General features: G+C 33.8%; 11 protein-coding genes and 1 long non-coding RNA gene across 21 annotated transcripts; 6 read left to right on the forward strand and 6 right to left on the reverse strand.

Moving 5' to 3' along the window:
• The first annotated feature begins 4,458 nt into the window (after positions 1-4,458).
• On the forward strand, positions 4,459-16,327 carry LOC126778476 (regulator of chromosome condensation-like). Of its 2 annotated transcripts, XR_007670148.1 has the most exons (15): positions 4,459-4,605; positions 4,886-4,981; positions 6,697-6,808; positions 7,308-7,395; positions 7,928-8,107; positions 8,549-8,680; positions 8,801-8,897; positions 8,992-9,126; positions 9,305-9,464; positions 9,734-9,855; positions 10,086-10,228; positions 10,697-10,888; positions 11,733-11,807; positions 12,868-12,937; positions 13,409-13,478. XR_007670148.1 is itself a non-coding variant. In XM_050502061.1 (14 exons), exons 2-14 carry the CDS (start codon positions 4,891-4,893, stop codon positions 13,654-13,656), a joined length of 1,770 nt encoding a protein of 589 aa, XP_050358018.1. In that variant the 5' UTR covers positions 4,459-4,605; positions 4,886-4,890; the 3' UTR covers positions 13,657-16,327. The 2 variants fall into 2 exon arrangements, 1 of the variants encoding a protein (XP_050358018.1); XM_050502061.1 differs by lacking the exon at positions 11,733-11,807 and having other exon boundaries at positions 13,409-16,327.
• A 587-nt stretch (positions 16,328-16,914) lies between these two features.
• Positions 16,915-23,006, reverse strand: LOC126778569 (methylosome subunit pICln). Of its 2 annotated transcripts, none has more exons than XM_050502242.1 (6): positions 22,726-23,006; positions 22,518-22,658; positions 21,072-21,173; positions 20,519-20,652; positions 19,750-19,836; positions 16,915-18,864 (listed from the first exon to the last, which is right to left on the reverse strand). In XM_050502242.1, the coding sequence occupies exons 1-6, from the start codon at positions 22,845-22,847 to the stop codon at positions 18,833-18,835; spliced, it is 618 nt and encodes a 205-aa protein (XP_050358199.1). In that variant the 5' UTR covers positions 22,848-23,006; the 3' UTR covers positions 16,915-18,832. The 2 variants fall into 2 exon arrangements, with proteins under 2 accessions (XP_050358199.1, XP_050358198.1); XM_050502241.1 differs by having other exon boundaries at positions 19,679-19,836.
• A 606-nt stretch (positions 23,007-23,612) lies between these two features.
• LOC126778625 (uncharacterized) lies at positions 23,613-25,571 on the forward strand. Its single transcript, XR_007670173.1, has 4 exons — positions 23,613-23,790; positions 24,233-24,378; positions 24,589-24,649; positions 25,273-25,571. It is a non-coding gene; the product is annotated as an uncharacterized LOC126778625 (long non-coding RNA).
• Positions 25,572-33,256: 7,685 nt separating this feature from the next.
• Positions 33,257-68,792, forward strand: LOC126778515 (uncharacterized). Of its 2 annotated transcripts, none has more exons than XM_050502148.1 (6): positions 33,257-33,549; positions 66,017-66,173; positions 66,362-66,899; positions 67,409-67,471; positions 67,756-67,914; positions 68,275-68,791. In XM_050502148.1, the coding sequence occupies exons 1-6, from the start codon at positions 33,354-33,356 to the stop codon at positions 68,389-68,391; spliced, it is 1,230 nt and encodes a 409-aa protein (XP_050358105.1). In that variant the 5' UTR covers positions 33,257-33,353; the 3' UTR covers positions 68,392-68,791. The 2 variants fall into 2 exon arrangements, with proteins under 2 accessions (XP_050358105.1, XP_050358106.1); XM_050502149.1 differs by lacking the exon at positions 33,257-33,549 and adding an exon at positions 43,401-43,419 and having other exon boundaries at positions 68,275-68,792.
• Positions 68,793-69,999: 1,207 nt separating this feature from the next.
• LOC126778584 (uncharacterized) lies at positions 70,000-73,498 on the reverse strand. Of its 2 annotated transcripts, none has more exons than XM_050502259.1 (4): positions 73,400-73,498; positions 71,960-72,192; positions 71,461-71,617; positions 70,000-70,266 (listed from the first exon to the last, which is right to left on the reverse strand). In XM_050502259.1, exons 2-4 carry the CDS (start codon positions 72,176-72,178, stop codon positions 70,025-70,027), a joined length of 618 nt encoding a protein of 205 aa, XP_050358216.1. In that variant the 5' UTR covers positions 72,179-72,192; positions 73,400-73,498; the 3' UTR covers positions 70,000-70,024. The 2 variants fall into 2 exon arrangements, with proteins under 2 accessions (XP_050358216.1, XP_050358215.1); XM_050502258.1 differs by having other exon boundaries at positions 73,367-73,491.
• A 4,036-nt stretch (positions 73,499-77,534) lies between these two features.
• Positions 77,535-81,869, forward strand: LOC126778538 (rRNA 2'-O-methyltransferase fibrillarin). The gene is made up of 8 exons (XM_050502197.1): positions 77,535-77,680; positions 78,161-78,340; positions 78,835-78,913; positions 79,462-79,564; positions 79,976-80,146; positions 80,647-80,768; positions 81,011-81,134; positions 81,419-81,869. The coding sequence occupies exons 1-8, from the start codon at positions 77,668-77,670 to the stop codon at positions 81,584-81,586; spliced, it is 960 nt and encodes a 319-aa protein (XP_050358154.1). The 5' UTR covers positions 77,535-77,667; the 3' UTR covers positions 81,587-81,869.
• A 1,575-nt stretch (positions 81,870-83,444) lies between these two features.
• Positions 83,445-90,144, reverse strand: LOC126778473 (WD repeat-containing protein 43). Its single transcript, XM_050502056.1, has 11 exons — positions 89,933-90,144; positions 89,440-89,763; positions 88,537-88,703; positions 87,903-88,172; positions 87,328-87,478; positions 86,481-86,654; positions 86,201-86,325; positions 85,639-85,767; positions 85,173-85,295; positions 84,403-84,515; positions 83,445-83,586 (listed from the first exon to the last, which is right to left on the reverse strand). The coding sequence occupies exons 1-11, from the start codon at positions 90,104-90,106 to the stop codon at positions 83,465-83,467; spliced, it is 1,872 nt and encodes a 623-aa protein (XP_050358013.1). The 5' UTR covers positions 90,107-90,144; the 3' UTR covers positions 83,445-83,464.
• Positions 90,145-91,091: 947 nt separating this feature from the next.
• Positions 91,092-151,374, forward strand: LOC126778424 (uncharacterized). Of its 3 annotated transcripts, XM_050501933.1 has the most exons (11): positions 91,092-93,154; positions 101,377-101,447; positions 143,100-144,294; positions 144,929-145,106; positions 145,469-145,688; positions 146,222-146,502; positions 147,302-147,519; positions 147,611-147,713; positions 148,015-148,031; positions 148,332-148,396; positions 149,483-151,374. In XM_050501933.1, exons 1-10 carry the CDS (start codon positions 91,351-91,353, stop codon positions 148,367-148,369), a joined length of 4,125 nt encoding a protein of 1,374 aa, XP_050357890.1. In that variant the 5' UTR covers positions 91,092-91,350; the 3' UTR covers positions 148,370-148,396; positions 149,483-151,374. The 3 variants fall into 3 exon arrangements, 2 of the variants coding, with proteins under 2 accessions (XP_050357890.1, XP_050357889.1); XR_007670139.1 differs by lacking the exon at positions 148,015-148,031; XM_050501932.1 differs by lacking the exons at positions 148,015-148,031; positions 148,332-148,396.
• A 6,281-nt stretch (positions 151,375-157,655) lies between these two features.
• Positions 157,656-195,020, reverse strand: LOC126778415 (ALK tyrosine kinase receptor). Its single transcript, XM_050501915.1, has 29 exons — positions 193,832-195,020; positions 182,898-182,986; positions 181,855-181,973; positions 179,365-179,569; positions 179,097-179,178; positions 177,934-178,000; positions 177,495-177,804; positions 176,718-176,884; positions 175,412-175,599; positions 174,663-174,822; positions 173,958-174,105; positions 173,400-173,546; positions 172,543-172,702; positions 172,096-172,275; positions 171,188-171,333; positions 170,219-170,330; positions 169,601-169,702; positions 168,242-168,455; positions 167,699-167,914; positions 167,200-167,367; positions 166,856-167,050; positions 166,441-166,559; positions 166,164-166,270; positions 165,979-166,062; positions 163,802-163,860; positions 162,069-162,163; positions 160,711-160,849; positions 159,622-159,772; positions 157,656-159,230 (listed from the first exon to the last, which is right to left on the reverse strand). Exons 1-29 carry the CDS (start codon positions 194,445-194,447, stop codon positions 158,574-158,576), a joined length of 5,202 nt encoding a protein of 1,733 aa, XP_050357872.1. The 5' UTR covers positions 194,448-195,020; the 3' UTR covers positions 157,656-158,573.
• Positions 195,021-195,824: 804 nt separating this feature from the next.
• On the forward strand, positions 195,825-214,680 carry LOC126778459 (transmembrane channel-like protein 7). Of its 3 annotated transcripts, none has more exons than XM_050502027.1 (5): positions 195,825-196,072; positions 202,750-202,939; positions 204,092-204,199; positions 208,721-208,821; positions 209,065-214,680. In XM_050502027.1, the coding sequence occupies exons 2-5, from the start codon at positions 202,768-202,770 to the stop codon at positions 211,051-211,053; spliced, it is 2,370 nt and encodes a 789-aa protein (XP_050357984.1). In that variant the 5' UTR covers positions 195,825-196,072; positions 202,750-202,767; the 3' UTR covers positions 211,054-214,680. The 3 variants fall into 3 exon arrangements, with proteins under 3 accessions (XP_050357984.1, XP_050357985.1, XP_050357986.1); XM_050502028.1 differs by lacking the exon at positions 195,825-196,072 and adding an exon at positions 202,054-202,068; XM_050502029.1 differs by lacking the exons at positions 195,825-196,072; positions 202,750-202,939 and adding an exon at positions 203,531-203,639.
• Positions 214,681-217,527: 2,847 nt separating this feature from the next.
• LOC126778496 (ADP-ribosylation factor-like protein 13B) lies at positions 217,528-223,639 on the reverse strand. 2 transcript variants are annotated; one of them, XM_050502111.1, is made up of 6 exons: positions 223,155-223,639; positions 222,793-222,892; positions 221,293-221,899; positions 220,638-220,791; positions 219,222-219,329; positions 217,528-218,751 (listed from the first exon to the last, which is right to left on the reverse strand). In XM_050502111.1, the coding sequence occupies exons 1-6, from the start codon at positions 223,501-223,503 to the stop codon at positions 218,636-218,638; spliced, it is 1,434 nt and encodes a 477-aa protein (XP_050358068.1). In that variant the 5' UTR covers positions 223,504-223,639; the 3' UTR covers positions 217,528-218,635. The 2 variants fall into 2 exon arrangements, with proteins under 2 accessions (XP_050358068.1, XP_050358066.1); XM_050502109.1 differs by having other exon boundaries at positions 219,222-219,362.
• A 408-nt stretch (positions 223,640-224,047) lies between these two features.
• Positions 224,048-230,109, reverse strand: LOC126778481 (tubulin-specific chaperone E). The gene is made up of 7 exons (XM_050502074.1): positions 229,677-230,109; positions 227,783-227,889; positions 227,102-227,281; positions 226,048-226,462; positions 225,528-225,659; positions 224,873-225,029; positions 224,048-224,540 (listed from the first exon to the last, which is right to left on the reverse strand). The coding sequence occupies exons 1-7, from the start codon at positions 230,022-230,024 to the stop codon at positions 224,227-224,229; spliced, it is 1,653 nt and encodes a 550-aa protein (XP_050358031.1). The 5' UTR covers positions 230,025-230,109; the 3' UTR covers positions 224,048-224,226.
• Positions 230,110-243,793: the final 13,684 nt, after the last annotated feature.

Here is a 243,793-nt window from a genome sequence, read left to right on the forward strand (position 1 = left end):
TTATTTCATAAGATCTTACAAGAGACTTGAATAAAGCATATATATTTTAATTTATTGATTATACATATATACATATATAAAATTCAAATATAAGATTACTTTCTTTAGATTAAAATGAATCAGTGATTACATACATATATTTCGTATATCGCACGGGTGCAAGAGAGACGACAATAGGAGGCTTTCGAGGTGGGCGGGGCCTTGTACGGCCAGCCTCTCTCACACCCTAACGTAATATAACATCATTAATGAGTATAAGTCTGTTAATTTGTTTTATTGTTACATATTACTTTGTAAATATTTACTTTTTATATTTATATATATTATTTTAAATAGTATTGTATCTAATGTCAAATAATGAACACAATTATAATTGAATGATGAAAGAATGGAATGAACAGTTTATTTCCTAGAACAAAATGAACTAGCGTAGATTCTTTTCTATATAGCAGGCATTTACCTATAATACAAAGAAAATGTGCTACTTTGGGTATGTAATCATGTAAAAGTTGCAAGTACCTATAAACGTAAATATTCATAATAATGTATTTAAAAAAAATTTACAATCAGTCCAATTATTAAAAACATTTAATAGGAAGCGTGAATAAATGGGTTACGGGCCGTTTAACGATGAAACAGGTTCAACACTGATCTCTAGGACTACTGTCCACCACTCCTAACACAAACTGTACACTTAATTGGAGGGCTAAATAGGAATATTAGTAATTCCTTAAAAATAACGAAACTATAATTTTATTTCATAAAAAAAAAGAAATTTCAGTATAGAAAAGAAGCTTTAGATGTAATTATGAAAACGCATTATCATTAATAAAATTTATCGGATGAAAGCGAGGATGAGGATGACTACGGAATGTTTGGAGTTGAAAAAAATTCATGATTAAAAATTACGTCAAATAGGTAAAAATTACGTTTAATATATATTAAGTTTGAAATATGAAAAAATATTTGTTTATTTATTTATCTACTGACCGTTCACTCCTATAAACGCAAAAACGTCTCCAATGTGATATAAAAAAAAATGCCAATGTCTATGGGCGTTGGTATCAATTTACCATCAGGTGCCTATCCAGTTAAAAAAGCAATTTACGTATAATTTTAATTAAAAATACAAAAAACATAGTAATCATAATCCTAAGAAAACCAGTATGTTCTTGTACCGAAAAATTCTTGCACTTGTATTTTGGCTGAGTCACAATAGAACTTGTAAACAAACTCTTAGCTGTTCAGAAAAGAGAAGAACTTAGTCCATTTCGTAACCTTAATTCAATTTAATTACTTAATTTCGATTCTTAACATCAGGCAAGTCAACGGTCATCTGGCCTATTAATTGTAAAAAAAAACTATTATTTTGTACTTTTAAATAGCCGAGATGGCCCAGTGGTAAGAACGCGGGAATCCTAACCGATGATCGTGGGTTCAAACCCGGGCAAGCACCACTGAATTTTCATGTGCTTAATTTGCGATTATAATTCATCTCGTGCTTTACGGTGAAGGAAAACATCGTGAGGAAACCTGCATGTGTCTAATTTCACTTTAATTCTGCCACATGTGTATTCCACCAACCCGCATTGGAGCAGCGTGGTGGAATAAGCTCCAAACCTTCTCCTCAAAAAGAGGAGAGGAGGCCTTTAGCCCAGCAGTGGGACATTCACAGGCTGTTACGGATTTTGTACTTTTATATAAAGTGTATTCAACGTGTAAATACCTGTCAGACATAGAAAAGAGAAATAACCTCCATGTTCAGATTAGCGGATATATTTTATCAAGGCTCAATAATGACTGATTTCACCTTTGTTGGCCCACACATATAAATATGGTCCAACACACCGAGCTAAACATAATATTGTCCTCCGAACCGATTTCGGCCACGGCAGCCAACCTCAAGAGAGATTAGACAACTGCGCAGGACATATTATAGAGCACAAGTGTGTGCACAAAAACTAATGAAGCTTTATATTCCTTCAATCTCTTAATCAGATGGAACGGCAACCCGAATCTTGAAATAGTTTAGGCGCAGGACCAGGCTTTACGTGCTTTCCGAGACACGGGGGTGTACACACTTCCAACTTCCAGAACAACCTAATATATTTTATTGATCCCTAGGATTTGAACCCAGGACCTCCGGGTCTGCTTTACATCTAGCCACTAGTGACTAGACCAATGGATGGAATTCATTATATAAACGATGCGTGCCATTTAAACCTATAATATGGTGGTCTTGTCAATTAGAACTAAAAAGAATCCGGCCTTAACGCTCAGAAATTTGGAACCCACTGTATTACCTTATTTGCTATATTCAAAACTTATTGCACAAATTTCATTCCCCTATTAAAGCGTGCTTGGTACGTGATGGTATGGGTATTCCGATAAATTGCCAAAATAACATGGATTACCATATAAATAGAAACACACTGGATTCATAATGCATATGAAATTGTTGATGCAGTTTATGTTTGGCGAAATTAACCGAAAATAGCGTTTTATTTAATATGCGTTAGTTCACGACGTCGCATGTGCTTTGGGGATGTAAGTTTTTACTAAATTAAATAAAACTGTGTAAAGAATTTAATAAAAAAGTTAAAATCACAATATTTGTCTCTTTTTTTTCTTGTATTTGTATCTCCACTGACGTATTGATTGTTACTGAGTTAACTGACATAGACCTTACTCACTCATAACTTTGAGTCGGACTCTCAATACTCTTATGAAAGATATCGAGATGATAACATAGACAATATTTAATACTTTTTACGTTTTGACATATTCCTAACAGGATTAAAAGAAAACGTCATAGAGTCCAGATGACTCATTGACTGAATGTGTACCAGCTGACTTCCTTGAAGAGATATTCTTGGGGTAATTGTCTTCGTCGGATTCTTGATTCCTCTGCTCTGGATGGTATTTGGCAAGTCTTACTTTTCTATTATGGTTCGCCATTTTTGGGTTGTAATCCAGAATTATTGAATTTATTTAATATTTGCATCTTCTGAGATATTTAATATACAGAGCAACCTTTTTGTTTTATTATTGTTACCAAATCATATAATAATTAAATTATTCTAAATTCATAGAATTATAGTTCGATTCTGTAAGAATTCACTTCATGAGTAATGACCCGTGAATTTTGATTACCGACTTATAGTGAAATACTGAAATGTTATAATTATTATGATCAATGTCGCATATCACCTTCTGACTTTTCACGACCGTTTTCTGCTGTGAGTTTCGAGTTTGTTCTTAAAAAATAGACTTATTGTTGGCTTGGTATAAGGAATACATATTCAAGGCCTCAATCTGATGATTCATTGTCGTCTTATTTTAAATAATATATTTAAATGTTCAAGTTTTTTTTTGTAGAACTATAGTCAATAGTTATGCTAGGGTCCGATAAGTGACGTTGTAGTCAAGTTAATGATATGTATCTAAGTACCGAAATTATTCATATCATAATATACAAACCCGATAGGTGGCGCTGTGTACAAATTATTGTAATCAATTAATTTTAGGCTAGTGAAATACATTTCACGTGTGTTTAGAAACCAATCTTGTCTAATAATACTTTGCCATGGAACTGAGAGATAGATCTAATTTATCCAATATTTACAGACATTTAAAAATAAAAACAACTCATCTTTATTCGGAATCTCCGATCTCGTAACAGCTTAACCTAAATAACAGTAAAACATCTTTTTTTTTCGTTTTGAAATAAACGATGAAATTCGAAATAATATTCTTATAGTTGCTCAGCCAGGCATAATCAGAATTATAGTATGCATTCTTCGACCTGCATTCTTTACTACAGAAATCAAGAGGAATTGCCAGCCAGTATAATCTTATAGAAATATAATAATAACAAAAATCTTTAAAGCAATTGAAAATAAAACACATATGTATTATAACAATAAAAACATTCAGCAACGTGACCTTTGAAAAATAAAGTAAAATATTTGTGGCTTAGAACTTACCATATTCCTCATAAGCTTATAAATATCATTAGTTTTACTTATGCTTCTTTATAAATATAGGCATAAATTAATAATCTTTTATTTATATTACGTGCTCCTTAAAAGATATATTTTAGCGACTGAAATACAATTAAGATTGCAATAGCAAAATTTTAAATCATCCTTAAAATTGGGTTTATCTATTTGAATTTACATATTTTGTTATTGATAACCTTTTTACGAATAGAATTCATTAACAGAATCGAATCGAAGAATTATATGGATGAGACCTTATAGTTTTCTTAAATTTTATAAAAGTTTCTCGAAAAATTCGAAAATATATTGTTAGGTTTTATCACTTTTAAATAACTATTAATAATTACATTTCAAATTTATTTTTTTACGTCAAAATATATTTCAAAGCGTGCCATAAGCAAGTTTATAATCTGTAGTGCCGATGACATCACTCTTCATTTTCGTCTATAATTTATTCTTATCTGTGGTGAATAGGCCAAGCGAAGCGAACGGAGGAGATGCACGGGATTTGTACTCTGTTGAAATAATACGTCATCTCATATTCTTTAGTGATTTCAATTAATTGTTAACAATTTGGATTACTATACCGTTACATAATAAAACAGTAAGTATTTTTTTCTAATACCCTACAACATTTTCGAGTGCGATATGGATGCGTTGTTTGTTCTCAGTGTAGGGCTATACAATGCATAATATAACCTATCGGCGCTTTGCATAATTCTATGGGGCCGTAGACTTTTTATTTGTGCGGTAGTCGGCATAATAAACTCAAAACCCTAATGCAATTAAAAAAGCAGTGAAAACGTCATCAGTACGAAGCCATCGGCCAACGATCGTTTGCCGCGCTCTCTGTGTTTACTGACGCGTCCTTTGCAATATTGCAGATAAAATGCCGGCGGCGCGAGGCGTTAAACGGACAGCGTCAAAGTCTTCTGCTACTCCGGCACCAGCAGGGCCGAAAAATAAGAAAAAACGTGGAGGTCAGTTCTTAATGTGATGTTAGAGCAGTTGTTTTCTTTACATTTCTATCCGACGTCAATGACCTGTCAAACCATGATGGCGGGAAATGTAGTGCATTATTATTCAATTATAATTGGCGCCTTTTTCGTTTTACTCGTATAAGGTGGTGTAATAAATGTCACTGCTTTCATTTTAAACAAATAATGAGGTTAATTATTGTTCCTATTGGGATATGTTACGATAAAGTTACGTAAGCTTGTTGTTAATGGAATCTTTTGAGGTTAGACGAATTATCGTCGCTGAATTAGACTTAGTATTCGCCATACTATTTTGTTATAATATTAGCATTATATTTACGACATTGACCATGATTTGGTGCTATTAATTATTATTTACAAAACATAATATACAATATACATTATTTTAAACAACATATTATGATTTAAATTATTCATAGTAAATATATAATGCTATGTTAATCATTCAAGGTCATATACAAACACGATACTATCCAGCGATACTTTTTCGTTAAGGAAATAACATTGCTATTATTAAAGAAAATTAAATATTTATAAATCACACAAGCCTATACTATGTTATCTATTTCGATCTCTAATAAGAACACTAATAAGAAATTCTTATTAGTGATCGAAGGTTATCTATAAATAATATTAATTTAAAATATGCAATTGACAATGAAACATGAAATTGTAACTAAAAACTATTTACTAAATTACAAGAAGTTAATATTGACATTTATGTTATTTGTTATGACTCATAAAATCAACAAAGGTAAAATAACAATATATTATAATTTATACTAGTTTAAAAAACGGTCATCATAGAATATATTTGTACATATTTTAAAAATTAAACTAGATACTCTAAAACATATAAATGTTATTATTATTATCTGTGCATATATGTATAAGATTTAGTCGTAAAATATTCAATACAAAAAACTTTTTTGTCTAAAAATATAATTGTTATGTATTTCGTAGTAAATAAAGTTTATTTATTTATAACACACATAAACACCACAACCATTTTTATAGCTTGAATGTTGTTTAAGCTAGAAAATTATTTGCAGTTCTATTTATTGATTTACTGTAGGAGGTAATGGTAGAAACATAAATATCGAAGATAAGACAAATGCAGGACCTGGTGCTCCAATGTTTAAGTACAATATATATCTAAAGTAGTTATGTTACAGAATACATTGTAAACATCAATAAAAAATTTTATTATTGTAAAATACTATTTATATTAGTAAGCAAAACAAAATGGTTTTTAAAATATAGCAATTGGGTCTCTAGCATTTGTAATCTATAAATATGTTAATTTGCAAAAAATATCTTGCTTTGTTTTTATACTGATCGGATCGGATCTATCGGAGTCTACTCTTTATTTTAGCAATTGGAACTAATTCAGTTTCCTGTTTAAGTGTTTGTAACAATGTTTAATAGACTGGAAGTCGAGAGGGCCCAGTGGTAAGAATGCGTGAATCTTAACTGATGATCATGGGTTCAAACCAGAGCAAGCACTACATTATTATGTACAAAGTCTGTATACAAAAATGTTTTATAAGATATTTAATTAGATTAATTGATATGAAGTTGGAAGATTGTTTTGTTTTTTATATTGTAAGACCCAACAAAGTAACCTTTGGCATATAGACAGAGTATTAATACTTTATTTCTAACCAAATGTTAATTAAATCTTATATTACATGTAGCTATCCAGTTGGAGATTCCGTCTGCGCCCAAAAAGAGAGGTTGTGTGTTAACCTGCGGTCAAGGTGATGTTGGACAACTAGGATTGGGTGAAGATGTCATTGAGACTACTAAGTAAGTTCAAATTTTATTCATAAGATATATATATATATATATATACATATATGTATTTATACAAATAAAAACGTTACAAATCTTTTAATCAACTTTTCTATAAAACTTAGACAATATGCCTGTTAGGAAAAAATATTAGTATTTTTATATTATATTTGATAATTTCTGGTCACAATGTGACTATAAAATAATTTTCCTTTTCATTTTAAAACATATCCGCCAAGAAATCATTTTAGAAACTTTCTTTTCTTAGGGGAAAAATGCAGTCGAAATGGGCTCCTATTATAATATAAATATAGACAATACTTTACATATGCGTTCATGTTTACCAATAATAGACAATTTAAAAAAACGACCCCACATGAAGACTTCGAAAATAATCTACTACCACAATAAATAAGAGGCACCTTAACCTCTAAAACGTTAGGACAGAACATATGTTTCAGATTGCATATAGATTTTATTTTTGAACATGTGTTACAACGTCATTTTCTTTTAGATTCAAACAAGTGTCATCGCTTGGAAACAAGATTGTGGACGTGCACGCGGGGGGCATGCACACAGTGGCGTTAGATAGTGATGGAAAGGTTAGTATCATTTTTTTTTTTAATTGATATTCATAAACAAATTTATATGTATAAAACTGTTTAGAAATTTTACGTTCAATCTCTTAGCACACGCTTAGCCTAGATGTGTTATGATGCCTTTGTAAATTCTTCATCATACTGTTAGTGTGGAACTTCGCAGAATCTCTTACTCCTATTAACGTGACACCGGAAAACCTAGCATAGCCTAGTTGGTTGTGAATTGGGAATATCTTCAATAATATTTATACACTAGAAATAACTAAAAATAAAACGGCAATAACTATTCATTATAATAAACAATGATAACTAATTGTTTTGTTTCTCTTAGACAAATAATTATATATTAGTTACAAAGAAATCCATTGAAATTACAACTTAATACTTTTTATCTTTAAAATTAATAAAATCTGAATGATGTAAACACATACACTGTTAAGTTATCATATATTTGTAAATTTGTTCGTAAAACTCAACTTCTAAATTTGTCTTTGAAATAATTTAATATAATTTGACGCCAATTATTATAATATAGGTTTGGACATTTGGCTGCAATGATGAAGGGGCTTTGGGTAGACCTACATCCAATGAGAAGGAGGAAGGCACCCCAAAAGCAGTAGATCTACCCTTACCTGCTGTAGTCATTAGTGCGGGTGACTCTCATTCTGCAGCACTACTAGACAATGGAGATGTTTACGCTTGGGGAGCTTTCAGAGTAAGTACAAAATTCTTTGATAATTTTGCCTATGACTTAACAATGCCTGTAAGGAATTTGCCAGTGCATGTCTCTTGGATTCTCTGATCCCATCTGATATGAGACTTGTATATAATATATAAATTTGGTCAAGAACTTCTTTATTTTATCATTTTTTTTATACAGTACCCATATTTATAATTGGAAGTAATCGCTTACTATCAGGTCCTATCATTTCTTCTTTAAGAAAACCTAATTTATTTAGCTTTTAATATTTAAAAGTACTGAGATTGGTGAAATTTATGTTGTTATAATTAGTACCTAGGAGACCGAACTTCGCTCGCTTCTGATAAATTGATTAATTTTTTGTTAAATATTGAGTTTTTTTCAGTACTTAAAAACTAAAAAACAGTTACTTAAAAAACAAAACCTTTATCTTGATACAATAATTTTGTTTTGCAGGATTCCCATGGGAGTATGGGATTAGTGGTCCGTGGAAGAGAAGGCAAAGCTTGCAAAGAACCAATCAAAGTAGACATTGGTGAACAAGCTGTGGCAGTTGCATCGGGAGGAGACCATCTTGTTATTTTATCAGTGAGTAATATTATCAATTCATTAATTGAATTTAGTCAAGTAATACATAATAATATATCTTTGTAAATCATGTTTGTAAGTTTATATATTTTGTAAATTGACATTGTTTCATCCACACAGACGTCAGGGTCAGTGTACACAATGGGCTGTGGAGAACAGGGACAGCTCGGCAGATTATCACAAAGATCTGCAACCAGAGATGCAAGACAGGGTTTCAGTGAGTACAATGAGATTTTTTTATGATGACTGACTTGCATAAACATTAATAACAAAAGAAAATGTCTAACATGCGTACCATTCGCTGTGCGCAGGCGCGCTGCTGAGCCCGGCGCGCGTGTCGCTGCGGGGGGGAGCGGCCGCCGTGTGGGCCGGACACCACGCCAGCTTCGCGCTGCAGCCCGCCGGACGGATGCTGGCCTGGGGACTCAACAACTACGGACAGCTCGGTCAGCAATACCAACATGTTATACGTGTTGTTAATATTTTTTACTTTAAAAGCTATTTAAAAAATTGTTAGACAAATCATTATCATTTTTTTGTGTTATTTATCAATTCAAATAGCAAAATTACGCCGTTTAATTGACATTATATAGTTAATAAAGTCGATGTCTTCTTTAATTCCAGGCATAACGGGCGAGAAGCGGCGGACGGCGCTCTTCTCCCCGAAGGAGTGTGATGCGTTCGACGAGCGAGTGTGGACCTGCGTCGCCATCGGCCAGCACCACTCGCTGGCGCTGGACGAAGCCGGCGCCGCGCACGCCGTGGGGCGCTGTGACTACGGGCGGTGAGTCACTACGCACGCCACTCGCTGGGGCTAGAGGTCTAAGAGACTTGACACGGCAAACAAACCCCTCAGAATAGATGATATTCAAGAAAAACGCCTTATTATAGCTAACTGTAAACGATTTTCAGCCTATCCGGTTTACCTTATCTGCCCACGTTTCACTAGATTGTTATTGCTCCTATTTGCTTTAAATATTAAGCAGAGACAAAGATTTCTTATGTAAGCTCGTAGAAAAATACGTACTAATTTTCATCACTATTATGTTTCAGACTCGGACTAGGCGACAGGCCGGGCGACGCGGAGACACTCGAGCCCATACCCAAGTTGCAAAATAAGAAGTGCGTCAGTATCGCAGCCGGCACGTGCAGCTCGTTCGCGGTCACGGACACAGGTCAGTGCCCGCCTGGTCGTGAGGAAGGGGGGGATCTCTGTTATAATTTTAAATTCTTTACTTGATGTATTTGCATCTTCCCTCGTAACAATATATAATACTTGTATTCCTGACCTAAAGAGTAATATCGAATTTCTTTCGCGAGTTGTTCAAAGGTCTGGGTACTTATTTCCGAACCGATGGTAGATTTTTGTCCATTATAAGTGAGTGTAACTGACCCGTGGTCGCAGGCGAGGCGTTCGCGTGGGGCATGGGCAGCGAGGGGCAGCTGGGCACGGGCGCGCGCGCCGACTGCGCCGAGCCCGCGCGCGCCGTGCAGCCGCGCCCCGCGCTGCGCGTGGCGGCCGGCGGACAGCACGCCGTGCTGCTCGTGGTATGCGCTCCTAAACGTTTCTAACAACGGGACATTTCAGTGAACACAATTGAAAATCATAGAACTAGTATGAACACCGCGAATCCTGCATTTTGAACGGTTCTTGATCGATTTTCAGCTTTATGAAAATATATTACAATATATATTCAAATCTTACATGAAAAATATAAATTATTATTAATATTATTTACAATACACAGATATACAAAGTATTCAAATTTAAATTCTGAATAAAACTTAATTTTATTCAATAATTTGGAACAAAAATAGTCAAATTTAAAGAAGCACCCCCGATCCCTATCCAATGCACAGCTGCCCATAAAACAGGCCGTGTTTCCACGCTGTATGGCAATGCACAACCTTTTCGCCAAGACCTGGAGCGACTTTCAAATCCCCTCTCTCTAAAGCTTTCAAAAGATTTTTGAATGTTAACAATAGTTAAGGATTATTTGTTCTATAACTTTACAGGAGGACCCTACGGCCCAAAAGGAGGCGTCACCGGCCCCCGAGATGGAAACGGAGGAGGAGACGGTCGAACCTGTCGAGGAGGAGAAGAAGCGACCGACGAAACGACCGAAGAAACAAGAACAAGATGAAGAGATCTCTTCCACGTCGAGTGCACAGCCAGCTGATGTGGTTCGAGCTGATGACAAACCAGAAGTAAGTATCAGTTTTAACAAACAACTCACAAAGCCTAGCCTATGTATAATATATTTTCGAATTGCTTTCTTGACCTAGTAACTAGCTGGTACAACTATGGATATAGTAACAGAAATGGGTTAAAAGTTTAATATTGTTTAAATTACACGTGTAACGTGGTGTACGCACGTAGCCGATCCAACAAATTGATCTCTCCTAATGAGACCTTTGGTGGCATGGTTTTCTAGTTCGCTTTAAAAAAGACTGCCGTAGTTGAAATACAGTTAGAAAATTTGGGTTTAGATGAAACATTACCTTTATATATGTATATACCTACTTATTTAATTATTATTTCCAAAAGTAGCCTACAGTTGTGTACATTTTTAGAAAGCAAGAATCGTTATTTTTCTTGAATCTAATTTTCGCATGTTAATATTTATTTTCATTTACAATATAAGCTAAAAGAACTTCCATTGTCTCCAATGAGAGCATTCAAGTATTTTGAATGAAAAAAATATGTTTTCTATATATAGTAAGGTTTCTTGCAAGTCGGTCTAGGTAGGTATCGCCCATTCATCAGGCACAATTGACATAACATCTTATTTGTCTTGTGTGTACACATTAATCGTGTAAGGAACAGTTTAGCGACTTTACTTATAAACGATGCTTAGTGTCTGTTTAGTTAAACACTTACTTCAATATTTCTGTCATTATTGATTTAACATTCGAAAGAAGACAGCATTGTTTAACTAATCGTCGCTAAATAACGTTTTGAATTAACTATTACAAATAGAAAAAAAACATGGGATGAACATACTTCATATTTATTTTATGATATTAACAATACCAATATACATATCGTTAGGCGAAAAAAAAGAAAACAACAAAATCTACGACGTCAAGCGCTTCAAGAAGCGGCAAAAAGACTCGTCGGAATTAGGTTTCATTTACTTTTTATATAATAACAAGTATTTATATAGTTATGTATAGTATTATTACTGGAAACTAGGCTATTCCAATGGCAGAAGTAGAAATTGTTTCAAGTCTGTTATATTATGATTAATGTACTATTTTAAAATACAACACTATTCCACAAACTTATATCTACTTTAATTTTACTTCCAAACTTCCTATAACAACTTCGCCGTCAAAACCTTTTTTTTACGAATCCATACTGGTGGTAGGGCTTTGTGCAAGCCCGTCTGGGTAGGTACCACCCACTCATCAGATATTCTACCGCAAAACAGCAATACTTGATATTGTTGTGTTCCGGTTTGAAGGGTGAGTGAGCCAGTGTAATTACAGGCACAAGGGACATAAAATCTTAGTTCCCAAGGTTGGTGGCGCATTGGCTATAAGCGATGGTTGACATTTCTTACAATGCCAATGTCTAAGGGCGTTTGGTGACCACTTACCATCAGGTGGCCCATATGCTCGTCCACCTTCCTATTCTATAAAAAAATAAATAAATAATGAATGCCATAGATTATTTTAGAGCTCGACCAATAGCGTTGTCTCAATTGAAGGTTATATTTGTTTATTTACATTTACTTATGCAGTTGGAATAGTTTATAAATATTTCATTTAAACTATTGGTGAAGGTTTATAATAATATAATTTTATTTTAGATATATGTGTATCTATTGTTGTGCATTCTCTGTTGGTTTTAATTATAGAAAGCAAAATAAACAATAATTGTAGTACAAGTAAATTAGCTAAGTAAAAAAAAAACTTAAGTATTTTAATAATTAATTAAATTGTAATTTTATGTATTATTTTAATAAGTTGTAAAAGTAAAAAAATACAATTAATTATCAAAATATATAAATAGAAATTAAAAATAAACAATTATGTAATATAAATATATAAACTAAAATTTAGTGCCAACAGATTTATTGTTAGTAGTTATTTGTCTCGTCTCGTCTCGTCTTGTCCTTTAGTTAGATATTATAGTATTTAAAATGGAATAAATTATAATTTGCATTTGTTTTTTTTTCTAGAAGGTGAACGGAAACGAGAAGAAAGAAACAGACACAGAAACCGACACGGCAATGGAAATTGATGACACTGGTGCGACTTACTGTTTTATTTATATAGTGTATATTGCAATGGCAGGTGGAGTAAAGATAAACAAACTTTATATATATATATATATGATACTTTTTCCTTCTTTAATGGTCAGGGAAATGTCTGTGCTAAAGTGATAAAATTAGTGCTGTAGAGGGCAACATAGTGATAATATGTGGTATGGCTTTGTGCAGGCTCCTCTGGGTTGATACCACACAAAAAAACCACAACCTTTTTATAGTGGCGGTGACTATAGCTAAGAAAGACCAAATACCATTAAAAATCCTTACCTACCATTAATAACATATATTTATTACTATTATTTCTCAATTATTATTATTACGGTTACATTTATAAGATAATGTATGATTATATCTGTTAGAAATTGAATATGCCCAACAATTATAAATTATATGCTGTATTGAATAAAAGAAGGAATAAAAATAAGTAATATAAAATAATTATCATTTTCAGACAAAGCACAGGACAACGACAAAGATGACAAACAAATGGACGAACAAAAAGACACGGAACACACGGAATCCGAGAAAGACTCCAAAGCAGATACCATGGACACGTCCAGCCAGGACACGGAGAGCGACAAGGACGCCGACGTGAAGGGAGAGACGCCGGTGCAGCCCCCGGCCGCCGCCCCGCAGCCCGCCGCGCAGCCCCAGGCCGGCAGCGAAGCGCCCGCCGCTCTTAACGGAGCCGACGCGTGATGCTAGCTTACACTTTTTGTTTATTTTAATTCAATGCGGGACCGTGGTTGAACTTGGACGTTGGGATCGTATCTTTGGAACGGTTTGGTATGTGTACGCGATTGACAATCGTTTTGCTGTTATTTTGCAAAATGATTAAATGTTTGTAAGACTTTATCGATGAAAACTTGTGCAATTCACAAAACTTGAGCCTGTTTGAACCATAAAATGTCATGTTTTTTGTACCTTCATACAAGTAAATACAGTATTTTTGTTTTCATACTATTATTTTAGGCCTCATATTGTACTCAAATAAGGGGAAAAGTCTGCAAGTTTTGATTACGTCAGTATAATACGAAACCGTTGCAAAAAAATGATTATCCAAGTTCTAGAATTGACTGACGATCATCTATAATTACAGTCAAAATGCGTGTATCAAAGTGATTGTTATAAATATTAAGTTTTGGCTGTAAAACCACGGTCACTGAGACGTAGTCACAGAACGTAATCAACAGCGGTTTGACAATTATATTTCATGAACGGATGACATTGTTCATTACCAATGATATAGTCTTCAGGGAAACATAGACATAATAATGGAGTTTATATTTTCGTTTTTAATATAAGTATTATATTGTAATATTTAGAATGAGAAAATTGAATATTTAATAAAAGCTTAAGCATCGGTTTATGTATATTGTTATCTATATTTGGTCGGTTAAAATAGGGTATAGTGCATTATTTATTATTATATTAACTAGTTCTTGATGCTTAACCGAGACGTACCTCGGCTCACTACAGCTGCAATCCAAGCCTTTTTTCGAATCAAATTACACTACTTAAGTAGGCTTTAACAATTATATTAATCTAAAGCTACCACCGGTTCGGAATGTAGATTGTACTGAGGAAGGCCAGCAACAAACTCAATACTAGACATAGGTCTGTGTTCATCATCATTAACTGGTGTTGTGCCCTCTAAATCCAGTGGTTTTTCGCTGTACTTTTCAAATTAAAAACAAAGTACAAAAGCACATTAATATTTCTCAAATATACATGACAATTTATTTCAACATCTTATGAAATCTATATGTAAATAAATTTATCTGAAGATTAATTATAGTCAATATGTTAATAACTATGTTGCATTTGATCAGAGAGCACAAAAGCTGATTCCGTACAGTAGATATTTGCCCAAAAAATTTGATAAAAAGAGGCTGTTTAGAGATGTATATTGCTATATTTTTGCATAGAAATTAAATTGCCAATATGTCATTTGCAGATGACATAAATAGCAACATTGGATAGGTGTGAAATAATTTTTGTGTTAAAATACTTTCATTTAAATAATTATCTAATATACTTAATCGTTACGGCTTCATCTGTATTCTGTATTTATATAATTCTAAATCTTTTATCTATTCTATAATCTAAATCTTTTACATTAGGAAACCCAATTATTGAGTACCATAATTAGTGTCAAGAGATATTCTCTATAATAAATATAATCAATCAATATTTAACAAATGAACTCATTCATATGTTCAGTACAGACAATGCATAATCCAAATTTGAAGCCACAGAGCACTGCTAGTCTTAAGTTATTTCTTCTATGTACCCAGTTTTAATCGGCTAACAGAGATATTTAGCTGTAAGTAAACCATTGTCTGGACAACGTCATCTGTGTCCAATATATAAATAGCCCATAAAGTAATATATTGTTTTATATTTAATTATAGTTATATGTAATATTGTCTTATTTTCATAGTAATTTTTAATTTGAATTGAATTGTATATGTCTTAGGCAAGTATCGGCAAAAATACTTTAAATAATTATAACATTGCACAAGATGTTGTCGATTGTTCAATGAATTTGATTTTTAATTTGTTTATATTTGTTTTTTTTTTGTTTTTCTTTTCATTTTGAACATAATTATGACATTTTATGATTAAGGTGAAAATTAATCAATTTTGTGAAATTATCGATGAAATTAAGACTGTTAATATAATTGTATCAGTAGTTTTAATTCTTACATTTATAATTATAATATATATTTTTTTATCTTTAGACATTATTCCATAAAGTTATGTGAGATATTTCAAGTCTCAAATTGTGTCAAATGTTTTTAAAAGATTTACAAAATTTATGATGTATATATTAAATATATACACATATTCTATTTATATAAATAGGTCAAAAAATTACTGAATCGATTTAATATTGACCATTTGAAAGTTTAACTTTCGACCTATATGAGGCATATTTAACATTTTTAATAATTTATTGGGCATAGAGAATGGAGGCGAAGAAAAATATAGGCTATTATATATCTATATAGAATAATGTCTAAACGAGTAACGCACACACAAATCGCAAGTTGCAAATCAGTTCAGTGACTACGTCGTGTAAAGTTTGTGATTACGGTAGTAATCGCGTTAGAATCGAGCTAGACATATGGTTATAAATAAATTAATATTAAGTGAAACGTCGTGTAACTAGGCCGGTGTTAAATATTCCGATAAGTTGGTTTCGTTGGATAAAGAAATAAAAAAAAGATTTATTTTATAAATATTTTTTTTTGTGCATGTTTCTAAAAAGTACAAACGTACGTTTTCTTTCACGACGCTCTATTTCTTAATTGTTAATATAAATGAACTATAATGTATTGTGTTTTCCTAATAAAACTGTAGTGTATAGTTGTGTTTCATTTAAATGCATTATTATAATGCAATTTTCGTATTTTGATATTGGAATAAATATTTGTTTTTAATTCGTAACCACTAACAGATTGATATTTTATGTTATATTCGTAAAGATCAATATTATTATTGCTACTGCTTATTTTCTATTGCATCTCTTCCTGGATGGGGTTAGACTTACTAAAAATGAGTTTGTTTAAACAAATTATGAGGTTATATGCACTCCAGCTTTTTGTTCTTAAGCTGTGGCCAGACAATACTTGACACAAATGAACACGCGATGATCGCAGTCACGTTACGCAGATACGGGCTATTTTACTATTGGATTGCAATTGATTTTACTATTGTATTGGATCGCAACGGAGGTACGATACAGTCAAAGGAATATATCTGGACAACATTAAAAAAAGACAATCTTCTAATAGTAGTTTGGTGATAATTAAACATTAACGGAATCTTTTCCGATGACATACACAACTGTTGAACTGCTACTCGTCTATATATTGTAACTTGACATTTGTCCTATTTCGGAAATAGGATGTCGGAACAAACGGAATTTTTCGAAAAGCAACATCACATCCCTGACTCATCGATATTTTATTACTCTTATCAATACAACTATACTCCAGTTCTATACATTTCACAAATAGTTTACTTACCTTACTGCGTGTCTAGAAGGTTCCAATTAAAGGTTAGAGAAAAATTGAGTTATTTTTTTATTATAATTTTAATATTCGAATTTCGATATCGAACAATTTTCTGAATATGAACACTGAATACAAACACTTTGAGCGGTCGGAGATAGAATCAGAGAAACATGAAATAACATTATAAGCGTTTTTATAAAACTATTCACTACAATAAACATTTTACCAAAAATAAAACATTTTATCAGTGATGCCAACTCCTACGGAATATTCTCCCTAGGACCAACTTCCAATTCCCCTAAATATCTATTAAGAACCCCTAAATTTTTGGTTGTACACTGGGTTTGAGAGGTAATTTCATACACAATTTAAACATACATTCAAATAGTTTAAAATAGCTGTTGTATTTATGCGGGTGCATTTTACACTTTACATACATTAATTAATGACCTAATATTATTAATGATGATAACAATGAAAAAAAACGATTTTTATTTTTGTTCGGCGGGCTTCTTACGTGTTGTACAAGCACGCTGACCGTTGAGCTATTATTTCAATCTCAATGTATGTATAATGTGGTTTAGTTTGTTAATTGATTCAAGGCTTAATATAAATTGTACAGAGTCGTGCGTTTTTTAAGGAAAAAAATATGTTGAATAATAGACCCCCTGGACATCTTCATTCCCCCAAATTTGGGCGTTTACCCCAAGTTGGCATCACTGCATTTTATTACGACTACATAAAGAGTTACTGAATTTGGCTTGACACAAAGTTATAGGCATAATTTTTAATCTGTTACAAATCACAAATAATTTCTTTCTTTTCATCACAATTTTTGGCGGGTTTCTGATTTTTAAATATATTATGGCATCCAAGTATTTTTTAGAAATTAAATATTATCAAATAAATTTAATTAAAGCGCCAAAATGCCACATTTTCGATATTAATCAAATTTTCGATATTAAGTTAATTTTATATAAAGTATTGAAATTTATTTTTAAAATAGTATCAAAAAGTTTGGTATCACTTTGTTTTTGATGGCAAAAAATCTTATATTTTTCATAGATGTTACTTATATGTAGACAAGTTGAAACTTCAATTCTTTTCATTTATAATAGCTATTTAGTTCATGCCATAAATGTAATGTGCGTTTTGTTTCAATCATTACTTCTGTGTCACAATAAAAAAAAACACTTTTAATTGTCTAAGGAATCCTCCAATGAGATATAAAGTAATAAGTAACATTGGTGCGGCAGTGCTTATTAGTTTAGCATAAGCCAAGTGTACACATTAAGTTATTCAATACACGACCATTATAAATGTATATGTAAATATTACAGTCAGAACTCTTTCTTGGTCAATATTATTTGTGACTGGCAACATTGTCAAGGTACTTTCGAATAAAAACATAAATTAGGTTAGATTATTAGGATACTTTAATTTCTATAAACTACCATTTTAAGAAATATATAAAAATGGCCGTTAGTACTGTACTAGTACTGAGATACAAAATCATAAAAAGCGTATGTCCACTAATTAAAATTACTGTTTATTTTAACCAGTATAGAATTTTGACTGTAACATGTATGCTTATAAAAGGGAGAGATAGTATATTAAATGTATATAAACATAACTAACGATAAATTACATTAAAGAAATATCGATAAAATTTATATCCGTACAATTTATATGTAACATAAATTCATACATAATGCAAATCACCAATCATAACACTAGATCGACATTTATAGCGAATTATTACAACGTTACTAAGATATTACAACAAGAAGTCCCTCCTTAGGGAATCTGTAAATACTTGGCGAGTAAATTACCAAATAATCATGTCAGACAGATCACTCTTCACCGGCCTCCGCGTCTTCACAGTCTGGAATTGAAATAAAATATCAATTAGCACAATGATATAAACCTCAAATGTAGGACTAGACAAGTTCAAGGACACACAGTATGTTTCAAGGTGAAATAAAAAATATTTTCTTCATGAGGAAATCCGGTAAAGTAATCAGCATAATTTACAATATTTAGTAGATGGCCGATACTGGGTGGTTCGTACTCGCTTTATGGGCTTAATGAATTAGTTGCGCCAATAAAACAGATTATTTCTGTAATATAACATTGGAAAAACACAAATGAGATAGATCGATGCGGATTATAGAGCCAATACAATTTGGAAGAGATTTTTTTGCTAATTCATCTTTCACCTAAAACAATACTTAAAAAAATGATATTATATCTTTTTTTATATATAAAATAGGAAGGCGGACGAGCATATGGGCCACCTGATGGTGAGTCGTCACCAACGCCCATAGACATTGGCATTGTAAGAAATGTTAACCATCACTTACATCACCAATGCACCACCAACCTTGGGAACTAAGATGTTATGTCCCTTATGCCTGCAATTACACTGGCTCACTCACTTACTATTCAAATCAGAACACAACAATACCAAGTACTGCTGTTTTGCGGTAGAATATCTGATCAGTGGGTGGTACCTACCCAGACGAGCTTGCACAAAGCTCTACCAGTCAAAATCAAATCACAATCAAAAAAATGAAAAGACTAAACACAAAAACCAACAAACATTGAATATTTTCATAGCGACCGACCTTGGGTTGGTCTTAAAGAAGGCGGTAAAAAGGATGACCTATCAAAATGTACGACGTCACTGGTATATATACAGAATTAAACAAGGGGCTAAGGACGGTCCCCTGCGGGTCCCCTGCGGGTCCCCCGCGGGCCCCGCGCGTACCGGCGCCGTTGTGCAGGCGCAGCGCGGCGAGGCGCTCGGCCGCCTCGGGCGCCGCGCTCTCCTCCGCGTCCTCGAACTCCTCGTCGCCTGCACACACACACACGGGTGGATATGAGATTTTTTTTTTTAAGATAGTTACACCATCGACTTGCCACTAAACACTTCAAATTAACAACTAGAACAGATACTCTTACGAAGTGGTCCATCTTATTTTATATGGCAAATATGGCACAGTACATTTCGTACCAGTTTTATTCACTTCGTCACCGTTGAAAATGGCAAGTTATAGTGATATAGATCACTGGGCCAGGACAACCATTGCAAAGCAGATTAGGTACTGCGGCAACTTTTCATCGGCCCAACCCAGAACCTCAGGATTTGTGGCCTTAAAAGCCACTAGAACAATGCATAAGTCAAATTTAGTTTACCACTATAAACCTTCAGCTCATTCATTCTACCGCTTAACAGAAATGTATATACCGCTTTGTTTGAAATTGAACCATTGTTCAGCCATTATAAATATATGTATAAGGAACAAGAATAATACCATATATAGACAGATTAAAATTTAACCTAAACATGAACCACTTACTGATAATATACTCAGTTTTGTTTATAATTTATCTCATGCTCGACAGTGACACAATAAGAGCAAAAATGAATAATATCACAATGAAATCCATCTACATTATCATATGAGAATATCACAATAAGACGACATATATCCGGCATGGATAATTAACTGTTACAATATAAAAACTATTTTTACCATCATCAAATTCCTCTCCATCCATGTATGGGTCGTCATCGTCCACTTCATCAGCAGGATCTGGGTGAAGAGCCTGGCCTTGGCTCATTGCTGTGTACATGGTGCTGAGATCCGATTCATTTTGGGGGATGAACCTAAATTCAAACATAATGAATTACGTGTTTAATAAAAAACCAGCTGTTTGAAAAAAGTTTTTTCACGTTTTTAAAATTAGACATTTTTTTAAATAATGAAATACATGCACTAATATTTTGATAAAAACAATATAGAGATGAAATATTCAAGTATTATCCCTCAGTATTCTGAAGCATAGAAGTATAGAAGAAGATTGCAAGGCAGTGTCGGCCAATCGGATTTGTCAGGCTTTTGATTCCTACAGCAGACCCCTTGTCTGGGACAGAACCTTTGTGAGAACTGACAAATTACATAGCTACTATGCCGTAAACAAGTCAGAAAAAAGAAATCAACTCGAATAACAAACTAATTAACTTTAATCTGTGATATTAGCTTTTTAAAACAGCAAAACTAATATCACACAGTAATAATAATTTACCGCAGCTGTGTGATGGGGTGATCATCGGCATCAAAGTCGTCATCATCATCTTGTTCATTTTGTTGTGCATCACCTCCAGCCTGATGAATCAATTCTGGTAGCCTATGATCAAATATAATAACAATAAACATTTTCTATATTGTATACCGAGAACATAATACAGAAAAAATAATAATTTAAAATAAGAGGCAAAGTAAATAAAGGTAAACTCCAAGACCATTTCAGTCAATGGTAGGAGAAAAGATAAATAAACGTCAAAACATCTTCGAGATATAAAGTAATCTATGGTATTCATTCATAAAAGCATTGAGTTTAGTAAGTTTGCAAAGTTAAGTGTTTGAACTATAGAAGTAAAAGTGGATATAACTAGTTGATACAGTAACAGTACAATAGCAGCCTGTTAATGTCCCACTACTGGGCTAAGGTCTCCTCTCCATTTTGAGAAGAATGTTTGGAGCTTATTCCACCACGCTACTCCAATGCGGGTTGGTAGAATAAACATGCGGCAGAATTTCAGTGAAATTAGACACATGAAGGTTTCCTCAAGATGTTTTTCTTCACCGTTAAGCACGAGATAAATTATAAACACAAATTAAGCACATGAATATACAGTGGTGCTTGTCCGGGTTGTGGTGGTGGAAGAGCTGAGATGGCCTAGTGGTTAGAATGCGTGAATCATAACTGATGATTGTGGGTTCAAACCCGGGCATGCACCATTAAACTAGTTGATAGTTGGGATAGTATTTCATTATAAGTAATGAGTTTGCTTATTTCTCCATAAATGACAAAAGCAAATCATATCAGCTATGTGCATTATCATATCTATCGAGCCTGGTGCCTTAAAAAGTATATTCCGTACATCAGGTCACCAGAATTCATTAATCAAGTACTGTATTTAGTGCATAATACAGCAGAGTGATTAGCCCACTCTTACTATTATAATATAATAATATCCTGGGACATTATTCATATACGGCCATCTGAGCCCAAATTAAGCTTATACAGAGCTTGTACTATGGAAACCAGACAACTGATATACCACATACACTACTTTTCTTTTAGTAAATACATACTTATACAGATAATTACACCCAGACTCAAGACAAACAGACAAGTTGACAGACAATAGTATACATGTTGTATAATTTTAAGGAATAATTAGTAAATATTTTTTTTTATAGAATAAATAGGCAATAGAGCAAATAGGCCACATGAGGTCTTTCTGGGCATATTGACCCTCCCATTAGATTTTGAGAGTGAAGACAATTAATAGACTTTTAATATCTCTTGTGCATTTGCAATGAGACTCGCCAATATCGGTCATAATCAAATTATACTAATATATTTTTATATAAGAAATATTACAACATACAATTTCACTTCAAGTAATTAATTAGGAACAAAGCAAAATTAATTGGTAAAAAATACATTCCTTTGTTTACTAACCTGAGCTCATAATTCAGAACCATATATAAGGCTGGAATGGGCTCTCTCTGTATGGCGTGGAGTGAAATATTAGGATAAAGGAGCGATATCGTCGGAGATGCACCTCCGGATGCATTTACTCCACCACCCCAAATCACATTACTGAAATAAATTCGCAATTTTACATAGCGATAAATAAATATTTCACTGAGACAGTTTTAGAGCTTACTTTTCTGTTATGTATAATGTGGCCGTGCCTAATTCCAGATCGTTCACGAGTAATTTAGTTGAGGGTGTTTGAAATAAAACTCCCTCAGCCGGTACAGCAAATGTTGAAGATAGAACAACCATTGTAATGGTTTAAAATGAATAATTGACAATAAAATTAATCCTAATATAGGCGGCTAATAAAATTTTATAGTTATAAATAAGCTTATTGCGAAAATGTAGAAACAAAATAAATTCACAAAAACACGTTTACTACGAATCACAAACGCAAAATTGACAGAAAACTATTTGAGACTAGAATGTAGAATTACAGGCTAAAAATACTTTTTAGATTTTTTTGATTTTTTATAAAAAAATCGTTACTTGATTCGAATCGTTTCAATGACTTGTACTTAACGTAAAAGATAAGAGAAATTATTTTTCCTTATTGTACTCCGTTCTGTATCGATAATAATATGTAATATATAATATGTGTGAGAAATTATCATTGGCCGCCTTCAACTGAAATCTATTTTTTACGTGTATAATCACTACATAACTGAAATACAATCGATATGTAATTTTGACGTAAAGTAAATATTTGTATTAAAACATTATTTCCTTTAATCGAATTAAAGATATTTTTTTATTATTATTTTTGCGCCAACTTATAGCACCTAGGGGGTAATAATCTCTCCCATGATGGTTTGCCACTCCATAATATCAGCTAACAATTAAACCAAACCGCTTAATACAGAAACAATCTCTAATTCAAGTTCAATCATCATGATCATATGTTAATCTTAAATTTTATTATATCGGATGAAATAGGTTGTTGCCTGTTAAAAAAAATTGAGCTGTCAATACATTCTATCATTTCCTTCAATAATCAATTTTGTCAATAACGAGGTTTTGCTTTTTAGTTTTTGAGGCTGTTAGTACATGACTTATTCAATTCATCATATTTATTTGTTATTCTCTACTTAATTTCTATAAGTTAACTTATCAGTGTAAATTATAAATTAAAATAATAATAAGCGGCACTTTAAACATGTATTCAAAGGAAGACCGAGGATTTTCTGAACTAGTAAGTCATAAAAATATTTATAATACTTCGATGAATTATTACTTATTAAAAACATTATTTACACCAATACTTCATTCTTGATGATATGTCGTAAATATTGCGTTTTTTTGTTTTAAAAAAAAATTCCTTTTATTTTCCTGTTTTAGTATACTTATTATATTTATAAGAAAAAGAAAAAAAAGGTGAAGTCTCGAAACACTTATCTAGAGGTAAAAATTTACAAGTTAGCGTATTTGAATATTGAAATTGTAAGAACACAATTTGATTGTTTGTGTTATTATTAAGACATTGATTTTTCATGTTATATCTGGTACGTACAACACTGTCTTTGTTAAACTATGATATTTAAGAACCAAAAAGCTCAGTTGTTTTAACATGTAAATAATAGCCGAAGATTGCTGTTTGAAACCAAGGCATTATAAATTAATAAACTTTCTTACAGATAAACTATAATATGAGAAGATGGCAGTGGAAGCCGACGGAAGTCCATATGAAACTTTAATGCCTTATCTTTGTCTTGGTCTAACATATTCATTAGAAGTGAAAAATCCAATGTCCCTGTGCTTAAGAATTTAACTTGAGTTTTAAGTGAGTTGTAATAAATAGTTAATAAGTATGTGTTAGACAAGAATTGCGGTTTTTTTTATACATTTAATTTATTATCCTAACTACAATTTGAACAGTTTCCTAATATTATTATACAATATTTTGCAGTTAATATATATTTATTATAAATTGATCTGATAACTTTTTGAAATATAAAACAGATTATATATAAAAAATAATGTTTTGTCCTAGATTCGAAGATCTTAAACAAGTCAATTGTCATGTTTCATCATACTGGTTGAAGCTTTAAAAGGTATGTTTTATATTTAATATTATAATTAGGACATATTCGTACCTTTCTTCATTATTATTTTTACCCAGGTTTTTGCAGATGCACTTTTGTGTGAATCTCCTTACCACTTATAACATAATTTGTGTTATTAATGGACTTGTAAAATTACAATTTAAGTCTTCATTAAGGTCATTCTAATTTTGTTAATGAAAAGCGAAATTATCTCAATAGTAAAAATAAAATATTGTTATAACATTATTCGATACAAAAGTTTTGTGAAGTAAACGGTATGTGGGTGGAAATCACATGTATCCGTCCGCCTTAAAGCAGTGTCGTAGACTCCCACAGCCCAGCAGTGGGACATTTATAGACAATATAGTCACGTCCCACAAGTTCTTGTAACTATTTTAAAAATAACTATTTAATGCCTACTTGAAATATTATTAAATGAATATAAAAAAGGAAATCTTTTTCGTAAGACTAAAGAACCCTAAATTGTTTTTCAAATACTGTTTTCAAGTATTATATTTCTATTCCATTGGCATTTTATTTCACAGAGATCATTTTACGATTATCACTGAAAAGTCGTACTTTACATATTTTGTACCTAATGCTCCTTTAAATATTCTTATGGACAATTATAGGTAACGGCTCGCGCGTGACCTATTTAGTTCAGCCTATGCCAGCGACAGGAGTTAAGATAAGCTGACTGTACATTTTCATGAGATCTTCTAATAGCTCTGCTATATGCCTCATTGGTATAGTGCAACGGTTATCAACCTGCGGACCGCCTGGTGTTACTTTATTTTCTATTTTAAATTTCAAAGGTTTTTTAAAAACCTAAATCATTTGATTTAAACAACTGCTTGTGACAACGGACACTGCAAAGTTTTTGAAACATCAGAAAATGTTAAAATATACGCAATAAATCCGTTCATAATTACTAGTAGTTTAATTCAATTTGTAACAATCCCTAAACCTAAGAAATAATTACCTAAATATTTTTGCTCGCGGCCCGCGACACCATGACACACGTGTTTGTATCCCCTGTAAAGAAACGGTTTAGTATCGCTGGTCTAGTGGCTACGTGTAAGCATGATTGAGATTGAGATTGGCCGCTTTGGCTGAAAACGATCTGGAGAACATTATTATTATTCTGCTATATTATGCACTACAAACAATTCTTTATTAATATATCTAATTTATCGTCAGCGTGGAATTCAGCTTGTGACGAAAATCCTATGAAATATATATTGGTATTGTTGTGTTCCGATTTGAAGGGTAAGTAAGCCAGTATAATTACAGGCACAAGGGACATAACATCTTAGTTCCCAAGGTTGGTGGCGCATTGGTGATGTAAGCGATGGTTAACATTTCTTACAATGCCAATGTCTATGGGCGTTGGTGACCAGTTACAGAACTACACTATAAAAAAAAATTAATTTCTCTTTACAGAGCAACAACTTTGGTTTTTTGTTTCAATAAACCACTTATTACAAATATATTTATCAAAGTCAAAAATATAAAAATGTTTCTAATTGTATGTTGTTTTGCGTTCAAGAAGTTTTCTGGCATATATAATATACTATTAGAAATCAAGATATATATATATATATATATATATATATATATTATTAAATAAATATGTATTGGTGGATCACGATCACCTTATTTTATAGTCGCTTACTGGTTAAAAAATAAAATACTTTAGTTTTTTTTTTCAAATACGTATCCTCGTATGTATTAAGTTTTGTAGTGTTACAGCCATATGGAACATAAGATCTTTGTTCGTAACGTTAGAACGCTTTTTTTTTTTTTTTATAGAATAGGAAGGTGGACGAGCATATGAGCCACCTGATGGTAAGTGGTCACCAAACGCCCTTAGACATTGGCATTCTAAGAAATGTCAACCATCGCTTATAGCCAATGCGCCACCAACCTTGGGAACTAAGATTTTATGTCCCTTGTGCCTGTAATTACACTGGCTCACTCACCCTTCAAACCGGAACACAACAATATCAAGTATTGCTGTTTTGCGGTAGAATATCTGATGAGTGGGTGGTACCTACCCAGACGAGCTTGCACAAAGCCCTACCACCAGTAAAACGCTAGAATATATCAGGAGCAAGTGGATTCTTTTGCGCACAATTACCAGTGACGGATTTGTCAGTAGGTTGAATACGCTTAAGCATACGCCGGTATTTGATTACCGGCAGAGTTCGATTTTTAATTAATTTTTCATTCAGCACTTTTTCCTTATTATTTATGTTTTCAAGAATGTTAGCAATGCCCGTTTCGAGGATTACTTACATTATTATTCACCCCTCAAATTAAGTGTAAAGCTTGTCTTATGAGTGGCGACAACAATAGCCCAATGGGTCAGGAATTCGGAATCGTACCTGCGACTTTCAAATTGCAGGGCGGTCCGTAAAACATTGCGCCATTGACGTTGGATTGCAAAGCTAGACAAATGTAAATAATATTGTACATCCAAAATTGCTGAAATACAATAATAGACACTCACTGACAACTTTAGAGAGGGTATGAAATTGTATGCTGTTGTCAACACATAATGTATTGGATCAAATTTTTATAGAATACTTCTTTATGTTTAAAAAAATAAAAAAACTGCAAACAAATAATTAATCGTCTTTTATTTTAGACCAAAAAAAAATCTAATTGTTACTTGGGTATGTGTCAATCTACTAGTGATTATATTTGAATTTGACAAGACTAAAATATTTGCTTTTCACAAGGTACATATCATCTTCGTTCCCAAGGCCGGTGGCGCATTGGCGATGTAATTGTTAATATTTCTGACATCGCCAATTTCTATGGGCAAGTGTGAGCACTTAACATCAGGTGAACCGTTTGCCCGTCCGCCTGCCTACCTATAACGTTAAAAATAAAAAATCTTATTGTCCCAACATAAAAGAAAGAGATATTCGTAGTCCTGTAAAATTGTATACAACAAAAAATTAAAACGCTGTTTTGTGTTGTTGTAAATATCTATGGTCAGTTTATGACTTCGTCACAAGGCGATTGTGAACAAGAATACTATATTATCATATACATTTCGAAATGTTCAGGATCATATAACAGAAGCCATGTATTCTATTATATATTAAAATACGTTCTAGGTTGTTTGTATGTCACGCTACGGTAATTATACTAAATAGAATATAGCCTTGGTTGACTTATAACAAAAACTTTAGTTAGAATTCGTTTATAAAATACATTTTTAACATAATTATTTTTATATCAAAATAATAATTTGCTTATTTATACGGTTTTATTGTCGATAAAAATTGGTGACTTTATGGAAAATTGCAAACAGTTACGAACACAAATATTTTCAACATCCTTAGCACCGTTACACTTAATTATTTATCAATTGATTACTAGTCTATGTAAAAACAATCCAATACAATCCACTCGGAAGTCAGAACTGACCCTGAGAAGAACCAGCGAAAAAAGTAGTTTTTTTTTCAAAGTTGAGGATTGTTTACAATTTCTGTACATATTATAAAATAAAGTCCCCTTCGTTGCGTCTATTTGTTTTGTCTAAACGCGATAAACTCAAAAAAAAATTAATACCACCGGATTTTAACTTCACCATTGGACGTAGTGATTCATTAGGGAGGTTTAGTTGTATAAATAATAATAATAATAATAAGTTTATTTATTTAAAAATAAACATAAGTTTATACAGTAACAGCCTGTGAATGTCCCACTGCTGGGCGAAGGCCTCCTCTCCCTTTTTGAGGTGAAGGTTTGGAGCTTATTCCACCACGCTGCTCCAATGCGGGTTGGTAGAATACATATGTGGCATAATTTCAATGAAATTAGACACATGCAGGTTTCCTGACGATGTTTTCCTTCACTTTCAAGCACGAGATGAATTATAATCACAAATTAAGCACATGAAAATTCAGTGATGCTTGCCCGGGTTTGTACCCACGATCGTCGGTTAAGATTCACGCGTTCTAACCACTAGACCATCTCGACCTCTATGGATCACAAATTTATGTAATAAGGCAAAACATTATAAGTAGTATTAACTAAAAAATTGCACTTTTATTTTATCAGCTGACTGGAACTCGCTATCCTTCATGAGTTATTTAACGTAGTTATATGTATTATGATATAAAGGCTTTATGTAAAATAACGGTTCTACCCGTGCGAAGCCGGGACTGGTTGCTTGTGATATATAATATTATATATAAAAACAGAATAGTTAAATTCTAGCATACTGTAATGCAAGATATTCTGTTGGATAAAAGGATGTTTAAAAATGGGGCTCCTTGGGGTCGTGGGGTTAAAATACCGATGCGCTTCTGATAAACGAAATATTATGTTCAAATATACTCGTAAATTCCTTCTTGGATGTGCTGGAATCTCTTCAAGGGATAAGCTCGCATTTTATACAAACGACAAGTTATCTTTTTGTATCTATTTAATATCTGGTACGTGTAATAAAGTGTTAAATTAATAAATTCATTTCATAATAATAAATAATAAATATTGTATGTGATCTTTGTTCAGGCCAGTCTTGTTGGGTACTCACGAGCTGTTCTACCGTCGAATACACAAATAATCTTACCGGTTTTGATAATGAGTTATGTAACGTTCGGTACGTAGCTATTTTGATTCCCTAATCAGCGGCATATTTGTTGTAATTATATGTCTCCCTTGATAATGACATCGCTATTATTGAACGTAAATTGTGATAGTTTAGAAGATATGCTGGAAAAGATGGAGATGCGTACATGATTTTGAGATTTCCTTCATCGCTGATACGAACGTGCATTAGAAATTTTCAGTGGTCAGATCAGTATTGCCATTCGGTAAGACCTCACTTCATTTCTCACCCGTGAAATGTTAATAACTGATTTATCTAATATATTATTTTAATGCGTGTGTTATTAGATGTTATAATTATTATCAAGACCGTTTTCTGCGGTGAGTTTCGAGTTTTATCATCGAGAATAGCCTTACAATTCTCTGTAATCATTCTTTAACATTACGAGACCTAATCGCTCAATTGGCGATACATTTACTGCTACATAGATGTGAATAAAGCTATACAACGATGACTAAAGTCAGCTGTTATCGTGTCGTCCGTCCGCTTATATACTGAATAGTAATTCTAAATAAAAAGTTATTGAATTTTTCTGTAGATAATTCTCAGTAGCAGCCCGGAGTCTGGAAGTTTGAAGTGAGAACACTCTCGAGTCTCGGAAAACACGTAAAGCCGTTTGTCCTGCGCTTGAACTCTTTCCGGTAGTGTCGGATTGCCGTCGCATCGTATTATGAGAGTTAGGGAATAGAAAGTGCACCTGTGTTTGCCCATACACACTTGTGCACTATAATATGTCCTACGTAGTTGGCTAATCTCTCTTGAGATTGGCCACCGTGGCCGAAATAGGTCAAGTGGACATTATTAATCCTAACTAATATAAATGAACTTTCACACATCTTCACTACTAAGCGGATCATTATGAAATTTTGCGCACACGTCAGGAGTTAGTTGATAGCTACTTACAATATTCAATGAAAAACAGAAACAAATACAATACTTCTTCAATTACCGTTCTAAAAAGACACCTAACCTCATACATAATATAAAGTATTCAAAATAAATTTAATTTGTTTTTTGATAATTCTACAAGTGACTAGTGGTCGCTTATAAAAGGTAACCTATGTCCATCATCAAGGTTTAAGCTTGCTTCATACTAAATTTCACCAAAATCGCTTAAATGTTCTAGCGTGAAAGCGTAACAGACAGACATATTTACTTCCGCATCTACATATATTAGTATATATAAATAAGCATATTTTTCTATACACGTTTTGAAGATTCTCAAATCTCCTATTTAATAAGTTGTTACTGATAAATAAAACTGAGATTCAGTGTAAGACTTTTATCGGCGTGAATCAAATGCAATATTTATTCATAAACTAGCCAAAGCCGTCTTAAGCCATCCCCAAGCCAACATTGGTTTGGGGGGAAACAAACGGCGCGGGATTTTGGTAGCTCGGCATTTGGGATCTTCAATTTATGACCTATTGCCCGATGTAGAAAGATACTGGCTTAAATATTTACTTAATCAATAGACTTATCATATAAACTGGTCTCTGTGCATTATGAGTGGGTACTTTACAATTAAACCTGCACTAGCCTTTTATCGTGTAGTGCACCATTATTAGACCTCTTGCTGTTATGTATGTCTAGGTTAGATCTCTTTATCATTGCCATTTTCATTCTTCGGCCAGACGTTGTCAAGTTACTTCAAAATTCCCGTTACTCCGAAAATCTCATTCAATTGGATCCAGCCGCCTTCTTCAGGTCATCGGTGTCATCCTTCACCATATTAACGTTAGCCTCCCACTGCCGCTTCGGTTTGCTAAACTCGGGTTCTTCTCCGGATAAACTTAGTTCTGATTTCTCTTGATCACCCTGATAATTGCAAGCCAGCCCTATGTTTAAAAATACGTTTTATTTATTTATTTAATTTCTTACATTCATAACATAACAATCCTAATGCGTTAGTGTTGTCTCATAAGTACATAAGATAAATAATGTTGTTTTTTTAATTTGTAAAGTATAAATTATATATATACTTCTCTTTCAATTGCCGTGAGCATTTTTGCGCCCTTTGCCTTTCGCTGTACACCAGGGTCAGCGTTGCATAAGTTATTCAACCGCCAAATTATTAATAACTTGTATTTCTGTGTCCCGGGCGTCTTAGTTCCCATGGTCGGTGGTGCGATCACGTCGTTTGGATAATATGTCTGACAATGCATGACCAGCATCCAGGGGGTGGGCGCAGGTGACCAATACTAGATAAAGATAAGGTTTTTATTTTATTTTTCTATTATTGATAGTCGTTTATTTATTATTATTTATTATGACAAGCTCGTCTAGCTAGTTACCACCCACTCATCAGATATACTAACGCAAAACAATAGTACCTACTTGGTATTGTTATGTTTGGGACATAACATCTTATTTCCAAGGTTGGTGGCGCATTGACGATGTAAGGGATGGTTAACATTTCTTACAATGCTAATGGGCGGTGGTGACCACTCACCATCAGGTAGTTAGTTTGCAGTATCACCTACCTATCCCATAAAAAGTACGTAATAATATATCGTACTACATTAATTTAATCTTGTATTAGAATTTGTTTTCAATAAACGATACAAAGTAAATATTTCGTCGCGGGTATGGCTCTCGACTTACAATATTTATATTTAAACAGTCGTTTTATAATTTACCAGAAGGCTGAGTATGCTTAAGCCTAGGGCCGAATTTTTTGCAATGTTTGTTGCAATTGAGACTGCGCGAACATAAAAAAAAACTGTAAGACGAATTTCTAATATCTCGAAGAAATATGTCTTCAAGACATCTTAGCAACGATTTCCCCCTCTTTCTATTCATTGTAAATGCGAGACATATAAACTATTTTCTTGCTATTTCAATCGACACTGACAACTGTGGGAGTAATGGCGGCAAAAAAATAGTTAAAGTGTAAAACCGCCACTGGCATTAGAATTTACATACTTAGATAGTCGTGACAATTGAATATGTTTTCGTTATAAATGCAAAAAAAAATACTATACTATATAACGTGTGACATTATGTTGATTTCGAAGTAAGTTTAATAATAATTATCATATTTAATTATCTGTGTAACTTGATTCTAGAAAAGGAGTAACCACTGAGTTTCTGTTTCCGTAGATTTCATTGTGAACCGGTAGTAGGTTTTAATTTAATCTTGTAAAGTTACGATTCAAAACTGCTCGTTCGTAATTGAATAAAGTATTTTTAATTAATATGGTTTCTCCCTCAAAGGTCACGAGTCGCGGGCTATATTATTGTTTAAAAAAGAAACAGATTCTCAAAAAAAAAAACATTATATTAAGTAGTGCTCATTCGAGTTATTCTTAATTTAAAAAAAAAAATCCGACCTATTAGGTTATGTCTTCAATATTACGTAAAATGTATAATTCAATGTAATAGATTCTCTAGTCTAGACAAGCTGACATGCACTAAACAATGAAAACAATGCGGTCTCTAAAATATAATGATAGTCAATATGTTTTAGAACATTTATTTTTGAGAAAATTGTAACGTCCATCAATTTAACAGCTCATCGTCAGCGCTATCAGCCAAGATTACATTCAATATGATTGTACGCTTATTGCGTAATACTAAAATAATCACGAACGAAAACTACCCAATCTAAAGAATAAATAAAAAATATACATACAATCTTCTTGTTTACTTAAATAATTAATATATATATATATATATTTTTTTTTTAATATAAATAAAAGAAATCAAGACGTTGGTATCGAGACGTAATATTACGCTAACTTGAACTGATTGTGAGTGCGTGTAAGCAATATCCCACTCAACTACAATGTTATAGTACTATATATCAAAACTATGGGGACTCTGGTCTTTTAAATTGGATACATGCATGCATCTTATTTATTTATTAGCGCGAGGAAGATATCGCAACGAGCTAACACCTATACGTTTCCCCGCCGACGGGCGGCCATGTTGCGCCGCACCGCGCTCAACCCGCCAGTTTCACGCGGGCATTCGGACGCGTGTCGCGTACCGCGCTCGCGGTCAACTATACGCACGAAATTCGAAAATTTGATTTATTTATTTTTTAAATTCAAACTTTTATTTTCTTTTAATTTTCTAACAATGGTCCGCACTAAGGTCAGCGATGGGATCAAGAGCGATCAGATCGTCTCCGAAGTTCAGAAGCGACCGTGTCTCTACGACACCAACCACATGAATTACGGGGATCGAGCGGAGAAGATGAGGAGTTGGGAAGAAGTCTGCGAGAACGTAGTTCCCGGCTGGTACACGCTCGGGCTGACGGAGAAGTTTGCGGCCGGTATGTTCAGATTACCTTACCGTTTTGCGGAGACGTCGCTGAAGGCGCGCGCGTGCGGCGCTCAGTTACTCTACAACCGGTCGGATTGCAATTGTCGCGTTCGACTTGCGTGCTCTTTGTTCGGTCGGTCGGATGCTTTCGAAATTTACCCGGTTCGAAATAATGTTTGCGTTAACGTACAAAAGGCACGTGCTATTTGAATTTATTATAAATATTCATAATTACAATTTTCTATTTAATTAATTCAAACTTTATACATTTATAAGAAATACGGAAGGAGACGGTGCGTTCGTGCGGAAATTTTCATTTGCAGACGTATTTCTCACAGCTAGTACGAGTTTCAATAATATACTTTTTTTTATTAACACGCTAATTTAATATTTATATTACATTGTTAGATATATCTAATAAGGTTCGTTATTATATGTCAATGGCGTTGTTAGCCATTAATCTGAAGATAAGAACCACATAATAACAAGTTCGCTATGCCGTATGTATTTATCCTTGCGTTTGTAATAGGGCGTCATCTTGCAGTGATAATGTAATATGATTCTATTTAATTATTTTGCTGTCATCTTAATATTTAGTTTCAAGTAGGTACCTATCTGCAGCGACGTCACCCATGTATGCAGATGATTTAAGTAATTACCAAGTTTATGTAACAAAATATATTGTGTCGTAAAGTACCTAACTTAATTGATATAGTTATTTAATTTTTTTTTTTTTAAACATGGCCGTTAACGACACGTGTGTATGGAAATTTAGCGATAATAATTATCTTTTGAAATGAAAATTATGTTAAGGTAATAATATTTCCGTCCAAAAATACTTAATACAGTAGCTTCGAGTAATTAACGTAGCACTTTAAAGAATAGTTTTTGTTCAAGGACAAAATAAAATCTATTTGCGGATCACGTTGTAGTTAAGATAAGTTTGAATTTTAGAATGTATTCATTAGTATTTATTTTATAATTAATTATTATTCATTTTAATATTATATTTATTTAGGTTTAGGTAAAAGGTAATTTAAAATATTACTGTTTAATTAACAATTATGCAATACCGCAAGTATTCGTACATGCGATACTAAATTAAAAAGTATATTTTATTTTAGTAATTTCAAAAATAAATTGAAGTACTTAAGCACAATTTTGTACCGCAATCGCTACCTTATAAGCAAGTCAATAATAAAATTTTAAACACGAGACTTAATTGAATGAAGAACGTTAGTGTCTGCGTCATTTTCACCGTTTTTAAACTTATCTAAATGTTACTGATTCGATTTTTAAATTTTAAAATGTCAACGATTTCGATTTCCCGGGAAAACATTGCTTCATCATCACAAATACTTATTTTCATATCAATAATCTGCGCTCTGACAAAAACTCGACCAAGTGTAGTTACGTGTCGCGTCAACCGCTTCGTGAACAAAGTTGCCGAGTGCACTATTTACAATGTATACATTACTCGCTCGACTCCTTACATTTCGAGACTTTTATGAAGAAATCGAGCGTTGTACATTGTTAATAATGAATATGCCGCGTTTTGAATTATCGTCGAAGAATGCAGTGGTGGGTACGGTGCGGCGTTCGTGACTCAATCGACGCGAGGGGCCGGCCCATTGCCGTCCGTAGCCTCTCTTATACTTGCTCAACTGTATAATACATTGCAGGTACAATACGAACTGCAGCTAGATATCTCTACAATAAGCGTCAATGGAAGATATAAATTAATTAGCATCTCCTTAAATTATTATTCGCGAACCCGTTTCTCTGTCTTGTTACAAAGCAATATGGATGCCGTTGAAATTGATAATCATTTGTTTTTATGAACTATATTAATGTCCATAGATTTTATTATAATATATATATTTTTTGTTTCTTGCGAAAATATGTTCACTTTAAAATATAGATAGATTTAACGTTTGGAATTTTAATTTATTTAAGATAGGTAAATCACTATTTTATTTTGTAAAAATATATGATTCAAACCGAGGTGCGGTCCGTCATTAATATTATAAATAAAGTTAATGAAACGGCTGCTATTACTACACGCTATTACTTCCACAAAATGGCCGCAAGTCCGCAACTCGCTTTACTTATCTAATAAGCACGGATATTTGACATTTGATATTAATTTAAATTTCGAGTTTTCGATATATATTTTTTCATTATTGTTATTACCAGTATGTGGTTATCAAAGGTCGCATTAAAGTCTTATTTTAAAGTACCAAATATATTTTCTTATAGAAAAAAACATATATTACGATAACTTATGTTTTTCCTTAGTTAAGTAACGTACGTGCTTAAATTACTGAAGTCGTTATTAAAAATAGCAAATTAAATAAATCGATGTTGTTTTGTTGAAATTTAGTTTAATGTGTTTACTTACTACTTAATTATTTAAGTTTAATCATTATTATGACTAATTATCGAAGCACAAACAGCTTTTACTAAATTCGAATTCACGCTCGACATAACTATTTATATGGTACGTTAGAATACGTTATTTTTTATTTACATAGACAAATATATAAAATTCAGTTTATCCATTTTAACAAACAACGTTTTAGTATATGTATGTACTTAATTATGTATGTGGTATTACAATATTATCTCGTATGCTTTAATATTGTACACCAATTATAACTTAATGAAATCAAATGGTCGAGATGGCCCAGTGGTAAGAACGCGTGAATCTTAACCGATGAACGTGGGTTCAAACCCGGGCAAGCACCTCTGAATTTACATGTGCTTAATTTCTGTTTATAATTCATCTCGTGCTTTCCGGTGAAGGAAAACATCGTGAGGAAACCTGCATGTGTCTAATTTCATCGAAATTCTGCCACATGTGTATTCCACCAACCCGCATTGGAGCAGTGTGGTGGAATAAGCTCCAAACCTTCTCCTCAAATAGGGAGAGGAGGCCTTAGCCCAGCAGTGGGACATTTACAGGCTGTTACTGTACTGTTACTGAAATCATATAGCGTAAAAAAAAAATATCGTTATGGTAATTTCTGCCACAATTTCAAATTTCGAATCATTTCTTTTGATGTTTTTTTTTTCGTTAAAATATTCTCATGCCGCCATTTTTTTAACGAAGTTTTGTTTTTTATATTCCGCACCTATTTGATACTGAGTCATATAACAGTCACGAGTACGACGTGCGGAGGTACGCGTAGCTCGACGCACACATAAACACATCTTATTTGTATGAGCGGTGTTTATATGCATAATACTTTGAGTAACAATTAATAGGTAAACTAGTAATATAACTATTTGAATTTTAGAAATAACTATGGACTTTTTTAACGTCGGTTTTTGGTGCAACGTTTATATGTAACGTTTGGGTGAAACTTTTTTTTTTTATGTACGTCACTTCATGCTGTTGTGGCATGTGTGTTTTAATCTATACTCATAGCTACATAAAATTCTAGCTGCCCCGTGTCAGCCCGGACTTTGTAACGGGTAACGATAGAATTCATTCAATGTATCTACTTTATTTTTTATTTTAATTGTAACTTTGAAATTTCATATAATGAGAAATATTTTTTTCGATAGGATTTGCCTAAAACCGTTCTTAGTGAGCGTTTACATCGTGAAAGGAACGATGTTAAATTTGAAATCAAACGTAAACTATAATTTCGGAGGTCACGTGATGAGTCAGTCAGTACCACTTACTAAACGCATCATATAAAATTAGTAAGAAACAATATTTTTTAAATGTATGCTGTGCTCCGGGCACAGTCTTCTACGATTTTTTCAAAACGAGAGAGAAATGATCATCTTCCAAGGTGTGCTTATAACTCCATTGGGATGTTTATTTGTCTGGAGGTGACGTCGTTGTATGTATTTTAGATAAGAGGAAAAATGTATTTTGGATAGGATTTGAGTAAAATCCGTTATTAGTGAGCGTCTACTTCGGGAAAGGAGTAACTGTGACAAATTGTAAGTCAATCAGGCGGATCCGCAATAGGCGTCGCCGGGACTAGGAGGGTTCTCAGTACCCTGGTAATCCCCCTAGAGAATGGAATATGCAGTCCGCCCGTCAGAGCGTCGCGATAACATGCGCAAGCGATCCCGTGGCGCTCCTCGTTAAGACGGAAAGGTTACCGCTGGTTTTTTAGTGGGTATTCCGATGTTTGGGGCGCACTCAGCACCTCGGACATCGGTGAGCCCTACATACCCCCTCCCCCACTGTTCCCGCGGAGGAAACGCGTAATGCGTTTTTCCAGTGAAAAAAAAGTCAATCAGGCGGATAGTTTAGGTGATCTGGTGATGAGTACTATTTCGCTTATATATATACAATAAAGACTAAATATCCCACTGCTAGGCAAAGGCTTCGTGTACTCTCTGGGTTGAAGATGAAACCGCCACTCTGCTCCAATGCGGATTAATGGATACACACGTGATAGAATTTCATATGACATTATACAGGTTTCTTAACGATGTTTTTTATTCTTTATCTCAAATTATTTCATTTTTAATTCGTATAATGTGGTATAGAGTATAAATATAAATTGGAATAAGTGTAGCATTTTAACGGTATTTCGTTTTCTGATGCAATTGTCACTTTAGTATTGAAATCCGTTACACTCCAATTATTTTAGCTTTGATTTCGAAATAGGATAGTTTTTCTTTTTTTTTTTTTTTAATTAATACCATTCGAGGATGTAACAGTAAATGTAATTCCAAACGAAAAGACATTAGTAGGGACAAAAATGGTCCTCGCAAAAGGTGCTATAGTTACAATTTTGAAATTTGTCGATAAGGTTTGTTGACACTCGCGACGCCATCTGAACTAGATGTACTTGGTATTGTTGGTTTCCGGTTTGAAAGGTGAGTGAGCCCGTGTAATCACAGGCACAACGGACATAACATCTTAGTTCCCAAGGTTGGGGTTGGCGATGTAAGCGATGGTTTACATTTCTTACAATGCCAATGTCTATGGGCGTTGGTGACCACTTACCATCAGGTGGCCCATATGCTCGCCCGCCTACCTATTCTATAAAAAAAAGACTCACGGCGTAAAATAAATCTATACATATTTAATAATTTAAGTTGTTTTTTTTTTTACAGTAGTTTTGCCAGGATAAACCAAGGATTGTAAGTTCCACGCTTCCAATCCGGGGTCTCGCCAATAAAACAGCCATTGGCAGCATTTGCACACAATTATTGTAATAATTTAAACCGAATTTAATGAGAAAAAAATGTAATAATTGAAAAAAAAATATTCTTATTCAGTGCTCACATTTTAAAACAATGGCAGAGGCCTCCTTTTGAGTAAAAACCTGTGTCATGAGATCTCGTTCATCCTAATAACATGCTCGTAAAAATAAAATATTTATTAAATCATATTCGGCATAGAGCGGATAAGGCCCAGTGGTTAGAACGCGTGAATCTTGACGTCGTGGGTTCAAACCCGGGCATGCGCCACTGAATTTTCATGTGCTTAATTTGTATTTATAATTGATTTCGTGCGTAATGGTGAAGGAAAACATCGCGAGCAAACCTGCATGTGTTTAATTTCACTGAAATTCTGCCACATGTGCACTCCACCAATCCATTGGAGAAACATGGTCGAATAAGCTCCAAACCTTCTCCTCGAAAAGAAGAGGAGGCCTTAGCCCGGCAGTGCGTTACGGGCTGTTAGTTTACTTTTTTATATTCTAGCATGCAAAGTGGAAGTGTGCGTACATTTACGTGTGTGTGTCATACGAATATATTATTTACTAATCACCTCAAGCTTTCTTTTTCATATGGTACATTTAGACGAAGTATTAACGTACGGTAAAAAAATCCACGATTCGAAATATGCCGCTGAATAAACCTCAACCTATTGGAAATTATATTTATACAGTGGCTATCAATTCTGCACCAGTTCTGTTCGCCCAGTGGTCGAAATTGTACTGATTTGTTTTTTGTCTTCCCCTATATGCATGTAGGTACATAAGATAACATGTCTGACTACAATGTAGGGAATTAATAATAACCGAATCTCGTGGATAATTAAATAAACCGTATATAGATTTATACGAAATCAAACAAAATATAAATACAATAATTTCTACACGTTGTTTCCTTAAAGAGAATTTCAAAAACGGTACTATATTTCATTTTCATATATATTATGTACAATTATTGTTCAAATTATTTTTTTAATATTGCAAAGTCATAAAAACAATTTATATATTGTAAAATGTATTAACACAAAGGACATTGTTTAGCTAGGACAAAAGGTTCGATATGAAAACGCGTAGATTTCTCAAGAGTTTCGTCATATGGGATATGACTAATACGAGTAGTTCGTGGTGAGGTATCTTTTTTGATGGTAAACATCTATTGGGGCGCTTTGGGGGTAAGGCCGACTCGTACTCGTATCGTGACCTCAAACGGTTAGACTCTAATGACGTCATACGCCCTCACCGTCACCGCTCTCTACCTATTAAATGTACATATATGGAAAAATATATTCATTTATGTTTTTATTTATTTTGTTCCATATTTATTTATTGTTTACATTTCTCGATTGATCCTTTCAATATTTTCGATGTGTCAAATGTACCGGGCGCCCCGCGATTGCGACATATTGTTTATTCACATGGGGCTTACCGGATGGATAATACAGCCATATGGGTAGTGGTCACCTCTACCCATAGATTCAGTGTCAATGTTTGAAGAATTGTTAAGTAAGAATAACATACATCGCCTACTATGCTACCTAATATCGTGTGTCCCTTGGACTTTACACTGGCTCACTCACCTTTCAAACTTTTAACATAGAAAAATAATATATGTGTTGGTGACATTTAAGGTGATCGAATATTATATAAAACCAGTTAATAAAAATATGTGCGCGTCGGAATCGCGTGGATTTTTCGTATCAGTATCATGCTTCTATCTGTATTTCTATCTCTGGGGTTTTTAACTCAGTGATAGAAAATTAAAATAAATACAACCGGGTTATGTGCGATTTTTACTCTCTAAAACCATTGTGATGGCCGTATTCGACATGGATCGAGGAGACTGCAGGAACGTGACGATATAACTTATCTTCGGTCGTTCTCGTGCTATGCTGCCCTTGTGGCTCTTGAAGGACTTGGCAATCCATAGGGTGAGATGGCATGCGACTACAGCTACATGGATCGAAGAGACTGCAGGAACGTGACGATATAACTTATCTTCGGTCGTTCTCGTGCTATGCTGCCCTTGTAGCTCTTGAAGGACTTGGCAATCCTTAGGGTAAGATAGCACGTGACCACAGCTACATGGATGGAGGAGACTGCAGGAACGTGACGATATAACTTATCTTCGGTCGTTCTCGTGCTATGCTGCCCCTGTGGCTCTTGAAGGACTTGGCAATCCATAGGGTGAGATGGCATGCGACTACAGCTACATGGATCGAAGAGACTGCAGGAACGTGACAATATAACTTATCTTCGGTCGTTCTCGTGCTATGCTGCCCCTGTGGCTCTTGAAGGGCTTGGCAATCCATAGGGTGAGATGGCATGCGACCACAGCTATCCTCTGACCATTACTATATCTATACTTACGTCTACTTTTATTACATAATACATTACATTGATAAGAATTTCGGACAAGACACTTTTCTTCATTTTTTAATTTAAATATTGTGCATAGGCTGTGATTAGGTATCCGTGGGTGGTAGCAGTGTCCAATAATGTGAACATAGGAAGCAAATTTTGGACTTTAAAAGTAGCTTATTTGTCAATATATGTTTTTTTTTTTTTAATTTTGTTAAGATGATCTGCGTATTAATCGTTGTATTCGTTATTTTTGCGTTTATTGATATTAAAAAAGGTATCGTTTTTTATAGACAATTAAGAATATAATATTCTATATTCAAATGGCAGGTGGGTTTTAATGACCAGTCATACAAAAGTAAACAATTTTTTCCTTATTGGAAAACATATATGCAATGTTAAATGTTGCTTTTTTATCTGATATATTGTCTCGGATCTAGTAAACACGGTCGTTGAGAGTGTTTTAAGTATTTTTTTTTTATTTTATCTTATAAACTTTTGTTCTGGTTTCATTGGCTCCATTTGGAACAGGCAATAGTCTGTGCCCAGCCTAGTCGTTCCTTCTAACATTTTGTATATCGGGATGAATTTTATCTTATATGTTGTATAAGAAGGAAGTTGATTTCATTAAAAAATAATCGTGTAGTTTCCATATGATGCAACATACAAATGTTACTTTTTCCTCGGGTAAAATATATATGTTTATTTATGTGGCAAATGGGCTGTCTGATGGTAAGTGATGACAGTGGTGACCACCACTGTCATCCATGATAGTAAGTGGTCACCAAACCTATAGACAATGGCATTGTAATTAATGTTAACCATCGCTTACACCGCCAATGCGCCACCAACCTTGGGAAATAAAATGTTATGTCCCTTGTGCATGTGATTACACTGTCTCACACATCCTTCAAACCGGAACACGACAATACCAAGTACTGCTGTTTTGCGATAGCAAAATAATACGACAATTTTTTGTAAGGTACATTAATTTTTTGTGCTTTTTTATGTATTTTTCTTTTCATAAATAAGTGGAACGAGACACTTCAGTCATGCCGTAATGCATACAAATTAAACTTTAAATTAAAATAAAAACAAGTTTTTAAATCAAATCAGTTAAAATCTTTATAAAATATTTCATCACCTCAGAAATAAATGTCGTTTTACCTTCAGATATGTTTGTATTATATTTTAGATATAATTATATGAGGTGTAATAAAAAAATAAATTATTTACAAATACTTTTCATAAATAATTAAATAAGTTAAGTTTGAAGAAGAAGAATTTAAATTGAATTGTCCTTTCTGCTGGGCCACCACTCCTTTTGGTTGACAATTGAAGCTTATTCCACGCACATTTTTTCCTTCATCGCCGAGCGCGAGATTAATTATAAGCATATGAAAATTAATTGGTGTTTGCCCGGGCTTGAACGCGCAATCGTCGGTTATGCTTTAGGTAGTATAACCACTGGGCCGTCTCGGATATGTAAGTTGTCAAAAATTAACAACCTGCATAATAAAAACTTACTAACGATATAAGAACTAATTATATTATTGCCAAAGGACAAACTATAAAAAAAAACATTTAAAATAAAATCAACAAAATTAATGAGAATAACAAAACTGTTTTCAAAACAAAATTATTAAAAGCTTATTTATTAGACGATGCGATTCGCTATCTATTTATAACTTATAAAATTTATTCGATCATCTGGCGAGCGCAGAGAAACCTCATTCGACGAGTTCGCGTCGCCGAGACCGTTCCGTTCTGTGCAACCGGAGCGTCAGTCTCCGTAGTCCATAATTTGCAATGCTTTTCCGCTGCGATAATCGAAACGTGTTTAAATTTTTTAAATAATTATCTGTGCTCAATTTTTAATCTGTGTTGTGTTGGCGGGTTTATATATTAGATTAAATTTAATTGCCCGTTTAATGTGCCGTAGCTTAGATTTGTTATAATAAATGAATTTTTAAGGTTTATTTTCGCTCGGTGACTTTAAATATTAAATTGTAGTCTCTAGTTGAATGTTTGTTTGCTAGGTCGCGTTGTTTTAATGGTACATACATTAAGTATACCTTATTTATTTGGAAGTTTTCGTCTTATTTGTGTGGCTTTGTTTTAATAACTAACGATATAGTAATTACCATACAGATAAATAATATTGATAAGTTAATTACATTTAATATTCGTGTCGTGTTGGTTATTTATTTTTCGTATAATTAATACAAATGTTTGTTTCGAACAATGAAAGTGTTCTAATTCAAAAGTGCATTTAACGTCTTCGTGAAGAGTTTAAATAAGCAGCAGGATAAATAATACAATAATGGGTAGGTATTCATTTGAATTATTAATATAATTATTTATTGGTGGTTTTAAAATGTGACGTAATTTTTTTGGAATTTGTATCATTGTTGTTGTTATATATGTATTCGAATTGTTTTCTGACCTTTGATTATTTATTTATTTGCCTAGATTAAGCGATGCGACTCATTAGCAATAATTAAAAGCTACTTTTAAAATTCTTAAAATATAAGTGTACCGTAAAAATATTTTTTTACGAGTTTAAATATATATGCATTGAATATTAATTCGTTGTGTTAATTGCGAATTAAATAGTTAAACGAGGCACAATTTAATTATTGTGAAAATAACGATTAGTAAATTGAATAACTAATTTTGATACGTTGGCTGGTGAACCTGGCTCACGGGTGCAGTGGCATTTGTTGGTGTTACTTGATCGTCGCGTAGATGTACTCGACCAAAGAGAAGCTACACTAAGTAACTTGCAAGAGACTGTAAGCCAATCGTTGGCACTTGGCTGATAAATATTCGAAGTATACCCTGACTTTCTATGTAATTAATAAGATCAAAGATTCTGACGTCACCGCTTATAAGTAATAGTTTGTTTAAAAGAAATCAACCTTGATATTTCTCTGTAATTGTTTCTATAAACGTTTCGCAATTTTTTTCTTTTATTACACAATTTTAATAAGGAAATACTGGTTTCTACACTCGAGTGTCGATCGAGATACGATAAATATAATTAAATAACAAAAAAAATCTTACATTTTAAAGTTAAAAATGAACGCATTTTAATTAAAAGTATAATGCTATCTATTTTTTTTATTATTATTAAAAAGCATATTGTATATAATAAAATGTTATAATGGAAAGCAAGAATTATATTTATTTTTATATTAATACATTAATTATATTCATGTTTGTACAATTCTAATTACAATAGTTATTTTTCTTACAAATATAAGTAGGTAAATAATATGACCTTAGCTGAGATATTGACGCCATTTTGTCCTTGTAATGTAATACAATAACCGAAAATGCTTTGTCAGTTTTTACTTTATTTCGAACAAAAATATTGAAATATATTATTACCAAACCGTGCCGACTTACGGACAACTGAAGTGCCTTTAACATTTGAATTTAGTCGATAACTTAAGTTCCAAATTTTTTATGATGAAAAATTTTGGATAGGGTTTCCGGAAAGTTCTTAGCGAGCATCTTAGATATTGCGATAGGAATTATGCTTAATTTAAAGTCTTATAGTTTCGGAGATCTTTTGATGAGTCAGTCAGTCAGTCAGTCAGCCAGTGGTATGTTGTAGATAAGCGTACCGGCAAATTGACCACCTGATGTTAACGGGTCACCACCACCCATAGACATTTGCTATGAAAGAAATATTACCAATACATAAATCGCTAATGCGTCACCAACCTTGGAAACGACGCTGTTATGTCCATTGTGCCAATAGTTCACACTGGCTCACTCACCCTTAAAACCGTTTCAAACCGATACGCAAAAATACTAAGCATTGCTTTTTAGCTGTGGGATATCTGAGGATTGGGTGGTACCCACACAGACAGGCCTGCACAAGCCCTATCACCTAGTAAATTACAGTGATTAATTATAGAGCAAACATTCATGCTTATAGATAGCAATATATTATATTGTTATATATATAATATAATTTCATGTAGATACATACATAGATATACAAAATTATGTTTTAATTTCATTATTTTGTTTCCAGACCATTATTGATTCAATTATTATTTAAGCATTGTATTTTTTTTTTGTATTTTCATATGCAATCAAGATGTTTGTCCTAGTCGCTAAAATTATCTGACTTGAACGAAGGTCGAAATAGCTTCCACAAATGTTGACAGTAGTTTGTTTAACTCGGCCCTTGGCAAAGATCACATTATTACATAGATTAACAGGAATTCATTCATAGAAAATATCAAAATACATATCGAAGACGTATTTGACTGTCACGAGATCAAAGTTTACGAAGGATAGACGATAGAAATCGCTTCAACTCGAATTTGTCGAAACCGGTGCATTTGTCGAAACGCATTATTTATGAACTTTCCAAAATTCGCTAGATGATAGATTAATGTAAAACTAGCTACCCGTTCCGACTTCGCACGGGCAGAATAAGGGTCGTTTATATTACATATAATTATTAGATATTACATATAAATGTTTATATTACTTTACGCGACTCTCGTCAGTAAAGCTCCCATCGTCAATCAGCATGATGTTTTCCGACATCTTCACCGTTTATCGTCGTATTTCAGGCAATTTTCACAAAATCTTCATAAATTATACACCAAAAACTTTCTCATGAATCACTGTCCATTGGTGAAACCGTATGAGAATCCGTTCGGTAGTTTTTGAGTTTTTCGCGTTCAGATAGACAAACAGTCACAAGCATTGTTTCAAGGAATTTATAAAGTTCAAACAGAATTAACTCCTATCAAGGTAACCTTGACGAAATGAATGAAATGCGTAATAATATAAAATAATTAATTAATAAACCTCTACACGTACAAATGTTGTTTAAGGGATGTTTAGTTGAAAAATGCTTTCTTCTTCTCTCCAATGTCAAAACAATGATGACAGAATGAGAGAAAGTATTGTTCTTAATGCCGAATGATGATGATTATGATCGATTTCGACTCATGCGAGGAAATCCATCTACACTGGACACATAAAAGTTCACAAGTGTGTGCTCAAACACAAGTACATTCTCTACTTCGAAACTTCGAGGTGCTACAATTTCTCCACAGAAAAACCCGATAACTTTTTATAGAACCTCAGGATCGCAGGCAGATAAGCTGGTCTCTAGACCACTGAGTCTTAAGTTAAACACGTTTACATTGTTTACATTGATATCAAAACATAACGGATATTATCTTCTGTTATGTATTTGAAACAAAAACAAAGAAAATGTTTTATTAATTTCATATTGTACATACTCCACCTCCATTTATTTACCAGACCGTCTACACGTCTGGCCGTATGTCTGCATGTGACGTAAATATATACCCGCAAACTATGTAATAGTTGCTTTATAGGAATTTTACTTCATTCTATCGCAAATAACAACGCTTTAACGGCGAAAAAAGCCGAGATGGCCCTGTGGTAAGAACGCGTGAATCTTAACCGATGATCGTGGGTTCAAACCCGGGCAAGCACCACTGAATTTTCATGTGCTTAATTTGTGATTATAATTCATCTCGTGCTTTACGGTGAAGGAAAACATCGTGAGGAAACCTGCATGTGTCTAATTTCACTGAAATTCTGCCACATGTGAATTCTACCAACCCGCATTGGAGCAGCGTGGTGGAATAAGCTCCAAACCTTCTCCTCAAAAAGAGGAGAGGAGGCCTTTAGCCCAGCAGTGGGACATTCACAGGCTGTTACGGAACGCTTTATATTTCATGGTATATGTTTACTAAAAATGTTTTTAAATCATTAATATAATCATCACATATTCACTTATATAAAATTAAATATATATATTCCGTATGTAATTAAAATTACAATATACTTTATTCAAGTAGGCGTTTTTAAAAGTTCCTTTGATTCGGTCTGAAGGATTATATTTTATAAAAATCAGATTACTATAACTGATCATATGCCATTTTTTTTACTTTAAACCAAATGACGTTTTTTACAAAAATCCTTCAATTGTTACGTTTTTTTTAAATATTATTTATATATTGTTTTAATTTTACATTAATATATTAAATGTAAAGCTGCCTCCGGTTCGAAATGTCGATTCTTCCGTGAAGAACCGGCTTGTCGCCCAGTAGTTGCAATGTATATTATACCTTTTCCCTCTATCGTAAGCATCGTTACTTTACAAATGTTATAAATGCCAGGGAATTTTTTTTTTGTTGACTCCGTCATCACAACTCGACTGATGAAATTATGAAATTTCAGAGGTACAAGCTGACCTAACTCAACCCCCCCCACACTACCTCACAGGCGAAGCTTATGTATATATATATAGTATTAAATAATATAATAATGATGATAAGTAAAATGTAGCAAGTAATGTGTTATGTTATGTTGTTCAATTAGTGTTCTATTAATTAGACCGTTTCCTAGTATTGCATGGAAAACGTCGATTCTCTAGGTTTTGCGAGAATTCCTACATGCGAAGCATATTTAGGTGTACTTTAAAGGTTAAAAGCCTTTCGATTCCCTGTGAGACTATATCACTTACACGTTACAAGTTTTAAATAATAGGAAATAGCAATATTACATTGTTATTGCTTTGGTGTAATTAGATTTATTAGCGGTAATTGTATGCGTTTGTCTTCCCATGTTTCGGTGTCTTATATGATTCGGTATTTTAGCTCAAAGTGTCAAAGTGTAGTCTAGTTAACTCTTTTTTTTTATGTTATAAAAACACACCTGATGGTAAGTAGTCACCACCAGTAGACTGCCTATAGTCCACAATGTTTTGTTCCTTTTGCAAGTTACACTTGTTCACTCACCCTTAAACCGGTACGCAATACTAAGTATTAATGTCTAGCTGTAGAATATCTGATTAGTGGATGGTACCTACCCAGACGTGCTTGCTCAAAGCCCTAAAACCTAGTACGATTATATTATATTGTTCGATATAGAAGCGTACCACTTGCTTATTGATTATCAAAAATCTATTACCATTTCGGAAATAAACATCTGGATATAAGAAGAACCGGCGAAAGAAACTGCGGAGTTTGTACTTTATCTTAAATAAAATTACTTCTCAGTAAAACAAGGCCAAGTTCTAGTTATACGTTAATATTTAAAATGTATTAAAAATATATATTAATCGGTAATTGATCGAATAGTTGCAAAACCAGATTTATACCTACATAATGTTATTCCAGTTTCCGTAGTTTATATGCTCGATTTATTTAAATATTATATATATTTTTTGCTGGTTATATTGCTGGCATACGACTAAATACTCATCCAATGGTCACCTTTGGCCATACACATTGTGCATTTGGCATTGCACGAAATCAACTACTATTCTTAACGTGAAATTTAAGATACCACCCCTCGTGCTGGACCACAGCGATATTTGGTGGCAGATGGATGAGTGGGTGGTACACACCTTGTTAGACTTCTACAATAATACATACACATCTAATTATGAAAACTACTCCTCGATAGATCAATAAACACCATACCAAAAATGACTTTATTTACTTTTTTTATAATTAACGTTTTAATGGAATTGGAGCTAAGAAAATATGTTTATATGAATAATTCAATAATAAGCGGTATATTATACCGACAGGATAATAAATATAAAATTAGATAAATCGATTCATACTACATATTTGGTAGCGGAAACATAATTATTTTCAACTATGCAAAACTCGAAAGAGTTCTACGTGAACATCAGTAGGAAAATTTGTTATCTATTTTTACAAGCAGCGAACTAATGAATAAGGGTTTTAGTTCCCAAGGTTGGTGGCGATTTGGCAATGTTTGCGGTTAATATTTCTTATAGCGCCGGTGTCCGGTGGTACCACTTACCATCAGGTGGCCCATTTGCAAGCTTACCATGATATAAAACGAAATCATAATTACCTTTGTGGGACAGTTCGTAACAACGGATGCTAATTATTATGTGATTTTTCCAAAAACAACCACATTTCTGAGTCAAATAACCGGTATTGTGCGGTCTAAATGATAATCGATAGCACCTTAGCCTAATTCGTCAGGGGCCTTGGTGTTGTGGGCAGTTCGCCATCATTCTATGGTAAGTAGACGATACATCTATGTCAAACCTGGCTTATGTCTTCGGAAAGTTGGGGTAAAAAATGTAAATTAAATATATACTTTGTGATTTGCATCCCGAGCAAATATTCAATGTTTGCTTAATGATAATATTATAGTGGCACTACAGTGTACACTAGGAAGAGGGTGAATACAACAACGTGTAGAACAATTCAATAATATTTGCTTCATTTGCACTTGCATTTGTTTTTTTTTTGTCCAACTTAGTTTATCGTACCATGATCAAATATTTTCAACCACCTTTACGTAACTTTTGCGTAAGTACGTTATGTCATAATATGATATATCGTTCATCGGCTTCCGACGATTTTTGTAAGGGTAGATAAAGGTGGCGTTGGACTAAAACTTGACCATGTTGCCGGCTGGGTCAGTGAATATTATGTGGTCAGCAACACTGCTTTTTCATGATTCTGTACTGACGAATTAATACTTCTAACAATTTTTGCTAGATGTAAGTTAACCGAGATTAAAATCTCCTTAGCTGAATAACATAACTCAATCAGCGAGATTCAATGTAAGAGTGTATATATCTTGCATTGTTTATTTATCATTTACTGATGGTAGATCTTTGTGCAAGCTCGTCTGGGTAGGTACCACCCACTCATCAGATATTCTACCGCAAAACAGCAGTACTTGGTATTGTTGTGTTCCGGTTTGAAGGGTGAGTGAGCCAGTGTAATTACAAGCACAAGGGACATAACATCTTAGTTCCCAAGGTTGGTGGCACATTGGTGATGTAAGCGATGGTTAAAATTGCTTACAATGCCAATGTTTACGGGCGTTGGTGACCACTTATCATCAGGTGGCCCATATGCTCGTCCGCCTTCCTAATCTATAAAAATAAAATAAAATAAACAGTTTCTCCTCCAGACTCGTTTCGCTGTTGGTACAGCAATATCCAATTTCGCTTAGAGCTTTGTTTCCGATACACTCACGACCCACATGTGTATGTGAACCGGTGAATTGTTCGACCATGCACGTGTTGTTTTTAAGGTTGCTAGATTCTGCTGTTTTTTTTTAACTGCACTAATAAACTAAGACATCTTTAACAATGTAATGCCTTACTGAAGAAATTACTGATTCAATATACATTAAATTTATACGAGATGTTGTATAGCGGGTTTCGCTGATGATTTTTGGTATACAAGTCAATGCGCTTCGCAGTCTCATTCGCTTTAAATTTAGACTATTGCCATGATAAGCGTGATTTTCATATTTTTTATCGATTAGTACCTGAATTTCACCCGAGTCTATTGAGTTTTTTTTTTTTTGTACAAAAGTGCGTTTTTCAAGAAAATAAATTTAAAAACTAAAACCTTATCTGTTCATTAATGTGTATTAGTGTAAAATATTATATAATTTTACGTTCCATATAATATTGTATTATTTATCTTAATTATTCCACATAATATTTTATTGTTTTTCTTAATTATGTGATTTAAATGTCGTTAGTCGTTAGTTAAATTTGCTTGAAATTTTTGGAATATATCATGCTAATTCAATTTTGGTAATGTCGACTAATAATCATCTTAATGATGTCATATAGATATTGAAATCAATGGCCTAAGAACTAATTACTATAATTTATTAATTGATATATAATATGTGTATTTTATATTAACATTTGTTTATTGGTTTTGTTTCAATTCAATATTAATATTATTTTATTCATACCACTACCTACCCCATATCCTATCTGTAATTACTTACACTCGGTTACCTGGAAGAGATCGCTGTGTAGGGATAAGGTCGCCATAATTGTACATTTATTTAGGCAATATACATGTTTTGTATTTTTCTCTTTGTGGTGTGATGTACAATAAAGTATAAAGTAAAGTACTTTCTCATCAAATCTCCAATAATTCCATATATAAGAAAACTTTTGTTTTCTGAATTTGTCACGTGATTTTAATCCTAATCAAAGCGAATATTTTTTCTTTTAATTACGCAAGTCATTTTAAAACTATTATGATATATTATTAATAAACCGCGTGAGAATTATTCTCACTAATATTATTAATATGAGTAATGATAATACCAAGTGAGATTTAAACCACTAAACCGATCCTCATAAAATTTTGCATACATGTTATCATATGTACAGAAAAGTAACGTATATACTACTTGTAAATTATATATTCAAAAAAAAGTAACACCGTTTTAAAAAATTATAAGTACGTACATTTATTTATGCCATATATAGTATAAATTTAACTCGCCCGCCTTTTTTTTAAATATTATATTTTGTTTATGCGAAAACTGTCTGAAATAAATACATAAATATCTGTTGACAGGCGACGAATTTTGGTCTATGGTTGGAAAATGCATGTTACAAATACATTAATCGAATCAAAACCATGCGCCCATGAATAGTGTATCGATTTTGAACTCGCTTTTGCGCCCTTCGTCTGTTATTGATCACCATAGACTTATAATTTATTCTATGGAAAAGTGTGCACATATTTTTTACGTTAATTTACTCCAATCTATTTTTAAAAAAAGAACCTCGATGGTTAAGTTGTTCTTGATCTCAATCGAAAATCGCTTGTTCGCTATACCACTAAGATTTATTTTTCGTACTCGGAAAACTATTTATGACGATTAGAATTCTCCTAAAAGTGGATGAAATAGTGAGGAGGAGTTCGATAAGCTTCAGAACTTCTCAAGAGAAGAGATGTTTGTCCAGCGGTGGGACATTTACACTGCTATTTTACTGTCATATTTAAATTAAGTATCTCGAGAGTACATTATTTCAGTGTGCAAATCATTTACTTCAATCGGAGATTTATCAATGAAAAAAAATTTTTTTTCAAGTATATAGTGTTATTTATATATATATATATAACACTATATATATAATATATATATATAATATATATATAATAAACATATATGCATGCATATGCGTGCATATGCATAGTCGAACATGTATTCGATACTAAACTCAAGTACCAAAATTACCATAATTTCCCTATAATAAATTTTATCTGTACCTGTACAAAATAGAAGATATGACATCATTTTAAAATCAATTTAATTAAAATAATATTTATAATTATTATTTTATATATATTAATAAAAGGTGAGACTTTTTTTAAAGCTTAACTAAACCAACATACATAAAACTTATACTCGATGATACAGCGAGTTTCGGAGGTTTCACTATATAATACTACTATATACAGTAACAGTACAGTAACAGCCTGTTAATGTCCCACTGCTGGGCTAAGGCCTCCTCTCCCTTTTTGAGGAGAAGGTTTGGAGCTTATTCCACCACGCTGCTCCAATGCGGGTTGGTAGAATACACATGTGGCAGAATTTCAATGAAATTAGAGACATGCAGGCTTCCTCACGATGTTTTCCTTCACCGTTAAGCACGAGACGAATTATAAACACAAATTAAGCACATGAAAATTCAGTGGTGCTTGCCCGGGTTTGAACCCACGATCATCGGTTAAGATTCACGCGTTCTTGCCACTAGGCCATCTCGGCTTCTCTTATATACTACTATATACTGGCTGCGTTTTCTTCCGCTTTAGTTTGTTACAATTGTGAATTTCAAGTTCTTATTTATAAAAGATACTTGGTGATTATATGATATAATTTTAAATGTCAAAATCAACGACCACTATATATATAAATATATATATACTAAACACCCGCCAAAATATGTATATGTATATTTTAATTTAATTAAGTATGTAATTAAAATCAATTTTCGAATATTATTCACGGAAAATTGTAGGTAAATGTTGTAATCGTTTTGTAAATTTATGATTATTTAATTCTAAAATAAATGAATTACCTATAAAATATAACTCGTACGATAACGCTGTTGGCTATTTAACCCCAAGCATCGGCTTACACCTATCTGCAATAGCAGTTACATTTCTTTTATCGCATACGTTAATAGATAATATATCGTATTGAAATCTTGTGATTATTGTAAAAAAAAAAATATTATATAATTATGGCTTTTATACTTATTGTAATAATAACTAAAGTTGCACTGACGGTTTTTATTCCACCTGGCTATTATGTAACTATTACTATTGACATTGATAGGGTTATTTGCGAGGAAGGGTATGTTAGGCAAACAGAGGGTTGTGTTTTTTAGCTTACATTACTATAGTGTGAGATAAAAAATATCCCGATGAGTTTCTTTCGTCAATTCCTCTCAGATTTTAGGAGTTAATTTCCGAATCGGTGGTACATTTACGGCAGTCAATGAGCAAGTGTAACGCTCTATATTAAATTAAAATAATTGATTTTGAAAAAAATTTTAGTGATACCCGCTTTGTAATAATATATATTTGCCCAATACATATGTATTCTGTAATGTTATGCATGTACGATCAAATATTCATTATTTTCTGAGAAAATGTGATACAAGGAACAAACACAAGCTGATTACTTCTGTTTCTCAACTGCATAGACTCAATAACTCTTTTGTATCGTAACGTATACGGTTTTACAACATGATCCCAGAAAGCGTTGAAAACGCATCCGTTCCGCAATCCGCATCCGCTAAATTAAAAAAAACTTTAAAAATTATATTATTGTGTTAAACATGCGCTTGTGTGCAAATGTTTAATACAATTATGAGTTCATCAGTGATGGGAATGAAACGACCGCCTACTAGATATTTCTTTGTTATATTTATAAACAATCACTAAACATAATAAAAAGCAGTCGAGTTTCTCTTCTTCTTCTTTTCCAAATCGGTGGTAGTTTTTAATTTGACATTAAGTGTATGGTTTTATATTTATTTACTCAATATTATGGAATCCGAATAAATTTTTTTGAACATACGAGCAGTTAGTTGATAGTAACTGGTAACCTATATCCAAATACAAAAATATGAATGGAATAGTAACAATAACCGTTCATCATATAACTGCGGACATAAATATTACGAGTACGTAATATATTCATTCATCAAAACAGCTGTTAAAACTATTCATAACATGAGAAATTCGCTTCGGGGTGCTTTAAACAAAGCTGGGATACTTACTTTGGCATCTCAGTGTATTTACACCAATATTATGTATATCATGAACCGAGATCGCCCAGTGGTTAGAACGCGTGAATCTTAATCGGTGGCCGCTCGGCGGTGAAGCTAAGCATTTTGAGGTATGAGTCAAATTTTACTGTATTTCTGCCACCACATATGCTCTATCAACCCGCATTGGAGCAGCGTGGTGGAATAAGCTTCGAGCCCTTCCTGAATGGGAAAGGAGGCCTTAGTCCAGCAAACAACATTCGTAGGATGTTTATTTTTATTTATTTTTTAATTTATATCTATAAAAGTATTGATAGAAACAGAAATAAACATTGTATGAACACGACAAGTAAATAAAAACTCGTAACGTCAGGTTTCTGTCCCCGTAAAGTCAATTCATCCGTTGTTGGGCAAGGTGTTCGCGTCTATAATAAAATTCCTCAAATACTTTTAGCTTTGCCAATAAATAAATTTTAATTTAGCGTTAAAAACGTTTTTTATTAAGGCTTATAACTCGATATGATAAATAACCGTGGACTTTGCGTTTTTTGATTTCCATGCAGGATATATAATAGTTCTACTGTCATACCTAATAATTTGAACGCATTGGAGCAGTGTGGTGGAATAAGTTAAATACCTTCTCCTAGAAAGAAAGTGGAGGCCTTAGCCCAGCAGTGGGACATTGACTGTTACTTTACTTTTACTTTACCTAATAATTTGTCTATTTCACTTCTGGCCATCGTATCCGTCATATGTTTTTTTAAAAAGCACTCTTACCTGCTTGTATAAATATACTTGTAAGTAATGCCAATGAAATATATGTCTATTTCTTCGTTACATTATGCAATATTTCGCGCTGCAAATAACATATATAATTGCAACAAACTTTGATATACGACAAGTCGTTAATATGTTTTATATTTACAGCTGCAGGGCTGTAAGAAATTAGAACTCGCTTCGTATCTCACTTAAATGTTAAAAACGGTCGAATTAACTGAACCGAGAAGGCTGGTTTTTGGATATTGTGTAGAAGGGAAATTGGTCACTAAGATTTCCTATGAAAATGACTCCGCCATCTTGAAAAAAAGGAGGCAATTTTTTTTTTTGCGTAACTCGGTTCTAATTCATAATATAAACAATGCGATTATATGCTTTTACGTTGCCTTTTTTATGCTCTACAATTTAGGTCATATGAATTATACACCTACCGTTGATTGTTGTCGAGATATCGAACGAGAAAGTAAATGATTAACGGCCTTACTTATAAACGTTGCTTAGCGGATGTTTAGTTAAAAACTGATTTACCTCTTTCCGTCATTATTGATTTGACATTCGAAAGAAGAAGACAGCATTGTTTAATTAATCACTCGCTAAACGACGATAAAAGTCTCCTTATTCATTTAATTTACGTATATGCCATTTTTTCCGACGTAATAACTGGACTCTACCCTGATACGCTATTTTGATGCGTGTATCCTTTAAATGTTATAATTATTACAGTCAATGTCGTATATCACTTTCTGACATTTTACGATCGTTTTCTGCGGCGATTCTCGTGTTAGTTCTTACAGAATAACTCGACAGTATAGTTTAAAGATCAAAACTCACTTAACGCAATAACCTTGTGTCGAAGTATTTAAATACACATATAACGTAGGTACCTACGATGAAATACCTAAAAGGCAATATGCAGCGTAAAAACTATACGATATTAATAACTTATATATTTTTTTATCCTAATATTATAAATGCGAATGTCATCTGCTTGTTACACTTTCAGGTTTTAACTATTCAACATTTTGTTTGTTTGGGTACCTGACATCTGTAGCTCCGCCCCCTTGCCTCGCGAGCGAAGCCGCAAGCGGAGCTTAGTAGAATTATATATTCATTATGTACAATTTTTTTCTCATATAAATCATCTCATCGTCTAGTTTCTTCTGATTCGTTTTAATTTGATCTTATTTAAATTTAGATAATTAGTGCGTTGAGAGTAAATCATAAATTTCGAATTTGAGTACAACGTTGCTATATGTAACGTTTGAGCGAAACGTTTTCAACGTAAAAAGGTTTATCTTTTGTTAATCATTAGAATCGCCCGTTTATTTATTGATTACTCATTACTCAGTAGTTATTTATTATTATTAACTACATGATTTGTAATGGTTCATTAAATTTATTGAGTATTTACTGTGCGTATACATACAGACAAGACATATATAATATATATCTATTCATATCGATAGTACAAAAAAAAAATAGTACCAGGAATTCATAAGTGTGGAGGTGTGATGACCTCAAAATGTATCTATCTCCCTCTAAACCGCTATTTTAATATTCTTTTTCACTCATATCCTAACTAGTATAAGCAATAATTGCTTGTATAAAGTTAAGTAATTTCCAAGAGCATTCGTTTTGGCTCGACGCAAAACGCTGAATAGATATATTTTTTTAATTCGTTTCGGTGAATATATTGCTGGATCACGGCCAATGTTTAAACGTCAAGCGAGTTGAAATTTTTATACTAGACTGCACTCCAGCCATCCATAAGGGTCAAGATGTGTCATATACTATATACATACATATTATACCTGCAACTCCTAAAAGAACATGAAATCACGCTTGTTATATCAAATAGTCTATAATTTTAAGCGGTTGAAACTGCGAAGCGCAGCTACTTATATAATTATGTTATATACTAAAATTACTTTCTCCGAAAAGCGCTGCATCTTTTCGTGTAACTTTTATATATATATTTTTTAGTAGTACTTTCATAGTCCTCATTTATTATTGCATATAAAAAGAACTTCATATGATCTAGAAACGTCCTTCGAACATTGAAAACAACACGTGTATGGTCGAACAAGTCACCTGTGCACATACACATGTGGATCTAGTATTTTTTAAGGCATTATTGATATAATTTGGTATGAACCTTGTACCCCAAGCATAGGTTACTTTTTTAATTAACCCCTTGTAAACAAAACACACTCTACAGCTTTATTATATGAATAAATAGTTTACACCGCGTGTGTGGGGGGGGGGCGTATTAGACACTGTATGTACTTTACTGCAACCATGACAACGTGTCTAAAAATTTCGCGATGATCGGTTGAGTAGTAACAAAGAAACATCTTCATAATTTAGTTAAGATACTACATATATGTACGTTGTTGTTCCCGTCTCGTTGGATCCGCGCAAGTGTGTCCGTTCTTTTATATTATTCAAATATTTGCTAACGAAATTTTCAAAACCTTGTTTTATATCCTAATCAATATGCTATTACTTTAAAATGGAATGTATTTAATTTATTATTTTATATAATATTTATTAAGTTTTTTTTTTCATTTATAATGAATTTGTAAAGAGTATCAAATGTGCTTATAGCGTCTTTGAAACAAGTTTCGATAACATTTTATTATTGGAGACTTATTTACGTAATTTGATGAAATACGAAGAAATAAAAGAAGTTAATTATATAAGAATTAATGAAATAAAATAAAACAATTGTTCTCTTGATTTCTACAAGTCATTAAACTTTACGAACGCTACTTTTAAATCTTTTCGATCATCTTAAAAACCGGAGATAATTACGAGAAAATATGACGGTCGTTAATCCGCGAGTGTTTTTTTTTTCAAATAACTGCAATGCTATTCTGTTAGAACTCACTTCATTATTCACCCGTGTAATTTTGTCAACTTATTGATATACTATTTTGATGCTTGTATTCTTGAAATGTCATGATTATTATGTTCAATGTCGCATATCAATATTTGTCATTTCATGACCGTTTTTTTTTTATATAACTTAGTTTTTGTTTGTCTGCGTTGATTTCAATCGATATTCATTAAAAAATTGTAAGAATTGACTTGGTTTGATAAATTTAAATATATTATACCCGCAATCCGAGTTGGAGTAGCGTAGTGGAATAAGCTCCAAATCCTTCTCCTAAAAAAGGAGAACAGGCCTTAGCCTCAGCAGTGGGACATTCACAGACTGTTACTAAATATATTATACGAAATTTAAATCGACATTATTTGTTTAGGCCTGTAGTGTGTGGTATAAGAATTCCTTTCTCTTTATTTTACGTTTTTTTTAGAACAGACATGTAACGACTCGTATGACAAGAACCTACGATAATGTTTCTCGTTTTTCTCTTAAAATATATATAATATAACATATTGTAATATCTAAATATATAATCCTTACTTATTAATGTGAATGTTGGTTCGTTTGTTTGTTACGCTTTAACAAATCAAAATCAAATCAAAATATTTTTTATTCAAATAGACTTCTACGAGTACTTTTGAATCGTCAAGCGCTACTACGGTTCGGAATGTGGATCCTACCGAAAGGAAACGGCAAGGAACGCAGAAGTTGCCCTTTTTTTTTCAAAAATACAAACTTTTATTCATTACATACACTTAATTCCTGCACGAGATCCAGCAATCATTCAATCCGCGCCAACAAGTTCACCAATCATCGTGACATTTAGCATACGCTTTATAAACTAACTAAAACTAGTATGAAACATAGTTTAAATCGCGTGTGCGTAAATTTTGGACACTTTTATTTCTTGCGGATACTTACAAAGGTTATGACGTTAAAACGAGGAGCCAAGTCGAAAAAAAAAATGAAATAAAAGTATCGTTTGCTCGATTGCGCCCCTTATATAAGTGACACTGGCATATCTATGCCAGTGTAGACTCTGTAGTTTTCGTTGTGCGTTATTAGTCAATCAGGATAAACGATTTTATTTTGACGAGCCGGTTGGCTTGGTTGGTAGATACTTGCCTTTCACGCCGAAGGTTGTGGGTTCGATTCCCACCCAGGACAGACATTTGTGTGCATGAACATGTCTGTTTGTCCTGAGTCTGGGTGTAATTATCTATGTATGTATGTATTTACAAAAGAAAAGTAGTATATGTATTATATCAGTTGTCTGGTTTCCATAGCACAAGCTTTGTACAAGCTTAATTTGGGATCAGATGGCCGTGTGTGAAAAATGTCCCAGGATTTTATTATTTATTATTATTAAACATAGTTCATATTATTAACGTACACAAAAACCGGAAAACAATTCGAGCGACGTGACTTATAATAACAATAAAACATATATACGAATATATGAGTCATTCGAATCCATAAAATATAGGAAGTGATAACTTTAATATATATAGGGAAATTCTAATTATTAAAAAAAATATCCTTAACTGTCTAGAGCTAGTAGTAATGGACGGATCGTTATATCTATAGCCTTTTTTTATAACAGTGGATAAACGCATCACGCGTTTCCCCCCCGGGAACACGGGACGGGGGGGCTCGCCGGTGTCCAAGGTGCCGAACATCGGAACACCCACTAAAAACCAGCGGTGCCCTTTCTGTCTTAACGAGGAGCATCACGGTATCGCTTGCACATACTTATATCTATAGCCTATTCCAACCTCAAGATTAGTAAACCCAAATAAACAACTTTGGCATCAATATCATTGGTCACCGATATCAATTGACGCGATATCATTGGTCGTCGATCTTGAATAATCTATGACATTCACTATGGATTCGCGAAAAAATGGCGTTTTCAATGACCGCGAAGTTGTAATCGGAACATCGAAAGTTAACGTAGTTATAAGTAGTTTAGTGGAATAGTAGTAAACAGTAACAGCCTGTTAATGTCCCACTGCTGGGCTAAAGCCTCCTCTCCCTTTTGAGGAGAAGGTTTGGAGCTTATTCCACCACGCTACTCCAATGCGGGTTGGTAGAATACACATGTGGCATAATTTCCTCACGATGTTTTCCTTCACCGTCAAGCACGAGATGAATTATAAACACAAATTAAGCAAATGAAAATTCAGTGGTGCTTGCCCGGGTTAGAGCCCACGATCATCGGTTAAGATTCACGCGTTCTAACCACTAGGCCATCTCGGCTTCAGTGGAATAGTGCTGTATTATAAATAAAGGTAAATTAATCAAGAACTGTTTATAGTGCGTAATACAGCAGAGCTATTAGAAATTTGTAAGTCTACGGTTTGTTTACCTTTACTCCTACTCCGTTGAAATATATAGTTCTGATGAGTTGTTACTTTCCAAATATTATTTTTTTATTATTAAATAATAACTATGAGATTTAATCTAGCCGTGTACTAGTATTATCTGTAATGTTGTTAAAAATTCGCTGGAACGCGATCCAACCCAACCGCCACGTGTCTGACGTGATGTACGGCTTTATGTGCTCTCCGAGGTATGTCAACTAACTACTGAGTTTCTTGTCTGCTCTTTTCGGTAGAATCCACATTCCGAAGCGATTGTAGCGCTTGATTATTCGTAAGTACCTGTAATAGTCTATTCTTCTAGTCTAGTCTTGAATTTTGATTGATCTCTCGGCTGCTACTGAAAATTTCTCGGGCCCAAAGTTAAAGACTATTATTAATGTATTAGAGTATTTTTTTTACGTAATATCTAGGTCGATTGTATATTTTAATAGTTTCCTCCCGTGGTTATACTCGCGTGTTAGGGGGAGGGGGGAAGAAGCGGGTGTTAGGTATAAAAAGTAGTCTATATCCATCCTTGAGGTTCAAGCTTGCTAAATACCAAATTTCATCAAAATCGTGACAAGAAAAAGCGAAGACAGACAGACAAATACTTTCTCGCTTATAATATTTATATAAAATATATCACGAGTCACGGCCTTACGGCTGTAAAGGTCAATATTGATAATTATCGAAAATCCAACATTGATTGTAAGCAATGTTGGATTTCACAAATCCTATACCCAAACGGTAAGGTGTAACATTCTCGAGCGTCATGATTCCCGTGGGGGAAACGCGTAACGCGTTTTTCCAGCGTTAAAAAAAAGGTGTAACATTCTGCTTCGAAATTTTATTTTATATATCTGTATATACATATATATTTCCTTGTATCGTAAAATAGTTATTTATATATTATCTAAACAATTAAAATTATACACTTATAACTTTGTCTTGTTGTCCAATCCGTCTTGAATCTTTTTCTTATTTTATAGATACGGTAAATGTAAAAGTTTGTTGACCGAACAAGTTCGAAAGGCTTCATGGATCCTTCTAGAATTTATCTCAGTTTTTAAGAATTACAGTAACAGTAACAGCCTGTTAATATCCCACTGCTGGCCTAAGGCCTCCTCTCCCTTTTGAGGAGAAGGTTCGGAGCTTATTCCAATTATTATTTTTATTATTTTTGTTTATAGAATTACACTTAATTTAAATAATATAGTTGAACGTTATCATTTTAATGTTATAAAATTTAAGCAAATCCTCAGCGATGTACGTGAGAGGCACATTATAAGCTTAATAAGATACCAACCGAATTGTTTTTCCGTTTATCCGACGTCCTTCAACTTGACTCGTCCGATCGCGTCTCGACCTCGAACTGTGTAAGTCGGCTGTGTATATTAAACCTTTCTTGCTGTTAATAGATCTTATATATTATTATATGTAAACTATTTCTTATATATAACTAGCTTCCCGTCTCGACTTCGTACGGGAATAATAAGGATTTTATCCCGTGTATTTTTTAATTAATGATAAAGATATTCGTCAATCGATCTATTCGCACATAATAATAATATCCTGGGTCATTTTTCACACACGGTCATCTGATCCCAAATTAAGCTTGTACAGAGCTTTTGCTATAGAAACCAGACAACTGATATACTACATATACTACTTTTCTTTTGTAAATACACACTTATACATATAATTACACCCAGGCTCGGGGCAAACAGACATGTTCATGCACACAAATATTCGTCCTGGGTCCACCAACCACGCCAACCGGCTCATCAAACATACATAGTGCTAAGGGCATATAATCATCAACATAATATGTATGTGCATAAAGCATATGATGACGTATGAAAATCCGTTTGGCAGTTTTTGAGTTTATCCCGTTCAGACAGAATGGGACTACTTTGTTTTATAATGTAATGATAATCACATTTAATTTTTCATGTTAGTGATCAGCTTGTCTTGTGATATATTATGTAGGTCTCTTGCAGCTGGATGGATAACCAATTCTAATAAATAATTATTCGATAATCCACATCAGCACGATTTTTAAAGCATTTTCTGCTTTGCACAACCACTCTGAGATACCAGCTTTCGTGCGTGATAGCGACTTTTCGAACCGATATGACATAAAAACCTTCAAGAAAAGAGCGTACTCATTCCTTAAAAGCCGACAACGCACCTGCAAAGCCCACGGACGTATGCTTACACACCTTTTACATAAAAAAAATGTCCTGTGTAATTTATAAACATCTTCAGCCAGTCATAGGGATTATTGTTATCACAAAAATGTGATTCGATCAAGCATTGTAACAAAATGGTTTCTATTTAACAATGATTATTATCAATATTTATTTATTGTTTTTGCGTATTATAAATTTATGCAATTATATTTTAAAATTAGATTTTTTTTGGTTATTTCTTAAAATAGTTGTTTGTTTTTTATTTGTAATACTAACTTTCTATTGTATAGGTATTTTTTAAAATTGGTTTTAATCAAAGATTTATAGGTATCAGAATATCAATGACATCTTATCAACTTTTTTAAAGATAATTACTATTTTTATAATTAAATATTTTTTTTAAACATGACGACATCTATATTCTTAATTGACAGTAACAGTCTGTGAATGTCCCACTGCTGGGCTAAAGGCCTCCTCTCCCTTTTTGAGGAGAAGGTTTAGCTTATTCCACCACGCTGCTCCAATGCGGGTTGGTGGAATACACATGTGGCAGAATTTCAGTGAAATTAGACACATGCAGGTTTACTCACGATGTTTTCCTTCACCATAAAGTACGAGATGAATTATAAACACAAATTAAGCACATGAAAATTCAGTGGTGCTTGCTCGGGTTTGAACCCACGATCATGAGAAGATTCACGCGTTTCAACACTGGGCCATCTCGGCTTAATTGACACATGTAAGATTATTTACCATGTGACAGAGTCAAATAACATATTTATTTTAAAAGTAAATATTGTCTATGTGACGTTTGCAATCAGAACCAATCGTTTTAGAAATATTCTTTTATTATTCTTTTATTTAAAAACCATTATAATAGATCAGAAACAAAATGTGAACGATAATAACTGCTACAGTGTAAAACTGTGATGCAAGTTATTAACAAAATAACAAAAATAACACGGTATATTGAAATGAACGCGTGAAAAAATACGCGACGTGCAGCACGACCCGTCAGCACAGCACGGGTGAAAGAACAGTGGGCGAGTGATACATTATATACATAAATAACTTGTACATAAAAAAACGAATGCATTTTATTGAAACGATTTTTTTTAACTAACATCTTGCAATTTTTTTTTTTTTTTATTAATTTACATAAATATATAATGTATATTTATCTGTGTCGTTTTCTTATTAAATTAATCTTAGTTACATATAGCTTACAAAATATCAATAATTTGTTTTATCCGCTTTATATACACATTGTACTTGTACAATTGTAATCTAAAAGTACTAAAGTATCTTAAAGTGATATAGAACGGCGGAAATATTAAGGCGGATACAGGCTTAACATATTAAACGCACGTTTTTTACATTATAGTTAATGTGTAAATACTGACAAAACTGGAAAATACTGGAATGTTTTTAACCGACTTTGACCATGAATTGTGTTATGTTTTATTTAGTTTAGATAGCGATCAAACGGATAGAGGGGAATTGAGACTTTGTTTTATATTATTTAAAGATTAGTTATATACGTATATGAACAGACCATTTTATTACCAATATATTCATAATGTTCTCCTAGCCAACTGCACAGGGCCAACGATAGTGCACAAGTGTGTGCAAAATCCCAAGTGCGCTTTATTCCTCGCTCTCATAATCCGATGGAATTGCAATTCGACATGACAGAAAAGGCATCGTGTGCAGGATCAACGGCTTTATGTGCTTTCACAAAACATGATCTAGATATGCGGTAGCGTGTCAAGCCAAGTTCAAGCTAACAGAACTGGCGAGCAGTACCGTCTGTGATATTACACGAACCATTTGGAGCCTCCTTTGCTCACCTCATAACTCAAAATCTATTTCACATAAACATGTCAAATTTGGCTCATATATTGAGACCTGCGAGATATTTTGTGGTCTATAATAATATGTGGTAATTTTATAAATACACCTTAAACAGTTATTAAGATATTAACGTCCAAAAATCGTCATTTTTATCACCGACTGACCTATAGATCAAAACTCTAACCCAATTCCAGATCACATAGAAAGTTTAAATTTCGCATCCAGATAGGTTGTTAAAATAAAGGATAGGTAGGATGAATACAAAGGAATAAATCAGAATTTTTCAATTAATTGATTCTTTTAGGAACGATAGTGCCTATAATTTAAGAATTAGCATTATCAAAATTGATGACAGCCGGTCTTTATGTTGATTTTAAAGTCTTCACGTGAATATATAACGAGCAGAATACCACTTTTAATTTTTTTTAAATCCAAACATATTAGTTTTAATACTTGCGCAGGCATATTAACAAATAAAATTTATAAGCTTAAAAATAATGTATTTCTTCTATCTCTACCTTATCAGTGTTTATTAATTATCCATTATCTTGAATACATTACACATTAATGTTAAACGGAATGATAACGCTGTGTAATATACAGCTAACGCCATCTAGTTTAAATTGTGTGAACTTATAATTTAAATTGTTTCAATAAACGATTTATTTCAACCAAGAAGTAAATATATGTAAACAAGTTTGACATTGAATTAGCGCGATATCATTGGTCGAGATTTTGAATAATCTCCGGTATTAATTATAGATTCGCGATAAAATGGCGGTTCGAATGTCGGTGAAGTCGTTATCGGAAATTTTAAAGTAAAGGGGATATAAGTAGTTAAGTCAAAAATGTGGTACATAATACCTGTTCATTTACTCACTACCCCCCAAACCCCACCCTCACACGTTGCCGAAGCCGCAATTGGAAACTAGTCATTATTAAATCTTAAATGCTTCTTACAAAAATAATATCAATTTGTTACAATATTGAAACTAAATAAAAATTAAAAAAAAAACTATTTTCAGTATGTGCTGTGTGGTTGTCTTTTAAATTCAAATAAATGTATTCAAGTATAATTAGCAATTAAGTTATAAGTAACAAGAGCACGGATGCTAAATGTAAATGAATGAAAGTTCATGGACTCCCCATATCCCCTCGCTCAATGTTAAGATGGTTTTATCTAAATTTGAATAGGCTTACGTATCAATTTATCGAAGTAGATTGTGCGTGATAATGATAAATGTTACCTACATAAATAAAAACTGATACGCCCAGGTCTCTAAGGATACGCAGAATTCGAAAATGGGCTGATATTTGGCTACTATGTACTACTTCCAATGGGATAAGACTAGGCTTTATGCAAGCCACTCATTATATATTCTACCGCCAAACAGCATACTTACTATTGTTGTTTTCCAGTTTTAAAGATGAGTGAGCCAATGTAACTACAGGCACAGAAGACATAACATTTTTGTTACCAAAGGTTGGTGGAGTGCGCCGTAATGGTGACGTAAGGAATGGATAACTTCTTACAATTCACAATGCCATTGTCTATGGGCCGTTGGTGACCACTTAAAATCAGATGTCTTATTTGCAAGTTTACCTAACTATTTAAAAAAAGAGAACAAAATGTACAATCTGCTCATAGTAATCAAAGAGTGATCCCGTGATTCTTTAAAAAATAAACTGTAAAAAAAGTAATTTAATAAATTTTATGTATTTTTTTGTTTACAGGTAAAGAAGTACAGAAGAGATGGCGTTCGATCCGCGATTCTTACACAAAGGCGTTTCGTCAAGGGAAATGTCAACCGCCAGAACAGTGCCCGCCGGGCAGTCGGCGATACCAGTACCACAGGCAGATGTCCTTCCTGTTACGCGCTCTGCAGAACAAGTGAGTTTGCCAAGTTATATTAGTGGTTTGCAGAACTGATTGAATACTATTATTATCACTACTTTTAATTTTTCATAATCAAAATTGTAATCATATGTGCCCTTATTACGAAATAACTACTAAGCATTAATTACAAGTATATAAATGAAATAACAAAATTCTCACCGAACCAAATTAATTTGTTCCAGGAAACCGCGTTATTCCCAAGACAAATACGAATCGTTCTCCGAGGTATCAAACTCGCCCCAGCACCCGCCCCCAGAAGACATACCACGGATCAAGCACGAAATTACGGACAGACCACTCGACCTGAAAACCAAATCAGACGTCCAAGATAGACCGGAAACCCTGGACAAATGCAACCAGGCAACCATAGACAAGAAGTTGGAAATAAAAATCGACGCGAACACCATTTTGCCTGACGATCACTTTGATGACGACAAGCTATTCATGAACTCCCTTCTCCCTCTGTTTAAGAAGATGGACGATGATACGAGATTGCTTTGTAGGATTGAGGTTTTGAAGATAATTAGGTACGCCTTACAAGGTCACAAGTGCTTTGAAGCATTGAAGATGGCAGAAGACAGCTTCTTCAAGAATCGAATGAGCGGGATCCTGGCTAAACAAGAAATCGTTGATAATTCTATGAGCTCAAAGTCGAATGAATCGAAATTGTCGATGACGACGCGCTCGGCTGATGGAAGTAGACCGATAAGGAAACGAAGGGTACGTTCTATATAATATATAAAGCTGAAGGGTTTGAATGTTTATTTGAAAGCGATGGTTTCAGGATTTGCCAGTAAAAAAAGAAACATTATTTAAAAGTTCCAGCTAAGCTAGGTTTCTTATTTTGAGATGATTTTCAAGCTTAATTAACTAGCATACATATGCTAATCTGTCACATGTATTTACATATGTATTAGCATACATGACAGGTTTTGATCCAACACATGCAGGTTTCCTCACGATGTTTTCCTTCACGTCGATCACGTGATGAATTAAAAAACACAAATTATTGTAACTATGAATCCTTTAAAATTCCATTATAATTCCGAGTTCCAACCAATGGCTTCGCTGACTTCGCTATAAACTACGAGGATGAAACACTAGTATATTAGTAATAACGAAAATGTAATCTAGATTAGATGCTCTATATCGTTTATATAGCTTTTAATAAAACAAAGCAGATATCGATAAAAAGCCAGCTTTTAAATATGTGCATGTTTTTTTTCCAGGCTCGTTCCCCATCACCACTTCCAGTGCCACCCAAGAGACGAGGACCCGGGCGACCCAGAAAGGTAAAAATGCCATAATTACACTACAGTTCAGAAGCGGGTTTGATAATAACCATATTCGGTAGTGTCGATGTTAACTGCAATTTAATTAATAAATAACAGTGCCATCTAGTGATGATAATCTGAATTTCATATAAATCGCAGTTAATGTGAACGCTATCGAATAAGCAAAAAAAACTCGTATTAGACACACTGAAGGTCAAAAGTATTTATTATTGATATTAAAATAGTGTTTTAAGTATACATAAAAGAGGGAAATGTTAATATCTCGTTTTCCAATTTTCCAGGTCCGCCCCCCTCCATCGGACTCAGACGAGGAACAGCTGTTCAAGAAACAGTTTCCGAAACTGAAGGTTTCGCCCGTGGAAGTATCTCTCGCGTCCGAAGAGGACTCCTACAACAAGGCTACGAGCGTCGCCCAGTTGTCAACACCATTGTTTATGAAGGTAGCTTAACTTGATATATTGATTGATTTGCTAACATAAAAGGATTTAAAAATGATTTCCTGATCGAATTTCTGCAACGACGGCCAATCTCAAGGATGAATCGAAGTGACTTTGGCTGATCGTCAAAAGCATCGTGAGGAAACCTGCACGTGTCGGATGAAGCCAGCCAACCAGTTGTGTATCCAGTACTGCAGTAGTGTGGTGAAATTAGCTTTTCCTGTGAAAAGACTGTTTTTACTCAACAAAAGGACATTTACAAAATATTTTAGGTGCCTAAAACAAAAAAAAGGAGTCTGATAAGAAAGAAGTAGACCAGAATGTAAATGAAAATTAAATAAAAATTATATGTATTTTTTTTAGATGTACAATCTGGAACGTTCGAAAATCGCACCGGTGACGTCACAGCAATCCATGCAAGTTTCCATCAAGACGGAACCACTCGATAACAGTCCAACGACAGCCTTAAGTACAATGTGAAATGGTCCAAATTCGCTTAACCGAAAATTGAGATATTTTAACATTAGTAATTTAAGATTAGTCCGAATATGACCCTTTATTTGCTCCAAATTGTAATAATTAAAAAAAAAAAACAAATTTAGTTTTAAATTTAATTCGTTTATTATGATTTTAAGCTTTTGCTCATGTGTCGAAAATGTTTACATATAAGGTTATACTAGGATTTGAAGTTGCTATCTAATTTGACAGTATTATAATACTCCATATAATAGATAGCATTTTTCAAATTCTATTTTCGAATTCTGTTCCCTGATTGGTCATTCGTAATTTTATTATCTATATATCAAATATTTTTTGGTTGTAGAAATGAAAATGTGATATTTAGTTTAGATTAAGGTTAATAGTTAGATTCTTGTCTTTTTTTATACTATGGCAACACTATAATGTTTTAAAAATGTATATAATAGAATATGTACATCTAAAGCAATGGGCTTTACGATAAATAATATTTACAATAAAATAGTTGTATATAGTTAGGTGTTTATTAATAACTAAAGTGAAGTCATTATATACCTTATATATTTATATATATTATTATATATTAAATGATGTTTACATATAATAATTAAAATATTGAAGATTTGCCTACAAGGGATTATTTGCATGTTAAATTGTTTGCATTGTAGCCGACAACAAATAGATTATTAATTCCGACCATTTTATTAAATGTGTGGTTGTTTTGTGGTAGAAAATGGTAAGTGGGTGGTATCTATACAGGTATCCCCACTACCTGTTATATTTCAGGTCTACCATAAAACATAAATAGATTAATACTTACATCAAAATTAATAATTGTCATAATTTTTCTAGTAGATATTTTTTTTATATATTGTTACATATAAATATATTTATAAAGGTATATATGTTTGAATCATCATGTCGTTTTGGTATTTTATTTTTAAATATATATATATTATAATAATTAAGAAACAAATTTGAAGCATTTTTAGTTATTAGTTATTAATTAGTAAATAAAAAATATTTCATTTGATTAAATAGCTTCATGTGTACGTGTGATACGTGCGAGTTTATTACTAGATTAAAAATACGGCTAGTGATGTGACGTAATATCGACAATCGATAACTATTTCAAAGCATAGTCATAGTCGACTCGCGGGGGCTTCCCCGCAATGAACCCTGATACTACTAAACTCGCACGTATTCTGCAGCCTTACTTATAAACGTTGCTTAGCGGCTGGTTAGTTAAACAATTTTTTCTCTCTTTCTATGATTGTCGATTTGACATTCGAAAGAAGAAGACACAGCATTGCTTAACTAATCGCCCGCGAAACAACATTTATAAGTAAAGCAGGTAATATTTACTTTTTAATTAAAACATAAATGCTATGTTAATTGAATATTTTTCTAAAATCCCACGTTGATAATATTAAAATCGTCCAATAGTTTGTCTTATTTCAACGGAATTTGTACAAAATATGAACAATAAAAACAATTAAACCAAACAGTTTTTTAATAACACCACTTGGAATTTAATAATGATATATTTTTCCCCATAACACCCCATATGTAGCATAGTGGTTAATAAAACAACAAAATGATAAAACGAAATTATGCAAAATGTATTTATTGCTTTTTAATTAGAGTGTAAAATATCTTTAGCTGGCTTACTAAATGTCAACCCACTGAATTTGACAGTCAAGCCCTGTCGCTGTGGAGTACAGCTCATTGGACCCACGAAATACTTCTCGGCCACAGGGAATGCTGATAATCTTAATAAGAGCCATGTTTTATTATCTGTGGAGTATTTAATACAAACAACGGTACCGACCTTCGTCAGTCTCAGCCAGAATTTTCTTGGGTTACCATTGAATATACCTGTAAACAAATGTTCGTGATTAGTAATGGTGGCCGATTTAGTTGTAGACAATTTTTAAGCTGAACATATTTCACGTGATAGGCATATAACTGTTGCAAAGCCTCTTACAATATTTGGTACAACTCACGAGTACCACCAGTATTCTATTGATGGTACTGTGGTAGAAATCTCGCAAGTGCAAACTGCGACATTATCGCACTAGGCATTTTAATATAAATACATATTATATACACATATTAATACATAATAACGGTTGTATGTTGATGACATAAGCAATATGTCAAACCAGTAAAAAGTTGTAAATTGTCTATGACAATGTCTTTGATTTGTTCTATAATGCATGTAATATTATAATAAATAATGTCCTCCAGACCGATTTTGGCCACAGCGGTCAATCTCAAAAGAGATTAGCCAACTGTTGAGTTGGCACTTGTGCACTATAGTGCACACACTTGTGCACTATAGTGCACAAGTGTGTGCGCATACACAGGTGCACTCTCTATTCCCTAACTCTCATAATCCGATGAGACGGAGTTCAGGCGCAGGACCAACGGATTTACGTGCTTTCCGAAGCACGGGAGTGTACACACTTCCAACTTTCAGACTCCGGGCTGCTACTGAGAATTTTCTGTTCAGAATAACCGAATAACTTTTTATGGGCCCGACCTGGGAATTGAACCCAAGGCGTCCAGGTCTGCGGTCATATATCAAGCCACTAGACCAACGAGGCAGACAATTATTATTATAATATTTTATTTGACACTGGTATGAATATGTTCTATGCGGGGTTCCCTTTATAATAATTTAAGTGATTTATAGAATTAACAAGACTAAAGACTATTACTGATAATAATAAACCCCCATATAATATACCCCCAAATCATAAATACTAAAATATAAAATTTGATTTAAATAAATACTAAGTATATATAATCATAATTGGATGAACAATACGGGAATCCACGGTAAATATGTAACTACAGGAAATTTCCAGAAGCAGCTCTCTGTTTAAAAGATGGCGGTTTTACAATTTCGTGCTTCGAAAAGCACTTAAAATCATTAACCTTCCATTGGATTAAGAGGGAGGGAATAGATTGCACCTTTGTTTGTGCAGTAATATATCAGAACAATGGGTTAGTTTGAAAAGGACATCGTGTTTTGAAATTTATAATTGAAGATTTTTAAACACATACCTGTTGCCCAATCAGAAACTTCATTAGTGAGTACACTGCCTATCATAGGTTGTCCGTCATTGTATTCGATTCCCGCTTTAAGCCAATGTTTTTCATCTAAGTAAATCATCAGACCGGCTTGATCATACAGCGTGTGGAAATCCGCTTCAACGCATACCTTTAAAAACAAGAAAAATCTTAAAAACAATACCGATTTATATACCATTTTAACTTGTTCTACTTATAAATCCGGAGGGTTCGAGATCAAACCCGGATTCGGGTCAGTAAAAACTAGGTTTTTTTATTAAGAAATTCTCGGTAGCCGCTTGGTATGGAAGTTGGCAGTGTTAACACTCCCGGAATACAGGTTAGGCCGTTGATCCTGAACTGTCTCTTCTCATCTCGTCGTGTCGGATTGCTGTCCCATCGGATTATACGAGTCTACAAATTATCTAGTCCCCTTTGAGAATATCCGTGTCCGATATCCGTCAGTAGGACATCATCACAAGTAGACACTGACCTCCAAGGTAAAATCTTCAGAAATGCCGACTCCGTAAACATGTCCGGTGTTCACAGTGAAATTGTACCATGTACTTTGCCAGAAGTCAGTTTTGTAGTCTGTAGTCAAAACCAGTTCGTTATCCTTCAAGCTCCACTGGGCTGGTTCGTTGAGCCAATTAAAATTTTCTAACGTTATGTTTGAAATTTCAAAAATGGAAGTAAAATTTAGAACTTCCATTTTTGAAAATATTACTGAAAAAAAGGTTGAAATTTTTAACAGACAGAAAATAGAAGATGGTCTCTGTTTTCAGGGGACATTTGTCTTATTTTACAATTATTGTGGTAATCTATACAGTTGTGGGGTTTTAGTATATAATATATCAAGGAAGTAAGAACGCGTGAATCTTAACCGATGATCGTGGGTTCAAACCCGTGCTGGCACCACTGAATTTTCATGTGCTTAATTTGTGATTATAATTCATCTCGTGCTTGACGGTGAAGGAAAACAACGTGAGGAAAGCTGCATGTGTCTAATTTTACTGAAATTCTGCCACATGTGTATTGTCAACCCTCATTGAAGCAGCGTGGTGGAATAAGCTTCAAACCTTCTCCTCAAAAAGGGTGAGGAGGCCTTAACCCAGCAGTGGGACATTCACAGGCTGTTACTGTATATCAAGGTACTGTTCTTAAGTACAGGATTTCATTTGATAAACTCGTCTAACTACAAATCCATAAACCGTTAATTGAGTATGTCCTTGTTTCAGCTTTTGTTATGGCAAGCAAAGATATATATTTTTTTAATATCTATGGGCGGGTGACCACCAGGTAGTCTATTTTTCTGACTGCCAATCTGTATAATAAACGTGTATGTCAGTTCGTCTAAAAAGCCGTAATTAAAAATTTTTAGGAATCGAACGACAGTTTAAAAGAAGGTTTACTTATTAGTAAGGCTTTGTGCAAGTTCGTCTGGGTAGGTAGCACCCACTGATCAGATATTCTTTCGCAAAACAGCAGTACTTGGTATTGTTGTGTTTTGGCTTAAAGGATGAGTGAGCCAGTATAACTGCAGGCGCAAGGGACATATCATCTTAGTTGCCTAGGTTGGTGGATCTTTGGCGATGTAAGCGATAATTAATATTTCTTACAATACCAATGTCTATGGACGGTAGTGGCCTCATACCATCAGGTGGGCCATTTGCTCGTCCGCCTACCCATTGTATATAAAAAAAATATATATAAAGTACGATTGTTTTTGGTCAAATTACATTTTACGATTAGTATTAGGTATTATGCAAACGTAAAACATAGTTACATCGAATATAAATAATTAAGGTATAATTTCTATTTCTACCAATTTTGATTCCATCACATTAAACTCCGAACAACATTAAGTTTGAAAAAAAAATGTAGATATAATAATACTTACAAGTTACAGATAATAAAAATGTTTTAAACAAACCTTAAAAATAAATCCTTTGAAGTTTCGATCACCAATTTTTCATCATAAATTTTATCCCAACGTACCTACTACGTCCGATAGCAAACCAATAGCCCAATACTTTTATTGATGAAGACTGACTTTTATACTTGCGAGTGCGTCTTATCAGTAATAGTTGTTGATAATAATAAGACTACTTCAGATCATAAAAAGGAGGCTACTTCAGTTCAGATAACATAAGAATAATAGGTATAAACATAAAAAAAAAGAAATACACAAAATTTAATATAATTTTGTGTATTTCTTTTAATATACACAGATTAACGGAATTAATTCAGTTCACCTGATGAGAACTCTCCGATCTAATGTCGATTCCAGAACAGATTGTTAAAAGCATTCGATTTAAAACTTTTAATAAAAAAGTAATAATATTGATTTTAACAATTAATTATTACTAAAAATTTGGCTTACATGGTTTACATAGTATGATAAAACAAAAGATGTATGTAATGTGTTTAACGTTTTAACAACATTTTAAGTTGATGTTAGGCTATCGAAATATTAGCAAATCTTGATAACTCTGATTTGTTAGGAATTACAGAGGCGTCTTTACCTATCCCGCCACAATAGGCGCCACCGGGACTAGGGGGGGTTCACAGTACGCTGGGAACCCTCACCACGGCCGTCAGGGCGCCACGGTAGCATGCGAAACCGATCCCGTGGCGCTCCTCGTTAAGTCGGAAAGGGTACCGCTGGTTTTTTAGTGGGTATCCCGACGTTCTGGGCGCACTCGGCGCCTTGGACACCGACACTTGGAGTCCCACATACCCCCCCACTGTTCCCGTGGGGGAAACGCGTAAGGCGTTTTTCCAGCGTTAAAAAAAGGCGTCTTGACCTATAGTGCAAGGTTTGCGGTGTACACGGGCGCAGCGGTGTTAAGGGCACCGGCGGCCGGCCTCGGCACTTTCAATGAACCTGCGCCCGTGTTATGATGCTGGGCCTTATAACTTAACCCCGCGTAAAAAGAGCTCAAAAATGTTTAATTATTTTGTTACCCATGTACAATGGCCTACCATCAAGCTTCCCGAATCTGTCAAATGTTATTTGTTTAAATCCCAATTGATATTGAACCCTGTTTGTTCTATATGAGGTCGAAATTAGAATGAAGAAATTTGACAGATGTGGGAAACTTTATTGTTACCCGACATCATTTAAAATTGGACCATTTGCACCCGGATCTCCGTTCACTGTTGTAAATAGTATATATATATTATAAGGTGTTTGATAAACACCCTATCAAGCCGAAACGTTCCAATATTACCACGTCTATAAAAATGTTATGTCAATGTTAAAAAATGGAAATTGTAAAAAAAAAAATTTACTCTCCATACAAAATGACCGATCAACTGACAGAGTCAGTATAGTCGTTTTTTTTTACACTATCCTTTTTTTTAACATTGACATAATATTTATAAAAACATGTTAACATTTGTACTTATTCCATTTTGACCGCGCGCTTACTAGAGGGCGCAAGGAAAATTATTGCTCACGAGTGCTATATGGGCTAGAGACGCCTCTGAGGAATTACTACACCAACATTGAACGTTACAGATCTAATGAGGACGTCATTTGTTACCTCTCACAGGGCGTAACACCGCGGCATACGCTTTAGGAAAAATTAACTAATCAATGAACATTAATATTACTCTATATTTTCTTTTATATCTTAAAGCAAAACGTTCAGGGTCATGCTCGTATCGTTCAAACATAGAAACTGAATTAATTGTTCAAAAAATAACAGTTCAGGCTGTATGGATCGAAGATCAGTATATTTTTGACATTATCTTCTTAAGTTATAGAATTTATACAAAAAATTGTAATTACAATCAATTAGATAATTATTAATAGCAACAGTGAGAAGTATTGTATTAATACGTAAATTAAAATTAAACTTGTATCAACAAGTCTTCGAAAATGAAAAAAGCGTTTAGTTACTATTTTTTACATTTTTAAAGATATATTAAAAAGGATACAATAAAAAAATATAAAAACAAAAGCGTTGATAAAATAGATATATTAATCAAGAACAGTACTGCACAATATAATGAAGCGTCATTGCCAGAATATTTTGCACTCAACTAGCGTGGATACATGCCAAAAATAGAAAAAAAAACACAGCGAAACTTAGAAAATCGCATTGAATATGTAAATCTGAATTTTGTTTATCTTCTTTGTTTGTTTATGTACTACGATGAGAATATGCTATTGTACCATAGACAGAGAAACTAAATAAAGATGGCGGTATTTGGGTCAAGATATTCATCGTTGTTAAAATACCAATAATAATTAATTTTTTCCCTAGAATGCTGATTGTTTTTTTTTTATAAATTTCAACAGCAGTTTTTTTATTTTTTATTTTTCTCAAATAGTAAACCGCCATTCGTAAATATTAAATTCCTTCCATCTGATCCTTTTTATTAATTTATTGTAATTTATAATTTGTTTGAAACTTTGGCATGTAAGATAAAGGTTAAATAATAATTTAAAAGCTTAAAAAGATATAGTATAATATTGTTATATCTTAAAAATAAACCAATATAATAATATTAAATATGAATATTTTGCCGGAAACTGTGGTAATTGGACAGTACCTACCTATGTTCTAATAGAGATAATTCAAGAAGTTTGTGTTTACCTCTACAATTAAGTACAAAATTATCTTAACATCAATTACCGGTTAGTACCGTACTTAGGCACGGTATTCCCAACTTCATATTGTCGCTCTTCAAAAGAAAATGATAACGGCTCTTCTTTTAATCTATTATAATAATAATAATTTCCTGGGACATTTTTTACACACGGCTATCTGATCCCAAATTAAGATTATACAAAGTTTGTGCTATGGAAACTACATTTACTACTTTTTTTTGGAAATACATACTTATATAGATAATTACACCCAGACCCAAGACAAACAGACATGTTCATGCACACAAATGTCTGTCCTGGGTGGGAATCGAACCCACAACCTTCGGCGTGAAAGGCAAGTATCTACCAACCACGCCAACCGGCTCGTCGAAAAATAATATCCTGCTGGGAATTCTTGAAGTCCCAGCAGGATATTATTTTTAATTTACGGAAGCGGAATTTGGAAATTTTTTCTGGCGTGTATGATAGATACGTCATGGCGAGACCTTTACTAAAAAACCATGGGGGCGAGAATCAATAAACTCTTTAATGGCGGTTTGGACTGCCGCATCGGAGTTGAATTTTTTCCTTGTAAGAAGTTGTCCAAATTCCGGAAAAAATGGTAATCTGTTGGAGCAAGGTAACTTAGTGGTTGTTTGTTGTGCAGTGTGTGGTCTTGCGTTATCGTGAAGCAGCCGTGGCCTAGAGCGATTGACTAATCTCGGTTGTTTAGCAGCTAGTTCTTCCTTCATGGTTTGTATTTGCTGATAATAGATATCTGCCGTAATCGTTTGGCCAGATTTTAGAAAGCTGTAGTGAACGACACCGGCGCTAGTTCACCAAACACTCTATATATATCGCTAGAAAATTCATTGCTTTCTTTTCAACTTTATTTTTTAATGAATTAAATTAGACGCAAGGCGAATCGTGAGGAAACCTGCATGTGTCTAATTTCACTGAAATTCTGCCACATGTGTATTTCACCAACCCGCATTGGAGCAGCGTGATGGAATAAGCTTCAAAACCTTCTCCTCAAAAAGGTGAGGAGGCCTTAGCCCAGCTGCGGGACATTAACAGGCTGTTACTGTACTGTTATTGTAGATTAGACGATGTAGAAAGAATTTTGATAAAGATTGGTAAAAAATTTGGTAAATTATTTTATTTTAATTTAGATAATTAAGAAATATTTTTCATTTTATCAACATCTACATACTATATATAGATATCTACCCATATTAATTTAATGCTTCTTAGTATCGAACAATTTATGTTAGAATATTACCTCAGAAGATTTGCTTGTGTCAAAGCAAATTTCCATAATATAGTTTACATAATACAGTACAATTTATAATCGTATAAAAATTGTTTGAATTACTTAATTTTCTTAAAGTGGCAACTTCATAACAACTAATTTTTTTTCATGCATGTCATGAAGCTGGCAATTTAGGCACACTCCAAAATGGCATCATTTCCGGTGGTGGTAAGACGGCGCGGGCGCTATGAGCTCCGCTCGCTTATGATATTCAAAGAGTTTATTTTTATAATTAGATAAAGAATAAGTGTTTCAGTTTTAGTTAACTCTAAACTATCTAATTAAATAAATGGGTAAACCAGGTGAGTACAAATAGTTTATATATTTTAATCGGTTCACACGCGTGGTAACCGCGTGGTGTTTGATGATTATTTATCTTTATACATATTTCATGTAAGCTATTTTCAATACTATGCATAAAGAAAGATCCAACCACTATTATTTAATAATATTTGCTGAAATAAAATCTTTATTATATTGACCATTTTTAAGGTTATGTTTGACTATAACATGTGGGAATTTTGGGTTGTAATGTCGGAAAAATAGAATGGTTTCTTATTATTATTCAAATCTTATAAATTAGTAAACTGTTGTTCTTGATATTAGGCACAAAACATGTGTTACATTTTATTACCACATGGTGTGACAACCCCCGCTACAATATATTGCACTTCGTCTTAAATTTATTAATAATAAACGTTATCAAATGATGGTATTTCTTAAAATTTTCCACATGGTATATTTATTAGTTGTTATTTTGAACTTTGGTGTTTTTTCAACAGAGTTTAGTAGTCCGCGTGGCGGCGGCGGCCGTGGTGGATTTCGAGGAGGCCGAGGAGGAGGCGGCGGCGGTCGAGGGGGCTTCGGTGGTGGCCGAGGTGGTTTCGGCGGTGGCGGTGGAGGAAAGTTTGAAAAGCGAGGTGGAGGTGGAGGCCGGGGCTTCGGTGGACGAGGCGGCGGAGGTATGTAATGTTATTTTTTTCAAATACAGCATTACTAGCTAATCAATAATAGCTAATAAATAATTTAACTCATAATTTCGATATATATATAAATATGAACAATTCATAAAAACAATGAATTTTGACTAACAAAAGTTTCCTTTAAGTAATAATTCAAATCATTCGATTTATATCTAAATTTACGAAGTACATTATATATGTATTGTTTTAGCTATTATTAAAAATGTTATTTTAAAATGATTCTAAAGATTAATAAACTTATCAACACAATACATAGTAAAATAATATACAAAATTGGTTTAAATAAATTTCAACATAACAATAATTATTGCTTTGTTTTCTAAAAATGTGTAATTAAATGATGAAAGAATGGTCCCTCTAATCTAGACCTATTCATGAAGACTATGATACCACATACCCACTACTGATATTGAAATATCACAAAATCAACATTGGTCTCGTTGAGCTTGTTATTAATATAACGGTTTTCTCAGGCCGTGGACGAGGTGGTGCTCCTAGAGGTGGACGAGGCGGTTTTAAAGGAGGAAAACAAGTTATTATTGAACCCCACAGGTACAGCTTTCATGATAATTATTTTTTTCTTATATATTCTAGATAGATTATCTGTTTAGTTTGAAATTGTCGCTTTTAATTTACATTACTGAGGATAAATGCTTATTATTTTTTCAAAAAGTTAATTACCTTAACCAAATACTTTGGTTACTTTATTAATATCTACTGCATCTTAGATACTGATTTTTGAACTTCAATTGTCAATTTAAAGTTACTGAATGTCATGATTTGACAATCAGTTACCATTGTTATCAATCAGCATTATAGACACAAGAACAATAATGATTTACCACAAAACAATATTAAGTATTATCAAACTTAGAATCGATAGAAGGAATGAAGTATAAATTAATTTGACTAAAGACATTTGTCGGAAGTTTTTTGTTTACGAAGCCAAAAATTGTCTCTAAATGATGTTCCAAACATAACTTTCGTTCTTCTGAATGCGAATGCTTGAAGCCAATTTATGTTACTGATTATATGCTGTCAAATTAACAATGTCTTAATTATTGTTGCAATACTGATAAGTTTATTTACTTTATTTTAAGACATCCTGGAGTTTTTATCGCGAGAGGAAAGGAAGATGCATTGGTTACGAAGAATTTAGTTCCCGGCTCGGAAGTTTACGGAGAAAAGAGAATATCAGTTGAGGTTTGTATTGTGAAATACTAATGTCAGAGTAAAAAGATTTTTATATGATATATTTGTATAAATGTTGTTTATATTAGTCCATTTCGAATTTGTTTAAAAAAAAAAATTATTTAAAATTACATTTCTAAAAACTGGTTTGATACATAGTTTCTACCATGAAAACCAAACAACAAAAACCAGAGATACTTTTGTGCAAAATTTATTTACATAAGTAATAATAACTGGAATGGGCTATACAGTTTTTTTTTTATAATTACTTATTATATACTTACAATATGATGATTTGGTCCCTCTAATCTCGACCTAATCGTGAAGACTATATCCACATACCCACTTCTGATTCTTAATAAACTTATAACTTGTTGACACTATTAAAAGAATATGTATTAATTCTAAAACAATATATCGCAGAATGAAGGAGACAAGGTGGAATACAGAGTATGGAATCCGTTCAGATCGAAATTAGCTGCTGCCATCATGGGTGGTGTAGATGCTATACACATGCCTCCGGGATCAAGGGTGTTGTATCTCGGAGCAGCCAGCGGTACAACAGTCAGTCACGTCTCAGATGTTGTTGGACCTGTGAGTAATATAATTATTTCTTTTATCAAGTTGTTTTTTATGGTAGTAATTACTCTTAAGATTGGTTCATATTACAATTTTATTATTATTAGAAGTTATGTGTTGACAAAATTTGTTTAATATTTTTTTACTCAATCATTAATTTTGTGCGTTCGCTTTGACAGTACCTTATGAAGGATTAATTTCATTAGTTTTTGATAATAAATATCAACAAAAAAACAAAGATTTTAAATGCTTTCATATATTATATATACGTATATAGATTCTTAATAAGAAAAATTGTAAACATTGAAACCAATTTGTTGCAAGCAAAAAATACTAAGAAGTCATGTTAAATATAAATATATTGAAAATTTTAATTCTATGATGAATACAAGTACACAGACCTATTCATGAAGACTATTTCATATCCACTACCCACTATACTGATTATATTTAATATTCAAAATGAATACCATTATTACCAAATATGATTAACTAACAAACCGTAACACCCACAGGAAGGCCTAGTGTATGCAGTGGAGTTCTCACACAGATCGGGACGCGATCTTATAAATGTAGCCAAGAAACGAACAAATATTATTCCAATTATTGAAGATGCAAGACACCCGTTAAAATATAGGTTTGTTATTTGCTTTAAATTCTAATTAACAACATTATTATTAGATATTTTTAATAAAATACCAAAACTCTTAAGTAACTTTTTTTTTTTTTTAATCATTTTATTTGAAAAATTGTGATGATATTCAATATTCTAAATATTTCATGTTGATATTATTTGAACTCTCTCTCTGATAACCACTTAAAATTTATTAAAATAAATAAGATAAAAAACAATGTCTAAAAAAACTTATAATTTTTCAGAATGTTAGTAGGTATGGTAGACACAATATTCGCGGACGTCGCTCAACCGGACCAAGCTAGAATTGTCAGTCTAAACGCACAACATTTTCTTAAGAACGGAGGACATTTTGTTATATCTATTAAGGTATATTTTTTATTTACTTGTTATTTTTATTATTATTTTTGCTATATAAAATAGTCCTAATGTATTTTCTTTATTTAAAAATATATTTTTTTGAATAATTAATATAATTTACATATTATATAATCTGATTTTGAATGAACTATATAGAAATTTCCTATGATGATAACAAAATTCACTAAATTTTTCATGTTGAATGAAATTGAACTCTCTCACTGAGGATTAAGCCTCGTTTTAATAATAAATTTATATAAAATATGACCTAATTGATTCTTTTTTTACTCCAGGCATCATGTATAGACTCAACTGCTCAACCAGAAGCTGTTTTCGCAGCTGAAGTTAAAAAGTTACAAGCGGACAAACTAAAACCTCAAGAACAGTTAACTTTGGAGCCCTACGAGAGGGACCACGCAGTAGTTGTAGGAGTTTTCAGACCACCGGCGAAGAAAGCGTAGTAGTATTTGTAATATAAGTAATATAACATTTTAATGAAAGTGCATCTTAAATTTACTTTGCTTATTTGATATTCCATGAAATCATTCAAAAAATTTGTCTGGCAATTTTTGCTATAGAAATATCATTTGAAAATTTTAATAAAAATAATGTGTATTTTTATTAACATTTCTATCAGTAAGTTAATGTTTCAATACAAATAGTTGTAAGTTAGGTTAAGTTGTGGACATACGAGGTGATGTATGTTATTATTTTAAGAGATAAATAAAGACGGTGCGATTACTACTATTGTGTTATATTATTTCCTACTACCAACTACTTCTAGAACTGAAAATACTATTCATCTTTTTCATTGCTACAAATAACTCAAAAAAATCCCATGAATAGAATAATTTTGGGGCTACATGTGTATAAATTGACACTAGGAGTTAATTTTGTTAGTGGTTACGTCATATAAAATTAACATAATATACTTAGCTTTCCTATAAATCCATACATTACATGATCCATCAATTAATCAAGACTTAAAAATTCAAGTATTTTTTTTTTCAAATGGCTCCACTTCGTTGCTTCGTTAAATAATTAACGCCATTAATGTAAATAGCTATGTTATATAATATTTTATCGAGACTGGGTCGAGGGTTTATTTCAATTGCTTGGAGATCTAAGTTTTATTATTCCTTAAGTTTGCACAACTAATAAGCCTTAAGTACGTAAATAAAATCTATTAATCTCATCTAAGGGATTATGATTACGATTGTATTAATGCAGCCATACTCAACATTTTTATATAGCGGCAAACACGTGTTAGGGTGTCGAGGGTTGCAAATATAAAAAAATTGGTAATTATTTCTTAGGTTTAGGTATTATTATAAATTGACAACAACAACAAACAACTATGAACCGATTTACCGCGTATATTTTTACGTCTTTTTATAATTTCCTGACGTTTCAAAATCTTTTTAATGTCCGTGGTCACAAGCAGTTGTCAAATACAAATTATTTAGGTGTTGACAAAAAAACCTTTCAATTTAAAATAGTTGAAAATAATTTAATACCACCGCTGTATTAATGTATGTTGGAAACAAATAGAAATGAAAAATACTTAAATATTAATCTTTACCTTGTCAAAAAAATCAAACTAATAATAAAATATGTATCAAAAATTTACGCATTATATTAAGTTTTACAAACATATATATATGATACATGTAATAAATTTACAAATTTTTCTCTAATTGCATTTATTTATACATATTTTTTATTCCTATAAAAATATATATTTTAATATTATTGTGTAAATAAATTTATGCTTTAGAACGTTACGTTTATTATATACATATATAAACCCGCTGAGTTTCTTGCGCCGGTTCTTCTCGGGGCTGGGTGTTTCTTTTCCGAACCGGTGGTAGTTTCTGGTTGACTATCAATAAGCAAGTATAGTACTTCAATGTTGAATAAACAATTTGGTTTTGGTTATGCTTAAGCATTATTATGATTAGAGAAATAATGGTAAAAAAATGCGTAAATATAATTAAGATAAACAAAAGTATGCCATGTTATATTGTCTTAAAATGTATATAAATGGATAGGGTATCTAAATGAAGCATTTTAGCACATCATATATGGGTTCTTACTGGGCTTTTATTATATTGAAGTGAATAAATTATTTAGAAATTTGAAACGCTTATATGAAAAACGTTTCTAACGCACAGTAATTTACATTTTTTATCAAATCTATGTATTATTTAGTACTATTGTTTTGAATAAAAAGAGCATTACACTTAATAAAATATTTCCATTTACTAATCTTAACTTTACAAAATAATTACAGCAAATAGGTTTAAATGAAACATCAAATAAAAACAATATTTATTGTGTCAGCCATCTGATCTGTCACTGCGACTCCCTTGGCTCTCTCCGTCCACCTCATCGTCTTCCCACATCTGGTCGCTGTCTGATTGATACTTTTCAAGTTCCACTTCTTCATCAGATGATGTGTCTGTAATTTGAAATAATTTAAATCAAATTATTATTACCAATATCAAAACGGTACACTTGTTATGCTTATTTACAACAATTAATATAATGTTTTGGAATTAATTTAGTGTACAAAATCAATACAAAAGAATAAAATTGAAGTGAAGTGAGAAGTGTGTTCTCTGTGATTTTAAAATTAACTGAGTATTTGTAAGTTGTCATAGCATTTGTTTGTCTGGTATAATTTTCAAATTTAAAATTACAAATTAAATTCAAAAAATATTTTTTTCTTCAAAATCAGTTCAATCTATCAAGTTTTGCGTGCACATTTGTTTAATGATATTTTAGTCATTTAATAAGTAGATAATTATAATTTGTAATTGCAAAATAATTTTTAGTTTTTATTTTTTTATTTTGCTTGAATAGGATGAAAGCGATATTAGGATTGTTTATTATTCCATGTATGATATACAAATTTAAAAGGGGTTAAATCGCGGAGTACAGCTACTGTAGGAATAAATAAGAATATGTGTGGATATCGACGCAAATAGTGAACTATTTTTGTTGTTCAACATCCTATGTTCATTATCTGATTTTTGTCAATTATTTAGACATTTCAAGATTGAAAAAGTATTGTTTATAGAAAAAAAAAATCTACGTTAAGTTCGAAAATTATCTTTAAATATATTATTTGCATAATACCATTATTAATGATTAAATTATTATTTTTGAGTGAAGAATATGTATTTTTATCAATTGTGTAATGAAACAGCAATGAATAATAGTAACAAGGAGAGTTTTACAAAACCCATCTTCTTTCTTACAAGTATATACATACCATTGTATTCAAGTACGGGTTGCTGTTCAACAATTTCATCTTCAGTGGAGCGTTGCGATATAGTGAGGTCGAGACGACCCTTCAGGTTCAACAGTTGACACAGATGTGAACGTCTGAAATACATCATATATAGTTAGAAAGACCTTATACTTGTTCGCGCTTATTTAGCTCATGGGCAGTTTATTGTACGGAGTTTAAATATTATAATTTATTACATTGATTATAGACTTTTGCATATAATGTTTGGTTTATTTTGGACAAGAGGTGTAATCTCAGTTGGCCACTCAGAAGTTAATCACGTGAAGTTGCACACATATTGATACATGAGGCAAAGCAGATGTGTAAAGTTAAAGTGTTCTTTAAAACTGCAATATTAACGCATCTGATACACTTTTTTTTTTTAATTTAGTGCTTTGAATGTAACAATATATATATAGTCATATATTTGTCGCCATAAATAATATATTCATAAAATAATGCAATATATACTTTTTTTTAAATCACACAGTTGTTGTTCCTTCGGTAGACTAACTATAACTCAGCCATTATAGTTAATAGTTGACTGTTATACACATTTACATATATAATATAATTTCAAATAAATGTGTAAATACAGAATACATACTGTTACACACCGACTTGGGGCGGGAATCCAATGGGCCAGTAAATCAAAGTAAATAATAAAGAAACAATCTGTTTAAAATAAGTACCAATTTTTTACATATGATAGGAATTTTTATAAAAGTCTACTAATGTTTTGTTAAAATTACCTGTGTGTGAATATAGCCAGCAATTGTGTAAGATGGTCCGATGTTTTGGAGTTAAGCGTGGCCAACACTAAGGCCGAGTGACACTTCAATACAGCTGTTAGCCAAGTGCAAGCCGCCGCACATCTGTAATAAATTAATATTGAACTTTAAATATTATTTAAAATTACAGCGGAAATAGGCAGTCTGTGAGATTACCTTGAAATTGTTTAGACTTTACAAAATAATGACATTTAATTCATTTTTTATGTTTAATTTACATAAATAATTATTGCATAGGCAAGACCATGTACGGAATTAAACATTAGTAAGCAAGCATTTAGTAGTAATAAGTAGTTGTCTATATTCCTAATCGTTAGTAACTCTTGATCATTCAAAAGTACTTGTAAAAGTGAAAGATATATATAATTGGAATAAAAAAAAAAAAAACAAAATTTTATTCAAGTGTAAGTAGCAGGCGAGCACTCACTGGCTGGTCTTGCGGCTGGCGAGGTCTGCGAGTTGCTGCAGCAGGCGCGGCACGTGCTCGGGGGGGAGGGCGCTCACCGTGCGAGTCGCCAGCCGCGCGTCGTCCTGCTGCAGCACCGACAGCAGCACACTGGGGGGAATATCATATCATGAATATCATATCCTACTCTATTTTAAAGAATCCTTATTAGTATAATAATATAGCATAGGCATAACTAATAAATAGATTTTCGCTTCACTTATATATGCCTAGATCATTTTTGTCACCGATTTTAATAACTTTCACATGTTATGTTGTTTATAAAAGATCTTCAACTTTGTAGTTTTTAGTTCAAGAAGTGTTTGTTTTCAGTGGGACGAAAATGACCCTTGTGTAGTTTAAATTAAGCATTTGTTTTAAAAATGGGTACGACAAAAGCCTCACAAAGAGATCAGGATCAAAAAACTATTAAGGTTCTAAAAAGTTGTAAATATACTCTTCGACTAATATAATATTCTTTATAAATTAATCAACACAAAAGATTTATATTCAATGCATTTAATATATTAAATAAATAACTCACGCTTTGTCATTTGAATGTAATCCTTGCATCAAAAGTTTAGTCATGTTCTGACTAACTGCTGATTTGTTCCGATTCTTGACGTCCACTGTTAGGTTTGATAAACGGTCTTCCATCGACAACTCCACCTGTTAACAAATTTTTAATTATTATTAACTTTTTATTGTAATAATTTCAATTTTGTTAAAAATAAGAAGAAATCCCAAAATATAAACTACAAAAACTTATCAGTAACTAACTTACCCCGTTATTGGGACAATATTGGTCTATTCATAAAACTAACCTTGCCTCCCGGTGTTGGCCGTTTCCTGCTGACTCCTCCCATAGGTTCCACGTATGTGACATCATTCCCTTTTCCTGAGCGGACCTTGTTGACATCATTTGCCTGGTTCGCTTTACTCTTTACTTTCACCTCGCCCCGTATTAACACTTGAGTTTTTGATTTTAAATCTGGAGTCTGGAATTTACCATTTGAATATAATCTTATAAGCTTATTTTATATTGGAAGATGTGGTTTGATTTAATGATCGATTGAGTGGTTAAGACGCAAGAGCGTAACAAACAAGCTTAACAAACAGTTATAATATTAGCTACGATTTAAAGATTGAGTGATTTTATTTTATACTGTGTTGATATTTTTTATATCCATTTAATATTATGAGCATCTCATGCAATTTTAGTAAATCCCATATTATGTATATTTTAGTTTTTAAATTCAATAAAGAATATATAAATGAATAAGGACTATTATTGCAAAAAGTGAGTTATTTGCATATTTATCAGATCATGAGATTTAGTTTGAACCCCGGATACACTAACGAAACTTAAGTCTTTATATTAGAAAATAATATAAAAAAAAAAATTAAAATATAGTTATACTGGCTAGAAACTAATGATATAGAGCACCGTTTTAGAAGCTGTTTAAAAGTAAATTCATACATAATGCCTGTTTTATAAAAGAACAGAAGCAAGGAGCAACTATGGTTTTTTATTTAAATAGAGTATTTATGTGGATACGACTGGCTGAGTTTTTAATAAAAGGTGTTAATGCACCTTAATTCTTCTATAGATCCATATCAATTCAGCTATATTATGTATCGGCATTAAAAAATAGCACATTGTATACTTACAATTTTCTCAAAAAGTAATGTCGGACCATTGTTGTATCCTATCAGCAAGTCTCCGGTCACTGGTAATTTGCAACACTGTAAGGGCAAAGGTTGTGCATCCTCCGTCGTAACTTGTATTGTATTGGAAGGTTTGATAGGCTTTGTTGATGCTCTGTTATTAAAAAATATATATAATATTTAGAAATTGAATATTATTTCTGGTTTCTTGATTTATCATATATTTGGTTTTGGTTTATTCTGACAATGTAAGGATTAATATTTTTAATAATGCTATTCTCTAAGGTTGTGGTGAACACTTACCGTCAGGTGGCCAATTAGCCTACTTATTTTAAATCAAATAATTATCAATACAAAAATTAACAGAATTAAGACTATTTTTATTAATATGTGTAAATATTTGCCGTTTTTGTGTAGAACTATCTGGTCAAGTACGACTAAATAATCATCTATTGTATCATCAAAATTTGATTTGCATTGCTAGTCAGTTAAACAAGGGATCTTAGTTTGTATGATCAGCAGTGCATTGAGCAATCACTGTATTTTCATTTACTTAAATTTCTTCTAAGTTAACGTACCCATTTAACATATGACCATAATAATGTACAACACCACTCCTAGTCGTTGCTGCTAAATTTAACTTAGTAGCGCCATCTTCCGTTTTTATTTCAACGTCAATAATTCTCGGAGCATCTTCTAGTACAAAGTTGTATGTTGGTGTGGGAATGACGGGAGCATTAAGGGATAACTTTCTTTGTCGTTTACTTGGTGTCACTTCTTCTCCGTTTGTTTGAGGTAGGTGCTCCTCTGTTATTGTTACGTCCCAAAATGATAGAAGTCGTTCAGTTCTGCAAATTTTCAAATTATTACAATTCAATTACTATACATGTGAGATACAATATTTGTAGAAATGGCTTTAATAAGTAGCAGAAACTTATAACAATGTAAATAGATTGAAAATATAACCTGTTCAACCCAATACATGTTAAATGTTCAATTTTCTTAGCTCATTATTATAATAAGCATAACAATTATTCAAGTTTTACTTTAATAAAAAAATTATCAATATCATAAAATATATTCAATAACTGTACGGTGTGCTGTCAATGTTGTATATCGTATTTATAGACCTGACAATACTAGGAGTATCATACCATTTTACCAAATACGATACTAGTTCAATTATCTGGATAATACAAAATGGTAACTTACTGCGATCCCTCTATCAACCAACATGATTTATTTAATTGAGCTATCGTTAGCAAAGCTCTGGGCGCTGCACTGTGCCCGAGGCATTTAATCACTGTAGAATCTTTCCCATGCAATCTCCAGAGACAAACTTGCCATGATGCTGCTATTAAATACTTGGCGGGAGTGTTCTGAAATTAAAATTACATTTATAATTAAGATGATCATAATAGAAAACTCCATATACATATAATAAATAGTCGAATTACAATAGAAATTTTGATAGTTTATATTTTATTGTGTTTATTTAATAAATAATAAAAATGGCCTCTTATATTAAAAGCATTATGCACTGTTCTTAATTATTTGACATTTCACAAAGTGTTGATGTTTATACTAAGTGTCCCTACAATTATTGGGTAACATCTATACATTGTAAGGACCCGAACCACTCAATTGAATTTAGTGTTAAGGAAACTTAAACTCAATTGAGTTCTTCGGTTAGTAAAGTTTAGCTGACAGTAATGTCAAGGTTTCTGGCCTAATATCAACATTAAATAAATGCTATGCAATCATATTGGATATTTTTTTTCAAAAAACTTTGACGAAACATTACAACACATTATAGAAATAATCAATGATAAGATTGCCTTAAAGCAGAAGCTTTGAACTTTTAAGTTGGGCAAACTGATTCCTCCACTCCACTGACATACCTTACATAAACTATTGATTTATTCTAAAACTTACGCTTTTCTAAGATTTGATTGAAACCGGGAATGCTACTTATATCATTGGAATGGTTATAGTAGTGCACAGCTAATGGATTTTAACAAATAATATATACAATTTAATATGTAAATAAAACATTTATACATATATATATATATATAAATTCAATATAAATTATGAAATAGAAATGTAACTGACCTGGTTATGAGGTACAATTCTTATAGCGCTGATTTTGTTACTCTGTTTATTCTTACTTACAATATTAATATTGTATTTATTTGTAACTGTTGAACTCTCTATGTCCCACTCTTGGACGAAATTGTCTTGCGTACAACTAAACAAGCCATATTTCCGATGCCAGTCTAGACTTTGAATTTTATTCTTTATTTTCTGATCTGTCAGGATAGTTTCTACTTTAGCTTGGCTTATAGAATATAGCAGGATCTTTCCACTTGATGTTCCTAATGCTATACATTGTGTTTCTTGAACATCGACTGATTTTCTTCTACCTTTTTGTGGACTCTGAAATTAAGGTTATGTTAATATTTACATGATATCGACGGATTTATTTTAAATCATCAACACTGTAATCCTTGATATAACAAAAGCTATGTATTTTAAACTAGCTATGTTTATTTTAAATTTAAATTAACCAATATAGAGGATAAAAAACCACGTGTGATATCCTTACTGTAGTTGATGTGACGCTGATCCATTGCAAACATGTTGGTGGTGAGGTTAAATGGAGGTTTGGCGTGTACTCCTGTTCCAGAAGATTAGTTTCTGTGTCCCATATTCTTAATCTACCGTCTTGAGTTATAGCTGAATAATATTTCCCGTCCTTCGAAAAGGCGGCCTCTGCCATCTTTTAGAACTTTTTGACATATATTTATTACAAGTACAGTTTGACAGAAAGTTTGCCAATTTCTAAAATTATTTCACCTTACAAAAAATAAAAATATATACCTTATTTAAATAAAATAAACATCAATAAAATCAATAGAAATAAGAAGTTAGAACTATAAATAAGTATACATAGGTATCAAAAAATGTATTAATTAAGTAATGTTTAATCAAAATATGATACAATTATACACACGTCTTAGCCAGCCTAATCTTCTAAAACTACTCGCTTAAATTAAAATACAATATGATTTATTTTAAGCCATGATTTGAGTATACATTTTCTTAATCTATTGAAGTTTACTGTATAACTCAATTTAAAATGTAGATATATTTTTAGATTTTTAGTATATGAATGGTCATGCTATAGCTAATGTCAATCTATTGAATATTTAAAAAGGCTTAAACTATTCATGCAAATCATATTGAAAAATAATAACTTTTTAAATGTAAAACATGTAACGTTATCACACGAACAAATTTACCAAGCTTAAGGTAAAGTCTTTATTATTGTAACTCTAAGCTTATGTCAATTTGACAGTAACAGTTTCGTTTTACTATTTTTGAAACCAATGAAAAACTAATCGAGAATAATGTATTATTTTATTTTCAATATTAGTTAATAGGAAATACATTTAAAAATAATAAATAATGTAAACTGAAATATTACACATATTATTTCAATACAATTAAAAATATTGAGAAATGTTATAAGTTGATAAAATATATATGTTATATTCAAATAAATATCATGACACCGTATTAAATAGCATTCTTTTGTTTTGTTATTTTTAAATATTTTGTAGTAATGAAAGTTACCAATAAGAATTAGGAATTGACAATGCACCTATTTTCTTATTGGCTACCGATAGTTGTACATATGTACTAAGTGTTGCCAAGATAAGATCTAAAAATAAAAATCATACGGTTGGTCCATGAAATCATAACATTCCTTTTTCGTTTCGTCGTGTCTGTTGTCGTTCTGTCGCCTATTCGCGAATGCGATCGTGCTAATCGCGAACGAATGTAGATATTTTTTTACAAGTGCTCTCGTTCCACTTTTCGTTAATTCTATTAATTTTTCTTAGTTCTGTGTTTTCTGTGCTGTGCTAAATTTAGTTTCTTTTAAAGTGAAACAAAGGCAGTGCTTATTGAAAGCGATGGTTTTGTGAATATGATGTCACGGTTATTAAATCCTTGAAAAATATGAGTGTTAGTGTTGAAGAGGTTTCGAGTCCTTTATCCGAAGGGCAGAATAGCGTTTTGGAAGCGATCAAGACGGATAGTGAAATAAATAAAAATGACAGTGTTGAGGAAGGTCAGAATAAATCGGAACCAACTACACCCAAACCACATCCCATGGCTTTCACAATTGACTTTGGCGCGGCGAAACAGTTCGATAACCGTAAACTCGAGGAGCTAGCGAAGAAGTCTCAGGCCCGTCACCAGCGGGTACAGTCGATGTCTGCAAGTCAATCGAGGCCCAGTCCTGTCTCCCAGAGACCACCTATGAGCGCTAAACTTCCCCGGAAAGCGCAAGGTTACAATTCCGAGGGATATTTTTCGTCAGATCAAGAAGACAGTGGACTGTCAGGTTCTCTAAAACTAAGAAGAAGTCCGCTCGCTCAGAGTAGTGATCGATCGAATATAACTAGTCCAGTAACAAATAGACAAGTGAAATCGCCTGTCAATGACCTGCTCCAATTCAAACGTACGTCCAAAAGTCCTATAGTCGACAGCATAATGTCGAGAAGTGATAACTTTACGTCCCGTCATGCCCTGAACTTACCTCTAAAGAATTCAAACAGTTCCTATATTAGAGATGTTTATAAATCGCCGAGTTACTGTAACATTAACAATAAACATCCTATGGATATTATCGATCAGAGCCCTGAAGGTGTTATGCTGACAGATATTTCTAGCCCCGAGTTAGATATATTAACCCCTGACAATGGTTTGTCCACTCCAGAACATTCTAAAAGTCCGTTGCGTAAAAGCAGAGCATCGTCAGTGACTCCTGATTTATTATTTAAAAAGTGTCCATCAAAATCGGAACCATTGTATATAGATGATGATGATGATGTTGATGGAGAATCAAATCATTCGTCCACTGGTACATATACTATCGAAGGTGATAACTATACTGAGGAGCAGAAGGCTAGAATGAGTATAGACCGTACTTTTGGTACTAATATATACAATGAAGCTCTAGAAGTTGCTTTAAATAAAACTAAAAACATTGAGAATGATCCTGAAATAATTTTCGACTTTCCCAATCCTCAAAAAGTTATCACTAAAGAACCAAGGAGAGACATCTGCCTGAGGGCACCGGTCTCATCTAATAAAGGTAATGAACTACAAAAGATATCGAAAGATAAAAATGTATTAGAAATATCATGTTGCTATGAATCTCCTAACGAAAGTGACTTGGCTTTACAAACGACGAAGCAGATAAAATCAACTCGGAGTTATTTAGAAAAGATAAAGAATAGGGTTCGGACAATAACAGAAAAAACATTCTCAAAATCACCTCCGAAACATGATGAGGATGTTGATGAGGGGATGTTTACATCAGTTACAACATCAGGGGTTCTAAGCTCAAAGTATCCTGCAAAGGTTGAAATACCAAGTCGTAGACGGTGCAGTTTGACCAAATCGGACATAGATCAGACGGATTATGTACATAGGCTCTCACGAGAATCCTCAGTGCCCGTGTCATTACCGAGTAACAAAGGTGTTCTTGATGATGCTAAATTTGAAAGCACTGCCTTAAGGAATGCCCAAAAAGCCTTAACGGACAGTAATTCAGATATAACGACCGACCAAGTAGTGGGTAAATTATCTTATTTGAGCTTAAATAGGTGTAAAGGTGATAAAACATGGATACAGGACTGGGCTGACAGTGTTAAAAAGTATAATAATAATACATTTGGAAAAGAATCTGATTTGAATACGACAATTTCAATCGAAGATCGTCCACCGATCAGTCCAAGATTGATAACTGGAAAGAGTAAGTAACCTACATTTTGTTAAAACATTTTGTCGTTGCTATCGTAATAAATAATTTATTTAAATAAGAATTAATTAAACTGAAGAATTAACTAATTATGTGTATAGATAAAAATTAATGATAGCTGTTTAAATTACCTAAACATCTATTATTAAATTTGTGGATTTGGTGGCTTAGAGGGTTTGTGGGCTACCTGAGGGTAAGTGGAAGACAAAACTAAGTATTGCTCTTAGGCAAAAGAATATTGGATAAGTGGGTGGTACCTTATTAGATGGGCTTATATTATTTTTTATCTTAATGTCTTTTACTTGTGAAATAATGGCACAGAAAGTAAAGTACTAAAGATATAATAGCTATTACAGCATTATTCATTATTTTTATTATAAGTATTAAAATATTTAATATTTGAGAACATTTTTATTTAGAAAGAGTTATTGTATTATATTATACATAAATATGCAAAGATAAAATAGTCCGGTATCTACTACTCAGTTGTCAATTTTTTTAATTTTTTTTTTATTTCTAGCTATTGACCAGCTTTAGTGTTATCATTAAAAAAAAAAAAACAAAATCAAAGTAAGAAAAATGCAAATATACAAAAGTGTGTAAATGTTATCCTCAAATTTTAAATAATAATTATGTTCGAATTTCGAACACTGAGCGAACATTAATACAGATTAATATTTGTATTTTTTTTTTATAATGGCCTATATTATATCTTATCTATTAATCATTTATAAATAATAATTGATAAATGTCATTTTTTTTTCTTTACAATAATGACCGGCATACGTTACGAAGATAACCGTTTGCATAATCGGTAAAGTCTATACTAATATTGTTAAGCTTAGATATGTGTTAGTCTGAACGCAGTTATCTCAGGATTTACAAGGCTAATTTGAAAAAAGAATCTCTCACAAAATGAGTTCAAGTTTTGGATTGTACATATAACGCGTTTGAAACCGCGCGGAACATCTCGGTATAATACTTGCCGTTGTAATTTGTATGTGTCTATTATTCCGATAAACTACATATAAAACCTGATAAGTATCTGTAAGCAGTCGCTGGTGGCAATCTTGTTATTTTTATATTACAAATAAAGAATAATAATTATAAAGATTAACGGGAGATATTGTTAATATGAAATATATATATTAAATTTTATTATTTATGTATGTAATATATATAAATATATTAATAATATAAATAAAATTATGTTTAAACATAATTTTAATTAGGTTTATAAGATATTGACGTGAACAGTAACCGTGACTGTGTTCTTGTAGTTACTGATGAAAATTTTCCAAAAATAAGGAAAATATTATGTTATAAAATGAAATCTCATTTAGCATAATATAATGTGACGCGATGTTGCCGTAAGGTATTATGTATGTAAACACATGTTACATGGAACCTTGTAATTATAAAGTGACATTGGATTAAAGTAGAATATCCAAGCATCAGAAATATAGTAAACAGTAACAGCCTAAATGTTTCGATGCTGGACAAAGGATTCCTTTCTACTTTTGAGGAGTTTTAATAGTGAGTTAACTCCATCACGCTTCTCCAATGGTTATAATTTTTTGTACTTATAATGGTGTATCACACTGTACTAGTCGTAATTGACGTGTTTTTTTGTTGTTTATTTTGTGAATATGCTGATGGTGTTTATTATATAAATAAATAAATATACAGTAACAGCCTGTGTATGTCCCACTGCTGGGCTAAGGCCTCCTCTCCCTTTTTGGGGAGATGATATTGAGCTTATTCCACCACGCTGCTCCAGTGCGGGTTGGTGGAATAAACATGCATGATTCCTCACGATGTTTTCCTTCACCGTACAGCACGAGATGAATTATAATCACAAATTAAGCACATGCAAATTCAGTGGCGCTTGCCCGGGTTTGAACCTACGATCATCGGTTAAGATTCACGCGTTGTTACCACTGGGCCATCTAGGCTTAAATAAATATATACTGTATAAAAATATGGAGATTTTCATTTGAAACATTTTAAATTAAAAATCATGTAATCATGGAAATTCTGTTCGAATTGGAAATCGTCCGGGTTCGAATCCGTAATAGTTCGGTTAAGATTCACATGTTCTAGACACTGGGTCATCTGAGCTTTTAAATTATTTGTTTGTATTGTAAAATATATTTAATCTTAAAAAAAATATTTTGTAGCATAATATAATACTATTTATTATCAAACATAAATTATATATACAAAGTATATATTTAATTATGTGTACATCACGTATATTTAAATTATACAAGTGTTATTAATAGGTATATAACCTTCGGTTCAGGGATATATAATAGAATATAGTATATGCATAAAATATTCTTCATTTATACAATTTTTACAATGATTATTTATTTATTTTTTATATCATTGCATATATATTAAACAAAGTGTCCCCGCCGCGTCTAGTATGGCTGTCTGTTCGAATGCGATAAACTCAAAAGATTCCGAACGGAATTTTATACGGTTTTCATGAATAAACTGAGTGATAGGGGGGGGGGGGTATTTAGGTGTATAATTCATTAATGTTTTGTGTAAGAAATATGACGATGATTGTTGAAGATGTGTTTACTGGTGGTAGAGCTTTGTGCAAGCTCGCCTGGGTAGGTACCAACACTCATCAGATATTCTACAGCAAAATAGCAGTACTTGGTAATGTTGTGTTCCGGTTTGAAGGGTGAGTGAGCAGTGTTTACCCAAGGTTGGTGGCGCATTGGCGATTGAGCGATGGTTAACATTTCTTATTCTTAATGCCAATGTCTCTGGGCGTTGGTGACCACTTAACATCAGGTGGCCCAAATGCTATTCTAAATAAAAAAAAAAGATGTCGGAAATAATCATGACGACTTAGCTTTACCGGCGTGCGCCACCAATAAATTTGGTTAATTTAAACCAATAGATTTGGTATTATGTAATATTACGAAATAAACGTTTTATGTAGATCCATAAAAGCGAATGTTTCTTTGTTTGTCTGTATGTAAAATATACGACATGCTCTCGTAAATTATTCATCCGATTGTGAATATAAGGAAATGACAGCCCATTCGAGTTTAATTAAACGAGTTTGACAGGAAAAAGGAAATCACATTTTTATATTATATTTTAATTTGTTAGTTTAAACTATTATTTTACGTAACTATGTCGGAATGAAATTGTAACGTTATATAAAATGTTTTTTGCATGTTTTTTTTTTTTAATCTAAAAGGAAGTGATTAGCTAAGTTTGAATGAAAACTGTACCTAATATAAAATGTTACTCGAGTATGTATTATAAAATGAAATTGGCTTTAGTGAGTTGTCGTTAGTAATTTTTTTTGTACATATTCGATAAGCGTGTAGAAATAGCGAGGACGTATCCGTGTTCACGATGTAAACAATAGTAGTCTGGTGGTAGATGATCTAAGGTTAGGGTCTAGGTCTGTGATTCTCAACCTCTTTTTTGTTGCGGCACACTTCCAACGATTTCAAAATTTGGTGGCACACAAAGAAAAATATAAGTTTAAATATGATTTACTTACCTACACACAATGCGTAAAATAGATTACGAACCCAATCAAATTTTATGGATTACTACTGGTGGTAGGGCTTTGTGCAAGCTCGTCTGGGTAGGTACCACCCACTCATCAGATATTCTACCGCAAAACAGCAATACTTGATATTGTTGTGTTCCGGTTTGAAGGGTGAGTGAGTCAGTGTAATTACAGGCACAAGGGACATATAATCTTAGTTCCCAAGGTTGGTGGCGCATTGGCTATAAGCGATGGTTGACATTTCTTACAATGCCAATGTCTAAGGGCGTTTGGTGACCACTTACCATCAGGTGGCCCATATGCTCGTCCGCCTTCCTATTCTATAAAAAAAAAAGATTTAAATATCTATTCCTTTTAAAAGGATTTTTCTTTTTAATTCGTATTGTTTAATAATATTAACATAATTATGTTTAAAACTTGGCGGCACAGTAGTAGTAGCAGCACGCGGTTAAGAATCGCTGGTCTAGGTAAAAAGCCGAGATGGCCCAGTGGTAAGAACGCGTGAATCTTAACCGATGATCGTGGGTTCAAACCCGGGCAAGCACCACTGAATTTTCATGTGCTTAATTTGTGATTATAATTCATCTCGTGCTTTACGGTGAAGGAAAACATCGTGAGGAAACCTGCATGTGTCTAATTTCACTGAAATTCTGCCACATGTGAATTCTACCAACCCGCACTGGAGCAGCGTGGTGGAATAAGCTCCAAACCTTCTCATCAAAAAGAGGAGAGGAGGCCTTTAGCCCAGCAGTGGGACATTCACAGGCTGTTACGGTCCAGGTAGAGATACCTACACAAGTACACATTTATTTTACCGCTTCTATACTTACAATTCAGAAAACGACTTGATACATGTGGCTACTGTATGGTAATTGAGACGTTTTCTCTGAGGGTGTAGGGTGTAGAAGTAATTTTTAAGCGTCAATAGCAACGCTTGTCGCAGTCGCTTGTTCGATCCCCGTGGGCTATTATCGTCCCCCACTCCTAACACAAGCTGTACGCTTAATTGGAGGGGTAAATAGGAATATTAGTAATATCTTAAAAAAGGATATTGCTAATGTTATTTTAATGTATATATATTTATGTGATGAAACGACAACCACAGATAATAAAAACAAATGATTGAACGGTTTCGGCAATTTTGTATGACGTCAAGGTCACATTAATAGGATACAATTATTCGAAACCTAAAAAATTTCATAATGCTCGAAGGAGAATTAGGTAAGGTTTACCAGTATATGTATTTCGTGTACTCGTCTCGTTTTACGTAAAAATCTTTCGGTCAAAGTTATAAGCTCGTTATAAAATTAAATCTGGATTGGAATGTCCATAACTGAAGTTGCTCGGACAACTATATAAGGGATGAGATTTTTCTGCTATAGATCGGATCGGTGTTGAACTATATATAATATCGCCCGCGGCTTCGCGCGCGTATGAGGAGGGGAGGAGAGGGGTAGGTAGGTTTTAGGTACCTTATGCTATCGTATATACAAAAGTTTTCCAAAGTTAGAGAAGTTACTTAGCGGTACATAACATCTTAGTTCCCAATATTTGTGACGCATTAACGTTGTAAGGGATCGTCAATATTTTTTAAGATGCCAATATCTATGGCATGACTTCGAGAAGGAAGCCGATCGAAGAATTCGCTTGGGATGGGCAGCATTTGGCAACCTTCGTCAAGTCCTCAAGTCGTCTATACCGCAATGTTTGAAGACGAAAGTCTTCAACCAATGAGTCTAACCTGCCATGACATACGGTACCGAAACGTAGACACTAACTGCGGGACTAGTCCACAAATTCAAAGTCGCTCAGCGTGCTATGGAGCGAGCTATGCTCGGAGTATCTTTGAAGGATAAGATCAGAAATGAGATTATCCGGAAAAGAACCGGAGTTACCGACATAGCTTGCAAAATTAGCTGGCTGAAGTGGCAGTGGGCTGGTCACGTATGTCGTAGGACCGATGGCCGTTGGAGCAGACGAGTCCTAGAGTGGAGACCGCGAATCGGCAAGCGCAGCGTAGGGCGCCCTCCAGCCAGGTGGACCGACGACCTTAAGAAAGTGGCGGGCACCAACTGGATGCGGAAGGCGGAGGACAGGGAGCTTTGGCGCACCTTGGGAGAGGCCTATGTTCAGCAGTGGACAACGATTGGCTGTTGATTTGATATCTATGGGCGGTGGTGACCACTTACCATCAGGTGGGGCATGTGTCAATTACTACCTACTTGAAATAAAATGAAACTAAATTGATATAACAACTATGGTTCCATGTTTGTCAAATCATTGCCAACGTTAAGGTTACGTCAACTTTTATGGGCTGATTTCATTGGTTCTGCTCTAATCTGCTTACGCGTTTATAAAAATTGATTAGATAATCGATTTATAAGAAGCAAAATTATAGGAGTGTGGTTGGTGAAAATTCGCCTACTGGAAAAATGTTAATTTCGGCGTAGTTTTAGCTCGGAGCAATCTTTGTATTATCTGAATCCTGGATAGGACCTTGGCATATTATAATAGTAGAATAAAAAAAAAATAGAAAATACGTACCGTACCGTAAGAAAATACGTACCGTACCGTAACAGCCTGTGAATGTCCCACTGCTTGGCTAAAGGCCTCCTCTCCTCTTTTTGAGGCTTGGTTTGGAGCTTATTCCACCACGCTGCTCCAATGCGGGTTGGTAGAATTCACATGTGGCAGAACTTCAGTGAAATTAGACACATGCAGGTTTCCTCACGATGTTTTCCTTCACCGTAAAGCATGAGATGAATTATAATCACAAATTAAGCACATGAAAATTCAGTGGTGCTTGCCAGGGTTCGAACCAACGATCATCGGTTAAGATTCACGCGTTCTTACCACAGGGCCATCTCGGCAGAAAATACGTATTTAAGAAAAAATAATTTATTTGATTAATTCTAATATAATTAATTTGTTTTATAAATAATTAAGTACTAAGTTAGATTAATAATGACAGCGAAAATAGATCACGGTTGCTAAATAATAATTGGAGGTTGTTGAAACCACCATGGTTGAATTGAATTGTACAATATTTATTTCAGAGTTTAGTTATCTAGGCCGATAATACTTATGTACAAAGGTAAATAAGAATTAATTAATTTTCGTATCGTTTCGACATAATCAATTTTATAGCTCTCAAGTTTAATGCATCGCTGAATTTCCATGTGCTTAATTCATCTCGTGCTCGGCGTTGAAGGAAACCATCGTGAGGTCACCTTTTTTTATAGAATAGGAAGGCTGACGAGCATATGGGCCACCTGATGGTAAGTGGCCACCAACGCCCCTAGACATTGGCAAGTAAGAAATGTTAACCATCGCTTAAATCACCAATGCGCCACCAACCTTGGGAACTAAGATGTTGTATCCCTTGTGCCTGTAATTACCTGTGCCTGCACGTGGTGGATGAAAATGTATCCTGTATCCAGCAAACCTTTCCCTTAAAAAAGGAGAGGAGGCCTTAGCCCAACAGTGGGTCATTTACAGGATGTTACTTAATACTTTCATAAATGTACTAAAATTTTGTGTAAAATTTTAATAAATCACATTAATAGGTTTTAAACCAACTTCAAGTTTAGTTGCAAGACTTAACCCACACATACTGAAAGGTGAAGTTAAATAAGAACTTATCAAAAGATATAACTGAAACGGAAAAATTTAAACCGCGAAATAATAGCGAAACGTAAAGTAGCGCGTATTTCACGTTTCATGCAAATATTTGGTCAAAGTTCAAACGTATGGCATTTATTCGAGGTATTGTATACAATGAACTAGAATTTAAACTATTTCTTTTATTACCTCGTTTAATTGACATAAATGATTTATTCAAGTGGGCTCTCATAAGTGATACTTAACTCAAATAAGCTTTTTTTTTATTTTTTTTTTATTTATACCTATGTAAATTTGATTCGTCATGTTACAGAATTAATTTTATTGTAAACAAATTGTAGTTTATATATATTTTTTAATAAAATAAACATTTAACTACATATAATTATATTTTTATATTTCCTTTATGGAAATAAACGAATACTAACAACATAAAATGATGATCCTCCTGACCGATTTCGGTCACGGCGGTCAATCTCAAGAGTTAGCCAACTGTGCAGGACATATAATAGATCATAAGAGTGTGGACAAACACAGGTGCACTCTCTTTTCCCTAACTCTCATAATCCGATGGGACGGCAATCGGACACGACCGGAAACATTTTAAACGCATGACCGACGGCTTTACGTACTTTGTGACTACCAGACTCCGGGCCTTTACTATCTTCCATAATTCCATCAATCAATAAATCAATCAATCAACAGCCATTCGTAGTCCACTGCTGAACATAGGCCTCTCCCAAGGTGCGTCAAAACTCCCGGTCGTCCGCCTTCCGCATCCAGTCGGTACCCGCCACCTTCTTAAGGTCATCCTCGGGATTTGCTGCCTTAAAACTAGCCATTAGACCGATGAGGCAGTCAATTTATACAACAATTAATACTCGTACATGGTATATATTTGTTTATTTTATATTAAGCCTTATCTATGTATTAGGTAATGTTTTTTTTAACGTTTACATATTAGTTAAATATAAACAGTCGATGCTTACTTAGTACCTTTTATGTGTGTTTTGATTATAAAATTAATATGTATTTATAATTTCAGACCGTAGCCCGCACGGCACGCCTACCAAGATACCGAGTCCGGTCGGTACACTCCTACACCGCAGGACACCAGTAAGTGTAAATTTATTTTTATTATTATATAACTACATAATCATAAATATAAGGGTATACATATAAAGACATTCAAACATTTTTATATACTTAATGGTCATTCGTTATAAAACTAGTTAGATGTACCTTATGAACCATTATGTAACATGTATTTATACATTATATTATTATATATTTATTTATATATCAAAATCTTTATGAAATACATTTTAATTATTTTAACTTTATAATACGGTTTTAGTTCATAATCGTGCTGACTGCAGTTATAAAATTATTTCATAATCTACCATTCTAACGTATATAATGCCTATTCGAATTACATATATAAAATATTTAAATAATTATTTATTAAGTAGCAGCGATAGCCTGAAAAGAACAAAAGATAGTTTCGATTTGTATTATCTATGGTTTTGTTCCTGTTAAAACTCTTTGAAAGCTTACATGCTATATATTTCTCAAGGTCTTTCTGACTGTTTCTTAATTTATTAGACCTCTAACAATTATACATAATAGGTACATGTTTAATTTTCGATTTGTATTTCTCTATATGTAATGTATTATTCGTGACTGATTTTATTTATATACACGAGTGAACCACGATAGTGGTGTCGTTTCTAGTGTTCACATTCTCTAAATGTAATTAATTTAACGGCTCACGGGACTGTATATAATATATATTGCTATCTCTTTCCAACTAATGATAGTAAATGAAGTAATTGTCCGTGATGGGGAAGGTCCTTTTTCGTTGAGTCGAGGGTTTCAAGGTTGTTCTAGCACGTGGTTCGATTGTGGTAGTGGTGCTGTGGACGCATGTGACTGAATGTAATCCGACTCGTGTGGGTTTCCTCAAGAATCTTTCCCTCACCGCTTAGTACAATAGATGCAAGTTTCATTCGTGGTGCACGCCGGGGCTTAAACATAAGATGTTGTATTAAAATTAACGGGATCAATCTCCTTTTATTTTTTCTCTTGCTGGAAAAAACAATTACGCGCTTCTTTCACATGAAATAGAGACTCACTAGAGCCGGACTATCCACTAAAAAACAGCGGTACCCACTCCGTCTATTCGGGGGCCGTCAGAGAATCGCTTGCACACGCTATCGTGACGCAACGACGGTTGACTCGCCTATGTGAGCCTCCCTTTTTCGGAGGTTTCTGGGGTACAGAGAACCCCTTTTGAAAATGTCCATGTGAAGTTTTTCAACCGCTAAACAGTAAATCCTATTCAGTTTTACATTGAAGGGTGAAAGCATTAGTGAACATAACGCCTCAGCTCCTCAGATCATTATGTCTAAGCAATTTTTGCCAGTGTGCCTCCACGCCAGATCGACATATATAAGGCGTTGCCAATGTTTGAAATATAACATTCACCAGGCCAAGGTTGTTAAACTTAATGCTTTAATTAGTTGAGCATATGGGCACGGCTCTTTCACACGGTATAATATATTACTTAATGAGTGAGAATTAATTCAATATTTATATAACATATGCGTCGAACGTCTAGCGAATGTATAGTCGACATACTTTCGACGACGATTATTGTCGCGATTTCATTTCCTCCCTAGAAGGCTTTGTATAATTTATTAAAGTTATATCCATATTGAAACAATATATTTGACTTTATATAGTTCGGATCCGAGGCTTTGTCCGCGTGTCAGGGAGAAGAAGTGGGTATTAAAAAAAAAAGTAGTATGTTAATACCAAATTTTATCAATACCGGTTTAGTGGTTTAAACTTGAAAGACAGGCAGACTTTTACATTTATAATATTAGTATATAGATTATATTGAAATATATTTTATCTCTTATATTTGTAATTACACTGGCTCACTATTATTTCAATTATAATTATATTACGTAAATGAATTTTAGTTTTTTCTTAGTTGTTACCATTTTTTTCTGAGACCCACTTGAGTTAGTATTACGCTTCGAGAAACATGAATATCGTTAATTAATTTTAATTAATATAATTGATTAATATGTGCTCATGTATTACTGGTATTCATATAAAAACTTTTGAGTTTCTTGTTAGCAACGGTAGGCTATATATTAAATATCAGTTGTAGCTTCGTTTTGATATATGTAAAAATGATAGAACAAAATTGCTTGTTATATCATGTATATATTGTATGTATTCGTATATAGTTTAAAATTGTATGCATTGTAAAATATGACCCATTTGATAAGTTATATACAATTAGATACTCATATCCCGCATGAGATTTATTTACATGATATGTGAATGTTATGTTTATATTGATGACGTCTGTAACTGGTCAGACTAGTTTGAGTCATAGATAATTATAAATATATCATTGCTGAGCTAAGATCTCCTCCTTCCTTCTGGCCCGAGATGGCCCAGTGGTTAGAACGCGTGAATCTTAACCGATGATATTAGGTTCAAACTCGGGCAAGCACCACTCAATTTTCTTGTGCTTAATTTGTATTTATAATTCATTTTGTGCTTGACGGCGAAGGAAAACATCGTGAGGAAACCTGCATGTGTCTAATTTCTCTGAAATTCTGCCACATGTGTATTCCACCAAACCCGCATTGGAGCAGAGTGGTGGAATAAGCTCCAAAGCTTCTCCACAAAAAAGGAAAGAATATAGGAGTCCTTTAGCCCAGCGGTGTGGACATTTACTGACCGTAAGATGTAGTTCATCAGTGATGCTTTCAGGATTCGAACCCGTGAATTTCGATTAAGATTTTGCCAATCAATTTACAAGTTAATAATCTTTTATTCTGTCTATAGGACTTTCAAGACCGAGGCATGCGTATGTTTACATTATTTATACCTATACACGGAGATTAGACATTATTGTATTTTTTTAATATTATTTTTAATTAAATGTATGTTATAGAAATGTTTGTATTTATTATTAGTTAGTAATTAAAAGCACAAGAAGGAAATATTTGAACGATGAACTTAAACCATACACTAGAACACGTTTGTGTGATGTCAGAAAGTGTTGTTTTTTATATATATTTACTGGTGGTAGGGCTTTGTGCAAGCTCGTTTGGATAGCCAGTGTAATTACAGGCACAAAGGGCATAACATCTTAGTTCCCAAGGTTGGTGGCGCATTGGTGATGTAAGCGATGGTTAACATTTCTTTCAATGCCGATGTCTATGCGTTTGTGACCAATAACCATTAGGTGGCCCATTTGCTCGTCCGCCTAACTATACTATCAAATGTATATATCTATATAATTAGTAGGCGACCACCCACTGGTAATTAATATCAACTATTCCTTACATTGTCAATGCACCACCAACCTAGGGAACTAAGATGTTATGTCCCTCGTGCATATAGTTACACTGCCTCAGTCATCTATCAAACCGCAAAAGAACAATACCTAAGTATTGCTATTTACCGGTAGAATATCTGATGAGAGGGTTGTACTTACCCAAACGGGCTTGCACTGTCTTATCACGAAGTAAGATTAGAACAGCACTGCTATTGTAAAAGACATATTTAAAATTGTTTATAGTTCTTCAAATATTAATATTTTTGGGCAGAGGCGAACTGCCAGTCTGTTTACCGTGAATTATAGAAGCCTTAACTTGAACGTACATCCTGTTATAATATTCATTACAAGATCGTATCTTGAGTGCGCTTCATTGATCAAAAGTGGCGGTATAAAATTTTACGTTCGCCATATGTTAATAAATAGAAAAAAAAGAGTTTTTGCGTGTTCAAGATGGTTCAACAAAGTTAAACAATTTTATTCGATTGAATTGTTACCAGTTAAAAAATTAGTTGAATAAAATTCCATAGCAAGATTTGGTCCAAACATTACTAACAGGTGTGAGATTTTAGGTAGTTTTCAATTCGTTACCACTGCCTCTGCCTGCTCCTAGATATAAGACCGCAGATAACGAGGTACTGGGTTCAAAGCAGCCGGAGTTTGGATGTTGGAAGTGTACACACTTCTGTGCCTCGTAAAGCATGTAAAGTCGTAAGTACTGGTATGTCTTGCGCAGTTGGCTAGTATCCTAACGAAAAAACTATCAAAAACAGATTAGCTACTTTAAATAAACAATTTAAATCTTCAGTATCAAAATAGCACAGATAACTATATAGTTTTCAAATCAGTCGGGCTACCGGTCCAGCTTCCAGATGTCATTGAGAACAAAGACTCAATTAACATACAAATAACGTATGTAGATATTGTTTTGTTTATCCTGAATACCACTGAAATGATTCATAGATCATGCTCAGCCTAACCATCTTTGGTAGTTACTATCTATGGTAATGTCTGCGCGGAGTTATATTTTATCTACACTTTGCATATATTTGTTATCTGTGGATTCTAGTGAAGTATCAAGAACATTGAAGAATATTCAAATTATTTTGGATTTATCGTATTGAAATTGTGAAAAAAGAAGTCTTTTAAGAATAATTTATAATAAAATCATTTTTAAAGTAAAAAAAAAACACCTACGTAATTCTATTCAAACGAGGTAAACATATAACTTTCTTTGTTCTAAGCCGGTTTTACTAAAATATAATTTAACAATCTAATTATAAATGGCGTTATGATTTAAAAACGATCGTAAAACTATTTGAAGATATTTTGAAACTAATAAAAGTTAACAATCTTTTCCGACATTTTTATTACGACTTTATGTCTTTTTGTATGTATGTATGGCTTTTTATGAGCTTTGAATGTATATTAACTTATCGTTAAATTTATAAATATTGAAGTTAATTAAAATATCGTTTGTTACTTTTAGCATTCAGCATATTATAACATATTACTTAGATTAACTAAAGCCTTATATTTAAAGTAATCCTAAAAAATTACGATTTAGAACTGCAAGAGCCCGTTTTTCCCATCTAAAGCTAATAATGTCTTCGTATAATTATGCAAGCGTATGCAAAAGACTGGAACGCGAAAATTTCACATTTACCATGTGTCTAATGCAAAATACATAATCTCTATTTGATATTACCTAATATTAATTTTTTCGCTCTGTTTCATTTAAATTATGATTTTATTTTAAAGATCAGCTATGTTTATCTATACCAATATAATGAATGCGAAAGTAACTCCGTCTGTTCCGCTTTCACGGCTAAACCGCTTAACCGATTTTGATGAAGTTTAGTATGATGCTTAAACCACGAGGAAGAACATAGGCTGCTTTTTAAATCTAATCAACTGCAAACTAGTAGTCTATAATTATGAATAATTATGTTTCCAATATATATTTTAGTTTCTCGAAAAGTTTTATAAATGTTATGATTTTCATATGTTTCATATCTTAGCGATAAATAATAGATAGATAATCTAACAACGATTTCAATTATTATATTTCATTCTGATGTTATTTTTTAATTTTATACTCAAATCTAATCAAAATATATAGTCGTGCTACCAACGGTTCGGGATGTGCATTCTACTGAGATGAACCGGCAAAGAATTCATTAGTTACTTTTTTTTTAAAGAAATTATTTGAGCCGGTTGGCGTGGTTGGTAAAAACTTGCCTTTCACGCCGAAGGTTGTGTTCGATTCCCACCCAGGACAGACATTTGTGTGCATGAACGTGTCTGTTTGTCTTGAGTCTGGGTGTAATTATCTATATAAGTATGTATTTACAAAAGAAAAGTAGTATATGTATATCAGTTGTCTGGTTTCCACAGTACAAGCTCTGTACAAGCTTAATTTGGGATCAGATGGCCGTGTGTGAAAAATGTCCCGGGATATTATTCAAAATTGTATATATTACACACATGTTACTCGGCAATCATTAAATCCATCCATTTTTGTCAGATATATATTCAGAAACAGTAATAGGCTTTACTAATAAGATTATTTTTAACTAATTGAAGCCTGCTTAGTGGCAGCTCAAGTATAGATTGCGGAATTTTATTAAAAACTACAAGCGCGAAATTTAGTTTGGGACACAAATCCTTAAAAATATACTGTTTTAATGTTTATATCCCTTAAATAGAGTAATAGTACAGTAACAGCCTGTTAATGTCCCACTGCTGGGCTAAGGCCTCCTCTCCCTTTTGAGGAGAAGCTTTGAAGCTTATTCCACCACTCTGCTCCAATGCGGGTTGGTAGAAAACACATGTGGCATAATTTCAATGAAATTAGACACATGCAGATTTCCTCACGATGTTTTCCTTCACCGTCAAGCACGAGATGAATTATAAACACAAATTAAATTAAGCACTTAAAAAATTCAGTGGTGCTTGCCCGGGCTTGAACCCACGATCATCGATTAAGATTCACGCGATCTAACCACTAGCCCATAAAATAAAAAGCGTTTAAATAAATAAAATCGATTGACAAAGCGATATGTCTTTGTCTATTTATATAAAGATTTTTTTAATGTAATAGGTAGGTGGACGAGCAAATGGACACCTGATGGAAAGTGGTCAGAATCGCCCATAGATATTGGCGATGTAAGAAATAATAACCATTCCATACATCGCCAATGCGCCACCAAACTTGGGAACTGAGATGTTATGTCCCTTGTGCCTGTAGTTACACTGGCTCACTCACCCTTCGAACCGTAACGCAATAATAGTAGCCTCCCAGATCCTGCACAGCCCTACCATCAGGTAAAAGTATAAAGATATAAGTATTCGGATAATAAGTTTATTTCTAAAACCAACTGACTAATGTAAACATTTGTAATGAAGCAACGCATTGCAAAATTCATCTCGTGCTTAAAGGTGAATCTACATAAATGCTATGGTCACGACGAACGCGTGCGATTCGTAGCTTCTCAGAATTGCAATAGCAATTTCCGCTGTATTGTAAGTCATTATGTTATGGCTTCTGCGAATATTTCGAAGTGGTTTTGAAATTTGTTGGAGATACCGGTTATTTAGCTATACTAGCTTTTCACTGGTGGTAGGGAGTTGTGCAAGCTCGTTTGGGTAGGTACCACCCACTCATCAGATATTCTACCGCAAAACAGCAGTACTTGGTATTGTTGTGTTCCGGTTTGAAGGGTGAGTGAGCTAGTGTAATTACAGGCACAAGCGACATAACATCTTAGTTCCCAAGGTTGATGGCGCATTGGCGATATAAGCGATGGTTAACATTTCTTACAATGCCAACGTCAATGGGCGTTGGTGACCACTTACCACCAGGTGGCCCATATGCTCGTCCGCCTTCCTATTCTATAAAAAAAGGAATTTTTTTTTATTATAAATGCGAAAGTAACTCTGTTTGTAGTTACTTTGTTAGATTTCACGTGTAGAGCTAAAAATCTGAATCGATTTTGATGAATTTTTGGTATGAATTTTTTTATTATTGGCGTGGTTGGTAGACGCCTTTCACGCCGAAGATTGTAGGTTCGATTCCCACCCAGGACAGACATTTGTGTGCATGAATATGTCTGTTTGTTCTGAGTCTGGGTCTAATTATCCATATAAGTATGTTTTTACAAAAGAAAAGTAGTATATGTAGTATATCAGTTGTCTGGTTTCCATAGCACAAGCTCTGCTTAGTTTGGGATCAGATGGCCGTGTGTGAATAATGTCCCAGGATATTATTATTATTATTATAATCAGCCCCTTATATCTTTCTTCATACTTCGAAAAGAGTGGTATCTTTTCGATTGTCTCTATATTTTTTTATGGTCGCTTTGGACGACCGTTTGTCTGCTCCGTAATTGTAATGGTATGTGACCTTAACGTTTTCACTTGACATACATTACTTTAATATTTACACGTATTATGTCATATCATTTATTTGTATTCATATCTACAGGCTTTCTCGTTATAATGTACATTCCGAATCTGAGGTAAAAGTCCCACCGTTGGGCAATGTAGATGAAGAGCTGGTTTTAGCATGCGTTTCCAGGTTTTGTTGATGCATCATTTTATCTGACACATGCAGGTTTTCTAAATGTATGAAATAAATTATAAACATATGTTATATACATGTATTTAATTTGTATGAATACAAATCATTCACAAGGGACATAACATCTTAGTTCCCAAGGTTAATGGCGCATTGGCGATGTAAGCGATGGTTAACATTTCTTACAATGTCTATGGGCGTTGGTGACCACTTACCATCAGGTGGCTCATACGCTCGTCTGCTTACCTATACAATAAAAAAAAACAGTGATCTAGCGATATGAAAAATTACTAACTGTCTTTAGAATGTCTGATGATTGTATAGTACGTTCCTGGCCGTTTGAGCTTTGAGCCTTTGAGTAAAGCTGTATGCTTTATATATTTTCTAACCATATATACTTGTATGTAATCTATTTTCAACATTGTTACGAATAAGAATAGAATCGGGAAATCGTTTTCAGCGAAACTGCGCTATAATGAACCTTATAACGTTGTAATAAGGTTGGTGCGAATAATATATGCGTTAATTTTAGATACCTCTGACTGTTGAATCTAGTATTTTGTTCAATGTTCGTTTATATCGCTCGATCAAATATCGAATCATAAAGCCCGTTTATATCACACGATCGCTTAATTCTTTATTTAAAAACAACATTTTTTACGCTTATTATTACAATATTATTACAATATATGTTCTGTGATAGAGAAGGGAAAGAAATTAGTTCATATCAAAGCTGGTGCACATTGGAAGCCTGAATTAGTAATGACTGAATTACTAGAACTAATAATGTTATATAATACTCATTTATATTAATATTATAAAGAGGTAAAGTTTGTGAGGTTGTAAGGTGTAATCTCTCGATCTACTAAATCGATTTTGAAAATTCTTTTATCAATAGAAAGCCACATCATTTGTGAGTGTCATTTGCTATATATTGACCCGAAAAATGGAAAGACTTTTTCGTGGTAGTCGGATGTTTTGTTCAACGCGACTTTTGTCAGGAAATAAATCATAGCAATCAGTACTAACCGAACTATAATCATAATTTCATCACAAGTAAAAATGTTTAGCGCCCAACGAAGTGGGCACGGGTCAGCTAGTACATTTAAAGGAATAAAAATTGTAACGATACAATAGTAAATGGAATTGGACTACGAAATTATTAAAATCGTAGTGTTCTTAAAATTTAGCAATTGTAAATGGATTGAAAAGTAAATAATCAAAATCGATTCTCAATCGTCGAAGATATGTACATCGTACATAAATATAAGAATGTAAACAAATTGAAAATGGGAGTTTTATTTTGGTTTATACGAGATCGGTTAAAATAATTATTAAGGTAATGACAACGATTAAATAAAAGTAATGAAATAATAACGGCCACGAGCACATTGTTCTGAGAGTGATTAGTTAAACGATGCTGTGTCTTCTTCTTTCGAATGTCAAATCAATAATGACAAAAAGGGAGAAAACACTGTTTACTATCGCTAATGTTCTTCGGATGACAAATACGACATGATACTGGGTCGAGCAGTACTAAACAAACACACAGTTATGACCATTATATCTTATCATTCGCAAAATGTAATAGTATATAGATTAAGTAAATAAGTAAATATATTGAAAAGATAATGGAATAAATAATTTATTACGTTATGACGTCACTTCATCCGTTAACCCTACAATATCGTCGTATCGTTAACCCACAATATCGTCGTATCGTTAACCCTACAATATCGTCGTATCGTTAACCCTACAATATCGGCGTATCGTTAACCCACAATATCGTCGTATCGTTAACCCTACAATATCGTCATATCGTTAACCCTACAATATCGTCGTATCGTTAACCCTACAATATCGTCGTATCGTTAACTCTACAATATCGTCGTATCGTTAACTCTACAATATCGTCGTATCGTTAACTCTACAATATCGTCGTATCGTTAACTCTACAATATCGTCGTATCGTTAACCCTACAATATCGTCGTATCGTTAACCCTACAATATCGTCGTATCGTTAACCCTACAATATCGTCGTATCGTTAACCCTACAATATCGTCGTATCGTTAACCCTACAATATCGTCGTATCGTTAACCCTACAATATCGTCGTATCGTTAACCCTACAATATCGTCGTATCGTTAACCCTACAATATCGTCGTATCGTTAACCCTACAATATCGTCGTATCGTTAACCCTACAATATCGTCGTATCGTTAACCCTACAATATCGTCGTATCGTTAACCCTACAATATCGTCGTATCGTTAACCCTACAATATCGTCGTATCGTTAACCCTACAATATCGTCGTATCGTTAACCCTACAATATCGTAGTATCGTTAACCCTACAATATCGTCGTATCGTTAACCCTACAATATCGTCGTATCGTTAACTCTACAATATCGTCGTATCGTTAACCCTACAATATCGAGCAATCAGTAATAGTTGTACTAAGTGAACGATAACCATAATCCTGTCTAATGCGAAAGTAAATTTGTTTGTATGTCTGCTTGTTATGCTTTCCCGTCTTAACAACTCAGCCGATTGTCATGAAACTATTTGTTTAAAAAATTTATTTAGTTATTACCTTTTGTTTCTGTTTTTGTTTTTGTTTTTTGTTTAAATATTTCTATTTTCTGTTTTTATTTTATCTTCGATTTGTATATTTTGTAATTGTATTTGGGAATGTTGTGTTCTCCTGTAATCGGTTGTGCATACTTAGTTTTATGTTAATTTAAAAAGTATTTTGAATGTGTGTTATTTATAACTATTGGAGATCCAAATAAATAAATAAAAGGACAAACGATACTTGACACCCCCCTACACAAAGCAAGCAAAAGTAACACGTAATAAATTTAATAAATCTCTAGTAGTGTAGTTCGAAGTATAGGAATTGTATAATGTTACGTGTTAATCGTAATTGGAGGGTAAATTCTAACTTTTTATTCAAAGGTTTCGACCTTGACACTTCCGCGTGCGAAACAATGGTGTTATCATATCAGTAAGTGGTATCACATCGATTATAATGAATTAATATTACAGTATTAATTCACTGGTGGTAGGGCTTTGTGCAAGCTCGTCTGGGTAGGTACCACCCACTCATCAGATATTCTACCGCAAAACAGCATTACTTGGTATTGTTGTGTTCCGGTTTGAAGGGTGAGTGAGCCAGTGTAATTACAGGCACAAGGGACATAAAATCTTAGTTCCCAAGGTTGGTGGCGCATTGGATATGTAAGCGATGGTTGATATTTCTTACAATGCCAATGTCTAAAAGCGTTGGTGACCACTTACCATCAGGTGGCCCATATGCTCGTCCGCCTTCCTATTCTATAAAAAAAAAAAAGTATGCAACATTTTTCTATATAAGTATGTATTTACCAAAGGAAAGTAGTATATGTAGTACATCAGTTGTCTGGTTTCCATAGCACAAGCTTAATTTGGGATCAGATGGCCGTGTGTGAAAAATGTCCCAGGATATTATATTATTATTTGTAACTATCAAGGTTATATACTTTGAAATCTTCGTGATGTTATTTTTTACTTAACTTATTATGTAGGGCATTGCTACCGTATATTTGTATTATAATTTGTAACTATTATCAATACCTAGAATCGTTACATTCTTATCATTAATTTCTTTTATTATTTTAATGTGCTTGCATGATGATGATGCTTGTATGTGTGTCAGTACTTTGATTTTTTTTATAAATAAATGTTAAAGGAAATATTTGGTTAGTATACTGTTTTGTAACTGGTACCAAACGTGTGTGCAAGGTTTGAGCCAAATCGGTTGCGTGGAAATTATTATTGTAGACATAAGAAGCAGGTCATGAAACAAATATATATGATTTTAAGTAATTAGACGTTTTATGTTTTCGAGTTAATTACTTAATCGTGTAAATAAGGCATTCATCTATTACGATTAACTGTTAAAGTTTGAGAACGTGAGATGTTCATTTATGCATTGATTATACATAATACCTTCATTTCACTTATGACTTTAAGTGAAAAGATTTATTCCATATCATATAAATATGAATATAATTAATAAAAGCTTGCTTGAAAAAACTTGTTCGATTACCGTATTCATAATTTTTACTCAAACATTACGTATAATGCTGCATATAAATTCCACCTTGACATGCTCATCATCACGCCAAATGACGTTTTACATAAATAAACTATTTATTTATTTAATTCATATTATGATTATGTGCGGATAACTTTTACACTTTACGACAAATCGTCGATAGCGAAGAGGTCGTTTACAATACCGTTAAATATAAATGGATATATTTAATTGTAGCTAACAAGGAAGTCCCCTGGATTGATTTATAAGCGTGTGTTTCAGCAACGATTATTATTTGCCTGAATTAGCTATAACGAATATATATACAGATTTAAGTGTGCAATAAATTCATCAATCAAGTTTAAAACCCGGTATTAATAAAAATGCCCGTCACGGGATTCTCGCCGATGTGAAACATTGACATTAATTGTTTTTAAATAATTTATAATTAAGGAACCCATAAAAATATGGAAAGAAATGCAATAGAAAAATAAAAATATTTAGTTGTTTTTGAGTTAATTTTCGTTGTTATAATAAATATATTTGTCCTGTTAAGTATTTTCCTATTAAAGATAAGTAAACGAAATATATTGGTACTGTATCTAGCGGCAATGACCAATTCAATGGCACCTTCGCCTCAATTCGTATAAAAAAATCGTTTAAACTTTATACTTATGCGGTTTATTATTAAGTTTTACTGACATAATTTTCTTGTTTTCTATATTACGCAGTAATAGATGAAATGCATAATTCATTCATAACATATATATTAATTCATGAATACAATGGTTGATATCAAAACCATGTGACCTGTTTGGTATCAAAATTCAGATCAAGTACAAATTCCGAACGTGAATCACCTGTCAAACTTTCGCGGGAAAAAAGGTAACAATAGCCGTCTGCCGCGATTCGGCGATCGCTGATTCATAATTTTTTTTATATTTTATTTTCATCGTGCCTAGTCTTGGCGTAAAAAGTTTTTATTTAGTCGGATAACTGTAATTTTATATTTACAAGGAAATCGATCTGAAAGATTGTACAGAAATAAACTTTCAAATCTTGTTACATGTCGTGTCCGATCTGTTACACTTTCTAGTATTTTTTTTTTAAATTATTTGTGTTCCAAAAACAAAAATGATTAAAAAATATTTAGAAATTGTATTCTTAAATAATTTGTTTTATTGAATCCATTTTAGTATAATACTATGAATTTAAATGAAGAATATCATTTCATTTAAAATCGTTTTCAAATTCCATTTTCTAATATTGATATTCAAATGATAGGAAACTATTTTACTTATTTGTTAATAAAATGAGTTGTTCTTTTTATGTAAATGTAAATTTCGTTTTGAATAGAGATGGTGCTATTGTTTGCAAAGCATGAAATCAAAGTCTAGATTTAGAAAACAATATGAATCTATGACTCACTAAGGCAATAAACAATTATTTCTGTGAAGTGCTACGACTTACAATGCAGTGTTAATAGCTAAGTCTCTATTTGGACTATTTAGTAGATACTAGTTAGATCCTTATTTACTCTTTTTAAATTTGTCTTTTAATTTTTTAATTTTATTTTGAAGAAAACTGGAAGTCTTATTTCGTACAGCCACATAATATGTCGTTGTGTGTGTGGTTAGTCTTATGTATGAGTATAAACCTAAAAATATTTTGTGATATCATATCGTAACCTACATTAACAAGTTGGATGATTTTTTTGTATTATATAAGTTGTCGTAATTAAAATAATATTATTGGTTATAATGTTGTATAATGAAGTGCAATATATCAATTTAAATAAGGTCTTTTAATTTAAATATGTTACAAAAATCTTCACGTCAGTTTGATATTGGCCTAAGTCATGGACTACGATTAAGAAAAATAACATTTAAATATCGAATAATATAAACATTGTGCGCATTAAACAGTAAAGTAGGCGGTGTCTAGGACATGTGACATACTTCCGTCATCAATCATATTTATTAATACAAACTGTGTTTTAATTAAATCTTCCTCTTGTAACAACAGACTATAAATATTGTAAGTAGTTTTTATCATGGGATAAACAATTATATCTGCCGGAAGTTGTCCTTTGGTAGGGTGATCGTGAATTGATACTTTATGTTTTTTTTTTATTATTAGTTATATAACTTATATATTTTTTATAGTTGTAAATTTATTAGAATTGCTAATAATAAATTAGCACAATATTGAATTTAATTTAGTTCTAGATGATCTTATAAATATAAAAAAAAACATGTATTGCATTTTCCTCATACGTCTTTGCTATGTCATGAAGTAAGTATAAAAAATATGAGTCCATTTCATTTCATTCGTCGTTATTTTTCTTTTGTAAACAGTAATTTTTAACAATTAAATGGTAACCCTACCCCATACCGCCATATTGTGCGCGGGAGTCGAGGGCATTGCTCTCTAATGAGTCAACTGGTATTGTTCTTATAATTTTTAACACATTCTAATTTTAATTTGAAATGCACATTTCTTTTTTTTTAGTATAACCTTTTTACTCTTTTTTTTTCTTTTTTTTTAACTAATGTTAAGGGTTGATTTATAAAAAATAAATAAAACAGATCGTGTTTTGAAATAAAAAATTGATCTGGTTATTTCTAGAATATTTACATTTCTTGTAATTTGGAAGTGCGACGTCTAAATATGTATTGAAGTTAAGCGTGTAGTTTATATTTTATTTTAAAAAGTTTAACTGTTAACAGTGACAGTTAAACTTTTTAAAATAAAATAATTAAATGGTTACAATGTTGCTACAGTATATTAATTATTTTGTCGCTGATGCTCATCTTAAAATCTCTAGAACGGACTATAAATTTCTGCTTCGAAATTTGAAACTAGGAATACTAACGTGAAGTCATTGCCTCAATATAAAATCTATTAAAAATGTATCTATATATGTATATGCTCCAAGAAACCAGAATTCTCTATACCTGGGAACTGAATGCATGAGCTTACAGTTTTTGAATATTTATGTCGTCGTAATTTCGAAATGTATACAAAATAGAATCGTAAGTCTAAGCGGATAGAGTTCAAAATGTGTTGTTAATGAAATCTATTGTCAATTCAACCATGGTCCGCATGTAAATTTGTCCGTAACGTGATAAAGATTGTGTTGCAACCGGTAATGTTGGGAAAGAAATTGTATGGCGCCATACAAATCGTATGAGTTGTCGATAGCTAGACATGAAATCAAATTAATATGCTTTGTTCAAATTGGCTTTTATAAATACTTGAAACGTCATTTTTTTCTATAGAATAGGAAGGCGGATGAGCATATGGGCCACCTGATGGTAAGTGGTCACCAACGCCCATAGTCATTTGCATTGTAAGAAATGTTAACCATCGCTTACATCAATGCGCTACCAACTTTGTGAACTAAGATGTTATGTCCCTTGTGCCTGTAATTACACTGGCTCACTCACCCTTCAACCTGGAACACAACAATACCAAGTACTGCTGTTTTGCGGTAGAATATCTGATAAGTGGGTTGTACCCACCCAAACGAGCTTGCACAATGCTCTACCACCATTTTACAAGATTAAAAATATACAGCCACCGCTATAAGTAGCTACCACTCAGAGGAACCGGCAAGAAACTCAAAAGTTACTCTTTTTTATTATAAGTTATCTTTTTCCGAACCGGTGGTAGTTTCTAATTTGAAAATCTATAAGGAAGTGTAAGCAATGTGTTGTCGTCTATGTTAAAGAAAGGATTTTGATTTTTTTTTTAAATTTTGACTTAGGGTACGGCTGAATTTTCATGTACTTAATTTGTGATTATAATTCATCTCGTGCTTGACGGTGAAGGAAAACATCGTGAGGAAACCTGCATGTGTCTAATTTCACTGAAATTCTGCCACATGTGTATTCCACCAACCCGCATTGGAGCAGCGTGGTGGAATAAGCTCCAAACCTTCTCCTCAAAAAGAGGTGCGGAGGCCTTTAGCCCAGCAGTGGGACATTCACAGGCTGTTACGGTACGGTTACGGTACGGCTAGAATAAGGGCCTAAAAAGGAATTTATTAGAACAACTCACCAATAGAAATAGAAAACGAAAAATCGACTTACAAATATTGAAAAATATGTATTGAACTGTCTTTCCTTTGGCTAGTTATATATTCTTACAGATATATATTCTTTCGTCAAACGATAACACTTTATATTGGTGTGTTCCGGTTTGAGGGGTGAGTGACCAAGTGTAATGACAGACACAAGATATGGCATAGATCTCATAGTTCACGGAGTAAGAGACAACTTGCTCGCCTACTTTCCTAAAATTTCGTTTAAAAAATAATGGCGGATTTTTTATTTTCATTGCGTAGAATGTGGTTAATTTAGTAGAACGTGGTTTATCCTACATTTCAAACTGTCTAGAAAAAAATTGTCATTGTGGTCATTACGCGGATTGCGAATACCACTTTTGGCTTTGGTAATTTCTGTGCCAGAAATTGTTATTTCCCAAAGGTAACAATTTTGTTTTTCTTTTATCTTCAACGACTTATTTTTACTAAAATGTTCTGAGCAAGCGTACACAGAACAATATTCATAACCCTTCAAATATCTTTGATCTTTACCGCCTGAATCGCAAACACGATTCTTGACGTTTGTTTACAGCAAAAGGTTATTTAAATTACAAGTTTTTTTATTTCTAACCTGAATTAACAACACAAACGTTGCCTATTTTCGTTATTTTTTTTTCAGCTTTATGCTAAAAATAAAAATGTTTTCTTTAAACTAAAGGCCAATGCCACGAGCTTAAAATGAAGGTACGTCTAAGAATGTTGACATTTTGCATCGTTTGTTATCAAAGATCTTTCTGGGAATGGAGTTCACGCTGGCACAGTCACGTATTTACTTTACAATATGTGTTTTTTTTAAATGTTAGATCCAAATTCCAGAAATATTTGAAAATCAACCATTGGTTACCAAATATTTCTGATAAACGAATGATATCGTGATGAACTGAATCGCATGAAGGCCTTTGGCTAAGAAGCAGTAAGGCAGAACACAATCATTTTGTTGTGTCATAACTTATCAGCATCTTATAACAGTAGTACTGTAAGAAATCACTTAATTTATCCGTGAAATGATGTCAAACGATTTTTGCTGATATACTATTTTGATGCTTGTATCCTTGAAATGTTATAATTATTATGGTCAATTTCGTATATCTGACATATCTGACATATCGTGTTTGTTATCACCGAATAGCCAAACTGATATGATAATCAATTATGTTTAGTTATTTTTCCTTATCTAAGTATAAAAAAACTTATCTATCTATTAATGAACTAATCGAATTGGGTTCAACAAATACAAGTTATCTTAAGGCGAATTCAATAGTTTATGTCCGATGTCCTAACGTCTGCCAATAGTTGTGTGCCAAGATGCAATGTCATGTCAGGGATGCTGCTTCTATATAATAGAATATGTATAACTGTTTGGTGTAACTAAACTAAAAAAAAATATTAAGTTTAACTTAAACTAGTAAATATTTTGTTGCATTGCTTTATCATTTTGACAGATAAGATTATCATCGTTGAACAATGGTTTTCAATTTAAATTGTAACTAATATTATAAATGCAGAGGTGAGTTTGTTTCTTTGTTATGCTTGAATGTCTACACAACTCAATAATATAACATGTTGTATACATGTTGTCAGGTGTACAGAAAAGGAGATAGGGTACCTATTATATAAAAATTTTATATAAATTAAATGTTATATTTTCTATGAAATATATATGAATAGTACCTAAAGTCGAGACTGTGACCGCGGACTGTAATTGTACCATAGTTTGACAAAGGCTTCCTCTCTTGAGAAGAATGTTTGGTGCTTATTTGACAAAGTTGCTCCAATGCGGTTTGTTAAATACACAAGTGGTAGAATATCATTCGACACATGCAGGTTTCCCCACGATATTTCCCTTAGCGCCGAGCCAAGTAATTAAGGATGATATTCACATATGTCATAGAATTTGGCTCTATATTTTTATGTTAATGTCAAAAAAGGCAGTTCATACTATTGTTTTAGACGAAGTAAAAATATAAATTATTCAAAAATAGAAGTGAATCGGATGCCAAAATAATAAAAGATATTTGGAATTAGGCCAATGTTTGTACTATATTGATCTAAAAAGTACGAATTTAAAGAAGTTGCTATATACCTTAATCCTTATAATTAAAAAAAGTATATCATATATTGCGCAGGGGATATAGTAGTAGCCCAAGTGTGGTCGGTAACACAGAATCACTTTCCTGAGATATCACTCTTATATTCTGGAGGGTCAGCAATTCCAGCCAAGATTATTAAACTAACTTTCCGTGGCACGGGAATATACAACCCTGCCAACATTAAAACTCGAGACTACTGCTGGGAATTTCTTGACGGAAAACCTCTAACTTTTTATTATTCCGACCTGGGATTTAAACTTAGCTCAATATCTGCAGTCTAGACCATCGGAGCAGTTAATACGTAACCCAAGACAAGACATTTTATTCGTTGATAATAAATTTTCGTACAGTGTACAAAATTATAAATTAATAGTTTTCGCCCGCGTGCTGGGGATGGGGCATTGACATACAAAGTACCCTATGTTCTACCTTGGGGTTCAAGCTTGCCTCATACCCATCAAAATCGGTTTATTGGCTTAGCCGTAAGCGTAATAGATGGACAAACAGACAGAGTTACTATAGCCTTTATGATATTAGATTATTATGAATACACTGTGTCTATAATAAACCGTATGAAAGTGTGACTGGGTACTGACACTCTTGCGGGTTTTTCTCATTATTATAAGTTATATACTCCATTTACGCAGTCCGCATTGATGGCAGCTTTACCTTTAATTAATTTTTAAAAATAACGGTTTAAAAGTAATTAAGAAATGATTTGAAAGTAAGTATATAATTTTATCTGTCTGAACAAGTCTCCATAGATGCCAGTACCCCGGGCAGTAGCCCGTCCTTCAACCTATATTAAAAAAAAAAAACCTATATTAAAACAACCTATATTACCAACCTATATTAAACCTATATTAAAAAAATAGCTCCAACTGATGATAAGTGGTCCCCCATTTACCGGTGGTAGAAATATTAACCATTTCTTATATCACCAATGCGCAAACAACCTTGGCAACATTTCTTTTTAAAAATCGAGAACATTACTTTATAATGTAACTGGGATGTTATTATGAAAATACACAATCGTTACTCCTTTAAGCTACGAGATTTTAAGAAAAAACGAAATGGGGTCGACTCGTTATTTTTAAAGCGCCCTTGACAGTTCGTGAAAGCCAGCTGCGAATCACAATACTTATTAATAAACTATGAGATGTATCTGTGACGTCTTAACAAGAATAATTGTATTTTTTTGACTGCCTCGTTGGTCTAGTGGCTAGATATAAGGCCGCTGACCCGGAGGTCCTGGATCCAATTCCCAGGCCGGGTCAATAAAAAGTTATCGGGTTTTTCTGAAAGAAAATTCTCAGTAACAGCCCGGGGTTTGGAAGTTGGAAGTGTGTACACTCCCGTGCCTCGGAAAGCACAAAAAGTCGTTGGACCTGCGCCTGAACTCTTTCCGGTCGTGTGGAATAAAGAGATGGCCGAAATCGGTCTGGAGGACCTTATATAATCATATTTTAATATTTCGTAAACATTAACAGCTTTTAAATATCTTACTGTTACAAATATAATTTATACTAATTTTTATGTTTCGATTTTGATTGTGATGCTGGCTGAACATAAAAAATAAACTCAAGCAAAAGAGGTAGTATATCAAAGGCACTTTAATCGGTGATACGATTTTGTCCAATTAAAAATTAAGTCCAATGGGTAGGTACTACCCACTTATTAGTTATTCTAAGATATAACAATACTTGGTATTGTTGTGTTCCTATTTGAAGTATTACTGACTGAGTAACTAGCGCCATATCTACATATCTACTTACATCTTAGTTCCAAAGAATAGTCATTGGAGATGTAAGGAATGATTAATATTTCTTACAGCCTCAATGCATTATTATAGTTACGTAATGTTCAGTGATAATCATTTTGTATGATTTAACATAAGCGAACGCGTCGGGGAGTCGATCTTCAGGCCGGCAAACTTATATTGCGTGTTAAATACGTCACGTGACAAGTTCAAATACTTCGGCGAGTATAGAATATAAGACTCGCTTTCTATTTATTGAGATATTAAAAATGTTATAGAACAAAAACTGTTGTTTAACCATAAATTTATTTAATTAAGCCGTACAACAGGTGAAGGGAGTGGCAGAAGCTAATCTGACGTCACCAACACAGTCGCGGACAGCCTAAAACGTATTCTAATGCGATATCGATAAGGTTGAAATTAGTTAAATTCAAATTATATAGGAGTGTTTGTTGCGTTCGACTTTGTTATTCGAAAATGGAATTCGCCGTTTGTCATTTTAAACTGTGCTCACTTTAGGCTGAATAGATTTTTTAACAGACTATAAAAAGATGACATGGTTTAGGTTTGTTAACTCAGAACTCCGTTATTTATGAACCGATTTAGAAACTGTTTTTTTTTTCTTATTTTAATTTGAAAAATATAATACCACTCCTAAGGGTGAAATAATAGAGAATAATTTTTTTATGGGCTTGAATTTTGTTTGAAGTCGTTTTTTAAACACAGATTTTTTAAACAATATATATTATTTAATTATGTAAACTATGTTATTTGATAAATTTCGGTATGTATGGTCAGTTAATAAATGCAAATTGAATTGACGCTAAACACACATAGGAGATTACGCCATTTTAGTTTCAACAGAAACGTTTACTGAACAGCAGAAAATTATCGATTTTCAAGGTTATGCGTTGTACATATGTTTCAATACATAGGTATTACTTTATTACTCGACCATGTTTAAATCAAAGAGCTAATAAATTTAATTTCATTGTTCTTTATTCAATAACAGTCTCCGACCGCGGTTTTACTTGTGAGGGGGATGACAGGTGGTAGGTAAAATTTCATGAATTATGATGATCGGTTAAGTAGCTTAGACGTGAAAACGTAACAAACAAACACACTTTCGAGGTCCGCATTTATAATATTATTAAGGTTAAACTACCTTTATTTACCTTACAAGAACGGGCGGAAGAAACTCGGCGGGTTTTCTTGTCAAAATTTAAAAACTGTTTTCAATATTGTTTAAAATACTTTTTTTATATTTATATTATTATTTTTTGATAATAATAGACCAAAGGCTCTACTCGTGCTGTAATAGAAGGCAGAAGACTACTTCACTTTAAATTTATTTATTATGCCCGCTCTACATTCGCGGCGCGAAAACTCGCGCAAGCCGTAACATGCAAGAGTAGGAATCGTGGCCTCGCATTCGCGCTTCGTTGCATGCCTCTTTCGGTGTCGGTTTTTAGTCCCAAACCACGGCTGAAGTTCGCGGCTGCGATTCACGGGCGAGTGTAGAGCCGGTCTTAAACACAAAATCCAATCGTATCTGTGCGAAGTTTAGAACGAACGTTTAGTCATCATTTTATAAAAAAAAACGAAATGTCAAGTAGCATTTCGCGCGTTTTTTTTTTGCGAGCTGGCGTCATCTTGACATCATGTTTTTTTTTCTTTAATTCAAATATGTGGCAATCGTCATGTTTTAAAGATTTATGATGTTTTAATCATATATCGGATATATAATTATTTATTCATTAAATGCGTGACTTTTTTTATATCTTCCGGGAAGGCAAACTGACATAATGCGACTGTGGCTTCACACACGAGTGCCTAAACTAAGAGCCCTATGCAAAATTTAATATTTAATTAAATAAAAATGTGTTTTTTATTTGAGTACACAATAATAAACCAAGTTCTGTGAATGATATATTCCTTGATAATCTAATTTCAAATCTGAAATACACTTGAATGGTGTGGTTTTTAATTCGGTTTACAATATTTATAAAGGGGGGTCGATAAATTTACTGGTGGTAGGGCTTTGTGCAAGCTCGTCTGGGTAGGTACCACCCACTCATCAGATATTCTACCGCAAAACAGCAGTACTTGGTATTGTTGTGTTCCAGGTTGAAGGGTGAGTGAGCCAGTGTAATTACAGGCACAAGGGACATGAAATCTTAGTTCCCAAGGTTGGTGGCGCATTGGCTATGTAAGAGATGGTTGACATATCTTACAATGCAAATGACTATGGGCGTTGGTGACCACTTACCATCAGGTGGCCCATATGCTCATCCGCCTTCCTATTCTATAGAAAAAAAATGACGTTTCAAGTATTTATAAAAGCCAATTTGAACAAAGCATATTAATTTGATTTCATGTCTAGCTATCGACAACTCATACGATTTGTATGGCGCCATACAATTTCTTTCCCAACATTACCGGTTGCAACACAATCTTTATCACGTTACGGACATGGGCGTTCGTGACCACTTACCATCGAATGGCCCATATCCTCGTCCGCCTTCCTATTCTATAAAAAAAAAACTCCCCCATAGGTATCGTTTCCATATTGCTAATTAGTTATTACTTCAAGAGTATATATATCCACATCTTTATAGAAGGAAAATATTTTTTTTATAGAACGATATTTTAACAGAGATCAATCTTATAATAATATGTTAACTAATATCTTCATTATGTATTTATATTTAAATGTCTATATATGACTTATATGTCCATGTATTCAATTATAGGAAACCGCAGAATACATCGTATATAATTGAGTAAAGTAAACTAAGTTTGAGCGGACACATGCATTCTTCACGATGTGTCCCTCCGCCGTAAAGTACGAGATGAATTATAAATACAAATTATACACATGAAAATCCAATGGCGCTCGTCCGTTGTGTTTAATATTGAAATCTTGTTAGCTTGTTTAATGACGGTCAGAGTTAAAACTACCGCCGGTTTGAACATCCGGGCAGAAGCGGCGAAAGATTAAAGGTCCTGCCGGTGGTTCTCGGAAGAATATATATTCCGAATCGGTGGTAGCTGTACATTTAATTCAATACTGTAATGCAGTGATTCTAACCCTTTTTTTTGTTGCCGCACAATTTTAACGATTTCAAAATTTGGCGACACACAAACAAAAATATAAGCTTAAAATTTATTTACTTACCTATAAGACACTGCGTAAAATAGTTTATGATAATAATTTCAAATGTTCGAAATAATAAATGTACTACTAAAATAACAGTACATTTATTAGGGGATTAATTACAAGTTAATAATAAGAATACTTTTAATGTGTAATTTGAGCGTGATGTTTTTTTGATAATTTCTTTATATTTGGTCGTAAAATGGTAATTCTACTCTCAAATCGTCTTCTACATTGAACAATCTATTTTTTTTAGTTCTTAGTTGGTCAATTTGATAATATTAACATAATAATGTATATAAAATATGGCGGCACTCTTCGAATTTCGCGGCACAGTTATTGAGAATCACTGCTGTAATGCGATGATACAAAGATGCTTATAAAACCATACTTGAATCTATACTCCTTAACTAATATTATAAATCCGAATTTAACTCTGTTCGTCTGTTACGCTTTCACGGATAGAACACTGAACTGATTTTGATGAAATTTGATATTAAGCAAGCTTGAGGACATAGGCCAACCAATACCAACCAAAACCAATACCAACATCACCCATCTTAATTATCATGCGGACGAAATCGCGGGTGAACGATAGAAAATGATATTTTGCTGTTGTTGATATAATTGTCTATTTTACACAAAAACAATGTTTATTTAAAATCTTTATTGCACTTCCTAAATATGGCTGATAGAAAATGTTTTCAATATAAAGTGAAATATATAATGTAAAGGTACTATTTACTTATTGTTCGATTATCGCTTTACGAATGTTTATGTATTTAAATATTTCCGGTCGCCGACATGTAACATTAAGTAAAATTAAGTAAGCGATTATATAACGTATATGTATATAAAAACTAAATACTAACGGCCTTATTTACAAATGTTGTTAAGCAGGTGTTTGGCTTAACACGGATTTGTCCCTTTCTATCATATTTAATTTGACATTCGAAAGCAGAAGACAGCATTGTTTAACTAAACACCGCCTTAGAAGTAAAGCCGTTTAGGATTTGTCCCTTACTATCATATTTAATTTGACATTCGAAAGCAGAAGACAGCATTGTTTAACTAAACACCGCCTTAGAAGTAAAGCCGTTTAGGATTTGTCCCTTACTATCATATTTAATTTGACATTCGAAAGCAGAAGACAGCATTGTTTAACTAAACACCGCCTTAGAAGTAAAGCCGTTTAGGATTTGTCCCTTACTATCATCTTTAATTTGACATTCGAAAGCAGAAGACAGTATTGTTTAACTAAACACCGCCTTAGAAGTAAAGCCGTTTAGGATTTGTCCCTTACTATCATCTTTAATTTGACATTCGAAAGCAGAAGACAGCATTGTTTAACTAAACACCGCCTTAGAAGTAAAGCCGTTTAGGATTTGTCCCTTACTATCATCTTTAATTTGACATTCGAAAGCAGAAGACAGCATTGTTTAACTAAACACCGCCTTAGAAGTAAAGCCGTTTAGGATTTGTCCCTTACTATCATCTTTAATTTGACATTCGAAAGCAGAAGACAGCATTGTTTAACTAAACACCGCCTTAGAAGTAAAGCCGTTTAGGATTTGTCCCTTACTATCATCTTTAATTTGACATTCGAAAGCAGAAGACAGTATTGTTTAACTAAACACCGCCTTAGAAGTAAAGCCGTTTAGGATTTGTCCCTTACTATCATCTTTAATTTGACATTCGAAAGCAGAAGACAGCATTGTTTAACTAAACACCGCCTTAGAAGTAAAGCCGTTTAGGATTTGTCCCTTACTATCATCTTTAATTTGACATTCGAAAGCAGAAGACAGCTTTGTTTAACTAAACACCGCCTTAGAAGTAAAGCCGTTTAGGATTTGTCCCTTACTATTATCTTTAATTTGACATTCGATAGCAGAAGACAGCATTGTTTAACTAAACACCGCCTTAGAAGTAAAGCCGTTTAGGATTTGTCCCTTACTATCATCTTTAATTTGACATTCGAAAGCAGAAGACAGCATTGTTTAACTAAACACCGCCTTAGAAGTAAAGCCGTTTAGGATTTGTCCCTTACTATCATCTTTAATTTGACATTCGAAAGCAGAAGACAGCATTGTTTAACTAAACACCGCCTTAGAAGTAAAGCCGTTTAGGATTTGTCCCTTACTATCATCTTTAATTTGACATTCGAAAGCAGAAGACAGCATTGTTTAACTAAACACCGCGTTAGAAGTAAAGCCGTTTAGGATTTGTCCCTTACTATCATCTTTAATTTGACATTCGAAAGCAGAAGACAGCATTGTTTAACTAAACACCGCCTTAGAAGTAAAGCCGTTTAGGATTTGTCCCTTACTATCATCTTTAATTTGACATTCGAAAGCAGAAGACAGCATTGTTTAACTAAACACCGCGTTAGAAGTAAAGCCGTTTAGGATTTGTCCCTTACTATCATCTTTAATTTGACATTCGAAAGCAGAAGACAGCATTGTTTAACTAAACACCGCCTTAGAAGTAAAGCCGTTTAGTTATTCGCATTTCATGTGTAAGTGTATGTTTGTTCAATTTTTCTTGACTTTTTACAGTTGTTCTTGGCAATAGCCTGAAGTGAGTTGGTAGGTTCTTCCTAACTGGGAAGGGTTTTATTTATTTATTTATTTATTGAGATTTTCCAGGAGTAATTACACCAAAATAATATTAAAAAAAAAAACTTATAGTTTAAGATCAGATGCTGTACCTATTAAGGAGAATACCTCATGCAATGAAAAAGTTAATTTTAGTACATTTACATGTTTTAACATATTATGAAAATTAAAAAGTTACAGAAAAAAAATAGTAAAGGCAATTAGACTATAATAACAATCAGTACAAATTATTTGGACAACATTTTCTTGCGGAACTTAAATGAAGAATCACCAAATGTATCCAGGGAGGCACTAGTGAGTTACTTCCTAAAACAGTTTTACGAGAGTATTTACTAATGGGGTTATCGGGTTACGTGGTTATCAAACAGGAATTTTTTTTTTTCTAGAATTTAGAACTAACTAGGTTTTCTTATAACCTGAAAGACAATATCAAACTTGACTCATATGATACAAAAAATTGAAAGAAACTTTTCATCACAAGCCGGCCATTATCTGTATGTTTGTTTGTTACGCTTTCACTTCTCAACTACTGAACCGATATTATGGCCGTAGGGTGCCTAAAACCTCCCCCGCACACGCGAGAGAAGCCGCAGGCGGAAGCCAGTTAAAAATATATCCAGTTTCTTTGAGATGTTTGATAGACATTTTAGATTTTTCTTTAAACTCGACAATCGATTCGTGGATGCCATCTTGTGTTCGTTTCCTTATCTAGGTCAAGTATAAATCTAGATTCAGGGGATGACGTCACGATCTGCTGTTTTTTTTTTGCTTAGACTCGAATTGAGTTAATGAGCTACGGTTTTATTAGCGGGACTGGAAAGTACAGACGCAGGCATATTATATGTTGTTTAACATTGGTATATTTTTTGGTTGTAGCAGTAATGGCTGTGTGAATAAGTTATATAATCCCACTGCTGGGCAAATTCGATAAGGTTAATTCGATATTGAGACTAGTGAGGTTGTTTAAAATTATTATTGATGTATATAAGGACAAATCGATTGAGCAAAGTTGAGTATTATTTACTATATAGGTAGGACAGGCAATCTGCCACAATAAGTCACCACCATAAACATTGCCATTGTAAGAAATATCAATCGCTTACATCGCCAATGCGCCACCAAACTTGGGAACTAAGATTTTATGTCCCTTGTGCCTGCAGTTACACTAGCTGACTCATCCTACTTATATAATTAAAAAAAACTTTTCGTTCCGTCGTTTGCTCAATTTAATAAAGTATTAAAATATATATATATATATCCTCTTCTCCGTGAGCATATCTTGTTAGAAAGCTCCTAGTTCTCTTCGTCTTTGACATCTATAATGCATTATTATTCATATGTATGTATATGTGTGTATGTATATATATATATATTATTATATATGTATATTTTCGACTATTAATTACCGCCTTCATGAATTTCCGCTTAGCCTAAAGGTTGACTGGTAGAGAATACCTTTAGGCATTAAGTCCGCCTTTTGTCATACTACTCAATGTGGTGGGCAAAATGTATATATATATATTAATGTGTACGGCTGTACATTAGATATAAATACAGATATCATTCGAGCTGTTACGGAAGCGTCCAGCGTCCGTGACGAGAAACACTTTCCAAGATTTTATATATTAACAATTTATGCGACTTGCCTGTTACTTTACTTACCAAGTTGTAACTAAGCGTTATGTGAATTTGAACTATGTCGTATCACGCATCGTACGGTAAACACAGAAACTACATACGTATGCGATATTTTCTAATTTTGAAAGGGTTCCTAATGTACTGCTAATTGAGCCTCTGAAGCTCTTCATATAATGAAATAATAAAGCAATCATATATGATAAACTAATGTCATATATGTTAAGAAATTGATAAAAAGAGCCTTAAGCCTCATACACACGGCTGATTAGTTTAATAACGAAACGCTTACAATGCTTAGTATATATGAATGTATTACATACATGCTGCATATTACATATATATAGACAACAATATCGATTGGATCCACAAAGGGCTCATTGGGACCGCGCATGATCGACAATTTACGAGCAAAGTAAACTATGCTTACTTAATATTATTAATGTGAAAGTTTGTTTGTTTGTTGCACTTTCACTCAACGAATCATCAGGAAATTATGGATATGTCAGGGGTACAGTAAAGTACATAGGGTTCCCTACCTAACACCTCCCCCATCACGAGCGTGCGAAGCTGATGTATATATACATATTTAAAATATACGTGTTTAAAATTACAAATGATTTTGAAATTTGATCATGGAAACACAATCAAAATGTACAAACAAACATGACATAATTTATTTTGGCAAGTATTAGCAAGAAGTTATTTTAATAAGTAAAGATTAATTCTGCTCAAAGATCAGTATTGTATACATAAATACAAGCACCGCGTGATATGTAAACCACACCATACATAGTGTACCACATGACAGTGTACTTGCACAGAAATATACTGTGTACAGTCTGATGGTACGTTTATATCCTGGATTGCCGTCCCATCGGATTATGAGAGTTAGGGAATAGAGAGTGCACCTGTGTTTGCGCACACACATGTGCACTATAATTTCTCCTGCGCAGTTGGCTAATCTCTCTTGAGATTGGCCGCCGTGGCCGAAATCGGTCTCGAGGACATTATTGCGTTTGTATCAAATCAAAATATACTTTATTCAAGTTAGCTTTTCGTGATCACTTTAGAATTATCATGTTAAACTATCCTGGCGATCAAATTAAGTGAATGAAAATTCATTGTCACTCCAGGTTGATTTTTTTTTAAGTTATCGGTAGCTGGACGGGCAAACGTTACCTGATGTTGAGTGCCCGTAGACATTGGCGATGTAAGAAATATTAAACATTCCTTACATCGCCAATGCGCCACCAATCTTGGGAACGAAGATGTTATGTCCCTCGTGGCTGTAGTTAAACTGTCTCACTCACCCTTCAAACCGGAACACAACAATACTAAATATTGCTGTTTATAAATATCTGATAAGTGGGTGGCCAGACGCACAGCGTTACCACCTGCAATTTCCAAATCTTTGAATAAATTACACGTTTTCATGTATTTATTTAATACAATTCAAACCGTAATATAATTACGCAAAAAAATAATTTATTTTATAATAGAATTCGCCCGCGGCTTCTCCTCGTATTAGGGGGAGGGCGGGTATTAGGTAAAAAAAAGTAGCCAATGTCCTTGGAGTTCAAGCTAGCTTTATACCAAAATCGGTTCACTGGGTTAGCCTTGAAAGTGCAACAGACAGACTAACTTTCACATTTATAATATTAATAAAGACTTATATTAATGACTCGTTACAACATTGCAATCAGTAAACAATAGGAGTAGAGTAAGTCGTCATACACATGCTCTGGTTATGCTCCGACGCGCACGCCGCATATCCTGAATCTTAAACGAGTGTTGTAAGTTATAAAATAACAGCGGTTATGTTTCGTGTGCATGTATTGTCTAGATGATAAGTTGATTATGAATCAGATGTAGAGGGTTCTCGGTTCAATTCCCGGGTAAAATAACAGTAAACAGTTGTCGGAACTTGAAGAAAATTTCATTAGAACCATGTTGACCAAATGTAACGATAATATTAATTACATTTTATTCCTTTTTTCACGCTGGAAAAAATGCATTACGTGTTTCCCCCATGGGAATGGTTTGGGGGTATGTGGGATTCGCCAGTGTCTAAGGCGCTGAGTGCGCCCCGAACATCGTACTCCCCACTAAAAAACCAGCGGTACCCTTTCCGTCATAACGAGGAGCGCCACGGGATGAATACATTTTATGGTTACGTGGAAAAAAAATGTAGTTGTTTAAAACTTTTTTAAAAAACCTGAAAAAAAATGCTATACCTGTATAATATATATATATAGAAGAATATATATATACAAAAGAATAATTGACTGGCTGCCTGACATATCAACGCACAGCCCAAAGTACTGAGGCTGGCAATATGAAAATTTGCATACGGGTTCCTTTTACACAGTAGGGTAGCACTAACGAAGAATTATTGAAGATTTAACCCCATGGCAGTAACACAGGGGATAAATGTTAGTATGAAAAGCCTTCATTGTTTTAAGAAAGAGCTAAGCACTTTGGTGTTTAGCAATTCTGAATTTTGTTAACTATAAATTATTTTTTGTGATAAATAATGCTACGTCGAAATAAATTGGCAATCCTAACATTAACAGTGGCGCCGTCATAGTGATTTATTTACATTTGTAAATAAATAAACAATATTTGATTATACATAAATTCGTATACACACAAACAAAGGTGGTTCGTACATTGAACGGATGCACGGTCTGTCGGTCACGGCGACCGCAAGTCCTTATTTACAAGTTACAAGTCTTAGCGTTTATCGATTAATGGTGAATTTACACGAGGCCAATAACACTTTAAGCCAGTGGAATGAAAAATTAAATTAAATTTATAAATTTATACAGTAACAGTAACAGCCTGTTAATGTCCCACTGCTGGGCTAAGGCCTCCTCTCCCTTTTAGGAGAAGGTTTAGAGCTTATTCCAACACGCTGCTCCAATGCAGGTTGGTAGAATACACATGTGGCAGAATTTCAATGAAATTTGACACATGCAGGTTTCCTTACGATGTTTTCTTTCACCGTCAAGCACGAGATGAATTATAATCACAAATTAAGCACATGAAAATTCTGTGGTGCTTAGCCGGGTTTGCACCCACGATCATCGGTTAATATTCACGCGTTCTAACCACTAGGCCATCTCGGAATTTTTTTACGTACTTCTTTTTTGTGTTAAAAATCGTTCTATTCCATTTGCTTGATAAATGGCTTGAAGACAATGCAATGTGGATTGTCTCTATTTAGACGAAGCCAATATTGGGATTGGCTTAGTGGATTGGTTCGGCTATTGGCCTCGTGTAAATGGACTTTTAGTATTTATTAATACTAGCTACCCATACCGGCTCGTCGCACGGGTAGAATAATATATAAAATCGTAATACATATTATAACTCTATTGGTTTACGCAGCTCGCAGTCGGCATGATTTTTCCGACATTTTCAACAGTCATCGTTATATTTCAGGCAATTTACATAAAAACCATAATTGTTTATACACCGAAAACTTTCTCGTGAATTACGCTATCCAATTGTGAAAAGTGCATTAAATTTGTAGTGTTTTTTTTAGACAGGCAGACAGACGCATCACACGTAATGGTTTGAGTGTCGGGTTGACCGAATAAATGGATTATATGAATCTCAACCCCAGCTCGCACTTGTTACTTCAATAAAGAATAATTAACTTTTTTTATAGAATAGGAAGGCGGACGAGCATATGGGCCACCTGATGGTAAGTGGTCACCAACGCCCATAGACATTGGCATTGTAAGAAATGTTAACCATCGTTTACATCACCAATGCGCCACCATCCTTGGGAACTAAGATGTTATGTCCTTTGTGCTTGTAATTACACTGTTGTATGAAACAAGCTTGAACCCCAAGGCATGACGTAACTTTTTATACCTAAGACTTTCGTCTATATACGGACGAAAATTAATATCGAATATAATGTCAAGAAAAATAATAGTATATTCATACATTCACTTTAGTTGCTTATAAATTGTACCACACAATAATTTGAACATGCGTATATATACTGGGATATATCCTATTGACAGCCCTTTGTTTCCGATGCCCTGAGTCCCTTTTTACCGCGGTTTTTGTTTATGATTAAAAAAAGCACCTGTCAAGTGTGCATGCGTGATAAACATTTTAAGCGACCGACCAACGTGCATTTGAGTTTCTTTGTTTCGCTGTTTAAATGCCTGAACAGATTTTGATGTATAGGCTTAGAATCCTTTAATCATTCCGAGTTACGATAGCAATGTTTTTTTTACTTTGTAGTTCGTTTTATTATATTAAGAATTTAATTTGTAAATAAACTTCTTCACTCAAAATGCTAACTACAATACCCGAGGTCCTGGGCATATCGAGATATATAATAATGTCTTCCGGACCGATTTAGGCCACGGCGGCCAATCTCATGAGAGACCTACTGTGCAGAACATATTATAGTGCACAAGTGTGTGCGCAAACACAGGTGGGATGGACGGCACAGATGGGACGGCAATCCGACACGACCGAAAAGAGTTCAGGCGCAGGACCCAACGGCTTTACGTACTTTCCGAGGCACGGAAGTGTACACACTTCCAACTTCCAGACCTCGGGCTGCTACTAAGAATTTTCTGATAGAAATACCCAATAACTTTTTATTGGCCCGACCTGGGAATTGAACCTAGGACCTCCGGGTCAGTGGCTTTATAGCTAGCTAGCTGCACCCAACGAGGCAGTCAGGACGTAACATATGGGATGAAGAGCATGAATAGTTTTTTTTTATGAATGTGGAACGTTTTGTAAACCTTCGTTCATAACTTGTACCGAACATGGCACAGGACCCGCGCACCTGTTGATGACGTCACTTCCTCTGAACAACGGCCCGTGACGAAGACTTAACAAAGCATGTGGGAATGTATGACTATGCGATTATTTAATTGTTTTTTAATTATTTCTTGATATATTTAAATGGTCTCCTTCATATTTTAATATAATTTAAATTTATAATTATGACTGGTTTCTTTTGTGTTTTATCCAAATTTATTTTAGTGTTTATGATATATATTTACGAGTGCTTTGCCCGCGGCTTCGCTCGCGTTGTAATTCGGGATTATTTCATTAGAAACTAATATCCATAACACTTTCTTTAATTAAGGATTTTCATACAACCTTTCATTCCTTTTATGACTACCTCGGGGGTTAAATTTTCAAAAATCCTTCATAAGTGCCAGCCTACTGTGTGAAAGAATCGCGTACTTATATAAATTTTCATTGCCATAGCCCCAGCAGTTTGGGCTGTGCGTTGATATGTCTATAAATTATACAGTTAGTTATATATATGAGTGTGTGTTTTATATATTTAAATATTATGACTTTCCCAAATCTTTTTAAGGCAACGATTTGATTTATTTTTGTATGTATTGTTTGTAAAGTAATGAAATCGCAACTAAGGTATGATAAGGGGATGAAATTTTGTATGAAATTCCTTCATTTTTGATTTAGCTATGGAATTTGGTATTTAGTAATTCTGAATTATGAAGCGAGCGAAGCCGTGGGTAAAGAGCTAGTATATAAAATATTATATATAATCGCGTAACATTAACACACATAGCTATGAAGCATAAAGTAACTTATATAAGCTATTCAGACCATAAAACAGGTAACCCACATCTTATACGTAAATGGCGAAATATATTCATTTTACCGTTTCAAAATGGCTGAATTCAAATTCAAAAAAAGTCGCTAAGTAAGGTCTCTGTTAATTTCGCTAAAGGTTGCCTCTAGCTGTCTGTCGAGATGGCCCAGTGGTAAGAACGCGTGAATCTTAACCGATGAACGTGGGTTCAAACCCGGGCAAGCACCTCTGAATTTTCATGTGCTTAATTTCTGTTTATAATTCATCTCGTGCTTTTCGGTGAAGGAAAACATCGTGAGGAAACCTGCATGTGTCTAATTTCATCGAAACTCTGCCACATGTGTATTCCACCAACCCGCATTGGAGCAGCGTGGTGGAATAAGCTCCAAACCTTCTCCTCAAAAGGGAGAGGAGGCCTTAGCCCAGCTGTGGGACATTTACAGGCTGTTACGGATTATCTGTGGACAATAAGCTCTGGTAGCATACACGTCGTAGATGTCAAGGACTTTTTTTTTCTGCTTCGCACGGTATTTCTTATCTGTCATTGTAATATATGTCTGTCCTTTTTACTCATCTCGTCTTATTGTCTCTACTGGTGAGCTGGTTCATTTTCGCCTATGAGCGATCCTATGATAGGAATTTCGATTCAAAGGGGTAATGTGTATTCTTGCCACCATTCCACGTGGTAGCCGAATTAACCGAAGCTGCTCTTCGTGTCCGTTTGAGTTACGAAAGGTTTTAATGATATGTTAGTTTGTGGTTTATAAGGCTTCTGATCATGAGGTCCTGGATTGAAATCGTGGATCGAATAAAAACAAATAGTCGAGAGCTAAGATTTGATGTCTATTGTATTATTATACTGGCTCACTCATTCGCCAGACCGAAGAAATACAATGTTTGGTTATAGAATAAGTAAAAAGAGGATTTTACCAAATTTGAATGAGATGACAAATTTACTCCAACCATTTAAGATTTACTATCAATCTGTACTAATATTATAAATATGAAAATACATAATTCTTTTTGTCTATATGTCACGCTTTCACGGCTGAACCATTGATTCGATTTCGATGTCATTTAGTATTAAGCAAACTCGAAATCTAAGGAAGGACATAGGCTACTTTCTATTACTCATCATTCCCCCCTTCCTGACACTCAGACGATTTGTTTGATTAATCGCATTTCAGCTCAATTAAAACAATATCTTTGCTACTAAGCTTATAACATAACGATACGACTTTTTGGGTGGACTAAAAAAGTTAAACGCCTGTGAAACCACGCGCGATAGCTATTAACAAAACTTATCTTCATTAAATTACATCTATTATATCTTAAAACTCTATCAAAGTGTAAACAAAACAAGGAGATTCATATCATGATGTCACATATGAGTCAGTGTTTATTCTTGACTCACGGTCTACGCAATCTGAACTTGTCGCGACCTTTTGACCATAAAAGTCCAACTCTCGTATTGTTGGATAAAAATAGCGTGTGTTTACATAATGAGTTGATACTTGTTGCTTTAAACCTTCAATGCAACGCTATTAACGACCTTGAATGAAATTTCTATGTACAATGTTATTTTGTGGTAGGGATGAAGACATGGTTACCTGGTACAGAATCTTTTTAGACACCACTCACCACAGATATGATGCTTAACATAGCCGTTAAGGTCTGCTCCTGTAAGCTATGGATAAATAAATTCATTCATTCTATCGCGTAACAGTAATATTTAGTGTTGTGTTCCAATTTGAAGGCTTATTTATTTATATAAATACTCTTTTGACCAAAAGCCGAGATGGCCTAGGTGTTAGAACGCGTGAATCTTAACCGACGATCGTGGGTTCAAACCCGGGCAAGCACCACTGAATTTTCGTGTGCTTAATTTGTGATTATAATTCATACATGTGTCTAATTTCTGTGAAATTATGCCACATGTGAATTCTACCAACCCGCATTTTAGCAGCGTGGTGGAATAAGCTCTAAACCTTCTCCTCAAAGAGAGAGGAGGCCTTAGCCCAGCAGTGGGACATTAGCAGGCTGTTACTGTTACTGTTGACCACCGTACATTGTGTAGTAGGACAAAAGGCGGACTTAATGCCTTAAGGCATTCTCTACCTGTCAACCTTTAGGCTAAGCAGAAATTCGTGAAGGTGGTAATTGATAATAAAAAATATACATACACACAAATACAAAGGTTATGTGAGTATGACTGCAGGTGCAGAGGACATAACATCTTAGTTCCCAATGTTGGTAACGCATTGGCGATGAAAAGATTGGTTAATATTTGTTACAGCGCCAATGTCTATTGGCGATGGTGCCTATTTACTATCACTTCGCCTTCCTATTTTATAAACAAGGAAGTAATATTTAATGCCAATGTCTACGGGCGGTAGGGTTCACTTACCATCAGTTGGCCATTTGCCCGTCTGCCTACTCATAGTGGTTAATTAATTTATTTATTTTTTACAATATGCGTTATATACCTACATTTCAGCATTGAAGCAGCGTGGTGGAATAAGTTCCAAACCTTCTCCTCAAAAAAGGGAGAGGAGGCCTTTAGCCCAGCAGTGGGACATTCACAGGCTGTTACTTTTACTTTTTACCTACATTCGGAATCAGCAAAAATGCACATCAGTTCGTAGTTCTTACTTTTGTCTACGATTTTCCGTTTTCAAAACATACGTCTAGCGTTGTCTATGGCCAAGGACGTGACAGACATTTTTTTTCATAATGTTGATAAGACAATGACTAATATACATATAATAATAAGATAAAACAATAAATAATATATATATAATATATATATATATATATATATATATATTATATATTATTATTTATTATATATATATATATATATATATATATATATATATTATTTAGTTTGAAAGACGTAATTATGTATTATCATCTGAACACACATTTTGTTTCAATATTTTAAAATATGCTTTTATATAATATTAGTAATCGCTCAGTGATTAAATTTCAACCGTAATTCATTGTTAATAAAATTGAAATTTAAAAAACGGATGCTATTTGAAAAATTACAAATGTAATTTGGGATTATTTTAGACAGTATTCTAAGTACGGGGAGAAAATCTATTAAAAATATTCACTTTATAGCAAACGAAACGTAATCGTTGCCGTTTAACTGTTTGTCTATTCTACTAACAACGATCCGGATGCGATGCGATTCGAAGTCGGATCGGAATGGAATCGGGAACGTATCGTAAACGTTACGTATTAGTAGAATTGCCGATTTAGTCAAAATCGGTTAAGCCTTATTAACAACTTAAATTTTACGTATATTTCTCTATTTAAGTCATAAGACAATAATAATATAAACAGTTTGTCTTAGTTATGAAAAAAGTTTTTATATTTTTAATAAAATACAATTTTATCGCAAGTAAATCCGAAGGGCATAGTTAACAAAGCTAGATTAACAAGTCTTAGAATGACATGATTTTTTACTTGTAAGTCTTTTGTACATATGGCTTCCCGTAATAATTGTAGCTCATATTGTACAGAATATCGTCACCGTATTGTAAAAAAAGTAGTTCTTTTTTTGTAATATTTATTTAATGATTTACATTATTAGGAAGCCAACGGTACATACGTACGTTATAAAATTATATTCAAATAAAAAAACTATGATTAACACTGTGTACATATTTAAAGTGTAACACAACATGCTGTTTATATAATAATTCTATGATTCTACTTTATTATTACGTTATATAAAACGTAATTCTTTTGCTAAAATTGAAAAAAATGAAATAAATCACGCCGACTGACGTGACATGTAATCGTAACAACCTGTGAATGTCCCACTGCTGGGCTAAGGCCTCCTCTCCCTTTTTGAGGAGAAGGTTTTGAGCTTATTCCCCACGCTGCTCCAGTGCGGGTTGGTGGAATACACATGTGGCAGAATTTCAGTGAAATTAGACACATGCAGGTTTCCTCACGATGTTTTCCTTCACCGTAAAGCACGAGATGAATTATAATTACAAATTAAGCACATGAAAATTCATTGGTGCTTGCCCGAGTTTGAACCCACGATCATCAGTTAAGATTCACGCGTTTTCACCACTGGGCCATCTCGGCTTAACTTGTAAACCAATAGAGAAACATTTTTATTGCGATATAAACATTTTATGTTTATATCGCAAAAACAACCAAGTAACCATTATCTCTTAGTATGGTTCTAATTTTTAGAACAATTGATAACACATTATTTTTAATGGCGTAGTTTATTTTATAATGAATACGATATAATATTGTAGTTCATATTTTATTATAAAATTATCTAACACGAATTTCAAGAAGTCCACGTAACCAAGAAATAAATTAATTATTCTTCGTATAAATTTCCAAGCCGCAGTGCTCAGTGTCGAGAGACCACCTTACTTCAGCAGTTAAACCGTAATATGTTTGAGAAACCGATTCAGGCTTTACTATGATTGCATTTATATAAATAATTAATGAAACATTTATTTTTGTAACTAAAGCCTACAGCGCACTGGTCGTCGACACATTCGGTTAATAAAAAAAAATGCTCACTCGGATACGTAAATCGAAAATCGAATCTTTTAATAATTCATGTGTGTAACCATAAACATTAACAAATACATAAATGTATGTCAAGCTTTATAAGAAAAACATACATAATACAAATTAGTGTTTTAACCGCGGCTACGTTTGCGTCTTAAATTCAGAAGAATTACTAAATAACAATTTCATAAGCTCTTTTTTCAAAAATGAACGATTTTCATAAGTACAAAACTTTTATCCCCTTTAACATTACCTTAATTAAAAAAAAAACCTCCGATAGTGCTAGCCTACTGTGTAAAAGGAACCCGTATGCAAATTTTCATGTTGCTATCCCCAGTAGTTTGGGCTGTGCGTTGCTATGTCAGGCAGTCAGTCAGTAAGTCGATTTTTCTTTAATAACTTGTTAGCGAATATCTGTAGCTGTTATCTGTAAAAAGCCGAGATGGCCCTGTGGTAAGAACGCGTGAATCTTAACCAATGACCGTGGTTTCAAGCACCACAGCTCAAGTGGGCAAGCACCACTGAATTTTCATGTGCTTAATTGGTGATTATAATTCATCCCGTGCTTTACGGTGAAGGAAAACATCGTGAGGAAAATGCATGTGTCTAATTTCACTGAAATTCTGCCACATGTGTATTCCACCAATCCGCACTGGAGCAGCGTGGTGGAATAAGCTGAAAAACCTTCTCCACAAAAAGGGAGAGGAGGCCTTTAGCCCAGCATTGGGACATTCACAGGCTGTTACGGATTATCTGTGGACAATAAGATCTGGTAGCATACACGTCGTAGATGTCAAGGCATTTTTTTTCTGCTTTGCGCGGCATTTCTTATCCGTCATTGTAATATAATCGATATAATTTTTATCGCAAACTTAATAAAATTGAATTATTCCGTTTGTGTCTTGTTAAAAATTCGTAATTAATCCACTGTTGTGTTTCACATTAGTCCTAAATCATACATAGATTACCGCGAATGAAACCGCGGGGCAGAGCTGGGCTACTCTGTAAGAAGAACAGTTTTGAAATGTCAGAAAGTGATATGCGACATTGGCCATAATAATTATAGCATTTCAAGAATACTAGCATCACCCATAACCCACCCATCACCACCGACAATAGTATATCACCATAAGTCAACGTCAAGGTTGTCAACATTTCACGGGTCAGTAATGAAGTGAGTCTTACAGAATCACACTTCTGTTTACGAATACAATATAATCGCAAAAGTAAACTTAATCAAACTCGACTATATATAATGACTATAATAAAAATACTAACAGCTTATTATATGGTTATCGAATTAATTATATATTATAAGTAAATAGTTCACTTCATTCTATTTACAATTTACAGTTACAGAGACGGAATGCGATTGTAAAACGGAAGGTCAGTGAAAGTAATAGTTGATCAGTATTGCCGACATAGTTCGATACTCAGAACGAACGGTGTAGAAGTGCTATGTGACAAGTTTGTATTATACTAGCAGGTTAGGTTATGTTACTTGGTGGTAGGCCTTTGATTCTACCTCCCTGGTACCTGGTACCTGGTGGCGCGGGGAGAGGCGGATTGTCAGATGACAAACAACTTTGAAATTAAATTGCCATCAATGTCATTCAATGGTGGTATTAGTAGAATTAAAGTTTATATAAAAAGTAAAGTGGAAGTTCTATTATTAATAAAGATATATTAATAAGTCTTAATTATTATCTTAAAAAAAAGCCAAGATGGCCCAGTGGTAAGAACGCGTGAATCTTAACAGATGATCGTGTGTTCAAAACCGGGCAAGCACCACTGAATTTTCATGTGCTTAATTTCTGTTTATAATTCATCACGTGCTTTTCGGTGAAGGAAAACATCGTGAGGAAACCTGCATGTGTCTAATTTTATCGAAATTCTGCCACATGTGTATTCCATCAACCCGCACTGGGGCAGCGTGGTTGAATAAGTTCCAAACCTTCTCCTCGAAAAGGGAGAGGAGGCCTTAGCCCAGCAGTGGGACATTCACAGGCTGTTACGGTTGTAATACATAATATATCGGAGTTATCAAATCGCATGGAGTATGTGTATTCGATTTGAATACATTATACATAACACCCACACACCAGTTTTTACCGAAGAAACAGAATGCCTTATATTGTAATGTTTAAAGAATGACTCATATATAATACTTACATTTAAATTAAAGGATATCACTAATAAAAGATAAATTTGTAATATGTCTGTATGATTCATTAACAAATTACAATTTAAGCATAAATTATAAATATCGTCTTCGAACAGAAGTGCTGTTTCCTCGTTAAGTTTTTTTTTTTATTGGGAACTAAGATGTTATGTCCCTTGTGCCTGTAATTACACTGGCTCACTCACCCGTCAAACCGGAACACAACATTTTTTTTTACTTACTCTCTTTATCTCAGAATCTTCTAGGCAAGACACAAACACACTATTTATTACATTTTTTCGTCATAACTCTGCCATTTCTATTATTATCTACTCTGTGGTTCTAAACATTTGACGTATCGGTATAAAGTAATTAACCTAAATTAAATCTAACCAAGGAAGATAGCAATTAATTAGTTAAATCTTATTTTTTAATGCTAGCGTTTCTACAAATTTTATGGATTTTTTATTTATATTGTATTTGACATATTTACTTTTTTTGGACTGCTTCGCTGGTCTAGAGGCTAGATATATAAGGCCGTGGATCCCGAGGTCCTGGATTCAAATTCCTGGTCGGGCCTGAAATAAAAGGTATTGAGTTTTTCTGTCGATTCTCTATTCTGAAGATTCTCAGTAGCAGTCCGGAGTCTGGAATTTTAGGAATTGTGTACACGCGGCGTTTGAACTCTTTCCGGTCGTGTCGGATTGCCATCGGATTATGAAAGTGAAGGAATAGAGTGCATCTGTGTTGTGCACACACTTGTGCAAATATTTCCAGCGGTGTTTGCTTGTATAAAAATTGGTCGATTACTTTTTTTTAAGTGCCACCTAAAAAAAGGTTCAATTTCTAAATGAAATTCAATAGTAAGAATGTAAATAACACGTAAATATGTTTTAAACGTAGTTATTGTTATGTTATCAATAAAAAAAACAATATATCAATAAGCGTAGAAGAAAAAATATTTGAAACATACAAATTCAAGTTTTCCCACAAATTTTCAATGGTGGTCAAATTTCGACCGCTGGACGAAAGTAAGTGGATATTAAATAGTTAACAATTCGTGTTTTTTATTCATAACATTTTATCGCGTGATTTTGTATTTTAATTTGGGCCGATTTTGCGGAACCAAGCTATTATTGTAAGATGTTACACGTCCGCGAATCTTATTGATATTCGAATATATTCATTATTTATTCAATTCCAATAAAAATCTAATTAAATATTATTTAAAAAATATACTTTATTTAATTACGCTCTGAGAATCAGTTTTGAAATCACAAATATTAATGATTTTCAATTAAATAATCAATTGGAAGATGATTATTTATAAATAAGTGCCGTTGCCTTACTACAATTTAAAAAAAATTACCCAATTTTTCTTGCAAATTAATAAAAAGGTTATGTATTTAAAATATTCTAAACATCTTAATTTTATCGATATTATCATAATAAACCTGATTTTATTGAATGAAATAACGTTTAAACTGAATAAATTTCTCCTTCATTTCTATGTTTTTTTTTAATTTGCGTCAAAATTTTAATATGAATGTTGGCCAAATTGCTTTTATTGCTTGAAATAATCTCAATATTCTTACATTCTACTACTTTAACTATGAAAATCTTATAAAAAATCTAATATTATGTATATTATAATACGCTTTTCAATTAAGCTTACGCGATACTATGTGTGAATGCTATGTAGTATAAATTTTAAATAAAAAAAGACAAAAATGTTTGTATATAAGTAGAAATATTTTTCGATTTTATTCGAATGTAAATGTATATAATAATGTTTAATGTATTGTATATATTTATCAATTTTTTTTTTATGTCAGTGGATAATGAATGTTTCTGGTATTTACTGTAAATGTACTAACTGTATAACTGGTGCTCATGGTATATCATATTTTAGTTTTAGATTAGTTTTAGAAAATAACTTGAAATACATTAAAATATATTTATTTTTTGAAAATGGAAGGCAAATAGTCAAAATGACTAGATATTTAAAGGTCTTAATAAATTATTTTTTAACATACACTTTTCTTTGTTTCAGGACCTCATACCTCCTCAAGACACAGAGTCCTACTTGCTCAAAACACAAAATGCGATCACTAACCTCCAAGCCAAGCTGCACTCCACCAGAGCGAACAACTCTCACATTCCAAATCCATTGACCACAAGCTTGATCAGCGATAAGACGCTAGTCTCTCGATTGCCACTATCACAACTAAGCAGGTCGAATTCACTAAACTACCGCCTAAGAAGGAAAGACACTTCCGGCGACAGTAGTCCCCTGAGAAGTCCAGGAAATTACGTCATAACTGGATCTTCAAAAATACCGGAAGGCACCAAGATCCTCCTAAACACCGCTTCGAGGTCTCTCGACCAAGACACGCGTCACGATTCAAATATGAACAGTCCGAATTCAGATAAAGGATTGTTAAGCAACAGTTCTGATGACAAAACTTTGTCAAATAGACCACAGTACAACGTTGATGCAATACTATCACCTCACAGGAAAACTCACACGAGGAACAGATCGTTCGATGGTCGGAATCCCGCGGATGTATTCGCGAATGATGTAAATAACGCGAACAAAACTGTCTGCCTTAAAACCGTCTTGAAAAACAATGCCCTAGAAGCGAAAACCTTTAGGATCGACCAAACGCGTTGCCAAGGTGATCTGAAGAAAAACCATCAGAGAGTATACAGCGATGGTAGACCGAATAAAACTTTATACAGCCCGAATACAGCCTTCGGAACATCCATCAAACGTTCAAGTTCATTCAGTACCGTCAACAGAAACAACAATCATATTGAGACCCGACTGGTGTCACGAAGGTCGAGCGGTCAGTCGGAGGAATATAAAGACTATTCCGACGAATCGGATAATGGGTCGTTCCATAAATCCCAAGATTTGAGGTTTAAGAGACCGGTTCACAGAGGCAGGATAGAGTACCCGGATTTGAAATCCATCGTACCATCGAATTCCCCGCGATGTCCTAATACGCCTGAGATGCAGAGGAAATTCGGACCGGGATTGGTCAGGAATTCAGTCCGAGTGACCAGTAAGGAGAGGGGATTGAATACGAGGATGTCGGAACCGCCAATAGCGAGAGAGGAAAGGACGAAACCCGCCAATCATCAGAGTCGCAGGATATCAGAGCCGACGAGACAGGCGGTTTTGAATAGACTTACTAAATCCAGATCATCTACAAGGGAAGTCAATTCTAAAAAACAGGATAAAGGTTAGTTTTAAAACATTTTAGGAATACTTGAAAAAACATTATTATTTATATATACATTTACAAATAATTAAGGCAAAAAAAAATTGAAACAATTGTCATTAATTCCCGCCAAAGTCCCTGACATATGCACAGATAAATAACGGAACTAAACTTTTTAATTTGACAATAAAACAAAGGGTTTAACATTAAGCCCAATGAAAACAATAGCAAGTCCTTGAATGTAATCAATTCAATACAATTTATCGCTTCGAACAAAACAATCGATATCGTGATTACGACAATGCAATAACACCAGATACTAGATTTTATTTTATTAATTAAGACTTTAAAATAAGTGATGAATAAGACTCAGAGAATCATACAATACCGTGCTATTGTGAGATTTAACTTAACGTAACAAACGTAACGGTGATACGCAATTTTGATACTTGTATCCTTTTAATGTTATAGTTATTACAGTCAATATCGCATAAAATAATCTGACATTTTTGACTGTTCGTATTCTTTGAGTTGAAGTGAAGTTAGTTTTGGGTTTGCTCTTGCAGAATGTGTCGTATAGTATAAATAGTAAGAGATTAGTATGTGTTTAAGTTTCAAACATGTTGGCACTGAAAATATTCAATATCTTCATCAGGACAAAAGAAACCAAGTCAATATCGGTCATCATCAGCTCTCGCTACAAAAGAAGTAGAGTTTACTAATTGGAAGAAGAGATCGTCCTATGATCCAATGAAAGCGGCGCAAGAAGGTAGAAAGAAACAGCAAATGGCCAGGCGGCAAGAGTGTAACAAGGACGACCTTAGTTCACCCAGGTTGGTTATATTATTTATTATATCAATACTATGTAACTAATATAATAAATGGGAAAATGAGTTTGTTTGTTTGTTTGTTACGTTTTCATGTCTTAAGGACTTAACTAATCACCATGAATTTTTTCATAACACCCGTCCTTCCCCTCAAAGGGGGGTGAAGCCGCGAGCGATAACTAGTATGAAAATAATCGTAATACAGTAACAGTAACAGCCTGTGAATGTCCCACTGCTGGGCTAAGGCCTCCTCTCCCTATTTGAGGAGAAGGTATGGAGCTTATTCCACCACGCTGCTCCAATACGGGTTGGTGGAAATCGTAATACAACAAATACAAAAAAAAAACACTCAATTTAATATTTTTCAGTCATTCGTCACCCGTTCATCGTTCACAATCCTTCCACACAACGAACATAGCTGACCTAACCCTGGATTACTCCTCGGAGGAAACTGAAGATGACCAAATACTCTCAACACTACCAATAGACCCCATGATCACATCAACCCATTCAGATATCCTGGACCTGAGGAAAGATCTAAGGAGGCAGGAGGTAGTTCTGGCGAAGGATTATGTCACCAATTTTCATGTAGGTATCTTCATAGAACGTATAGTTCTGATGATGGATCAGCAACTGCTGCTATTAATATATTTATTGTATAATATATAGTTTAGTAACGGTATCTTAATGTCACACTTCTGAGTAAAGACTATATCACACTAGCGTCGAAATGTTTTTTTTTTGGATTAAGTATCATTCGGGTTGGTGAAAACACACGGGACAGAACTTCATCCGACAAATGCTGGTGGAAAACATCGTAAGGAACCATGTTTTTCTTCACCATCAAGCGAAACGAAATGAAAACAAAAATTGATCACATGCAAATGTTCTTTACAATAAGTGTACAATAAGTTTTTCCTTCGAGGACCGTTGAGGTACTGGGTGGAGAAATAATCTGCCTTATGGTATTTATTCGTCATGGTAATGAAAGATACTATACACACCATATTATTATAACAATCTAATTTTATTTCGATAGATTTTACTTTAAACTCAATATAAATTTTATTTACCACTCGAAGTTCACTAAATGGTTTCAATATTTTGATACCCCGTTCCAGGTAAACCATCCACCAGATAAAATCAAACGTCGTGACGACAAACGCAAGTACCACGACGACACCAAAGACACAGACTACAAGGAGGCCATAGACAAGAGGAAAACATTCATTCTGGACAGCGACACGAATTCGACGACAAACGGCAGCAGTCCGCGGAACTCGTCCATATTTAGTCACGAGAAGAACTCTCTGCACACGAGCGACACGGAGGGGGAGAGCGGCCCCGAGAGCGCGCCCGTGCTGCGCCGCCAGAAGAAGGCGCCCGCGCAGCCCAAGCAGAGGTACGCACCGCGCCACTGTCCTCCCGACCTCACAGGCGTCAGTATAGCACTTGGTGGTAAGGCTTTGTGCAAGCCCGTATGGATAGGTACCACCCACTCCGTACCGAACCAGCCTGTGAATGTCCCACTGCTGGGCTAAAGGCCTCCTCTCCCCTTTTTTTGAGGAGGAGGTTTGGAGCTTATTCCACCACGCTGCTCCAGTGCGGGTTGGTGGAATACACATGTGGCAGAATTTCAGTGAAATTAGACACATGCAGGTTTTCTCACGATGTTTTCCTTCACCGTAAAGCACGAGATGAATTATAATCACAAATTAAGCACATGAAAATTCAGTGGTGGCTTGCCCGGGTTTGAACTCACGATCATCGGTTAGGATTCACGCGTTCTTACCACTGGACCATCTCGGCTTTCGACCCACTCCACCTACTACCATATATCATATATTTCACCTACCTACTATCATATATTCTACCGTCAAACAGCGATGATTAGTATTGGTCACCATCAGATGACCATACTCTTCTAAACAAATCCATTAGAAGCCACAAAAACGACTATAACTCGGGTTATAAGCAGAATTATTCGTTTACATAACATAATTATATTAAATTTCACAATAGTGGGCGTACTACCTTTTTTTACAAGTTAAACAAAAAACGTTAATTTTGTAAATGGCTTAACAAACTTAAAGCACAGATATAATAAAGACTGTATCCCCACGTGGGTAAAAATACAACTATTACAGTATATTAAATGTCGTAACTATATAACAATTGCTAACGAAAAATGTTCCTTATAGGTACAGCGGTGACTACTCAATGTCATCGTCAACCACCTCCATAAGTCACAAGAAGCCAAAAGAAATCCAGCCCAGATACTTAGATATATCTAAATATAAGTCTGAAAATTCGCCGAAGAACTTCCTGAGGAGAGATCCGAGTAAGACTTATGTGGGGGTGCTGAATCACTGTGAGAAGAAAGAAGTCAGCAAGGGTAGCGCTCAGCACTACGAAATGGGTAAGAAATTATTTAAAATTATATCATTTATCTTTGTTGTTGTTTTTAAATTAGTTATACAAAATAATAATAAAAACATATATATTTCCAGAACAAAAGAAACAAGAGCTAGAGAAGTGGAAAAGACGAGCTTCTTACGACCCGCGAAAGGCGGCCGCGCTGGCCAAGAACAAGGCGCCGCCAAAGACCGCCAGGTCAGTACATATATATCTGTGCTCTCACAAATAGATTATATATGACAACTGGATTGAAAAATATACATGTCAAAGTTTGGCGGGAAAACAAGGCCGACAGTTATAATTTATATTGTAACCTTAAATAATTTCGATTTCTATTTTAAGAATAAAAATAAAAGTAAATTGTATTCATAATAATACAAATAAATTTTAAGGGAAAATAATCCAAGATTGAAAATAAATAAATGTTTATGTCTACATAAATCATATTATAACTCGTATTTGACATTTGTTAATAATAATATCCGTTGTTTATTAGGTACTGGAATATAGAAGGTAATAACATTAAAAATGGTGTACGTAACAAATATATTATCTATTATTTAAACATCCATAGACTATTAAATATTTATTATTAGTTTACAGACAAGATTATATAAACTGCTACTATATATTATTTTTATTTTTAAACACAATATAAATTTATATACCGCTGAGTAGAATAAATAGATACGAAAGATTATTTTGCATTATTGTAAAGTGGATTTTTTCTGCTATTTTTTATTTTATTTTTTATTTGTTTTAACATAGGTTTAACAATTATAGGAATTATTAAAATATTTTGTAATATTTTAGAGCGTGACAGATGTCAAAATGCATGCAATTCTGGATAAAGTGTCAATGGCAGCCATCTTGTTGAGGTCAGTTGTTGTCAGTGGCTGATTTGGCGGGAAAAGGTGTTGGTTGAAAATTTTATGGAATTTGCGATATATATGCGGAATACTCCAAAAAAATAAATAAACTCTATTAATATATCGAAATAGAAGTTCAATCCACGAGACGCGACTCACTGTTTATTATTCTAATCGCTACAGAGCAAGTGTGCAATGAAAGCTGTAAAGTGGTGCGTCGTGGTCTTGATTGATTGAACAAAATATCAATATAATAAAAATTATATTCGTTCTATTATAAACATTATAAAACAACTCTGATATTGTATAGGGTTATAAAAAAAATATAGTTGTGACTTTACTAATGATATACTTTAATATCTTTTGTGTAAAAGCTTAATAATAGGGATAGATTTTGGGATTGCTTCTGTTTCGAGTCAAAATATTGTTTAACAATAATATTTTATAACTAAAGCAAATGACTTATTTTTTTCTATTAATGTTGAATTTTTTTGACTGCAATTGTTATTTAAAAAATATAAGAAACTCTATCAAAATCAATAAATAGATTTTTTTTTTAAACTAAAAATATGAACATACGAGTATGTGAATATCAGTAATATATCGCACCTTCCATTGGTATTTTGTCGATAAGTAAATACGCTAAGCCACTCGAATTTGCTGTCACAATAATAAAAGCTTAAAAACACGCTTTTCACAATTGTCAGCTAGTTTACAGCTTGGTTTTTCATATTTTTTTTTAGATTGACAGTGAAAGTTGGACTTTTCGTGTAGGGTGGAGCTTAAATATAGTTCAAAGTACAGATATAGTTAGTGCTAGGTATTTTTAATGAAAAAATCAAGATTATTACATATATGCTTATGATTTAATGTTATGCTTTATTGAAATCAAAATATATAACTTATATATGCTTATATAGCTTAATATACATATAATTATTAACATTAACAATGTATCGCTTTATATATTTTAATAAAATGTTTTTAATAATTATATAACGAAATAAAATAATTTATCATTGTTTTTTCACGCTATGGGTTCAGTTGTAATGTTCTCAAAGGCAGATCGAGTGAATGATTTATTCGGTTTCACAGTAACGTCCTGCGATCGCAGTCGTTCCACGGGCCGGTGTTGTCTCCGCCGCGCTACAACCCCCCGCCCGCACTCATCACAGAGACCTGCGACGCCTCGAGCGATAACGACTTCTAGACGACCGACGAGCGCGTGTAGGACCCGCTTCATACGTCACTTCGACAAGTGGATGGAACCAAATTTAGAATCTGTAGTAACCGCTTTCTTTTGATTGACACTGACGTATGTCAATGTCAAACTTTGCCGCCAAAATATTGATGAGTTTTTTTTTGTCGTTGATTCCGAATGGGATGATGCAATTTTTGATTATTTATCGCACAATACGAAATCGAATAATCTATTTGATTTCATTCTGTCTACGAAAGTACACTTTGTAAAAGTTATTTAGTCGTATTTATAGGAATTGTTATATCATATGCACTTATGTAATTAATTAGATATTATATAATAAGATATTTCCGTTAAGTCAAGTAGTCTTCGAAACGGACTGACTCTCATTTTATTATGTATTAGTATATAAAAATTATAATAAATTAGTTGCTCATATCATTCATACATCGATTTATTTAATTTTAGTTAAACTAAGCTTTAGTTAGTATGTAGTTGCGCAATTACAACATCACATGAGAAGTTACTTTAATTTTTTTTTATCTATGTTCTAAACGTCAAACTTATTGCTTGTACAAATGTCAACCCAAATATATGTAAAGCCTTTAGCGGGTGGTTAGTTAAATACTGATTTCTCTCTTTCTGTTGTCATTGATTTGACATAAGGAATAAGAAGACACAACATAATTTAACTCATCATCTCCCATAATAGTAAAGACGTTACTTTTTACTTTAACTATTTTTGTTCGTTTAATTTACTAGTTATGATAAAAATGATGTTACTGTTAAATTTTTTTTTTTAATCTTCGTTGTCAGCTGTAATTCGAGTCGAAATTATTAATTATATTTATAAAATATATCGTACAAGTAAATGGGTTGATATTTAAAAAATGTTTAAAGTCATACTGCGCTAAAGAGCTATTAAATAGATTAAAATAATTATTCTTAAAATCATCTAAAAATATGCCTAACTCATCAAAAAGCTGTCCACTAAAAATAGATTTTTTCTAAGTCCGTTCTTTAGCGTGGTTCGACATAATTAGCATAATATATCATTTAAAAAGAAAAAAAACTTTATCATTGCTCTATGAATTTATCTATGGTTAATGTTTTATTATGAAATAATTTTATATACACAATTATACACATGTATTCGTCGCTCGTATTACGAACTATTAATTTACGAATTTCTATTTTTCTATTTTGCAAATAATAAAATGAATTACTATAAAATATAAAAGTAATACTCATATCCAATCAAAATGCAAGTATAATTTATGTATAATGTAAGTTTTGCATTCATTTAAGTTAAATTATAATTCCAGAGATTATTAAAGTCCAGTATTGATTCTTTTTGTACAAATTATTTAAATCGACGAATAATTTGTTCGTATGTTACGCTTCAAGCTTTCTTCTGAGCTTAGAGTAGAGTGAAGTGGTTGCCAAAAATTATAACCTTTCTAAAGTCTTGAATTCGTCCGAAAATGATCTCAATTTTCATAGTAATTATAAGTAATATACTCTGTATTTTCTCTGCTGTGTTATCTGTATAAAAATATAGACCGCTTCACCTTTCTCTGTTTTGTCTTATCTTTATAGATTTTTATTCCTCAAATTCGAGTAGTTATTTCCGTGAATAGTAGTAAGCCTGGCTTCTAATTTTTGGATTTAAAATGTATAATACAATGCTCGAAGCGATTCGTAGAGTTTATATTATAATAGTTGATGTTTAGCATTTCATAAAAGTATTGTTTTATCAAGGAAATAAAACGAAATATAAACAAAACGAAGTTTTCTTTAAATTCCTTTTATTATTTTAAAATACTTAAACTAAAATAATTAAAAAATATATATTTAACAGAATGAGTAGCTAATGACGTGTAAACATATTTGGGCTCAGTACTTGATTAGTCCAGTCACTTTATCTTGAAAATAGAATCAACCTCGAAATGAGTTTTTTTTTCGAAAGACAAAAACCTCCCGATCTTGGGCAGTCTGCATCCATCCCGTGCCTGCCACCTTTTTTAAATTGTCGGTACACCTTGCGACTGGGTGCCATACACTACGTTTGCCTAAGCGTGGTCTCCACTCTAACACGTGTCGACTCCATCGGCCATCAATGCGCCTGGAGACATGACCAGCCCACTTTCACTTCAGCGAGTTAATACCTTCTACCACAGATGATGATGATAGAGGGTTATGTCGGACTCTTACCGACTAAAACCACCACGGTCAGTCTTCGCTCCGCAGGAGGCGAAGTTACGGGCACACAATTGAAGAACTCTTCATTGTCGAAAACTCCTATTTTTTTGCTACATGTTTGTTGGGATTGGCACGCTTTCGTCCTAGGGGGACCCTATACTTTTCAGGCAGTGAATTCCCCCTTTTCAATTCACAAAGGTATTCTTCACGGAGGTAAGAAGTTGTCGTTATTACGCCGACTGCTCTCTACTCTCCTACGCCTTATCGGTGCTGCCAGAGCATTGTCCTCCCTCTCCCTTTCTGCCATTTCTTTTTGCGCGATAACGGTCTCGAAAAAAGTGAGCATAGCTTGCCAAGACTTTTCACTGCCAACCATGGACTTCACCACGGCTGGCAGAGACAAGTTCTCACTGACTGCTACGATCAACGTTTGCGATTTACGATCAACGCGGCTCTTCCCATGCTGGACATACCTGTAGCGTGTGTAACGATGTGTCTTCATTTGCTTTGCAGGCGTGACAAATTGGTGTCGGTTCCCTACCAGCAATTTTCCACAAATATCTTCAATGTCAACGATGGGCGTTTTCGTTCCATCCATAACTACAGTATTTGGCAAATTGCTTCTATTGTATGGTGACCTGCCGTTGGCTCCATCAGTCTGTCTTGCCATTTGCAAAGAAGCAATGACTGGCTCGGTGGCTCTTCATTCTTTTTCCTCAACTGCAGTGTAGTGTACACTCCGTTTCCGACATTCAGAACGTCGAAAATGTACCGCAGCGACTACTTCCGCCTCCAAATACCAAAGCGGCGGACCGGCAACGACTCATAAAGCCTCAAAGGATATAGTACGGTATCCTCTGATGGTTCTTATTGCCATAAGTCCATGGTTGGCAGTGAAAAGTCTTGGCAAGCTATGCTCACTTTTTTCGAGACCGTTATCGCGCAAAAAGAAATGGCAGAAAGGGAGAGGGAGGACAATGCTCTGGCAGCACCGATAAGGCGTAGGAGAGTAGAGAGCAGTCGGCGTAATAACGACAACTTCTTACCTCCGTGAAGAATACCTTTGTGATTGTTGAGGACGAAATTAAAGATGTTAGCTAGCTCTCTCAGATCTGGTGAATCAGTCGAAATATGCATGTCCTTTCTTTGCTTTATACCATACTCTACTATCCTCAAACTCCAACCTACCTAAAAGAGCGGTTTACCTTCCTTGGCTCTCATACACCAATCAATTTACGCTCTGAACAAGACAATAAAACTAAAGTTGTGAATGATCACTTTTTGTCTCAAATGCCTTATCACCAATAATTTCTTTTATTTCAGTATTTCTTGTATTATTCATTTGCTTTTCTTTTTTTCTTTTTTGTTATGTTTGAGGACTTATCGTTTTATTCGTTGTTGCTGTATATAGTATGTATTTATATTATATACTTATAATTTTGTATGTACTGATAATATAATTTATTTATGGATATGTGTATAGTATGTGTATTTTATATTTACGTTTGTTTGTTGGTTTTGTTTTAATTAAATATTAATATTATTTTATTCATACCACCACCTAACCCGTATCCTATCTGTAATTACTTACACCGTTGGTTACCTGGCAGAGATCGCTGTGTTACGATAAGGTCGCCATAATTGTATGTTTTGTATTTTTCTCTTTGTGGTGTGGTGTACAATAAAAAGTATAAAGTAAAGTAAGTAAAGTAAGTGATGAGGCCGCCTTTGCATACTTTACTTTACTTGCTATTATATGTTACTAAATGTTTGTAAAGTGTGCAATAAAGGATTAATAAATAAATAAATAAATTTGGTGTGCCTCCTGCTTTGAGAAGCTCTGAAGTAATTCCGTCATCTCCTGTTGTTTCCAAGTTGTCCGAGAGCAATACTAATCTTGCCCAAGTCGATGTCGGGAAGATCGTCTGATAAGTGGCGTGTCAGTCTGGCTCGTGGGTCATCCGCACTGTGGGACTCTGGTGGAGCTACTCGTGATGAGTATAAATCGCCATAGTACTTTTCGACTTCAGCTATAATCTCTGGTTTTGCGGTGACGGTTGTGCTTGTGTGGTTTTGAGTTTGTGTTCATACATACAGGAGATATGTGTCTGACTGAATGAGAGATAATAAGCTGAATTTTCGTAATATACATTCATTTTGGCGGTCTAAAAGTTGTACCATAAGATCTCGTGTCTTCGTCGTAATTTATTTAAGGTCGAAGGTGAAAAACAAACAGTTTAGTACGATTATCTCGATTTCTATTGTAAATATAAACTGTAGATATTTGCGACAAATTTTATTTGAAATTTTATTCATGCGCTCAATCGTTTTTGCAATCTTGACGAGAAAAGTTATTACAGTTTCATTGATACGTATTTCAACCCTAAGGCTTAGAACTCACTGAGCGATTTTCACCTGTGTCCGCCGCGGTTGCGCGCCGACACGTTTTACGCCAGCAACGTGTGCGATTGTCTGCAGGTCTCGCTGCACCGGCGGGAAACTAGTAGAATCACGTGGGTCGCGGTTACCCGCAGCTTCATTGGGTTTGCGATTGGTTGGTGGCGCTCGTACAGAAATCTAACGCCATTTCGTATAACTGCTCGTCTTGCGATAATTAACCGCCAAATTTGCGATAACCGCGTTAACTGAACAGATCTCCGGTCTCGTAAGTTCAGAAATAAAACAGATTTTCCACATACGCGGCGGGCGATGTTGAAAATCCCTCCGTGAGTTCTTAGACTAGAGGGTCGATATTTTTTATAACGGTAATATTGGGAGATGAGCAGAAAAGAGGCTTCAAGCGGAGTAGAGTGGTGAGGTAAGGAGAGCAACGGTGTTTTGACAGTTAATATATTGGAATGGTGATCTTGTAGGTAGGCGATAGCTTGAGTAAAACAAAAATTGATAATTCAAGTTGTATAGTATTATTAGTAATAGTTTTTACAACAATACTAACAATTCGTAACAAATGACTTGAACTTTTTGTCACCAGGTGAATTCTGACACACGTATGTACCCAGTGGAATTTTCGATGAACACTTGTAGTGAGATTTACAGTGGAGGCCTTTGCCTAAAAGAGAAAAACTTGTGGGAAAATCACGAGCCGTTACAATTTTTTTAAATAAAAGAACAAAAATACATTTATTATTAGAATTTTATTTTAATTTTATGCTTACATAATTTTATGACACATGATTCATACTTATATATTTACTCACACATACATATTGTTATTGGCATACACTGAATTTAGGATTTACTTCTAATATTTATTCACAAAAGGATTGTTCGAAAATCAAACGTTGCGTTTTTTAAATTTTAAATTTCGTTGTTCAAACATACTGACTAATGTTAGAATAAGAAATTATAAACTGAATAACATTTCACGGTCACTTTTTCAAAAAAGGAACTTTAAATTTTTTTGCCAGTACTAATATTAAGTCACAACCACAAGTCTCGTGCAATAAAAAAAAAATTAATTGAAACCAATTTATTCTAAATTGAGCAAAGTTGAAGTGACGATAAAACGTTATTCGTTAGAAATGATAAAGAAACTTCACACGACTTGTATACTTGATATTTTAAATAACTTTCTTAAAAACATATTTATTTTTATTTATAAAACGATTTTTACAAATACAATACTTTTAAACAGTCATGTGAAGCAAGCGATAGCAATACAAAATTTTGTATTTTTTTCTGAAATGATTGATTATTTTCAATTAAAAAGTATAGAAAGAAAAATTAAGGCTATAATATAAATGCATCATTCAAAATTGTTTATCTTCGGAACTTAGAATTTTTTTACATCAATCGAAATCTTAGTTGTATTTTTTTAATGCGTTGTTTTGATTTGAACAAACCTTATTTTCACTTGTACATATGCAAACAACTTAATTTGGAACTGTCGTCAAAAGTATTTATTAAATTATATAATAAAATAAATCTCCTGAAATTGAAATAAATCAAAGTATTCCCTAAGACTATTTGCATACAGAAATTAAAAAAATCATATTCGTCAGAATGACGGTTAGTAAAAACGGTTTTTGGTTAGTAATTTCGCTTATATATATATAAAAGACGGAACTGGTATGTGTTAGTCTGAGGGTATGTGGAAAAGAGCCGAGGTCCCGACAAAGACCCCGAAACGCCAAAACACAGAGACACTCCTACATATTGTAACTGATGAAAATTGTGGTACTGTTCGATGAACCCGGAAAAATACTTTTTTCCGGGTTCTCGTGAGCATTGATGTGCAAACATGTGAGCTCAGTCTCGGATAGAGCCCTCTGAGTACCGAGAGTGATGTTTTCACATCAAGAGTAATGCATAAAAAGTGGGGTACTGTTCGGTATCGAGTATGAAGAGTCGGGAAAAAATATCTTTTCCGGATTCTCATGCGAATTGATGTATAAACATGTAAGCTCTGTCTCTGAGCCCACTACCGAGTAAAGCGATGTCTACACTTCAAACATACCCCACTTTATCGAAGGATATCGAGTCGATGGTATTTTTTTTTTTAATAATCATTGCTTTATTTGTGCGCGTTAATAAATTAACACCAACTTATAATAATTAAAATTATGATTATAAAACGCACTTAATACAAACATTTATATAACATTACATTATTTTAAAATACATAAAACTAACAATAAATGTAAAAAAAAAAATAACGTAAAAATGGCGGCAATTATTACGATGTAGAAAGATCGACGTCCCCAAGCAAATTAGTATGTCTTTTGGTATATCTTACGTAGTAGTAGTAAGCTATTAAAATAAATTCAGTTATATTAACTTACGAGGTTAATGCGGTCAAATTATTGTCAAATATAATACTACACTTATTTAAGGAAAATTTGTCATTGTTAAATCCCATTAGGTACTGTTTACAGATCAAATATTGGAAACATCTGAGAATATATTGTAAAATCATACATGGTATTGCAATTTACAGACGCTAAATTAAATAGTAATAGTGTAATTGCATGGCGGCGTCGATGTAAATATTGATTTAAAATAATAATATTTGTTTGCTATTAAAATTAAACAAAACAATTGAACTGTTCAATTATATACATTTTAACTTTTTAATATTATCTGTATTCAGTTACAGATAATACTAATCGTAATACCATCGACTCTTAACGTCCCTTAGAAACATATAATAACGATTTATGTTTAGAATTATGTTATTTTAAATTAATTCAATAATTAAAACTGTGACTTAATTAAATGTTACTTACTTATAATTGTTTATCATAGTGTTTTTTGGCATAGCATATATTTAAATCTTAATGAAAACTTTAATTAATATAGCTAACATGTTTTAATCTGTACAACAAATTATAGACAGGTATTTAACAGAAAATAATCTTAAAGTATAATTATACTATAAATTATGACATAGTGTGCCACTGTTATTAATATATGTATATATAGAATCACTTCCAACGAATTTAAATAAAATAAAAATACCCTGTCATTTCGTGCCTAAACAGATTAAATAATAAATGCAAGTATAAGCTGTGATTTTTTTGGCACTACTCTGATGAACAAACTAAAAATTTCATTTAAATAAAAACTCATTTCATAGTTTTTTACTTATAATTCTATCTTAAAATTTAATTAAAGCATCCATGTATGTAATTTACATACATTATTTCCATATGACATATATATTATGTATAATAAAACTATTAAATTTATTTTTTATACTTTTTTATCACCTTACTAGGGGTGACAATGTAAAATTCCTTTTTTTTTAAACATTGCTAAGTGAAAACATATTGGCATGATATTATTATTTTAAAAATATTCTTGTTTCAAAAATAAAAATAATATTGTTGCAAAAAATCGCTTTGACATATCTTCAATAATTTTATTCTAACCCTATAACGGCTTAATATTTTCTTTCAATATACGTCAAACGAAAACATCGACACCACAGATGACATATAATTTATATATATAAATAAAATTATAATTATGCTTTTTACTCTACATCTAAATTTAACATAATATGTGTGTGTATTTTCATTTTATATCTTAGCCGGGGCGGAATTACACAAATCACTACTTTATATATTATTTACAAATATGTAAGCTTTACTACTTTTTCTAATAAACAGTTTGCTATGATAGATTAAATAAAACAAATATTTGATGATAACTTAATTCGCTATGGAATATAAAATTAAAATATATTTAATATATTATCTGTGTATATAACTTATTAAAAGGATTCGCTTAAAGGTAGACGTTTCTTTTCTAAATTGAAAGTGAAAGATATTACTAAAATGTTATAGAAAGAACCACTGTGTGCGTATGTCCGGTAGTGGTCGTCTTGTATGATTTAAATTCAAAATATTTCAAAATTTTTCTACCCACGCGACTCCAAATATACAAAAATATCAATAAGAAATGACTATACTTTGTGGTTACATAGAAACATCTAAATTTATTGTTCTAATTTGGCAACAAATTGAGCAAATTGAGCAACCATAATAAACTATTTATAATACTAAGCACTTAGAAAGCATTTTAAATAAAATCTCAATTCAAACATAACAGATTTCCATAGATTGAAAAGTATTCAAAACAACAATTGATAAAAACAATTCTCACATTGAATGTTTATTTATTAAAAACATACTTTATATTTACAAACCAGAGGCAATATATGTTTTTCTCTAATTTAAAAAACGTCCGAACGGCGACACTTCACTTCATCACAAATTTATTAGACGTTCGATAGACGGCCATTTTGTTTTTTTAATGTTCTTAACAACTGATTTCTGAATCACCGAATTCCCCGTTGCTACCCTGTTTAATAACTTTTTTACTTCCAATCACTATTTCAGGGTAATTTTTATTTTTTTTATTATTAATCATATTCTGTGCGTTACTGCCAGAACTCGAAGACGCATTGTCACTGTCGGCGTAAGGTACGTCCGTCATGGGTCCGTTTAGCAGACTCGCCGCGGAGCTTGATTGTTTCAACTTTCCCTTGTCATCCTTCGCGTCCGGTTCCTGGGGTGATTGGAGATCGTGTATAACTGCCTTCTTCGGGTCAATTTGAATGGTCTTCGATTCTGACAATTTATTCGGAGTGACCACATTTATATACGGCGGAAGAATTTTCATCGTGTTCATAGTGGTTAAATTAACTGAACCGCTGTTTTTCTTCAGAGCGTTTAAGTTTTGCTCCAATTGAGCCGCGTCTAAGCACAATGGTTTCGCTTTGGGCATCAGTTTTGGAGGGTCTTTGTTCCAAGCGTTTATTCGAGGGGGGTCAGGGGAAGCGATGGGGGCGGCTTTCTTGTCGACTGTGAGAGAGCTGATGTTTGTTTTGTCAATGACAGTAGACTCTATCGCCTGGGACAGGACGTTTTCTGGAGGTTTCGGTGACGTTGGGGTTATGCTTATAAGTTTGTCGACCTGTTGATAAGTAATTATATTAAAATTTTAGCTTTTCGATGTAATAATATATTTTTTACAAAATAAAGTACCGCTCACGTCTGTTTAATGTCTACTTAATATGCACAGCATAATGCTACATATATAGATTACATAGATTTACTTAGCGATAGTTCTCATTCTTGGTCGTAATAGTGGGGTCATAGCCAATTCTTCATTTTGGTTTTTAATCGTTAATAATGTATGACCAGTAAATAATATGATTACAATATTTTATAGTAAGCCGTTATAAAACCTGAGAACCATTTGTTTATATTAGAATACTATACTAATGTTTCGGTCGATACATTTAAATTTTTAAATGTTGCCAGTACAGCAAAATACTGCCAAATATAAAGGTAGATTGTCTCACTATGGGTCCAGGGTCGGTGTTCAGTGTGGGTTCAACTAAGGGAGTCTTAGGTCTGCTTTCGGTGAAAGATGTCTCCCAGATAACGGGCTTGTCATCTGTCTCTGAGGCCGTATCGTCGTCCATCGATGTGCCTTCCACTGAACTTAATAACCTTCGAAGATAAATAAATACAGTTCTATATAAGGCTTGAAATATTTTTATTATGTCCTCCATTATATGATCGTATCGTTTGATTCGATACCGTTAACACAAATTAAAAATATCGCAAACTATATGATTGAATTAAATCACATAAAATAGGATTTTTTTCTACAAATATCAATATATTTTTTTCTTAATTTATTAATAGTTATCATAATTCCACTCAAATAAAGGAAGGAGCTGATATTCATTAATTGCTTTGTTATTAACAAACAGCAATTTAAAGCTTATTGAAAAGAAAATCAGCTGTATGAAATTTAATAACATTTAATTATTGAAAAAGCTCTTATTGCAGGTTATACTCCAATCAAGAATAAGTGCTAGACTGAAAGAAGTGGACTTTTGCGTGTATGCATGGGTGTTTGTATGTTTTCAAGTCTATAAATATTATGAGCGTTTGTCTGTTTATATGCAGTATAGATAATTCATAATAAAATGTTTTTTCATAACTTTAAAAATATATTAATTACAATTTTTATAATATTTTTTAACTTTTTTCGATTTTCATTGTTAACTTTTAAGAATTAATAATTTATTACACTGTACCCGATATTTAATACAGAATATAGCGAAAGGAACTTCCGTATAACCGGGTAGCTAAAGTACTCTCTAATTAAGTAAGTCTCGTATTTATTATTCAAATGTCGTAAAATTCTGTCTTTTTTTTTATAGCCTGGAACGTTTTTCACACACGGCCATCTGATCCCAAATACTATAATACTAATTTTCTTTTGTAAATACATACTTTGTCCAGACATGTTCATGCACACAAATATCTGTCCTGGGTGGGAGTCGAACCCACAACCTTCGGCGTGAATAGCCACCAACCACGCCAACCGGCTCGTCCTCGATTTGAAAGTTTTAAAAGTGCGAATAATAACTGATTACCTGTCAGTCGAGTTAGACGGCAGAAATTTTGTGTTGGTCCTTATCTCCACGCTGGCAGCAGTGGAGACCTCGCGTTTTCCGTTGACGGTCACGTTCGCGCCCAACGACGCCATTGGAATGTTGCCATATTCTTGTGATGCTAATTGATTTTGAGGAGAATAATAATAGTTAAATCTTCTAAGAAAATATCGTCGAAGATAGAAAATTGTTATGAGTACCAATTTTAATTAGGTTCTTTTTACCTATTGTTTTATTACTTATAACTCTCGCTTCGAAAACAAGATCATACTTGAAACAAGATCTGTCCCGTATCAGTTTGTAATTGTACATTTTAGATATTTTTTAAATCAAGGATTTTGTCAAACATGTATTTTATATATTATAAAAATGACTGTACATAGTTTTCTTAATAGACGTATATAATCTTTTAGAAAAGTAAAAAAAAGGTAAAAAGTTCTACAACTTATCAATGAAAATATATAATGTGATAAACATTCTATACATCGATCGCATAATAGAGCAATTTAAGTCCAACTCCATTAGTTTCAAATAATTGTGCAACTTAAAATTTGTAAACAAAACTCAAATACGTAATGTCCGTTCTGTATTTACCGGACCATATCACATAATTAAACTATAATAATAATGTCCTCCAGATCGATTTCGGCCACGGCGGCCAATCTCAAGTGAGATTAGCCAACTACGCAGGAGATATTATAGTGCACAAGTGTGTGCGCAAACACAGGTGCACTCTCTATTCCTTAACTCTCATAATCCGATGGGACGGCAATCCGACACGACCGGAAAGAGTTCAAGCGCAGGACCAACGGCTTTACGTGTTTTCCGAGCCACGGGAGTGTTCACACTTCCAACTTCCAGACTCCGGGCTGCTACTGAGAATTTTTCTGACAGAAAAACCCAATAACTTTTTAATGGCCCGACCTGGGAATTGAACCCAGGACCTCCGGGTCTGCGGCCTTATATCAAGCCACTAGACCAACGAGGCAGTCTGAATTAAACTATAATCACTATACTAAGAGTATATAATCAAAAGTGGTTTTGTCTATTACATACGATGGTAATTATTTTAAGATGGAGTAAACAGATTCTTTCCATCTTCTAACTTAGATTTTTTTTAGCGCCACAGGGACTTATCCCTTTTTTTATTAATAACGAGATATTTCTTAACTAAGAGTCGTGATGGCAGACGTGGTGAGAAGACGAAAATCTAAGCCGATAATCCCAAGTTAAATTATTTATATATTTGTGGTTATAATTCATCTCGTGCTTGACCATTAAGGGAAATATCGTGAGGAAACCTACATGTGTCTAATTTCTTTACTTTACGATTAGCATACCTTTCAGAAGATGTTGATATTGTGAATCCTCTATTTCTGGCTTCTCTTGTGTCGCCGTTAGCGGTTTGCTATGAAGTACCAACGGATCCATTGGGCTAAAACAATATTCAATTACATTTGCGTCCACAATGTCCTTCCAATTGTGAATCATTTTGAACGAAATGAACAACTCAAAAATGCTTGTCAGCTCAATAACTCTAATTCGTCTAAAATCTTCAAGATTACTCATTAATACTCATCTCAATGAGTATTTTTTTGGATAACATTGATTGGCATTTTTTTATTGAATATTTTTAATTGTTCTTTTTCAAAGACATTTTTGAGTTATTCAAATATGTGATAAGTTTTTGTTTTAAAATTTATTTTTTTTGATGAATTTAAATAGCATTTAATTTTGATATTAGCCGATTGTTATTTAGAAGAAAATCAATAAGGGTTGGCTCACTAAGCATGCCATGGCTCGTCTGTAGAGCAATTATAAGACTTTTGTTATTGGGTAAGTGACTTTTAAATTTTTCCTTTTTTTTGCTTCAATAAAATACATTGTATGTGTATAATTATCACTTAACTGGAATTTGTAAGGGAAAAATTTAAATAACTTAAGTTTATCTTTGAAAATTATTGTAATTTAACATGCGTTTTTGATATACTTTCTTAGCTAGAAATAAGTTTTTTTTTTTAACTTGGACAGTATTTTTCGATCTTCAAAGATAATCCAAGGATCAGTTGCAGTTATGACAACAATAATGGGAAACCACTTTAGCTTAATTTGGAATATTAATTGAGAAATAAAATGAATGTTAAATATAATAGAAGACTGGCAGTCATTTTTTCGTTTCCTTTTAATCATCTTTTAATTCTAATTGTTCTTTTGAAAAAAAAAATTGGTATGAAGTCGTCATAGTCGTGTTAAATTTTAAAAATCTGTACAAAAATTATTATAGTATATAATGTATAGAGTCCAATAGCAGAAGCAGAAAGATAAATAAACAACGCTAACTGAAATAATCCAAGGTATTATTTATGGATCTGTGAAAAATGGTGTATTTGAAGGTTAGTTGTACTCGGATTTTTGGAAGTAAAATTTATGTACATAAGAAAATACATGCAATTGTGTTACATTATAAAAATATCATTATTTTAGTAATCAAACTGTTTGCTCTGCATAATATAGCGGAGCTATTAGCAAATCGCATGAAATATGTAAATCTAAGGTCTTTTTATTTTCTTCTGCGGTTAGAATATGGTACAACGAAAACAGTTTGTAAAGTACGGATGGTTTTCTGTTATGTGTTTTGACTGTCTTTTCTTGGCAGTTTATTGCGTTTTTATTATTGCATTTACATTGATTGCCAATGTTATGTATGAATTGTAAAGTATATGTACTGGTAACCTGACAGCCTGAAAGCAAGTAATAAAAGTTATAAAAAATTACAACAGCCATCTCGCAATATTTCAAGAATATCAAGATTTTGGTGATAATTTGGAGAAAAGAGGAGCAAGATTGGTACAGATTGGACGTAATAGATAACTTGCTTTTTGTTATTATTAAGTATATTGGATATTAAAAATATTGTTAATCCGTTTTTCTATCCTGAAAATTTGTTGCAGTAATCTTTCAAAAATTTTTTCATGTTTACAAAATAGTGAGAACGAATTATACCAAAACAATCATAATTCCGTAATCGATTAAAGCTCATTTAATATGCCTGCCAATCTCCCAAGATCGTTACCTAGCATCCCCCGGCTGGTCCTGAGGCGATAGTGGCACGAGGTAGTCGCCCGCCGAGCGCTGCCAACACAGCGAGGTAAGCGCACAGGGAGACCAACATTACAGTTACACACCACGTATACATAAGATAGTTTTAATATTTTTTCGTACATTTGATGTAATTGTATCAAATGAGATTGCTTATATCACATAATCTGATATAATCCCTAAGTTTGTTATATATGTCGTATGTAAACATATGGACTTGCTAAAGATACGAGGTACATATATTTTCTGTCGTAGTGCTGTTTTTGCACCGTTTCATCGTGGATGTGTTTTGATCATGTTAAAATCTCCCTGAGTCTCCACTTCAGGTCTAAGCGTGCATCAGATACTGGGGTTTGTAAAATATTTCCATATCTTTTTTATATTTATACTTTTTGGGTCGATTTTTTTTTTTTACAATCCCCAGTTAATAGGATAAAGGTAAAATAAGAAAAATACAGGTACAGGTTCTCGCTATAGCTACTAGGCAAGTATACACTCAAATTTTGAAATGTTTCGAAAAAAAAAAGAGATTCTTTGAAATGATTTTAAAAGCATGAGTGAATTATGATAAAAAATTTTATTATGTATATAAACGATGTCAATTCATGCATTATTTAATATATGAGATGATGTTCGTGAAAAATAAATATTATTGCATTCCAACGAATCTCTCTCTCTCTAACTACGGGGTTTCTATATCTACGCGGTTTTCATTCAGGAGAGGGAGTTAGAAAAAATATATAAAAACTTATAAAATGATATGGTCATGCGCCACTCGCAAGCACGCTTTTTAATATTGGACCGCTAACACCGAAAGACGTGGAAAAAGAAAAATAAAAAAGAATAAATAAAAAAATCGGATCCAGTTACTTGCTTCTAGTAGCCAGAGCGAAAACATTTGGAAAGAAAAAAAAATCAGTTACGAATTAGTACATTTTTAAATTGTCAATTTATTTTACATTATCTGTGTATATTTTTATTATATAGAGCTCAAGTACAAAGAAACTCCATATTTAATTATAAACTTAAATAGTGAAATAATATATATATATTTTTTGGGTTGTCCAATAATACTCCATTAATCATTATTTAGGAAAAAAAAATAACTTTTTACTTTTTAATTTAAAAAAAAAAAACCTTTTTTTTTGTGTGTAAATTATTGAACAACACGCTTAAATTCGAATTTTATTGATTCATACTTTCAAATCCACATTCGAATTTCCCGCCATTACAAAATGGCGGCTTTATTCTCACTATACATGTAGCCATTCCAATACTTTATATAAATCAACATATTCCTTCAGTTACGTTCTCATTTTAGAGGCGAATAGGAATTACTACATGTTTAAGTGAGACAGATATTTATTTCAATGTTCTGTTCGGTAGTTGAAATGGTATCAAACATTATTCATATTTTCGACTTGAATAAAACAAAAAAATCTACTATAGCTCATTTAGTACAAATAATAGTAACAAACAGTGTTTTGACAACGTAGACAGAGATTTTTTTCTCTGCCTACGTTTGACAACGAATATTATGACAATATGAGTATTATTCCGTAGAAAGTTTAAATACAACACGGCGACATTGCCATTAATAGCTATTTTTTCATAATACACCTTAAAAAAGGTATTGCTCAATACAGCCTTGTCTTTGTTTAATATAATGTTTGTTTACATTTGTTATTATTTTTAAATTGAATTACTAATTAAAAAATCAAATTTAAGAAATGTCATAATTTAAGCTGTGTCAATTCAAAAGATTATATTAAAATTCAAATTCGTCATCGTCTAACTGTGGTTTTTTTTTACTCTTTTTTTGTAAGGGGCCTTTGTAGTCAGCCTATATGTCGACCCCATTGTTACACGCTAAATTAAAAGAAAAAAAAAGGCTCAAAAACTAAGATTAATTCAGTTCGAGAGAATCACTAACAAATTCATATACTTTAATTGGTGAAATACTCGAAGGTTTACACAAAGAATAGAATTAAAAACACCAATATTCAAAAAAATTAAATTTAGTTCAAACTGTCATGTTAAACGTCATTTAGCTACAAAATCAACATATATATAATGTGATTGCTCATTCAATCCGTATATTTATGTTTGATACCACTTCTATTGTATCTTCTATTCCATGACAGCACGTACCTGTGGTCCATTGGCTTCAGGCAATTCAGGGGGTGCGAGATAGGAGCATAGAAGAGGGAGAGGTGCGTCTGTTATCTCTGGATCCTATTAACGATTTAATACGATATTATATTTTTCATGACTTTTTTTTCCCTATTATTTTGTTTCATGTTTTATTTATTTAGTAATATGTAGATGACACTAGCCTGCACTAATCTCTGCAGTCTGTCGAACATCTGCGCGAAGGAAGGTCGTTCGGTGGGCGCAGGGTTCCAACACTCACACATCAGCCTGTATACGTCAGGCGGACAACCTATTTGGACAAAAAAAAAACACGTTTAGTTATGAATAAAATATTAGCATAGTTTTGAGCATTTTTACAGATAATCATATATACCAGAAGATGCCGGCGATTATGTAAAATACGTCATATATAATATATAATAATCATGTCATATATAATATATATAGAATTTAACATACCAGGTGGTTTCTCCAGTCTCCCGCCACCAGATACCATCTGCATCACCTCTCGATTTGCACAGCCGGTGTACGGCATGATGCCTAAAGAGAACACCTCCCACAGTAATACACCGTAGGACCTGGAATGGATGAATTTCCATCTTTAGCCATCGCCTTCAAAATTTTAAGGTTTTTTATTTTATGGCAACATTATAATTCTATCATCTCTTATTAACACATTTGATTGAATACATATATTTTTTTAATTATTATATATAGTTATGTATACAACTGTCATTGTGTAAAAGCAACGACAGACTAAAATAAAATTACTATTGTAATAGCTTCGTGTCACAGATTATAAATCTTTTTAAGAGCATATATATTGTCCACTAAGTTTAAAATTATATTTTATAAATAAACAAATAATTCATACCAGACATCAGTTTTGACTGTAAATATTCCATCTATATAAGCTTCAGGGGGCATCCATTTAATAGGCAGCATGGCTTTACCCCCTTTTTTATAATAATCCGATCGATAGATGTCTCTGGCCATGCCGAAGTCGGCAATCTTCACAACTCGTCCCGATCCGCGGGAAGTCAGGAGACAATTGCGGGCAGCTATATCCCTATGTATTGCAAAAGATAAGATAAAAAATTGTACACTTAACTATAAATAAGTAAGAATTCCTAAGCTTAAAAAATTGAAATCCATGTTTAAAATTTGAGGATATTAGCTGTTAAAATTCATCAAATATAGACAAAAATATCAACAAACCTGTGAACGAATCTCTTTGCTTCCAAATATTTGCATCCTTTACAAATATCCAGCGCGCAAAGCAAGAGGTCCTTCATAGTTAGAGCGCTGGCCCTCTCCGGCCGTGGACGACTCTCTCGCAGGAAATTCTTCAAATCCCCACCGGCTAGCAGCTCCAGGACTATAAACCTGAAGAAAAATGTCATCTGATATTCTGCACTTCAACTCATCCGAATGATGTAAACATATTAAACGTTTAAAATGAAACAAGAAATGAAATTATGTAAGATATAGTGACAAGTAGTTGATTTTTATGTAGGATTGTACTTAGTCCTGCATGGAAATTAGTCACTAATGAGTTGAGTTATTAATGAGTGTCTTGCTTTTATTACTTTACATTTAATAACTTATATACATTAACAGAATGCTCAAATTCTACTTGAATAAGTATGCATATTGTTGTTTTTTAAATTTGATCATTAATTCAATAAATGATTTGACCTCGTCGTCACAAGGTTACCTTGGATGCCTGTCGAAGCAGACGCCGATGAGGTGCACGATGTTGGGATGGTTGAACTTGGCCATGATGGCGGCCTCCATGAGGAAGTCGGACTCGGCCTGCCCCGTGGACAGCTCGGGCAGCGTCTTGACGGCGACCGGCATCTCCACCGAGTCGCCCGCGCGGTGGCGGTACAGGCCCTGGTACACCTCGCCGAACGCGCCCTGCCCGAGCGCCCTGCACCACGTGTATATTATATGCTCTTTCTTTTCATGATAAAACTTCAAAAAAGGCTCGTGAAAAAACACTTCCAACCTCCTGTCTATTTATATATATTTTATGTAACCCGTGCATTTATATAAATCTATCTTAGAAAGACGGCGTTCTCACCATAATGTACTGACTACATAATATAGATCATTTTAGTAATGAATGACTATCATTTACGTTCAACACTTAGCCACCCAAAGATTCCCAAAAGATTAAACGCGTCTTAAATTTTGAGCATTCAAAGCACTGTTTTCCAGCCATTACATTCACCCATAATTCCATACAAGAACTTACTTGACAAGCTTCAAGCTCTCCCTCGCTACTTTCGGCAGTCCCCTAACATCAACCCCCTGAGGGAGGAAGCTCTCGCTACCATAGTGGGGGTTGAAAGCCATGTTCAGGGTATTATCACCCCCAGGGGCTGTTCGTAATCTATGTAGCTGTAACTCCTGCTGTCTTATCTGTTTCTGTATTAAATCCTCTTCTTTCTTACGTTGATATTTATTATCTGTGGATCAATCATTTTATTGGTTAGTGATTTGGATAGCTTTATAAAAAAATATTATAAAATTATTATATGACTAGTAATACAGTCACACCTTCACTCACGGTTATGTAGACATATGTGATACTTTTCAGCTTTTCTAATTCCATATGTCCTATATAAAATGTATATATATTTACAGAGTCGGCCTTGGGCTAGAGCGACAGGAACGATCTAGGTCAGGTAGCAAGGTGCCCAAAAATGTCAAAAATAATTTCTCCATGAGTACATAAGCGTTTATTGATTTTTATAAATGTGATAATTATTATTTATATAACATTAACTGAAATATAATTTATGTGAAGTGAAAGCGTCGACCGAAGGGCGCTAAAAGACAATACCGTTCTACCCTGATCAAGGCCCAAGACCGGCGCTGCGGAGCTAGTGAGATGACGAAAGATTCGAAACATTATAATATATTTATATATATATATATACATTGTATGTATATGCGTTGGTACTTGATAATCAGTCAGCAATATACATTTATACTCAAATCAAATCGAAATCCTTTATATTCAACATACCAGCGTTACAATTACTTATTGTCACTATCTACCACCGTTTCGGAAAATAAATAGTCTGCCCTTAGAAAAACCAGCAAAATAAACTCAGCGGGTTTTTTCTATACTATAATAGTATTATATATTTTAGAAAGGGCCTTGTTGATCCTGAGATTGGCGCCTCCAATCAGACTAATTCCTCAGCTTTATAATATGAATACAGATAATATAATTTCATTGACTTTTTTAATTAGGTACAGTAACAAAGGACAGAATCAAACAATTAACATTATATATTAATTCAGACTATTACTGTTTTCCAATAACAACTGAACAGCTCAGTCATAATGCTAAACTTGATAAGAAAATTTAACATAAAAGATATGTTCGTATATTTTATATAATAATAATAACTAGAGAAAAATATATATATCAATTGCTTTAGGTATAAATTTATTATTTTTTAGTACAAAATTATTTAAATTAAAGCCTTAAATATATACAAATAAAAATTAAAAATAACTACTGTACAAATCATGACCGCGTGGAATGGTGGCAAGAATGCTAACAGTATTTAAGTAAATAATTAGTTAAGGTCATACTTACAGAAATGAAGAGATACCACGAATATTACTCCGAGACACAGCACAACGATGATAGAAAGTATTATAAGGCTTATCAACCACATCTGGGGCCAGCCTTCTTCCACTAAAATAATTATAATAAAATTAATTAATATTATATTAAAGTCACAATAATTCAAAGGTGAAGGTGAACATCAGCGATGAAAAGGTCGCGATTTACGTTTCTCTGGATGAAATATTAACTTAACCTTCTGTTAATTGGAAGATTAGATTAATTTAGATAATAGCGTGACATCTTTTTTTTTATGTTATAGGTTGGATGGGCATCTTGGCCACTTGATGGTTAGTGGTCACCACATTCCACAGACATGTGAAAGTGAGAAATATTTACCATTCCTTACATCGCCAATACGACACCAACCTTGGGAACTAAAATGTTATGCCCCTTATGCCTGTTACATTGCCCAATTCACCATTCAAATCTGAACGCAACGATACTAAGAATTGCTGTTTAGCGGTAGGTTATCAGGTAAGACTGAGATTTTTGATGGCTTTTATCGTTAGAATCTACATTCGAACAGCTTTACTTTGTAGCTATCTGCTGACAATCATTACTTAGCGTCTTGAATATAATACTCACATATACACTTGGTGGGATCATTGGCGTCCGTAGACCAGGAAGACGGACAATAACACTTCACCTCACTTCTGTATTCGTTCATCGCGACACATCGGTAGTTACAGCCGCATTTCTAGTGGGATAGGGAATTAAACACATATAATACACAAAAAGGCCGTGGATAGTGGTTAGAACGCGTGAATCTTAAACTATGATCGTGGGTTCAACCCGGACAAGAACCACTGAATTTTCATGTGCTTAATTAGTGTGTATAATTCCTCTCGTGCTTGACGGTGAAAACATCGTGAGGAAACCTGCATGTGTCTAATTTCATTGAAATTCTGCCACATGTGTTTTCTACCAACCCGCGATAGAGCAGTATGGTGGAATAAGCTCCAAACCGTCTCCTCAAAAGGGAGAGGAGGCCTTAGAGCAGCAGTGGGACATTAAGAGGCTGTTACTGAATACACAAGAAATTGTGTGATAGACCCAATCTAATGCAATTTTCAATTACATGTATGGTGCGGATAAAAGAAAGCCTTTCAGTTATCAGATTATGAAATATTTGTCATCGATAATCGTCCACGTGTTGTAGAAAATATCGTGAGACCTTACACTTGGTATATGAATTTGCTACATATATATCCCGCAGTAGGGGAGCGTTGTGGAAATACTTGCAAAACTTATACTTAACGGGAAAGGAGTTTTGTCAAGACATTTAGGGATATTATTATAAATATCTATATATTTCGCTTTATAATACATAATCAAATAAATAAAATGGTATAAGTGCCAAGGTACTCACGAGAATATATGTGTAAACATGCGAACTTATGTACCGATCTCACACACACATTATCGCATTTACAATAACATCATACCCAAGTCTTACGCTGACGTCATCTGACACTCGAAATCTCAGTTAGCTAACAGTTTATACATAAAAAAACAACTTAACATCATACCCAAGTAATCTCCCGTAATACTTACATGTATAGCCGGAACCACCAAAACTTCACCAGGCCCAGTCCTTAAAGCCATATTGACTTCCGCATACTCTTTTATCCCTCGGCTGATGTCCACATATGACCATCCCCCGCCACCGTGCTTCCCATCACCCTCATTTGTGTTACCACCTACACAATTATGGGATAAGTGCTAATTAAGTGCTTAATTTTGATTAAGTAAGTAAGATTTTGAATATAATAGGATATTCATTTGTATACTAAATATTATATATATTGTATCGATACCAAGTGTGTAAAAAATTGAAGCTCAATAGTTTCGGTTGAATTGACATATAAGAGTGCACATGCGATGGGACGGCAATCAGATACGACAGGAAAGAGTTCAGGCGCAGGACCAACGGCCTTACGTGTTTTTAGTGACGCGTGAATGTACACACTTCCAACTTTCAGACTCCGGGCTGCTACTAACAATTTTCGACAGAAAATCCCAGTAATATTTTATTAGCCCGACCTGGGGCTTGAAACCAGGTTCACGGGATCTGACGTTTTTTTTAAAGAATAGGAAGGCGGACGAGTATATGGAGCACCTGATGGTAAGTGGTCACCAACGCCTATAGACATTGGCATTGTAAGAAATGTTAACCATCGCTTAAATCACCAATGCGCCACCTACCTTGGGAACTAAGATGTTATGTCCCTTGTGCCTGTAATTACACTGGCTCACTCACCCTTCAAACTGGAACACAACAATACCAAGTACGGCTGTTTTGCGGTAGAATATCTGGTGAGTGGATGGTACCTACCCAGACGAGCTTTCACAAAGCTTCAACCACACACACACAAGCTACCAACAGTGACGTGGTAGTCAAATGTATAATATATGAATAAAAATCCTAAAAACTAGATATTACAACTTGTATCTGTACTTACCAACCCATCCACCACCGCCACCTCCTCTAAGACATCCTCCACCTCCACCACCGAAGCCCCCGTGCGCTCCCCCAGAACACGCCGCACCACCGAATCCTCCTTCCCTAAGGGACGTCCCACGAACCAGTTCAAAGCCTGGCGTTATCGGACCTGGCCGAGATATCCATCCACCTCCAGCACCTAGGTTCAAGTTTATTTAATATGTAATAATGATAAGTACATGTTAAATTATTCCTTGAAATATTCGTTTAACAAAAAAAGGTCACATATACAATTCTGTACAGTACTTATAATTTAAAACGTGATTTATTGTATAGGTATTAATTAATAGAGAAAAAGTAATTAAAATCATCATAATTTGCAATTACAAAATGATTTTGATTTGAACCCTTATAAATGTTAATTTATCAATGAAACCGAACTACGTCTAAAATTAATATAACTAACCAGAAGTCCTCCCAGGCTGGCCGTACATGTAGCCAGATTCCGGCGTGGTATTTGTTCGTCCCCTGGCGTGCTGGGAACCGTCGTCCCTGAACACGCCCACTGATAGACCTCCACCACCGCCTCCCACCAGCAAGGGTATTGGCTGACCTTCTTTGTCCAGCTATGGATTGGACAAAATTACATGTCATAAAAATATGTTCGTCCTCTATGCGTTGCTAAACCATTCATCAGATTATAATAGAACTTTGTTAAGTTATTCTACGTAAGCTCGAGAAGGTTTCTGGCCGAAACAAAAAATAGTTTTTTTTAATTTATTTTTTTATTATATCCGTGTGGTGCCGAGACGGGACATTAGTTTTTAAAATAATGTTTGGTACATCTATTTGTGTTCGTGTAACTTCTAAGCTGATTGCGGCAGAGAGAAGGAATACATTCCCTCTACAGAATACACGTATTTGTTTTTCTGTCACGATGTTTCACAGCTACACGAAAATCCAAAAGTTTAAAGTATAGTCAAATTATTAACAAATTCTATATCTATGACCCCAAACATTTCATATTCGTAAAATATATTGATATAGATATAATAAAAAAACCAGATCTATCATACATCTCGATCTCTCTCGACCAATTAGGTTTGCTGTTGAATTAGTAATAAAATTTATTACGTTTGTATGAATGCTTTTGCTAAACTTTTGGTGCTTACGTGTTTACTTAAGGTTTACTCTTTCACTGTCCTCGACATTACGCGAACGGTTGTTTGTGCTACACACATATATATACAAACACATGTATCACAGTACATATTGATAAGAGAAAGCGCACGGCAGAGTTCAGATCAAGTTTCCAAAACTTACCAGGAAGACAAAAGTAGCGCCCCCTCCCCCGCCCCCGCCGTCAGTCACGTGCGTGTTGCGAACTTCGTGTGTCTTACTCGTGAACACGATAGCTGTCTCGTTTGAATCTCTTCTAGAACATTCTTGACTCTCTTGAGCAGATAGAGTCTAAAATAATTTTAATACAAGTTTATAAATATTGTTTTTATTTAATATGTAAATACATAGCCGAGATGGCCTAGTTGTTAGAACGCGTGAATCTTTACCGATGATCGTGGATTCAAACCCGGGCAAGCACCACAGAATTTTCACGTGCTTAATTTGTGTTTATAATTCATCTCGTGCTTGACGGTGAAAGAAAACATCGTGAGGAAACCTGCATGTGTCTAATTTCATTGAAATTATGCTACGTGTGTATTCTACCAACCCGCATTGGAGCAGCGTGATGGAATAAGCTCCAAACCTTCTCCTCAAAAGGGAGAGGAGGTCTTATCCCAGCAGTGGGACATTAACAGGCTGTTACATGTATACATAGTAATTTCACAAAAAATTATAATAGAATTGACAGAATAAGCTAACCTTCTTGCAAGCGTTCACCCCCTGCTGCCCTAGCAGCATGTAGAGGCGCTCCCCGCGGTGCAGCTCGAACAGGCCGCGCGCCTGCGCCGCGTGCGACACGCCCGCCCACATCGAGCCCAGCCCGCCCGACGCTCCCGTCGCCATTATACTTATAAAACAATTTCAATTATTATGGAAATATAATCGAATTTAACAAACACATTAAAATTAAAGAACGACTCTTACCCATATTTTATTCTAATGAGGTTTTTTGATTTTCTTGAGTGGAACATGTTTTATAATAAAGTCAATTCTAAGGTGTTTTCAAACAAAATGCAAGTACAATATTTAAAACAACACGGTTACGACACGTTACAGATTAGACATACAGCGCTGTTTGGTGTTTAATGTCATATGAACAATCGTTGCGGTATATACTTAGATCAAAGATATAGAAAAGCAAATATTTTGTAGATATAACAACTATCAATATAAAAAATATGATTCCGCCAAATGTAATGAGAAACTTAGTAGTTTAATTCTGAATTCACCGATTGCCCATTACGTGAGGAGAGATCTTTCCCATTGACTAAATCAAGTAACTTTATTTTTCTAACGACATTTGACGTTGATATTTTAGTTCTTTAACTGACGTCAGAGTTTGCAAAATATAATATACGTATCTCCTTAATATATAAATATCAAGAATAATATCTAATTACTCACGTATATAACCCTTCGTTAGGCACCTCCCACACCTGTATCCCCTGGTAGGGCTTTTCTTGTAGTACTGTCACCGCTACGGGGGTATTGTTGTACGCGATGTCACACATGGTTTGATTTGGACCGTATCGACCCAAGTTACCACAGGTGGAGAAACGATAATCTGAAACGTGATAGTAACTTAGTAGAGTTTTATGTTATAAGTAGGCGGACAGGCAAATGGGCTACCTGATAAGTGGTCACCACCAATAAAAATTGGTGATGAAATATTATCCATTCCTTACATCGCCAATGCGCCACCAACCTTGAGAAGATGAGAAGAGTTATGTCCCTTGTAGTTACATTGGCTCACTCACTCTTCAAACCGGAACGCAACAATACTTTTTTTTTATAGAATAGGACGGCGGACGAGCATATGGGCCACCTGATGGTAAGTGGTCACCAAACGCCCTTAGACATTAGCATTGTAAGAAATTTCAACCATTAATTAAGATTTTATGTCCCTTGTGCCTGTAATTACATTGGCTCACTCACCCTTCAGACCGGAACACAACAATACCAAGTACTGCTGTTTTGCGGTAGAACGTCTGATGAGTATATCTGATGAGGTACCTACCCAGACGAGCTTGCACAAAGCTCTACCACCAGTAAAAAGCATTATAAGCACTACCATTTATCTGATAAGTGGATGGTCACAGACGGACTTTCACAAAGCCCCACTAAGTATATGTAATATATCCAGTTATACTTACAGGTTGCATCAACGAAATCTGGATGTGGTGTGGTCTTCTCTTCAAATATAGGATCGTAATAGTTGTAATCCCCTAACGCTGTAGCGTTTATGTTCAGGCCGAAACATTCGGGAGCCATAGAGAAGTCATCTATTGCGGAGTCCGAATAGATTCGCATGCCCATGCGAGTTTTAAAGATGAAATAGTATCTGGGGAAAAGAAATATATTATAACATAAAAATATATAAATTAACTATTAATTATAATTATATAAATTATTTATGTACTTATAAACGTTGCTCGTACTTTTTGTCATTACTGATTTGATATTCGAAAGAAGAAGACAGCAAACATTTATAAGTAAGCCCGATAATATATATAATTTTTTATCACATGAATTTAAGCGGAACTAAGCGGAGAAGATCCAGGAGTGATTATCAAACTATATTTTTTTATTTATCTCCAAGGGGATTGAAAGCCCTTGACCAACTGTGGAATATCCAAATGTCGTTTTTTTTTAAGAACTGACCACCAGCGACACAGACCTGATGGAGTTGCTATCCAGATCGCTTCTGGATTTCTGATTAGGAAATTGGACCCTGCGAGTGACCTAACGGCACAACCTAACTTCGAGGGGTGCCTTCACCTTTCACTAGTGAGACTGTCATAGTCTGAAAGGAGACGACAGAACAGGATTGGTAAAGGGCAGAACGACCGAGACGTTTTCTTTGTAACTGGTGGCCTCAGGCTGTGTACTGTTATAATCCTTATTTCTATGTACATAAAGCTCATTCAGCGTTTTAGTACCAACGTTGTATTATCATACTGCAACTCAGCTCAATTTAAGAAGTTTACTTCATTTAATTAATTTTAATTCAAAATTCAGTCTGTATCCTCGCAGGCTACGATTTAGCCGAAATTTGATATTCAGTGCGATTAGTGTCATTCTTTTAATTTTCTATTAAATAATTAGTTCAGTAAATTCGATGTGGTTTTTTTAACCTTGAATACGTTGGTACGAATGATCCCCCCCCCATCTTACACTTCCAAATGTCCAGACATACACACACACACACAATGGATGTGATATGCACAATGTATAAACGGGCACCATTAACGTCCCTCTGGAATCACCCACTTATTGCAGTTGTTCAAAAAAACGGACTTAATACCTGAAAGCTGTTCTCTACCAATCAACCTTTAGGCTAATCAGAAATACACGAAGGCGGTACTTCAACTATCACGATTATTCAAATAAATTACACACATGTACGTTATATACATACCATAAAATATTTATGTATTTACATTATACAATAGCGCTTACCTTCGAGTGATATTTGGCAGGAAAATTGCAGCTCTGTACCAATTCTCCCCTTTATCCTTAGTAGAGAACCAGAGGGACGTGGTGATATTTCCTCTTGGAGTCAATTCGACCACGTCAACGCTTAAGGAGCCGTAGTTGCGGCCATTTTGTTGATAATAAAATCGAATCTGTAATTATATATATATATATATATATATATATATATATATATATATATATATATATATATATGATATATATATGATGATTCCGTTTTTCTTTTCATCATCATATATATATATATATATATATATGATGATGAAAAGAAAAACGGAAACATTTGTGTGTACTGAGCGAGGGATGACACATGCAAGATGGGAGAAACTGAGTTTAGTTTTAGACAATGTTAATCCCAAATAAATGGGCTAATAAATTAATTGACGAGCCGGTTGGCGTGGTTGGGGGATGCTTGCCTTGCCATGCCGAAGGTTCGATTCCCACCCAGGTCAGATATTAGTGTGCATGAACATGTCTGTTTGTCCTGCGTCTGGGTGTAATTATCAATATAAGTATGTATTTACAAAAGAAAACTAGTATACGTAATCAGTTGTCTAGTTTCCACAGTACAAGCTCTGTACAAGCTTTATTTGGGATCAGTTGGTGTATGAAAAATGTCCCAGGATATTATTCTTATTATAATTAAGATATGTATATATAGATTACTTGACACACATTACTAGTGTACCTTTTTATAAAAAAAAACAAGTAAATCTTAATAGATACATAACAAAATCTTACCATGCAGCAATTATAGTATCTAGAATTAATATCTCCGTGGAGTTTAGGCGGCGGATTGAAGATGACAGTTTTCATAACTGCAGTTGAGGCGAAGTCAGCCCTCTCTTTGTTCGGCCCGGTTACGTTCATGTTCACGAAGAAATAGTAACCAACGCATGTTGTTAAGGTATAGTTCATGTGGGCGGGTGAGAGAGGTACCATGGGATTAGCCGTGGTGTACACCAGCGTTGGGCCGCAAGTGTGATCGTAGTTCGGACCTGTCTTGTCAGTAGGCGTGGGACCGCTGTGACGCGACCATTTTAGGATTGGCCTGAAATAATAAGAATGTGTAGTTATTATGAATGAATATAGTCTGCCTTAAAAAGAAAAACTCTACTATCAGTATCTTGTTGTATATGATATGACTTTATACATATTTGAATAATAATGTTGTACTTACTGAGGAACATTTTCGAAGCCGCATGAATCTTGCTCGAAATTACAATATGAGCCGTACGGCATTTTATCTGCAATAAATAATAATAATGTTATCTATGAATTGAAATTCACAATGATTAATAATAATAATAACAAAATAATTTGTTCACAAAAAAGAAACAAGGACAAAATTAAGGTACAAAACCATAAAAAAAAGAATTAACAATGTGATGTTTGATAATTTGGTGAAAAGGTCGTAGTCTCAGCTAGGCTGCTTTTCAGTCTACGCCTTGTACATATGCTGCCAACACAAACGTTACATTCAGTGCAGTAAAAGGTAAAAGAAGATAAAATTACTTAAATAATAAACTTCTGTTAATACAATTTTATAATACGCCCATTAGGCTAAAATAAAATACAAAACATGCAAAGTATTTTCTTTAATAAATAATATTTTCTTTTAGAAGAACTAGAATCCTATGTAGCGCCCGCTGGAAGTGTCAGAATGCTGTTATATCGGATGCCTTAATAAATGAAATTCAAAAATAGCGCGTGCTACTCCGTGTGCTCGGTAAATGATTTTTAGGTTATATATATCTAGTTTGTAAACCGATTCTATGTACTTTTTTTCTTATGTGTATTCATATTTTTTGTCTTTATTACGAGACGTAAATTAATGTGACGTGATCGTGTAATTTCATCGTGTAATTGAATAACTATATTGAATCTCCTTTCTTAGTTAGATATTCATTGGATTAGACAATCACGAAATACATTTTTGTACGATGTTCCTAAATCTAAATCTAAGTACGTACGCAACAGCTGTCTATACACATCATGCATAAACCATAATAATATATTCAATGTTCTTGATTTATTTTTTATGCCACTGAAGGAAATAAAATGTAAAATAAATTGTAACCATAAATTGTCATCTTGAATAGAATCTGTGTATTATTTTTTATAAAATTATTTATTAATTTTGTCATACCCCTTAACATTTTAAATAATCTTTAATTTTAATTGTTATTATTTTGCTATGTATTTTTGATTTAATTTTTTTTGAAGACTTGTTTGGTATATGCTTTTTTTTAATGTAATAATTATTTTTGTATATATCATAACTGTTTGTCTTCCTAAGATTAACTAAATATTTTTTTCAAAACTATATTTGAATATACTTACCGCAATTCTGATTTTCGTCGCTACCATCATCGCAGTCTTTGACAAGATCACAGACTTGCTGAAGCTTGATACAAGACTCCTTCTACAAACCAAATCAAATCATATTATTAAACGTATTCCATCTTATATTATTATTACTATTAATTTTCCTATATTTTAATATATGTGAAACAATTAATTATAAAATACCAATAGAATGTACGACTTCCTTTCCTTTAATAACCAAAATCGATGTACTTAGCAATGTCAAAGTAATCATTCCACTTACATTCATAATTTTGCACTTCAGCTGTCCATTCTGGCATTCACCATTGAACACCGGCGGTTCAGGTAAGCACTCCACCATGCGGATGTTGTCCAGCGCTATGTGTGGTAGAGTCTGCGTGAGACTCACGTAGCTTGGTCTGGTTACCTCGACTATTATACGAACTTCTTGCTGAACTTTACCAATCATGAAGCGCAAGGGCTGCCAACTGTAAATAAACAAATCTCTTAAACAGGCAGCTTTTGTTCATCACCTATATTACTATATCATTCTCTCTCTCACTCGTCTAACATTTTGTACCAACCAACCAAAGGCTGATAGTACCGTTTTTTTAGTAGCTAGGCTTATATGTCTGCAAGTCTCGAGGTCAAAGATTCACGTGGGTCGGGAAATTAAAATCTATTTGATTTTTGCAAATAAGTCTCAAATTTTATGTAAATGATTAAATCAAATTTGCTTTCTCATTACGAAAGGCAAACGAAATTAGTAAAGTATGCTTATTGACAAATTCTTAATCATATTTAACTGTGATCAGTCAAGACCAGTCAAGGAGTCAAGTAGCCATAAATAAATCAGAAATAAGAATAAGAAATGAATAAGAATATATAATATACAATGAAATAATAAAAATAAAATAAAATATAATAAAAAAGCCGAGATGGCCTAGTGGTTAGAACGCGTGAATCTTAACTGATGATCGTGGATACAAACCCGGGCAAGCACCACTGAATTTTCATGTGCTTAATTTGTGTTTATAATTCATCTCTTGCTTGACGGTGAAGGAAAACATCGTGAGGAAACCTGCATGCGTCTAATTTCATTGAAATTCTGCCACATGTGTATTCTACCAACCCGCATTGGAGCAGCGTGGTGGAATAAGCTCCAAACCTTCTCCTTAAAAGGAAGAGGAGGCCTTAGCCCAGCAGTGGGACATTAATAGGCTGTTACTCTCTACTCTAATGAAATAATAAAATGTAATATTTCATACGTGCAACTATCATAACCGAAGTCAGGCTGTGATAATTAAACTTTACATTCCCCAAAGGTTTGTTGTTTGTTTTAATTTTTTTTTATTTTTTGTTTAATGATTTCACTTTTCGTTTAGTCTACTATTCTTATGCCTGTTGTGTTCTATAATTGGGGGTCCATTTAATAATTTTAAACTAAAACTCGTATATTTGTATTTTTATATATACTTCTGTTGGAGTTCCATCTAAATAAATAAATAAACGCGCATGAAATATTACCTCTCTTTCTAAAAAGTTAATTATTTTAAAAGGTTTCCAAAATGAAATACAAATTTTAAAACATTTTGGGTATGTATCGTTTGATTAAATTAATGTTTAATGTAATGATGTAACAGAACAATATCCACATATTGATTAAAAATGCAAAAGCAAATAAAAAATTTGATGAACAAGTATATATTAAAACAAGCGAGTGTCGTTTGTTTTATTTATTGTATCTTGTAACCGTCTTATTGAAAACACGTTGGACATTTAACCTCTTGATTTGACGTAACAAATAAATATTTCATTAGGAAAAACTAATAATGATAATTTTACGGTTTCTATAATAAGATTCCACATTTATTTTTAACTTTGTATATTAACAATTTAAAATCTCATGTCAAAAAGACTGATAAATAAGGCATCTGATCAACACAACATATTTTTTTATAGTATAGTTAGTGGACGAGCATATGAGCCACCTGATGGTAAGTGCTCAACGCCCATAGACATTAGCGTTGTAAGAAATGTTAACCATCGCTTACATCGCCAATGCGCCAACAACCTTGGGAACTTAGATGTTATGTCCCTTGTGTCTGTATTTGGCTCAATCGCCCTTCAAACGGAAACATAACAATACCAAGTACTGCAGTTTTGCGGAAGAATATCTGATGAGTGGGTGGTACCTACCCAGATGAGCTTGCATAAAGCCCTACCAGTATATAAATGATAAAACATCGTGGAGTTAGTATTTTTTTATTTCTAAGTAAGATATGTAAAAAAATTTTAATATTAAAAATTAATTACTTGAAAACTCACTCGGATTTTAACCCCTGGCTCATCCGACACGATTATCCAATTACAATTGCTCTTATAATAATGAGATGGCCCAGTGGTAAGAACGCATGAATCTTAACCAATGATCGTGGGTTCAAACCCGGGCAAGCACCACTGAATTTTCATGTGCTTAATTTGTGATTATAATTCATCTCGTGCTTGACGGCAAAAGAAAACATCGTCAGGAAACCTGGTTTGTCTAATTTTACTGAAATTCTGCCACATGTGTATTCCACCAACCCGCATTGGAGCAGCGTGGTGGAAAACCTTCTCGTCCAAAAGAGAGAGGAGGCCTTAGCCCACCAGTGGGATATTCAGAGGGTGTTACGGTACTGTATATAATAATGTCTCAATAACTTGAAAATGCTCCCATTGCACTCATCTTATATTAAATGTTACTCGTATTTATTGTTGAGAATTTTCTTACCTATCGAAATTGTTTCCTGCAATTTCTTGAAGAATCCATTGCACTTCAGACATTGTAGACTCGGAGACCAGCCTTATACTTGCATTTTGCATCTTACTCTGATGAAGACGTACTTCGAACTAATAAAAAGATAAAATATGGTTGAGTAAAGTATGCGATATAAAATTAGAGAAACTTTATTCAAGAAAAATTATATTCCGCAATTGTGCTAGAATTACATCCTAACTAATATCATAAATAATCATAAATGCGAAATTTTAATAACAATATCCTGGGACATTATTCACACACGGCCATCTGATCCCAAATTAAGCAAAGCTTGTGCTATGGAAACCAGACAACTGATATACTACATATACTACTTTTTTTTTGTAAATACATACTTATATAGATAATAACACCCAGACAGACAGACAGATAAGACAAACAGACATGTTCATGCACACAAATGTCTGTCCTGGGTGGGAATCGAACCCACAAGCTTCGGTGTGAAAGGCAAGCATCCCCCAACCACGCCAACCGGCTCGTCAATTAATTTATTAGCCCATTTATTTGGGGTTACCAACCGGCTCGTCTATTATTGTTCATTATTATATAACTCAGAAAGAGATAGGAGAGTTTTCAATGTTATCTACATTATTAATATATATTATATAAAACGGGAACAGATAATTAATATTTAACATATTATAGTTAATTTGTAACTCGACTATACAATTGAATAATTATCATATTACTGTAATGACAAACCGGCCCGTCAATTGAGTTTGTTTAGTTGTTTTCACAACATTATCACTAAACTTCTTAATCAATTATCATGATATTTGAATACACGTTTGCAGAAGTACCGAAAACGTGTCACGCACTAAGCCTCAGACTCAGGGAGGCGAAGTCGCAAGCGGAAACTAGTTCAATATAATCTTTAAATGTTCACTCAAAAGTACTTGTAAAAGCTTAATTGAATAAAATAAATTTTGTTGGTCTACGAATTAACCTTTCCACTAATACAACAGAAAATATTAGTAAAGTTAAATTATCATTACCTTACAAAATTCCCATAGACCACGGAAAGGTGGTGACTTAATCACCATGTTCTCCATCGTGGGATCAACCGGAAGATACAGGAAATGACCTGGAAAATAACATAAGAAAGTGTTTTTACCAAACAAATGAATACTCTTATACAAGAAATTGTCCACGAGATAAAATTTATGAAACAGCCACAGGTGTATTTACCAGCTGTTATTTATAGACAACATTACAGATACAGTCCATAAGTAACAGCCTGTGAAATTCTCACCGATGGGCTAAGACCTGCTTTTGAGGTTATGATTTGGCATTTCAGCTCTCTGCTCCGATATCGGTTGAGGGGTAATTTCAAGACCTTACTTCGACTCTAGCAATCTTTCCTTTCCTCTGTGTAAAGACACGATAATTTTTCTTTTCCTTTCTAGAAAATGAAGTTTTTCTAGTTCTAGAACAGAAAAGAATTATTTTCTAGAAAAACTTTATTTTCAGATCATAGCATACATATCAACTCGGAAAGGAATCGTCACCGTATCGTATTCTCGCCGTCAACCAAACGTAACAACGTAAGGTAACCAAGCGCGGAAACTGCAAGTGGACTACGCGTCGCACCGCGGTTCGTGAGCTGTTCCCGAGGTGAGGCAATTACATTACGATTAGTGTGCGTTTGCGGTAGGGAGTTTCATATAAATAATTATGAACGGCTTGAGTTGATACGGTAACAATCCCTTTCCGAGTTGACATTGTACTATGTATGACCTTTCAAGTGATAACTCTTCGTGTATTTTACATTAAATCACTGCAATAAGACTTAAATGATTTTAAATTTTATATTTGTAATCTAATGGTAAGTGGTTAAAGGTAATCAGCTTATAAGAAGTTAACACATAGATCGTTGCCTTTTTCTAAATACGATGTCATTTGTCGTTGATAACAAATACATATATACTTATATATAAATGCGAAAGTAATTCTATATATCTATCTATTTATAACGTTTTCATGGCTAAGCCTTGGACGGATTTTAATGAAATTTTGTATGAAGCAAACTTTAAATCATAGGGTACTTTTTATATCTAACATCTGCTCCTGCTACGCGGGCGAAATCGCGGGTGAAATCTATTCTTAAATATAAACCATTGTCAATCACCTAAACAATTAAAAACAAATTCATTTAATATGGAGCAAAAATGGCTTAATAAAAAAAATGTTATATTATTAATAATAATTGTTAATAATGTTATGTCCTATTCCATTGACTTCTATACCAAATTTCAATGGGCCGTCAAGCGTGATTGACATACAATCAATAAAACTAGAAAATATTCTACCCAAAGTATATTTTACATAGAGCTGAACACGTTGATCTCAACCGAAAATCTCTTCATTCATATCGTAGGCAGCATAGGAAAATGTGCTTGAGCTTTGGTCTATTGAAAAACTTGCTCATTTATCATAGCGGCTAGCTTGTGTGGCATCAATTAATGAATGCTTAAAATTTTTACATTTATTGGTTTTTCCATTCCAAAAGCCTTAAAAGTCCAGTAACAGTACAGTAACAGCCTGTGAATGTCCCACTGCTGGGCTAAGGTCTCCTCTCCCTTTTTGAGAAGAAGGTTTGAAGCTTAAGCCACCACGCTGCGCCAATGCGGTTGGTGGAATACACATGTGTCAGAATTTCAGTGAAATTAGACACGTGCAGGTTTCCTCACGATATTTTCCTTCACCGTCAAGCACGAGATGAATTATAACCACAAATTAAGCACATGAAAATTCAGTGGTGCTTGCCCGGGCTTGAACCCACGATCATCGGTTAAGATGGGACATTTCGACTTAAAAGTCCGGTGTTTGGAAATTGAGACTAATTTGAAAGTATCTATCATATCACGGGATATGTAGTAATAAATAAAATGGACACTTCTATAATCTATAGAGCTATTCTCTAAGGAAAATCTCCGAAATTTAATGCAGAAAACGGACGTGAAATATCAGAAAGTAATATGCGACATTGACCGTTATAATTATAACACTTCAAGAACACACGCATCAACAGTAGAAGAGTATATCACCATAAGTCGGTTGTCAACATTTCACGGGTGAGTAATGAAGTGAGTCCGTACAGATTAGCACTGCTGTACACTATAATTTTATTTTATCTGTGATCTTTTTTTACTCTATACTCTGTAAACATTGCTAGCCAAAGCATTTAATTTATATTAAATTAAGTTACTCGATAATTTAATTAATAAAATGAGTTATTTTTCAATCAATAACATCAGGATATTTGTTTGGTCTTATTTTACGGCCCAGGGTTGTAAAATGTCATCAAAATAAATTACCAAAGCATTGTATCTCCCGTCAAGTTGGCTAATCTTTGTTTCGAATGGCCGCCATTATTTTGGCTAGGAGAACAATATTAATTAACTAGTATAGATATTTTTATTAATGAAGTAACAAGTAAGATTATTATATGTGTTAATGTTTTACACATTAACGAACCTCTAATTCTTTCATAAATATTTCATATCTTTAAATTTACTTTATTTATATATAAACATTATTAAGGCGTTTAGTGAGTTTGTTTGTTTGCAACGCTATCACGTCTTAACTACTCTACCAATCATTATAAAATTTCGAAGAGAGAGAAGAGGGTAGTAAGCGCCAGTTTATAGTTTAGTTATTAAGCTAAAATAACATGAAATTCTGAGAAGAGTAAGATAAAAAAATTGAAGAATTACCGGTCGTAGTGATGAGCAACATTCATTGGCCGATATGTGCTCCCATTGACTTATAGCTATTTATATTTAAGTCATTAATCTGATTTTAATTAGGGTTTTTACAACTGAAGATTATAATTATATAAGTTATTACGTCCTGTCAAATTTCCTTAATCATGAGTGTTCAAGATCAAATAACATTATGTCAAATGTCATTTCAATTTCTCTTTTCATCAATAGATGGTGTTAGTTGTATTTTACATCGCGCTTTAACTATTTATTTTTGTAACTACTTAATAAGGCATATTGTATAATATATTTCTTCAATTTTTAACATAAAGATTTTTGTTGACGTTACTTAACCTGTGACATTCCGAATGCTTCTAGAAATCCGACGTCTTATTTGTAGACACGTTTACTCTGAGTTATGTACATTCGAGTATGTAAACCATCCCATACATAAGAATATACTATATGCAATACTGGATGAAATTACAACTTTCCGCGAAGTAATATAAATTGATATTATTATTTTTTTTTCGGTGTTAGACTATATTTTGGGTGGAAATAGGGTACAGAAAAAGATGTTCCAATTACAGGAGGAATAAACCCAAATAAACAACTTTGACACCGATATCATTGGTCAGCAATATCAATTGACGCGAAATCACTGGTCGAGATCTTGATTAAGATGTTATTCACTATAGACTTGAAAAAATGCCGTTTATCGAATTGGGCTCCCAGGTATTCCATTTGCACGCCTATTTATATTAAAAAAAACTTCGTATCATCGTTGTTTTAATATAAATACATAAAACGTATTATTATTAACAGAGAATACATAGTTATTTATATAATACATTCAAATACCATTCATTGAGATGGGGAGAATACAGCGGGTCTATTTCAGACCGGCGCGTGCGCGGCAACAAAACAGCAACGAGTAGACACATTAACACAACTGGTTCATATGTATAATTTATTTAAGGAACATTTTGTCTTTGTTTTATTTATAAATGCGCACGCGTCTTAATATGCTAGTTGAGAATTCAATGCTTAAAATTAACTTGGGAGAATTCTTAACATTTCTATTATCACATTGATCCGACATATAGATTATATGTTGAGTTTTAAATGAATAACCAAATAAATTTGACGAACCGGTTGGCGTGGTTGGTAGATACTTGCCTTTCACGCCGAAGGTTGTAGGTTCGATTTCCACCTAGGACAGACATTTGTGTGCATAAACATGTCTGTTTGTCCTGAGTCTGATTGTAATTATCTATATAAGTATGTATAATAAACAAATATAAAATATTATTGAGTGAAAATTTGTTATATTCTGAAGTGATTAGTGGCTTTCAAATCCTCACATTCATATAATTATGCCTAATAGTAATAGCTGATGACTGGAACACCCAAAATCAACTACAATTACATTTTCCTACTTTATCTGTTGCAAAATTCAAAAGGCGATAATATTGTGATATTTGTTTCATAGACAATAATGGCTTTATTTATAACTGTTGTTTAGGTGGTGTCTAGTTAAACAATGCTGTCTTCTTCTTTCAAATGTCAATTCAATGGTTACAGAAAGAGAAAGATCGTTTTTAATTAAACAAACGCTAAACAACCTTTATAAAGTCGTAAGTATGTAACTTCAATGTTCAATGATTGTATGAGCCAAGATGGTGTCGTGGCTAGATCACGTGACACTTACCAATATTGTAGGATTAAACCAAGACAATTTTCAAGACCAAGATTAAGAACGCGTGAATGTTAACCGATGATCGATGGGTTCAAGCCCGGGCAAGCAGCACTGAATTTTCATGTGCTTAATTTGTGATTATAATTCATTTCGTGCTTGAAGGTGAAGGAAAACATCGTGAAGAAACCTGCATGTGTATAATATCACTTGAAATTCTGCCACATGTGTATTCCACCAACCCGCACTGGAGGAGCGTGGTGGAATAACCTCCAAACCTTCTCCTCAAAAAGGGAGAGGAGGCCTTTAGCCCAGCAGTGGGACATTCACAGGCTGTTACGGAAACCAAGACAACATAAAGTAATTCAACTCGTGCTAAGATGTGAAGGAAAATATCGCAAGGAAACCGTTAATAACGTTATAACCAGAACTAGGATAATACCTGGATTAAAATGTTGTGTGAATATAAAAGTACATGTTGTGGAGTATAAAACATGATAAGATCCCTCGATCGCTTGCAGATCATTATTTACATAATTAATGTTATTTAAATGCCTCGTTGGGCTAGTGGCTCGATGTAAAGCCGCATACCCGGAGGTCCTGGGTTCAATTCCCAGGTCGGGCCATTAAAATGTTATTGGCGTTTTTCTGTCTGAAAAGTTCTCAGTAGCAGCCCGGAGTCTGGAAGTTCGAAGTGTGTACACTCCCGTGCCTCGGAAACCACTTAAAGCCGTTGGTCCTGCGCCTGAACTCTTTCCGGTCGTGTCGGATTGCCGTCCCATCGGATTATGAGAGTTAGGGAATAGAGAGTGCACCTGTGTTTGCGCACACACTTGTGCACTATAATATCTCCTGCGTAGTTGGCTAATTTCTCGAGATTGCCCGCCGTGGCCGAAATCGGTCTGGAGGATTATTATTATTATATTCATCAATTATATAACGTAATGAAGTTGATGTATACTAAATTATACTCGTACATTATTATAAAAATGAGATTTGATTGCTCAGTGGTTGGAAGACGAAGAACGCTTATATCGTAATCTTTTTTTTTTGTATAAAACAGATAGACGGTCTGACAAATGGTCCACCGATAAGAGGTCACCACCGTCCATTGACAATGTCGATGTAAGAAATATTAACTACCTCTAATATCACTAATGCCACCAACCTTGGGAAATGAGATTGTTATGATTGGAAAATTATATGTGCCCCCTGTGCCTGTAGTTACAATAGCTTCAAATCCGAACACAACAATACTAAGCATTGCTATTTGGCGATAGAATATATAATGAGTAGCTTGTAACTACGCAGCCAAGCTTACACAAAGCCTATCTAGAAGAATAATACATACAACTAGTGGCTTAACGGTACACGCCGATAAAGCTTCCGATTGACATGTTTTTCCGTCATATTTCAACCATTTTTCAAAAAAACCTAATGAATTCTAATACACCTAATCCATCCTCAATCACTTCGTCCATCGGAGAAAACCGTATGAGAATCGGTTCGATAGTTTTTGGATTTTCTGCGTTAAGACAGATGCGACGAGGGCTTAGCAGAGCTCGTACTGTCGTCACGACATAACGAGTCTATGTGATTCTTTACAGTACAGTAACAGCCTGTGAATGTCCCACTGCTGAGCTAAGGCCTCCTCTCCCTTTTTGAGGAGAAGGCTTGGGGCTTATTCCACCACGCTGCTCCAATGCGGGTTGGTGGAATACACATGTGGCAGAATTTCAGTGAAATTAAACACATGCAGCTTTCCTCACGATGTTTTCCTTCACCGTCAAGCACGAGATGTGATTCTTTAATGTTAAGTAATATATAGCAAATTGAATATGTAAAACTATTACGAAGTTTTTTTAAAAAACTTATCTTGTTCACACAGATGTGACCATCGCATAGGGGTTATTTCCCGCTGCAGACGGTTTTGCTTCGCTCAGTAGCGTAGGCGTGTTCCCTTCACTTTGTCTCGTTAAATAAGTGTTAAGCTGAGGAAGTCGTTGACGGATCAATTTATTTCAATTGTCTCCAGCGGGTTAGGCTTAATTCAAACTGGCAGGACTGCCTTATACTAATATCGTATTTTGGTAGACGAATACCAGCGAATGACTTGTGGAAGGAGACAGGAGCTCACGAAATAGCAATACTTTGTATTATTATGTTCTGGTTTAAAGAACGAAAATTTGAATTAACATGCAAAATCGATTAATAAAATAAATAAAAATAATTATAAATAAATAATTAAATAAATTTTTAATGCGTATTTTGTTTTTATTTTAATTTTAATCACAGAATATTTTAATAAAAATGACTGTACTAGCTTAAAATAAATGTTTTCGTTACAATAAAAAATTGACTACAACAAATTTGACATGGACCAATTAAACACTTATTCACTGATCATTAACCATTGCTTATTTCTCGACTTTAGCCCGTTTTTACTGTTAATTTCCAAGAATACAGTCGTGGTAGAATAACAAAATACCAAACATAATAGAAACAAAAAAATACACAAACATCAAAAAGGCTTACATTTTAACTGCACAGCAGTGTGACGTCACGAATAAATCGTTCAATTTAACCTCGTGGTAGTAGTAACGCCGTGGTTTAATTGCACCCACTCATCATATATTCTACCATCAAATGGCTCGAAGGCAGGGTAAAGGGGTAACCTTTCACCAGGTCAATTCGCTTATGAACGCTCTTTTATGTTCATTTAATTACCATAAAGATAATGTCTGAAGCTTTTTTTGGATATAAAATGACGCTTCATCCAATGTAATTTGGTAGCTCAAAATGGAATCGCATTGTTTAGAACAGTTTACGAAACACAATCGAAATTAGAACCATTATCGAATGAAATTCAATTTTATAGTTTATCAGTGTTTTAATCCGTCTTCAGTATTATGAGGAAATAGCCTTATACAGCTGTCTTTAACTCAATGTAATTAAAAGAACAATGACTTTGAGGGTTTTTATATTCTCCGACATTACATACACCGATTATTACATCACATTCGACCATGAAATGAAGCGCGTCGTTGAGGCGTATTTCTCAAGTTTTGAAAAGCAGTGCATAAACATTGTTATAAAAATTAATAAATTCCTATAGCTTCTTTAATTCCGCTAAACACTCGGTGGCTTTGTGCGAGCTTCATTCATCATATATTCTATTGCCAAACAGTAATACTCTTTATTATTGTTCCGGTTTAAAGTTTGAGTAAGCCAGTGTAACTTCAAGCAGCTATCTCTTGGTTGGTAGTGCATTGACGATGTAAGATATGGCTAATATTTCTCACAGTATCAATGTCCATGGGTGGGGTTTATTATATATTTTAAATCTTATATTATTAAATGAGCATATCTTGTACATGTAGAGTATATATTTCGAGTATTTCGAAAACGGTTACAACGATTTGGCTTAAATTTTATATTTAGATAAGATTATGCTGGAAGAATAAGCTTATCTAAATATAAAATTATAGTATTCGTTATTAAAATACAATAATTTAAATGTAGCAAAAAGTTCTTGTCATTGTTTCGGCTAATTGCAATAAGGATTATTGAAATATTAATTATAAACGAATTGATTTAACTATTTTTAAATAAAAATAAATCATATAATAATAATTATATTTGTGGTAACGGGCAATCTTTCCTAGGAAAAGGAGTACATACAATTATATTTGATTTGACTTGGCGGCAGAGCTTTGTGCAAGCGCGTCTTTGTAGATACCTCTCATCACATGCCGGTGTAACTTCGCCCCCCAAGGATTATAACCGCTGAGTTCGAAAACTTGGTCGCGCATTATCAGTGTAAGACAGTTAATACTTCTTACAGCGCCAATGTCTATGGGCGGTGGAGACCACTTACCATTAATTATAATCTTACCTAATTACATAAAATAAAAATATTAAAAAAAAAACAATTTCCATCGGCAATTCGCAACTTTTAATATCAATATACAATGCGTGCGATCTAAGTTAGCTACTCAGAAGGAAGTCAATTTCGGGTGCGATGATAATAGTGTCTTAGGAAATAAAGATTGCATCCTCAATTATTGTTATTTTTTTCTATTATAATTACACATCTATAGGATCTCGAACAGGCCTTAGGCCGTTCAAGTTGATTCCTCGTAATAACCTACGTATATTTACATAAAAATAAAAAAAAAACTGAATTTCGAATCCTTAAAATAAAAGAAAAAACTTTTTAACACAATAATTATAAATTTTACATAAGCTTTCACATGTTTATATTTCATTTTAAAACATTAAATTCATGCTTCAACAAACATATATATGATACACATAAGAGAAAAAACATTTATGAACAATAAAAAATATATACGTGCATATTACAAAGTAAATAAAAAACACATTCACCGAACAAAATAAAGACACATAACATGGCAACACTTTATCTGGCGCGAAAAACATTCGACAATACAATATAATTGAATGAAAAATGTTAACAGCGACGAAAAATAGAATAAGTTAGTGACATACCTGGATCTAGTTCGAATCGGGTTAGCTTACCAGAGTGGTAATTTAAGCAGGCGCAATATTCATATTTAAAATAAAATTACTACAGTGCCTAGTGTCCAGAGCACAATTTGTCAAAGGCTTATTTATCAGTACATTTATGAAAGTATGTTTAAATTACAAAATTGGAATAATAAAAGAGCAAATCAAGCAAGCGAATTTTAACGGTTTTTTATCCTCATTGTCACAAGAAACCCCTCTAGTATAATTTATAAGTTGTTGCAATTATTAACGAATATTGATAATCGCCATAATGTGAGAGATGCGATAATGACAAGTTTTAATAAAACAGCATATCCACCCACAAGATATTCGTATCATACCGACAGGCTATATGGCTGCCTTTATTCGTTTCGTTTATTATTCGTACATACATATAAGATAAAAAATTCCTTGTACTTAATAAAGAAAATGAGCTTAAAAGAGAGCGATCGTTGTATTTACCGCCCACTTAAAAATTACTCCCGTCTGCGCTGTACGCTCTGCATTCGCGCTTGCGGCGAGCTGACACACCAAACAACAATATTATTCTAGTTTTGTACAAGTTGTTGTTCAACAATTTACGTTAACATTTCGCAATATATTTATATTACGAGTACAGTAACAGCCTGTGAATGTCCCACTGCTGGGCTAAGGCCTCCTCTCCCTTTTTCAGGAGAAGGTTTTGAAGGTTATTCCACCACGCTGCTCCAATGCTTGTTGGTGGAATACACATGTGGTAGAATTTCAATTAAATTAGACACATGCAGGCTTCCTCACGATTTTTTCCTTCACCATCAAGCACAAGATGAACTATAATCACAAATTAAGCACATGAAAATTTAGTGGTGCTTGCCCGCGTTTGAACCCACGGCATTACGAGTACAAATTTGAGTAATTCATTGCGAGTGTGACTACTAACTATATTAATAAACGTAAACAATGTTTAATATTATAAGTTCCTAAGAGTTAAGTGAGCCTTTTCGATAATTTGATCGCTATGAAAATACATCTAACATTAACAAACACGTATAACGTTCTACAACCCCATAATTATAATCTGTAGAAGTGTAGTATTGACGGCTGGAGACATATTATTATAATTCATAAATAATTAGGTAACAGTAAAAAAATTATATGGCAACACTATTGTAATAGAGTTTTCAAATTAAATACAATATTTTCCACGTTATAAATCACAACATGATACTATATCATGATAATATCGTTGACTATGTATATCATTTGAGAAATATATTAACTAACTTTCTTGTCGGTTCTTCTAAGTAGAACCTACATTTTCAACCGGTGATATACATTCCATTTAATCCTGTAACATAAAGATGCAAAATTGTAAATTCTTTTTTGCAAAATCTTCTTTTCCAAGTATGCTCATAAAGCCTTTGAATCGTCATGTGACACTATTGAATTATATGTAAACCGGTTCGGAATGTAGAATCTAATTAGAAGAACCGTCAAGAAAATCAGTAGACAACTTTTCCACCAATTTAGTGGTCGTATAAAGCTATTTAAATAAAGAATATTTTGATTTTGGCTTCATGTAATGCGAACAGATGAGAGATATGGGATGCTGTGAGGTGAAGACGACAACATGACGATGTCTGTGAGGGATAATACAGACAATAAGGGTTGCAGTTATGATTTGATAGAGATAAATGAAAAAACGCGCCCTAGCAAAATAAATCAGCTTTGGGCAAATTATGACTAACCCGAAATAACAAAATAAAATCGCTTAACTTATTCCGTTTTATTTTATTAATAAGTTGTCATTTCGCTCAAGTGATAAATTTTATTTAAAAAAAATACTTCAACATGGTGCAAATTTTTTAATCTTATATCTTTAATTTTATCAAAGACAAAAATCTTTTCAATGGCTTACTTCTAACATACAACATTTACATGCAATTCATATAAATATATGCAAAAGAAACGAGATCAAGCGCTGTTCAACATAAACCACGGTATACCAAAGCGATCTCACCTTCCTTATTTCCATCAGCATCAGTCTGCGGTCCAGAAAACTTGAGACCTCTCGTTGTCTCGTTCATTTCCACGATTTCAGCTGCAGTCACCACCCGGAATCCCAAGCCGTGGTTTGAAACGGTCGAGTTCCATTGCCACTTACACATATCTATGGAACCATTGTGTTTTTCGAAGTCACAGAACACTCCTGTCACTTGGGGCACGTAATTGTTCTTATAAATCGCTTCGTAGGTCGGACCTTCTCGCCTGAGAGCCTTCATCTTGTCCGCCAGCGTATTCGTGTCGTTATCTGCTGGAGACTTCTGGTTGATTGCGATGGCGCCTTCGTTGTCGTTCATCATATCGTCATTTGGCGCTTTGTGTTTCCGATTCAGCTGTAATATTTTATTGATGTTCTGCTTCCTACGCCTGCTGTTCCTGTCTTCGGTCCTGTTCATGAGGTGGTTAAGCTTCTGGAACGACCCGCGCACCGGCTCCGGTGCAGCGAACCTGGCTCTTTGCTCCCTTTTCGCCGCCATGGTTTCTTGCGTTTTATTTTTTGCTTCCACCTCATTGTACTCCGCGCTGACGACCGCGAAAAAGGCAATGAAGAGAAGAATTTTATCCAGCGCCATTAGGGAGTGAATATATATTTTCAGACGTTTTCCGCGTGTGGGCCGCACGGTGCGGTCGATTTGGTCCGCCCCGTTGGGTTTATTAGCATCTTGTGCTGCAATAGTTTATTGTCAATAAGTAATTGATTCATAAGTAAACATGTCCCTTATATCCCAGTATCGTGAGTCAATACGATCTCTATCCTAAGGAGTGTCGCGATCTCTCGTGCGTCGTAACACACGATCGGCATACCACCAGTGAGTACAAGGTCGATACACATTCAATAATAACTTGCACATTTTATTAAATCACCACATAACACTAATTTATCGAGTCAATCCTGCCCTCCATAACCGTGTTAAATCACTCGGTATAATGGACGACGGGGTACGTGTTAGAATGATTTAGCACAACCGAACACGGATCGAAAACGTATTTACATCGCAACGCATGAAACACGTCCTCAATAATACACTTATAACGATACATCCGCAATTTTTCAATTTCATCAACTAAAATTACGTTTTAACAAGACTCTATTGAGGTACATGCACCTTCATACTCCCGATCGACACGCAGCGCCACTACGGGAATACGAGGAACTAAGCGCCCGTAGACCGAAATAATCATTACTTTTCGCGAGATGTGATCTTGGAGCGTCTGAGGGGATGCTGCGCAGGTGTCAGCCCGCCTTTAGCCAATTCCCGGGCTTTTCGCGCAGGATGTCACTGCGTCAGACACCGGATGTAAGATTGGCCCACTTAAAATCGGTGCCAACGTCAAAATGCTTTCATTGGCTCGGTGGCACTCTCAAGTAGCGCCGATTGGTTGTTGTGCAAATTGCCGCGTAAAGCAACCAATAGGAGATAAAACCGGATATTGCATGGAGGAAATTTCCTCACAGATTTGTTTACGCGAACGATAGATAGTCGTCTTTTTTATCGGAGATCTGCGGAAATTATATTGAAGGCACCTTACAGCTCGATTTCATCTAATTTCCAATAGAAAAATTTATTACCGCTTTCTGCCATGGGCTCGTTAAATTCTAAAAGTATTTTGTAAGATGGCTTGTGCTAAAAATATAAAATTTAATCAATGCATTGGCGTAAATAATATTTAAAGATTTTATTTCAATTTTAAAATAGGAATTTAAGCTAAATATGTTTAAATTTGCATTTAAAAATTGAAACAACGTTAATGAGACTCGGAGTTATTATATAGACATACATAAGTTCTGACTCCGACAACAATACACGTATGACAGCTCACGGCTATACGTAATTAGGAACGTGCGTTCTGAAGTACATCATAGAAAGGTTTTAAATTTCTAATACCTATAAAAAAATATTTAAAAAAAACAAAACATGAAAAAAGAATCATAAATGTATATGCAATTACTTATAAAATATTTTTTTTTTAAGTACTACATGTCAAAAACGAGCGACTAGAAATTTTATTAGCTCGATTTCAGAACTTATAGCACCACTCCTTGACCACTATTTTGGTCTGAAATTCTGAATACTCGTTCATTAAAGTCATGGTGTGAAAACTGTGATTATATACGAAAAAAATAATGTGTGCAATTAATAAGAGGATTCTAATGTGACGTGAGATAAATACTGGATATTTACAAAGCTATATCGAGGTGAGTAACATTGACTTTAGCTACGTAAATAAATATAAAAAAAACAACAGCAATGTTTTCTACACATAATTTCTTGTTAACCATCTTTTATTTTAATAATAAATAAAACACATGTAAAATGCAATGCTTATGCTATGTTTATTTCTGAATAATTGCCGTGATATACATAAGACAGTTTAACTAGCACTCGTAACAATAAACTAAGTAATAGTCTAAAAATAGTCCAACATTAATATATAAGCTTTCATTAAAGATAAAAACTAAATGTATTTAAACAATAATTAGGTAAAAGATGCATTAATAAAGGTTTTATTTTACCTTTAACTGAAACATTTGTGATTCATCTATTTCGTAGAATTAACGCAAAAACAAATGAATTTGATCCATAAATGAATGACACCTCAAAGTTGATTCATATAATTTTACGTTAATATGATTAATTAGAAAAGAGCATCTGGTTCATTTTACCCGATAACATCCACTCTATATATAATAAATTTTATATTTATAGGCCTAAAATTAAGAAATATATAAAAATTACATTTTGATGAGAGTGACGAATTTTCAACACTGTCCTCTGTTGATTATCAGAAGATATAAAATAATGTATTTTTAAGTATATTTCTAGTGTAGATAAGTTGTGAAATGTTGATCATTAAAAATCAAATAGCATTTTCTTTCTTCTTTGTGAAATATATTTACAGTTACAGCCTGTTGATGTCCCACTGCTGGGCTAAGGCATCCTCTCCATTCTAAGGAGAAGGTTTGGACCTTATTCCACCACACTGCTCCAATGCGGGTTGGTAGAATGAATACACATGTGACAGAATTTCAATGAAATTAGACACATGCAGGTTTCCTCATGATGTTTTCCTTCACCATCAAGCATGAGATAAATTATAAGCACATCATCGGTTAAAATTCATAACCTAACCATGAGGCCATTACAACTTTTTAAATATATTTGCTTTAATTTAATTTTTGTTTTTACTTGACATTGACATAAACGTTACTGATATGGAAATGTACATATGTCCACTATCAGCACTCCGTTGGTGTTGCATATACAATAACTGCTTGTAATATTTTTAAAAAGATTGCAATGCTTGGTTATTAGCAGTCTCAAATCTCTATATAGTATGAAACAAAGTCACTGTCTGATGCTGTATCTCCGCTTTCTTCTTCTGAACCAGTTTAACTATGTTGATACAGTTGCCTCTATCAGAAAGGGAGAGAAATGAGAAAGCTTTACAGAAAAGTCAGCAATAGGATTTATCTATCTATATCTACCACAATAATTTAATTATTTTTAACTTATACAGATAACAAAACTTTTAGTTATTTGCAAAGCCATTTTCTCCAATTCATCGTTAAACCTTATTCAGATAAATATATATGTTAGATTCGGCTGTAATATAGATTAAAATTTTCTTGTATACTATCATTTGAATGAATACTTTAGAAGATCCTTGATACTTTAAACTTTTATTGTACACCACAAAGAGAAAAAAAAAATACAAATCATGGATACAGCCTAAATAAAAGTACCATACAATTTTGTCTACCTTATTGCTATATAGCGATCTCCAAGCAACCAACCAAATTAAACCAAAAAACATTGTTTATTGCGTAACAATAAAATTGACATTGGCATATTACCCAAAGCTATTAACATGGCTTTGTCTGCATTTCACAATAAAATTACAATTCAGAACAACTTTTATAGTATCCATATTTCTCTTTTATGCCATACTTTTATAAATGAATATATAAATAAATGTTATTTTTAAATAAAATATACGCTTACTTAATATTTTGCTAATCCTACTTCTCATTTTCTATATTAGTAAATTGTACTAGATGCTAGTAAATAACATTTCATATAATAAATAACATAAATTATACAATGATCATTAAAAAACTGAGAAGCATTAATACCACTAAATTAAATACAAAAATACAGTACTTTCTAAAATGAATGTATTGTAAATAATGCTGAAAAACAAAGTTGTTTGTGTGGGGAATAATATCTCAAGGACTTGCCAATTGTAGGGGAAATTGGTTATAGGGTGTGTGACAATACAGTTACATTCATATAGTCAGATGATGAGGGATGGTGATTTGAAGCTATCCAAAGCAGATCAGCTGCAGGGCCAAATTTGTGTTTTCCTTGACACTAAGCTGACTGACTGATAGACATTTTCAGAGAATTTCTTGATAAAAAACCCTTTGATTGGCCTGCCCCGAGACTTGAATGAAAGATGTTGATATGATTGCAGAGTTATAATCTAGCTGCTACATTAATGAAGCTGTTATTTGTAGTTTGTAGTGTAGCTGTGATTAGGTACACTATTAACTTGCATTATTGATTCAGCTCAAGTAATTAATCTATTTAAGTATACTTGTTATCGTCCAGTAGTCGAAATTTGTCCATAAACTTTATTGGAAATTGAGGAAAAAGGAATTTGCATGTTTTAATAATTTTTTTTTTAATTTTATTGGTAACACTAACTACCCGTCAATAGCTACCAAACAAAAAAAAAAAGACAATAGGTTGAGAATCAGAGGAGACAAAGGTTTTTAAATGGTTTTGTCTTTGCTCATGTATATATATACTACCAGGCAAATAAACCCCTCATGTTTTAACCTGTGGGCATGATTTCTTAATCATGCCTACAGGTTAAATCAAGAGATTTCTTGCATATTTTTCTTTGTCTATTAATTTAAAAAAAAACCAAAGGTCATTGACCAGCTGCTATAGCTCATTAAGGTATTTATAAGTTGAATTATGTCTCATAAAATGTATGCTTAAGTAGATTTATTTATTACTTATTTGATAGTAAATAACTAGAAATTATCATACTATTGCAATTAATAATAATATATGATAACATATCGTGTTTACAAATTTTTATTGCAGGGAATTCTGTTTTCATGATTGCATTTGATTACCAGTTTTTTTTATTGTGTGTGTAAATAGTATATTTTTTAATTAACCAAAAAAACATTAACTCAAGTTTTTTAAAAATTAATAATCTATTTATTATCTGTGTAAAATAGAAAATGTGTTAAAGCTATGTAAAAAAATCCAACACGACCGGAAAGAGTTCAGGCGCCGATTCAACGGCTTTACGTGCTTTCCGTGGCGAGGTAGGGTATACACTTCCAACTTTCAGACTCCGTGCTGCTATTGAGCATCTTCGAAAGAAATACCCAATATTTTTTTATTGGCCCGACCAGGCGCTTGAATCCAAGACCAGGACCTAGCTACTGCTGGTGCTTACTGGTGGTAGGGCTTTGTGCAAGCTCGTCTGGGTAGGTACCACCCACTCATCAGATATTCTACCGCAAAACAGCAATACTTGATATTGTTGTGTTCCGGTTTGAAGGGTGAGTGAGCCAGTGTAATTACAGGCACAAGGGACATAAAATCTTAGTTCCCAAGGTTGGTGGCGCATTGGATATGTAAGCGATTGTTGACATTTCTTACAATGCCAATGTCTAAGAGCGTTGGTGACCACTTACCATCAGGTGGCCCATATGCTCGTCCGCCTTCCTATTCTATAAAAAAAAAAAATCGCGTATTTCGTATAGCACGTAATGTCGTTGGTCCTGCAGCTGAATTATCTACGGTCCTTTCGGGTATGCCGTTCCATTGGATTAGAAGAGTGAGGGAATTGAGATTGCAACTACATGCGCACGCGCATACACTTGATAATGTAATTATCCAATTTTTTTCCGTTGGTCGAAGTTTAAATATAGTCACGATAGCATGCGCAAGCGATCCCATGACGCGCCTCGTTAAGACGGAAACTGTACCGCTGGTTTTTTAGTGGGTATTCCGATGTTCGAGGCGCACTCGGCGTCTTGGACACCGGCGAGCCCCACACACCCCACCACAGTCCCGTGTGGGAAACGCGTTATGTGTTTTTTCACCATTAAAAAAAGTTTAAATATAAATAAGTGTTAATATAAATATATATTAATTAATTTTATCAAGTCTTTTATCAATAAAATCAAAAACATAAACAATTTTATTATATTGATAATAACGAATGATTAAGGCTGTACAAACTTGTTTTTTTATTTACCTGTTTATTTTCGACTTGTAATGATGTATGTATTTATTTACGTACAAGCTTTACCCCACGTTTTTACGCTCTATAAATGATTACTTGCCACTTGGGCAAGACGTAGCGTTTAGTTAAGCTGATAAAAAAGGATTATCTAAAAACCAATTGGCACTATACGCGTCTTCAACTCAAGTAACAAGATTCTAGTCAGAGCTGCTCTGCTATTTACCCTTAGACTCGCTTAAGGCAAAAGCAGCTGTCGGGACGTAGAATGCTTAAAAGAATCCACGATGATCTACTTTTTCAACTCTCTGTCAAGAGAAGACCGCTAGTTTTAAGTACAAAAGCAATGGCACTCCACAAGAAGTGCAGGGCACAAATAGCAAACGTCTATAGGCAAACCTGACCTTTCACTATAATTTGCTCAAAAGCCTTCCTCTTAAATATACGAAGTTGTATAAACATGACAGTAAACCTTTTGCGTCAAAACATTTTATTTTATCAAGGTTACAAACAGCAAATAAAAAAGTTGTATTAAAGTTTGACCTGGAAATTCAATTCTTTTAGAGCCTAAAGACTTTTTGCATAAAAAATCACGGCGATTAATTTCTTTCAATGCTAATTATACATGTATTCTTATTAATTTGTGCAAGCTTTTGACTTTGTGCAAGCCCAGACGGGCTCATCAGATATTCTACCGCTAAACAGCAATAATTAGTATGGTTGCGTTCCGGTTTGAAGGACGAGAGAGCCAGTGTTACAGGCACAAGGGACATAACATCTTCATTCCCAAGGTTGATGGCGCATTGGCGGTGTAATAGATAGTTCATATTTTTTACATCGCCAATGTCTATGGGCGGTGGTGACCACTTAATATTAGATGGTCCTTTTGCCCTTCCGGCTACCTATAACAAAAAAAAACACATGTATTCGAATTATTTTTAAAAATTGTATGCATTTTAAAGTACACCCTTTTGAAATTTTAACAACCTGCTTTCACGTAAGGAGACATTTAAGATGTATTCTCAGTTTATTTATTTTTTAATTTTTCATAAAAATTACTTAGAATTACTATTATAAAATTTATTTATTTCGTACTGTTGAGGTCAAACCTTTGTGGTTTTTTAATGTACCAATAATAAAATAATTTATTTTTTCATTAATTAAGTCGAGATGGCCCAATGGTAAGAACGCGTGAATCTTAACCGATGAACGTGGGTTCAAACCCGGGCAAGCACGTCTGAATTTTCATGTGTTTAATTTTTGTTTCTAATTCATCTCGTGCTTTTCGGTGAAGGAAAACATCGTGAGGAAACCTGCATTTGTCTAATTTCATCGAAATTCTGCCACATGTGTATTCCACCAATTATATCCCCGCATTTGAGCAGCGTGGTGGAATAAGCTCCAGACCTTCTCCTCAAAAAGGGAGAGGAGGCCTGAGCCCAGCAGTGGGACATTTAGAGGCTGTTACTTACTAATACAATAATGAGTTAATACAATTTGTATTTTAATAAATTGATTAAAAAAATATATACTATTGTGTTAAGAATTTCATATTTAATTGTTGAATAAATAATTGACAACCCTGGCACCATAATAATGATAATCATAATATCGATAAGCGATAATCGAGTAAATCGATTCATAGAAAATGGTATATTAGAATATAATAAGTATGTCCCGTGTGATACGTCATATGGTGCGACTTTTGATTTATTTTTAAAAGGTTACTGAAACGCACACATTGTTTCGTGTCGTTTTTATCTGTGCAAGTGTTTTGTTTTAATTTTATAAAGATTACAAATTATTTCAAATTAAGGTAAATTAATTAAAGAAATTATATGTAATTAAATTTCAAAATTGTATTAAAAATTACGAAGCAGCTGGACTGTAGTGGTCGCGGAGTGGTAGTTTTATAACGGTGTAAGTTAAAAAAATTAATTAATTGTCTTCTATTACTCTGAGGTCTTTCCGTTCATGTACAATTTTCGTCCCATCGGACGAAAAGTGAGGGAACAGAGACCATTCTTTGTGTCCCTGCATGGGGTAGCCATTCTACCGCCAAACAGCAATGTTTTGTGCACATTATGTGTGTTATTTTGTTAGAATAGTGAGTACAGTAACAGCCTGTTAATGTCCCACTGCTTGTTTCATTTTCACTCATTCATTGGTGCTTGCCCGGGTTTGAACCCACGATAATCGGTTAACATTGTGAATAGTGAGTGAACCAGTGTAATTGCAGGCTCATGGGTGGTGTATAGAACGTGTAAGATGTATGGATTTTTTATAGAGCCATTGTACGTGGGTGAAGGCAAATGCTTCAAATTAATTAAAATCAAATTGAAGAAAATGGCTTTGTTTGACATCAACCTTAACGGTGATAATTGTTGAAAAACCAAATTTAAAAAAAAATCTTAAAATTACCTAGTTTCCATGATAGACATGTTCGAAAATCGAAATCACTCTTACAAACCTTATCTCAAGTTTTCTTTTAAATAATATTCTATTGCTATTTATTTATATAACGCATATTTATCTATCTTTTTACCGAACTTAATATATAAACCAAAGTTTTTGGTTATAAACCAAAATTTTTCCTTACAGATAAAAATGACATAAAAAATGTCCGGCGGTAAGAACAAGCGCTCGAAGCGTCATGAGGGCTGGGAGGAAGCAGGGGGTGAGTTCTACCAAGAACTCTACCCCGGGGGAGAACAAGAACTGTTTGAGAACCTACAGAGGGCTGATGCAGCTAAATTGGCAACACTCCTGCCATCGAAGCAGGCTAGGAATAGTGAGTATATATTCATAAAACAGGGAACATTCTTGCGACCAGCCATCGCTTCCGATCTAATGGTGTTGCCAGTTATTAAAAAGTTGCTACACTTAAATTTTCAGTTGTCATTTTTGTAACTTGTGTATTTATAACCTATATTATTATAATGACTTTTAATATATAGTTGAAATATTTGCATGTCTTAAATATAGTAACGAATAAATTTTTATTATGATCAAAGCAAAAATATATTCTCCAAGACATTTCTAGATACACTAAATATATATTATTATATCTAAATTACAACAATTATTAAAACATCGTTTGTAATGAATAAACAAACAACGATATTAGAAAACCTGACACCCTTATCTAAATTATCATTCTGAATATTGATCCAGGCGTTTGTACTTGCAAATAAAGATTGTCTACAATTAGCGAGAATAGTCATTATATACTTGTGTCTTATATAGGAGCAAAATTACATTATGTTTCATTTTTAACCGATATCATACCTTTTCGATCATTAGTGCTCGCTCTGTGGTGTTCATTCGACCATAATCATTGATAACGCTTTATTTTATTTATTGATTTCAAAAGAATATTAACATTTATGTTTAGTCTTGGCAGCCATGAGCCTTGTAGCTTGTTTGGGTGCTGCTTGAAATAAAAATAATAATATACGGGCGAGCTCTCAATAGACAACGTATTTAATATTGTAAGTATGTGTGTGTACAAACACACATACAATATTAATTATGAAAGCTTATCGATAGGTATCATGAAAGAAAATATAATTGATAATCAGGAGGAAACGATATTGAACTGATTTATATATATATATACATATTTACATATTGATATTTTCTCATAGTCGCGCATAATTATTACGAAAAAATGTAATCGCGGCGTAAACTAATGCATGAAATGTATTAAGATAACATACATTCACATATTTTTAATGGAATAAAGTTTGAATTAAATGCTATATGCTATGGCCATATAAATGTAATGTACATTACATTAATATGGCCTTCAAAAAAGTAATCTTAATATGACACTGGTAACTAATGTTCAATAATTATATAAAACCTTATTTACGTCTGAAGTAAATGATTAAAATGGCTGTAACTGTATCACCGCGTTCATTATATAATGAAAAAATTCTAGCGACCACGTCAAAGCGTGCGCGGTCGCAGAACGAGCGGAGACAATCGACGTTCGCGCGCACAACGCAGAGTCGCGACATACACCTCTCGATGTTGCCGGATTTATCAGGTAAGCTATCCTTACTAACATATAAATTCTCCCTGGTGGTAGGGCTTTGTGCAGGCCTGTCTGGGTTGGTACAACCCACTCATCAGATATTCTGCCGCTAAGCAGTAATACTTAGTATTGTTGCGTTCCGGTTTAAAGGGTGAGTGAACCAGTGTGACTTCAGGCACAAGGGACATAACATTGGCATCTGCATTGGGAAGAATGGTTATTTTTTCTTACAGTCTACGGACGGTGGTGACCACTTACCATCAGGTGTCCCATTTGCTCGTCCGTCTGCCTATAAAATAAAATAAATTAGAAAGTGTTATTGTTACTTCACGTCTTAAATACTCAACCGATCATTATGAAATTTTATATACAAGAAAAGGAGTAACTGACATTCCCTCACACGCGTGAGAAGCCGCGGGCATGAAGTAGTATGCTATAAAAAAGAGCTGTAATAAATACTTTTTATATATTAATAAAACTTGTAACTTATATTTATACTCCGATCTGTAGCAAGCGTATGAAATGATGCGATTTCTTTCACGAATTCACACGCTATTCTACTATAGACCGTTAGCATCACGCTAACAATGTCACTATAGAAAAAAATACCGTTAGCAGCTACAGTTTGTTAGTCATCTTCGTATGTGTAATTGAATCATTTAAACGATAGCTTCGAGCTGATTTCCAAATAGCCCAGCAGTTAGATCGTGTTTTAAATGTGGACACTACTCATAAACTAAGTAGACATGATTGCTGGACGGTACATGACTAATGGTAGGGCTTTGTGCAAGCCCGTCTGGGTAGGTGCCACCCAATCATCAGATATTCTACCGCAAAACAGCAGTACTTGTTATTGTTAAATTCCGGTTTTAACGGTGAGTGAGCCAGTGTAATTACAGACACAACGGACATAACATCTTAGTTCCCAAGGTTGGTGGCGCATTGGCGATGTAAGCGATGGTTAACATTTCTTACAATGCCAATGACTATGGGCGTTGGTGACCACTTACTATCAGATGGCCCACATGCTCGTCCGCTAACATATACTATAAAAAAAAAACAACATAATTATTGTAATATTATTAGATAATTACAGGCATAACGGTCGGTGTAAGAAGTATTCTATATTACTCACAGTGACAATGTTAGTAGTCGAAGGTAACTTCTTACCTCATTTGCCTTCCTACAATAAATAAAAAATGTAATGGCTAATTATCATAGTCCTTAAACTGCGAAGTTTTAATAGTGTTTGAACCTTTACGAAAAAATAACAGAATATATCTGTCTGTCTTTCTGTTACGCTTTTACGACTAAACCACTTAACCGATTTTGATGAAATGAAATGAAATGCTATGAAGCAAGTTTGTTTCAATAAAAACTACTAAACACCCGCCCCCTCTAACACGCGGGTGACAAATGGTGTTTTTAAAAATATGTGAAATTTTATGTAAAATGGAATCCAAACAATCTTTGGAAAATTAATCTTATAAACTAATACCAATCAAGGATAAGAACTGCTAATAAACTGTTCACACCGTTAACAATTACTCATTTATGACGCCGTGGGTAACTTATACGAACGCCCACCATAGTCATTAATTCTATTATCATCGATTAGCCGAGTTGACCCAGTGGTTAGAACGCATGAATCTTAACCGATGATCGTGGGTTTAAACCCGGGCACCACTGAATTATGTGCTTAATTTGTGTTTATAATTCATCTCGTGCTTGACGGTGAAGGAAAACATCGTGAGGAAACCTGCATGTGTCTAATTTCATTGAAATTCTGCCATATGTGTATTCTACCAACCCGCATTGGAGCAGCGTGGTGGAATAAGCTCCAAACCTTCTCCTTAAAAAGGGAGAGGAGGCCTTAGCCCAGCAGTGGGACGTTAATAGGCTTTTACTGAACTGAACATCGATTAAATTGTATAATACAGCATGGCTATTCTGAAAGAACTCACTTCATTATAGTTTACACACCCTTGAAATGTTGACAATAGACTTATGGTGATAACCTAATGTGATGTGTGTGTTCTTGAAATGTTATAATTATAATGGTCAATATCGCTAATCAATTATATTATGAGCCGGTTGGCGTTGTTGGTGGATGCTTGCCTTTCACGCCGAAGGTTGTAGGTTCGATTCCCACCCAGGACAGATATTTGTGTGCATGAACATGTCTGTTTGTCCTGAGTCTGGATGCAATTATCTGAGGGACAGCTATTGGCCGCTTATCGTCAGCTGAAAAAAGACCTACAGCTGGCGATAAGTCAGGCCAAGGTGAAAGCTAGGGAAGAACTACTGGCGGGCCTGAACCGGGACCCCTGGGGGCGTCCGTTCCGCGGTGTGCGTGGAAAATTCCGCACGCAGGGTGCCCCCGTGACAGAGACAATGTCGCCGGATCTCCTCCTGCGCCTGGTCGGGGAACTCTTTCCCCATCCAGGTGAGCATGTCCCTCCACAGATGGTCCCTCGCTCCATGATTGACGACACAGTGGCTCCACCACTGATCACGGAGCGGGAGATGGAGGTGGCCTTCGACCGCTTGAGGGCCAAAAACACTGCGCCGGGCCCAGACGGGATTCCAGGGCGTGTTCTATGTGACGCTCTGGAATACCTAGGCGTAAGGCTTCGGGAGCTGTTCGACCAATGTCTGTGCAGCGGGCAGTTTCCGAAGCCTTGGAAAGAGAGAAAGTTGGTCCTGTTGCCAAAGCAAGGTCGACCACCAGATTCTTCCTCGGCATACAGGCCGATTGTGCTGATGAACGAGACGGGCAAATTCTTCGAAAAAATTCTCGCAGCCCGTCTTATTCAGCACCTCGAGGTGGGGCCGGGTCTGTCAGAGGCTCAGTACGGGTTCAGGGTGGGTCGATCAACTATCGCCCTAGACGCCCTGAAAACCCGGACCACGGATGCGTTGGCCCGAGGGGACGTAGTTCTGGCAGTATCGATAGATGTTGCGAACGCCTTCAATAGTCTTCCTTTCGAGACTATTGGGGAGGCACTCCGATACCACGGGGTGCCTTCCTATCTCAGGAGGCTGTTGGGGGCATACCTCCAGGACCGGGTAGTCCTCTGGGATGGGGGCGATGGGCGTCTTGTCCGGCGTCGGGTAGGCTGTGGCGTTCCATAGGGGTCAGTTCTCGGCCGAATTCTGTAGAACGTTGGCTTCGACTGGCTCCTTCGGACATCTGTCCTTCCCAGAATGGGGGTGTTGTGCTATGCGGACGACACTCTCATCACGGCGACAGGGCGGAATTATCAGGAGGCGGCTCGCCTGGCCGAAGTCGGTACGTCGCTCACAGTGGACCGCATAGGAATGTTGGGCTTGAGGGTCTCCATCTCAAAAACGGAGGCCCTGTTATTCCACGGTCCACGTCGAGGCCCAACTCAAGGGGCGTGTATCACCGTTCAGGGGATGGTGGTTAAGGTGCAGGCCCACATGAAGTATTTGGGCCTGACCCTGGACGGAAGATGGAGCTTCGAGCAGCATTTTGTCCAACTTGGCCCAAAGCTCATCAACGCTGCTGCTGCCTTAAGCCTGCTCCTACCAAATGTATGTAGGCCGGAAACGCCATGCCGGCGATTATACGCCAGTGTTGTGCGGTCCATGGCTCTGTACGGTGCTCCCATCAGCACTCAGCACGCAGCAGCTCCTGCCACGAGTGTGGTGCGCCTACGGACACGGCATGCCACACTGATGGAGTGCCGCTGCCGAGCGTGATAAATGCCATGCTTGGTAGCGAAAGGTGCTGGATGGAGATGGTCTCCTTCTGCGAAAATTTCATGTCGCAGAAGGAGCCGCGGAGCGGGAGCGCGAGGAGAGTGCCTCCGCTGACACGCTTCGCCGAAGAAGACCGAGGAGAAGACGTCGGCTCTATGCGCATCTTCTCCTCCCTCCGTAAGTGTCGCCGGGGCCAGGGGGTCTCTGTACCCCGAGTACCCCCTAGGATTTGGAGCCCCGCAGAAGCGGGCCAACCGTCGGGACGGCACGGTAGTATGCGCAAACGATCCCGTAACGTACCCCGACAAGACGGAGTGGGTACCTGGTTGTTACACTGGTTTTTCAGTGGGTATTCCGGCGCCTTCAGCGCCGGCGAGTCCCACATATCCCCCCACCACATGTGGGGGAAACAAATAAATGTGTTTTTCCAACTAGAAAAAAAATGTGTGCAATTATCTATATAAGTATGTATTTACAAAAAGAAAAATAGTATATGTAGTGTATCAATTGTCTTGTTTCCATAGTACAAGCTCTGTACAAGCTTAATTTTGGATCGGATGGCCGTGTGTGTAAAATGTCCCAGAATATTATTATTATATTATCATTGACATTTCACGACAGTTTTCGGCAGGGGTTTTCGAGCGTGTTCTTACAGAATAGCCCTATTTCATTCATTAATATTATGTTTAAATAAGAGGCTAAAATATATATATTTAAACTGTCATCCTATATAAATATTCCTTGCATCGAACTTAGTGTAATTTCTTTTACGTTTTAGATTTTACGATTATGATTTTTACGTTTTAGAAAATCTATCAAATGAGGAACGAACCTGGGAGGAGATCATGCAAATTAAAGCCATGCCGGTGCCGATGAACCAGAAGCTTGAAATAAAATCAAGACTACAGGTAAATATCCTATGAACACATAAACAAGCAATAATAATGAATTCTCTGCGATATTTCTTTCCAAACTGGTGGTATTTTTTTAATTGGCTCATGAATATTTTTATGGCCTCGAATTTTATTTGAAGTGGGTTTTGTATCCATCAGCATTCCTTGAATTTGTATATATTTTTAAAACTGATCAAATACTATATTATATAAATTTGTCTTAATTAAAAATAAATTAACGCATAAAATTGTTTCCAGAACGCAACAAAACTTCGTCTCCAGGGTTTGGAACAGTTGCAATGGCGGCAACGAAAAGTATTGCATCGATTTCGGATTCGTTTCGCGGAAATTGTTGGCAAATTGGAATTATGGCAGTCAGCCTTGCGGGAAATCGAGGGGAAGTTCGGAACGGGCGTCGTGTCATATTTCCTATTCCTAAGATGGTTGTTATTTCTAAATTTAGCGATATCGATATTCGTGGTAACGTTTCTAATTCTACCGAATGTTTTTCTTGTCGAAATTGAACAGGACTGCGATAAGTTCGACAATAATTCAACGACATGCTGTTCACAGGCTTACTTCCAACGGAATTTGACGGAAAATAACGTTTTACTAGACTTAATTCAGGGTACCGGGTGGATGGAACGGACAATCTTATTCTACGGTGTATATAGTGATCAAGTTTACTCTTACTTCGTTAAAAGACTATGGGATACTGAAATGTTCTATAATATGCCCTTGGCGTACATTTTAATACCAATATCGTGGACTCTATTCTCCCTGATCGCAATCGTCAAAACGGCAGCGAAAGGCTTCAAAGAGAGATTAGTGGAGAACGAGGGACAGTTCTACATGTACTGTAATCTTGTATTTGGGGGTTGGGATTTCTGTATCCATAACGATAAATCAGCGAAAATTAAACACAAGGCTCTGTACAACGAAGTCAAAGGATGCTTGGAGGAAGAGAGATATAAAGAGGAGAAACAGTCGCGAACGAGAGAGAGCCAAATACTCATGCATTTAAAGAGGATACTCATTAACTTATTAGTTTTCATAATACTTATTGGATCGGGGATCCTTATATACGCAGTGTTCAACCAATCGATGGAGAGATTAAACGAGGACCAGTTCACTTCGATGGAAAGCGATTTCAACAATATTACGGAAAAATCGACCTTAAGCCCATATACAGATAACTCATATTCGATATGGCGGTTTCGCAACACGTTGCTCGAATTTCTCCCATTTATAACTATAGGGGTATTGAATATATTCATACCGGAAATATTCGGTTATTTGATAAAATTCGAAACTTATACGCCGGCTAATGCGATTATAATAACGCTGTTGAGAACCGTTTTATTGCGGCTGTCTTCGCTGGCTGTTCTTCTCAGTCAAATATACATACAAATATCTAAGCCTGGTCGAGTTAGTTGTGCGGTTTACGAGGTAGAGTCTAGACAGGAGTGCTGGGAAACATACGTAGGCCAGCAGTTATACAAACTGCTTTTGACGGATTTCGTCTTGCAGTTCGTGATGACATTCTTTATCAACCTCCCGAGGGCGTTCATAGCCAGGCACAGTAACAGTAGGTGCTTGAAGATTATCGGCACCCAGGACTTTTACCTTCCAAAACATGTCTTGGACATAGTCTATGTCCAGACAATAGTTTGGATGGGAGCATTCTTCTGTCCATTCCTACCAATTATTGGTACAATGTTCTGTTTTCTCATTTTCTATATTAAAAAATTCGCTTGCTTAACAAATTGTACGCCGTCTCCGATTGTGTACAAAGCGTCTAAATCAAAATCGTTGTTTATGTCGGTTCTATTACTCGGGTTTGTGATATCCATCTTGCCAGTTGCGTATTCGGTAGCTGAAATATCGCCATCTTGGAACTGCGGACCTTTCAGAGGTTACGAAACTGTTTGGTCTTTTGTAGTGGAAACCTTCGAGGCGTTTCCATACTTGGTCAGGGAATTCGTTTTCCTGATTGGTACTTCGACTTTCGCTGTCCCAGCATTCGCTGTACTATTATTCTTTTTATATTATTATTGGGCTGTGGCTGCAGCTAATAGGCATATGGTTGAAGTTCTAAAGAACCAGTTGGTCTTAGAAGGTCACGATAAGCAGTTCTTGCTGAATAGATTAAGCGCTTTCATAAGACAGCACCAGAAACGGTGTGAGAGACGAAATAGAGCCAGTTTCGCGGACGACGACTCTTCTATACAACACAGTTCTAGATAAAATACCTGTCTACAATTTAAAATAATCTTAATATTACATCAGATAATGCGAAAAAATGCATGAAACAATTATCACAAAGTGCCATCTACAGTTTTCGTCGTTTTTTCTTGGCACTTTTTCCATTAATTTTCAAATCTCTTTGGGATTTTTTGGAAGAAAAACAGCCCAAGTTTTAGAGATTTTAGAAATTCCATTGAAATGGATAATACATTCCTTCTTTCGTATTTATCTTTATTCTGAAATGTTTATTTTGGTGCTACGAGTTTAAAAAGTTCGACGAGCATTCCAGCATTCCATTACTTACTTCCTACCTTCAATGAAATATTTAGTTTCTTATTCCAATTTAGTTATCTCTGCAATCCAAATACATAGATTACTATCGTTATGTATAATGCTCTCTCATTATGATTTGTCACTGTAATTAATGGCAATGTCTGATTTCAACTGCTAGTTCTCAAGAAAGTGACGTACAAATGCACAATTTTTGTTGACTAAACTTTTGTCACCAAATCGTGTTGTCAACGTTAACGTTGTGAACACTCTGCGTTGCGCAAATGTCGCTATGTTGTAATTATACTGTACATAGCATTTATTAGTTAAATTTAGTGATTTTATAGTTTAGTGATCTCAGTAAATTAAAATATACACTTTCAAACTTAAGACTTCATTAACGAAATAGTCAAATGTGTCTGAATTAGCTTGATCTAGGTTAAAACAGTGCCTGTAGTAATAAAATAGCATAGGATTTTTTTTTATTGAAATGAAATGATCAGTTATTATTTTCAATACGGTATATTTATTGCATTTATTTTTAAGTTAAAAAAAAATCAAAATGTCTTTTTTTAATTCGATGGAAATTTTAATAATAAAAAAAATTTACAAAAAATTCTGTCATAAATATTTGTCCATATTTTAGTATAATACAATTAAGTAAATATTTTCTTAAAAATATGAGCTTACAATTTTTAACTCGTGTAGCGTTAGCAACTACAATAATAATCTTATGACTATGAATTTCTCTTAATGACAACCCATTGCTGAAAAAGCTTTTAACGATTTAAAGCAACGTTTTTAAATATCTCACGTAGTTTAAAATAAATAAAATTATTTTTAATTTAAAATCACAATTAATTTCCTATTTATTAACAGAAATACTCATTAATCGTTCCTACCGTTTACAATTATCCTAACTGCAATAAAATGGAGGTACTTCGAAATTTGAATGTGATTTACTTATGTAAATACTGAACATTCATTGGTCGCCTATCGCGTCAGCAGCTATCATCGACCAATTCAGACCAATTCAGAGAAACAGAACCATTCAGAGAAAAGGCCAATCAGCGTTTCGAAAACTGAAGGTTAATCCGAATGTTATACTAAAAAAATGTAATTAAAAACATTTTGTTCCAATTTTAAAATTAAATGAATCAGTATTATTATAGGCACAAGGGAAAGAAAGTCTCAAATGTCGTTATCGGTTACGTATTAACGGTGTAAGGAGTGGCTACTACTAAAAATTATGTATATAAATGTTTGAATTTTAGTTGATTTATGGATTTCTGGAATATACTAGAAATCATGTCGGTGTTATTTCTATAACCTTTCATCAGACTTGGACATAATTAAATTTACGTTTTGCAAAAGTCTGCCTCTCATTTAGTGAGCTTGTGTACATTTGTTTAATTTATGTTATACGACAAAATTATTATATTAAATGCGAAATGGTTATATAACGTGTTCATATTTATTATTCAATCTTCGTTTTAAAATTTTGTTATTCTTTTCTTTGTGATACGTGTAATATTATTATTTATTATAAAATAAGGTTATTAAATGTACAAAATTAATATATCGGCAGCTGATTTGTTTTTTTAACCATACGAATATTTTGTTATCAAGTAAATATAGCTAAAAAAATTTTTTTAATATTTGATAAATATGACAACAGTCCTAATCTGTATGTAGGCAAAGCGCAAAATAATATTCCAATGTTTAGTGCACTTAGGTCATATCATAACTACAAAACATTATGCATTTTAACTGAAGATGATTGTCCTATATAATGTTTGTTTCATGTTTTTAGATAACGATGAAAAATATAACGAAGAAGTGAGATCTTCTGAACTTATCATAACCCTAGATTTTTATACGATTTATAGTTAGTACAATTAGAACGCCTAGATGTCCTTTAATTAGTAAAATTTTATTAGCAATGATACTGCTTCTGATTTGTAAACATTTTCTGAGATAATTTGACAGGACTAACCATACAGCTATCTCTTTCGTACATATAGAGTTAATAATTTAAAAAAAATATATCAAAACAAGGTTTTATTTTATTTTCGTTTTGTACTTGTCAAATAATAATAATCGTTTTATATTCGTGTTAATGGAACTTAAAAGTGAAATTAAAGAACCGTTGGCCGTCTAGGCGGTCTTGTGGCGGCCATTTTTAACAAAATACAGTGTATAGTACTGAATTTCATTCAATTGTCATAACACTAAAAATGTTTACAAAATGTCGAGTGAATCGGTTATTAATTCGACCCACACCAGTTAAATATATAAAATTGAATTCGGGAATTATTTTCATTCTGTCAAATCATGAATCAGAATCAGTATCGTCATCATATACATTGTAAATATACATAATATTTAATAGCACAAAAGCACAGCTAAATTTAATTATAATCAATGATTATAAAACGGTAATATAAAGAAACTTGGCATGCGTCCAATATATCAAAACGAATTCAAAATCCGATTTCAAAAATCGACCCAGCCGAACCAAACGCCAACGATCTATAGATCGATACCACTAAAACATTTAGAATCGACAAATAAAATCACTGGATATCACCAAACGAATTGCGTATTATGAAATTCGCTGTCTCTCTTTCTAACCATTTGGAATACAGCGGAATAATAGATTAAGTACTTAAAGACTATTTGCTTGAGCGCAAGCGATTTGGTGAGGCTAGGCGTTACCGAAATCGGATTTTGAAATCGATTTGTAAATCTGAATTCTGATAAATATCAGTTTGCGTTAAAAACCAAAAACGCCCATGTCTAAAAGAAACATTCATTTGTTATGTATATTGACCTTACATGAAAACGTTGTGTAGCAGGTTGGCTAGTTAAACGCTCTCTCTTTCTAACATAATTGATTTGACATTTGAACGAAGAAGACAGCATTGCTTACAACATTTATATGTAAAGTCGTATTTAGTAAAAATTTTAAACGCGACTTAAATATTATGTATTGAAATGGAAATTTAATGATTCGAATTCAAATTTTCGTATTAGAAATGCAACCGTTGTATAAAAAGTACTTATTGTAAAATTTGTAAAAATTAACGAAGTTATTTGTAAATTAAGATAAAAGTATTGTAATATTCGCGTTAACTGCAAATAAAGTGTTGCATTTTGTGTACGATTTGAATTTTAATTTCGATAATCTGTATCTGTAGATAATATTGAAATAGAGAAATTTAAGCTGATACAAGATTTATTTGTAAAGTATAAATAAACGCCATTATAGAAGCGTGCAGATTATAAATATTATAGATAAACGACACTGCCAACTCTATTGTCAAAATGTTTATATGGAAAATAAAATTATATAACTAGCCAATGTGTAGTTTTTTTTAAACCTAATTACTAGGTACCTTAAGCATTTTAAGCTGGTCCGAAATAAGACAAAGTTGTATAATATATAATATTGTTATATATAATGTAATGTTAATATACAATATAATGTTGTTTATTCTCCGATATAATCTTAATACCAAAATAATTAATTTCGTAGTTCCTCCATTCTTTTAAAAACCGCTACCATGACAGTTGTCTCTCTTCCATAATGACAATTAATGGCCAGATGTTATTTTATTATAAGTCATATCCAACCGATCGATATAGGCAATCAATAAAATGCTGGGACTATAATATATATGGATGGAATATTTTGGAATGGAACGCCATATGACGTCACTTGCGCCAGTACCGTTGCAACGCTGTCTTGGTTATTTATTACATTAATATTATGGTAAGGTTGATTTCATAAGCAATATACTTTAAGCTATTATGTTTATCGTTATTTTGGCCAATATATGTAAGCAGTCGTGTCCAGGAAATACTAAACAGACTAAACAGTTGTATCGTTTGCAAAACAAACGACGTAACTATAGACGGGCCATAAATGGAGTAGAGTATTAGGTGATATACGTTTTTTTATTGGTTTCATTCTTTGCTTAATTACTTAAATAGGTTCCTTGTTTTTTAGATATAATTTGAAATTTTAATTAAGTTATTTAAAACATCGCCCAAACTGAAGGTGTGCAGCAAAATGTCTTATCAAAAGTACAGCGAGTTTCGGCTCAAAAAAATAAAAAAAAAATCTAAACATGACACTGAGTCGGGAGTAACTGGAAATAAAACGACAAAAACTATATAATAATCACCTTTATTAGTACACAAAGTACAAAACTAAACTACTATTTAAATTATTAATTACGAATAATCAAATATATTTGGTCCTGTATCGCGCTCATCGGGGCAGCTAGACGAGGAGACGTAGTCCGCCATCAATTTTTGTCTTTTATATAAATAAGATCGACGCTATGACTAATCGCTGATACTTACCAGATTCTGTTTCACACAATTTCTAAGCTAATTTAAAAGGATTGAAAGGGACAGCAATATATTTGGTTCCGTCAAATTAGCTTTGACATTCGGCCTTTTATGCGTCGCTTAGCGGATTTACTTAAACACTGATTACTTCTCTCTTTCTATCATTATTGATTAGACATGCGAAAGAAGACAGCGTTGTTTAACTAGATCGACACTGACCGTTGTTTAATAACGAACATAAATAATATGAAATTTAAAATTCGAAAATCTTCTTGACTTTTTTATTTTTTTTTAAACATTTCGTTTTTTTATTTATACTCTTGTATAATTCGTAATATTATAAATAAATAAAGATTGCAGTAACAATCATTAATTATTCGCTATATAAAAAATATTACAGAAATCACAACATTATAATCACATATGCTTTTAAGTTGAATATGGTCTGTGGTTCTCTAAATTTTAGTTACTTTTAATATATATATAAACCATAAACTATATTTCATATACATTAAGAACAAAATGAATACAATGCTAGTTATAACCATTACTGCTTTTATTTTAAACATAACCCAGCAACTTTAAAAACAAAACTCCACTAAACAGTATCAAATTTTATATTGTCATTATAGACATAAGTAGATATTTTATTACGTTTAACAATTACTGTAAATTCAAAAAATATTTTTTATTCAATTATTTGTAAGGAAATTCTCGAAAGGTTTCGTTTAGTTAACGATTTGTCTTTGAAGATGAGTTTGTTTGATAACAATTAATATAAAGTTCTATGTGACTATTACAGACTTTAGTATATAGGCGTAGCCTGCTAGATATCGTGGGTACTTCAGAGGAATTCTTTATCATATCCGAAGCTTTTGTAATTCTTTATGGGGTTAAATGGGGAGGACGGCATCCGGGATGGCCTCGCGCTGCCGTACGCACTAGCGAGGAGTGCAGGAGGGGCGGTATTACCTTTGCCCCCTGAGAAGAGCTCCGCGGAGCCACGAGCGGAGCAAAGCACGGGAGAGGCCGCGGATGCGTTACATCAACACGATCCCGCAGCCTCTCCGATCCGAGCCGAGGACGACCATCGCAGTGGTTTTAATGGGTAAGAATCCCACGTAACCCAGTTCCCCCCCCATGGGAACTGGGTACCTTTCTGAAGAATTCCACTGCGTGAAATAATAAAGGGGGTTAAATGAGACTTCGAGCGTCAGACGAGTAAGCGTAAAATTTCGAGCGTCAGATGACGTCATCGTAAGACTTGCTATTTACACAATTCTCGTGAGCACATTGACACTAACACCATTTTTTTTTAATTTAATTTTCACTCGAGTAAGCAAATTATTTATCTTATATATGTGTATTTTCAAACCTTCCCCAGTATATAAAGCAGGCTACGTCAATACCCGGTATGATACGATTATAACTATACCCTGTATTATATGCTATACGACTCTATATATATATATATATATATATATATATATATATATATATATATATATGTTTGTATAAATATCATATAATTTATTTACTTGTAAGATATATAAGGTATAACACATAAATATACTCAATAATACTTATAATATATTCGACCAGTGTTGTAACACAGCCTCTTATTTATTGAAAATATATAATATATAAGTAAATCCCAATAAATTATCGCCTTGCATTGATATATAATATACACTTTTATATATCATCGACCAACGCTAACATATAATACAAAAATACACATTTATCATATAATAATATATATTAATTCGTTACGAAAATTTAACTTTTTAGTAAATTTATTAATTAACTTATTGATATTTTTTTCATTGTACTTAAAAAAAAAAAAACAAAACAAATGCGTTAAATATATTAATGCCAATCAAATTAAGAAAGATATTTATCCAACAAAACATTATAAGCGTCACATTTGATTAATTCAATCTTGATTAACGACTGTTTATGATTGAATTAATCAAATATGTAATTGGGATTTCTGTTCAATCCGTTCAACATTGTACTAAACCATAAACTAGATTTCATGTATATTACGAGCAACATTTAACAGTAGACATTGAATAAGCTGTACATCAACTATTATTTTCCATGCTATTCTGTAAGAACTCACTTCATTACTCACGTATGAAATGCTGGAAACACATAACAAAACATCTTGTTATGTTATTATGGTCAATGTCACATATCGGTTTCTGACATTTCACCATCAATTTCTGTAGCGTGTCTCGAGATTGTTCTTACTTACGGTATAGCCTTATTGATACAAAAGTGAATGAGTGTGTCGTGAAACCAAAATATGATTTTAATTAATTTGCAATTTAGTGTTGAACAGTCGATTCGTGTACAAAGTTCGTTCGTCCATTACTTTCAGCTCTCGAGAGTTATAAAACACGCGAGCTGATGGTACCAACATGTGTATGGTGACGTAAAGTTCAAAAAGTTAACAAAAAGCGACACAACACCTTCATCCATTTTTATCTTCATTTGTTTTATTATGAGATATTACTATTAATATAATAATATATAAATAACAACCCCAAAACGTCCCACGGTTGGAAGGTTGGAGTTTTCTCCGTAATGCTGATTTGCAGCGGGTTTGTAGGTTTGCATGTTGTACATCTCCATCCCATAAGGGCATAATTTGATATGTACGTATTACAAAAGAAAACAATGGATGTCGTTTGAATTGGCTGAATAGAAAAATAAAATACGTACAAAATTTCCTACACTAAGTATATAAAGGATAAAAAAATCGTTGATAAAATTGACTCGAGTTTAATTTGAATAAACCGAAAAATGTGCAAACACTTGGTCGGTAACACAAGTAATTTTATCCCAATTCGTACTAACAAATATATAACAAATTTTACTTGTTAAAATAATTTGAACAGTAATCCCCACCCTATTGATAGTAAATCAACAATTTAATTGGTACTATTTAATTGATGGCTGCGGATTGTTCAAAGTCCCCTTTGTCGAGGCTTCGCTGGACTTTCGTTGGTTCGTATATCAACATTGACGTGCGTTCAGGGCTTGTTTTATTACGCTGCATGTCTGAAAAAAAAATTAGTATAATTCCACTTTATGTCGTAGGAAGTCTGGGCTTTTCCGTAACATTGACTAAAAAAGCCGAAATCGGGCTAACGTTACTGTAAAAAATATTTTTTTTTTGTATCTACAATTTTGTCTGACCTATTTTTATGGTAACACACACAATTTACGAAAAAAAAAAAACAAAAAATAACAATACTTCTGACCTTTTGACCTTGAATATTATCTTTTAACAGGTGGGGTTTGAAGTATCGGTGCGTAGTTTTGATATGCTATCTGTAAAAGCATTCTAAGGACACGTACCAATTATCAGGTCTATGCGAATTATAGTTAGTTGAAATGCTTATTTTGCGTTCATGTTTTATAGCCCATTAATATAAAGGTAAAAAACTATACATAATCGCGCACGATAAACAGGAGTGGGTAGCTAGTGTTTAATGAATATATTATGAATGGTATGTCGTGATACTCACAACGCAAGCTCAGTCTCCGTTTATGCCCACACAGCTCCAGCTGGCGTCTGACGAGCTGCGACGCGGACGCGGGTCGCGCTGCGAGCGGCAAGGTCGCCGCGGTCGGCACTATGTCGGATGACGCGGTTTTGTTTAAATGCTCTGAGAGACGAGAAGTAACATTCGACGTCATTTGGAAAAGCTAGCTGTCATCATCAGCCAAAACTTTTGCGGTTTTGGAGTTTTTTTTTTCCTAACCAGTAATGTTATATAGTTTACATAATTATCAACATGGCGGTGGTCAACTCGCTCATCACATACTCTACCACCACACAGCAATACATAATATTGTTGCGTTCCGGTTTAAAGTGGAGTAATTCATTGAAAACTACATGCACAAGGGACATAACATCTTAGTTCCCGAGGTTGATGAAGGAATAGTTTTTTTTTTTATTCTTTGTTTAATTTAGGGACTTTTGTCCTACACAGCCACGTTAGTCCTATTGTCCCTTCTATATTTTGTAACATCACTTATTATTTATTGCTATTAGATAAAATTCCAGGAACATCCTAGCAGATTCTGATAAAGGTTCTGATAGAATGCTCTGAACTAATCCAACATCGAACAAACATACTTCTAAATTATTTAATAGTAACTTCCTCTGATTCTGTCTCTTGACACATTCCATCAACAAGTGACGTAGATCTTCAATACGTCCACATCTATCACAATTAGGAGAATCAATTTTTTTTCATAAGGATGGAACAGTTAATATTTCTAACAGCGCCAATATCTATGAAAAGATACATCCTTGCTTCCTTTATATCAAATTTTATAACAATCAGTTCAAAGGCTTACTCACCAAAAAGTGACAAACAGACAAACAGATTGCATTAATAATATTAGTCTACTGAAAAGATCATCGAAAACTGTAATACATATTTATACAGTCTTAAAAAATGTCAATGAAAAATTCGTCTCATTCGAACTGTGCTGTAGTACCGGGAGCTTTGGCTCGCCTTACGACTGGACTACAATTGGCTGCTGATGATTTTTTTTTATAGAATAGGACGGCGGACGAGCATATGGGCCACCTGATGGTAAGTGGTCACCAAACGCCCTTAGACATGGCATGGCATTGTAAGAAATGTCAACCATCGCTTACATAGCCAATGCGCCACCGACCTTGGAAACTAAGATGCTATATCCCTAGTGCATGTGATTACACTGGCTCAACTCACTTTCAAACCGGAACACAACAATAACAAGTACTGGTTTTGCGGTAGAATACCTGATGAGTGGGTGGTACCTACCCAGACGAGCTTGCACAAAGCCCTACCACCAGTGATGATGATGATTGATGAACTCTGCTTTACCAAAAAAAAAACAAACACAAATTTCGACTACAAGCAATTTTAATTAGTGTTTGTACTCACCACGTTCCGTCAAGACAATCTCGCGATGCATTTGAGATAGTTCGACGTCGTTGATCAAGACCCGGTGTTTCAGATCCGGTAACAATGAGCGATTCTTTTCGAATAAAGTGTTTTTCGTTTCTTGGAACGAGGAATTTTGGCTTGATTGAGACGTCTGAAAATTATACTATTAACTTTTCAACTGTAATAATAATCACCAAGAATAAATCTGCCACGGCTAGGCAAAGGCCCCCCCTCCCCTCCTAGGACTTAGAGCCTAATTTGCCTGAACTTAATTGATCACGCTGATTCAATATATACGCTAAGAAAATAGTAGAATTATGCACTCCATTTTCCCTAACTCTCAATATATCCTGGGACATTTTTCACACACGGCCATCTGATCCCAAACTAAGCAGAGCTCGTACCATGAAAACCAGACAACTGATATACTACATATACTACTTTTCTTTTGTAAATACATACTTATATAGATAATTACACCTAGACTCAGGACAAACAGACATGTTCATGTACACAAATGTCTGTCCTGGGTGGGAATCAAACCCACAAACATCGGCGTGAAAGGCAAGTATCTACCAACCACGCGAACCGGCTCGTCAGAAGCTCGTCAAATTAGACTAGAATATATATTCAATAATTGTTTAAACGATACCTTTTTTCTATTGTGTGTTGGACTTGATTGGGGTCTATGCTTAAAATCAATGTGATTCACTCCACTTTTATTTCTCACTATAGGAGATAACTTCCTAAACTCGCTCCTTGGCTCCAATTCAATCTTCACAGTCTCCGAAGTTGACGTATTACTCGCTCTACCGAAAAGTGGGGACAGCTTCGGCCTAACCCCACTACTGTCGGATTCCTCGACACTTTCAATTGTAATGGTCGAGTCAATACTATTAGGTTTCCGAATAGGTTTAACAATTATTAAGCCAGCGTCTAAATTCTTCTCTTGTTCGGTTTCAGATTTTTGCATTTCAAAATTGGGGTTTTCGAAACCTGTTTGGGTAGCGATGTCGTCGCTAATGGCTGTGAACGTTTGTGAAGCTCGGTTCGACGCGCGGTTCAACATTCGCTTACGTCGCTCCAATTCAGCGTGTATATCAGTTTGCACGCGCAAGTTTATATCGCCGTAACGTCGAACGATATAGTTTAACAGCCATTGGTAGCCTTTTCGAAGTCCTGGATCGATTTTAATTTTGTTCGACTTTGAATCGTACGGACTTGCGCTGTACGATTCAACTAACGTTGGACATCTGTACCTAAAACAATACATTATTTTATAATTATTACTATATGATAATATAGATGCGTTTTGCAGTTTTTATACCTTCAATGTGATGCGAAAATAGTAACAGCCTGTGAATGTCCCAGTGCTTGGCTAAGGCCTCCTCTCCCTTTTTGAGAAGAAGGTTTTGGAGCTTATTTTTTGGACTGATGCGAATAGCATATAAGATATATTATATATCTTATAGCTTAAATATTTCTACAGGAATACGGCGTTACGGAGAAGAATGTTGGTATTAGAATAATAAAAGTAGTAGCCTGCATGATAGATAGATAGATCTATAGTCTATTCCTATCGAAGAAAGAGTGTAAACATTTAAAAAAAAAACCTTTGATTTACATATTCCATTAAATTTTGTAATAACTCTATGCTATTTTGTATAAAAAGTTATAATACAACATTATTTAATTTAACTAGTTATATGCACTTTAATTTTACTTCTAGATTCAGTTACAACTTCGACGAAATTCAAGGCGCCATTTTTTCGCGTATACGTAACAAATATCATAGATTATTCAAGATGTCGACCAATTATATCGCGTTAACTCAATGTCAAAGTTGGTTATTTGTCGTCTTTACTACTTTTTTTGATTTCAACCACAAAAAAGTCTATAACTTATTTAACTACATATAAGTATATATATAATCTATAATATGACTGTTGCATTATCTATTTAAGCATGTTTTATTTTTTCTACATTATTTATATTATTATAAATAAAATTGTTAATATAAGAATTATTATTCTTAGTGTTTCTCTATAATCAAAATGCATGTGAGGGTAATTTCGAATGTAAAAACTTCGCTATCAGTCAGAATTCCATATATCAAATTTCAGAATGTTAAATTTTACGAAAGTAATCTTACCTATTAACTAAAGGTTCTATATTCAGCTTTTCCACCACGTCTATGTCGTCCAGAGCACCTCTTTTATCTTGCTTATTTGCCAAAACTAAGACAGGTTTACCTATGTCGAAAAAAAAATTAAGAAGCACTGGTATTTTTGTATTGTCAAAAGTTAATAACATATCTTCATTTTAAAAAGCAGATACGGTATTGTGTTTACAAATTATATGTATTATAGTTTTGATTTATAACTAATAAAAGTTTATATATATATTATATACTTATTACATTGACGTGTTTGCATTTTACACTGATAAGAAAATTTAATTAAAAACATAAGCGTTTCTGATTCAGATACGGTTGCTAGGTAATATATAACTAACCAGATATTTTGTCGTGCGATAAAACCTCTTCTAGGACAGATTTACATTCGTCCAACCGTGAAAAATCACTTGAATCGATCACAAATATAACACCATGCACTTCGCTGTAATATTGAGACCATATTTGTCTAAATTGCGGCCCGCCACCCAAATCATATATAGTTACTGGTGTATCTTTATGAATTAAATTCACAGCCTTAAAACCGACCGTGGGTAAAACTTTATCGTCCTTTTCGCCAGCTAAATTATTAACAGTTTTTGTTTTACCCGCGTTGTCTAACCCGATTAGAATTAAAACAATATGACGACGCATTTTGCGCCGTCTAAACAAACCGACACAATTACCCATCACTAAACACTAATAACAATAAAATTAACCATATAATACAAAAGTTGTAATTGTTCATTTAAATCTATTAGCAACTTCAAAATTCTCGTCAGCCGCCATTCGCTTTCGTAAACATAACTTTTTTAGTTGACACAACGGTTACCAATGGCGATCAAGTCTGATGTGGCCAGTATTGTGTCAAAACAAAATATTTAGCGCCGATATTTAAACAATATATATTTTATATACTAATAAAAATGTACTTTCTTATTTATGATAAATGCAAAATTTAACGATTTAATAAATAATTTTTAAGAACGTCTGAAATATTGCTTCTATATTAAAAATTCTGAATCCGAATATTATCTCAAGGTTTCCCACAAGGTCACATGTGGTATTTTTCAATGAATTATATTTAAATATTTACCATCACATAAGTAGAGGTTGCTTTACCTTTTTGATTAATTTAAATATTAATCAGTCATATATTAAAAGAAAAAAAAATTTGTTATTCTTTCACAATACTTTATCTTAAAACATAGTTTAGGGAAATAAAATTACAAAATAGAAAATACATAGTGAACATTTATTTTGTGAAAAATAAAATTCGCAATAAATACAGGTACAATTTCTCATGGATATTTACAAAGCTAAACTCTTTAAATAATACATTGATAGAATATAATTTTGCGCCAATTATAACTTTGCAGGCTTAATTCGGGTTGCCATTTTGAAAAATGCTCTCTATCTGAATCTAATTAGGATTGTGTCGCCATTTTTAACTGAAAAATAGGCTAAATCTTTCATGACATTATCCAATGTGATTTCAGCCCCTTGCATTTGATCGTCCAGTAGATATAGTGTCGGTGAACCAGTATTTCCCTTCGAAAAAAGTCTCTGCGCCATTGTTACCAGTTTTTGTACAGCCATACTTGCCGGGAACTTCTTTTTAAGAACTTTACCGTTTTCATTGCAAAGCGTTATTTCTAATAGTTGTGACGTGAGAGTCGTTGTTTTAGGCTGTTTGACTAGTAAGCTGTCATCGGGTATGCCATATTCTGAAAAAAAAAAATAGTTTTTACTGTAAATGGTATTTGGTAATTTTATTTGTTTTTTTTTCTTTGCTTATTATACATTTTTAGTCTAGCTACAGATAAAGTGGTTCCGGAATCTTGAAGCTATTGAATGCAATTTATTGATATTTCAATTTAAAAAATATAACAAATAAATAAACTATTTATACAAAACTCAAGGGCAGCTTGCATGGATTTGGATGTTGTCTGTGGGATTGCCATTTATAAGATAGTGACGTCATAAAATATCTTTTCCACGCATGGCATTTCTTAATTGACGAAGAAGTGTAAAGTATCAGGGCATCATGGGCACTTACTAGAGATGAGTTCTTGAAAACGACAATGTTCAATATCAAAAGCAGCTTTCTTCTGTGGGTCGTTCTGGACTAACTTCCATTCAGCGCCGTACCTTTTCATATAGTCATACTCAGCACCACGTCTCAGTTCTCGTGTAATTAGGGAGCCATTTATTTCCTAGAACAATAATTTTGTCACTAAAAAGATGTTAATATAATTGAAGATTTTTTTTTTTAACATTTTGCAAATTGTAAAAATAAAGTAATAGCAAGTAAATGTCCCGCTGTTGAGCAAACCCCTCCTCTTCTCTTAAGAAAAGGTTTTGGAGTATATCCCACCACACTGCTGTAATGGAGATATATGTAGTTTAAGTGGAATTTACTTGGTGGGAGGGGTGTGTGCCGCAATACTTATTGTGTTCCAGTTTGAAGGCTGAGTGAGCCAGTATCCCTACAGTCACAAGTGACATAACACCTTTTTAGTCGTGGCGCATTGGCAATGTAAGGAATTTCTTATATTCCTTATGGTGCTTATGCTTATGGGCCGTGGTGACCACACCATCACATGGCCCACTTGTCGGCCTGTCTTAACATAAGGCTTATTATTATCTAATAGTTTAATTTCTTTGGTAGTTATAACAAAAAAAATCAATTAATGTCTCTTGAAATTATTTACCTGCAAGTTACCAATTTTAGCAACAATCATCTGTGAGCCGGTGTCATAGTCTTCATTGTTCTGCACGGGGTTCTTTAGGAAGTATAATTTTTTCAGAGACTTCAATTTATCTAATTCGCTGAGGGATCGCCACTGAAACATTTGAATATTATTATATTTTAACACGTTTGCAATAAAGTGTCACTTGTCTGGAGTATAAAACCAGCAACATGCCCTGGCTTTGCTTGAGTAGAATTCAGTAGATAGATACATTATAGTCTATATACACAGCGCTTAATGTGGAAGCTTTACATTAGGTACAATTTTTAGAAAGACTTGATTTATGTCATATAACATAACCTAAGCCAATCTTCATCTCTCTATTCGGTGTTAACAGAATGATTATTCTGATTTAGTATTAGTATACTTTGGTTTTAGCCATACACCATAAAATGAGAACAATTGCCAGAAGTTTATAATTCAAAAATTCATAATGCAATTAAAATCATTGTCATCTACATATATAATAAAGTATACTCACATCATTAATATTATTTCTGTTCAAAAACAATACTTCCAAATTTTCAAAAACATCAACTTTCCCATAGCCAGGTTCATCGTTAAACTTGATCGCTCCAATGTTACAGTCGTTCAGACTTAAAATTTTCAAACTCTTCAAACGACCAAGCTTCATAATCTCTGACCAAGAATCAATTGGATTACCGTCCAAACGTAGCACAGACAAAGTTTGTAAAGTTACATCGGGTTGATTTATTTTCTTTATCCTGTTGTAAGCTGCAATTAGTTCATTTATCTTCGGCCATAGATGTGATAAGGCGAGGATGTCCGTCCATTCGTAATCACAAACCGATATATTGAGTTTCTCCAACGCACTGAAGTTTATTGAAAGCTGAGATAATGTTTCCTCGGGCATATCTATTGCCATGCGGTTTTTGCTGTAATTATAAAAAATATATAAATAAATTCAGTTTAAGTAATAGCTTGTAAATGTTTTACTACTAAGGTCACCTCTTATTGAAAAAGTTTGGAGTTTTGGAAGACGCTGCTTTTATCTGACATATGCAAGTCTCTACCCGATGTTTCCTTTTACCATTCATTAAATATTAAGTTTACTAACCACGGAGCTGTTTCGGGTCTCTTTTTTTTGTATTGCTTATAAATTTACGGATTATAATAAAAAGGTATGTTAATTTCTCAGAAGCAGGTCAGAATCTAGAAGGTGGTAGTTTCCCTTGCCTCGGCAACCACTTAAAACCGCTAGATCCTGAGTCTCTCTTAACTCTCTCCAATCAGGTTGATTTAACATTTGCAAACCCATCGAATTATGAGAATGCACTTATGTTTGCACACGTAACTGTGCTCTATAATATGACTTAAGCAGTTTTTTTTTTTACAATTAATAGGCAAGCGTTTGACCGTTGTCTTGCCTGATGTTAAGCATCGATACGGTCTAAGATGTAGCACGCTTGCCTATAAGAAACCTGTTCACTCTGGATTTAAAGACACATTGTACTTATCAGGAAATACGGTTAATTAGGCTTAGATATAAGACAGATATCGTCATCAATCCTCACCTCAAATCCAGCTCTCTCAAGTCCGGTAGCTGAGAGGACAGCTGTATTATCTCCCTCCAGTTCGAGAACAAGTTCTGAGATACATCCAAGCTCCGGACGTTAGGACATAACGCTGCTACGTTACCAGCTTTAGATACGTTCTGATCATGTACACACACTTCTAAAAGACGATCGAATTTTCTGTAAGCAAATTATACATCGATTATGACTTAGTCACGCACACATTAGATATAGACTGATCGTACGCGGATTGACTGACTGGGCTGGACGCGGACCAGCTCGTACACAACTCAGGAAGAATCATCATATTCTGTGGAAGCTCAGACAAATCCATAGCGGTAGCGGTGCGTGAGTTACGCTCTCACGTTTAAACCACCGAACCGATTTTGATGAAATTTTATACGAAGGATGAATTTTTTTTTAAAATAACACCTGCCCCTTCCATCTAACAAACAGGCGAAAAGTAGTAGTCTATAAATTTTCCCAAGAAATGGACTAATTATAATTTCTTATCTTTTTTTTTTAAATCGGACTGGCTGATTCTGAGATGAGAGCATTCAAACAAACTCATCAGCTTTATTATATCAATATAGATAAAACAATATTTGGTATGAGAAAAATATTATTCCAATTGAATGTTTTGTAAAAACGAAATATAATGTGAAGTACTCATTCTCTTACTGTTTCTGGTGAATCTTTTCAAAGCCAACCATTTCAATGAAGGGGGCTCCCATTTCTCTCTTCCACTCATTAATTACCGTTCTGCGGTGAGCTGCGACTGTTTCATCCTGAAATTATTTAAAAACCATTTAAAAAAAATTACAATTTGAGCCATAGTTTTAGTTGTTTTTGACGGTATAAATGTAAGAATTTGTTAATAGCCTTATTGTCGAGGAAAAAATTTTTCCATTATCTGCAGGTTAGTGGATACATATACAACAATTTCTCCCAACACATGCAGATTTCCTCAGAATGTATTCTTACACAAAACTAAGATGAACTATAAGCTCAGCTCTTTAAGGTATGTTTTATTCCGAAATGTATTTGTACAAGTAAATTTTGTTATTGAATAAATATAAACAAAATAAAACAAGCATATTTACACAACTAAAAAGAAACATAATATTTTCAGGATTCATGTATTTGAGATCTTACTATAACTTTGATATGTTTCAACAGATTTGGATATATTATCATTAGAATCCATACATCTTCCAGTGACACTCACTATAAATACTTTTTTTTTAAAACAATATGTCACATACTTTTTTTATTTAAACTCATTTATTAACTTCTAATTCTTTAACATAAAAGGCCAATGACACTTTGACAAGTCCATTCCGGGTTTTAAGCCCACAATATTGTGGTCTGCATCCTTATAAACTATCTTAAAGGAAAACATTGTGAAGAAACCTGCATTTTACTGGTGGTAGGGCTTTGTGCAAGCTCGTCTGGGTAGGTACCACCCACTCATCAGATATTCTACCGCAAAACAGCAATACTTGATATTGTTGTGTTCCGGTTTGAAGGGTGAGTGAGCCAGTGTAATTACAGGCACAAGGGACATAAAATCTTAGTTCCCAAGGTTGGTGGCGCATTGGATATGTAAGCGATGGTTGACATTTCTTACAATGCCAATGTCTAAGAGCGTTGGTGACCACTTACCATCAGGTGGCCCATATGCTCGTCTGCCTTCCTATTCTATAAAAAAAAAAAAAAAATTTCAGAAAAAAAATGTAACTTGTGTTTTTTACACATTTGCATTGGAGCAGCAAAGTGGAGTATGCACTAAAACTTCTTTAGAAAAGGAGACGAGAGGCCCAACAGTGGAACAGCAACAAGCTGTAAACTGGTAATGCCGAGTTATCTTTGAGACAACTACAAACACTTTTGGTGCTTGGTAATTATTAAGTTACAAGATAAATTCAAATAAATGTAATTTAAACAATAGTATCAGACTAAAACTGAATAATAATCATTAACTAATCATTCAAAATTGCCAAGTTTATTTACAAGTTACTAAATGAGAAAGGCAATATTTTCCTTGATTGAATCACCTTTATAGTGAAAGACTATAGAAAGATCTTTACTTGCTATAAGTTCGTTGATAATCTATTTACTGGTAGGTAGGTAGGTACCACCCACTCATCAGATATTCTACCGCAAAACAGCAGTACTTGTATTGGTATTGTTGTGTTCCAGTCTGAAGGGTGAGTGAGCCAGTGTAATTTCAGGTACAAGGGACATAACATCTTAGTTCCCAAGGTTGGTAGCGCATTGGCTATGTAAGCGATGATTAACATTTCTTACAATGCCAATGTCTATGGGTGTTGGTGACCACTTAACATCAGGTGGCCCATATCCTGTTCTATAAAAAAAAATCATATAAGTAATAAATCAATGAATTAGGTTTCTTTTAATTAAAAGATATCACTGGGATCATGGATAAGTAACACAATATATACATACTAATGTATAACTTTGAAATAAGCCACTGCCTCCAATTCATGTGTGGGTTGATGTTGCTCATTGGAAATATATTGTGAAAAATACACTTTATTGTTAATTTACTTACCTCGCGATCACCGTAGTACCTCCTGATCGCCTCCGCACAGGTTTTATGTTGAGCAATTTTATTTGGACGAATAAACGACCCAGCATTAGGCTTGGTAGTTTTAAAATATTGTACATCGTCAACAAAACCGTCGTGTTTTCCGCGTTCAGCGTTGTCCCACTCTACACCATACCATATCCCTTTGTAGCCTTGCACTTCACCGATGTACTTTACGGTAGCAAAATCATCGTTACATTTCACCCGACTACCTATAAACACTGGGTGCTCGCAATCCTCGCCACCGTTGTGACTGTCCATGGCACCGTTACAAAATTTTGGTATTAAATTAACAGGCATCGCGCCCACCATTCTATTTACGTTTTCGAAAAAAGAACTGTTTATCAAAAGAAAACCAGAATGATTTCGTTTTGGAAATACTTCTGTCAAATAATGAGTCAATATGTCAAATTGTCAACAGTCAATGGTATGTGTTGTCGCACTAAGCGACTAAAATATTACGTATGTTTAATTTTTTTTACATTTATGAAATGAAATCCAAATACAATCTATAAAATATATATTTAGATGTTTGCTTTATCTTTTAAGACCATCCGTTTTTATTTTACTGTTCAAATAATTTACAGTATGCCATTGCCAGATATAAAATTTGTCTAAATAATTGTTAATTGACTCGTTAGATGACGCTACTTATATCATTTTGAAAAGAACAAATAACTTCCTGAAATGTGATTGGTCGTTGATGAGCGTAGAGTATAATACGACCAAGTATGGACGTTCACTAAATAAGGGCGAAAATGTAAATTTTATTTCCGGATATGTACCGAATCGCACACGTTGTGTTGTAAAAAAGCTTCATCCCTGCGGTATATATACGTTTGTATCATTGTATTCAAAGCTTCAGCTGTAGTAAAGTTGTGTTCAATAATTTTTTTGAGTGGAACGTCAATTCAATTTATAGCAGAGGTGTGTGACCGGTAATTTGAAGATAATTTTTAATTCGCTCGCCGTCTCCGCGCAGTGCAAGCGTCCCGCTATCCGTTTTCTAAAATCGAAGGAGACAACGAAAAACCAAAATTACTTTTTGACAAAAATGGCTACCCCCAATGTCCTAGTCGTGTATTCGAGTCAATAATATAGAAATGTTGAATTGTGTCTGTGAAAATATGCAGTTTATAAGTGAACAATTGTTGCGTGCCGTGCAATAGTGCATAGGGATTAATCACGACAAAGGATACAAGCAACAAAATGAGGTACGTATAGCATAGTTCATCAAACCTTCTGAGCTTTAGTATGGAAAACAAATAAATTATATCTATCTTACACGCGTCGGTCTATATTTAATCGGGAATATTTACACTTTACCGTCCATCTGTTTTGTTCTTGAGCGCGTAATTTTGACCGATATATTAGAATGTAAACAGAGTCATGGAACATTGATTTGTTGATTATGCCGTATAAATTGCACTTTTATGAATGACTTGGCAAAAAAACATTGCACAAACTAGCGCATAAAGGCTTCGCCCATTCAGATGAGATGAGAGAAACGCTTGAATAGATGTTCCTATTGATTTTTTTAACGTGTTAGTAAAGGGTACCCCACACGTCGAATCCATTTTTATTTTGGTATCCTTTCATACGCGTTTGTTTGACCTTGAATTAAATTGCCAAGTATTTAGGGAATGAGTAATTTTACTTGGAATAAGGGGAGTTTACCCCCACTGAAGGGACGCTAGACCTATGACTAATACCCCGCCCATACACCTACTGTATGATCACGAAATACTTTTACAAAACAACTATTAATGACGATAATTACGAATTATATTAATTTTGAAATATTTATCAATCAGATAGTGAATTAATCTTGTCATTAATAAAAACCGAACATAGTTTACGAAAGATAAACATTGAAAAATGATACTCACAACATTTCATTCATAATAATTTCGAAATATTTACGAAGTTAATTAAAAATAAATCTTAATCTAACAGCCTGTGAATGTCCCACTGCTGGGCTAAGGCCTCCACTCCCTTTTTGAGGAGAAGGTTAAAAATAAATATATAGTAATAATAATTTATTGATATTTTATCAAAAAACTTCAAATTAATTGTATTGACCAAATCTATATTTAAATTTTAAAATAATTTGACATTGAATGTTCATCCCTAAGGCATATCTCTCGAATTGTTTATATTATTCTGTTATAAAGATGAAAACAAAATCCTATCCTTGTTAATAGGGGTGAGATCATGAATAGAAAACATAATAATATTATACCTCTGATAATCTTTAACTTGTAGTTAGTTTGCTCATCGATTAATCTATTGAAATATTTATATTTTAATTTTTATAATTCTTTATTTGAATTTTTTTTTTTTTGTTTGGATGAAATATTTTTCATTACTGAATAAGAAGTATTTTTTATTCAAATAGAATTCTTATGAATCTGTTTGGAATTGTCATTTTATAAATTTATGATTGTAATACATGTAAATAAAATTATTAAAGTCTTAAAAACTTAATCTATAATTTATTCTTGTAAACTTTACTGTGGTCATTGCTTAAATGTGTGTAGTAGCTCTGGTAACCTTAATAAAAAATTTAACTTGTCATTTTCTTTGAATAAATTTATAATATGCTGGTATAAATAAAGTTTAAAGTTTATATATATATATATATTATTTAAAAAATACAACTTCAGAGAAATATAATAACCAACCACCCGCAGTTGAATTAGATTAAAGTCAAAATTATTCTACACCAAAATAAAAAACTATGTTATATTATTCATATTATAATCCATTCAAGTTTTAGCTGCGATCACACCTTTTTATTCCATCAATGAAATTGTTCACGGCAGATGGAAATCTATCGAAATATACTTCTTATATACTATGTATTGTTTTCATGTATGATTCAATTCTTGTTTACTAGTATTTGCCTAGTGGTTAAATAATAATAATTATTGAAAATTAGAAAAAAAAAAATCCTACTTTCATTTGCGTTGTATAGCTACCGAAAAAGAAAATAAATGATAGACAAATAGTAGAAAAAGTACTGAATTGTTCCATCGGTGCCTATTTATATATATGTATATAGATTATAAAAGTATTTCAAAAATATTATTATCGACTAGCTCATAAAAGTATATAAGTAGCTCATATAAGAATATGTCTATTATTGTATTACATTAAGAAAAGTGGACTTATGCATTATATCTGTTACTTAATTAAGTCCCCAATGTATTACAATTCCATGAGACATATTAACATGAAAATAGCTTATACTCTGTATCACTAATTAATTGGTTCGCTTATAATGGAAGTTCATTTAATTAAACGTACTTTATATATGTACTGGTTAAAATTAATACATAATAGTTTAATATATACTTGATATTATAAATGCAGAAGTAACTGTCTATTTGTCTGTTATGCTTTCACAACTAAACCACTGAACCGATTTCGATGAAATTTTCTATGAATCAAGCTTGAATCCCAAGAAGAACATAGGCTATATATATAGTCAATGCACTACTAATCATAGGATTTGAGATTTGTCCCTAAGCCAATATCTACCATATGTCCTACCTTGAAACTAAATATTAGGCAAAAACTTGCTAATGCTAATTTTAAAAAACTTGCTTGCGAAAATATTTTTGGTTCCTATCATAAGATTTTGGCAAACTATATATGAAGTATTTCTATTGCAAAAATAATCGATCTCGTTTGACGTATATAATAAATTTTCGTCCAAATTTAAGAGTAAAGATTTTCTCTTGGATCCTATTATCAGATCTCAGTCAAATTTATATAGGATTACCTCTGAGGTACCCTCTTTGTGACCCCTCTTAAGAATAAGTAAAATCGGTCGACATACGTAATTATTGTTTTTTTAATGGTGAGACGGTTGGTTAGCCCGTTATATTTATGATAGGCAATCAAAAAGCTTGCACCCTAAAAAAACTCATATAGACATAAGCTTTCCTTTGTAACACAATTTGTCTATGTTTAATATTTAATACGTTCCAAGAAAATAAATGAACTAAAATAAAAAATATAAAAAACTCAAAGAATACAGAACACTCTCCTTTTTTAGTCTGTTAAAAGATAAGCTAAGATTTTTATATTCGAAAATAGAATTATTTTAATGAAAGAGCAGTTACGAGTAAAGGTCGTGTCCCGAGGATCGAAACGTTAATTGGAGATAATTGTTCATCCGTACTCATAAATTAGTTTTGACGGTAACAAACAATTTTGTACTAGCTAATAAGTAAGGTTAAACTTTATGTGAATTGTGTTATATACATGTATAGTTAATTATAGATATGGTCTTCTTTATGGTGTAATTAATTATCTCGATTAGTATATGATTAATTATGGCGTTTCAAACGTTTTGCGAACGAAGTGCTTGAGGATTTTACCAAGATGCCTTCGAATGAAATCCAACGGAATGCCCTTAAATGTTGCTTAACGGGTTGCTGAATTAAACACTTCTTTCTCTTTTTCTGTTAAAGTAGAAGACTAGAACGGATGATAATGATGATTTCCAGGAAGACATATGATTTGTGGCATAACCAACTGCGCAAGGTATATAGTGCACGAGCGTCACGGTAGCATGCGAAAGCGATCCCTTGACGCTCCTCGTTATGACGGAAGGGCACCGCTGATTTTTTAGTGGGTTCACTTGGCGCCTTGGACACCGGCGAGCCCCACATGTCCACCCCCCCCCCCCCTTGCAAATACAAGTACAATAGAGGGTCTCGGAATCTACAGTTTTATATGCCACGAGATCAACGACGCAGAGACACGTACATAATCCCCATTTTCATAAGACAGATTCTTTTAAATTAAAAAAAATGTGCAAGGTTATCTTTATTATGTAAATTGTTGACCTGGCGTTTCAACCCAGGACCTCAAGATTTGCAGCCTCATAAGCTAGTGGCTAGCTTAGACGAGGCAGTCCAACTGATCTAAGCCTAAATTAAGTAAAGTCGAAAGAAGTGTTCGTCTCCAACCATTTCTGTTTTTAAAATAAAAATCGATAAAAGACACAGCATTATATCCTGTTACGCTAATGTCAAATGCTGAAGGAAGTATATCTTGTTTAATATATTTATGTTAATGATAATACACGTGTGGAGGGGTCAGTCACCCGATATCCTTTTCTGTACACCTAACGAAGTGTATGCAAAATTACACGATTATCGTTTTAGTAGTTAGACGTCAAAGAGTAATAAACAAACTCACGTTCGCATTTATATTATTAGCTATAACAGGATGTTTTTTTTATTTTATTTATATGGTAATTATTGTTTAATCAATTGTCATGTATAATTAAACATCTCGATAATCTTTCCGATACGAACGTTCGGTTTTCGTCATACAATAAGCGAGTGCAACGCTAACGTATATCGAAGAGATTTTGAATTTTATAATTTAAAAGTCTCTTTAGCAAGAAAACGTATAAGACGTTTTGGGAATGGTTTTTTTTTTTAAATTTGCTATTTAAAAGTCAATGTATTCATTTAGGCAACAATTAATGAATTGTATTAGTCACCTTGACATAATTACGTAACGTTAACTGGTTATTGTGTCTGAGATATGTCAAATCGACGTGTAACTCGTTGTCCGGCTTAAACCGGATTAATCTGGTTTGTATAGAATAAAACTTTCGTTCTTTTCCTATACTTTAAGTTACATTGTGGTGGGGTAGGTTTTAACTTGATGATATAATGAATCTCTAACGCTTTTCACAATAATAACGTCAGACGTATTGATTTTCTAGAACTGTAACTGTATTTGTCATTAGTGGTAGAATCTGTCAATATTATAAAAAATAATTTATTAGCTCCCAACTTCGTAAAGGTAAAATTCATACAAACCCCTTGAAGTTAAAATTTCCAAAAATCCATTGTTAGTGAGCTTCTACGTCGCGAAAGGTGTTGACTATGCTATGATGAAATTTCAAGTCAATCGGACCTTATATAATATATATAAGATTAATAATAATGACTGCCTCGTTGGTTTAATGGTTTGATGTAAAACCGCAGACCCGGAGGTCCTGGGTTCAATTCCCAAGTCGGGCCAATAAAAAGTTATTAGGTTTTGTGTCTGAAAATTCTCAGTAGCAGGCCGGAGCTTGGAAGTTGAAAGTGTGTACACTCCCGTGCCTTGGGAAGCACGTAAAGCCGTTGGTCCTGCGCCTGAACTCTTTCCGCTCGTGTCGGATTGCCGTCCCATCGGATTATGAGAGTTAGGGAATAGAGAGTGAACCTGTGTGTAACACACTTGTGCAGTATAATCCTGCGTAGTTTCGCTAATCTCTCTTGAGATTGGCCGCCGTAGCCGAAATCGGTCTGGAGGACATTATAAGATTAATAACATTGTTCACCAGAGGATGCTTATGTATCATGATGACACACGTCACTGCTTTCACATTTATGATATTCATAAAGACATATCGCATTTCATTATAACTATGAAATTATAGAGCGTATTTAAATAACGACGTAACTTCCCTTAGTTCCCCTCTTTCCCTCCCAGCAGTGCATATGTCCTGAACGAGGTCGCGTCCCATTTTCGTTCATTATATCGAGAGTGAAATAGTGCCTAGTTTAACCGATGGTGTATAGAAAAGTTAAAATAAACTAACATACTAATACCATCGGTGTATAGGACGTGGTTTTGACTAAATGAAAATTGGGCCAATAATCTAGGCCGTATAAATGTAAGTATGTTGCTTATGTATGAAATCGAAAACGCTTTACTATATATGCATACTATATCTTATTAATCTTTATGAATGAAAATGATGAAATTTTGTTTTTTTTTTTTTTTTATAGAATAGGAAGGCGGACGAGCATATGGGCCACCTGATGGTAAGTGGTCACCAACGCTCTTAGACATTGGCATTGTAAGAAATGTCAACCATCGCTTACATATCCAATGCGCCACCAACCTTGGGAACTAAGATTTTATGTCCCTTGTGCCTGTAATTACACTGGCTCACTCACCCTTCAAACCGGAACACAACAATATCAAGTATTGCTGTTTTGCGGTAGAATATCTGATGAGTGGGTGGTACCTACCCAGACGAGCTTGCACAAAGCCCTACCACCAGTAGTAATGTGTCCTGCGTATGTCCATCCTTCAATATAATAGTTTTATGTACAACTTTATTTCACCCTTGCGGGCCTCGGGAAGCTGGTATTTTTTTACAGGAAATCAACATACTAATTGCATTTTTTTTTATACGCAGACCGACAAATCGGCTACCTGGCCATGGTAAGTGGTCCACTGTCTATAGACATTGGCACTGTAAGAAATATTAACCATCCCCAACATCGTCAATGCGCCACCAACGTTTGGAAATAAGATGTTATGTCCTGTTTACACTGACTCACTCAGTCTTCCAATCGGAGCACAACATTACTAAGTATTGCAGTTAGACGGTAGATGATGTGATGAGTGTGCGGTACATACCCAGACGGGCTTGCACAAAAGCCTACCACTAAGTAAATTAATAATCCATTACATCAATATTATGCTTTAGAATTAGTTTCTAAAATATAATAAGTGGAATATACATACATATATATCGAGCGGATATTAATTCGATTCCGAGCAAACAAGTCTGTATCTTTTCATGTTATCCCGATAGACTATTCTAAGACATGTATTCCTTACCAGCTCACGTGTTCCCCTCCTCTTACAACCCGGGTTCCTTCAAACGAGACGTGAAGAGGCATCTTGCGGGCCGGCAAGGCGAAGGCGGCTAGTGCAGAACGTTTTTCCCGTCTGTACTGGCCGTCGTCGCGTTTGGACTCTACTACCACTTACCATCAGGTGGAGTAGAGTCATTTGCCCTCCCGGCGAATATAAAAAAAAAAAAAAAGTATATTATAATGGAAAACATTTTACATTAAGCTTCTAATAATTATGAAATTTTTGTATGTTGGTATTTCAATTTAATATTTTGCTTGCTATGATGTCATCTATTTGTTATATATTTGACTGTTCGCAATCGCACCTGATGGAAATCACTCAACCTTAGTCTGCATCATCGACTGGGCATGCTTAGAAGATACCTATTCATTCTTGATTTGAAGGTTACCTATTTTATATTTGGTGGGGAAGACGGATTTGTGGAATAATTCTAATTACTGGCACAAGGGACATAACATCTTAGTTCCCAAGGTTGGTGGCACATTGGTGATGTGAGCGATGATTAACATTTCTTACAATGCCAATGTCGTTGGTGACCACTTATCATCACCCATATGCTCGTCCGCCTTCCTATTCTATAAAAAAAAATTAAATTAAAAAAAAAATTGATGAATGACGTTCATCGATTGACGTTCCAGCGGTTGGAGATTAAGAGCTGAAAATCGAGCTCAGTGGCGTGCCATTGGAGAGACCTATGTCCAGCAGTGGACGCGAAAAGGGTGATGATGATGATGATGTTCCCCGATAACTTATTATATAGATGATAAAGTAAGGAGTTGACATTTATTGATATTCATGCAAAATACAAAATGATTACATTTTATTTAATTAACACACGAGTACGTATAAGAAGAGTAACTGATTTTCTTGTCGGGTCTCCTCGTTAGAATCAATTATTAAGAAACGGTAGTAACTTTTAATTTAGTATTATGAATTGTCAATTTATAAGTTCTCGTACGAGTTTTTTTTTATATAATGAGTTTATTTTTATTTATAATTCATCTCGTGCTTTACGGTAAAGGAAAACATAGTGAGGAAACCTGCATGTGTCTAATTTCACTGAAATTCTGCCACATGTGTAATCCACCAACCCGCATTGGAGCAGCGTGGTGGAATAAGCTCCAAACCTTCTCAGAAAGAGGAGAGGAGGCCTTTAGCCTAGCAGTGGGACATTCACAGGCTGTTACGGTACGGTTACGGTAAGAGTTTACTTGAATAGAGTATATTTTTATTTTATAATATATTTTATATATATATAACATGTTTATCAATCATACAAGATAGTCGTAGACATATTAATATGAGTCACAATTAATATGCGGAAATGAGGTAGATACGATTTATTGCTGGAATGTGGAATTCAACTCTTAATTCTATTATCAGCTCTATTTCGTATGTTAAAGAGACGGTTTTCGTATACGTGTCCTTCTGAATGTTACTTAAATAGCTTAAGCGAAGGATTATTGCGTAAATAATCCAGCCTCCAGGTACGTAGTTTTAATAAGGCTTTGTTTTTCTCTTTTTCTTTTTTTTATATCCTTGGATGGTGTTTTTAAATAGTGTATCTTTACTTGTATTAGAGTTTGTTTGTTTCAACGAGATAAGCAAAGGTTCTATCAACTTACGATTAATTTTGCTTTAATCCTTGACAATGCTGTGTCTTCGTCTTTCTAATGTCAATTCCATTATGATAGAAAGAGATAAATTAATGTTTAACGTTTATAAGTAAGGCCGTATAAGTTCTCGCCACGACCCACGGGGGCCAAGCAGTAACTGTCGAAATCGCGCGCAGCAGTTGATTAAATATATAAGATCGCTAAGCTTTTAGTAATATAATAATGAAATAAAAGTATACATCAGATATAGATCGTAGAACATAATAACATAAGGTATTAGCATTTACTTATATTGTTAAACGGAACAAGTAGCGTTTTAAAATTGTAATTTGAATAGTTTAGTCTTTAAGCGTAAAAAAAAACACTAAATATTAAAAGCAAATTTGAAAACCAGTTGAATGAGTTGGTGTTATTACACCAGTATTAATTTAGGTTTCCGTATCTGAAGAGCTCATAATTTTTGCTGTTCAAATATGTATACATATTTAAATTTATATAAATAGTTTCCTCCCGCAGTATCGTCAGTTTTTGGGGATTGGTAGTAGGTAGGGTTAGGACTTTCTTTTGATCTGTAACCCTGATAACATGTATGCAAAACTTCATGAGTATCAGTTGTGTAGTTAAGATGTGAAAGCGTAACAAACAATGGTGGTAGGGCTTTGTGCAAGCTCGTCTGGGTAGGTACCACCCACTCATCAGATATTCTTCTGCAAAATAGCAGTACTTGGTGTTGTTGTGTTCCGGTTTGAAGGGTGAGTGAGTCAGTGTAATTAATGGCACAAGGGACATAACATCTTAGTTCCTAAAGTTGGTGGCGCTTTGGCGATGTAAGCGAAGGGTAGTATTTTTTACAATGCCAATTACGCCCATAGAGGGCGGTGGTGACCACTTATCATCAGGTGGCCCATTTGCTCATCCGCATACCTATAACATGATAAAAAACACAACACAAGCAAACTCACTTGGGCGTTTAGTATATAATATATGATATTAGAATAACATACAAACAATAAACATGACGATATATCGACTCGTTGACCTACACAAATACATTAAATAAACAAGTATTATAAATGAGTTTTTGATATAACAGTGCACAGTAACGAAGGACGCGAGAAATGCTGACGGATAACGGTTAACTTATTTCTGGTATAGGGCATTAACAATGAATTCCTTCGAAGCGAGATTGACTCTTACTTTAGGAATGCGCGAATGACTAACTGTGACGCACGAACGAACCGCTCGATGTTGCAAAAAACACCATTAAAGCAGAAATTTGTAATCTGTGTCCTTTTAGTGTTATTTATGTATTATAATTGTGCTTTCGTTGCTCAAAACTCACTTCTCTTATGAATCTCTTGTTTTTGACTAGTTTTCGTCAGCGGCTTCGCACCCGCGGGAGGAAGGGGAGCCGTTAGGTACCCTATGTTCTTTCTCTACCCCTGACATCATGTATGCAAAATTTCACAATAATCGGCTCAGTTAAGACGTGACACGTACTAAATAAAGTCACTCTCGCATTACTAATATGAAGTATTTCATCTGACGTAAGGAAAAATGCCTTTATTACCAAGTAATTCTTATCAGACAAGAGGACATTATTCTTGAATATTAAAATAAACTATGTAACAAAATGTAAATGTAACTGGTGGTCTCTTCTTATGTTATGTGGAAAAAAAATCTTCCGAGGTTTCCTTATGATGTTTTCCTTCACCGTTACCTTACGTTATTAAAAGGCTGAAGATGAGGTTGGGGACAATTTTAATAGAAATGTTTTATTTTATTTATTTTCGTTTATTTAATGATTCAATCAAAGAATAGAATGAAATAGATAAACATATGTAAAAATTCTAGAAACGTCGAAGATGATTAATTTATATTTCGTTCAAATAAAACAAGTATATGACGAAATACAAACAAGTCATATAGCTTGCAACGTTTTTGCGCAATATGGCGACTAAGGATACGTGAAACGTGAATTTCGATTAAGGTAGCTTGATGGTACCGTTATAATGTGTATTCGAAAAAATAATGTATGTTTCCTGTATAAACAATTTATCGGTAAAATGAGTCGTTTCGATTTATTGAACACGAAATCATTACCATTGATATGAATGAAGAAATGTCTTTGGGTGTTTGTCATTCGATCCCGCCTACCTGAACGAATTATTCTTCGAATTTTTCCTCTTTTAAATGTTATGTTGCTATTTATTATTTATTAGCTACCCGGCCCGGCATCGCACGGGTCAAATATGGGTCCAAATGTTATGTTTATATCGTAATACATAATATCACTATACCTGTCTAAGGCCAATATATTCAGACTACATGTTTTTTTAGAAAAAAAATTATCTATATATTTTAATTTGGATATAGAAGTACGTTCAATGTTCATATCTTGTATATTTTATGAGGTAACTGATTATGTCAGCGTTTACGGAAAATCATGAATCGAGTATAGGTACTTGGATTAACTAAAGGTTGAAGGTTTAATTCCACTAAGCGCCAAAGAGATTTTGTTTGCGTAAGTTATATTGTTATTTATATAAAGGATTAAGTAAAAAGGAGAGATCCAAAATTTATGGACATTTTCGTTTGAGACTATCTTGTCTATTGAAACTCTTCCTCTGTTACTACTGTCTAATTTTATTATTAAGATAATTAACAAGAGTAGGAAAATTAAATAATACTAATAAAGTGATGTGTTTAAAGCAAGTGGTTTTAAAGCAATTAATCATTAAAATATTCAAGAAATGAAGTGATTGGTCTTATGCTAAAAATGTCTACTTTTGGCTAGCTATGTAGCTGCGTTATCTTAATTGTGCGAAAATACGAATTTAAAAGATTACGTAAGACATTTCATCAATCATCTCACGTCATCATTTACGTTTCATCATCGTTTCGTATAATAATTTCATTGGACTAGGAATCATTTGCGGGGCAGAGGCTTTTAACCGCCAATTAACTCTCAGCGTTGTAGGCATTGTAATAAACATTGAAGCAAATGAACTGAATGCCTTCAGAGTACCAAGATGTACAGAGGCGCAAAAAGTTGCAGATAGGACAGAATGAGCAGCATTTTATTTCATGCGCACGGATGCCTCGCATAAATCAATACTGTTTGCACAGTATTACACATTTGTGCACTTTCTCGAGCAGAACATTTGCTCTGCGTTGTGCTTTGCTAAATATGCTTAAGTTAACGTAAAAGTTTTACTTTAACGAAAGGAATACAGCTTAAAAAAATTCGCTCTTTAATGTTTGATGTAATTTTTTTTATCACAATTTTCGTGAAGCTTTTATTATCTTTACGATGTCTTTTCTGTTTACGTGGTCTACCTTATATAGTTATGACCAAATAGAGTTATAATAATAATAACCACAGACTAAATAAGATGCAAGATAACAAAAAAACATTGAGAATAAAAAGCAGTTGTTACTAAATTGGGATGAAATGTAGTACCTATTTGCAATGATCTGATGTTTTTGATCGCCACCCACGACATAAATTATAAACATAAATTAAGCCCTCGAAAATTCAGCGGTGCTTGCCCAAACCGCTATCATTAGCGTTATCACTTTTACTATCTACTGATCTATCTTGTATCAAGTCTTCGACATAGCTCGATGTAAATAAAATAGAGCTGTCATCGATTTGATTAAAATTGTAAATGAATTTACCAATAAATACTATCTACTTTTATTAAGTCTAGACAATATTAAACGAAAGTTTTTGTTCTGCTGACGGTATTTATTTGAATCGTAAAATTGATTGAATTGAAGATTTGTGTCTATACAATAACAATGGAACGTAGTTGCTATAATATTCGCTATAAAGATTTCTAGATTTTAAAGGCTATTCAGCGGTTAGGTCTCGATCTAGTCCATTAGTGCAGACAATGACCTCGCCGGTGTTGTTAGATCCCTTTGATCTGAAATACTATACATTTCTAGCATTGTGTCCGATAAATTCTTTTATTTATGTCATATTCTAAGATATATTTGAATTCTATAGCAAATTAAAATCAAGTGACTGTAAGATAAATACCCTAGTATAAGTAGTGTACAACCTGTAAATGTCCCACTGCTGGGCTAAGATTGAGGAGAAGGTTTGCTTATTCAGCTCACTGTTTCAAATCACAGATAACGCCGAGCGTGAGATCAATTATAAATAAAAATTAAGGACATACAAAAATTCAGTTGTGCTAAAGCTCTTCGGTGTTTCAGGCACATTTTTATTTCTTCTCACGCAATAGAATCCTTCAGAAAGGTACCTGGCCCTCTTCGGTTGGTAACCGAGTTATGTGTGGTTCGTACCACTAAAACCACTGCGACGATCGTCGGCTCAGTAAAACTCTCCTCCAAGCCACGAGCGAATCTAACTCACCCGTACTCTTCGTTAGTGCGTGCAATAGCGCGACTATCCCGCTGCCTTCCTCGTCACGTATTCTAACCACTGAGCTATCTCAGTGTTTTTATATTAATAACATATTATAAACTCGTGATCAATGATTTAGTGTGTGAATACATGTAGTAAAAACAATATATTTTTAACATATTCTCCGCAAATTGTCGAACCAGTTCGTTCGTGATGTAAACCAGACAGCTCGTCCGCAATTTAACGTTGCTATGTTTATAATATTTTATATTGACCTATTTAATGAGAAATGTCTGTGTTTATGAACTGTAGTTTCATTATGTACAAAAATAGGTAAGTTTAGAATATTAAATGTAAGTTTATTCAACCCTGCTTGAATATAAAATGGAATAAAA

Source organism: Nymphalis io, chromosome 26, assembly GCF_905147045.1.
Source record: "Nymphalis io chromosome 26, ilAglIoxx1.1, whole genome shotgun sequence".
In the NCBI taxonomy this organism is placed as follows: domain Eukaryota; kingdom Metazoa; phylum Arthropoda; class Insecta; order Lepidoptera; family Nymphalidae; genus Nymphalis; species Nymphalis io.

Bases quoted from the DNA above. Each gene is read 5' to 3' on its own strand.
- LOC126778476 (XM_050502061.1), top strand. From the start codon at position 4,891: ATGCCGGCGGCGCGAGGCGTTAAACGGACAGCGTCAAAGTCTTCTGCT. The intron at 8,108-8,548 runs GTAAGTACAAAA...TTTGTTTTGCAG, and splicing joins ACGCTTGGGGAGCTTTCAGA to GATTCCCATGGGAGTATGGG. The intron at 10,889-12,867 runs GTAAGTATCAGT...TTTTTTTTCTAG, and splicing joins GAGCTGATGACAAACCAGAA to AAGGTGAACGGAAACGAGAA.
- LOC126778569 (XM_050502241.1), bottom strand. From the start codon at position 22,847: ATGGTTGTTCTATCTTCAACATTTGCTGTACCGGCTGAGGGAGTTTTA. The intron at 22,659-22,725 runs GTAAGCTCTAAA...AATTTATTTCAG, and splicing joins ACATTATACATAACAGAAAA to TAATGTGATTTGGGGTGGTG. The intron at 21,174-22,517 runs GTTAGTAAACAA...ATTTGATCATAG, and splicing joins GTTCTGAATTATGAGCTCAG to GCTACCAGAATTGATTCATC.
- LOC126778515 (XM_050502148.1), top strand. From the start codon at position 33,354: ATGGTCCGCACTAAGGTCAGCGATGGGATCAAGAGCGATCAGATCGTC. The intron at 33,550-66,016 runs GTATGTTCAGAT...TTTTGTTTACAG, and splicing joins GACGGAGAAGTTTGCGGCCG to GTAAAGAAGTACAGAAGAGA. The intron at 67,472-67,755 runs GTAAAAATGCCA...CCAATTTTCCAG, and splicing joins GACCCGGGCGACCCAGAAAG to GTCCGCCCCCCTCCATCGGA.
- LOC126778584 (XM_050502259.1), bottom strand. From the start codon at position 72,178: ATGGAAGTTCTAAATTTTACTTCCATTTTTGAAATTTCAAACATAACG. The intron at 71,618-71,959 runs GTCAGTGTCTAC...TTGTTTTTAAAG, and splicing joins CTGAAGATTTTACCTTGGAG to GTATGCGTTGAAGCGGATTT. The intron at 70,267-71,460 runs GTATGTGTTTAA...ATTTGTTTACAG, and splicing joins AGTTTCTGATTGGGCAACAG to GTATATTCAATGGTAACCCA.
- LOC126778538 (XM_050502197.1), top strand. The intron at 78,341-78,834 runs GTATGTAATGTT...CGGTTTTCTCAG, and splicing joins CGGTGGACGAGGCGGCGGAG to GCCGTGGACGAGGTGGTGCT. The intron at 79,565-79,975 runs GTTTGTATTGTG...AATATATCGCAG, and splicing joins AAAAGAGAATATCAGTTGAG to AATGAAGGAGACAAGGTGGA.
- LOC126778473 (XM_050502056.1), bottom strand. From the start codon at position 90,106: ATGGCAGAGGCCGCCTTTTCGAAGGACGGGAAATATTATTCAGCTATA. The intron at 88,173-88,536 runs GTAAGTTACCAT...GAAAATTTGCAG, and splicing joins TGGTTGATAGAGGGATCGCA to AACTGAACGACTTCTATCAT. The intron at 85,768-86,200 runs GTGAGTTATTTA...TATTCCCCCCAG, and splicing joins TTACATTCAAATGACAAAGC to TGTGCTGCTGTCGGTGCTGC.
- LOC126778424 (XM_050501932.1), top strand. From the start codon at position 91,351: ATGAGTGTTAGTGTTGAAGAGGTTTCGAGTCCTTTATCCGAAGGGCAG. The intron at 147,520-147,610 runs GTAAGAAATTAT...ATATATTTCCAG, and splicing joins CGCTCAGCACTACGAAATGG to AACAAAAGAAACAAGAGCTA. The intron at 147,714-149,482 runs GTCAGTACATAT...TCGGTTTCACAG, and splicing joins GCGCCGCCAAAGACCGCCAG to TAACGTCCTGCGATCGCAGT.
- LOC126778415 (XM_050501915.1), bottom strand. From the start codon at position 194,447: ATGGCGCTGGATAAAATTCTTCTCTTCATTGCCTTTTTCGCGGTCGTC. The intron at 179,179-179,364 runs GTAAGTGGAATG...TTTGGTTTGTAG, and splicing joins TGAAGTGCAAAATTATGAAT to AAGGAGTCTTGTATCAAGCT. The intron at 172,276-172,542 runs GTTAGTTATATT...ACTTGAACCTAG, and splicing joins CCAGCCTGGGAGGACTTCTG to GTGCTGGAGGTGGATGGATA.
- LOC126778459 (XM_050502027.1), top strand. From the start codon at position 202,768: ATGTCCGGCGGTAAGAACAAGCGCTCGAAGCGTCATGAGGGCTGGGAG. The intron at 202,940-204,091 runs GTGAGTATATAT...AAAAAATTCTAG, and splicing joins ATCGAAGCAGGCTAGGAATA to CGACCACGTCAAAGCGTGCG. The intron at 204,200-208,720 runs GTAAGCTATCCT...TTTACGTTTTAG, and splicing joins GATGTTGCCGGATTTATCAG to AAAATCTATCAAATGAGGAA.
- LOC126778496 (XM_050502109.1), bottom strand. From the start codon at position 223,503: ATGGGTAATTGTGTCGGTTTGTTTAGACGGCGCAAAATGCGTCGTCAT. The intron at 221,900-222,792 runs GTAAGATTACTT...GTATTGTTTTAG, and splicing joins ATAGAACCTTTAGTTAATAG to GTACAGATGTCCAACGTTAG. The intron at 220,792-221,292 runs GTATCGTTTAAA...TATAATTTTCAG, and splicing joins CAACACACAATAGAAAAAAG to ACGTCTCAATCAAGCCAAAA.
- LOC126778481 (XM_050502074.1), bottom strand. From the start codon at position 230,024: ATGGTGGGCGCGATGCCTGTTAATTTAATACCAAAATTTTGTAACGGT. The intron at 227,282-227,782 runs GTAAGAGAATGA...ATTTGCTTACAG, and splicing joins GAAAAGATTCACCAGAAACA to AAAATTCGATCGTCTTTTAG. The intron at 225,030-225,527 runs GTAAATAATTTC...TTATTGTTCTAG, and splicing joins CTAAAATTGGTAACTTGCAG to GAAATAAATGGCTCCCTAAT.